The sequence below is a fragment of the Eubalaena glacialis genome, chromosome X, assembly GCF_028564815.1.
Source record: "Eubalaena glacialis isolate mEubGla1 chromosome X, mEubGla1.1.hap2.+ XY, whole genome shotgun sequence".
In the NCBI taxonomy this organism is placed as follows: Eukaryota; Metazoa; Chordata; class Mammalia; order Artiodactyla; family Balaenidae; genus Eubalaena; species Eubalaena glacialis.
In genome coordinates, this window is record NC_083736.1 from 115470451 (window position 1) to 115758808 (window position 288358).

The window sequence follows — 288358 nt, forward strand, 5'->3', positions numbered from 1 at the left end:
GTTCCATTGATCTATATTTCTGTTTTTGTGTCTGAAGTCCGGGAGCCTGATTCCTCCAGCTCCGTTTTTCTTTCTCAAGATTGCTTTGACTATTGGGGGTCTTTTGTGTTTCCATACAAATTGTGAAATTTTTTATTTTAGTTCTGTGAAAAATGCCAGTGGTAGTCTGATAAGGATTGCCTTGAATCTGTAGATTGCTTTGGGTAGTATAGTCATTTTCACAATGTTGATTCTTCCAATCCAAGAACATGGTATATCTCTCCATCTGTGTGTATCATCTTTAATTTCTTTCCTCACTGTCTTATAATTTTCTGCCTACAGGTCTTTTGTCTCCTTAGGTAGGTTTATTCCTAGATATTTTATTCTTTTGGTTGCAGTGGTAAATGGGAGTGTTTTCTTAATTTCAGATTTTTCATCATTAGTATATAGGAATGGTAGAGATTTCTGTGCATTAATTTTTTATCCTGCTACTTTACCAAATTCATTGATTAGCTCTAGTAGTTTTCTGGTAGCATCTTTAGGATTCTCTATGTATAGTATCATGTCATCTGCAAACAGTGACAGCTTTACTTCTTCTTTTCTGATTTGGATTCCTTTTATTTCTTTTTCTTCTCTTATTGCTGTGGCTAACACTTCCAAAACTATGTTGAATAATAGTGGTGAGAGTGGGCAACCTTGTCTTGTTCCTGATCTTAGTGGAAATGGTTTCAGTTTTTCACCATTGAGGACGATGTTTGCTATGGGTTTGTCATATATGGCCTTTATTATGTTGAGGAAAGTTCCCTCTATGCCTACTTTCTGGAGGGTTTTTATCATAAATGGGTGTTGAATTTTGTTGAACGCTTTCTCTGCATCTATTGAGATGACCATATGGTTTTTCTCCTTCAATTTGTTTATATGGTGTATCACGTTGATTGATTTGTGTATATTGAAGAATCCTTGCATTCCTGGGATAAACCCCACTTGATCATAGTGTATGATCCTTTTAATGTGCTGTTGGATTCTGTTTGCTAGTCTTTTATTGAGGATGTTTGCATCTTTGTTCATCAGTGATATTGGCCTGTAGTTTTCTTTCTTTGTGACATCTTTGCCTGGTTTTGGTATCAGGGTGATGGTGGCCTCGTAGAATGAGTTTGGGAGTGTTCCTCCCTCTGCTACGTTATGGAAGAGTTTGAGAAGGATAGGTGTATGCTCTTCTCTAAATGTTTGATAGAATTCACCTGTGAAGCCATCTGGTCCTGGGCTTTTGTTTGTTGGAAGATTTTTAATCACAGTTTCAATTTCAGTGCTTGTGATTGGTCTGTTCATATGTTCTCTTGCTTCCTGGTTCAGTCTCAGAAGGTTGTGTATTTCTAAGAATTTGTCCATTTCTTCCAGGTTGTCCATTTTATTGGCATACAGTTGCTTGTAGTAATCTCTTATGATCCTTTGTATTTCTGCAGTGTCAGTTGTTACTTCTCCTTTTTCATTTCTAATTCTATTGATTTGAGTCTCCTCCCTTTTTCTCTTGATGAGTCTGGCTAATGGTTTATCAATTTTGTTTATCTTCTCAAAGAACCAGCTTTTAGTTTTATTGATCTTTGCTATCGTTTCCTTCATTTCTTTTTCATTTATTTCTGATCTGATCTTTATGATTTCTTTCCTTCTGCTAACTTTGGGGGTTTTTGGTCTTCCTTCTCTAATTGCTTTCGGTATAAGCTTAGGTTGTTTATTTGAGATGTTTCTTGTTTCTTAAGGTAGGCTTGTATAGCTATAAACTTCCCTCTTAGAACTGCTCTTGCTGCATCTAATAGGTTTTGGTCATTGTGTTTTCATTGTCATTTGTTTCTAGGTATTTTTTGATTTCCTCTTTGATTTCTTCAGTGATCTCTTGGTTATTAAGTAGTGTGTTGTTTAGCCTCCATGTGTTTGTATTTCATATAGATTTTTTCCTGTAATTGGTATCTAGTCTCATAGCATTGTGGTCGGAAAAGATAGTTGATACAATTTTAATTTTCTTAAATTTAGCAAGGCTTGATTTGTGACCCAGGATATGATCTATCCTGGAGGATGTTCCATGAGCACTTGAGAAGAATGTGTATTCTGTCGTTTTTGGATGGAATGTCCTATAAATATCAATTAAGCCCATCTTGTTTAATGTATCATTTAAAGCTTGTGTTTCCTTATTTATTTTCATTTTGGATGATCTGTCCATTGGTGAAAGTGGGGTGTTAAAGTCCCCTACTATGATTGTGTTACTGTCGATTTCCCCTTTTATGGCTGTTAGTATTTGCCTTATGTATTAAGGTGCTCCTATGTTGGGTGCATAAATATTTAAAATCGTTATATCTTCTTCTTGGATTGATCCCTTGATCATTATGTAGTGTCCTTCTTTGTCTCTTGTAATAGTCTTTGTTTTAAAGTCTATTTTGTCTGATATGAGAATTGCTCCTCCAGCTTTCTTTTGATTTCCATTTGCATGGAATATCTTTTTCCATCCTCTCACTTTCAGTCTCTGTGTGTCCCTAGGTCTGAAGTGGGTCTCTTGTAGACAGCATACACACGGATCTTGTTTTTGTATCCATTCAGCCATTCTATGTCTTTTGGTTGGAGCAGTTAATGCATTTACCTTTAAGGTAATTATCGATATGTATGTTCCTATTACCATTTTCTTAATTATTTTGGGTTTATTATTGTAGGTCTTTCCCTTCTCTTGTGTTTCCTGCCTAGAGAAGTTCCTTTAGCATTTGTTGTAAAGCGGGTTTGGTGGTGCTGAATTCTCTTAGCTTTTGCGTGTCTGTAAAGCTTTTAATTTCTCCGTCAAATCTGAATATCCTTGCTGGGTAGAGTAATCTTGGTTGTAGGTTTTTCTCTTTCATCACTTTAAATATGTCCTGCCACTCCCTTCTGGCTTGCAGAGTTTGTGCTGAAAGATCAGCTGTTAACCTTATGGGGATTCCCTTATGTGTTACTTGTTGTTTTTCCCTTGCTGCTTTTAATATTTGTTCTTTGTATTTAATTTTTGATAGTTTGATTAATATGTGTCTTGGCATGTTTCTCCTTGGATTTATCCTATAATGGACTCTGTGTGCTTCCTGGACTTGTTTAACTTTTCCTTTCCCATATTAGGGAAGTTTTCAACTATAATCTCTTCAAATATTTTCTCAGTCCCTTTCTTTTTCTCTTCTTCTTCTGGGACTCCTATAATTCGAATGTTGGTGCGTTTAATGTTGTCTCAGAGGTCTCTGAGACTGTCCTCAATTCTTTTCATTCTTTTTTCTTTATTCTTCTCTGCAGTAGTTATTTCCACTATTTTATCTTCCAGGTCACTTATCCGTTCTTCTGCCTTAGTTATTCTGCTATTGATCTCTTCTAAGAATTTTTAATTTCATTTATTGTGTTGTTCATCATTGTTTGTTTGGTCTTTAGTTCTTCTAGGTCCTTGTTAAACGTTTCTTATATTTTCTCCATTCTATTTCCAAGATTTTGCATCATCTTTACTATCATTATTCTGCATTCTTTTTCAGGGAGACTGCCTATTTCCTCTTCATTTGTTAGGTCTGGTGGGTTTTTACCTTGCTCCTTCATCTGCTGTGTGTTTCTCTGTCTTCTCATTTTGCTTAACTTACTGTGTTTGGGGTCTCCTTTTCACAGGTTGCAGGTTTGTAGTTCCCGTTGTTTTTGGTGTCTGCCCCCGCTGGCTATTGTTGGTTCAGTGGGTTGTGTAGGCTTCCTGGTGGAGGGGACTAGTGCCTGTGTTCTGGTGGATGAGGCTGGATCTTGTGTTCCTGGTGGGCAGGTCCACGTCTGGTGGTGTGTTTTGGGGTGTCTGTGGCCTTATTATGATTTTAGGCAGCCTCTGTGCTACTGGATGGGGTTGTGTTCCTCTCTTGCTAATTGTTTGGCCTGGGGTGTCCTGCACCGTAGCTTGCTGTTCATTGAGTGGAGCTGGGTCTTGGCGTTGAGATGGAGATCTCTGGGAGATTTTCACCGTTTGATATTACGTGGATCTGAGAGGTCTCTTGTGGATCAGTGTCCTGAACTTGGCTCTCCCACCTCAGTGGCACAGCCCTGACGCCTTGCTGGAGCACCAAGAGCCTGTCCTGCACATGGCTCAGAATAAAAGGGAGAAAAAAAAGAAAGAAAGAAAGAAGAAGATAAAATAAAATAAAATAAAATAATTAAAATAAAAAATAAAAAATAATTATTAAGAAAAAGCAATATTTTTAAGTAATAAAATAAAAAAATGGACAGACAGAACCCTAGGACAAATGGTAAAAGCAAAGCTATACAGAAAAAATCACACACACAAGCATACACATACACACTCACAAAAAGAGAAAAAGGGAAAAAAATAAATATCTTTGCTTCTAAATTCCCCACCTCAATTTGGGAGTATTCGTTGTCTATTCAGGTATTCCACAGATGCAGGGTACATCAAGTTGATTGTGGAGCTTTAATCCACTGCTCCTAAGGCTGCTGGGAGAAATTTCCCTTTCTCTTCTTTGTTCGCACAGCTCCTGGGGTTCAGCTTTGGATTTGGACCCGCCTTTGAGTGTAGGTCGCCTGAGGGTGTCTGTTCTTCGCTCAGACAGGACGGGGTTAAAGGAGCAGCTGATTCAGGGGCTCTGGTTCCCTCAGGCCGGGGGAGGGAGTGGTACGGAGTGTGGGGTGAGCCTGCGGCGGCAGAGGCCGGCGTGACGTTGCGCCAGCCTGAGGCGCGCCGTGTGTTCTCCCGGGGAAGTTGTCCCTGGATCACGGAACCCTGGCAGTGGCGGGCTGCACAGGCTCCCGGGAGGGGGGTTGTGGATAGTGACCTGTGCTTGCACACTGCATTCTTGGTGGCGGCAGCAGCAGCCTTAGCGTCTCATGCCCGTCTCTGGGGTCCGCGCTGATAGCCGCGGCTCGCGCCCGTCTCTGGAGCTCCTTTAAGCGGTGCTCTGAATCCCCTCTCCTCAAGCACCAGGAAGCAAAGAGGCAAGAAAAAGTCTCTTGTCTCTCAGCAGCTCCATACTTTTTCCCGGACTCCCTCCCAGCTAGACGTGGCGCACTAGCCTCCTTCAGGCTGTGTTCACGTCCCCAACCCCAGTCCTCTCCCTGGGATCTGACGAAAGCCCGAGCCTCAGCTCCCAGCTCCCACCCGCCCTGGCGGGTGAGCAGGCAAGCCTCTCAGGCTGGTGAGTGCTGGTCGGCACCGATCCTCCGTGCGGGAATCTCTCCACTTTGCCCTGCGCACCCCTGTCTCTGCGCTCTCCTCCGTGGCTCCGAAGCTTCCCCCTCCACCCCCCGCAGTCTCCGCCCGCGCAGGGGCTTTTCCTAGTGTGTGGAAACCTTTCCTCCTTCACAGCTCCCTCCCACTGGTGCAGGTCCCATCCCTATTCTTTGTCTCTGTTTTTTCTTTTACCCTACCCAGGTACGTGGGGAGTTTCTTGCCTTTGGGGAGGTCTGAGGTCTTCTCCCAGTGTTCAGTAGGTGTTCTGTAGGAGTAGTTCCACATGTAGATGTGTTTCTGATGTATTTGTGGGGCGGAAGTTGATCTCCGCTTCTTACTCTTCCGCCATCTTGAAGCTCCTCCCCCGGCAGGCAGATTCTTTACCACTGTGCCACCAGGGAAGTCCCTTAATGTAGTTTTTACAGTATATAGTTCCATATAAGTAGTGCCTTTGCTGTATCTAATAAGGTTTGGTATGTTGTGTTTTGTTTTCACTGGGCTCTAAATATTTACTAATTTTCCTGTGATTTCTTTGACCTGTTACTTGAGAGTGTGATGTCTAATTTTCATATATTTGTTAATTTTCCAAGTTTCCTCTGATAAAAGTTTTATTTCTAGTTTCTTTCAACAAAATTCATTGTTGTCAGAGAAGATAATTTGTATGACTGTAATCTTTTTAAATGTATTGAGATTTTTTTTGTTGCCTAACACAAGGTCTATCATGGAGAGTGTTCCATGTTCACTTGAGAAGAATTGCTTATGATGCTCTTTCTGTGTGGAGTGGTTCTGCCTATGTCTGTTAGGTCTAATTGTATATTGTTATTCAAGTCCTCTATTTTTTTACTGATCATCCATTTGGTTGATCTATCGATTATTATAAATGGGTTATTGAGTCTTTGATTATGTTTAACTGTCATTTTCTTTCTTCAGTTCTGTCAAATTTTGCTTCATATGCTTTTGAGCCCTGTTGTTAAGTGTGCATATGTTTACAATTGTTATGTATTCTTGATACATTGACCTTTTTATCAGTATAAAATGTCCTTTGTCTCTGGTAACACTTTTTGAGTTAAAATCTATTTTGTATAATGTTAGTATAGCCATTTCTGCTCTCTTGGTTACAGTTTGCATGGAATATAGTTTTTGGTTTTTCAATCTCAACTTATTTGTAGCTTTGGATATGAAGTGATTATCTGGTACATAGTATGGTTGGATCATGTTATTTTATCTTTTCTGTCAATCTCTGTCTTTTAGTCAGTGTTTAACTCATTTACATTTAAAGTAGTTACTGATAAAGAAAGACTTCTGCCATTTTTTATTTGTTTTCTATACATTTTATAATTTTTGTTTTCTATTTCCTGTTTAGCTGAATTCTCTTGTGTTTATTTGATTTTTTTTTTTTTTTGGCAGTGTACCATTTTGATGCCTTTTTCAGTTTCTTTTCTGTATATTTTTAGTTATTCTGTATATTTCTAGTCATTACTCTGGATATTACAATTAACATTTTAAAATTATGGCTATATAGTTTGAATTAATACTAATTCAGCTTTAATAATATACAAAAACTCTTATACAGCTTATGTCTCCCCCATTATGTTGTTGTCACAAATTACATCTTCATAGACTGTCTGCCCATTAACATAGATGTATAATTACTGTTTAATTCATTGGACTTTTAAACAATGTAGGAAAAAACAAGGAGTTACAAACCAAAAATACAGTAATAATACTTATCTTTTATATTTACTTATATAGTTACTTTTATTCTTGTTTTCTTCATATGGCTTTTAATTACTGTCTAATGTCTTTTCATTTCAGCCTAAAGGACCTGAGGGACGGTTTCCTAGACAAAAATTCTCTCAGCTTTTGTTTTTCTGGGAATGCCTTGATTTCTCTTTCATAGTTGAAAGATAGTTTTGGCATAATTAGAATTCTTTGATGCAACTTTTTTTCTTTCAAAACTTTAAACATAGCACACTGCTTTCTGGCATCCAAAGTCTGATGAGAAATTGACTGTTAATCTTATGGTGGGTCCCTTGTAGTACTTGAGAAATTGCTTCACTCTCTTGACTTTAAAGATGCTTTGTCTTTTTATCATTTGATTATAATGTGTCTCAGTATGGATCTCTTTATATTTATTCTGCTTGGAGTATGTTGAGCTTCTTGGATGTATAAATTTATATCTTTATGAAATCTAGAAAGCATGTGGCCATTAATTTTTCAGATAGTCTTTCTGTTCCCTTTTCTCTCTCCTCTCCTTCTAGGACTCCCATTAAGCATATGTTGATATACTTGATAGTATCCCATAGGTCTCTTGGATGTTGTTTATTTTTCTTCACTATTTTTTCTTTCTGTTCCTCAGACTGGTTAATTTCAATTGAGCTACCTTCAAATTCACTGATTCTTTCTTCTGTCTACTCAAATCTGTTTTTGAAACCATTTAGTAATTTATTACAGTTATTGTACTTTTCAGTGTCAGAAATTCTATTTGCTTCTATTTTATAATTTCTATATTTTTATTGTTATTCTTTTTTTGTTGAGGAAGCAGTACCTCTGCTTTGATAGGGTCAGTTTCTGTTAATTTCTTTTTTTCCCTGTGAATGGATCATATTTTTTGTTTCTTCATGTGCCTTGTAAATTTTTGTTGAAAACTAGACATTTTGAATATTATAATGTGGTCACTCTGAAAATCAGATCCTTACCTTCCTCAGGGTTATTTTTCTTGCTTGCTGTGGGTTGTAGTTGTTTGTTTAGTGATTTTTCGAACCTGTTTTTTCAGGCTGTTATTCTTTTGTGTGTGGTTTCTGTTGTCCCTGTTTCTTTAGCTTGTGGTCAGCTAGAGGTGTGACAGAGATATTCCTATATGTATGGAGCCAAAAAATAAATAAAATAGTAAAAAGAAAAAAAAGAAGAAAAGAAAATACACTGCCAGACTTTGCAGAGATTGACTCTGTTTTGGGGAGGTGTTTTAAAGCTTATTCAATAGGTCCTTTGCAACACTGCCTTAACCTTGACTTCCTGCTGACACTGAACCTAAAAATCTGCTGGAGGTGAAAGCTTAGGGTTTTCTCAAGTCTTTCCTGATCATGAGTCCCTGGACTTGTGCTTGGCTTTCTAGAGTCCCCATTATATGCAGGTGCTTTGAGAAACACCTGACCCAACTGTGATCTTTTGCCACTGGAAGCAGCAGCTTGTTTGTCTTCCAGTATTTTTTTTTTTTCTTCTGGCCGCACTGGGCAGCATGTGGGATCTTATTTCCCTGACCAAGGATTGAACCCGTGCCCCCTGCATTGGGAGTGTGGTCTTAACCCCTGGACCACCAGGGAAGTCCCTGCTTTTCAGTATTTTTGAGGAAAGCTATATGCTTAGCCACTTTTCTGCCCTGAGAGAGTTCTAAGTTAGGTGAAACAGATGCAAGTATCCTATTCCAATCCTTTAGGGAAACTCCAGACAGGTCAAAACAGAGAAACAAAATTTTTGGGGAGCAAGGTCTGCTCTGCTATCCCCAGAGTCAGGTAACCACACTGGGAACATGGGAACTCATCTTCAAAATCACCCTCATGCTAGCGAGGGAGGTAGGACAAGGCTAAGTTCAAATGCTACAAAGTTCTCCTACTATATTTAAGTCACTTTTTTCTTGATTGAGCATTCACTTGGTTGTTATAAACTTTGACTATTTCTCAGAATTCTGACAAGTTGATTCTGTAACAGAATCAGTTTTTTGCTCACTTGCCATTTTTCCTGATGTTAAGCTCATGGAATTTTTCTTTTTTTTAAATAAACATTCAAAAATTAGTTTAGATTTCTAGAAAAGCTGCAGAGCTAGTACAAAGACTTCCCATATACTCTCCACCCCATTTCTCTTAATGTAACATCTTACATTACCGTGATACATTTGTCAAAACTGAGAAACTGGCATTGGTGTATTACCATTAATTAAATGATACACATTTTGGGGTTTCACCACTCTTTTCCTGGACTCCTTTCCTTTGAAAGACATTTTTAGAGCAGTTTTGTGTTTATAACAAAAATGAGAGGAAGGTACAGAGATTTCCCATATGTCCCCTGCCCCTACACAACTAAAGCCTCCCCCATTACCAGCATCACTCACCAGAACTACTGTCCTTTTTTAACAATCCAGGATTCTATCCAGGAGACCAGATGAGATTTAGTCATCATGTCTCCTTAGGCTCCTAATGGTTGTGACAGTTTCTCAGATTTTTTCTTCTTTTTGATAAACTTGACAGTTTTGAGGAATTCTGGTCAGGTATTTTGCATAACGTCCTCAGTTTGATATTTGTCTTATAAGACTGAGGTTACAGATTTTGGGAAGAATACCACAGAAGTGAATTGGCCTTCTTATACCATAGAAGAGGGCATATGATATCCCTGTGGCTTCAGTGGTGGTATTAACCTTCATTTCTTATTTAAAGTGATGTTTGCCAGGCTTCTCTATTCTATAAAAGTAAGTCAGGAAATCCAGCCCACTCTCAAGGAGGCAGTTAACTTCTACTTCTTAGAAGGAGATGTATCTACACATATTATTTGGAATTCTGTAAGGAAGATTTTGTCCCCATTTATTTATTCAATCATTTATGGATCTATGCATACTTAGTTCATATTTTTTAAATTTTATTTTGGCTGCACTGGGTCTTTGCAGCGTGCAGGATCTTCCTTGCGGCATGCGGGCTTCTTAGTTGCAGCATGTGGGATCTAGTTCCCTGACCAGGGATTGAACCCGGGCCCCCTGCTTTGGGAGCGCAGAGTCTTACCCACTGGACCACCAGAGAAATTCCTTATTTCGTATTTTGAGTTATAACCAGTAGTTTGCTATTTTATTTGCTGCTCAAATTGTTTCAGCTTTGGCCATTGGGAACTTTTACAGGTCGGCTCCCACATTCCTTTGACATGCTCCCATCTTTTTGTGTTTTGAACACTTTCATATTTTCTGGTACTGAATGTTTTTGAATGTTTTAAATGTTTTTGAAGAGGAGAGTTTCATGTATTGACTTGTATTTTAGAAAGAAATTGTTGGCAATTTAAAGGATAACTTGGAGGGACATTATATATTAAGAGATACATGGGCAGGAGGATAATCTGGACAATGAAGAATCACGAAATACATCACACACACATATTGAAGAAGGTTATTGGATATGAGTGATGTTACATAGATTCTAGTCAGGGATTTGCCATTAATATATGTTGTAACTTCTCTGAAGTCTCTTCCTTTCTCCAGATGTCAGCTAAAACTACCTTCTCAAAAATTTTACCAACAAACCCATAACAGATAAGGAAAATAGCTATGATTTCTCTGTAGACTGGGGTGTATGGCAGAAGCCCTTTTCAAATATGATATTTCATTGAAATTTCTTGTTTTATTTGGAAAATTCATGTGAATTTTTCACACCAGTTCCCTGTGTACCTATATTTTAATATAAAAATATTTTCATGCAGTGATTTTTGAATAGATGCTGCAGAACAATATGATTCGATTTCTCTCATGGCTTTCTCTGTGCCCTGGCACATATCTTGGTGGCTGAGTACTCTAATTTGAAAATCAGGGAACTCTCAGTTTTGGAACTCTATGGTTTTAGGAATTCGCTCCAAATATTTAAAGTTCTATCATATAAATGAGACCAGACTTGTTCTTTATTTGTCCAAAGAGAAAATCTAGGTAGTACTAGGAAAGGAAATTGCAGAAATAAATTATTTACTTGATACAAAAAGTACATTCATTCAACAAAATTTTATTGAGTATGTACAATTTTCCAGGCACTGTTAAGTGCTGGGAATCCAGTATTACATGTCGAGTTTAGCGTGAGAGACAGACATCCTCCAAAAAATTTTTTAAAGATATCAGCCATCTCATGAAATGATAAACTCTTCAGATTTGGAATTATCCGTCAGGCTGAATTATCATCCCTCAGTGATGCTATAATAAAAAATCTGAACCTCTGAGAATTATTCTTCATACTATGATCCTACTTAATTTTATGTATATGTGCGTACTTCCCTGTGCATCTAAACATTCCAATCAGAATTGAAATTTTATGAAGGCAGAGATACTTTCTTCAATCCAAGTCTCTCCACAGAGTGATGGGCAAATGATGCTTGTTGACAGTCATATGGTCATAAAGAAAAGTATCAAACCATAAGCATCATTAGGAAATAACTATCATCCTTATATCCGCTTGGTTTTTAGAAATATTACAAATATATTAGGATAATCTTTTATTTTTGTGTTGATATGTCTTTAATATGGAAGGAATCATAGCACGATAATTCCCCACCAAATACTCTGTTAACCAGTTACAAAATAAGTTTTATTTGAAGATTCAGTCATGTACACTCAATGTCCAAGTTTCTAACACAGCTAAATTTATTACTCAGTGACCGCATAGAAAATGGCTAGAGAGATGTTAAAATTATTAAATAGTCATTTATAACATTTTTCTATAATAAGAATTTTTGCTGGAGCAAGGTCATAATGAGGTTTACCAAAAAAATGTTGGGAAACAAAAGGTGATTTTAGAGAGGAATATGGAAAATAAAACAACATATTAAAAAAACCTAGTTTGAGACTCTTGTAGATTCTCTACAATTTAACTTTCATGATTTTCTAGAACTTGAACAATGATCCATCACAATTGCGATATTCCAGTTAACTCGAGGGCCCTCCAGTGGGCAGTTTTAAGAATTTCCAAACCAACTTTGAAAGTAATTTTCAAGGAATCTATGGGGGGAAGGGGGAGAACCAACTAAAACAAAACCAAAAACAAAGCATTGTGAAAGTCAAAGTGGAATTACCTTGAACAGAATATAATTCTACTCTTCGAGTGCAACCTTAGACAAGACCTTTTAATTTCGAGGGCAAATATTTCTTTGGAAGTTTGCTGTAGCTCTAAATATTGGTTTGACCAAAAAGTGCCTTCGGTTTTTAAGTAAAAATAAAAGACACATTTTTCATTTTCACCAAGAACTTTATTGAACAACGTATTCACCCTTTTGTTCCACTACCTTCTGCCATTTTTCAGACAACTTCATAATTCCATCTTCCCAAAACTTTTTATCTTTTTGAGCAAAGAACTATTCCAGGTGCCTTTTACAGACTTCCAAGGAATTAAAATTTTTTCCATTAAGAGAATTTTGTAAAGACCGAAATAAATGGAAATCCGAAGGTGCAATATCTGGTGAATACGGCAGATGAATCAAAACTTCTCAGACAAGCTGTAACTGGTTTTGCCTGGTCATCAAATAAATATGCGGTCTTGCGTTATACTGATGGAAGATTATGCGTTCTCTGTTGACTAATTCCGGACGCTTTTCATCGAGTGCTGCTTTCAGTTGGTCTAATTGGGAGTAGTACTTGTCGGAATTAATCGTTTGGTTTTCTGAAAGGAGCTCATAATAGAGGACTCCCTTCCAATGCCTCCATAGACACAACTTCACATTCTTTGGATGAAGACCGGCCTTTGGTGTGGTTGGTGGTGGTTCATTTTGCTTGCCCCACGATCTCTTCCATTCCACATTATTGTACAGTATCCACTTTTAATCGCCCACTACAATTTGTTTTAAAAATGGAACATTTTCGTTACGTTTATGTAGAGAATCGCATGCAGAAGTATGGTCAAGAAGGTTTTTTTCACTTAACTTCTGTGGAACCCAAACATCAAAGCGATTCACATAACCAAGCTGGTGCAAATGATTTTCACCACTTGATTTGGATGTTTTGAGTATGTCATCTCCCACGTGGTATAATGTTGATTGTTCTCAAATAATGTCTCAATTTGATCAATATCAACTTCAACTGGTCTACCTGACCGTGAAGCATTGTCCAGCGAGAAATCTCCAGCACGAACCTTCACAAACCACTTTTGACGTATTCGATCAGTCACAGCACCTTTTCCATACACTGCACAAACCTTTTTTTGCGTTTCAGTTGCGTTTTTACCTTTCTTGAAATAATAAAGTGTAATATGCTGAAAATGTTGCTTTTTTTCTTCCATCCTCAATATTAAAATGGCTACACGAAAATTCACCAATTTTGATAAGTCTTTTTTTAAATGCACGCTGATATGACAGCTGTCACATACAATCTAACAAAAATTGTTTCCAATGAAGTTAAAGACAACTATCTGCTACTAGAGCCATCTTACAGAAAAAAACGAACAAACCTTTGGCCAACCCAATATATTCTTTTTAGGATAATGGTTCTCAAGCTGTACTTACTTCAGATCCATAGGAGGATCTGTGGAAGGGAAACTAAAAGCTGAACATGTACATTTCATTATGGTCATAATTATGTATTATTTATGGATGGAAGAACGTATTTTGTACTAGGATATTTGATTTCACCATACATAGTCGATTTGCCCATTCTTTTTCTGTTTTGAATAGTCTATATATGTTGAGTGAAGAAGTCAGTGGAAGGAGAGTCAAATTATGAGGAAAACAGGGATGCAGAAGCAGATTTTCATCAGGTGGGGGAATGATGACAATACACTAAAGCCAAGACTACATGAGATAATTTTTCCTTCTTAAATTTTTTGGCTGAAAAAATTTTTTAAAAGTATGAAATAGAAACATTTATATTTCGGATCAAATTATAATTCTATAGTGATCTACAAATATGATTCCAAATTATCAAGTCATTTCAGACAAATAATGTTTTTTCCATCCAAGTAGTCAAGCCAGTTGTATAACATTATGTAGACAAAAAAAATGGTTAGTGCATTTATTTATTTATTTTAGCTGATGGTCTTGGCATTAGATTATGAGGTAGCTATCTCTGCCTGTACTCATATACTTCCTATAGTTGGTTAGTTACCTGCGATGTATTAGGCTTTATCGGCACTGTATTAAAATGTGGTGCCATAAGTATATAAGCTACAACTTGTAATTCTGAAACAATGATTAACATTTCTTCATCCTTTGTCTGTTGTACCGTAGTTTAGCTGAAATATTTTATACATTGTACATTTTGCAGCCAAAGCACACATTATTTTTTGAATGTGTGAAATTTCCCTAATCCTTCTTTACTAAAGATGTCAATGTGTCACAGAATATTATTTCATTACTGGGCATCTTGTTTAACATACTTCTTTTTTAAACTTCAAATCACCCTTGCTAGCTAATAAAGGGATAAAAGAACCTCACTGAAGAAATATTTATAGTAATATCAGAATGAGTTTTTAACCATCTTTCTGTAGTGTTAGACATTTCAGGTTTCTGATTGTCTTAATTATTTAAGAGCTTTGAGGCCACATGACATTCAAACTTGAAATTTTCTATTCAGAGTTGATTTCAGAAGTCACAAACTCAAAACCCTAGGTCTACAGGAATATGTATGTAAATGTGAATGAGTGAAATAGGCTCTGTGTAAGATCCAATAGAGAGTGGTGGAGAATGGTAAACTGAAACACACGTCCTGTTTGATGGTGGAATCTCCTACCTAGCTTCTGCCAATTTTTGTCATGTGGGGATGAGGACCCAGTGTTTCCAGATCTTTTTATTTTTCAAGAGAAACCTCCCGTTGGGATTTTAATGTTAAATTCTTACGTTTAAAATGCTGGCAAATAATATAAAAACAGTTTAATAATGTGTAGGTCTAACAAACACATTTGTGACAAGATTTGGCCCATGAGGTCATCCTTTTAAAGTGATCTCTGGACAAAATTGTTCAGTACACCAATTGATCTTTGGCAACTCTTGTTCCTTCCTTGCATTGAAACACAATACATAACTCAGTGTCTCCGACAGGATGGCAGGAATAGAAGAATGAGAATGGAACAGAGTTTCAGATGGCCTGAGTTTAAATCTTATTTCTCCTTCTAACTCATTTTTGACTCTAGGTCTTTTAGGGTCTTAGTATCCACTTCTGTAAAATGAGACCATTCGATTAAATACTTTCAAAGGCATTTTCAACTCTAAAATCCTAGGATTCTCAACTTATTCAAAATCAAAATGTATCTATACTATTTTCCCTTTATCAGAGTATTTATAACTGGAAGGTAATAGATTCCTCTGGCAAATTCATTCCTGATAATGTTTACCCTTCCCAAATAACATATTTCCCTTGTTTAATGAAAAAACATGATTCCTTTAGGATTGGTGGTTGTTTTGGAAATGTCTAGCACAGTGAGAGTCTACTCAGATGTTTCTTGTTCAGGTATTCTTTAAGCACTTATCAGCGTACGTTAAAGTTTTGCTCTATTTTAAGAAATCTTGCAGGTTTACAAGGAAAAATGTCATATACCAGTAAAATGAGATTTTGATTAATTACCGTAGATTGTGAGTCCTGATGATTGGGTCCTGTGACTTGCCATTTTATCCCTCATCTGACTGCCCACATTGGTTCTCAATAATTGTTTATTGAACTGATTTTCCGTAACCAGTCTCTAAATACGACCTTACAAACTTTTGAAGTTTCCATTCATCACATAGTTATTACCCACCTACTCTTTACCAGTTGTGATATACTCCAGCTATATCACAGTTTGAGCACAGTCGATGCTGATCTATTTATTTATTTTTAATGATGTTCTATTGATTTATTTTTAGCTTTCTCTTTTCCTCACTATAAAGAAGTATAGCTTCTTTTTACTCTAACATTAACAAAATTTCATTTTTACTATTCCTTTTTACTTTTTCCTTTATTATTCCATTCTAGAGCACATACCCTTTCCAGAAGCAGATGAAATCAGCCTTTCTCCAACTTCCCTTCCCTCATTTCTAGGCAGTCTAATAAATGTATACATAATCATATACAGTCCCTTGTTTCTATTGAGTCCTTATGTTCCTTGATAAGTGTAGCAAGCACAGGAACGTGTGTACTTAACACCTTTGTGACCTTAACAAAAAACTAAAGTGCCATGAAGGTCATGGCCTAGGTTTTCAAGAAAGCTGAGATGAACTTTTTCACCTGAGCTTCCAAAGCTTTTTGTCACTTTATGGCACTTGTTTAGCATCCTGGATCCCCAAGAGACTAGTGAGAAATCCTTATAGCATCAGCTTTTTTCACCCTAGGTCATCTTCACCTCCAGCCCCTTCCCAATATAGTGGTAAGAGTATGAAGCAGTTAGAACAACTCCTTTCTCTGGGACTTGATAGAGCCCAGGCCTGTGACACATTTCCTTTTCTGTCCCCTTTGTGGGATCACACAGCCACAGCCTGACATTTCTTTAAGTATTTCTAAAAAGCAATAGCAGTTTATCAAGTAGCAATTCAAATCATAAAACTCTCTTAAAAACACTCAAAGGGAGAGAGGACAAAGTTCATACTTTGATCCATTGATATAATTATTTGTAGAGTATATGTGCTAGTTAAAAGGTGACCATTATTATTGGTTTTGTGTACAGGTGTGTATTAATTAGAAAAGTATGTATGTAGAGTTTGCTTTATTTACATATAAGCATCTTGGTCCTTTGTTTTTGTTATTAAGCTCCCATTTATTGAACACTTTTTTTTGGGTGCAAATTTAATTTTATTAAACCTTACAATGAATGTTGTGGCATATCGTTTTCCATTGTGTGACAGTTTATTGGCTGGCATCTGAATACAGTACTTTTTGGCAAAATACACAATGGGAATTGACAAAAGGGAGAGAAACTAGTTGTTTAGTGGTATATGAGGGCAAAAACAAAAGATGACAACCGATTAATTTTAGTTTCCTTAGTATCTAACTCTAAAATGGTTAAAGTTCCAAATAATAATGCTGCTGTTACAGTGCACAAGAATATGGTCATTATCTCATACGGCCCCCACAATTCTGGGAAAATTACAAGGATTATTACACCTGTAAACTTCAACCTAAGGTTTCTGCTGGGCGGTATGATTTTAAAGAGCTACTTTTTCAAATATAACCTAAACAATTTTCACAAGTCATAGTAGATGGGCCCTGTATTTAGTACAGGGCCTCACACTCTAAATTGAGTGTGAGGCCCTGTACTAAATACTTTAATCTTAACATCAGCCCTTTGAGTTAGTTATTCTTCCCATTTTACAGATGAGTAAACTGAGGATTGGAGGAGGTGACATACTTATGTTACAGCTAAAAAGAGGAAAAGCCAGAGTTTGCGTTTCATTACACTTGACTCAAAAACCTGTACTTTTTAACCACTGCACAACACTGCCTCACTGTGGTAAAGTTGAGCATAGCTCAATTATAGCAAACATGAAATAGACTAGTTGAACTTTGAATTTAAAGATAACTTCCCTTGAATCTATCATTTTGCAGTGTGAACTGTTACTCTTAATGTGCCTGTTTTATATATTAATATAAAGTAGTGTATCTGGAAAAACAACTTTATTTTTCCTGGAGAAATATTGATATGCTGAGCTTAAAAATTAAGACCCAAACATCTTCTGAAGATTCAAAGTTATTGAAACTCTTTTGGGGGAGTGCTCTGTTGTATCCTAATCAAGGCAGAATGAGAGGGAGGACCAAAGGTTCCCCGGAAAGGTGGAAAAAGCACTATTAAATAAAAAAAAAAAAATAAGATTAGTTGATGACAGGGAATTCCCTGGTGGTCTAGTGGTTAGGACTCAGTGCTTTCACTGCTGGGGACTGGGTTTGATCCCTGGTTGGGAAACTAAGATCCCACAAGCCACTTGGCGTGGCCAAAAAAAAAAAAAAAAAATTAGTTGATGACAGCCATATTACTGTCAAATATAAGTGCTATTAAGTGCTATTAAAATTAAACATTTTGGCAAACACAACTAGATCTACACCTCCCCCCCCCCCTTTTTTTTGCACAGAAAAAGTGCTATTCCTATGCCTGAGCTTGCTTTGAAGGGATTATGCTAAAAAATATAGCTCTCTCATCTATTAGCCAAAGTGCCTGAAAGACAGCACTCCCTTCTAGAAGGCATGGCACTTGAAGCCATCCTCATTCTTTTTTTTTTTTTTTTTAAAGTCATTATTGAATTTGTTACAATATTGCTTCTGTTTTATGTTTTGGTTTTCTGGCTGTGGGGCATGTGGGATCTCAGCTCCCCGACCAGGGATCGGACCCACACCCCTTGCATTGGAAGGCAAACTCTCGGAGGGATTGAACACCATAGACTGGAAACAGTCGGAAAGAGAGGGCTGAACACATTTCAGCCTCTTCCCATTTGGGCTGTGATTCAGGACAATGTGGGGGTAGCAACTTTGCCTGGAATATTGATTGATTGTGATGAATATGATGGACTGCACTTAAAGGTTTGGAACCAAAGGGTCCTTAGAGAGCAGGTTTGGCTCTCATCGCAACGCTGTAAAGTCAATCAGTTGAAATGCATTTGCAAAGGAGTTGTTTTTGTCCTCATCTAGATATAAATATTAGAAAGAGGAAGAGGAAAGTTAACATCATTTCAGATTTTTCTTGTTGAGGTGATGATAGTTATTAATACCACACTTCTTGTTTATGTGTTTCTGATGAGAATCTGACAGGGAAAATCTGTCTTTTTTTGGAAACAAACTCTTCAGAGCCATCAAAAGAAAGCTCAGTGAGATGTAAACCCAGTGGAGAGATTCAGAGAGAGGGTCACAAGGAGAAGCATGAAAAAGCTGCCCTGAGAAACAGCTTCCTCACCATACTTCCTCGCCTGTTGTTCTTCCTAATGCAGAACTTGATGTTCAGAAGATGGGATCAGGGGTTAGAAGGGTAACTTCAAAGTTAATGCAAGGTTTTTGTTTTTGTTTTTTAATAAGTGGTGTAGGATGGGAAGATGGAATGATGGCCACTTAAGCTCCAAAAACATTTGTACACAAGTGTCGTAAGAGTGAATGAGTCTCTTAAAATAAAACATTAGTGATTACTATAATAATTCACTTCTACTGAAAGTGAACTGCCAAGTACCACTTTTAAGAGTTACATGTAAAAGTGCAAGGCATTTCTCCCTGTTGCTCTTTTATAGTGGCCATCATGCCAAGGCTTCTGAATCTGCCATTGCTTTAAGAGCACATAGCTCTGAAATAACATGGCTGAACTGTAAAATGCACGAAGTAAACATAGGATAAGCCACTTTAATGCCATTTAGTCTGGAATAGCAAGAAATGCCTGTTCTTTGGTATTTGCGTATGCAATTCAGAAGATTCTGAACAATTCAGCCTTTTCTCAATAGGGGGTATTCAAATGTCTACAAACAATTGTATGAATATCAATAATTCAACAAACACCAGGTTATTCCAGCTCTTAATGTGAAAATCTATATATGAACGTAAAGGCTTATGGAAGCAATTTCCTATTACTTATACTTTCTGGTATAAGTAAAAAGAAAGACTGAAATATTCTTAAATGGAAATGCATAGAGAACAAAGGGTAACATGAGTTCCATTTTTAATAGCCTTTCATTTTTATTGAGAAACAAGCAGAAATGGGAAAATTCACATAAAAACAGGTAAGTGCATGGATGCTTTTTGCATATTCTTATCAGTTGCTTGTGTGTGCCCAGAAATATATGGGTCACTTGCAAGAATGCATTAAAAGATAGCCTAAGTGGGACTTCCCTGGTGGTCCAGTGTTTAAGACTCTGTGCTTCCAATGCTGTGGACGTGGGTTCGCTCCATGGTTGGGGAACTAAGATCCCACATGCCACATGGTGCGGCCAAAAAAAATTAAAAAAAAAAATTAAATAAAAAGATAGCCTAAGTAGAGACAAATAGGTGGAACAACAAGAGGGTAGGGGAATGACTATCCCAGTGACAACTCCCAATGTAACTGCTAAGGAAAGCAGCAGTGTGGTAGTAGAAGGAGCACTGATCTGGCACTCAGGTGAGCTCCTGTGTATTCTCAGTCTAGTTCTGAACGGCTGAACTGGTAACTCTGGGCAAAACCTTAGGCCAAGAATTTAGTTACTTTTAGAAGAGATGACTAGAAGGAAGAAGGAAATTAATTTTTTGGAAACATAGTCTGAAGGAAATTGAGTCCCAAAGGCTCTGATTGGCCATCTGTAGAATATCTATTTCTGTATAGAAATCTTTTCTACAGCATTCCTGATATATGGTCATTAGTTATTTGCTTCAACAATTGAGGAAAGGAAATTGCTATCTAAAAGTCATACCAATCCAGTTGTAAAAATGTTCTGATTGTTGGAAAACTGTCCTTACTTAAAACCCTTCAGGTTATTTTGTGCACCATTACCTTTTCAAATGTGTGTGTGTATGTATATGTATGTGCGTATATAAACAGAAATGAAGAACTTTACATTAACCTTTTGCATTAATCACCTCAGCCTATGAAGCCTATTTTGAATCATAATTCCATTATATAATATAATAACTGTGCATTTCAGTTTATATTTTTGGCAAATTTAATAGGCTTCTATTTATGTCATCAGTGAAGTCACCTATAGAATCTTGACTGACATAGACAGGGACAGAGCAACATGAGATATCACCAGAGAGACCACCCTCCTGGTCCTCTGTTTTCTGGAGGGAAGCCAATGAGACTAATGTTTGCCTCTATAGTTTGTAAACATATGCCATGAATTTTATCTTTTGTAAGCTACTGAACCAGGGACAGGCTCTATAGCCAATGGTAATCATCTGTAGCAGCATTCTCAACTCAGTAACTTGTGACCCATATATAGTTTGCTTACCTCTCATACTGCTAAGAAATGAATTAATTGTCAACATGGTGGGCCCTTCTTTACAAGGGGGACCAGCAGACTCTAAGTTGGCCTTGCTTAAGAATTCTAACTAGCACAATGTGTGATATGGAGGGAAGTATAGCTGGAGTGAAGAACGAAGATAAATAGTAGGAAACAAAGAGGGTAGATAGAGAAGAGAGATGTTGAATCTTGAGGTTGGGTAAAGTCACTAGTGTAGGCAGCGAGAGATACCCACTTTTCCAGAGTTGGCAAAACGATATACAGAGTCACCAGACCTACTATTGGTTCACAAGAGCTAGTTGTGTAATCTGAATGATGCGATATTTTTCCAGCTATGCATAAGGTATAGTTGCAAAAGTGCTAAGATAGTGCCTGTGATTTTTTTTACTTTCCAATATATACTTCAAATAAACACCCATCAACTGATGTATCGATGTAACAAAATGTACCATTTTTGGATATATTTAATTCATTAAAGTTTAGGAAATTCTTCCTCATACAGAACTCATACAAAGATTGACCTTTATTTTCTTTTAATATGTTTATAGTTTTATTTTAAATATTTAAAGTTTTAATTCAAGTGTAATTTAATTTGTTGCACTATTTGAGGCTACCCTCTTAGTTGATTTTTGCAAAATTAATTTTTCCAGCATTTTTTTTTTTTTTTTTACTGAGCATCTTTTATGTGCCAGAAAAAAAATGTTACCTTAATATGTTATTTAATTTAATCAGCATAGCAACCATTAAGACAGGCATTATTGTCACCAATGTACAGATAAGGAAATTGAAGAGGAGTTAATTAACACCCCCAAATCACACAGCTAGTAAGTTCTATTTCCACTATTTAAATTTTTACTTTCCAGTTCCTGAATGCTTTGTACTATTCTATGCTTTCATTCCCATTTGTATCATAAGAAACTTTGTTAAACACTGGTGGAAAAATATTTACTCTTCCTAATAGTTTTACTTGGATCAATTATATGATGACATCAGTAGCAGCATCAACAACAACAATAACAACAAGAAATGTAGTTAGCTTTGTGAAGACCAGTGATCCCAGGATGGTTTGTAGTGATAACAACTTTCTAAATCATAATAGTGACACAACCTCCAGTATTTGGAGCATGATTAGGACTCAGTGAACACTTGTTAGATAAGCAGAGGAAATGCCCCAATCCTGTTTTGAGCATAAGGTTGTAGAGGAGAGAGGTTGTTTTGTTTCATTTCTTTTAGCTGGCAAAAAGGGAAGTTTCTTCAGACTCATAGTTCATGTTCTGCAAATCAAAGTACCTTCAGCAGTGCTCCCAGAAGAGTGTTCTTTGCCGCTGCCACAATGTTGATTCACAACCTTGGGAGTTCCCTGGGTGAAATCTGAAACTGGGCCTGTACGCAGAGGGCAAGAAAGAGGCAGACTACCCCAGATTGGTAGGTGGCAGTTTTAATAAGCATGGGAACTTACATACAAGGCTTGCTTTGGGTGGCCACAAGACAAGTTGATTGCTGCACCCACCTGCCTGAATCATAGAAGTTTATATAGAGACCTTAATTAAGTTCAATCATATATACTATCCAGATGGTCTCAACAACACATTACTCTCTGAAGACTGTGGCTTTGAAGCCACTCCTACTGTGGGAACAGTGGGCAGAATGTACATTCCAAGTGCAGAGGAGGGTGTGAGGAGCCACTGATTGCCGGGTCCAGCTTGCAGTCCACTTTGTAGGTCAACCAGTGGTCACCAACTTTCAGTGACCTCCTCCAACACACAGTCCCTTCCCAGCAAAAATAAAAACAAAGGGAGAGCCTCTGCTCCTTTTGTAACTGTAGTAAATTTTAGTCAATTGTCTCATAATATGTTAAACACATCTTATCAGTCTATGTTGCTAAAAGAATCGATGGAAAGCTGGAGAGACATAAAAAGCACCAGATAAATGATGTCCTCAAACTAATTTAAAAAATTTTATGACTAGAAAACTAAACTATTTCCAAGAAATTCAGTCAAAATCACATTTTGACTAAGAGCAAATACTTCTTTGACCAAAAAGTCAATCAATATGTAGTCAAAACTTTTATTAGAGGTAGAATTAATAGATACACAATTAAAAGGTGGCTTAAAAAACTCATACTCAAATGAATATAAGGCAGATAAAATAAACCATACAGAAGTGTAACAGGGGCTTCCCTGGTGACGCAGTGGTTAAGAATCCGCCTGCCAATGCAGGGGACGCGGGTTCGAGCCCTGGTCCGGGAAAATCCCACATGCCGCGGACCAACTAAGCCTGTGCGCCACAACTACTGAGCCTGCGCTCTAGACCCCCTGAGCCGCAACTACTGAGCCTGAGAGCCACAACTACTGAAGCCCGTGCGCCTAGAGCCCACTCTCTGCAACAAGAGAAGCCACCGCAATGAGAAGCCCGTGCACCGCAATGAAGAGTAGCCCTCGCTCGCTGCAACTAGAGAAAGCCCATGTGCAGCAATGAAGACCCAACGCAGCCAAAAATAAATAAATAAATAAATAAATCTATTAAAAAAAAAAAAGAAGTGTAACAGGGCAGTTGAATCACTATTCCACACACTTTCTACCTGTTGCCCTATATAGGATTTTTCTACTCTGTAGGTCAGAGTAGTCAAAATGTTGGTGGCCTGCCAACCAGGGAAATCCCCCAGTGGACTTTGTCCATGAATACCTAAAATATACTGCAGTAGGAAAGATTGAAGAAATGGAGTATCCTGAATTTTTGAAGGCACTTTATGTTAGATAATCCAATTTTTGCTAATACAGTGGTTTTCATATTAATTTAGATGTTTTGAAAATAGTACCTATATATTGAACATTACATTAATTAAAGTATGCACAATGTGACAGCCTTAATAACCTAAATTAGTAGACAAGTTTTGAGTTTGTTTCCTCCATTCCGTTTCTCAAGAATTAAGCTCTAAAATTGTTACAAGCATCGTTACTTGTTCAAATATTCAGTAAGTATCTTCTCTGTACTAAGTTTTGGGGAACAAAGTGGTATAAAATGTGGTGAACCTTGAGGATAGTCTCACCAATAATGTATGAGAATTCAAATTTCTCTACATTCTCATCAATGCTTGTTATTGCCTGTCTTTTTATTATAGCCATGCCAGTGGATGTGAAGTGCTATCTCTGTGGCTTTGATTTGTATTTCCCTGATGGCTAATGATGTTGAGCACCTTTTCATGGGCTTGTTAGCCATTTGTGTATCTTTGGAGAAATTCCTATTCAAATCTTGTATCCATTTATAAAAAATTGAATCATTATTTATTTACTTGAAATGTCACCTTTTAAATAGACTTTTTAAGAATAGTTTTTAGCCTCACAAAAAACTGAGGGGAAAGTACGGAGAGTTCCCATATACCTCCTGTCACCACACAAGCATAGCCTTCCTCTCTATCAACATCTTGTCCCAGAGTGGAAGATATATTATAATCAATGAACTTACATTGACATATCATTATCACCCAAAATCCATAGTTTACATTAGGATGCCCTCTTGGTGTTCTTCACCAAAAGTGAAGAAACACATACAACCTATGGGTTTGGACAAATGTATAATGACATGCATCCACCATTATAGTATCATAGAGAATAGTATCACTGCTTTAAAAATCCTTTGTATTCCAACTATTCATCCCTTTCTTCCCTCTAACCCCCAGCAACCACTGAATTTTTTAATGTCTCCATAGTTTTGCCTTTTCCAGAATGTCATATAGTTGGAATCCTATAATATGGAGCTGAAGGAAACCAGAATATGTTATCCCAAAATATGCCTCTTTGATGTAAAAATTATTTTGTATGAAGGTAATTAGGAAGCAGGAAACACAGCAAAAGCTCCCCAGTTTGTTCCTAAAGGCAGGATATAAATTCTCCTTTACTGGAGACAGAATCTTTTGAGCCCAGAGATGGCACCAGAGGAATCTTCAAGAAAACCTTACTCCTTCCATATATTTACTTCCCATAGTTTGCCACCCTTGGAAACCTAAAACTGCTTTCCTTTATCCTGTCATTTGTCAACAAATGTATTGTTTTTTGGTTGAAGATGCTATATGAACTGGAATTCTAAGCTGCCATTTTGAGTTACTTTGTGTTAGGTTTCTCCCTCATGCTGTGTGCTGCATATGTTAAACCTGTTTTTCTCTTGTTAATCTTTTACTACAGGAGTCTCAGGAAGGAATCCAGAAGGGTAGAGGGCAAATTATCTCTCCTTCCCTACTAGTCTTTTCAAATTGGCTTCTTTCACTAAGTAATGTTTATTTAGGTTTCTTCCATGCCTTTTCATGGTTTAATAGCACATTTATTTTTAGTGCTGAATAATATTCCATTGTCTAGATGTACCACAGATTATTAATCCACTCACCTACTGAAAGACATCTCGGTTGTTTCCAAGTTTTGGCAATTATGAATGAAACTTACCAATATTGTGCAGGTTTTTGTGTGGGCATAAGTTTTCAACTCTTTTGTGCAAATACCAAGAAACATGATTGTTGGATCATATGATAAGAGTACGTTTAGTTTTGTAAGATACTGCCAAATTTTCTCCCAAAGTGGCTGTACTGTTTTGCATTTCTACTAGCAATGAATAAGAATTCCTGTTGCTCCACATCCTCACCTGCATTTGGTGTTGTCAGTGTTCTGGATTTTGGCCACTTTAATATCTCATTATTTTAATTTGCATTTTCCTGATGACAGATGATATGGAGCATCTTTTCACATGCTTATTTTCCATCTGTATATCTTCTTTGGTGAGGTGTCTGTTAAGGTTTTTGGTTTATTTTTAAATTGGATTGTTTTCTTATTATTCAGCTTTAAGGTTTCTTTGTATATGTTAGATAACAGTCCTTCATCAGATGTGTCTTTTGCAAATATTTTCTCCAAGTCTGTGACTTGTCTTCGTAGTCTCTTGACATTGAATTCCTCAAAGTAGAAATTTTTAAATTAATGAAGTCCAGCTTAGCAATTTCTTTCATGGATTGTGCCTTTGGTGTTCTATCTAAAAAGTCATCACCATACCCAAGGTCATCTAGGTTTTCTTCTGTGTTATTTTCTAGAAATGTATAGTTTTGGATTTAACATTTTGGTCTGTGATTCATTTTCAGTTAATTTTTGTGAAGTGTGTAAGGTCTGTGTCTAGATTTTTTTTTTTTCTTTTTCCATGTGGGATGTCCAGTTTCAGCACCATTTGTTGAAAAGACCATCTTTACTCCATTGTATTGCCTTTGCTTCTTTTTCGGAGATCAGTTGACTATATATATGTGGTTCTATTTCTGGCTTTTCTTCTTTTCCATTGATCTACTTGTCTGTTCTTTGATTTTTTTTTTTTTTTTGCCACACTGCACGGCTTGTGGGATCTTAGTTCCCTGACCAGGGATCGAACCTGTGCCCTCAGAAGTGAAAGCATGGAGTTCTAACCACTGGCCCTCCAGGAAATACCCTACTCGCCTATTCTTAAATCAGTACCACACTGTCTTGATTACTGTAGCTTTAGAGTAAATCTTGAAGTCAGGTGGTCTTAATCTTCCAACTTTGTTCTTCTTCAATATTGTGTTGGCTATTTTGGGTCTTTTGTCTCTTCACATTAATTTTAGAAGAAAGTTATCAATATCCATAAACTAACTTCATAGGATTTTAATGGGGATTACATCAAATCTGTAGAAAAAGTTGGAAAGAACTGAGGTCTTGAAAATATTGAGTCTTCCTAATCATGAATATGGAATATCTCTCCATTTATTTAGTTATTGTTTGATTTCATTCACCAGAGTTTTGTAGTTTTCTTCTTATAGATATTATACATGTTAGATATATACCTCAGTGTTTCATTTTTGTGGGTGCTGATGTAAATGGCATTGTGTTTTTAATTTCAGTTTCTACCTGTTCATTGCTGGTATTGTATATGACAATGATTGACTTTTGTATATTAACCATGTATTCTCTAACCTTTCTATTATCACTTATTACCTCCAAGAGATTTTTGTCAGTTCTTTTAGATTTTCTAAATAGATGAGCACATCATCTGGGTACAAAAACAGTTTTATTTCTTCCTTCCCAATTTGTATACTTTTGATTTTCTTTTCCTGTCTTTTTGCATTAGCTGGAACTTGTAGTATGATGTTGAAAAGGAGTAGTAAGAGGGGACATTTTTGTTGAAAAGCTTCTAGTTTCTCATTTATAGGTTTTTTTTGTAGATTTTCATTGTCAAGTAGAGGAAGTTCCCCTCTATTCCTAGTTTACTGAGAGTTTTTAAAAAATTATAAATGAGTGTTAGATTTTGTCAAATGCTTTTTCTGCATCTATTGATATGATCATGTGATTTTTCTTTTTTAGTCTATTGATGTGATGGATTACATTAATTGATTTTTGAATGTTGAAGCAGCCTTCTATACCTGGGATAAATCCTACTTGGTCATGGTGTATAATTCTTTTTATATGTTGTTGAATTCTGTTTGCTAATATTTTGTTGAGGATTTATACATCTATGTTCATGAGAAATATTGAGCTGTCTTCTTGTAATGTCTTTGGTTTTGATATTAGGGTAATGCTGGCCTTATATAATAAGTTAGGAAATATTCATCTTGCTTCTATCCTTTGAAAGAGATTTTAGAGAATTAGTATAATTTCTTTCTTAAATGTTTGGTAGACTTAACCAGTGAACCCATCTGGTCCTGGTCCTTTCTGTTTTGAAAAGTTAATTATTGATTCAATTTCTACAATAGGTATAGGCCTATCCAGATTTTCTATTTCTTCTTGTGTGAGTTTTTGCAAATTGTGTCTTTCAAGGAATTTTTCCATTTCATGTAGGTTATCATATTTGTGTGCATAGAGTTGTTTACAGTATTCCTTTATTATCCTTTTCTTGCTGTTACTGATTTATAGATTTGTGTGTGGCTTTGAACAAGTCTCTTTACTTCTTTTTGTTTCAGTTTCTTTCTTTATGAAATGGAAATTATAATGCTAATCTTGCAGGGCTGTTGTGAGGATCAGCAATGGGGAACCTAAAATGACTGGCACTATGCAGTTGTCAATAAATTATAACTGCTATTGTACTGTGGTCTGGGAGCATTTTGTTGTTTTCTCATAGAATTTTTTTTTTAACATCTTTATTGGAGTATAATTGCTTTACAATGGTGTGTTAGTTTCTGCTTTATAACAAAGTGAATCAGTTATACATATACATATATCCCCATATCTCTTCCCTCTTGCATCTCACTCCCTCCCACCCTCCCTATCCCACCCCTCTAGGTGGTCACAAAGCACCGAGCTGATCTCCCTGTGCTATGCGGTTGCTTCCCACTAGCTATCTATTTTACATTTGGTAGTGTATATATGTCCATGCCACTCTCTCACTTTGTCCCAGCTTACCCTTCCCCCTCCCCATATCCTCAAGTCCATTCTCTAGTAGGTCTGCGTCTGGAATATTTTTCTTGTTATTTTTTAAAGAACATTTGAGGAAAATAATCTCAGATGTTTAAAATCTTCTTTTATGTTAAGAGATGTTAGAAATAGATGGTTCCTTATAATTTTAGTTAAAGCTTCTTGAGGCTCTGATCGTTTCTAATTTTCCCAATTAAGGTCTGAAGGTTGGTACATCATCAGGACAAATTTCTGTATAAGAACTTGTTACTAACCATATCAGTAATACATAGGAATCCTAATCAAGTTTCTATGATCATATTTTCTTGAATGACATATGAAATGTATTTTTTAGAAATACTGACTTTAATGAAGAGATTGTTGGTGGTCTATTAAAATAAATTTTATGTAAATGTCAAAAGCGGAACTCATTAATTTTTTCATTTTCTTTACTAATGTTTAACCTTTATTATTATTATTTCATAAATATTTATGCTCATCCTGAATAATTGGGAAAAACAGAAAAAAGAATACAGAAGGAAAGAATATTCATAATGTCTCAAGCAAAGGGATCTACCAAAAATATTTTGTACTATGTAACAATAAGGATATGCTAGATTATCTTGCAATAATAAACAAGCTGCACACACAAGTGGTTTAAAACAGCAATGTTCTTTTTTTCTTGCTCATGCTAAATGTAAAACAAAGATGAGCAGCAAGCCTATGCCTAGAGTATTCACTCAGGGATATAGACTGGTAGAGCCTCCACCACTTTTTAGGACACTAAATTCTCCACATGAGACTTCAAAGTTTGATGACTGGGAAGGTAACCATGGAAAATCATGCACTGGCTGCTAAATATTCCTGCCTAGAGACCACAAATGTTATTCTTGCTTATTCCATTGACCAAATAAAGTTAATATGGTCAAGTGTCACTTCAAGGGGACAGAGAAGTGTACTCTTCCCTTGTGCCTAGAAGGAGAAAAGTATGAAAATATGAGCAGTCACTTACAGTGTCTAAACAGGCTATATATTTCCAGTTTTTTTTTTTATTGTGTACTTATGTAAGTATGCGTTCATGCAATTGGTGTCTTACTGTAAGAGCTGATTTCTGTTAATTTTTACTTAACAAGACATGGTAAACATTTTCCCATATCAGTAAATATTCTTCAACCTTATTTTTTGTTATATCACTTAGATGTACCAAAATTTCTTTTTTCAAATCCAAAACTGTGATGTATTTAACATTTTCAGTTTTATGTATCTTAATAATACCACTGTAAAAGCCTTATTCATAAATATTTGTCCAAATTGTTTTTTTCTCAGGATAAATTCTATTATGTATAATAATATATCAAAGGGTATGAGTATTATAAAAGCCACTGAAGCCATTGAAGTATTATAAAAGCCATTTCATTCTTACTGTGCCTTCTCTATCTCTGTATTCCAAGTCATGTTCTACACCACAGCAGAATTCCAGAATAAAAAATTTAAATGTCTATTATTTCATTATTTTTCCTCATTCTTCATGGAAATCTGTGGATACTATTATATATGGTCCAGTTGACTGTTAAGTTATAATTACTGCATATTGAAAATGGCAAGTATAAGCCAAAGGTTTATGATAAAGTTCCATCCTAGGAAAGGTCCCCAATTAAGGAGACTAAAAATGTAAACTTCACAGTAGTTCTCTTCTATATAGATTTTGTAAAGAGCTTGTAATGTTCTGCATATTTTAAATCAAATACTGCCTCATTTTCCTCTATATATCCCTACCCTGTGCCTCTATAAGAACAGATAATCTAACAAACAATAGCAAATATATTAAATTAGGATTTTGTACTAAAGAAACACAGTAGAAATGAAACTGTGAGCATATGGCATTTCTTATGATGCCAGGTAATAGCAATATATTTTGCTTTATGATCAATTTGGGGGATGTAAACTATTATAAACATAGTTGTCCTGTTTTGCATTTTCAAAAGTTGCCATTTGACCAAGTGTTATGACCAAATTTAATAAATTGTATATAAAAAACATGTAAAATCTAGAACTGTGAGACTCTTGAATGTGTTTTGGTTTCCCTGTTTAGAACCTAGAAACAGCACACTTAAACCTAGAAAATTATAACACAATCGAGTTGAGAAATTCTGATCCAAAATTAAAAGGTGAAGATGTAGAAGCAAAGCAGTATTTTATAAATGATTCTATGCATAAGTCAAAAGATGTCTAAGTATATTATGTTCCTTCAGAATTAGCCATTTTATATAACTATGTGAATGGAGAGGTAGTGATCTAAACATATTATCCAAAAATTTGTGTGGTGCCAATTTATGTTACATCAGCATAAATTGGGGTGATTAGATAACTATTATTTGTGAATGGAGGTTCCTATGTGCAATAAATAGTTGCTTCTCTGATCCTTTGTGGAAAATGAGTAAAGTTGGGAGAGCTGGCTAATTTTGTTTATGTATTTAAATGGTTTTTACTACAGCTATATTTACAAAGCTATCAAATCTGTTTTCAAAGGCCAAGTGCTACCCTATTGAGATTTGCATCATATTTGCATTTTATTTGTCACAAATGACAGTGCAAGCCACTCAGGTAATTTTGGACACACAAACACATACACACACACATACAAACACACACACACAATTTTATTTTATTATTTTTTTAACATCTTTATTGGAGTATAATTGCTTAACAATGGTGTGTTAGTTTCTGCTTTATAACAAAGTGAATCAGTTATACATATACATATGTTCCCATATCTCTTCCCTCTTGCGTCTCCCTCCCTCCCACCCTCCCTATCCCACCCCACTATGTGGTCACAAAGCACCGAGCTGATCTCCCTGTGCTGTGTGGCTGCTTCCCACTAGCTATCTATTTTACGTTGGGTAGTGTATATATGTCCATGCCACTCTCTCACTTTGTCCCAGCTTACCCTTCCCCCTCCCCATATCCTCAAGTCCATTGTCTAGTAGGTCTGTGTCTTTATTCCCGTCTTGCCTGTAGGTTCTTAATGACCTTTTTTTTTTTCTCTTAGATTCCATATATATGTGTTAGCATACGGTATTTGTTTTTCTCTTTCTGACTTACTTCACTCTGTATGACAGACTCTAGGTCCGTCCACATCACTAAAAATAACTCGATTTCGTTTCTTTTTATGGCTGAGTAATATTCCATTGTATATATGTGTCACATCTTCTTTATCCATTCATCGGATGATGGACACCTAGGTTGCTTCCACGTCCTGGCTATTGTAAGCAGAGCTGCAATGAATATTTTGGTACATGACTCTTTCTGAATTATGGTTTTCTCAGGGTATATGCCCAGTAGTGGGATTGCTGGGTCGTATGGTAGCTCTTTTTTAGTTTTTTAAGGAACCTTCATACTGTTCGCCATAGTGGCTGTATCAATTTACATTCCCACCAACAGTGCAAGAGTGTTCCCTTTTCTCCACACCCTCTCCAGCATTTATTGTTTCTAGATTTTTTGATGATGGCCATTCTGACCGGTGTGAGATGATACCTCATTGTAGTTTTGATTTGCATTTCTCTAATGATTAATGATGTTGAGCATTCTTTCATGTGTCTGTTGGCAATCTGTATATCTTCTTTGGAGAAATGTCTATTTAGGTCTTCTGCCCATTTTTGGATTGGGTTGTTTGTTTTTTTGTTATTGAGCTGCATGAGCTGCTTGTAAATCTTGGAGATTAATCCTTTGTCAGTTGCTTCATTTGCAAATATTTTCTCCCATTCTGAGGGTTGTCTTTTGGTCTTGTTTATGGTTTCCTTTGCTGTGCAAAAGCTTTTAAGTTTCATTAGGTCCCATTTGTTTATTTTTGTTTTTATTTCCATTTCTCTAGGAGGTGGGTCAAAAAGGATCTTGCTGTGATTTATGTCATAGAGTGTTCTGCCTATGTTTTTCTCTAAGAGTTTGATAGTGTCTGGCCTTACATTTAGGTCTTTAATCCATTTTGAGTTTATTTTTGTGTATGGTGTCAGGGAGTGTTCTAATTTCATACTTTTACATGTACCTGTCCAGTTTTCCCAGCAGCAATTATTGAAGAGCCTGTCTTTTCTCCACTGGATATTCTGGCCTCCTTTATCAAGATAAGGTGACCATATGTGCGTGGGATTATCTCTGGGCTTTCTATCCTGTTCCATTGATCTATGTTTCTGTTTTTGTGCCAGTACCATACTGTCTTGATTACTGTAGCTTTGTAGTATAGTCTGAAGTCAGGGAGCCTGATTCCCCCAGATCCGTTTTTCTTTCTCAAGATTGCTTTGGCTATTCGGGGTCTTTTGTGTTTCCATACAAATTGTGAAATTTTTTGTTCTAGTTCTGTGAAAAATGCCAGTGGTAGTTTGATAAGGATTGCATTGAATCTGTAGATTGCTTTGGGTAGTATAGTCATTTTCACAATGTTGATTCTTCCAATCCAAGAACATGGTATATCTCTCCATCTATTTGTATCATCTTTAATTTCTTTCCTCAGTGTCTTATAATTTTCTGCATACAGGTCTTTTGTTTCCTTAGGTAGGTTTATTCCTAGATATTTTATTCTTTTTGTTGCAATGGTAAATGGGAGTGTTTTCTTAATTTCACTTTCAGATTTTTCATCATTAGTGTTTAGGAATGCTAGAGATTTCTGTGCATTAATTTTGTACCCTGCTGCTTTACCAAATTCATCGATTAGCTCTAGTAGTTTTCTGGTAGCATCTTTAGGATTCTCTATGTGTAGTATCATGTCATCTGCAAACAGTGACAGCTTTACTTCTTTTCCAATTTGGATTCCTTTTATTTCTTTTTCTTCTCTGATTGCTGTGGCTAAGACTTCCAAAACTATGTTGAATAATAGTGGTGAGAGTGGGCAACCTTGTCTTGTTCCTGATCTGAGTGGAAAGGGTTTCAGTTTTTCACCATTGAGGACGATGTTGGCTGTGGGTTTGTCATATATGGCCTTTATTATGTTGAGGAAAGTTCCCTCTATGCCTACTTTCTGGAGGGTTTTTATCATAAATGGGTGTTGAATTTTGTTGAAAGCTTTCTCTGCATCAATTGAGATGATCATATGGTTTTTCTCCTTCAATTTGTTTATATGGTGTATCACATTGATTGATTTGCGTATATTGAAGAATCCTTGCATTCCTGGGATAAACCCCACTTGATCATGGTGTATGATCCTTTTAATGTGCTGTTGGATTCTGTTTGCTAGTATTTTGTTGAGGATTTTTGCATCTATGTTCATCAGTGATATTGGCCTGTAGTTTTCTTTCTTTGTGACATCTTTGTCTGGTTTTGGTATCAGGGTGATGGTGGCCTCGTAGAATGAGTTTGGGAGTGTTCCTCCCTCTGCTATATTTTGGAAGAGTTTGAGATTTGAGAAGGATAGGTGTTAGCTCTTCTCTAAATGTTTGATAGAATTCGCCTGTGAAGCCATCTGGTCCTGGGCTTTTGTTTGTTGGAAGATTTTTAATCACAGTTTCAAATTCAGTGCTTGTGATTGGTCTGTTCGTATTTTCCATTTCTTCCTGGTTCAGCCTCGGAAGGTTGTGCATTTCTAAGAATTTGTCCATTTCTTCCAGGTTGTCCATTTTATTGGCATGTAGTTGCTTGTAGTAATCTCTCATGATCCTCTGTATTTCTTCAGTGTCAGTTGTTAGTTCTCCTTTTTCATTTCTAATTGTATTGATTTGAGTCTTCCTTTTTTTCTTGAGAAGCCTGGCTAATGGTTTATCAATTTTGTTTATCTTCTCAAAGATCCATCTTTTAGTTTCATTGATATTTGCTATCGTTTCCTTCATTTGTTTTTCATTTATTTCTGATGTGATCTTTATGATTTCTTTCCTTCTGCTAACTTTGGGGGGGTTTGTTCTTCTTTCTCTTATTGCTTTAGGTGTAGACTACGGTTGTTTATTTGAGATGTTTCTTGTTTCTTAAGGTAGGATTGTATTGCTATAAACTTCCCTCTTAGAACTGCATTTGCTGCATCCCATAGGTTTTGGGCTGTCGTGTTTTCATTGTCATTTGTTTCTAGGTATTTTTTGATTTCCTCTTTGATTTCTTCAGTGATCTCTTGGTTATTAAGTAGTGTATTGTTTAGCCTCCATGTGTTTGTCTTTTTTGCAGATCTTTTCCTGTAATTGATATCTAGTCTCATAGTGTTCTGGTCAGAAGAAACTTGGTACGACTTCAGTTTTCTTAAATTTACGAAGGCTTGATTTGTGACCCAAGATATGATCTATCCTGGAGAATGTTCCATGAGCACTTGAGAAGAATGTGTAATCTGTTGTTTTTGGATGGAATGTCCTATAAATATTATTTAAGTGCATCTTGTTTAATGTATCATTTAAAGCTTGTGTTTCCTTATTTATTTTCATTTTGGATGATCTGTCCATTGGTGAAAGTGGGGTGTTAAAGTCCCCTACTATGATTGTGTTCCTGTTGATTTCCCCTTTTATGGCTGTTAGTATTTGCCTTATGTATTGAGGTGCTCCTATGTTGGGTGCATAAATATTTACAATTGTTATATCTTCTTCTTGGATCGATCCCTTGATCATTATGTAGTATCCTTCATGTCTCTTGTAATAGTCTTTTTTTAAAGTCTGTTTTGTCTGATATGAGAATTGCTACTCCAGCTTTCTTTTGATTTCCATTTGCATGGACTATCTTTTTCCATCCCCTCACTTTCAGTCTGTATGTGTCCCTAGGTCTGAAGTGGGTCTCTTGTAGACAGCATACACATGGGCCTTGTTTTTGTATCCATTCAGCCAGTCTACCTCTTTTGGTTGGCGCATTTAATCCATTTACATTTAAGGTAATTATCGATATGTATGTTCCTATTTCCATTTTCTTAATTGTTTTGGGTTTGTTATTGTAGGTCTTTTCCTTCTCTTGTGTTACCTGTCTAGAGAAGTTCCTTTAGCATTTGTTGTCAGGTTGGTTTGGTGGTGATGAGTTCTCTTAGCTTTTGCTTGTCTGTAAAGGTTTTAATTTCTCCATCAAATCTGAATGAGATCCTTGCTGGGTAGAGTAATCCTGGTTGTAGGTTTTTCCCTTTCATTAATTTAAATATGTCCTGCCACTCCCTTCTGGCTTGCAGAGTTTCTGCTGAAAGATCAGCTGTTAACCTTATGGGGATTCCCTTGTGTGTTATTTGTTGTTTTTCCCTTGTTGCTTTTAATATTTTTTGTGTGTATTTAATTTTTTTTTTTGTTTGTTTTGTTTGTTTGTTTATACTGCAGGTTCTTATTAGTCATCAATTTTATACACATCAGTGTATACATGTCAATCCCAATCGCCCAATTCAGCACACCACTATCCCCACCCCACCGCAGTTTTCCCCCCTTGGTGTCCATATGTCTGTTCTCTACATCTGTGTCTCAACTTCTGCCCTGCAAACCGGCTCATCTGTACCATTTTTCTAGGTTCCACATACATGCGTTAATATACAATATTTGTTTTTCTCTTTCCGACTTACTTCACTCCGTATGACAGTCTCTAGATTCATCCACGTCTCAACAAATGACTCACTTTCGTTCCTTTTTATGGCTGAGTAATATTCCATTGTATATATGTACCACAACTTCTTTATCCATTCGTCTGTTGATGGGCATTTAGGTTGCTTCCATGACCTGGCTATTGTAAATAGTGCTGCAATGAACATTCGGGTGCATGTGTCTTTTTGAATTACAGTTTTCTCTAGGTATATGCCCAGTAGTGGGATTGCTGGGTCATATGGTAATTCTATTTTTAGTTTTTTAAGGAACCTCCATATTGTTCTCCATAGTGGCTGTATCAATTTACATTCCCACCAACAGTGCAAGAGGGTTCCCTTTTCTCCACACCCTCTCCAGCATTTGTTGTTTGTAGATTTTCTGATGATGCCCATTCTAATTGGTGTGAGGTGATACCTCATTGTAGTTTTGATTTGCATTTCTCTAATAATTAGTGATGTTGAGCATCTTTTCATGTGCTTCTTGGCCGTCTGTATGTCTTCTTTGGAGAAATGTCTATTTAGATCTTCTGCCCATTTTTGGATTGGGGTGTTTGTTTCTTTAATATTGAGCTGAATGAGCTGTTTATATATTTTGGAGATTAATCCTTTGTCCGTTGATTCGTTTGCAAATATTTTCTCCCATTCTGAGGGTTGTCTTTTCGTCTTGTTTATGGTTTCCTTTGCTGTGCAAAAGCTTTGAAGTTTCATTAGGTCCCATTTGTTTATTTTTGTTTTTATTTCCATTACTCTAGGAGGTGGATCAAAAAAGATCTTGCTGTGATTTATGTCAAGGAGTGTTCTTCCTATGTTTTCCTCTAAGAGTTTTATAGTGTCCAGTCTTACATTTAGGTCTGTAATCCATTTTGAGTTTATTTTTGTGTATGGTGTTAGGGAGTATTCTAATTTCATTCTTTTACATGTAGCTGTCCAGTTTTCCCAGCACCACTTATTGAAGAGACTGTCTTTTCTCCATCGTATATCTTTGCCTCCTTTGTCATAGATTAGTTGACCATAGGTGCATGGGTTTATCTCTGGGCTTTCTATCTTGTTCCATTGATCTATGTTTCTGTTTTTGTGCCAGTACCATATTGTCTTGATTACCGTAGCTTTGTAGTATAGTCTGAAGTCAGGGAGTCTGATTCCTCCCGCTCCGTTTTTTTCCCTCAAGACTGCTTTGGCTATTCGGGGTCTTTTGTGTCTCCATACAAATTTTAAGATGATTTTTTCTAGCTCCGTAAAAAATGCCATTGGTAATTTGATAGGGATTGCATTGAATCTGTAGATTGCTTTGGGTAGTATAGTCATTTTCACAATGTTGATTCTTCCAATCCAAGAACATGGTATATCTCTCCATCTGTTGGTATCATCTTTAATTTCTTTCATCAGTGTCTTATAGTTTTCTGCATACAGGTCTTTTGTCTCCCTAGGTAGGTTTATTCCTAGGTATTTTATTCTTTTTGTTGCAATGGTAAATGGGAGTGTTTCCATAATTTCTCTTTCAGATTTTTCATCATTAGTGTATAGGAATGCAAGAGATTTCTGTGCATTAATTTTGTATCCTGCAACTTTACCATATTCATTAATTAGCTATAGCAGTTTTCTGGTGGCAGTTTTAGGATTCTCTATGTATAGTATCATGTCATCTGCAAACAGTGACAGTTTTACTTCTTCTTTTCCAATTTGTATTCCTTTTATTTCTTTTTCTTCTCTGATTGCCGTGGCTAGGACTTCCAGAACTATGTTGAATAATAGTGGTGACAGTGGACATCCTTGTCTCGTTCCTGATCTTAGAGGAAATGCTTTCAGTTTTTCACCGTTGAGAATGATGTTTGCTGTGGGTTTGTCATATATGGCCTTTATTATGTTGAGGTAGGTTCCCTCTATGCCTACTTTCTGGAGAGTTTTTATCATAAATGGGTGTTGAATTTTGTCAAAAGCTTTTTCTGCATCTATTGAGATGATCATATGGTTTTTATTCTTCAATTTGTTAATATGGTGTATCACATTGATTGATTTGCGTATATTGAAGAATCCTTGCATCCCTGGGATAAATCCCACTTGATCGTGGTGTATGATCCTTTTAATGTGTTGTTGGATTCTGTTTGCTAGTATTTTGTTGAGGATTTTTGCATCTATATTCATCAGTGATATTGGTCTGTAATTTTCTTTTTTTGTAGTGTCTTTGTCTGGTTTTGGTATCAGGGTGATGGTGGCCTCATAGAATGAGTTTGGGAGTGTTCCTTCCTCTGCAATTTTTTGGAAGAGTTTGAGAAGGATAGGTGTTAGCTCTTCTCTAAATGTTTGGTAGACTTCACCTGTGAAGCCATCTGGTCCTGGACTTTTGTTTGTTGGAAGATTTTTAATCACAGTTTCAATTTCATTACTTGTGATTGGTCTGTTCATATTTTCTGCTTCTTCCTGGTTCAGCCTCGGAAGGTTATACCTTTCTAAGAATTTGTCCATTTCTTCCAGGTTGTCCATTTTATTGGCATAAAGTTGCTTGTAGTAGTCTCTTAGGATGCTTTGTATTTCTGCAGTGTCTGTTGTAACTTCTCCTTTTTCATTTCTGATTTTATTGATTTGAGTCCTCTCCCTCTTTTTCTTGATGAGTCTGGCTAATGGCTTATCAATTTTGTTTATCTTCTCAAAGAACCAGCTTTTAGTTTTATTGATCTTTGCTATTTTTTTCTTTGTTTCTATTTCATTTATTTCTGCTCTGATCTTTATGATTTCTTTCCTTCTACTAACTTTGGGTTTTGTTTGTTCTTCTTTCTCTAGTTTCTTTAGGTGTAAGGTTAGATTGTTTACTTGAGATTTTTCTTGTTTCTTTAGGTAGGCTTGTATAGCTATAAACTTCCCTCTTAGAACTGCTTTTGCAGCATCCCATAGGTTTTGGGTTGTCGTGTTTTCATTGTCATTTGTCTCTAGGTATTTTTTGATTTCCTCTTTGATTTCTTCAGTGATCTCTTGGTTATTTAGTAACGTATTGTTTAGCCTCCATGTGTTTGTGTTTTTTATGCTTTTTCCCCTGTAATTCATTTCTAATCTCATAGCGTTGTGGTCAGAAAAGATGCTTGATATGATTTCAATTTTCTTAAATTTACTGAGGCTTGATTTGTGACCCAAGATGTGATCTATCCTGGAGAATGTTCCGTGCGCACTTGAGAAGAACGTGTAATCTGCTGTTTTTGGATGGAATGTCCTATAAATATCAATTAAATCTATCTGGTCTATTGTGTCATTTAAAGCTTCTGTTTCCTTATTTATTTTCATTTTGGATGATCTGTCCATTGGTGTAAGTGAGGTGTTAAAGTCCCCAACTATTATTGTGTTACTATCAATTTCCTCTTTTATAGCTGTTAGCAATTGCCTTATGTAATGAGGTGCTCCTATGTTGGGTGCATATATATTTATAATTGTTATATCTTCTTCTTGGATTGATCCCTTGATCATTATGTAGTGTCCTTCCTTGTCTCTTGTAACATTCTTTATTTTAAAGTCTATTTTATCTGATATGAGTATAGCTACTCCAGCTTTCTTTTGATTTCCATTTGCATGGAATATCTTTTTCCATCCCCTCACTTTCAGTCTGTATGTGTCCCTAGGTCTAAAGTGGGTCTCTTGTAGACAGCATATATATGGGTCTTGTTTTTGTATCCATTCAGCAAGCCTGTGTCTTTTGGCTGGAGCATTTAATCCACTCACGTTTAAGGTAATTATCGATATGTATGTTCCTATGACCATTTTCTTAATTGTTTTGGGTTTGTTTTTGTAGGTCCTTTTCTTCTCTTGTGTTTCCCACTTAGAGAAGTTCCTTTAACATTTGTTGTATAGCTGGTTTGGTGGTGCTGAATTCTCTTAGCTTTTGCTTGTCTGTAAAGCTTTTGATTTCTCCATCAAATCTAAATGAGATCCTTGCCGGGTAGAGTAATCTTGGTTGTAGGTTCTTCCCTTTCATCACTTGAAGTATATCATGCCACTCCCTTCTGGCTTGTAGAGTTTCTGCTGACAAATCAGCTGTTAACCTTATGGGAGTTCCCTTGTATGTTATTTGTCGTTTTTCCCTTGCTGCTTTCAATAATTTTTCTTTGTCTTTAATTTTTGCCACTTTGATTACTATGGGTCTCGGCGTGCTTCTCCTTGGGTTTATCCTGTATGGGACTCTCTGCGCTTCCTGGACTTGGGTGGCTATTTCCTTTCCCATGTTAGGGAAGTTTTCGACTATAATCTCTTCAAATATTTTCTCTGGTCCTTTCTCTCTCTCTTCTCCTTCTGGGACCCCTATAATGCGAATGTTGTTGCGTTTAATGTTGTCCCAGAGGTCTCTTAGGCTGTCTTCATTTCTTTTCATTCTTTTTTCTTTAGTCTGTTCCGCAGCAGTGAATTCCACCATTCTGTCTTCCAGGTCACTTATCCGTTCTTCTGCCTCAGTTATTCTACTATTGATTCCTTCTAGTGTAGTTTTCATTTCAGTTATTGTATTGGTCATCTCTGTTTGTTTGTTCTTTAATTCTTCTAGGTCTTTGTTAATCATTTCTTGCATCTTCTCAATCTTTGCCTCCATTCTTATTCCAAGGTCCTGGATCATCTTCACTATCATTATTCTGAATTCTTTTTCTGGAAGGTTGCCTATCTCCACTTCATTTAGTTGTTTTTCTGGGGTTTTTTCTTGTTCCTTCATCTGGTATATAGCCCTCTGCCTTTTCATCTTGTCTATCTTTCTGTAAATGTGGTTTCTGTTCCACAGGCTGCAGGACTGTAGTTTTTCTTGCTTCTGCTGTCTGCCCTCTGGTGGTTGAGGCTATCTAAGAGGCTTGATGGGAGGCTCTGGAGGTGGGTAGAGCTGACTGTTGCTGTGGCGGTCAGAGCTCTGTAAAACTTTAATCCACTTGACTGTTGCTGGGTGGGGCTGTGTTCCCTCCCTTTTGGTTGTTTTGCCTGAGGCAACCCAACACTGGAGCCTACCCGGGCTCTTTGGAGGGGCTAATGGCAGACTCTGGGAGGGCTCACGCCAAGGAGTACTTCCCAGAACCTCCGCTGCCAGTGTCCTTGTCCCCACGGTGAAACAGAGCCAGCCCCCGCCTCTGCAGGAGACCCCCCAAAACCAGCAGTTATGTCTGGTTCAGTCTCCCCCAGGGTCACTGCTCCTTCCCCTGGGTCCTGATGCACACACTATTTTGTGTACACCCTCCAAGAGTGGGTTCTCTGTTTCCCACAGTCCTGTCGAAGTCCTGCAATCAATTCCCACTAGGCTTCAAAGTCTGATTCTCTAGGAATTCCTCCTCCCGTTGCCGGACCCCCAGGTTGGGAAGCCTGACGTGGGGCTCAGAACTTTCACTCCAGTGGGTGGACTTCTGTGGTATAAGTGCTCGCCAGTCTGTGAGTCACCCACCCAGCAGTTATGGGATTTGATTTTACTCTGATTGCGCCCCTCCTACCGTCTCACTGTGGCTTCTCCTCTGTCCTTGGACGTGGGGTATCCTCCTTGGTGAAGTCCAGTGTCTTCCTGTCGATGATTGTCCAGCAGCCAGTTGTGATAGGATACGTGTCTTTTTCTGTGTGACTTATTTCACTTAGAATCCTGTATTTAATTTTTGATAGTTTGATTAATATGTGTCTTGGCGTGTTTCTCCTTGGATTTATCCTGTATGGGACTCTCTGTTCTTCCTGGACTTGATTAACTATTTCCTTTCCCATATTAGGGAAGTTTTCAACTATAATCTCTTTAAATATTTTCGCAGTCCATTTCTTTTTCTCTTCTTCTTCTGGGACCCCTATAATTCGAATGTTGGTGCATTTAATGTTGTTCTAGAGGTCTCTGAGACTGTCCTCAATTCTTTTCATTCTTTTTTCTTTATTCTGCTCTGCAGTAGTTATTTCCACTATTTTATCTTCCAGGTCACTTATCCATTCTTCTGCCTCAGTTATTCTGCTATTGATACCTTCTAGAGAATTTTTAGTTTCATTTATTGTGTTGTTCATCACTGTTTGTTTTCTCTTTAGTTCTTCCAGCTCCTTGTTAAACGTTTCTTGTGTTTTCTCCATTCTATTTCCAAAATTTTGGATCATCTTTACTATCATTATTCTGAATTCCTTTTCAGGTAGACTGCCTATTTCCTCTTCATTTGTTAGGTCTGGTGGGGTTTTGCCTTGCTCCTTCATCTGCTGTGTGTTTCTCTGTCTTCTCATTTTGCTTAACTTACTGTGTTTGGGGTCTCCTTTTCACAGGCTGCAGGTTCGTAGTTTCTGTTGTTTTTGGTGTCTGCCCCCAGTGGCTATGGTTGGTTCAGTGGGTTGTGTAGGCTTCCTGGTGGAGGGGACTAGTGCCTGTGTTCTGGTGGATGAGGTTGGATCTTGTCTTTCTGGTGGACAGGTCCACGTCTGGTGGTGTGTTTTGGGGTGTCTGTGGCCTTATTATGATTTTAGGCAGCCTCTGTGCTAATGGATGGGGTTGTGTTCCTCTCTTGCTAGTTGTTTGGCATAGGGTGTCCTGCACTCTACCTTGCTGTTCATTGAGTGGAGCTGGGTCTTGGCGTTGAGATGGAGATCTCTGGGAGATTTTCACCGTTTGATATTCTGTGGAGCTGGGAGGTCTCTTGTGGACCAGTGTCCTTAACTTGGCTCTCCCACCTCAGTGGCACAGCCCTGACGCCTGGCTGGAGCACTAAGAACCTGTCCTCCACACGGCTCAGAGTAAAAGGGAGAAAAAAAAGAAAGAAAGAAAGAAGAAGATAAAGTAAAATAAAGTAAAATAAAATAAAGTTATTAAAATACAAAATAATTATTAAGAAAAATATTTTTTTAAGTAATGAAGAAAAAAAATGGACAGACAGAACCTTGGCACAAATGGTAAAAGCTAAGCTATACAGACAAAATCACACAGAAGCATACACATATACACTCACAAAAAGAGAAAAAAGGAAAAAAAAAAATATATCGTTGCTCCCAAAGTCCACCTCCTCAATTTCGGATGACTTGTTGTCCATTCAGGCATTCCACAGATGCAGGGTACTTCATGTTGATTGTGGAGATTTAATCCGCTGCTCCTGAGGCTGCTGGGAGAAATTTCCCTTTCTCTTCTTTTTTCGCACAGCTCCTGGGGTTCAGCTTTGGATTTGGACCCGCGTCTGCGTGTAGGTCGCCTGAGGGCATCTGTTCTTCGCTCAGACAGGACGGGGTTAAAGGAGCAGCTGATTCGGGGGCTCTGGTTCCCTCAGGCGGGGGGAGGGAGGGGTACGGATGCAGGGCGAGCCTGTGGCGGCAGAGGCCAGCATGACGTTGCACCAGCCTGAGGCGCGACGTGCGTTCTCCCGGGGAAGTTGTCCCTGGATCACGGGAGCCTGGCAGTGGCGGGCTGCACAGGCTCCCGGGAGGGGAGGTGTGGATAGTGACCTGTGCTTGCTCACAGGCTTCTTGGTGGCTGCAGCAGCAGCCTTAGCGTCTCATGCCCGTCTCTGGGGTCCGCACTGATAGCCACGGCTCGCGCCCGTCTCTGGAGCTCGTTTAGGCGGCGCTCTGAATCCTCTCTCCTCGCACACCAGGAAACAAAGAGGCAAGAAAAAGTCTCTCATCTCTTCGGCAGCTCCAGACGTTTTCCCGGACTCCCTCCCGGCTAGCTGTGGTGCACTAGTCCCTTCAGGCTGTGTTCATGCAGCCAACCCCAGTCCTCTCCCTGCGATCCAACCGAAGCCCGAGCCTCAGCTCCCAGCCCCCGCCCGCCCCGGCGGCTGAGCAGACAAGCCTCTCGGGCTGGTGAGTGCTGCTCGGCGCCGAGCCTCTGTGCGGGAATCTCTCCACTTTGCCCTCCGCACCCCTGTGGCTGCGCTCTCCTCCGTGGATCCGAATCTTCCCCCCTCCGCTCCCCCCCCCCCCAGTCTCCGTCCGCGAAGGGGCTTCCCAGTGTTTGGAAACCTTTCCTTCTTCACAGCTCCCTCCCAGTGGTGCAGGTCCCGCCCCTATTCTTTGTCTCTGTTTTTTCTTTTTTCTTTTACCCTACCCAGGTATGTGGGGAGTTTCTTGCCTTTTGGGAGGTCTAAGGTCTTTTGCCAGCGTTCATTAGGTGTTCTATAGGAGCTGTTCCCCCTGTAGATGTATTTGTGATGTATTTGTGGAGAGGAAGGTGATCTCCGCATCTTACTCTTCCGCCATGTTGAAGCTCCTAATCCACAATTTTAAAAGTGCTTGAATTGATCTGGTAACCTTGAAATTATATTTTTAATTTATTTATTGAATCAGTCAACAAATATATTTTGGTACTTACTGTGTATCAGATGCTGTTAGATGTGCTAGTGTCAGTTAAGACACTGTTGTTATTGACACCTAGTAGGGGAAACATATAGTAAACATATACACACACACACATACATATGTATATTCTATGTAAAGTGGAGATAAGCTTATGAAGAAGACTAAAATAGGATAGGGGAAAAAAAAACCAGTGTGTGTTTGTAGTGAAGGGGAGTTCTGTTTTCTATAGGGTGATAATGGAAGTCTTCTCTAATATGTAGTCAATTGATCTTTGATAAAGAACAAAGACAATTCAATGGAGAAAGGATGGCCTTTTCAATAAGAAATGGTGCTGATTGTCCACCTGCAAAAAAAAAAAAAAAAAAAAAAAGAATTTAGAAACTGACCTATAAAATTCATAAAAACTTAACCAAAATGGATCATAGATCTAAATGTAAAACACCAAGACATAAAACTTATAGAGATAATGTATGAGAAAATTTAGATTATCTTGGGTTTGGCAGTAAGCGTTTATAGATACAACACCTGAATTATGATCTGTATAGAATAAAACTGGTAATGTGGACTTCATTAACAATGTCTACTGTGTTGAAGTTACTGTTAAGAGAATGGAAAGAGAAGCCACATAGTGGAAGAAAATATTTGCTAAAAGAACTTGAATCCAAAATATATAAAGACATCTTAAAACTTAACAATAAGAAAATCAGCAACCCACTTTAAAAAATGGGCAAAAGATCTGAAAAACATCTTCCAAAGAGGATGTACAGATGCCAGTAAGTGTATGAAAATATATTCAACATCATATGCCACTATGTAATTGCAAATTCAGACAACAATGGGACTACTCTATACCTATTGGAATAATCAAAGTCCAAAACACTGAAACATGAAATGCTGGCAAGAATGTGGAGCAGCAGGAACAGAAATGCAAAATGGTATAGCTGATTTTGGAAGATAGTTTGGCATTTTCTTACAAAGATAAACATAATTTTACCAGGTATTTTCCCACATAAGTTGAAAGTGTATGTCCACACAAAAACCTGCACACAAATGTTTATAGTAGCTATATTTATAATTGTCAAAAAGTGAAGCAACCAAGATATCTTGCAATCAGTGAATGAATAAACAAATTGTGGTATTTCCATGCAGTGGAATACTATTCAGTGATAAAAAATAAATGAGCTATCAAGCCTTGAAAAACATGGAGGAATGTTAAATGCGTAATGCTAAATGAAAGCAGTGAGTCTGAAAAGTGTAAAAAGCTGTATGATTCCAACTATATGAAATTCTGTGAAATGCAAAACTATTGAGACAGTGAAAAGATCAGTGGTTGCAGAGGTTTGGTGTGTGGGGAGGAAGGATGAATAGGTGGAGCACTGGGATTTTTAGGGTAGTGAAACTATTCTTTATCATGTAACAGTGGATATATCATAGTACACATTTGTCAAAACACATAGAACTGTGCAACTCAAAGTGAATCCTAATGCAAACATTGAACTTAGTTAATAATCAATATCAATATTGGTTCATCAGTTGTAACATATGAATCACAGTAACTGAAGATGTTAATAATATGGAAAATTTGGCAGGGTGGTAGTGAGGAGGTTTATGGGTACTCCCTGTACTTTCTGCTCAATTTTAAAAAACTGCTCTAAAAATAGTCTATTAATTTAAAAAGCTTTTACTGAGTTATGAAAAGAAACAAATTTCCTTAATCTGATAAATGGTGTCCAAAAAACCCTACAACAAATACCATACTTAATGATAAAATATTAAAAGCTTTCACACTGAAATCGAGAAATGATACAGTTACATTAACTGTCACCATTTCTATTAAAATTTTTTCTAAAAGTACTAGCCAGGGTAATAGGGCAAGAAAAAAGTATTCAGATTGTGAAGGAGAACAATAACAATATCAGTTTCCATAGACAGTATGTTTGTGTATGGTGAAGGTGATTTTAAAAATCAAGAAGATCAAGTATTATTAGCCAAGATGTGAAATACTCCACTTGACAGAAAGAAATTAGAAAAATCTTTTGGAAAACTCTTTGGCATATATCAAGTAAAGCTTAACATACACATACCCTATAACCAACTATTCTACTTCTACATAATATACATGAAAGAAATACACATGAAAAAGCATGTGCAAGAATGATCACAGCACCACTATTTGGAATAGGCAAAAAATGGAAATAATATAAATGTCCTTCAAGAGGAATAATAGACAAATTGTAGCATATCCATTTTAAATTCATAAAATGAAATTCTTTACAACATTAGGAATGTGTAGACTGTTACAACAATCCTCAAAAATGTAAAATTGAATGAAAGAATACAGACAGTGGTATGCATGCTGTATGATTCCATTCATATAATGCTCAAAAGCAGGCAAAATTGAGATGTAAAGTAGAAGTAGCAAGTAGAAGGGTAAAGAAAAGGGATTTTGGTTGGGTTGGTGCTTATATAAATATGTTCATAGTGATAATTAATAGAGCTGTATCTTTTTTGTACCTTTAAAATATATTTTATGTTATATAAATTTATAACAGAAATATTAATATTTATATTAATGTATTTATATAAAATACTATAATTTAAAATGTTTAACTATTCTTCATAATTATCTCCATATAAGTTTACTCATATATATTTGAATTAACACAATATTTTATGTGGGTTTAAATTTATACCATTTTCCAGGCCTGGGACTACTGTGTAAATTGAAGGAAGATTGTACTTCATTATGTTCAGCACTTTTCCAAGAATTGCTCAGCAATCATGCCACAACAGCAATAGAATTTGTGGCATTTGATGTGGCAAAACAAAATATTTCTGTCAATGTGGATCTGTAGATGTCACATACTGATTTTAAATGTAGGTGCAAGCATCTGATTACTTCACTATATAATGTGGAAGAGTGATACTTGGTCATCTATATAGTAAAATATACATTGTTTCATTATTTTTTAAAAAGTTAAATGAGGTGATTGAAAATTAAAGGTAGAATAAAGCGTACTAATACATAGAACATAAATGTAGAAAATATAAGGAAAAAATAAGAAACCTTGAGGATTGAACCATGGAGTCCAAAAAAGGAATGAAAGAGAACAGGGGGGATGACATTTTTTTTTAAAGAGAAAATAGGAAAGAAAAGATGCAAAGCTTTAAGAAGGATTTAAGCATTCTATCAATACTTGAAAGGACCTATGAAGTGTCAAGCAGCATAATTTTCTTGTGTGTGTGTGTTTGTATGTAATTCTTTCTTATTTTTCCACCCTTGTTCTAAGTGATTATATGTGTATATGTGTGTGTATATACATGTATTGTGTGTGCGCATATATATCTGTATGTCTGTGTGTGTGCATACACACGCACATACACACATAATAAATACACATATATACTCCCTTTTAACAAGGAAAAATGAAAGAAGGATGAAGGGAGAAAAAGAGTTAAATATCCAAGTTTTCCAAATTCCTCTCATTTCATGCCAGGGAGGAAATAGGTATTAGATATTGTGCAAAGTAGGAAATTAATAAGTAGAGGTATAAAAAGTACAAGTATAGGTAGCCTTTATTTGTGAAAAATAGGTAAGTTGAGAAGTAGAGATATCAGGAAGGTCTTCTTTATTTAGAGTAAAAGATATTATCACCAGAATAACTAAAAACCCAACTGTTTAAAAGTGTTTACTTATGAAGAATAGGACTGGAGCCAGGGCATAAGACATTTAGTTTTCATTTTACAGTATTGAGTAGTTTATTTTCTTTTACCTTATGTATATATAACTTTTAAGATAATAATAAGATTAAATAAAAGGGAGACAAGAACTTTGAAAATAAATGAATACATGAAATTAGGCTAATCTGAGCTACTACTAACCACCCTCAAAGGGTTTCTGAAAATTTGCCTCAGCCCCTCTTATGTAAGTATTATACTTTTCAAGGCTTTTCTTAATATAGAAACAATTTAAGTGCTTTTCACTACAGAAACAGTTAACTATTATGGCACATTCATAGAACAGAAATTATGCAGCCATGAAAACTGATCTTATGAAAACTTTTAAATGGCATTAAACAGTATTATGGACTAGCAATTACTAGAGGCTTTGGAACCATACAAGTTTGGGTCTTAATCCAGAGTCTGCCACCTACTACCTATGTAGCTTGAGCAAGTTTCCTTCCTTGGAAGTCCAATTTTTCCCACCAGCATAATTGGGATAGATAATAATATTTACCTCCTGATGTTATTGAGATAAGTAATTGGGATAAAATAAAGCACTTATCACAGTGCCTGACCCATACATATTTGAAAGGTAAGTAGTAGTAGTAGTAGTAGTAGTAGTAGTAGTAGTAATATATGAGGTACAAGAAATCAGAGTACAGCTGTGAAAACAGTACAATTTTACCTATATAAAGAGAAATGCATGAAAAGAGACTTAAAGCAAATATGTGAAAGTAATAGCCATAGTTATCTATGAATAGTGGTATCATGGGTGATTTTTTTCTTCTTTATACTTTTGTGTAGATTACACATTTTCTACAATGAGTACATTATTCTTATAATAAAAAACAAAACAAAAGAAGAAAAATTAAATTCTAGGCCATAAAATCAACAAGATGCTGCCACTAATGTAAGTCAATAGTATATAAGCTTCTATTTTTCCATGCATCTCATTACTAGCTATTATTTGGCCTTACAGAAAAGTCAGAATCCTCTGTTTATATTACCTATGATTTTTGTCTGTGTTCTGCAATAGTTATTGCTGTCACTGGTTTTTCTGGGCAAAAGAGTATGTATGTGGGACCTGCACTCTTCCAATTAACTTCTCTTCAGTCTCCTCATTTCTAAATTTAAAAGCCCAGAGTATAAGGTATAGTTTTTGTGAGATCTAGGACACAGCATTTACAGAATTATGAACATGATCCATCTCTCCCTTGTTGAATTGTGATTGAATTACCAAACTCCATGTGTGTAGGAAGAGGAGATGTAGGAATAGTTGCTGTCTTTCCCTTCTCCAGTGCCTCTTTCATTGCCTTTTCATGACTGGAAGAGACAAGGAAATCAGTAAGGATTTTTGATAATAGAAAATTATTTAGACTTTAAGATGAAAAGAAAAGTGTGGGAAAATACTGGGAGTGAATGGCTATAAAGTGGTAACCACTGTTAGGGAAATTGTATGGAAAAAGAACAATGTACGGTCAGCACACACTGTGCTAGGTCATTTCTAAATCAATCTACTCTCAGATAATAGGATATGGCAGATGGATGCAGTCAACACCTGTGTTTGGAGAACTTAAATGAAAGATAGTATGTGCAATGCCAAGGTTATTACTGACTGAAAGGTACTGATGGGCTCTTTGCCAGTTGAGTGCATCAACTAGGTGAGGAACTGGGATGGGTCTAATAAATTTTGGGTGATACATAGGAAAGAAATGTAACATGTTCCACCTTTACTTTCCTATTTCTCTACATTTGTTTGTTTCTTGGGAACTCACATGTATGGTGAAATTCTACCACTGTCTCTAGATATCTATGTGCCAGTGATAATATTAGATTTAGCTTCTTGTGCAGTTTGTTAGTATGCTTGGTGTAATGGATTATTGGTTTCTCCACCTATTTCTTCACTGTATACATGGACTAAATCTGCTCAATTTGAATTATGTTGTTATAGAGGTTACAATCCAACTCAACAGATGACAGCCTATACAACAAAATTATATGGAGATATTTTTAAAACTCTAAGTGTAATTTGGTGATGACTGAGGTATTTGATCCTTTAGTAATAACTATAGTGGTCTTCAAGGTTAGGTTACCTGGGAAGCACATTCTAAGATGGGGCTTTGGATTCAGAGAGTTACAGTATGCTCTCTGGGACATGTTGGAGAGTGAAAGAAACAGGATTGGGCAGAGAGAGAACACTGAAGCAGTTTCAATAAAGGGCTCAGATGATCCCCTCAGGAACTTGGGAATTGGTTTGGCCTTTCAGAGTTGTCCTGAATTGAGAGGAGTCAAACCAGGCTTTTAATACTCTTTCGTCAACCAGTTATTGAATGTGAGAGGTTCCCTGGCAGGGGAGTGACCACTGACATGGAAACTCTTTTCAGCCTAAGGTAAGTTCTGGAAAGGAACATAATTGAGAGCTGTTGGACATCAATGCTCAGAGCAGCTAGAAGAATAAATGTTTCAGTTCTAGAGAAAGAGAGGAGGTTAAGGGCAGCAAACCACAGCATCCACTGCAAGATATATGTCCTTATATATGTTTTTCATGTGCTTTGGGTAGTTTTTTAGGGGGTGCTTTTATTTTTTCAGAAAAATACCAGAATATTCTGCTTGATGTAGGATGTGCTGCTCTTGTGGGGGCAGTTACTATAGAAAATAGGCATGTCCAGAAAGGCTGCAAATATGAGTAAAAGTATTATGAATTTTACAGACCAAACTGCTTTCAAATCTAATAATTAAATTCTTACAAAACAAAGGTCAAGTTTTATTATAATATCTATAAGTTTGGCAATTACGAAGAAACTCCTAAGCAGAGTCAACAAAAATAGAATTAAAGACTATTACTGTTACATTTTTCATATAATAATATACAACATGGAAAAATATTGAAATTTGTAACATTTCCTTACTGAATAATGAACAATAGTACTCTGAATTTATTCTTAGCTTCTTTTTTTTTTTTTTTTAATTTATTTATTTATTTATGGCTGCGTTGGGTCTTCGTTTCTGTGCGAGGGCTTTCTCTAGTTGTGGCAAGCGGGGGCCACTCTTCATCGCGGTGCGCGGGCCACTCACTATTGCGGCCTCTCCTGTTGCGCAGCACAGGCTCCAGACGTGCAGGCTCAGTAATCGTGGCTCACGGGCCCAGTTGCTCCGCGGCATGTGGGATCTTCCCAGACCAGGGCTCGAACCCGTGCCCCCTGCATTGGCAGGCAGATTCTCAACCACTGCGCCACCAGGGAAGCCCTATTCTTAGCTTCTTGCGTGAAATTCTAGCTACCTAAGCTATGTGCTTGATTTATACATCTACTAACACCTATTTTTATATTGTATGAAATAGTACACTTCATTTGGTTGATTTCTAGTTATAGTAAAAAACAACTTGAGTATGTAACCATGTTCCTGGCTTATTTATAGTCATTAATTAATTTAACTACCCCTTAATTTCATAGCTCTTGCTTTCTTTATTATCCTGTCAAGGGTTCAATTCATCTAACAAACACTTATGAAAACCCTATTCTAGGACTGACATTATGTTAGCTACTAAGGCTAAAATTATGAACAAGACACAGTCCCTGCTTTCAAGGGCTTCAGACTAGTGTATCTGATTTTTATGGTAAGCACCTTTATAGTACCTTCTGAATTGGATGGTGTGTTAGGCAGAACTTAAAAAATGGCCCTCCAGATTCCATGCTCACATGGTATCACTCCCATGATTAGGTTTCTGTCTGTCTCTCTCTCTGTGTCTCTCTGTCTCTCTCTCTATATATATTCTCTCTATATAACCTCTATCTATCTATCTATCTATTTATCTATCTATCTATCTATCTATCTATCTATATCAGGATAGGGAAATTATCAGGATGGGCATAATCTAATGACATGAGCCCTTTTAAAAGCAGATGGATTTATGCAGCTGGTAGCAAAACAGGAGGGCAGAGATTAAAAACACAAGAAAAATTTGATTTGTTATTGTGAATTTGAAGATGGAGAACCCATGTGCCAAAAATGTTGAGAGCTTTTAGTTGCTGAGTGAGGCTTCTGTCTGATAGCCAGCAAGAAAATAGGAATATCAGTCCTACAACCACAATAAACTGAATTCAGACAATTCTTGGTGAACTCAGAAGTGGATTTTCCTCAAGAGCCTCCAAATAAGCACTTATTCCAGCCAAAACTTTGATTTGAAAATCCTCTACTCCATCAAAGCAAGACAAACACTAGTAAAAATTCTCAAAATCAACTTTTTCAGAACTCAGGCAATTAACAAAAGACTTGCAACAATCTGAGGAATGTTTATTCAAGGTTAACAGCAGAATATCAGTAAGAAAAATGTTCTTTATTGCATTTTACCTTCCCCTATTCCTACCCCATCTCCCCAGTTCCATGGTACTTTGCATACAAACAGCCTTCTATCATTTTGAAAACCAGCAGCCTAGGAGGCACTGGAGGAATCAGAGTGAGATTGAAGCTCTTTTAAGAGCCCATTTTCAAGGAGTTGTTGTCATTTGACCTGTCTGGCAGTTCCCTGGAAAACTCCTAAGTCATAAGACTCCAATTTGACCTGGCTCAAAGCTGCACAATGTGAACAGTTTTTTCACTAAATATGTTTGTCAAAAACGTTCAGTGGCAATTGTTTAATATCATATCTGCCCAAGATGGAAATAACAGTTGGGGAAAACAAGAAGCTAACCAAAAAACTTAAAAGGAAAAACTGGGAATGAGATATCCATAGAGGCTTTGAAAAGCTCAAACATATCCCTGGGAAAATAGAAGATGATAAATGCATGGAACTATGCACATGCTTAAGGCTGTGGACATACCCAGGATAGACCTGAGACTGTCCTAAAATCTCAACCCTGGCTAACTTTGAAGTTCTCGGCAAGCAGGAAGTGATGGCTGTGGCGGAGTTTTCAACTGGCACTGGAAATTAACCAAATGTTGCAATAGTCTGGAGAAAATTTATTCAAGAAATATAGCTAAATCTCCAGAAGAACAATAATACTTAGCCTTGGGAGTGGTAAAGTTGCATTCCAAAATGCACACAGAGATCATCAGCAAAGAATGGGAGATTTATTGGTTCCAGGCAATTAATGAAGTATCTATCCAGTCACTAGTTGACTATTAAGGTATCTGAGTAATGATTTCAGTGGTAATACAAGATAAAAATAAAGAAATCTAGAATAAGTTCAGCAAGGTTACTAAACAGTTGAATAGTAAAATCGACAAACAGTAGCAACAGCAAAACCTGAGAAGGCAAAAATCTGATTTTCAGTGTTGCTACATTGTATTACGTAAAATGTACAGCTATTAACAAAAATTACAAGACATGCAAAAAAAAAATGCGTGACCTATACATAGGAAATACACCAGTCAATAAAAACTTTCCCAAAGGAAGTAGAGATATTGGACTTATTACATGAAAACCTTAAATCAGCTATTTTAAATGTGTTCTAGGAACAAAAGGAAACTGTCTAAATAACTAAAAGTGTGCAAACCATGCCTCTTTAAACAGAGAATATAAACAAATAGACATTATGAAATAAAAAGCTACACAGAAATTTTGAATTTGAAAATTATAATAACATATTCAAAATGCTAGGAAGATAGTATAAATCAAGAATTCTGTATCTAAAGAAGTTACCTTTAAAAAAAGAAGGAAAAATTAAGACATTCCCAAATAAATTAAAACTGAGAAAGTTTATTGTTAGGATATCTACCCTATACATGATACTAAAGGGAGTATTTCAGGCTGAAATGAAAGGATGCTAGATTGTAAAAGGAATCCATATAAAAGAAATAGAGTACCAGTACAGGTAACGAACTACATAGGTAAATATAAATGACAGTATTAATGCATTTTTAATACTTTTTTCTCTTATTTGATATAAAGGACATATACATATAGGAAAAATTATAAATCTGTGCTAATGAGAATATAAAGTATAAAAGTGTAACTTCTATGTCAATAATAGTACAAAGGAGGGTGGAGGAAACAGAACTATATTCGAGCAAAGATTTATATACTATTGAAATGACAACAGTATTTATCTAAATTAGATTGTTAAAAGATATGAATTGAAATCTCAAGGTAAACCACTAGAAAAATAGCTCAACATGCAGTAAAATAAATGACAAAATAATTTAAAAGGTACAATAGAAATATAAATTTAACACAAAGGCAGTGATGGAGGATTACAGGTACAAAAAAGACGTGAGACATACAGAAACATAGAAAAATGGCAGACAAATGTTACTGTATAAGTAATAACATTAAATATAAATAGATTAAACTCTCCAATTAAAAAGTGCAGATGGGCAGAATGGATAAAAGAAAAATTAACTGTGATCCAAATATATGCTGATCAAGAAACATACTTTAGGGACTTCCCTGGTGGTCCAGTGGTAAAGAATCCGCCTTCCAATGCAGGGGATGCGGGTTCAATCCCTGGTCTGGGAACTAAGGTCCCACATGCCATGGGGCAACTAAGCCCACGTGCCACAACTATTGAGCTCACACTCCTCAATGAGAGAGCCCGCGTGCCGCAAACTACAGATCCCACATGCCCTGGAGCCCGCACACTGCAACTAGAGAGAAGGCTGAGTGCTGCAACGAAGAGACCGCATGCCTTAATGGAAGATCCCATATGCATGCCTCAATGAAGATCCCGTGTGCCGCAACTAAGACCCGATGCACCCAAAAAAATAAGGAAAATAAATAAATAGAATAAATATTAAAAAAAAAAAAACACTTTAAATTGAAAGACACAAATAGGTTGAAAGTAAAATGGTGGACGAATTTACCATGCAGAAACTCACAGTAAGAGAGCTATAGTGTCTAACCTAATATCAAACAAAAAGTCTTTAAGACAAAAATTGGTATAGATGGTCAATCCATCAAGAAGATATAACAATGATAAACATATATCCATTTAATACCAGAGCTTTAAAATATGCAAAGCAAAAACTGGCAGAATTAAAAGGAGAAATAAACAATTAAACAATAATAGTTGGAGACATCAATAACCCAATTTCAATAATGTACACAACAACTAAGTCAATGATCGAGGAGGAAATAGGAGATTTCAAAAACATAAAAAAATAGACCTAACTTCTGTTTTTTCATTCCACATGTAGTGAGCTTGGGGTTGCCACTCAATCCTAACAACAAGCAAAAAGCTGAGAAGACTGAAAAATTAACTCTTCTTAGATCCATAAGAAGGGGGAGGACACAGGGCAAACCACTGCCCCCCAAGAACGGAGAGACAGAAAGTCTTATTAGAGTAGACTCACCATCAGAAACTGCCACATGATCTAGTGCTGGGAAGAAAAACCTGAACTGTAATTGAGAATTTCTGGAGGCTCAGTATGGACAATTCTGAAAGTTAAAAACTCCAGGAGGACTTAGTCATGGGGGGGGGGCCCCAGTATTGTGAGATTTACTTCCAGGAGCTGAACCAGGTTCCCACAGTTAATATCAGAGAAAAATTCTCTTGAGCTTCCAGCAGGGGAGCGGTAAATAAACCATTTGAAATATGCATGAAATAGGCCTGCACTCAAGAGAAATTAGTTGATCAGAGCCTAACCTTTTGGGGTACAATCAGTGCCTAACTGAATTGAGGCAAGGGAAATAGCCAACTCTGGTCAACTCTAGCCTTCCACTTGGGAGAATGGAAATAACCAACTGCACCCCACTCTGGCCATCCTGTCCCACCTAGGGGGAGAAAAAACTGAGCAACAATTGTGAAGCTCACATTTTAGAGGCATATGCTCACTAAAAGACTGAGACCTAATCGTAGGACTATTGAATATTTCCCCTCCTCTACACCTTACCACCATACTACGAAAGGTCTATTTACAGCAGTTTCTTTTACCAAGTACATTATGTCTAGTGATCAAGAAAAAAATGACAAGAAATACTAAAAGGCAATAAACACAATTTGAAAAGACAGAGGAGGTATCAAAAATAGATATGTCAGGGATGTTGATTTGATACATATATATTGCAAATTGATTGCCACTGTAGCATTAACACCTCCATCACATAATTACCATTTCTTTTTTTGTGTGGTGAAAACATTTAAGATATACTCTCTTAGCAACTTTGAAGTACATAACACAGTATTCTTAACTGTCACCACAATGCTGTGCATTAGATCCCTGGAACATAGTCATCTTATGACTGGAAGTTTGTACCCTTTGACCAATATCACCCCATTGCCCCCACCCCCCAGCCCCTGATAACCACCATTCTACTATTTGTTTCTACAAGTTCAGTTTTTAGATTCCACATGTAACTGATATCATACAGTGTTTGTCTTTCTCTGTCTGAATTGTTTCATTTAGCACAGTGTCCTCAAGATCCATCAATGTTGTCACAAATGGCAGGATTTCCTTCTTTCTTGGGACTGAATAATATTCCACCGTGTGTGTGTGTGTGTTTGTGTGTGTATAATCAAAACATCTTTATCCATTCATCTGTTGACAGACACTTAGGTTGTTTCCATATCTTGGCTATTATTAATAATGCTTCAATAAACATGAGAGTGCAGATATCTATTCAATATCCTATTTGCATTTTCTTTGGGTATATATACTGAAGTGGGATTGCTGGATCATATGGTAGTTATATTTTTAAAGTTTTGTAAAACCTCTGTGTTCCATAGTGGCTGTGCCAATATACAATCTCACCAGCAGTGCATGAGGGTTCCCGTTTCTCTACATCCTCCTAGCATTTGTTATCTCTTGTCTTTTTAATGATAGCTATTCTAATAGATGTGAGGTGATATCTCATTTTGGTTTTGATTTGCATTTCCCTGATGTTTAGTGATGTTGAGATCTTTTTATGGACCTGTTGGCTATTTGTATGTCTTCTTTGGAAAACTGTCTATTCAATTCCTCTGCCCATTTTTAAAAATCAGATTGGTTTTTTATTGTTGTTGTTGTTGTTGTTGTTATTAAGTTGTGTAAGTTCTTTATATACTTCACACATTAACAGCTTATCAGATATGGTTTGCAAATATTTTCCCCCATTCCATAGGTTGCCTTTTTATTTAGTAAATTGTTCCTTTTGCTGTGCAGAAGCTTTTTCACTTTATGTAGTCTCATTTGTTGATTTTGGCTTCTGTTGCTTATGCTTATGATGTGAATTCCAAAAAATCATTGCTAAGACCAGTATCAAGGAGTTTTTCCCTGTATTTTCTTGTAAGAGTTCTGTGGTATCAGTTGTTATGTTTAAATCTTTAATCCATTTCAGGTTAATTTTTGTGATTGATGTAAGTTAGGGGTCCAATTTCATTTTTCTGCATGTGGTTATCCAGTTTTCTCAACACCATTTGTTGAAGAGATTATCCCTTTGCCATTGAGCGTTCTTGGATCCCTTGTCAAATATTAGTTGACCATAATTGCAGTGGTTTATTTCTGGGCTCTTTATTCTTTTCCATTGGTCTGTATGACTATTTTTATGCCAGGACCATACTGTTTTGATTAATGTAGCTTTGTTATTTAGTTTGACATCATGAAGTATGATGTTCCAGCTTTATTCTTCTTTCTCAGGATTGCTTTGGCTATTCAGGGTCTTTTTTAGTTCTACACAAATTTTAGAATTATTTTTCTATTTCTGAGAAAAATGCCATTGGAGTTTTTCTGCATTGATCTATAGTTGGCTTTGTGTAATATGGACATTTTAACAATATTAATTCTTCCTATCCATGAATGTGGGATATCTTTCCATCTGTTTGTGTCTTCTTTGATTTTTTTTTCATCAAAGTCTTATAGTTTTAAGAGTACAGATCTTTCACCTCCTTGGTTAAATTTATTCCTAAGCATTTTTTAATTTTTTTGATGCTATTGTAAATGAGTTTGTTCATTTAATTTTCAGATATTTTGTTCTTAGTGTATAGCAACACAACTGATTACTGTATATTGATTTTGTGTTAAGCAACTTTATTGAATTGATTGATTAGTTCTAATAGTTTTTTTTTTTTTGGTGGAGTCTTTAGGGTTTTCTATACATAAAGTTATATCATCTGCAAATGATGACATTTCTACTTCTTTCTTTCGAGTTTGGATGCCGTTTACTTATTCATCTTGCCTGATTGCTTTAGCTCAGACTTCAGTACTATGTTGAATGAGAGTGTTGAGAGTGGGCACCCTTGTCTTATTTCTAATCTTAGAGGAAATGCTTTCAATTGTTCACTGTTGAGAATGTTGTTAGGTGTGGGTTTGTCATATATGACCTTTAATATGTTGAAATATGTTCCTTTTGTACTCAATTTGTTGAGCTTTTTTTGTTTTCCATGAAAGGATATTGTATTTTGTCAAATTCTTTTTTTGTATCTTTTGAGATGATATTATTTTTATATTTCATCCTATTAATATGTTGTATCACATGCATTGATTTGCATATGCTGAACCATCCTTGCATCCCAGGGATAAATCCCATTTGGTCATAGAGTATGATCCTTTGAAGGTGTTATTGAATTTGGTTGACCTAATATTTTACTGAAAATGTTTGCATCTATATTTGTCAGAGATATTGGTCTATAGTTTTCTTTTCCTGTAGTGTCCTTGTGTGACTTTGCTCTCAAGGTAATGCTGGCCTCCTAAGAGGAGTTTGGGTGTATTCTTTCCTCTTCAATTTTTTGGAAAAATTTGATAAGAATTGGCATCATTTCTTCTTTAAATGTGTAGTAGAGAGCACCAAATCCTAACCACTAGACCACCAGGGTATAGACAATCTTATTTACAAAGCAGAAATAGAGACATAGATGTAGAGAATAAATGTATGGATACCAAGGGGGAAGGGAGGGGTAGGATGACTTGGGAGATAGGGATTGACATATATACACTATTGATACTATATATAAAATAGATAACTAATGAGAACCTACTGTATAGCACAGGGAACTCTACTCAATGCTCTGTGGTGACCTAAATGGGAAGGAAATCCAAAAAAGAGGTGATATATGTATACATATAGCAGATTCACTTTGCTGTACAGTAGAAACTAACACAACATTGTAAAGCAACTATACTCCAATAAAAATTTTAAAAATTAAAAAAAATTATTTTGAGATTTAGAAAGAAAAAAATGACCTAATTGCAAAAAAAAAAAAAAAAAAAATGTTTGGTAGAATTCACCAGGGAAACTGTCCGGTCCTGGGCTTTTCTGTGTTGGGAGGTTTTTGATTAGTGATTCAGTATACTTGCACATTAGTATTCTGTTCAGATTTTTCTATTTCTTCATGATTCAGTTTTGGTAGGTTGTATGTTTCTAGAAATTTTCTGCTGCTTCTTGGTTATCTAGTTTGTTGGCTTGTAGTTGATCATAGTAGTGTCTTATGATCCTTTGTATTTCTGTGGTATTAGTTGTAATGGCTCCTCTTCCAACACTTATTTGAGCCTTCTCTCTTTTGTCCCAGTTACTCTAGCTAAAGGCTTATAAATTTATGTTTTCAAAAAACCAGCTCTTAGTTTGTTGATCTTGCTATTGTACGTAGGCACATGGTATTGGGTCCCACAACAATCACAGAGGCACTCTTATTTGTAGACGGATAATGAATTTTTGTTGTTGAGGGAGGGGACAAAAAACAAGGGATGTCTTATGCCACCATGCTGCTGACTTCACTCCCCCAGACCTGGAATTTAAAACAATTATGATTAATATGATAAGGGGGGCTCTAATAGATAAAGTAGACTACAAGAACGGGTGAGCAAAGTAGGCAGAGAGATGGAAATCTTAAGAAAGAACCAAAATGAAATGCTAGAGATCAAAAACACTGTAACAGGATGAAGAATGCCTTTGATAGATTTATTAGTAGACTGGATATAGCTGAGGAAAGAATCTCTGAGTTTGATGAAGTGTCAATAGAAATTTCAAAAACTGAAAAGCAAAGAAAGCAAAGCTGGAAAAAACAGAACAGTTTTGAACAATTACAAAAATTGTAAAATATGTGTATTGGGAATACCAGAAGGAAAAGATAGAAAGGAACAAAAGAGATATTTGAAACAATAACGACTGAGAATTTCCCTGAGTTAATGTCAGAGAACAAACCACAGATCCAGGAAGTTCAGAGGGCACCATGCAAGATAAATGCCCCCCCACAAACTACACCTATACTTATCATTTTCAAACTAAAGAATATCAAAGATAAAATCCTGAACATGGCCAGAGGAAAAAATACCTTACCTGTAGAGGAACAAAGATAAGAATTACATTGAACTTCTCCTTAGAAACCATACAAGCAAGAAGAGTGATACAATACAATAACAACCGACAAGAGTTCTATATACCCTGTGAAATTATCCTTCAAAAGGGAGGTAGAGGTAAATCATGTCATCAACATGCCTGAATAAGATGTCCCTTGTTGCATTCACCTCTCAACAACAATCTGTCATTTACCCATGGACAAAAGTTCCTTTGCGTGAGCTGTGGGATCCAGCACCATATGCCAAAGGGCCCAGAAGGAGTCTTGCCCAATTGTACATCAGATAATAGGCATATGTAGACCTGGCTGTGGATTCTGCAGTGGCTCCAGCCCCTCTTGGCCATGGTTCAGAAACCCCTAGAGAACATTATCTTAGATAATCACCTGTAAATGAGAGAGCCTTTGTGGAATCTCAGGTTTCCAGCAGAGAATTCCAACACACTATTGGAGAAACAAAAATACGAATTTGAGTGCATTGGAGAGGGTAAGAGGAACAGTTTGACTTTATCCATCCCCCCACCTCCTCCAAAGTGGAACAGATCAGTGCCAAGAGAAAACTTCTCAGCCTGTGATTTCTCCCTCAGAGGAAAAGGAGAGCATATACATGAGTGTTTGACTCACCCAGCTATATGAGAAGTTGCCAAAGAGACCCAATTCTTTCTCACCCCATCCAAAGTACTGAGTCATGAGCTATATGCTGGGGGCGGGACAAGAAGAGGCTGGGAGAGATAGGACTCTCAGAGGCATTAACGGGATGTGGATCCTACTAACTGCATCACAGACTCCATCAAGAAGCCTGCTAATGAGCTACTGGGTTTGCCTCACCCTCAGATCCCTCGGATGACCCACAGATACACCCAGCTCCCTGCATGCCTCACCCATTGCTGCATCCTCTGGCCAGTTATCTGTGCACTCTCCCGATGGTGGTGAAAGCAAGCTTTGGCAAAGGGGCAGTGAGCATACACAGAAAACCCACCCAGATCTGCTAGGGAGAGACCATAAACTTGAGCTTTAGCTCCACCCTTGGGAAAGCAAAAAGGAGGCTGTCATGACCAGGCCTGGTGTGTTCCAGGATCCAAAGACAGTGTATAAGCTTCAGAATTCTGCCACAAGAGGGAACAAGAAGCATGGAGTAGGGATATCCACAGAAGATCTGAGAAAGCCTCAGAATCCCTAATAGGTCTGACAGAAGTCATTTAGTCAAGCATGGAGGAGGTGGCTACAACTACAAATACAATCAGGTCAAAAGTGTACAACCAGGTCTTTCATTGAAGATGCAAGTCTTCAATGAAAATGAAAAATCAAAGAAACTTGGTACCATCAAAGGATCACAACAATCTTCCAGTAACTGCCCCCCAAAACAGAAGATCAGTGATTTACCTGATCTGATAAAGAATTCAAAATACCTGTTTAAAAAATGTTTTTAATTGAAGTGTACTTGATTTACAATATTGTGTTAGTTTCAGGTATATAACAAAGGATTTTGATAATATATATATTCTTTTTTTTCAATTCTTTTCCATTATTGGTTATTACAAGATATTGAATATAGTTCCCTGTGCTGTACAGTAAATCCTTGTTGCTTATCTATTGTATATATGGTAGTGTGTATCTGTTAATCCCATACTCCTAATTTATCCCTCCCCCCATCCCCTTTGCTAATCATAAGTTTGTTTTCTATGTCTGTGAGTCTGTTTCTGTTTTGTAAATAAGTTCATTTGTACCATTTTTTAGATTCTACATATAAGCGATGCTATATGATATTTGTCTTTCTCTCTCTGACTTCACTTAGTATGATAATGTCTGGGTCCATCCGTGTTGCTGCAAAAGGCATTATTTCATTGTTTTTTATGGCTGAGTAGTACTCCATGTGTGCACCACATCTTTTTTATCCATTTATCTGTCATTGGATGCTTAGGTTGTTTCCATGTCTTGGCTATTGTAAGTGGTGCTGCTATGAGCATTGGGGTGCATGTATCTTTTTGAATTAGAGTTTTTATCTTTTCTGGATATATGTCCAGGAGTTGGGTTGCTGGATCATATGGTAACTCTATTTTTAGTTTTTTAAGGAACTTCCAGACTGTTTTCCATGCTGGCTGCAACAATTTACATTTCTACCAACAGTATAGGAGGATTCCCTATTCTCCACACCCTCTCCAGCATTTATTATTTGTAGGTTTTTTGATGATGGCCATTCTGACTTGTGTGAGGTGATAACCTCATTGTAGTTTTGATCTGCATTTCTCTAATAATTTGCAATGTTGAGTATCTTTTCATGTGCCTGTTGGCTATCTGTATGTGTTCTTTGGAGAAGTGTCTATTTAGGTCTTCTGCTCATTTTTTGATTGAGTTGTTTTTTTTTTGATATTGATTTGTATGAGCTGTTTGTATATTTTGGAAATTAACCCCTTGTCGGTCACATCATTTGCAAATATTTTCTCTCATTCTGTAGGTTGTCTTTTTGTTTTGTTTATGGTTTCCTTTGCTGTGCAAAAGCGTATAAGTTTGATTATGTCCCATTTGTTTATTTTTGATATTATTTCTTTTGCCTTAGGAGACTGACCTAAGAAAATATTGCTACAATTTATGTCAGAATGTTTTGCCTGTGTTCTCTTCTAGGAGTTTTATGGTGTCATGTCTTAAGTCTTTAAGCTATTTTGAGTTTATTTTTGTGTGTGGTGTGAGGGAATGTTCTAACTTCATTGATTTATATGTGGCTGTCTAGATTTCCCAGCACCACTTGCTGAAGAGATTGTCTTTTCTCCATTGTACATTCTTGCCTCCTTTGTTGAAGATTAATTGACCATAGGTGTGTGGGTCAAAATACCTGTTTTAAGGGAGCTCAGTTATCCACAAGAAAATATGTGGAATCTAAAAAAATGGTACAAATGAACTTATTTACAAAACAGAAATAGAGTCACAGATGTTGAAAACAAACTTATGGTTACCAGGGGGGAAAGGGGGATGGTTACCAGGGGGAAAAGGAGGGGAGGGATAATTTGGAAGATTGGGATTGACATATACATAGGTAACTAATAAGGACCTACTGTATAGCACAGGGAACTCTACTCAATACTCTGTAATGACCTATATGAGAAAAGAATCTTAAAAAGAGTGGATATATGTATATGTATAATTGATTGACTTTGCCGTACACCTGAAACTAACACAACATAGTAAATCAATTATACTACAAAAGGAAAAAAAAAAAGAAGAAAACAGATAATTCAACAAAATCAGGAAAACAATACACAAACAAAATGAGGATTTTTCCAAAGAGATAGGAATAATAAAAAAGAACCAAACAGAAATTATGGAGCTGAAGAATTCAATAAATGAAATGAAAAATATAATAGAGAGCATCAACAACAGATTGGTCAAGTAGACCACGTTATCTGTCAATTAGAATACAAGAGCTTTGAAATTACCAGTAACATTATAAAGCAGAAACTAACACACCATTGTAAAGCAATTATACTCCAATAAAGATGTTTTTAAAAAAAAGAAATTACCAGTCAGAGGAGAACAAAGAAAAAAGATTGAAAAGAAGTGAAGAAACCCTATGTGATCTAAGGAATACCATCAAAAGAAAGTCATTGGATTATTGTAGTTCCTGAAGGAGAAGGGAGGGAGAAAGGGGCAGAAAGCTCAATTAAAAAAATAATGGCTAAGAACTTCCCAAATATGTGGAGAGATTTGGACATCCAAATTCATGAAGCTAATAGGTCACCCCATAATTTCAATCCAAAACAATCTTCTCCAAGACACATTATAACTTTCAAAAATCAAAGACAGAGAGAGTCTTAAAAGCATCAAGAGAAAAGAAGATTGTAACCTAAAAAGGAACCAGAATTAGGCTTTCAGCACATTTCTCATCAGAAACCTTACAGGACACAAGAGAGTAGGATGGTATACTCAAAGTTCTGAAAGAAAAAAAAAAAACTGCCAACCAAGAATACTCTATCTGGCAAAGTTGTCCTTTAGTAATGAAGGAGAGAGAACTATTTTCCCAGACAAACAAAAGCTGATGGAGTTCATCACCACTAGTCCTACCTTATATGAAATGCTGAGATGAGTTTTTTCAAGTTGAAATTAAAGGACACAAATCAGTAACATGAAAATACACAACACTCTTGTAAAGGTAAATATAGTCAAATTCAGAATCCTCTCATACTGTAATATAATGGTGTGTCAACCACTTAACTATAATATAAATGTTAAAGGACAAGATTATTAAAAATAGCTACAGTTACTATAATCTGTGAATGAATACACAGTATGAAAAGAAGTAAATTGTAACATTAACATAACAAGGGGTAATAAAAAGGTAAAATTTTTGTATTCAATCCAAGTTAAGTTGTTATCAGTGTGAGATAGGTTATTATATCTATAAGATGTTTTATATAAGCCTTATGGTATACACAAAGCAAAGACCTATAGTGGATTCACAAAAGATGAAGAGATTGTAATTAGAGAATACCACTACAGAAAACCAAAAATTCCAAAGAAGGCAAGAGAGGAAGAAAGGAACAAAGGAACTATGAAACAGCCAGAAAGCAATATGATGGCATTAGAAGTTCTTATCTATCAATAATTACTGTAAATGTAAGTGGATTGAATTCTCCAATGAAAAGGCATAGAGTGGCTAGAGGCATAAAAAAATAAGACCCAACTATATGCTGCCCACAAGAGACTCACCTCAGCTTTAAGGACATGCATAGAGTCAAAGTGAAGGAATGGCAAAAGATATTCCATGCCAGTGGAAACCAAAAGAGAGCAGAGGTAGCTATAGTTATATCAGACAAAATAGACTCTAAGCCAAAAATGGTATGAAGAGACAAAGAAGGTCATTACATAATGATAAAGGGGTCAATCCATCTGGAAGATATAACAATCATAAATATATATGCACCCAACATTGGAGCACCTATATATATTAAGCAAATGGATCTGAAGGGAGAAATAGATAACAATACAGTAATAGAAAGGGACTTCAGTACCACTTTCAGCAATAGATAGATTATCCAAACAGAAAATCAGTAAGGACACATTCGACTTGAACTATGTTTCAGGTCAAATGGACAAACTATTGTTGGATTCTTAATTTTATTTTTTAATTATCTTTACAATTTCTCAGGAAATTTTATCAGTTTACGTGAGGAATAAGTCAGTATTCAGGAAATGTTTGTTGTAATCTTTATTTTTTTCCCCCTAAAAAAATCTCAGTAACTCTCTATCATATAGTAATTGAATGTACAAGATCACTTCAACTATGAAAAAGTGAGATTAATGAGCACGTTTCATTTGACTTCTGCTTGTTTGAAATGTCTTTGATACAGTGAGATGACCTGAAAAAGAATGAGCAAATGTTTACTTATGTTATTTAGATCTAATAGTTTTCTATGATTGTGAAAAATCATCTAAAATTGTACCTATGAACAAAGCAAATAATTTATGAAATTTTGACATATCTGTTACATGAACAGGTTGTCTGGATCACTCATTAAAAAAATGGATTTGGACTTCCCTGGTGGTGCAGTGGTTAAGAATCTGCCTGCCAATGCAGGGGACACGGGTTCGAGCCCTGGTCCAGGGAGATCCCACACGCCACGGAACAACTAAGCCCCTGTGCCGCAACTACTGAGCCTGCACTCTAGAGCCCACAAGCCACAACTACTGAGCCCACGTGCCACAACTACTGAAGCCCGCGCGCCTAGAGCCCATGCTCTGCAACAAGAGAAGCCACCACAGTGAGAAGCCCGCACACGGCTACGAAGAGTAGCCCCCGCTCGCTGCAACTAGAGAAAGCCCGTGTGCAGCAACGAAGACCCAAAGCAGCCAAAAAGAAATAAATAAATTTATTTAAAAAAAAAAGGATTTGGGCAAAGTTTATACACTTTTCAGAGTGCTTCTTTTACTCAATATAGTATATACTGCTCTTTATCCAAAAAAAATTCTTTGAGCAGGACATTTATATATAAGCAACACGTAGAGCTCATTATGTTTCTATTTTGAGCACTTTGGGATCTTCCAATACTACTGTTTCTTTCATATGCTCTGATCTAATTTTCTGCTTTGGATCTCTGACACTATTGATATATGAGCTACTTGCTTTTTCCAAGGCAATGCATAGCTACAGTGTTTTGATTATTCACTATATACAGTGTTGACACTATTCAATGACAGTGTTGAGAAACAGCAATCTAAGATATATTACCGTGATTTTGTCTGGCTTAGTACCTATATAAAACCATGGCTTAGTTTGAAAATTCAGTGAATATTAATATTGTTCAAGCATCCATTGCAGATGCATTGTGCAACATTATTGTTTTTCATTGTGTGATATATTAAATAAAAAAGTATATCAAGTCAGTAGACTGGGGAAAGTTTTTTTTGTCATCCAGGAAGATGGTTTAGTCCTAGTTACTTAGCTTTATATTTTTGGAGGGAAGGAATAAAACTATATTTTTCATGTGTGGAATATGTAACTCCCATAATATTCTGACTCCCAACGCACCGTTGAGATACTCAATAAATATTAGTTGCTTGACTGATAACAAAAACCTTTGTTGTGTTGTCTATCCAGGCCTCATTGGTATTCTCAGGGAGCTATGAGTCACATCATATCTATCTATACTTTCAGTATTATAGTAAGGCTGATTGAAAAAGGAAGAATAGATTTTTATTGTCCAAGATTAGTGAGATAATTTAGTAGAGAAACATTTCTTGAATCACTGATGTCGGCACAGAAAGTTTGACATGTCTCCATAGTACATTGTTTGTTCCCATTACCTTGAACATAGATTAAGGAAAGCACAATACATCGTTCCCATTTTCTTATGCTGCCTATTTATTTGGAGAAGGATAAAAATAATATTTATCACTATTCAGAAAATACAAAAGGTCAGGGCCAGATCTGTGGAGGTTATGTGTGCATAAACTAAAATTATGTAGTTGCTTACATGTGTTCATGATAAATGCTAGGTTGAATGTATGAATACTCTTACACACATGGTGACATGGTGACTATTTTTCCCCCCAGGATTCAGTAATGTGGTCATATATTCTTGTGGTGTCATTATATTTTTTATTCTTTGTAATACAGGTATATTTGAAAAATTTGTAACTGAACATAAAGGGAGTTAACAGAATGCAGTTGTAAGTTATTTAGGTATATACACAGGAGGTTAGGAGACTCTGCCTACAATATGTCTCAACTCTCTAGCTCCCTCAGTAACTAAAATCTAGTTATTCAGAAATCACATTAGAAGTACAGGTTACTTTGGGTCCTCTGTAGAATCAACGTGCATAAAATATATCAAAATCCAAGAGGAAAACTCTGCCATGTAGTAGTCAGTTCATCTGTCTAATGAAATCACTTGAGACCTGTGAGTGTAATATTTAAATTAAGTGGATACATTCTGTCCTTGGTTTAGCACTTGTGCAAAAGTATGACTGTAGCCAGCAATTCATTGACTATTAATGAAGCTTTTAATAATCCACTGGCTAGGGTGTCCTTTTAACTAACAAATTCTGACCTTTAAATGGATACTATGCTGTTAAATTGTTTTATCTTGTGTTTTCATAGCAGTGTTTTTCTTTTTTGGCACATAAAGTACTTTCTTAGTTTTGAAAAGCACGTATGCATTTCCTGGAGGATAATCATAAAAATTTAAAGTAGAAATATACAATTAATTTCAGTATAAACCAACCAAAAGAGATATGGACCATAGTCATTAAAGAAGGATCATGTTTGCTAGATTTATTATCTTTTCCTCCAAGCTCATTAAGAAACAGTCCAGCAAGGGGCTAAGGTCTCAATTAATTTTAATGGGCATGACCAAGGTTTAATAAAGTGTGTGTTTTAATTGCCTGAGATTAGGCTAAACTGTAGCCTCAGTTTGCTATTGATAGAAATAAGATTTTGATCAAAAGGTACAAAATAGTTTTCTAAGAGAAATTGGTAAAGCTGGTAACCTATGGGAAAGAGCGTTGGTTTTTCTAGAAAAAATAATTTATTAACATAAACTTGAAAAATAAATGAAGAAAACTGGCCACTAACTAAATATTATAGAAACATTTTTCAAATACAGATGCTAATCCAGATATAGCAGGTGGTGGATACAAAAACCCATCTGTCATCACATTGTTTGTGACTATATAGGTAAACCATCCAAGGCGCTGAATATCTATGTCATGGATGGCAAGCAGTATAATTTATAATTCAAAATGGCTTTCTTGCAGCCTTTAATCATTAACTAGCCAGTCAAACATGTTGGTGGGACAGAGGTGTTTCTTTTCCAAAATGGTATTGGCGAAATGATATTTTATCCTGAGAGGTTTTAAGCTTGGTTCAAGTAGTGTTGGTCACTTGCCAATGAATGCTGTAATGAACACGTTTATCTTCAGTGCTATTAGCTAAGCAAAACTGCCTAAGCATTTTACACATTTTGGAAATCTCAACCCCTGTGAATGATAGAAAAAGAAAACAGCCTCCTCACAGGAATCCTACTTTATCCTCAGTAAATTAGCATATTAACTGTGATACAATTAATTTCAGAGGAAGGAAGAGCACACTTCTCAGAAAGCCACTAAGGAAAGTTCTATTTTTAATAATTCATGAATTTTCACTACTAAAATATGTTATTTAAATTTTTCTTTAAATATCCAGTGTGATTATTTTAGTTGTTTAGAACACAGTAATAATGAAGCCAGTGTTGTGCATGTATGTGTTTGTATGTGTACACATGTGTGTTTGTATGTGTACCTATGTGTGTTTGGGGGGGTTGATGGGTAATTTTTGTGTCAAGTTGGGTAGGTTGTTTGGTCAAACACTTGTCTAAATATTACTGTGAAAATATTTTTGTATGTAATACAAATTTACAATCAGTTGACTTTAAAGCAGATTACCCTCCATAATGTGGGTAGACTTCATCCAATCAGTTCAAGGCCTTAAGAAAAAAGCCTGAGGTTTCCCAAAGACGAACTTTTGCCTTGAGACTGCAGCATAGAAATCATGCCCGAGTTTTCACTCTTCTTGCCCGTTTTATGGATTTTGGACTCAAAACTGCAACATCAACTCTTACCTGAATTTCCATCCTGCTGGCCGCCCTACAGATTTCAGACTTGCCAGCCTCCATAATCACATGATCACATTCCTTAACATAAATTAATCTCTCAATAGACAGGTAGATAGATATAGATATATAGACAGATACAGGTATATATGTATATATCCTCTTGGTTTGGTTTCTCTGGAGAACCATTACTGATACATGGGTTTTGCTAACTTTGCCCTAGACATATATTTCACAAAGATAGGTGTTTTATCCAAAGGGCAAAGTATGCTGGTATGGATAGCCTGGAATAAACCAAAAACCACTGAAAAATCTCAGTGTTTTTATTCTCCCTACAGAGGATCTGGGATGGGAAAAAAGAGTACAATCGAAAAACAAAAGGTTTTAAAAATAACCTCAAACTCCAAAGTAAATGATATTTTTTTCATCATCATTTATTATCTCAACTAAAGCTTAAAATTTGACTTCAGTGACTGACAGGGAGTCTAGTAAGTGAGACAGTTAAATTTGTGAAGTATCAAGCATGCTTGTACGTGACACTCATGCTATTAAGGAAACTTCTGCCTTGGGTTTTTCAGCTACTTATTATGATTTCCACAATGTCTGGAACTTGTTTTGAATTGACATCCGTATCCATCTTGCCTTGGCAAACGAACAAGTAGAAAGATTAATTAGTTCTTGGGTACTTTATATTCCAGGTCTGTGACTTCTCCAGCTAGTGGCATAGTTAGCGCAGTGGACTTGGTTTATTTTACACTAACTGTGACAATGCCAAAAGCCTGTGTTTCTGTATGTTGGTGTGTGTTCCTTTTTGGCGCTCAGGCTGAGCTTAGTAATGACTGTGGAATCAACACAGCTAGTTGTAAATGATGTATGAAATTAAAAAATCTCTGGCCAACGCATTAAAAGAGTGCAGAGTAGAGAGGAAATGCTGTGCAGAGCCGCTCTGTAGTTTAGTTTGTGGGTATCTTGATATGCTGCCAAATCAAGAAGGGGAAGACTGAAACCCAGCAAATTTGGAAACACTAAACCTTATTGCATTCTAGTCTTTATTATTTTTGTTTGGCTCTCTTCTTACACTTATTTAAAAATATCTGATAGGTGCTTTAATTGTAGAAATTAAAAACAGTAGTAAATATTGATGCTTAAATCTATGGAGAAGGGAAATACAGGACATGGAATTTTTTTTTAACATCTTTATTGGAGTATAATTGCTTTACAATGGTGTGCTAGTTTCTGCTTTATAACAAAGTGAATCAGCTATACATATACATATGTCCCCACATCTCCTCCCTCTTGCGTCTCCCTCCCACCCTCCCTATCCCACCCCTCTAGGTGGACACAAAGCACCGAGCTGATCTCCCTGTGCTATGCGGCTGCTTCCCCTTAGCTGTCTATTTTACATTTGGTAGTGTATGTAGGGACATGGAATTTTTGCCAGGTGTAGTCCATTTCCTCTCAGAGAGGTCTTTCTCACTATCTTCTACCTAAACAACCTGCATATTATGTGTCTATTGGTCCATGTACCTCCAACTGTCTCCTTCCATTCTTTTGTCTTTCTATGTGTGATCAATGCTGCTGAAGAATATGTTAACTTGTTATCTGTTGATTCAGTAAATTGAGTGAAGTAAACAGTTTGTGGAGAGAAGAAGAGAATCAACCAGGTATTACATTGAATCACTGGTTTTCTTTGTCAAAAGTTAGGTCAGTGTATTTTGGGGGAAGTCTACTGTCTAATACCTCAGAATACAATAGTGGTAATGAGTCCCAAACCTGGAGTCAGATTGCCAGGGTTTGAATTCTGGCTCCAACGCTTACTAACTATATGTCCTTGGCAAAATCATTTATACTTTCTCTACTTTATTTCCCCCTCATCCATAAAATTATCCTAGTTTAGTATTTATACCTTTATTGTAAAGATGATTATTTTGAAGATTAAATAAGATGACAAATGTAACACTTTTTGGAGAATGGCTGATATGTAAATAGAGCCAAGTCATGGTGGTATTCTTTTTTTTTTTCTTCTCTTTTTTCCCCCTAAGCTTTACTGAGGTATAATTGACAAACAAAATTGTAATACATTTAACATGTATGTGATGATTTGATATATGTATACATTTTGAAATGATTACCATGGTCAAGTTAATTAACATATCCATCACCTCACACAATTTTTTTTTTTTTTTTGGTGATAATGCGTAAGATCTACTCTCAGCAAATTTCATGTATACAATACAGCATTACCTATAATTACCATGCTGTACATTAGAGCCTCAAAACTTATTTTTCTTATAACTGAAAGTCTGTACCCTTTGACAATATATCCCATTTCTCCCACCCCCCCAGCCCCTGGCAGCCACCATTCTGTCTTCTGTTTCTATGAGTTTAACTTTTTTTTTTATTATTATTGTCTTCTTCTATTAGAACCTTGGGAAGTATCAACTGTAGCAAAAAACAGAGACACGTGAAATAAACGCTCTTCACAGATTTTTGGTTCTACTTTAAAACTCTATATGACTACAATAGGTATTCTTATATTTAACCCTTCTGTGACTTTTTTAATGCAATAGCTGAGATTGGATAGGTCTGAAATCTATAAGAATTGCAAATGCTATGTATTAGGCAAGAACAGACTGTTTCATCAAATCCCTAAATTTTAAAATTAAAGGGCGTGCTTTAGAAAACTCAGTAGTCCTATTTCACACAGCAAGCACTAAACTCATGAAACTCCTCAAACTATCCAAAGAGAACCCACAGGATAAAAACATTTATTTATTGTGAAATGTTTAGTAAATACATAGAATTTAAAGACATAATGACATCTTAAGGAAAACTGCAATGAAATCAGAAGAACATATGCTCTTCTACAACATGACTGGCTAGAGCATTTAGGCCAGAATCTTCATGAACAATGATGAAGACCCAGTATGTCCATAGTGAATATCATATTTTCAGAAGTTGACAAGTTATCTAAATTTTCCAAGTTATTAGAATTCTTTTGGTAAAACAACAAATAGCTCTTTTGCAAATAGAGTATACATACACTATATATATGCATTTTGTGTATAATATATATACCCTGCCAAAGTCCTCCATTTTCTTTCATAGATGGGATGTCGCTGAACATAATCTGAAAAGATGTAGATCTTTAAAAAGTGTTTTGAAGATGTAGGGAGAGCTAGAGAATGGAAATGTTAGCCAAACACAATTCACTTTTAAATGATAAGACAATTTTTAAATGAAAATTTCAAGGAATCCTTCTTAATACAACAGAGGCATTTAATACAAAAATTTAAATATTTTCTCCTTTAAATGAAAGTAATATTTTCCCATGTTATTAAAAGTCATTTTCAAAACCAACTTAATTGCTTTAAAGTTGTATCATATAACTATCATGATTTAAATAGTTGTTGCTCATACAGATTATTTCTAATTTTCTCACTATAAATAATGATTATGTTGATACATTTGTTTAAGATTGTTTTCTGCATTTTGGATCAGTTTCCTTAGGATAAATTCCCAGAAGCAATATTATTGGGAAAATGGATATATGTTTTGAATTCCTGAAAGTTTATTCTCCCAAGTAGTCATTGCTCTCTCCATGCTCTCACTGCCACCAAAATTGAATTTTAATCTTTTTAAATCTCAAAAGATGCAGCAGATTTAAGTGAATGTATACTCACTCCATGCTCATATTTGTGGACTTTCAGAACACTGGCAGCAGAAAAGTTTCAAGTCTCTAAAGAAGAAAAAAAAAAGTCACCTGACAGCATTCAGAATTGCTTTATATCTCTTAATAAAACCCTGCCGACTTGAATACAGTTGAGCAGCGCCTTCAAAAGTCTGAAGTACAATGCATTTAAACCTAGAATTCTATACCTAGGCAAACAAAAATTAAGTATAAGTGTAGAATGAAGACATTTTCAGAAATGCATGTTCAGGGAATATTTACCTTCTCTGAACCCTTTCTCAAGAAAATACTAAGATGTGTGCTCCAAAAGGAGGGAGTTAAAAAAGACAAATGGGCTTACAGAAAACTGGAGTTGTTACACAGAAGAGTAAAAAGGTTCTTCAAGATGATACTGGAGGGAGATACTAGGATGGAACTCATCAGGCCTTGACTGGAGCAGGGCGGCTCAAGAGACAGGCAAATGGAAAGTGTTCATCATCTTGTGAATTTTTAAAAACATGTAGAATAATTAAAAGAATAAATACCACTTTCACCCGATGGAATTAATGAAGGATGCACTCCACAAAAATAAAAAAAAAAGTTTTAGAAAAATAGAAAAGTATGATACCCAGAAATCAGGAAATATGACTGAAGAGAAAGGCAAAAGTAAGTTCGAGGATGACAGTTGTTTAGCAAACCTAGAAAACAACCAGTCTAGAGAGAAGTTATGTGTAGATTTCCAGGAGAGAGAAGTACAAGAATAAAAATATAGAAATGATAAATAACTGAATGGTAATAAAACCTGTGGGAATTGTGTTGAAAGTCCATGAGAAGGAATGGAAGAATGAGCAATAAAAAGAAAACCAAGCAAGATAAAAGCAAAAAAGTAATAACTAAGCTTCAGGAACAAAAGTGAGAAAGGAAACATGACAGAGGAGACTACAATGTGTTATCTGCCATAAAAGGAAATTAATAGATAGTAAAAAAAGAAAAGGCTAAGAACATGAATAGACATGTTTTCATAAAAGACATCACCTCATGCCTGTCAGGATGGCTATTATGAAAAAAAAAAAAAGACAAATATTGATGAGGATGTGGAGAAACTGGGACTCTTGCGCAATGTGGGTAGGAATGAAAAATGGAGTCCGAGAGCCTGATTACTCCAGCTCCGTTTTCCTTTCTCAGGATTGCTTTGGCTATTCGGGGTCTTTTGTGTTTCCATACAAATTGTGAATTTTTTTGTTCTAGTTCTGTGAAAAATGCCATTGGTAATTTGATAGGGATTGCACTGAATCTGTAGATCACTTTGGGTAGTAGAGTCATTTTCACAATGTTGATTCTTCCAATCCAAGGACATGGTAAATCTTTCCATCTGTTTGTGCTGTCTTCAATTTCTTTCATCAGTGTTTTATAGTTCTTGGAGTAAAGGTCTTTTGCCTCCTTAGGAAGGTTTATTCCTAGGTATTTTATTCTTTTTGAGGTGATGGTAAATGTGATTGTTTCCTTTAATTTCTCTTTCTGATCTTCTATTGTTAGTGTATAGGAATGCAAGAGATTTCTGTGTATTAATTTTGTATCCTGCTACTTTACCAAATTCACTGATGAGCTCTAGTAGTTTTCTGGTAGCATCTTTAGGATTTTCTATGTATAGTGTCATGTCATCTGCAAACAGTGACAGTTTTACTTCTTCTTTTCCAGTTTGGATTCCTTTTATTTCTTTTTCTTCTGAGGAACAATAGGGAGGTTCCTTTAAAAACTAAAAACAGAACTACCATATATGATCCAGCAATCCCACTCCTGGGCATATATCCAGAGGAAACCATAATTCAAAAAGATACATGCACCCCAGTGTTCATTGCAGCACTATTTACAATAGACAGGACATGGAAACAACCTAAATGTCCATGGACAGAGGGGTGGATAAAGAAGATGTGGTGCATACGTACAATGTAATATTACTCGGCCATAAAAAGAATGTAATAATACCATTTGTGGCAACATGGATGGACCTAGAGATTATCATACCAAGTGAAGTAAGTTAGACAGAGAAAGACAAGTATCATATGATATCACTTATATGTGGAATCTAAAACAAAATGATACAAATGAAGTTGTTTCCAAAACAGAAACAGACTAACAGACTTTGAAAACAAATTTATGGTTACCAAAGGGGAAAGGTGCAGGGAAGGGATAAATTAGGAGTTTGGGATTAACATATACACATTACTATAGGTAAAATAGATAGTCAACAAGGACCTACTGTATAGCACAGGGGACTATACTCAATATTCTGTAATAACTTAAATGGGAAAGGAATCTGAAAAAGAATGGACATATGTATGTGTATAACTGAATGGCTTTGCTGTACACCTGAAACTAACGCAGCACTGTGAATCAAACATACATACTCCAATATAAAATAAAAAAGTAAATTAAAAAATGGAGCAGCCACTATGGAAAACAGTGTGGAGGGTCCTCAAAAAATTAAAAATTGAGCTACCATATAATCCAGCAATCCCACTTTTGGGTATTTTTACAAAATAATTGAAATCATGATCTCAAAGAGATATTAGTATGCCTGTGTTCCTTGAAACACTGTTCACAATAGCAAAGATGTGGAAACCACCTAAATGTCTATCCACAGATGAGTGGGTAAAGAAAATGTGAGGTATACATACAATATAATGCTATTCAGTTTTAAAAAGAAGGAAATTCTGCAATATGCTACAACATGGAAGAACCTTGAGGATATTATGCTAAATGAAATAATTCAGTCACAGAAAGAAAAATACCACATCATTTCACTTATATGAGGTATCTAAAATAGTTAAATTCATAAAATCGAAGAGTGGAATGGTGGTTCCAAGTAGGAGAAAATTGGGGAGTTACTAATGGGGCATAAAGTTTCAGTCAAGCAAGATGAATTAGTTCTAGAAATCTGCTGTATAACATTATCCCTATAATCAGCAATAATGTGCTGTACATGTAAAAATTTAAGAAGGTAGATCTCATTTAAGTGTTCTTACCACAATAAAATAAAGTGAAAGTATGCATAGTGCTTTACATGGAAGGTGAATCAAGTATTATTTAAATGCTACACTAAATTTTTTAAGCAAAATACGTCTTTTTATAAAGCAAATTACATTCCCTAAAATATCTGTTATGTAAATCAGAATTTTCTTATATTGTTTTGCATAGAGAAATGTTCACCTACATTTATAGATTATTTTTATGTTTGCCTCCTTCCATAACTAGAGCTCAAGAAATATTGGAAGGTAGGGTCTATGATGGGAATACTTTTAGAGATTATCTAAGAACAGGTTATAGAGTAAGAATATTATTATTGTTGTTGTTATTACATTATTGCAATAGGTAAATTAATAGACTTTAACTATAAAACTAAGCATACAAAGCTTTCCTACAGGATTAACAAGTCCAATTGGCAAAAGCAAGATGATAATTCACTCCTGGAAAACCCATTCCCATATCTTAAAACCATAATAACTTTCCAGTCTAATTTTAGGTATTTGCATGAATTGTATCTGAAGATGAAGTCATAAGAAAAGGAATATGAAAATAAGGAGGAAACAGCTACAGTCTTTCAATATGACACGTTTTGAACATAGGAAGATGAAAATGACATGCTTGACCTTAAAATGCAATGGTCCTTTTTATAGATCTTTCTGTTTGTGTTAGGAATGTCAATCAAGTATCTCATGAATATATTTCAGCAGCTGTGAAATTTGATTAAAATTTAATGTAGCCTCACTTCTTCCCTAAGTCTGAATGAATTTAGATGGGCAACTATCTGTGAAATTATGATTTTGCTTGTTAATTGTTCATGATCTTTATATGAGGGGAAGTTACTTTGTTCTAGAAACTGATGGGGATTATATTAACTTCATGGCAATTTTATCACTTGCATATTCCCGACACAATGTCTAATAAGAGAGTTATTAATTATAAGAAGTACATTTTCTTCAGGAAGGTAAGAGTGTATACGCACACACACACGTGCACTTCCAAAAATTCATTACTTCCAGAGTACCCTTAAGTAAAATGGGACCAAAAATGCTAGCTTAATGAATAAAGATACTATAGAAATTAATGAACATTTGTAACTTATGAGATATTGAGATCTGAAAAAAACGTTTGGTCTTATTTACTGTTGGAAGATGTCTAAGGAAAGTAAGTTAGAAAACAATAATTAATAATGGATACAGAATGGTTGTCTTCCCTCATAGTGTTGTAAGCTATATAACTACTCAGAAAAATAGATTAAATGTATCTTGCATACTAAATGGAATCTTGAAATGGTTGCGACCTCCCTTACCTAGGATTTTTTTTACCCTAGTTAATATTATTTCAAGCCCATTATATTATCATTAAAAGGATCTTGAGCATTGTTGGAGTAAAGGAAATCAGAGATATCAGGTGGATTAAGTTACAAGTATAACTGGATTTTGGTATTTTATTCAATTAATTGTTCCTGATCTTTAATTTATCATCTATCCACTGTGTGCTGTGTATAAGACTTGGTTCTATCATTCAAGCTGCTTGCAGTCTCCTAAGGGAGATAAGACACATGAAACAATTAGAAAACAAGAGAATGTATTAATTTTCTATTGCTGTATGACAAATTGTCACAGATTTAGGGGCTTAAAACAACACCCATTTATTAGCTCATAGTTCTGTGGGTTAGAAGTCCAGGCAGGCTCGACTGGGTTCTCTGCTTATGGTGTCAAAACACCACAGTCAAGGTATATGGAAGGTTTGGGGATAATCTACTTCAAAACTCATTCAGGTTGTTGAAGATTTCATGTCTTTACAGTTTTAACACTGAGGTCTCAGTTTCTTTGCTGGTTGTCAGTGGGGGCCCACTTTCAGCTTCTAGAGGTGACCTATATTCCTTGGCACATGGATCCCTCCATCTCAGGACAGCAATGGTGCATTAAATCTATTTCACACTTCTCATTGCTCTGACTTCTACCACTAGTTAAAGGAAATTGCCCATATGGTATTGGGGTGGCCAAAAAGTTCGTTCGAGTTTCCTGTGACATCTTATATATTGTTTCTCCATCGTTTTACTTTCAACCTATGTGTTGCTTTGGATCTCAAGTGTCTCTCTTGTAGACAACATGTATTTGCATCATGTATTTTTATCTATTCTGCTGATTGCTGTGTTTTAACTGGAGTGTTTAGTTTATTTATAATTAATGTAACTACTGATAAAAAGGACCAATATCTGCTAGTTTGCTATTTTTTTCTATATATATTTTTTTTTGTCTTTTTTGTTCCTCTGTTCTGGCATTATTGGCTTCTTTTGTCTAAAAATTTTTATAGTGTACTATTTTTATTCCCTTCTTATTTCTTTTACTATATTTCAAGTTATTTTCTTAGTGGTTGCCCTGGAGTTTACAATTAACATTAAAACAATCTAGCTTCAAAAAAAATCTAGCTTCAATTATTACCAACTTAATTTAAATAACATAGAAAACTTTACTCAAATATAGCTCCAGTTCCTCTCCCTGTTTTTTGCTATTTTATACAAATTTACATACGTGTATATAACTTTATACAAATTACATACATTCTAAGTCAATTAAAACAGATTTGAAATTACTGTATTATGCATTTGTCGTCTACATCAGATGGCACATAGAAGATAGAAACAATAAATAGATTAATACTATTTCATATTTATGTATGTTGTTACATTTACTAGTGTTCTTTCTTTTTTTGGTGAGGATTCAGATTACTTTCTAGGGTCCTTTCATTTCAACCTGAAGAACTTTCTTTGGTATTTCTTGTGGGGCAGATCGCTAGTGATGTGTTCTGTAAGTTTTTGATTATCTGGGAATTATTTAATTTTTCTTTAATTTATGGAGGATACTTTTACTGGCTATATAATCTTTTTTAAAAAATTGAGGTAAGAATACTTAACCTGAGATCTAACCTTTTAACAGTCGTTTAAGTGTACAACACAGTATTGTTACCTATAGGCACAATGTTGTATAGCAGATATCTGGAACTTAGTCATCTTGCATAACTGAAACTCTCTACCAGTTGAATAACAACTCCCCATTACTCCCTTCCCTTAGCCCCTGGCAACCACCATTCTACTCTCTGCTTCTATGAGTTTGAATATTTTAGATACTGCATGATTCTACTTATAGAAGGTATTTGTGTGACTGGATGATTTCACTTAGCATCAAAGTTCATCCATATTGTTCCATATTGAAGAATTTTCTTCTTTTTTAAACATGCATAATAGTCTGATTTGATTTGTGACCCAAGATATGATCTATCCTGGAGAATGTTCCACGAGCACTTGAGAAGAAAGTGTATTCTGTTGGTTTTGGATGGAATGTCCTATAAATATCAATTAAGTCCATCTTGTTTAATGTATCATTCAAAGCTTGTGTTTCCTTATTTATTTTCATTTTGGATGATCTGTCCATTGGTGAAAGTGGGGTGTTAAAGTCCCCTACTATGATTGTGTTCCTGTCAGTTTCCCCTTTTATGGCTGTTAGCATTTGCCTTATGTATTGAGGTGCTCCTATGTTGGGTGCATAAATATTTACAATTGTTATATCTTCTTCTTGGATTGATCCCTTGATCATTATGTAGTGTCCTTCTTTGTCTCTTGTAATAGTCTTTATTTTAAAGTCTATTTTGTCTGATATGAGAATTGCTACTCCAGCTTTCTTTTGATATCCATTTGCATGGACTATCTTTTTCCATCCCCTCACTTTCAGTCTCTATGTGTCCCTAGGTCTGAAGTGGTTCTCTTGTAGACGACATATATACAGGTCGTGTTTTTGTATCCATTCAGCCATTCTGTGTCTTTTGGATGGAGCATTTAATCCATTTACATTTAAGGTAGTTATCGATATGTATGTTCCTGTTACCATTGTCTTAATTGTTTTGGGTTTGTTATTGTAGGTCTTTTCCTTCTCTTGTGTTTCCTGCCTAGAGAAGTTCCTTTAGCATTTGCTGTAAAGCTGGTTTGGTGGTGCTGAGTTCTCTTAGCTTTTGCTTGTCTGTAAATGTTTTAATTTTTCCATTGAATCTGAATGAGATCCTTGCTGGGTAGAATAATCTTGGTTGTAGGTTTTTCCCTTTCATCACTTTAAATATGTCCTGCCACCCCCTTCTTGCTTTCAGAGTTTCTGCTGAAAGATCAGCTGTTAGCCTTATGGGGATTCCCTTGTATGTCATTTGTTGCTTTCCCTTGCTGCTTTTAATATTTTTTCTTTGTATTTAATTTTTTTAACATCTTTATTGGAGTATAATTGCTTTACAGTGTTAGTTTCTGCTGTATAACAAAGTGAATCAGCTATATGCATATGTATATCCTCATATCCCCTCCCTCTTGCGTCTCCCTCCCACCTGTATTTAATTTTTGATAGTATGATTATTATGTCTCTTGGCATGTTTCTCCTTGGATATATCATGTAGGGGACTCTCTGCGCTTCCTGGACTTGATTGACTATTTCGTTTCCCATATTAGGGAAGTTTTCAACTATAATCTCTTCAAATATTTTAACAGACCCTTTCTTTTTCTCTTCTTCTTCTGGGACCCCTATAATTTGAATGTTGGTGTGTTTATTGTTATCCCAGAGGTCTGTGAGACTGTCCTCAATTCATTTCATTCTTTTTTCTTTATTCTGCTCTGCGGTAGTTATTTCCACTATTTTATCTTCCAGGTCACTTATCTGTTCTTCTGTCTCAGTTATTCTGCTATGATTTCTTCTAGAGAATTTTTAATTTCATTTATTGTGTTGTTCATCATTGTTTGTTTGCTCTTTAGTTCTTCTAGGTCCTTGTTAAACGTTTCTTGTATTTTCTCCATTCTGTTTCCAAGGGTTTGAATCATCTTTACTATCATTACTCTGAATTCTTTTTCAGGTAGACTTCCTATTTCCTCTTCATTTGTTTGGTCTGGTGGCTTTTTACCTTGCTCCTTCATCTGCTGCATATTTCTCTGTCTTCTCATTTTGTTTAACTTACTGTGTTTGGGGTCTCCTTTTTGCAGGCTGCAGGTTCGTAGTTCCCATTGTTTCTGGTGTCTGCCCCCAGTGGGTGAGGTTGGTTCAGTGGCTTATGTAGGCTTCCTGGTGGAGGGGACTGGTGCCTGTGTTGTGGTGGGTGGGGCTAGATCTTGTCTTTCTGGTGGGCAAGGCCACGTCTGGTGGTGTGTTTTGGGGTGTCTGTGAACTTAGTATGATTTTAGGCAGACTCTCTGCTAATGGGTGGGTTTGTGTTCCTGTCTTGCTAGTTGTTTGGCACAGGGCGTCCAGCACTGGAGCTTGCTGACCGTTGGGTGGAGCTGGGTCTTAGTGTTGATACGGAGATCCCTGGGAGAGCTCTCACCAGTTGATATTACATGGGGCCGGGAGGTCTCTGGTGGTCCAATATCCTGAACTCCACTCTCCCACCTCAGAGGCTCAGACCTGACACCAGGCCAGAGCACCAAGATCCTGTCAGCCACACAGCTCTGAAGAAAAGGGAGAAAAAAAAGAAAGAAAAGAAAACAAAAAATAATAATAAATAAATAAAATTATTAAAATAAAAAAATTAATAATAATAATAATAAAAAAAGAAGAGAGCAACCAAACCAATAAACAAATCCACCAATGATCACAAGCGCTAAAAACTAAACTAAGATAAACATAAAAATCCGAAACAAATCAGTCACAGACAGCAAACCCCAAGTCTACTGTTGCTCCCAAAGTCCACTGCCTCAATTTTGGGAACATTCTTTGTCTATTCAGGTATTGCACAGATGCAGGGTACATTAAATTGATTGTGGGGATTTAATCTGCTGCTCCTGAGGCTGCTGGGAGAGATTTCCCTTTCTCTTCTTTGTTCGCACAGCTCCCGGGGTTCAGCTTTGGTTTTGGCCCCACCTCTGCGTGTAGGTCACCCTCAGGCATCTGTTCCCTGCCCAGACAGGAGGGGGTTAAAGCAGCAGCTGGTTAGGGGGCTCTTCCTCATTCAGGCCAGGAGGGAGGGAGGGGTACAGTAGTTATAATTAGAATGTGGGGCGAGCCTGAGGTGGCAGAGGCCAGTGTGATGTTGCAACAACCTGAGGTGCATCATGTGTTCTCCTGGGGAAGTTGTCCCTGGATCACGGGACCCTGGCAGTGGCGGGTTGCATAGGCTTCCAGGAGGGGAGGTGTGGATAGTGACCTGTGCTTGCACACAGGCTTCTTGGTGGCGGCGGCAGCAGCAGCCTTAACGTTTCATGCCCGTCTATGATGTCCCCGCTGATAGCTGCGGCTCGCGCCCGTCTCTGGAGCTCGTTTAGGTGGTGCTCTGAATCCCCTCTCCTTCCGTACCCTGAAACAATGGTCTCTTGCCTCTTAGGCAGTTCCATACTTTTTCCCGGACTCTCTCCCAGCTAGCTGTGATGCACTAGCCCCCTTCAGGCTGTGTTCATGCAGGCAACCCCAGTCCTCTCCCTGGGATCTGACCTCAGAAGCCTGAGCCTCAGCTCCCAGCCCCCGCCCGTCCCGGCGGGTGAGCAGACAAGCCTCTCAGGCTGGTGAGTGCTGGTTGGCACTGATCCTCTGTGTGGGAACATCTCCACTTTGCCCTCTGCACACCTGTTACTGCGCTCTTCTCTGTGGCTCTGAAGCTTCAGCCTGCCACCTCCTGTCTCCGCCCGCGAAGGGGCTTCTAGTGTGTGGAAACCTTTCCTCCTTCACAGCTCCCTCCCACTGGTGCAGGTCACATCCCTATTCTTTTGTCTCTGTTTTTTCTTTTTTCTTTTGCCCTACCCAGGTACATGGGTATTTTCTTGCCTTTTGGGAAGTCTGAGGTCTTCTTCCAGCGTTCAGTAGGTGTTCTGTAGGGGTTGTTCCACATGCAGATGTATTTTTGATGTATTTGTGGGGAGGAAAGTGATCTCCACATCTTACTCCTCCGCCATCTTGACGGTCCCCTCGAGATTTTATTTTTGATAGTAAATCTCAACAGAGAAATAGAAACTATCTGTTCACTCACTAAGATGACTTTCCTTTACTTCTTAAAAAATATGGGTTAAGTTTGGATTTCATTTTGAGTTAGTTCCTATTGAGTTTCCTAACCCTGAGAATAGATCACATTTTGTATTGCTTTGAAAGTATAGTAATTTCTGGAATCCAGATAGTTCAGATATGTTTTAGTGACTCTGAGTTCTGCTTTATTCTTCTGGGGAATTTTGTTGTTATTGGTCTTGTAGGCAGTTAGCTTGGGCCAAATATCAGATTCTGTCCACCCTATAATGGGCAGCAGCTGATATTTCTTCCCAGTTCTTATAGCTTTTACCTGCTGTATTTTTTTTAATGTGGCTCCCTGCGTTTTCCCCTGAAACTGTATATTTATTTGCTAAACCAAAAAGTTGGACTGGCTTTATAGACAGATTTTGGCATTAATCCTCTCTGTGCTTTCCTTGCTTCTGAGGATTCTACTCTAAGTTTCCAACTGATTGACCATTGTTGGGCTCTGTCATCTAGTACCTTAAGCCAGCAAGACTTCATTTTCTGCTTTCCAAGGTGGTCTTCATTGGGGAATACTTTAAAAAGTAGCGACCTCAAAAAGTTCATCCACTACAGCTTTATCTTTGGATTCAAAATTCTTCTTTAGGCCCTGTCAGTTTTTTCTTTTTCATTTTTTTGTGCGTTTCTTTTTGCTATGTCACCTGGCTTCTCCCTTCCCCCTATGTAGTTTAGTGGATAGGAATAGAGTTTACATTCACATTTTGGGTCTCATTCTTTCTCATATCTTTTGCTTCCAGAATTTCTACCTTAAATTTCTGGCTGCTTTTCCAGTACTAAGCTCTGCTCTCTGTTCTATGTCAAACTGGTAAAACTACAATTTTCTGCTCACCATGGGTGTGGTTTGGAGAACTCCCTCAGAAAAGAAAAGTACAAACTTGCCTTTCTTGCCTCTTGCACATACAGTTTTTCAAGAGGAAACTGCTCTGACTTTGCTCTTCTTTTGGATGCTTTCCAACACCTTTAAAAATAGTTGCTTTTTATTATTAGTCCAGGTTTTATAAATGTTATCTGCACACAACCACGTCACTCTTCTTCTATCATGGACATTCTCTCCAAGAAATATGTTTCAGAAAAAAAGAGTATGTGTATAAACAACTTCACTCTAACATTTTATATCAGTGAAATTTGAATAGTAAAGTAACTTATGAAAAATCATATCAATGCATTATTATGCAGTTAATGAGATGATTATGAAGGCTGTGCAAAACAGAAAATGTGTACTATATAATATTAGTTGATTAGAGAAAAACGTAGAATTATATCTTCAAGACACGTGTTGACAATACATAGTAGAGCATGTGAAAAACAATCATTTATTTTGAGTGTAGGATTATGAGAAGCTTCTCATTCATTCATTCATTCAACAAATACGGTGACTACTACTAAATACCCCTGTACATAAATAGCTGAAACAAAAATATTACCATTCTCATGGAACTTAAAATCTTACAGAAATGCATATACAAACAAAAAATTGTTATAATGGACAAAATTTGCAAATATATAAGCTGGGCATTATTTATTGGGAATAGAAAGAAACAGATCTTAAGTATTTAACTCATTTTTTTCTATTAGAAACTATTACATTTCTTATTCAAATAGTAATAGAAAAGAAAAAAAGATATATATCTGCTGAGTAGGTTGTAACTTTAGCTGACTTTTCAGGGAAGGTTAGACTTTATCAAGTTGGCTCTGAGTTGGAAAACAGAAACCATTTTAGGTCCTTATTTATGTATTGTATTAAATATAACAGAACCAAAAAAATTTAAGCATTTGCATTATGATATGCAGTTTTATATACTACAACCCTGACATATTACATTCATGGCTTCTGCCTTCTAGATTTTTACAACCTAATAGTACTGACTTAAGTGAAAGTGATATGAGTCATAGGTTACAGGAAATATAGTATTTGGCAACCAATACTTGTATACACAGATTTATATACATAATGCATAATACATATATATGGTCTGCTAAATGTGTCCTTTGATTAAACATAAGCCTTGATCTGTGGCTTCAAAAAGAAGATATCCCTAAGAATAATGTGATTCTGAAAATATTAACTTAGAAGCAAAGTAGAATTCTACTGCTTGTATTGTAGTTGTTAATATACATTTTCTATCATTCCACCCTTTTTTGTTCATGTTAAGCTCCTTGAGGGAAAGGGCCATATTGGAGTCATATTCTTATTCTCTACAGTTTTTGCACAATGCCTTACACATAAGTACATCATTTCAGAAATATTTTATACAATTTTTTTGCTAAAAATGGAATATATGCATCTACAGGAATATGAAGCAGAAAAGATCTTTTTGATTCACTTGAAAATATAACCAAAAATATTTAAAACAGTTTTAACATTTATCACCATCTCACTTGTTTTCTTCTCTCTTCTTCCCCTCTGTCCCTATTTTAAACTACAGCCAAATGTCTTATCTTGCAAACTGTACATGTGCAGTGATATTAGTATGGCTGACACTGAAAGAAGCAATGAGGGCATGCGTGAATTAAAGTTAATAGATTCTTAAACCAATTGAATACATCTTTCAAGGCTGCTTAAAAGGAAAATCCATCCGTAGCTATTTATGCATTTGTACAGCAACAATTACTTTGATAGAGGAAAGACTTTTTAAAATTATTCTAGGCTAAGAATAGAGGCCAGAACAATTGACTTCAAGACCAAAGAATAAAGCCTAGACTTTTAAAAGTATATCACAAATTATTTAGTTTAAGCTCAACCTTGGATGATTTGTGTAGCATAGTTCATGTTGGGTATAAGTGATATATAACTATAAGTTGAAAAATATTTACTAAGCCCTAATATGTACCAAGTTTGATATTAGGTGCTGAGGTTTCAATGGTGAAATAAATAGTCTCTGCCATCATGAAGCTTACATTCTAGCAATCATAACTAGTCTAATAATTAACTTTGGTCATAATGATCAATAAAATATTGCCCTTAACTTAGCATAATTAGCATAGAATCAGAAATAAATAACAATTACTTTATTCGTATTGTTTACTGCAAACATCCAAAGAAGTAGGCTCAACTGAAAGTTATATTTAGAATAATTGTTCTTTTAATTTAATAGTAATAATAGCTGTTATTTAGTAATTGCCTACCACTTGCCACACAGCACTCTAAGCCACTGACAGGTATTAATTTATTTAATTCTCACAGTAACCCTGAGAGGCATTACTATGATTATCTCCATTTTACAAATGGGGAAACTGAGGCTTAAGGAGGTCAATAAGTTGACCAAAGTCATTTAGCTGTAAAGCAACAGATCTATTGAAACCCAAGTATTCTGGTTACAGGGTCAGTGCCTTCTATCACTCTGCAGCTCACCAGTTGTCTAGGATTTGGGACAGAGTTACACAGAAGACAACGTGAAGGTTATTTTCCAAAGGTATCAAGGACCATTTAAAAATGTTTTAATTCTAGGAGAAACAAAATTCAAGTGCACATCTGTGTGTACGTGAAGGATCAAAAGAAAACTATTATAACTTTAATAAATTCACTTTATTATTGAGATTTGTGTAAAGTTGATTACAAATAGCACTGCCAATTTACATTATTTCTCTGGTTAAAAAATCTCTCAGAATGTTGCAGTGATCCCATCATTAGTTGTATACCTAAATACATATTTCTAATTCACTCCATAGAGCTATTGTTGAGTATACTATATATAAGAGGCTGGGGATATAAGGAGTTTAGAAGTTAGGGGAGGATAAAAGGAAACTAAAATGCATTTCAGTGAGTGTTAAGGAGAGCCCTGTTGGACCATAACTGCTTCATGATTATGATCGCTTTTTAATACACTTATCAATTTTAGAACAGATTTAAATTTACAGAATTATTGCAAAGATTGTACAGAGACTTCCTGTATGCCCACTCCCAGTTTGCTCTATTAATATTGTACGTTAGTACAGTACATTTGTCACATTTCATGAACCAATACTGATAACATTATTATTACCTAAACATATAGTTCATTCAGAATTCCTCACTTATTTCCCTAATTTTTTTTCTGTTCCAGAATTCCATCCAGGATACCACATTACCTTTAAAAATGATTATTCCTTAGGCTCCTTTTAGCTGTGAGAGTTTCTCAGACGCGCATTGTTTTTGATGACCTTGACAGTTTTGAGGATTACTGATCAGGTATTTTGTAGAATCTCTCTCAATTAAGATTTGTCTAGTGTTTTTCTTATGATTAGATGGGAGTTATTGGTTTTGGGGAGGAAGTTAACAGAGGTTAAGTGCCACTTTCATCACATCACATACTATCAACATGACATCACTGTTGGTGTTAAACTTGATCACCTGGTTGAGGTAGTGTTTGTCAAGTTTTTCCACTGTAAAGTTACTCTGTTTCCCCCTTTTCAAACTGTACCCTTTAGAAAGAAGTCACTATGAACAGCTCACATTTAAGGAGTGAGGAATTATGCTCATTTTGTTGACAGTGGAGTATCTACATAAGTTACTTGGAATTCTTCTGCAAAGGAGATTTGTCCCTCCTCCTCCCACCCCGGTTTATTTATTTATTCAATCATTTATTTATATATAAGTGTGGTCTTATGGGTATTTATTTTACACTTTAGCTTATACTCCAATATTTTTTATTTTTTATCCAATATTTATTTTGTTCCTCAAATTCTTTCAGCTATAGCCATTCTAAACTTTTTCAGTTGGCTCCTGTACCCCTTTGACATACTCCAATTATTTTTAAGCAATTTATTTCTCTGTGGTACTACAAGGGAGCATAATTTCTTAGGTGGCCTGGAAAGTCTTCAGGATGAATTGAAATTTTGCCCTGAACTTTAAAAGATCAGTGGGATTTTATGAGATTCAGAAAGTTCCTCCATGCAAAGGGGGGAAGCATATTCAGAGACATAGAGATGTGAAAGAACATGGTATCCTTAGAAAAGCAATAATTCTGTGTAGCTGCTTGGGAAGGTGATTGGAATCAGAAGAATGATTGGAAAGATAATTTGAAGCTGACTTTTGTGTTAAGATTCTTCCAATTTAGACTTTCTCTTTGTGTCTCTAAGAATATAAAACAAGAACGTAGAGTCAATTGAGAGAAATTATTAGAAATTAATATACACAGTTTATTTTTTTATTTTTATTTCACAAGTTTAAAGTTAGCTAACGAACAGCATTAAAAAGAGGAAACCATATCTTCACAGTGAAATTTATCTTCTTGCAACTGAGGTCCAGTACTATCACATTCTGACACCATATCAAAAGTGTAAGAAAAATGATTGGGAGGCTGGGACTTTATAACTGCTAAAACAATACAGAAAAAAACTCTCCTAAGATGGCAGCTTTGTGATTCCTAGTCTTCAGGGTGGTTATTTATCATGGAACTTATCATTAGAGATAGGATTGTCTCAAACTCTCTTGACACTGCATACTTATGAGACATACTTGACAAGACCTATTAAGTCATTTGATTGGCTATTCATTTAATGGGTTTTGTATTAGTGTGCTCGGGCTGCTATAACAGAATACCATAGGCTGGGTGGCTTAATCAACAGACCTTTATTTCTCATGGTTCTGGAGGCCAGATGTCAAGATCAAGGGGCCAGCTTTGCAAGAGGGTCCTCTTCCTTGCTTGCAGACAGCTGTCTTTTCATTGTGTCCTCACATGGTGAAGAGAACACAGTCTTTCTCTTATAAAGCCACTGATCCTATCATAATAGCCCTACCTTCATGACTTTATCTAACAATGATGACTTCCCAAAGGCCCCATCTCCAAGGCTTAAATAGGAATTTTGGGGCTGGGGGACACAATTCAGTCTTTAGTAGTTCTTTATTACATATTTTAACATATAGCATTCATGTAAAAATTAAATTTTATTGACCTCTTTAGTTAGGGTTTATTTAAAATATCTTCACTTAAAACATTCTAAGATTGATATATGTGTATTATCTAGTCAACTTGGTTTCAAATAAAATATAATATGGTTTTACAAATAAACAAAAAAAAAATGACCTAAACTTTCACCACAGGCTGGTAAAGTTATATTCTAACAAGAGGGTAGCAGATGTCCAAATAGAGCTTGCAAACATTTTAAATGCCACTTGTTTTACCAAGGTCTCTGTTAGAAATACATTTGTCAAAATTTCAAAACAAAATCTTTTATAGTAGAGCTGAAAACTGACTTATTTAGAAACTCATTTAATACAGGTGCATATTCTTTTTAATTACAACAGATGTTATTAATAAACTTAGTGAGTATGGATCTTTTAATATCTCACGAGAGTGTGTGACAGCCCCATCTATCCATGGGGGCCAAAGAAGGAAAATTGGAAGGGTCATAGTTTTTTTTTAATTTTTAATTTTTTAAATATATTTTTTTATAGATTTACTTATTTTTATTTATTATTTATTTTTGGCTGCATTGGGTTTTCATTGCTGCATGCAGGCTTCTCATTGGAGTGGCTCCTCGTTGCAGAGCATGGGCTTTAGGCGTGCGGGCTTCAGTAGTTGTGGCACGTGGGCTCAGTAGTTGTGGCTCTCAGGCTTAGTTGCTCCATGGCATGTGGGATCTTCCCAGACCAGGGATCGAACCCGTGTCCCCTGCATTGGCAGGCAGATTCTTAACCACTGTGCCACCAGGGAAGTCCCATGGAAGGGTCACAGTTTTGTTTGAATTCACTGTGGGCACATCATCATCCCCAAATCAAGCGACCTAATGATATCTGCCTATTATTTACATCCTTTTTAAGGGACATCATACCTGAAAATATACTTTGTGAATTACACTTTTATAGACAATTTCTAATTGGAAAAGACAACTCCACACCACCGCAGTAATTTACCGTAACTCATGTGCTTCTTACACTGTGTAATTTACAATTGCTCTCCTTCTTGAACAGGATTAAAGTCATATCTCATGGGTGATTAGATAGCCCCTTTGTACCCTTAGGTTCAAGGAAATAAATGGGAACAATTTTCTCTTCAATAGACAATGGTGGATAAACAAGCAAATACACAAACGTGCTTTAAAAGGTCAGCCATAATCCGCTGGCTTGGCTATGGCAGTATCTTAAACATATATACAGTAATAAACCTGATTAAGAATACCTATTATTTCTTATTATAATATTTTCTTCTGGATTATAACAGTATGCCCTTGGAATTTTCAAAGAAAATACAGACTTTGTAGATTCTTTAAAAAGATTATGTTAAAAATAGCAAACTCTCTCACTCTACCCATTCAAGATCCAAATTTATTTTTAAAGGTCTTCCATTTTTCTCCTAATGTATGGCATAGTTTTTGGAGGGAATTGTATTTGTTTGACATATTCCCTTCTCTGATTCAATCCCATACAGTATAAAAATAAATATTTTTCAATTAAAGATTATAGTTAACGTAGTGAGCTTTGAAAAGGTCAAAACCTGAGTCTAGGCTTCACCTAGACCCATAGTGTCTTTTACAGTATTTTATTTCTTTATTATTAATAATACTATGTTTGCTCTAAAGACAGAATCAGTCAGAGAGAGAAAAACAATACAAAATAGTTTAGCTTTCTTACTTTCTCAAACCAAAATCTTTGATAACAGAAAGGACTTCTGGCTAGTTTTTGCCATATCCAGAAAGAAGTTTACCTTGTCAATATGTTATTTGAGATGGCATTGCTTCCTTGGTACAGTACCCAAGAGAAGGGCTGTATCCCTTTTCTAGTAATATACAACCCACACAGCAGGAAGAAGGCAGTTCACGTACTTTTGAAATAGATTTTAAACTTTGAAAAAATATGAATCTATCTGGATTGATGGTACATTTGTGTGTACATTATCTTTGCCTGTGTACTCAAATGGTGCATCTGTCTTTAATCTGACAGTATATCTCATGAACATACAAATCGAGCAAGATCCGAGGTAATCAAGTTCTCTGTGACAACCTCAGCAATCTTTCTGTTTTAGGGTGGGTGACATATCTGTCCTCCTGGATAAAGCCATGACTAATAGGTGAGAATGTTAACATCTTTCATCCTTTATATCTATCCAGAGGTAATTCAGAGGACAGAGGAGATAGTGTGTGCCACATTAGGGCTTGTTTTGTTCATTCTTTAGACAATTAAGTGGAGACAGGTGAATATGAAATATGACAAAGCTAATATTTTTTTCAGCAGTAATGTTTTTACTTGAAATCCTTCCTTTGGTGAGGGAGTTTCTTATCAGCGCATTTATATATCATATTTCTATTTAAATGAAAGTTTGTAGTTCACTGTGTGATTATGTGCCATGCTGAGGCTTCTGAGAACATCTTTTCAAAGAAGACAGTCTCTAACGGGTCAAGCACCTATTCCCTTTGAAAAAGAGCGAAGTGGGAAACTCAGACATTCAAAAAGTAATATAAGAAGCTACTGTAGACCTAGGATTCCTTTTACTGCTGGAATCAATGTGTTGAAAGACAAGAATATTTGGGGATACATGAAGGATTTTTATTTTGCTTGTTAAGAAAAAAAAGTGAGAGAAGCTACATGAAGATCACACCCATGGTGGTATTTAAAATGCATTAATTTTCTTCCCTTTTCTACTTCATTTTCTGGATTATTTTCTTTCACTTTTATGTCCTAATTCTACAGTGTCATTTAGGACCAGGGATGCAATATCAATATTAGTATTTTTTCATTCTGTATATGGTGAGTGAATACATTTATCATTTTGCTTCACCTCTTCCATAATTTACAGTAATAATGTTGAGCTTTGGAATTCTTTAGAGGGCATGAAAATAGGACTATATCCAGAGTAATAAATCTGGCCTTCCCTGGTGGCACAGTGGTTTGGAATCCGTCTGCCAATGCAGGGGACACGGGTTAGAGCCCTGGTCTGGGAAGATCCCACATGCCGCGGAGCAACAAAGCCCGTGCACCACAACTACTGAGCCTGCGCTCTAGAGCCCGCGAGCCACAACTACTGAAGCCCGTCCGCCTAGAGCCCATGCTCTGCAACAAGAGAAGCCGCCGCAATGAGAAGCCCGCGCACCGCAACGAAGAGTAGCCCCCGCTCACTGCAACTAGAGAAAGCCTGCGTGCAGCGACGAAGACCCAATGCAGCCAAAAATAAATAAATACAATAAATAATTTTAAAAAAGAGTAACAAATCTCATATTTCTGGCTTTCACGCCGCATGTTGATAAAGAATGTCTCGTCCCTTTCAAGGGGTTCTGTTTATTCATTGTTGGAGGGCTTGTTGTGAAGACCATTAAAGATCTTTGAATATCATTAAAATATAATGTTATAGTAGAGATAAGCAAAGTTCAGTATTTGGAGCCAGTTAGGTTTACATTTAAGCCCCAGTATTTGCCAATAGTGTATATATGAAGGTAACATAATGTTTGTATATAATGAAGGTAACATTAATGTCTACCTTTAAATTTAGGGCACTCTGGAAAACATGTTTGATTTTTTGACAGGGCACATGAACTACTTTTTTAATGATGCAGAAAATGAAAGAGGAACAGATAGGATCTAGCAGAAAGAAATATTAGTCAAGCTCTTTGAGGTTGCAAGGAAGAGACAAACCTGGTTACTTCCAGTTTTGGAGATTTGTTATAACAATATGCAAGAATGATTTATTATTAAAGGCCACTCCATCAACCATCTAGTTTCGGATGTACACCACAATTTATGAAAATTGGAAAATTTACTCAGTGTTCCTTTACCTGGCTGAAATAACCTATTTTCTCTTTGTAACCCTTACACGGTTGCCCAAATGGAGATTCTGACTGGGTTGATAGACTGCTATCTCATATGGAGTAACTTATGGAGAGTTGGCCTCCTTCATACTCAGCCCATATACTGTTGCTTTCAAACAAAGAGTTCACGCCTAATTTTAGGGCAGCAGAGATGGTTTCAGTGAGATGTAGTGTCAAAACTAAGTCATTGCAGCCAATGCCTGAGAGAGAACACTGAAACTAATGATAATCATTAGCAAGTGTATGCAGCTATACAAGAATGGTATTAAGTATTGACTATAGTATTTTGATGCTGATGAAGTCCATTGCTTTTGTTTCTCTCTATGAAACTATTTGACCTTAGAGTACAAACTAATAGGCATTTCCCCTTAGGGTGCAATTTAGGAAACTGTAATTTAATAGGTAATATGTTACTTTTATGTGGTTTGAAGTAATATTCAAACTCCCTTTCCTAATCCCTAATTGGCTAAAGTATTACAAAACCAAATTACATAATCCTGAAGAAGCAGTCATGGGAATATAAGTAATATCACAATGGATTGCTTCATTCTTCTAATTTATCCTACATAATTTAGGTTTTCTTCATTTTACCCAAGAATACCTCTGGCATTTATTATTCTGCAGATAGGTGAAATATAGTATTCCTAGATGATTTCTAAGCAGGATTTTGGAAACTCTGAAAGAGGAAGGAGCCATGGGAATCTTGTATTAGGGTCTATGTTGTTTGGCCATTGCAGGAATTATACTTTGTAGGCTAAGGCATATATTGTTTAGCAGAGAGCTGATTTTGATAACTTTTTTCAGAATGGTTTTTGATATTTGGCAAGCACTTTGAGGTTTTATATGTATTACCTGGAGCTCATACAGTACAAAGAGGTAGCATACTCGAGGAGGGATTAATAATTTTTGGCTTATTTGATTAGTAATTTTTGGAAGAAGGGGCAAAGTTAATGGAGCACAATTCCAGATTAGTGAAGAGAGGATGGAATGGTCCAGTGGTTCTGCCACCTTTGAAATCTAAATAAAGTGTGAGAATTCCTTAGAATGAGCTAGTTACTATAAAATCAGGTCATCCAGATCCTCACTGGATTTTAACACTAGAAGTCTTGCATCCCAGGCCTCTAGTTTGCATGACCAACTTGTTGCAGTTTTCCAGAGACTGTCTTAGATTTACAACAGTCCCAGGGAAACCAGGACTATTAGTTACCTCCTGATGAGAAATCTTAGGCCCAAATCACCCAGCTAAGCTGCTCCCAAACTCCTAACTCACAAAAATAAATGTTGATTGATTTAAGCTACTATGTTTTGAGGTAATTTCTACACAGCAACAAATAACTAATACAGTACCCATTTTACAGTTGAAGATATATAGAGTCAGGCATTTTAATTTCAGAAAAAATTCCCTTTTACAGAGTTGCTTAGCCCAAGTATCTAGTATGAAAATATATTCAATGTGATTGTGGACCACAGTTACCAGTAAGTTATGTGTGCCAAAGTGATATGAAATTGAAAAAATATGAACTATCAATAATTCAGGTTTCAGCAAAGGCCTGAGATTTGAAAGAGAACAAAAAAAATATTGGTCAGGTAAACATCAAAACCTTCTGATATCTTCAGAATTTACTATTGAGGAAGTTGAGTAATCAACAGAATTTTCAATAAATTAAGATCAATTGCTCTCTCTAGGCCATCGATATTTTTGAATAAATTGCTCCACTCAACACCTTAAGTCTTCCTTTAGACTACTCAGACAATGACCTGGGTTACATATATTCGCATTTAGTGCAATGAGACTTTCACAATAAGCCTCATTGTTCCTGTAAGTATTTTGAATTAACAATCAGACATGCCCCAAACAGATGCAAATTTTAGCAGATAGTCTGTCTTAAGTAGCCCAATAATGAAGGTTTTACTTGCAGCAATATCATTTACTGCATTGTTTCAGTACTTTTCTGTTATATACAGAGTTACTGCCAAAGGCCTCCTAGCGTTCCAAGAAATGAGAAAAAAAAAAATCTGCCTTTTAAAGTTGGGTTGTTAGAAAATTGATAGTTTAGCATTTCATATCCTACCTCTGTGAAACCCAGACTTGCGTGAAAATTGCACTTGCTTTGGATAAGTGAAAAGAAATCTTTGTTCACACTCAAGTCAGTTAGAAGATTTTAAAATTAATGAAGTTTACTGTTTTTTAAAACATATTTTCAAGTAAATATAGTGACCTTAAGGTCAGATTAAATTGGACTTTGGATGTCAAATTGAAGACTTTGAGCTCTGCTTCAACTCCAGCAAATCCTCAGTCTTGCTATACCTCAGAATGACCTGGGAGCTTTAAAAGTACAGATTCCAGGACTCCAACCCAGATTGAATAGCCAAGGTAGGCATTAATTTTTTTTTTTGGCTCTTATTTGTTTTTATAGTAACTTGATGACAGGGCAAAAGTGTTTTAGGAAGACACAACATTTCATTCCAGGTGAAATGTACAGGATGGACTGATGTGAAGATAGAGTGAGGTGAGACAAGCCTCTTGAGAGACAGTGGAAGCAGGTATTTTAGATAAGGGGTTTTTGATATAGTTTTAGGCATAAAGGTGAGCGCCAAGATTAGGATAGTGGCAATGGTAAGGAAGAAGCTTGTTACTGATGTCAGACATTTCCACAGAAGACTGTTTCTCTTTGCTATTTTTGGTTTGGTCTTGTCCTGCTCTCGTGTGCTCTTCCTTTAAAGGCCAGATAATGTTAAATTTACATCTGTATAGAATAAACCACCAGAAATTCAAACAGTTAGAAATGTCATCCTATCGGCCTGGATTCTGCCTTTCAGGAAAAGAAAAGCTTGGACTTCCCCTGAGGTTATATTTGATCCTCAAATCTTTCTGTTCCCACCAAAAGAGAGGTTAAGAAGAGAGAAATATCCTCAAAAACTGCTCTCTGCAAACAACTAACACCTAAACAGAGGAAAGAGGATGAGCAAGGTCAGGAGAGGAGAGTCTCAGATAAGAGCACCCATTTATGTACAGAATATTACACATCTGTCTAAGCATGTTGATATTGAGTAGCAACTTGCTATTATATGTGTTCAATCAGATATCCTTGACAGGTGCTCTTTGCACCCAGTCCAATGTTGAACATTCTTCCCAAAGATTGGGAATCTTTGGGAATTGGATTATGTCATAATAATTCTATTTATTATGTCTTATGTCAGCAACTACTGACATAACACAAAATGGTGTACTATATAAACTTCTCTGTTTTATCCAATCAATCGCCCCAAAATCAATCTAGAAGATATTTAGAAATGCAAAGAAATATATATATATTTTATCTCCCCAAAAGAAATATATACGTCATCTCTCTAAAAGCAAATAGAAAGGTAGTTTACTGAAAACAATGATGTATTGTAAATCAAATTTTTTTTGTTTTGTGTTGTTTTCCATAACACTAGCTGTTTAGTATTATTGGTATAGGACTCCCCTGCATTTGAATGACAAGCTACACTTTCATGGTGTGCTCAGAATAAACATCAACATGATAATTGGACTAGGCATGTCTGCTGGGGAAAAAAAGGCTAGAATACTGCTCACCAGGAGGAGGGTCAAAACATCTCTTGTGGTTATGGGAGGAAAGATCATAAAATATTAACTTTAACATTTGCATCATCATACACGGAATTTTCTCACACATCTGTCCTGTGTTCTGAGAGTCACCACAACAATTATGTCTATGAATCAGCTGAAGTAAATATTAATAACAGTAAAAACAATGACAGTAGCAACAGCAGCAGTGACAGGTTATTGAAAACCTATTTGGTGCCAGCTATCTTTGGAATTCACAAAACTCTGTGAGAGCAGGGACTTTTATCTGATTACTGCTGTATTCTCAGTGCCTAGCACCATGCCTGGGACCACACTATGGGCTTGCCATAAATAGTGGTTGAATAAATAACCAACTACTATGTTCCAAGCATTATTTTTTTTAAATCAAAAAGTGAACGAGACAAATAAGATATCTGCCTTCATGGAGTGTATAGTCTAGCAGATTATTTTCGCATTGAATATATACACACGCATACACACACACACACATACACATGTAACTGAGAAATATCATGTAAGGGTAAGGACTTTAAAATTTGTGCATTTAATTTTTTTTTAAGTTTTCTTTGAGTTTTTAAAATTTTATTGGAGTATAGTTGATTTACAGTGTTGTATAAGTTTCAGGTGTACAGCAAAGTGATTCAGTTATACATATACATATATTCATTCTTTTTCAGATTCTTATATAGGTTATCATGGAATATTGAGTAGAGTTCTCTGTGCTATACAGTAGGTCCTTGTTGGTTATCTATCTTATATATAGTAGTGTGTGTATGTTCATCCCAAGCTGCTGATTTATCCCTCCCCCGCCCTTTTCCTTTTTGGTAACCATAAATGTCTTTTCAATATCTGTAAGTCAGTTTCTATTTTGTAAATATGTTCATTTGTATCATTATTTTTATCATCTACAAATAAGTGATATCACATGATATTTGTCTTTGTCTGACTTACTTCACTTAATATGATAATCTCTAGGTCCATCCATGTTGCTGCAAATGGTATTATTTCATTCTTTTTTTATGGCTGAGTAATATTCCATTATTTATATTACCACATCTTCTTTATCCATTCCTCTGTCCATGGACATTTAGGTTGCTTCCGTGTCCTGGCTATTGTAAATAGTGCTACAGTGAACATTGGGGTGCATGTATTTTTTGTATTATGGTTTTCTCTGGATGTATGCCTAGGAGTGGGATTGCTGGATCATATGGTAGTTCTAGTTTTAGTTTTTTAAGGAACCTCCATACTGCTCCCCATAGTGGGTGTACCAATTTACATTCCCACCAACATTGTAGGAGGGTTCCCTTTTCTCCACACCCTTTCCAGCATTTATTGTTTGTAGACTTTGATGATGGCCATTCTGACTGGTGTGAGATGATACCTCATTAAAGTTTTGATTTGCATTTCTCTGATAATTAGTGATGTTGAACATCTTTTCCTATGCTTTTTAGCCATCTGTATGTCTTCATTGGAGAAATGTCTATTTAGGTCTTCCCCCCATTTTTTGATTGGGTTGTTTGTTTTTCTGACATAACAGCTGCATGAGCTGTTTGTATATTTTGGAGATTAATCCCTTGTTGGTTGCTTCGTTTGCAAATATTTTCTCCCATTCTCTGGGTTGTTGTTTGTTTTGTGTATGGTTTCCTTTGCTGTGCAAAAGCCTTTAAGTTTAGTTAGGTCCCATTTGTTTATTTTTGTTTTACTTTTCATTTCTCTAGGAGGTGGATCAAAAAAGATCTTGCTGGGATTTATGTCAGAGTGTTCTGCCTATGTTTTCCTCTAAGAGTTTTATAGTATCTGGCCTTACATTTAGGTCTTTAATCCATTTTGAGTTTATTTTTGTGTATGGTATTAGGGAGTGTTCTAATTTCATTCTTTTACATGTAGCTGTCCAGTTTTCCCAGCATGACTTATTGAAGAGACTGTCTTTTCTCCATTGTATATCCATGCCTCCTTTGTCATAGATTAATTGACCATAAGTGCATGGGTTTATTTCTGGGCTTGCTATCCTGTTCCATTGATCTATATTAAAATTTGTTTATCATGCCTTTTTCCCCATTAGAATGTAAGTTCCATGTGGACTGGGACCTCGTCTGTCTCATTCACTGTATCCCCTAATGCCTAGAACAATATCCTGCATATGATACTCAATAAATAATTAAACTTTTGATCTTTCTACCTAAACTTGGTTTACATTCCCTGGGCATTTATTTACTTTGAAAAAGGGGGAGCTTACACTGAACCTAGAGTGCTTTAGTTGAGAGATATGAGTAAAAGTCACAGAGAAAGGACTGAAAGATAGGAAGGGGAAACCAATAAAGATTACTTGCTAAAAGCAACTGGAAATGTCAAAATTATAGAAATGGGGAACAGATTAGAGGTTTCCAGAGGTTAGGAGCAGGGTGGGATGGAAAAAAAAGTGAGTATAACTATAACAATGCAATTCAAGGACCCTTGTGGTAAGGGAACTGTTCTGTATCTTGTTGTGTCAATGTCAGTATGTATCCTGGTTGTGATACTGTACTATAGTTTTCCAAGATGTTACCATTGGGAGAAACTGATTAAATGATACATAGGGTCTCTCTGTATTATTTCTTACAATTTCATGTGAGTGTACAGTTGTCTCCAAATAAAATGTTTAGTTTAAAAAGTCGCTGTAAATGTAAAAGTCAGAAATAATGCATAAAGAATATTTAGATATTTTAAATACAGACAGCCATTTTGCTCCCTCATAGAATGCTCACATCTAACTTTATTTTCAGTGGATTGATAGAGACATCTCAGAGGCCCAAGCCAGCAATTACTGACACAAGACAAAGTGGTGTGCTACATAAACGTATGTGTTTTACCCATCTCTGTTGCCATGAAAAATATTTCTAAAATCCAAAATGTCATGTTTTCAAGTTATTCTCAAAGCTGCTGGCAGTTGTAGCTGTTTCTAACATTGATTCTCAGTCTGGAATGTATGCTGAATAACGCGAACATGGCTCTGGGATTTGGCGTGTAGGTCTGTTCACTCTTTTCAATGATTTTGGATGGCATCCAAACAAACTCATAAATGTAATATTCAGAGCATAGTTCTTTTCTTTCCCAGCCTTATCCCAACATATAAATCACTTCCAGGGGTGTGTATTTGGATATCCCCCCTCTCATTTTAAACAAGGAAGCAAGAGTTAAAAAAAAAAAAAAAGTATGTCCTTCTGGATCAACTGTTATATGAAAATTCTGTGGAAAAGGAAGATCCATTTTTAAATGACAGCCTAGTATGTGAGTCTCCCAGTATGGTAGTCTCCAACTCCTTGGCAGCAACTTTTTGTGTTTGTTTGGTATCATAGGTAAACAGTATTTAAATGAAATATAAATATACATCAAATCTTGTACCAATGTTGAGTCCAAATTGATCACTTTGAAATATTATGTAAAGGTTACAGACTAATTCCTCAAGCTTCTGGTTTTGCATGAGATCAGCTCAACTAACAACATGACTATACACACAACATGGTCACTATAAATGGTGTGTGAAAGATGTTTGATTTTATGAAACTTTCGTGAAACTATCACTTTTGGTAAATATTTAAATCTAATCCTACTTTGTGTGATTTTAAAGCTTCTATTTATAGATTGCTTCTAATGCTTTTAAAAAGGGTGTGTATTGATGATTGTTAAACTGCCTCAACCTCATTGAATCTAGAATTCTTTTCTACTTGATACTTAATATAGCACATTTCATAATTTTATATACTGTTATAGCACCTGAAATACAAATTATCCCCTTGATAATTATGTGTTTTTCTTTGTATATAGTTGTCTGATAACTTATTTCTTTATTTTTTTTATACATCTTTATTGGAATATAATTGCTTCACAATGCTGTGTTAGCTTCTGTTGTACAACAGAGTGAATCAGCCATATGCATACATATATCCCCATATCCCCTCCCTCTTAAGCCTCCCTCCCACCCTCCCTATCCCACGCCTCTAGGGATAACTGTTATTTCTTTAAAACCTAATTTTCCAAATATAAATCTATGTTCAATGTAAAGATATGTAACACATAAACAAAGAACAAAAGGCAGTCATAGATAATTTCATTAAAAAGGGAAAGCTGTTTAGCTTTTTGATGATTATGTTATATACATTTATTTACATATCGTTTATGTATTTCACCATTTAATTTCATTTTTTACAGTGTGGTGATAGTTTCTGATATATATATATGGGAAAGTTATGTATTTTTAATTAAATCAATTGGTTTAAATATTTTTTTTTTTTTTGCCTTTCACTTTCTAACTACATGAGTTTTGGATAATTCATGTAACCTCTCTGGTCTTTGTTTTCATATCTGTTAAATTAAGATGATAATACCATATACTTCTCCAAGTTATTGTGAAGATTAAATGAAATAATCCATGCAACATTTTCATGATACCTGGCTTTTAGTGAGTACTCAGTGAATATTAGCTATTGTTGTTGTTACTACCAGCACTAATACCAGCACCATCACCACCAATACTACATACTTTTGTGTTCTGTAATTATTGTCTTTAAGTTTATTACTTAAACTTAAACTTTAAATAAGCTTTCCTATAGGATATTAGGACTCTATATAAACATAATTTAATACATACAGATGTATTTCATTAACTTTATCATTCTTAAATAAATGTTTTATAAACAACAACTTTATGAACATCTTTGGGAGTAAAACTTACTTTAAACTATTTTTTCTATACTATATTTTTCTTTGAAAATAACCCACCACCAATTCCATCAAGTGGTAGTCCCAAGTATTTTAATTCAGTGCTGAGTTATATCAGTTATATAAATTTTTATTACCTGGCCTTGGAAATCTAGATTGTTTTTTATACAGGGTAAGTAATTCTACACTCCATCTATTAAAGTAAACAAATCCAATATAACCCACTTAATTTATAAAGTGGTGATTATATACAATTATGAGCTTGATGTTTATTTTCATGCTTGTATGCACATGCGCATCATCCTATATATCTATTATTGATCAATCTATGTATATCTACCTACCTATCTATCTGTATCTATAATAACAGAGGCATCTTCACAGTCATATAAGTAGGCCACTCCATAAAGAGTTACTGGCGGTAGGATTATATCTAGAATATTAAAGGAAAATCTTTAGTCTGTTAAAAACCTCACCATCCCAAGCTGTTTTATGTTGTTCAATGACATTTTGGAATTAGGACACAGCTGGTAGCAGTGATGGAAAGAAACAATGAAAAGAGAAAATGATTGGTAATGCCGCTAACGAACTGATTTGACACAGTGCTTAGCACAGAGTTCATTATAAACTTGTAGATGACAGACATTTAGACAATTCTATGTGACAATATTAAGAAAGAAACTAAAGCAGAGTCTGTAGCTGATACTGCAGAAGTCATCTACAGTATTGAAAAGGTCATTTATAATTTGCAAAACTACACATTACTTGATGAACTGAGCATACATAGGTAAGCTTGAGTAAGCTAGAAGGTTAATGATATGGCTAAAACTCTTACCAGAAGGAAACATATTTGACAAATGGTTTGTAGCATGTTAAAAAAAAATCTGAACATTAAAATAATCAAGAAATTCCTAGTTTAAATGAGTTGTTTAATATTTATTATAGATACATAAAGAGACAAATGAGAATTATTTTTTAAATGGCAAGGGAAGTTAATGAACTCTCTAAAGTATTGAAGTTACAAAATATAAATAAGGTGAGCCTTCTAGACATCTAGTTTTAAGAAGGAATAAAGAAAGGAACGGCTAATGCTATCAAAAACCATGCCAAAACATTATTCTTGTTTAAAAGTAAAAATCCCTGCAAAATTTAGTGATATTAGAAGACTTATGTAACTCTGTGCCACGATATATGGGGAAGAGCTGCCAAATACAGAAAACTCAGAGGACACAGAGAAATACACATAGGAAGAAAGTCTGCACCTATGAATTTCAAAGTGGTATTGCTAAATTTGTCAATCTGTTGTTTAGAAAGGCAAACATGGGCTTTTACAGAGTACTTCCCCATATTCCTTGCATTCCATTAGGCATTAAAGGAAGGCAGGCTTGGGAGTTCCCTGGTGGCCTAGTGGTTAGGATTCTGGGCTTTCACTGCCATGGCCCGGGTTCAATCCCTGGTTGGGGAACTGAGGGAACTGAGATGCTGCAAGCCATGCAGCATGGCCAAAGCAAACGAACAAAAAATAGGAGGCTTATTGAAGTATTAAACAGGAAGTAGTCTATGGCTGGTTAGGGAGAAGTAAATATTTAAATAACTCACAACTCTGTATCATAAGTAAAAAATACTAGCCCTTCCTCCACATAAGCCCCTGTAAACTGCTGGTCCATAGATACTTGGTTTATTCGAACGTTAAGTAATTACTAATGAGGAACCAGCAAAAGATCTACAAAAATATACCATGAAAAAATACAGGCATACCTTGGAGATACTGTGGGTTCACTTCCAGACCACCACAATAAAGCAAATATTGCAATAAAGCGAGTCACAGTAATTTTTTGGTTTCCCAGTGCATATAAAAGTTATGTTTACACTATACTGTAGTCTATTAAGTGTGTATGGCATTATATCTTTAAAAAATGTACATCCCTTAATTTAAAAAAATACTTTATTGCTAAAAAATGCTAACCATCTTCTGAGCCTTCAGGTAGTCTTAATCTTTTTGCTGGAAGAGTGTCTTCCCATGATGTTGATGGCTACTGACTGATCAAGGTGGTGGTTGCTGGAGGTTGGGGTGGCTGGGTCAATTTCTTGAAATAAGACAACAGTGAAGTTTGCCTCACTGATTGTCTCTTCCTTTCACAAACGATTTCTCTGCAGCACATAATGCTGTTTAATAGCATTTTACCCACAGTAGAACGTCTTTCAAAATTGGAGTCAGTCCTCTCAAACGCTGCCACTGCTTTATCAACTAAGTTTATGTAACATTCTAAATCCTTTGTCGTCATTTCAAGTCTTCACAACATCTTCACCAGGAGTAGATACCATCTCAAGAAACCACTTTCTTTGCTCATCCATAAGAAGCAGCTCCTCAGCCATTCAAGTTTTATCATGAGATTACAGCAATTAATTAATATCTTTAGGCTCCACTTCTAATTCTAGTTCTCTTGTTATTTCCACGCCATCTGCAGTTACTTCCTCTGCTTAAGTTTTGAACCCCTCAAAGTCATCCATGAGGGCTGGAATCAACTTCTTCCAAACTCCTGTTAATGTTGATATTTTGACCTCTTCCTGTGAATCACAAATGTTCCAAATGGCATCTAGAATGGTGAATCCTTTCCAGAAGGTTTTCAATTTACTTTGCCCAGATCCATGAGAGGAATCCCTATCTATGGCAGCTATAGCCTTATGAAATGTATTTCTTAAATAATAAGACTTGAAAATCAAAATGACTTCTTCATCCATAGGCTGCAGAATGGATGTTGTATTAGCAGTCATGTAAAGAACATTAATTTCTTCATCCACCTCCATCAGAGATCTTTGGTGACCAGGTGCATTATCAATGAGCAGTAATATTTTGAAAGAACTCTTTTTTCTTAGCAGTAGGTCTCAACAGTGGGCTTAAAATATTTAGTAAACCATGTTGTAAACAGATGTGCTGTCATCCAGGCTTTGTTTATGCTCCATTTATAAATCACAGGCAGAGTAGATTTAGAATAATTCTTAAGGGCCCTAGGATTCAGAATGGTAAATGAGCATTGGCTTCAACTTAAAGTCACCAGCTCCACTGGCCCCTAACAATGGAGTCAGCCTGTCCTTTGAAGCTTTGAAGCCAGGCATTGACTTCTCCTCTCTGGCTATGAAAATCCTAGATGGCATCTTCTTGCAATAGAAGGCTGTTTCATCTCCATTGAAAAGCTGTTGTTTAGTGTAGCCACCTTCATTAATTATCTTAACTAGTTCTTCTGGATAACTTGCTGCAGCTTCTACATCAGCACTTGCTGCTTCATTATGTACTTTTGTGTGATGGAGATGGCTTCTTTCCTTAAACTTCATGAACCAATCTCTGCTAACTTCAAACTTTTCTTCTGCAGCTTCCTCACCTCTTTCAGCCTTGATAGAATTGAAGTGAGTTAGGGCCTTGCTCTGGATTAGATTTGGGCCTAAGGGAATGTCGTGGCTGGTTTGATCTTCTATCCAGACCAGTAAAACTTTCTCCATATCAGCAATAAGGCTGTTTTGCTTTCTTATCACTCATATGTTCATTGGAGTAACGCTTTTAATTTCCTTCATGAACTTTTCCTTTGCATTCACAACTTGGCTAACTCTTTGGTGCAAGAGGCCTAGCTTTTGGCCTGTATCAGCTTTCAATATGCTTTCCTCGCTAAGAATAATCGTTTTTAGCTTTTGATTTAAAGTGAGATACATGCAACTCTTCCTTTCACTTGGAAACTTAGAGGCCATTGTAGGATTATTAATTGGCCTAATTTCAATATTGTTGCATTTCAGGGAACAGGGAGGCTGGAGGAGGGGAAGAGGGATGGGGGAACTGCTAGTAGATGGAACAGTCAGAACACACACAACATTTATTTATTAAGTTTGCTATCTATTTGTATGGGTGTGGTTTGTGGTACCACCCCCCCACAATTACAATAGTAACGTCAGAGATCACTGATCACAGATCACCACAACAAATGTAATAATAATGAAAAAGTTTGAAATACTGTGAGAATTATGAAAATACGACCCAGAGACAGGAAGTGAGCCAATGCTGTTGGAAAAATGGTGACAGTACACTTGCTTGATTGTTCCACAGTCCTTCAACCTGTAAAAAAAAAAAATCAATATCTGCAAAGTGCAAAACAGTCAAGCAGAGTAAAAGGAGGTATGTGTGTATAATGAAAGGAACATGGAAAACAAGTGGTTAGTGAAGAATATTAACAAGAAAAATACTGTAAATTAACAGATGATATAACTAAATATATTATTGTAATTCAGGTAGCTCAATAAAACAATCATAACTTTAATATAGGAGCTCATTTCACAATATATACATATATCAAATCTCACTTTGTATACCTTAAGCTTATACAATGTTATATGTCAATTATATCTCAATAAAGCTGGAAAAAAATAGGATTTCAAAGCAGTCATATAAGAAGTCAGAGAAGATGTTTTAAAACAACAGAAAGAGCTAAAACATGAGCCAGCTGAATTAAGAGAAAAAAGTGGAAGAGAGAAATAAAGCCATCTTAATTTTGAGATACCATAAAAGAAAATAACTGTTGAAAACACAGCAAGGAATGTGGAGATGAGGACTGAGAAATGGTAAAAGCTAGTAAGAGAGAGATGGACATGAACAAAAAGTTTAAAAAAAGATTGATTAAAATAATAAATATGGAAGACAAGCAGAAGAACCAACTTACACATAATCGGTGTCACTAAAGAAGAGAAATAAATAGAATAGAAAATCAGTGTTTAAAGTATACTTCATAAAACTTTTCTGGAAATAAGATTTTAATTTAAATGCCTTTAAGGGTACACTGAGTCCCAGTCGGGAAAATGAAACAAAACAATGAACATCAAAACGCATCATAGTAAACTTTCTGGATTCAAAGGTAAAGGAAGATTCTTTGGACATCCAAGTAAAAATGTGAAGTCACCTGTAAGGGAAAGAAACCCAGATAGTCTCAAAAATGTCCACATCACCTTCCAATATTAGAAGCCAGCAGAACAGTGTTCACAGAATCTTCAAAAAAAAAAATAAGTGTGACCTCTATTTTATTGCTAGGCAAATATTAATTCAAATATAATGATAACAGACTATGATTTTTGAATATGCAAAATTTCATGGAGTAAAGTTTGCATATGTCCTATTGAACTGATCTAATAGAAGAAGAATTTCAGACAACCAAATGATGAAAGAGAATCTATGTTAAACAGAGAGGTGGCAAGCATTAAATCCATTAAACCCTAGCCTTAAAACTGAGAGAATTATTGTTTCAGAGCAGAATTTAAATATTATAAATCATAATAGCATAGTAATATTCTAACTAAATAAAGTTGGATTGGGGTGTGAAAGAGAAAATAGAACGTAATACAAATAGATTTCCCAGTCTTCTATAGCCTGAGGGTGAAAGTATATAATTTAAAGCTAAAGCTAATAAAGTAATAGGTTACATATATAATGATATAATGTTAAATATAAGAGAGCAAAAAAATTAAAATTATGATGGGGAGGTAAAAGAAATCAGAATAAATGCATAATAATTCTACCATTATTATTGATGGAGTCTTATAGGTAATATCATGTTAAATAGAATATTAATATTAAAATTATAGTTATAAAAAGTAATCTCTTCAAAAACTAAAATCAAAGCTTGTATTATTGGAAGGAATATATACAGAAAAACAATGCGAAGAAAACACTAAGCACAAGTAAATAATGTGAATGAAGAGATAAAACCAGAAACCACACGTGTAGAATATTATGGCAGAATTAAGACAAAATCTATCAATAACTGTAAATGTGGTAAATAATCCATTAAAAAGAAAACCATCACATTTCAGTTGGAGCAAAGTGTGACCATATGCTATAGAACTGTGATACAAGGAAAATCAAGTGGCTCAGAAAGGTTGAAAATAAAAGGCAAAAGTATTTCAGTTGTGTATTAAAAAAAATAACATACCAGAAGTCTTGATGGTAATATGAGTCAAAATCTGAGGCAAAAATAATTAAATAAGATGAAGAAGAGTAATTCTTACTAATAAAGTACAATCCTACATCGAAGTGTGTCGTTATTCATCAAATAAGATACCTTAAAAAGCCATAAAGCAGAAAATGTCAGTAAATGCAAGGAGTAATAGATAATATTAGTAGTAGAATAACTTAGTTAACCTCTCTCATCCATTACAATTCTAGAACAAAAGTAAGAATGTAGAAAACCTCAAATGCATACATGATCAGTTAGATCTAGTAGATACATAGCTGAAAACAGAAAGACCACATATAAATTAATTACGGAATTTTTACAAAATTTGAGCAGGTATTAGGCCAAAAGAAAACTAAAAGTAAACCCCCATGAGTGGGAAATTACCAAAAAAGAAAGATTACTGGTAAAATACATAATTGATAACCAAATCAGAAAAAAAGTTCTAACATCTAGATATATAAAAATAAAAACTGTCAACATCTGAGGCAAAGAAGAAATATGAACTAAAATTAGAAAATAATGGGAAAGAAAGCTACATATCAGACACCTGAGGATGAACATAAACAATAAAGGAAATTTCATACACTTTTCAATGTATGTTAATGGATAAGAAAGAATGGAATTCAACATAGTACTGGAGTCCTAGCCAGGGTAATCAGGTAAGAAACATAAATAAAAGGCATAGAATTAGAAAAGAAGAAGTAAAATTGCCTCTCTTTGCAGATTACATGATTTATATATAAAAAACCTTAAAGACCCCACCAAGAAACTTATTTCTTTTTTTTTTTTAATTTTTATTTATTTATTTATTTATGGCTGTGTTGGGTCTTCGTTTCTGTGCGAGGGCTTTCTCTAGTTGCAGCAAGTGGGGGCCACTCTTCATCGCGGTGCGCGGGCCTCTCACTATCGCGGCCTCTCTTGTTGCGGAGCACAGGCTCCAGATGCGCAGGCTCAGTAATTGTGGCTCACGGGCCTAGCTGCTCTACGGCATGTGGGATCTTCCCAGCCCAGGGCTCGAACCCGTGTCCCCTGCATTGGCAGGCAGATTCTCAACCACTGCGCCACCAGGGAAGCCCAAGGGAACTTCTTTTCTTGTTGTTGAGGTATAGTTGATATATAGTATTATATAATTTTCATTTGTACAACATAGTGACACAATTTTTAAAGATTATACTTCATTTGTAGTTATAACATATTGACTGTATTCCCTGTGGTGTACAATATATCCTTGTAGATTATTTTATACACAGTAGTTTGTACCTCTTAATCCCCTACTCCTATGTTACCCCTTCCCCCTGCCCTCTCTCCCTGGGGATTTCTTTATAAGGCTAGCTGATCCTATTTTTATGGTAAGGTGACCTCACTAAAGCTAAGTTGGAAGATTGTGATTGGTATATGTTAGGTTTCCTTGACAAGTATTTCCCCTAAATGCAGGCTGACTTAGGTTTAGATTTGTGATATGGGCTGGGCCCTTGGGGTGGCCATCATTTTTTGGGTCCTGATATACAAATTAATTTTATCAGCTCCAGTCCCAGAGTGCTTCAGGGCATATATATTATGTCTTATATTATATTATATTATTATAAAATATATTTAAAACATAATACAAAAATATATTTTACATGTAGTATTTTAGGGATTTATTTTTAAGATTAACAGACTTGATGTCAACCTATAATATATTAGATATATTTAAAACAAATGTATCATACTGAAGAAACAATATAATACTAAGCAATAATATATTATTCCTAAGGAAGATACATACAAATAATACACACAATTATAGAGAGTTGAAAAATAAGGAATTATTTTCAACATGTATCATGAGGCCAGCATAACCATGTGATATTCTCACTTTTGTGCAATCCCCTCCAGTTGAATATGGGCTGGACCTAGTGACTTTCTTTGAATTAAATGTGGCAAAGGTGATGGGATGGTACTTCCAAGATTACATTACAAAAGTCTGTGATTTCTGTCTTTGTGACGTTCTCTTGCTCTAGTTTGATCACTGTGAAACAACCAGCTGCCATGTTGTAAACTGCCCTAAGATTTCTGTACCCAGGAATGTCTGTAAGAATGTGTCTAGATGAGATTAGCATTTGAATGGTGGACTCAGTAAAGTAGATTGCCCTCCCCCATGTGGGTGGGCAGGCATCACCCAATTCATTGGGGACCTGAATAGAACAAAAGACAGAAGGATGAGGACTTTGCCCCTTATTTTCATCCTGTCTGATTACTTGAGCCATTGCTCTGCCCCTGCCCTCCAAACTCCTGGTTCTTAAGCCTTTAAATCTGAACTGAAATCTACACCACTGGCATCCCTGGTTCTCAGGCCTTCAGAATAGGACTGATTTACATCACTGGCTTTCCAGTGTCTCCAGCTTACAGATGGTAGATCATGGGAATTTTGAGCCTCCTCTGTAATTACATGAGCCAATTCCTTACAATAAATATCCTCCAAAAATATCCTATTGTTTCTGTTTCTCTGGAGAATACTGGCTAATACAGTTACTAAGCATTGGTGTAAATTGTTACACAGTGATAGGTAACATCTAAGAAGGACATTATGAGTAGGTGAAATTATATGCCCATTTTATCCATAGACTTAGATGCAAAAACATAAACAAAACATTAGTAAACCAAATTCCATGATGTAAAGCGGTAATATACTACAGTAGACTAGGTTTGTTTTGAATGCAAGGTTTGTTCAGTTTTTGAAAATTGCTTTCTCGCAGTATCAGAATAAAAGGGGAAAATCATATAATCATTTTTATAGAGTGTGTATTCTTGCAATGATAGAATAATAGATCAGTCAGATATAATGGAGAATGCAAACACAAACTCATAAATATGTGGACAAAATTTATAACAGTTCATACCACAGTGCAGTGGGGAGAGGATGCTGTTTTTCATAAAATGATGCTGGTCAACTACGTGGAGAATTTTTTGGAAGGAAAAGATACTTGATCTTTGTCTTACACCCTCCCTCTCCACACACATCATAAAGATATAGGGGATTGTAGAACTGAGTGCTAAAGGCAAATAATAAAGATTTGGAAGATAACATGCGGGGATAGCTTCATGATGAGTAGGGAAAGCAATAGCCATAATGGAAAAGATTAATATAACTTTATTAAAATTAAGAACTTTTGTTACTTATCATTAAAAGAATGAAAATATAAACCATGGAGTGAAAGAATATATTAATAATACCAATACTGAATTCATATCTAAAACCTACAATTTGTTAAAAAAGGGTAGAAAACAATGTAGGGAAAAAAAGACTTTTCATAATAAGATAAGCAAATCACCAGTAGGCATAAGGAAAGGTACTTAAACTCATTAATAACCAGCAAAATAAAATTATAATTGGATACTACTTATATCCATCAGAATGGAAAAATTTTAAAAGATTGACAATTTCAAGTGTGAAGATGTGAAAGAACTCTCATATGCTGTTGGTGGGAATATAAATTGTTACATCTCTCTAGGAAATAATGTGTCATTATATATTAAAGTTAAAAATACATATGTCCTGTGCTCCCACAGATACATTTCTAGGAATGTATCTTCCACATATGCTCATACATATGTAAAATGTACAATGATATTCAGTACAGCATTTTTATAGTGGCATAAGACTGAAAAAAGTGTTCATCAATGGGGATTGATCAGATAAATTCTGGTATTTCTGTGCAATGTAAACTATGCAGTTGTTGAGAAGAATGATGTAGTTCTATATCTACCAATATAAAACTATATGAATGATATATAAGATAAAATAGTAATATGCAACGGAGTATATGTATGTTTCTTAAAAGTGAGCTATCTATAGATATATTTCTTTTGTAAAACTATTTTATTTTAAAAATGGATAAAAGTAGTTGCTTCTAGAGAAGAAAACTGGTGGTAAAAGAGTTTGTATCTTTTGTATCATATGCATATATTACCTATTTAAAAATAACTTTTAAAAGAACTACAGAAAAGACAGGAAGTAGTAGCTAATGATGCATTACTTTGATTATAAAAGGACCCTCAGAAATATAAGAACTGTAGGTACCATTTTTTGGTGTGATATTGAAAATAAGCACAGTCTCTAAAATTGACAGTTTTCTATGAGATGCTTGATAAGAGTTGTTTGGTGTTTAATATTGCTGCCTTATGTATTTATTCTTTGCTTAATGCATTTGTTAACATAGCTGCTCATACAGGATGGTGGGGAGGAGTGAAGGCAGGTGAAGGGGATTGATCATAGACATTGCACTACCTTAACCAGAGGGATGGAAAGTTTGCTAAGTTACATTGGGGAGATTTCCTGAAGTTTTTACTCCAATCCATATATGCATCTTCTGCAGTCTGGGTTCAAACTGTGTAATAGTTGCACCTGCTATTCTTAAAATGTAGCCAAAGATTGAATGGTGAACTAAATAGACACTTGATTTTGCTATTGAGACCAATGACTGCAGGTGTAAGTAATTTTGCATTCTATTCTGTCTCCTCCAGCTTACGGCCAAAAACATATCTTTTAAAATCTAGATTCCTGATGTCAGTTGGGAGGAGCATATGACGTTTGAGCAGCACCCAGAAATTTGATTTTCAAAAAGGATATGACAATCTATGTTTAAAGGCTTTGGTGGAAAACCAGGGTCTTTGTACCTAACGACAGATCTAAGAACTGCATTCCACTCTTTTTATACATTTTTGCATTTTTAAATCTCAAAAATTTACCACAACTCCTCTTTCTAAGGTTATAAGAGTTTACTGCAAACAATTTCTTTGTAGAGGAACTTAATTAAAAAGTATAGGTGGGACTCACATTTGCAATGAGTATTTCCCTGAAGAATTGTGTATATCCTGAATTCTGGAAAATTAAATTACATTTTACATGCAGTAGGGGAGTTTTCTATTTAAGAACAATCTTTGATTTGTCATTTCATTTTATTAGGCTTGCTTAATTAAATTTAGCATAGTGGAGGTAAAATTACCCAGTACCTGGCATTGTTATCCACTACCAAAAGCAGCATTTAATTTAGTTTAAAGCAAAAGAAAAATCTTACAGATGTTTGAACTTATCAATTTAGTCCACAAAATTGATTAGGTAGCTATTTGATGACAAAATTTGAAAGTGAAACAAAGTAGCAGGGACTATAGAGAATATACAGGCTATGCTCTTGGGAAGCTTACACTGCAGAGTTGGAAAAAGTACAAACCCCTTTCCTGAAAATGTAACAAAATATTTATTAAGCAGCGTTCAGGGCAAGTGATCAATGCAAAGTTACATATTCAACATAGAACAGGAGAAAATACATAGACCAAGGAAATGAAAATTGTGGATAAGTTAAATAGAAGCTACTTAGCAAGAAAAGGTTATCTGTTCACCAAGCAATGAGTACATTCATACTATCAACATATCTGCTTTCCTTTTATCAACATGTGCACTTTCCTCTTCCCTCCTCCTTCCTCCTTCTCTGTCTTTCTTCTCCGTTCCTCCCTCCCTCCCTCCCTCCCTCCCTCCCTCCCTCCCTCCCTCCCTCCCTCCCTCCCTCCCTCCCTCCCTCCCTCCCTTCCTTCCTTCCTTCCTCCCTTCCTTCCTTCCTCCCTTCCTTCCTTCTTTCCTGCCTCCCTCCCTCCCTCCCTCCCCCCTCCACGCACACACAGAGAGTGTCTGTTACTCCCCAGAACCAATAAACAAAATTGGAAAGATTTTTTTCCTGATGAAACTTCCAAGTTTAGACTGAGTCTGTGCCCAAGCCCTTTAAGAGCTTGAAAGCATTTTCATAAATTGTTCCCTGGTGCCTTTGACCTAATTTCTGAAAACTATTTGAAAACCTCAGGTGTCTGAATGCAAATTTTATCCTTAGAGTTCATTAATAGCTCTATAAAAGTTAAATATATGAGCTGCTGCAAATTGAAACAGCTAAACTATTTGCTTAATGGATACATAGCCTGGGTACCATAATACTAAGAGGAATATAAGGTCATAGTATCAATTTCACTTGCTCATTTATTTTTTTCCTTTCCTCATTCCTGCTTCTATGTGTTAAGGATGCAAATTTCTACTAGAATATATCAAACTAAAAATAATTTTTAAAATAATGTAAGAAAATAAAAAGTACTCTTTTGGTCAAGGCCTAATTTGAGAAAATATATACTATTTATTGAATATCAAATCTACTCTTGTGTTAAATGCCATATATATATATATATATATACACACACACACATATGTATATACACACACACACATATATATATTATCTCATTTAAAATAAGACACAATAAGTTAGCTCATTATTACCATGTAACAGATGAAATGAGCGGATAAAGACTTAACAACTTGCAGAAGGTCATGCAGCTAGTAAGCAATAAATCTGACTCCAAAACCTGAGTTTTTCAATTTCTTTTACACTAAATTGGAGTCAGATTATCTAAGTCCATATTTCATCTCTGTCAATTATTAAATATGTGACCATGGGCAAGGTAGTTAACATCTTTCTGCCTCATTTTTTTTTTTTTTGTCTTTAAAACAGGTATACTAATGTATAGGATCTATATCTAGGAGGTTCTGGAGAAAAAATTAGTTGATATATATGAGGCACTTAGAAGAGTGCCTGATGTGTTAGTTATTTTATTATTGTTGTTGTTGTTGTTATAATACTATTGGGGGAAAAGGAGATGAATTGCCTTATTTTTATTTACTGAAAGAGCTTGATATGACCACTTGCACTTGGTAATCCATCACAGTTGGAGAATGGAATGTTCTGATTAATTCAATATTGTGTTTGATAGAATGTTATAAAATACATCTTATTCACATAATAGATTATCAAAGAATGTAAAAACATTATATATACTATACCAAACTTATAGTGAAGAAATTTTATCTTTTAAATGAATCAGAAAATTCTTCCATGTATGTTGCAGCTTTATACTCACCAATAAAAAAATCCACTTATAGACTTTTGGTTACCAGTCCAGCATGTAAGAAGTTTAGAAGTCACCACTTCATCCTCGAAGTAAATACTGAATAAACTGAAAATTCAACAGCTATTCTTAGATCTGTAAGATAAGCGAGTTCACAGGCCAAGAGCAGAAACCTCCATAGGAACCAGTGCCAGGGTAGGAAATCCTAAACCGTTATTAATTGCTGGAGTCTCAGTGTGGACAAGTTTGAGAGCTAAAAACTCCAAGGGGACCCAGTCATCAGGACCCCCATACTTTTGTGAGTTTTACATCCTAGAGTTCTACCAGATTCTTACAATGAATATTGGAGAAAAATCCCTTCCTGCTTCTGGCAAGGGAGGGGACAAAGCACCATTTTGAAATACACCAGAGCATTCTGTTATTTTTAACAATGTCTGCCCTTAGGAGGAACTAACCAGACCTTAACTTGCTTGGGCTTTTACTAGAGCCTAACTGACCTGGGGGGAAGGAAATACTCAACTCAAGTCAGCTCTACCCTTCCACGTGAGAGAAGGGAAATACCCAACTCAAGCTTACTCTACCCATCCTGTCCCACCAAAGTGGAGGGGGTACTGAGCATCATATGAAATGTTCAAAGACAACCACAAAAGGCAGCCAAATAATGGAAGACAAGAATAGGAACTAAGGGGACTTCCCTGGTGGTCCAGCGATTAAGACTCCATGCTCCCAATGCAGGGGGCCCAGGTTTGATCCCTGGTCAGGGAACTAGATCCTGCATGCCTCAACTAAGAGCCTGCATGCCTCAACTAAAGATCCCACACACCACAGTAAATATCCCGCATGCCGCAACTAAGACCTGGTGCAGCCAAATAAATAAATAAATAAATAATTTTAAAGAAGAATAGGAACTAAGAAGAACAAAAAATAGAAAAAAGTAACAAATGTGATAGATAGTAATCCAACTATATCAATAATGACTTTGAGCATCAGTGATCTAAATGCATCAATTAAAAGATGGAGACAGGCAGGGTAGGTCCCCCAAAATGACCAAACTTTATGTTGTCTACAGGAAACCAACTTTAAATATAAAGACACAAATATTAAAAGTAAATGGATGGAGAAAGATATATCATGCTAACACTAATCAAAAGAAGGCAGGAGTAGCTGTACTAACTTCAGATAGAGCAGCCTTCAGATCAAGGAAAGTTATCAAAGATAAAGAGGGACATTACATAGTGATAAAGGGATCAATCCTCCAAGATGACACAAGAATCCTTAAAGTGTATGCACCTAACAACAGAGTGCCGAAATATGTGAGACAAGAACTGATAAAACTGCAAGAAGAAATAGATGGATCCAGTATCATAGATGGAGATTTCAGCACCTCCCTATCAGAAATGGACATATTCAGTAGGCAGATTATCAGTCAGAATAAAGTTGAACTCAACAATATCATCAATCACCTAGATATAATGGACATCTGTAGTCTACTTGATCCAACAAAAGTAGAATATATGTTCTTTTCAAGCTCACATGGGACATTTACTATAAAACACATAGAGGATAATATAGGAGAAAATCTAGATGACCTTGGGTTAGGTGATGACTTTTTAGATACAACACCAAAGGCAAGATCCATGAAAGAAATGCTTGATAAGCTGGAATTCATTAGAATTAAAAAATTCTGCTCTGCAAAAGTAATGTCAATAGAATGAGAATAATATCTATGGACTGATAGAAAATCTTTGTGAAAGACACATCTAATAAAGGACTGTTATCCAAAATATACAATGCATTCTTAAAACTCAACAATAAGAAAACTAACAACCAATTAAAAATTGGTCCAAATACTTTGAAACCCCACCAAAGAAGATGTACAGATGGCAAATAAGCATATGGAAAGATCCTCCATATCATATGTCATCAGGGAAATGCAAATTAAAACAATGTGATGTCACTACACATACATATTAGAATGGCAAAAATCCAGAACATCAACAATACCAAATGTTGGTGAAGATATAAAACTATAGGAAGTCTCATTTATTGCTGGTGGAAATACAAAATGTATAACCACTTTGAAAGACAGTTTGGCGATTTCTTACAAAACTAAACATACTTTTACTATATCATCCAGCAATCGGGCTAGCTGGTATTTACCCAGAGGAGTTGAAAACCTATGTCCACAAAACCTGTACACAGATGTTTATAGTTGCTTAGTAATTGCCAAAACCTGGAATCAACCAAGTTGTCCTTCAGTTGGTGAATGTATAAACAAACTATGGTACAACCGAAAAGTAGAATATTATTCAGCACTGAAAAGAAATGAGCTATCAAGCCACGAAAAGATAGGGAGGAAATATAACTGCATATTATGAAGTGAAAAAAGCCAGTATGGAAAGATACATACTATGTGATTTAAACTATATGACATTTTGGAAAAGGCAAAATTATGGAGACAATGAAAATATCAGTGATTTCTAAGGTCTAGGAGGGAGGGAGAAATGAATATGCAGAGCACAGAGGATTTTAGGTACGTGAAATTAGTCTGTATGATACTATAATGGTGGATACATGCCATTATCCATTTGTCCAAACCCATAGAATGTACAACACCAAGGGTGAACCCTAAATTAACCATGTACTTTGGGTAATCATCATGAGTTAATGTAGGTTCATAAACTCTAACAAGTGTATCCTCTGTTGGTGGATGTTGGTAATGGCAGAGTTTCTGCATATGTGGTGGTAGGGGAAATATGGGAGATCTCTGCACATTCTGTGGAGTATTGCTGTGAACCTAAAATTGTTCTAAAAAGTAAAGGCTATTAAAAAAATCACTTGCCTTAATTTTTTTCAGCAATGAAATATAAGGCAAGAGTCTAATGAGTTACAGGATAGAAAATAGAGTTTACTCTTAAGGAATAAACTAACTTTGATGCTTTGGGTTTATTCAAGGGATTAATTTGAAAGTAGAAAGTATTCTACTTGCTGATAGATAAAAATTAAAAATTGTCTTTTTTTGTGAAAAAAATACATAATGTCATAATTGTAGGGAATTTTCCAGAGAATACAGACCTTCCACACAAGGGAAAGGGTGTTCTTCATTTATACCTGCTTTGGCTTGCCATTAGGTCTAATTCTGAGCTTTCATTCAAAGATGAATTTATTTCTAACTAGTATCCAGTTGAGCAAACAAAGGAGACAGTTCATTGGATATATTAAATTCACATTTATTAATCATTGCTTAAATTATCTCTGTGATACAGAAACAAATAGCTGTTTTCCAGGATTAATGAACAAGTCATTTCGATTAAAAGAAATCATTAAAATCCAAGTTCCATTTTCTGCAAAAGTCTGGACAACACTTTAAGTAAATAGTTAATTTTTTTCAGATTTGCTTGAGGATTTAATTGTTTAACTTCATGTAAAGTTACTAGGGTTCAAATACTGGGATGTTTATTTCGGGACAAGTTATAGTAACAGAGACTGGAATTGCCACCACATCATGCGCCCAAAAACAAGAGGAAACAAAACAAACAAAACCCTGGTAAAATATGAGAAGTGATGGTTATCAGAAAAATTAGGACAGTGATCCATAAGAGATTGGGGAAAAATCAAAGCAAAAAGGTAAGTCCCATCATTGTTCCACTTTACTGACTTGAGGGAGTTTCCACGCTACGTTGAAGACAGAGGGAATACAAGCTGGATCTATCAGACTCCCTGAGTTCAGAAGAGGGAGCTGAGAATCTGGGGACATCAAGGTGAATAGAATTGTGTGTCAGAGTAACAGAGAGGTGAGAGGTACATAGAGAGAGAACTTTAGAAATCCGTGTATAATCATCCTTGAGCGTTGAGCAGAGTACTGATTGGTCAATGTTTGTAGGGAAACTACTTGAAGGCAAGGAAAGAACCAGTGGAGAGGATAGAGGGAACAGTGGTCGGCAGTCACACAGGACCAGGAATAGTGTCTATTCTAACATGCAAAGAGGAAAAGCCTCATAATTCATGGGGCACTGGGTAGATAATTCAGAAGGGTCTCTTCTCAATATTGGTAATAACTAGATTGAACTAAGTGGTCCTGGCTAACTAATCTCAAAAGCAAGACTCAAAAGGATAAAATAGTTTCCAAGTAATTTACATGCATCCCATAATAAAGTACAAGAATACTTACAGGATTACAAAAACATGCAACTCCTAACAAAGTAAAATTCACAATGCGTGGCATCCAATCAGTAATTACCAGGCATGAACCGAAGCAAGGATATATGACCCATAATGAGGAGAAAAATCAAGCAATCAAAACCAACCCAGAACTGACACAGATGTTATTAGCAGACAGACTTCAGAACATTTATTATAACTATGGCAGATGTTAAGGAAGTTAAAGTGAGACATGAAAAATATCTTTTAAATGCCCAAATCAAATTTAGAGAGATGGAAACTACAATATCTGAGGTTAAGAAAAAATACAAGGGGTGGAATTTAGAGGATATTAGACCTTGAAGAAGAAAAAAATGAGTAAACTTGCACATACAGCAATAGACAATTTCCAAAATGAAAAAAGAGAGAAAACGAGTCTCAAAAGTTAAAAAGAGTGTTTGTGAGTTATTGTACAACTTCATATGGCCCGAGACATGTTTAATTAGGGTTCCTGAAGAAGAAGAAAGAGAGGAGAGGACAGAAAAAATATTTGAAGAGATAATGGCTGAAAACTTACAAAATTTATGAAAACTGTAAACCCGTATTTCTACAACACTCAACAAAGCCCAAGCACAAGTAACATAGAGAAAATCACAGCAAGATGCAACTTAATCAACTGGATCAAAACCAATGATAAAAAGAAAAATTTTAAAGCAGCAATGGGAAAACAAACACTTTGCATACAGGAGTACAAAGTTGAGGATGAGCGCTCTGACTTCTATTCAACATTATGCTAGAGGTTAGAGTCAGTGCAATAACAGAATATAAAGAAATAAAAGGCATCCAGAATGGAAGAAATAAATAACTGTCTTTACTTGCAGAATATCTGATGGAATCTACAAAAAAGCTATTAGAACTAATAGTTTTCAGGATACATGATAAAAATGCAAAATTAACTGCATTGCTCTATACTAGCAGCAAACAATCAGAATTTGAAAAAAAATCACCATTTATAATAGCATTGCAAAATATGAAGTACATAGGGATAAACCTGACACAAAATCTGTAGAAACTGTACACTGAAAATTTCAAAACTTTGCTGAGAGAAATTAAAGAAGATCTAAATAGAAAGATACTCTATCTTCTTTGGCCAAATGACTGATTATTGATAATACATTTCTTGAAACTGAATTATAAAGTCAGTGTAGGGACTTCCCTGGTGGTCCAGTGGTTAAGACTCCGTGCTTCTAATGCAGGGGGCATGGGTTTGATCTCTGGTTGGGGAACTAAGGTCCTGCATGCCACGCGGCGCGGCCAAAAAAAAAGAAAAAAAAAAGTCAGTGTAATCCCTATCAAAATCCCAGTAGGCCTTTTAATGCAATTGAGAAATTAATTATAAAAGTAGTATAGAAATACAAAGGATCTAGAATAGCCAAAACAATTTTGAAAAAGAAAAACAAGTTGTATGGCTAATATTACCTGATTACAAGAATTATTATGAGGTACAGTAAGCAAGGCAGGATATCCAGATAGATGAGTAGAACAGAAAAGAGAACCCAGAAACAGACGCACACATGTATGGAAACTGATTGTTAAATGTATAGTAAAATACACATAAAATTTATCATCTTAACAATTTAAAATTGTACAGTTCAGTGATATTAAGTGTATTCATATTGTTGTTCAAGCATCGCCACCATCCATCTCCAAAACTCTTTTCATCTTACAAAACTGAAATTATGCACCCATTAAACAATAACTTCCATTGCCCCCTCTCCCCAGCTCCTGACAATCACGATTATACATTCTATCTTTATTAATTTGACTATTCTATGTACCTAATATAAGTGGAATTTATGGCATTTGTCTTTTGGTGACTGACTTATTTCACTTAGCAAAATGTCTTCAAGGTTCATATATATTCTGAGTCAAAATCTCCTTTTTAAATATTCCATTGTATGTATATCCCACACTTTGTTCATCTATTTCTCCATAGATGGCTATTTGGGTTGTTTTCACCTCTTGGCTCTTGTGAAAAATGCTGCTATGAACATGAGTGTACAAATATCTCTTAGAGACCATGTTTTAAATTCTTTTGGGTACATTTCCAGAAGTAGAATTTCTGAATCATATGACAATTTTATTTTTAATATTTTTAGAAACTGCCATTCTGTTTTCCATAGCAGCTGCACCATTTTATATTCTCACCAACAGTCACACACAAGAATTCTACTTTCTCCACATCCAAATCAATTGTCACCTTATGATTCTTTTTTTAATAGTCACCATCCTAACAAGTACGAAATGGTATGACATTGTAGTTTTGAATTGCATTTCCCTAATTATTTGTGCTGTCGATCATCTTTTCATATACTTATTGGCCATTTGTATATCTTTGGAGAAATATCTATTTGAGTCTTCTGCTCATTTTTGAATCAAGTTGTTTGTTTTATTGTTGTTGAGTTTTAGGAGTTTTCTATATATTCTGGATATTAATTCCTTATCAGATATGTGATTTGCAAATATTTCTCACACTCCACGGGTTGCCTTTTCACTCTGTTGATTGTGTTTTTTGATGCACAGAAGTTTTTAATTTTGATGTAGTTCAATTTATTTTTCTTTTTGTTGTCTATGCTTTTGATGTCACACTTATGAAATCATTGCCAATTCCAATGTTATAAAGATGTACCCATATATTTTAAGAGTTTTATAGTTTTAGCTCTTATGTTTAGCTCTTTTATCTATTTTGAGTTAATTTTTGTATACAGTGTCAGGCTAAGTTACAACTTCATTCTTTTGTGTGTGAGTATCCAGTTTTCTCAGCATTTGTTGAAAAGACTGTCCGTTTCCCATTGAATATTCTCGGCATCCTTGATAAAAATCATTTGTCCATAATTGTGAGGATTTATTTCTGGTCTATCTATTCTATTCTATTTGTCTATATGTTTGTCTTTATGCCAGTACAATACTGTTTTGATTATTATAGCTTTGCATGTAGTAAGTTTTGAAATCAGGAAATGTGAGCCCTCCCACTTTATTCTTTTTCAAGAGTGTTTTGGATATTTGATGTTTTTGTTTTTCTATGAGAAACATCATTGGCATTTTCATAGGAGTTGCATTGAATCTGTAGATTGCTTTGGTAAGTATTGATATTTTATGGTATTAGTCTTTCAATCCATAAACATGGGATATGTTTCCATTTCTTTATATCTTAATTTCTTTTTGCACTGCATTGTAGTTTTTGTTGTACAGGTCTTTTGCTTCCTTGGTTAAATTTATTCCTAGATATTTTATTATTTTTGATGCTATTGTAAATGACATTGTTTTCATAATTTCCTTTTAAGATTGCTCATTGTTAGAGTACGTACCTGAAATGACCCCCCAAAAAGATAATCCATCTATAGCAACCAACAGTGTTTGGAATACACTAACTAAATTGTGCATATTTTTATTTATTATAATTCATACTGGTGCCATGAGCTCATTCCCTCTAATACAGCAAAACTAGCAATCAGCCATGACCTAAAATCCATTGATCTGCCCTTCATCCCCATGATATTCTTCATTTCTTTATAAAATTAAATTTCATTTTTAATTATTATAATCATCCCTTTTTGTTTACACTTTTTTTTCCTGTCCCCTTTCTCCCTTCCCTAAACTCAACTGACCAAACCAATCCCAGCTATCTATTTATTGCACATTAGCACTCATGCAGCTGAATGTGACTGGAGAAAAACACACAACTCTATAGGGTGATGTTCGTGTAAATTCAAGACCACAAACCTCAAATGGATTCTTAATGCCACCATATAATGGCAGCTCCCCTATCTCCTAGATAACTGCTTTACCTCTTCTCTCTCCGCATATTCCAATATCTTCTCCCCAGTCTTTATTCTTCATTGATGATCTTTCATTCTGTTTCACTAAGGAAATTGAATTGATCACAAGGGAACTATATTTTAATGTAAACACAATTAAAAATATCATCAGCTAGATAATTTATTATGAATTTCATTTGGAAAAAAACCCCACATAAAACTGTGATAAAAAGAACAATGAGAAGTGGGATAAAATTAAGACCTTAAAATATGTTATAAAAGCCTGTTTTAAAATAATATGGTATTGGTGCTTGAATAGATTAATGAAACAGAATTATTAAAGTTCTCCCAAAGGCCCAACTTCACGTGAAAATTCAATATTGATGAAGACATAATCCCCAATCTGTGAATTAAAGAGGGACATTTTAATAAGGGATGATTTGAAAACCGGATAGTCAAATGAAATAATATAAAAGTGGATAAATTCTTCATATCATGCACCAATAGAAAGTCTAAATGTATCAGAGGTCTAAAAGTAAAACATGAAGCTATATAAGCATTAGAAGAAAACATGGATAAATTCCACTGTAACCAGATGTGGTAATCTTTCCAAACTATGATCCCAAATCACGAAACCTAGGAATGGCAAGGAAATCTTAAACTACATTCACTATTCTTGTTTTTAGTATAGATATCAATGTTGTTACTTTGATTCAATTATCAATATATTGTACATCATATAATTAATTATGTTAATATCATTAAGAACCAATATTTCCAGTATTAGATAAAAAGAGATATAAAATAAAAGAAGTTAAAACTCATAACATTATAACTAAAAAGGAAATAGAATAATTCGTGATTTATATTTTATTTTTTAAACTATGGAATATTCTAGCTGTGTTTACTAAGAAATCCTAGAAACAACAACAACCCAATAATAATGGACACCCTTAGTACCCAGAAAGTGATTTCTAAATACCATTTCTCACTAAAAGAAACAAGAGCGGACTTCCTTGGTGGCACAGTGGTTAAGAATCCACCTGCCAATGCAGGGGACACGAGTTCGATCCCTGGTCTGGGAAGATCCCATGTGCCGCGGAACAACTAAGCCCGTGCGCCACAACTATTGAGCCTACGCTCTAGAGCCCACGAGCCACAACTACTGAGCCTGTGTGCCACAACTATTGAAGCCCTTGCACCTAGAGCCCGTGCTCTGCAGCAAGAGAAGCCACCTCAGTGAGAAGCCTGCGCACCACAACAAAGGGTAGCCCCCATTTGCCGCAACTAGAGAAAGCCCATGCGCAGCAACGAAGACCCAACGCAGCCAAAAATAAATAAATAAATATTTTTAAAAGTTGCTGTCTCTCAAACCACTAAAAAGAAAAAAGTTTTTTTTTTTTTTTTAAAGAAACAAGAGCTCCTTGAAGAAATTTCTAATTCCATATCTGAGACAAAAAAAATAACATGATGAGTCTGGATGATATCATTTGTGCTGGGAAACAGGGAAACTATTAAATAGTACTAGGATCAATCCAAAAGGACACAGGAGCCAATTTGAAAGGACCTCCAGTGCCAAAGACAGGACAATTTGAGCATGAAAAAAATGACTAAAATGAATTGAAACGTATTAATTTTATATTAAAATTCTAAGAGTTTATAATGATTCTTAAAACAGAAATATCTGAGGTAATCTTTGGAGGCTGCTAAGGCACCAACTAATTACTATGGAAGTTGGTGAATAAGGAGAAAGAAGTGTTTATTCTACCTTTTCTGTATGTACAATAATCAGATTGCTAATGAAAGTTATTTCATATAGAATAATTCCAGAAAGAAGTTTAGAATTAGAAAAATAGCCAGTTTGCAATGCCTAAAGAAATAATGGACCTAAGCAATGAAAATCATTGTATGCTAAATACATTAGGTGAAAGGTTGATATTTATAATTAAAGGATTAAATCAACACCACTTAATTTCAATAACCAATTTTAAGTTGACTAAAAATAGAACAGTAATACATATGGCCACATGTATTAATTCAATAGAAAGCACATAGTAAAATCTATTAATTATTCTTGCTAAAGAAAGCGAATAGAACCTGAATCATCAAGCATCCAGATCTAACTACTAGTTTACAGAAAGTATGTAAGCAAGAGGAACATATTGAAGGGTACCACAAGAATAGAAATGGACAAACACAGAGTATGGAAAATTTTATAGTGGCCAAGTTTCTTCAACATATAAGTGGTATGGGAAAAAAGTCTTGAATACAGATTTAAGGAATACATTAACCAAACGCAGTGTGTGAACCTTGTTTAGATCATGATTTGTACAAATCAAATATGAAAACATAGTTTTGAGATAATCAGTGAAATTTGAGGATGGAATGAGAATTAGATAATATTACAAGATTATTCTTAAATTTATTATTGTGGCAATGGTATGGTAGTTATGTTAAAAGCAAAAGCCTTTTAGAAATAAATGCTGAAGATTTTATGAGTGAAATGATATAATATCTGGTATTTGAATTACAATAGCTCAGCAAAAAATCAGGTTTTTTGATGAAACAAAATTGGCAAAATGATGCTAAATTTGAAACAATAATGGTACATAGAGGTTTATTATACTATTTTCTCTTATAAATTTGAGTTTCCAAAACAAAAATGTTTTAAAACAAACTTCCACAGTCTCCTGGTACCACATATACCCACCGAATTGATCTCTATGCCAGTATACTTTTTTTTTTTTTTTTGGCTTAAAGCAAAATCACGTAAATTTTATTTGCTAAATAATATGAGTAACAGTTTTCATAGCTCTAAAACAAGCACATATTAACAGCCAATATACTTCTTGTTTCATAGATGAACTCTCTGTGCGTCTATCTAAATCGAGTCCCTCCACCTATGCACGAAATCTCCTTCTTTCCTACTCAAGAATAATACTCCAGTAATTCTCCCCTTTTTCCTTCATCATTGTTTGTTTTCTATTGAATTATTTTCATCAGAATACCAACATACTCTTATTCTTCCCATCTTAACGACAAACAAAAAGCTACTCTTGATCTTTCCTAGCTACTGACTAATTTCTTTGTACTCCACCTGCAGCTAAATTCCTTGAAACGGTTGATCATACATAGTACCTCAAATTACTCTTACCTTATTTTCTCTTAAATCCATTGCCAATTAAGCTTTTATTCCCTTAACTCCACCAGACCTCTCTCTGTTGCTATTAGGCGATTTCTCACTCATTTCTCACTCATCTTATTTGATTACTTCTGACTCCTAATAAACTTTTTCACATTCCTAAACTCTGGGCCACTGTATTCAATTACTTACTAAGCATTTCCACTTGGAAATCCAACAGACATGTCAAAGGCAACATGTTCAAAACGGGAACTCCTCAAACTTGGTCTTCCTGGGGCCTTCTTCATCTCAGTTTATGATAACTCCAAAGTTCCACTTGCTCAGGTCCCAAATCTTGACTCTGTCGCAGACTCCCTTCTTTTTTTCACACTCTGTATCCAATCCATCAGCAAAGCCTGTCTATGTAACCTATGAAACATATCCAGAATCTGACCATTTCTCACCACCTCCACTGCTACCACCCTAGTCCAATCTATTAATTTCCCTTGGTCTAAATTGGTTTTTCTGACTCTGTTCTTGCCTCTCTGTAATATATTCTCAACACTGCAGTCAAAATATTATTTTAAAATATAAGTCAGAATACTGTCATGACTCCCCAAGTTAGAGTAAAATTCAAGTCATTGACTTGAAAGCTTTCCATGATCTGCCTCCCACTCCCATGTTACTTCCTTGACTTCATTTTCTACTGTTCTTCCTTCAGTTTCTCTGTTCTAGCCCCACTGGAATCCTTTCATTGTCTCCATCATAATGGGTACATTAAAAAATGTAGAGCCTTTTATACTAGCTATTTTTTCTCCTGGAATGCTCTTCTCCAAGTATGATTAACTTTCTTACCTCTCTCAAGTCTTTGCCTAAATGTTATTGTGTAAATGAAGCCTATCTACTATGACCTCTATATTTAGAATTATAACTCTATCCTCACCTCAGACTTCTCATTTTTTTTATTCTGCTTTACTATTTTTGCCATAGCTCTTATCTCCTTTCAGCATACCATTTATTTATTTATTTATTATGGTTATTGTTTATTGTCCTTCTTCCTCTGTCTTACTAGAATATCATCTCCATGAGTGCAGGAAGTTTTGTTTTACTTTCTTTTTTCTTTTAACTGATACATTCCCAAGCACCTATGAGTTCCTAACACGTAATCAATGTTCAACAAATGTATGAAAAATAAGTACATTGTTTCCTTTTTTTGTGCCTGAAAGCTAGATATTTGTATGCATGGTATGCCTTCCTTTCTGTGATAAGCAAGTTCCTGTGATTTTTCTTCCCAGAATTCTTATTCTAAAGTCATCTTCAGCTTCATTCAGATGGACTGGTAATGGCAATAATTTCTGAAGTAGTTAGTACAATAGTACTTTTTCATCGACCACAACTGTGAAACTCTCTGGATCAGGATTCTTTAAAATATATTTATTTATCTTGTCCTTGGTGAAACAAAATTAAAACAGTATTAAAATGTTACAATGATAGCCTTACTAATACATTGATATTAAAAATAAGATAAAAATAAATATCACCAAAAGCTACCATTACCATATCACTACTTGTATTTCTCTAAAATACAAATCTCATTGTGCTAACTGCTTAAAACATTTCAATGACTCCCATCTGACCTTTAAATATCTAACTATGATAAGAATTATGATGATGATAGTTAAGTGATAAGATTTATTGAGTACTATGTTCTAGTCATTGTGCCTAGAATTTTATATTAATTCTGTCATTTAATCATCACAATAACCCTATGACATAGGAATTATTATTACTCCCATTTTGCCAATGAGAAAAGGGATTTGTCAGAGTTAAAGTATTTGCACAAAGAATTTTTGAATTTAGAAAACATTCTACTTGTATTTGAATTTAAATAATTTTCATATTCTCAAAATTCAACACAGTTCAAACAACAGAAAATATAGTTATGTTGGGAATAAATAGCAAATATTTAGGTCATTTTTCATAATTTTCATTTTGCATCCTGTACATCAATTCTTATCATCTCTTTCTTTTCAACCCCCAACTCCAAGCTCATTATTTGTCTAATTGGGACATTTCATGATGGTCCTGTGAGGTCACTGAGTCCTTCCATTAAAATATACCTTGACTAGAAGCTGAGATTGAATATGGGAGGGAATCTTAAATTTTCCCTTTCTAGTCTTGGAATAGGATTAGAGAGAAACAGAAAAAAATAAACAGGGTAATCAAAAACTATTCACTCCAGACTTAAACCCACTAGGAAAAGTGAAAAAGTCATGTGAATAATTGCAAAGTGAAAAATTCATCTGTAGAAAATTGAAAGGAGACTGTGTGTGTAACAGTTCTGTCCATTGGTAACCATCTTGATCAGGGCTTCTTAAGCTTGGATCTATAGTTCCCCAAGAGACCCGTGGATAAATTTCAGGTATTCCATGTATTATACTTTCCTTCCTTATGAATGCAGGAAGCAAACCACAGTATCATTGGTAGTGCCTGTGATTTTGTCACCAATAAAAATCACCTATATTTTCCTATCATATTTTAGTTTTGAAATATCATCTATGCTCATTACTACTCTAAAATTATGATAGTTATTAGACCAGCCATGAGATTGCTCACTATTTGGAGTTGCACACTATTACAGAGACTTTAGTAAAGTCACATGGACTGGAAGATATTAAGATGGTTTGTGGATGGAACAGAGGAAAAATTTAGAAGTGGGTCCCTATACAAATGTTGTGATTTATTCTTGAAGCAGATCATAAAGGAATTAGTAGACTCAACATTCCCATTGACTGTGTAACTAGATGAAGCTATAGTATAGACATCTCTTAAGGTAGCCAACAGATTGTTTTTGTTCATGATGTGCATACTGACACTTTCAAAAAAAGAAATCTTATTTTGTGAGTCCCTTTTGGATGCTGAAAAAGCTGCTGTTGTTTGGAAATAATAAAAAGTTGTTTGCCAAACAAATATTTGATTGGGATTAAAAAGCTTCATATTCTTTGTGCAGATGGATCTTCTACAATGATTGGTAATGCATCTGGTTTTGCTACTTTAGTAAAAAAAAAAAAAAGGAATCTCCTTATGTCATTGTCACTCACTACTTTATACAGAAATATGCACTGGCAACAAAGACTTTTGCAATAAGGCTGAAAGAAGTTTTGTCAAGAGCCATAAATGTTATTAATAAAATCAGGTGCAGATCTCTGAATCTCTTCATTTTTAAAGATTTATTTCCAAAAACTGGAAGGAGGATATTATGCTCTACTCTACCACACAGAAGTTCTGTGGCTTCCAAGACAAGTCTTGCACTGATGGTTTAACCAGGGGCAGAAATTTCACTTTTTCTAAAAATAAAACAAAACCCAAAAAACTCTCTTGAATCACTTTGAAAGAAATGATTTTACCCATTGGATGATTTACTTGACAGATATTTTAACCATGTGAATGATATAAATTTTTCAACATCTTAAAGTCCCCATTGCAGGTGCTTCTTAAAAATTCCAAGCTTTCTTGGCTAAGCTGCCAATAAAGAAGAAGAGTAGAGGTCAACATTCTTACAAACTTTAAACACTGGAGGAAATGCTTTACCCAAACGGAGTGGAGATGTAAAATTCTCTGTTAATTTATTTGAAAAGAGAAATCTGCAAACATCAGAAAACACATCAGAACATTTTCAACAGGTATTTTCCATTAATAGCATTAAAATTAAAACATGGATTCACATTCCTTTCTTCTGATATAAACTGTATCAAAGATGTTAAACTAGCTAAAGATGAACTCATTGATTGTTAGAACAAAAGAATTTACTACAATTGGAGTTTAACTCCAAAATCCTTGGACAATCCTAGTGTTCAGTTTGAGAAACCTATCCTTGCATTTTAAAGAGAGCTATGAAAGTTTTGGTTCCATTTTCAATAATATATCTTTGCAAATAGATATTTTCTGCTCTTGTGACTGATTTCGGGTGGCCTTGGCCTGCAGTGGCTTAAAGGAGGATTTCGGTTTCCGGCCAGAGATTGAGGTCGGGCAGTGGCAGTGAGAGCGCTGAATCCTAGCCACCAGACCAACAGGGACCAGTGGCCAGTGACAAGGCCCTGACCCTTCAGCTGTATAGAAATGAATTTCCACAAAGAGATGGAAAGTAGTTAGGAAAAAGTACAGTACCTGTGGATAGACATACGGACGGGCTCAGAGAGAGAGTCGCACCCTTGTGGAAGTTTGAATCACTTTTATGGGGCATTTCTTCTGGGTTTCCTTTGACCAATTATCTTGCTTTGCCTGGTTCTGAGTCCGTATTTGGTATACCTCAGGGTCCTCCCCTGTGTGCATGCGCATTTCTTAGCCAAGATGGATTCTAGCAAAGAGGCCTATGGGTAGTTGACATCACTTACTATGGGGTGGCACCCCCTCCCTTTTTGACCTCCAGGGAGCCTTTCTGCACATGTGTAGTCAGGGAGGTCTCCTTGATTTCGAGAATGGGGATTATGTGGTCTTTTATCTCTTATCTGGGCAGGGCCCAGCCTCCTCTCTCAATTGTCCTGCTATTGATATTTTGGAGTTTCTGTCCAAACTCCAAAAAGGAACAAACTCCAGTTGCTTATCCTGGGGCCCATCTATCTCCTGCCATGAAAATAACAATAAAAAATAAAAATTGATTGGATATCCAACATGACATGTGTATTGCCCCACAGGTTAATGGCCTTATTCAAACCAAGCAGCCACTGTCTTCACACTGAAGTGTTAAATTAATTTTAACTTGCTTTTCTAAAATATATCATTTTGTTACCGATGCACTGATAAAGAAACCTGTATATTACTATATAGTACATTCAGTTGCTAATATTTGGTAAGTGATTCATTATAATATTTCTTTGAAATCCTATCTATTTTGTTTTATGCATTAAAAATATTAGTCTGAGAAAAGGTGTTCATATACTACTAGATTGCCATAGCACAAAAATCCTGACTTAGATCCTGGTGGTTTTTTTCCACCTATTTAATATATTCATTAGAAAAAATTTTTTCTAGTCTCCAACAGAGAGATTATAATATACCAATTTAATAAAAAACTAAAACCACTTACTAGTATTCTGGACACTGAATGAAGAAGTGCATTTCTCCCTGTGCTGAGACTAAAATATTTTCCAACTATAGTTAAATGCATTTAGAGGAAATAATGAGATACAGATATATGCTTATTTATAAAATATTTTCATGTCACAATTTATCCCCAGGATCAATTGGCAATAGGTACTGACTAGAGTTCACAGGCATTCTTGTATTGTTTATGTGTCCAGTAGAGGGCTTTAGTATTGATTCTTTGTCTGCATCCTGTTAGTTCTTTTCCAAATGAGTTCTGTGGCTTGACCTTGGAAAAAAATCTTAATCTTATGTCCGCAGGTTTATTCTAATTGCAGTTGTTTCTCATGGACCACACCACACTAACCTGCCACTCATCAAGTCCATTTGTCTGTGAACTGACTTAATTAAACTTCTCAAATCCAATTTACTTGATCCTTCTACCATTAAGGGGGGAAAATCCCTGTCTATCACTTAAAATGAAATTGGTTAAAAAAAAAAAAACCCCACAGCAACAAACAAAAAAAAAAGAAATGAAAAGAAAGAAGAAGGAAAAATGGTTTCCTTAAGGTTTTTAGTGGCTTAACTCTGTGTTGCTCAAAATAATATGCTGAATGCAAAACAAAAAAAAACCAAAAAGAGTAATTAAAAAGCCATATAACATTAGCTTCACTCTGAATGCTTTATTCTGTTTGTAAAGTAAAGGACAAGTTAAAGGAAATAGGTAGCCTTACTTCTTTCTCTCAACTACAGTCATCCCTATGACAACATCTTAAAATCCCATCAATGGCTCTCTTTTGCCTTTCATGTGGAACTTGCAATCGAGCATTATTTTTCTGACAATATACCTTTTAGACTTTCAATCCATTTGTTCAACTAAAACTATACTTGACTCCTTTGTTCTCTTTAACTACTATTCCCAGAGCAGTTATCAAAGCGTAGTCCCCAGACTAGCAGCAGCAACATCACTTGGAAACTTTTTAGAAATGCAGACTCTTGGGCCCCACCCCAGTCTTCCTGATTCAAACTCTGGGGATGGAGCCCAGCAGTCTCTGTTTTAATAACCTCTGTTTTATAAAGATGATTCTGATGCATGCTAAAGTTGGAAAACTGCTGGTAGATAAAGGTAATAATCTAGCTTTAATATTGGAGTTATAGTCAAACCATTCACCACCTTTGTGAATTTTTGCAATTTATGTAACCTACCTGGGTCTCGGGTTCACTACTTGTAAACTGCGAATTAAAATACCTATTATATGGAGTGTCTGAGAGTATTGAAGGTTGGTAACTTTGCTTCCTCACCTCTCTGAGCCCCAGGTTTCTCAGATGTACCATCGTGATAATACTACCTACCTCCAAGAGTTGTGAGGATTCATAAATACTAATGTTAGTACTAATACTAATAATGCAGCTTCTAGCACTGTGTGGCACATATTAAGCAGAAAATAAATGTTAGTTTTATTCCTTTGCACATAGTAGGTACTAGATACAAATTGTTTAATTTCAACTGAATTTTTTCAAGTGTCGGTTGTCTTAAAGAGAAAATTCCGGTCTAGGTTTTCCTTGGCTGCCCATTTTGCTTCTTTTGTCATTTCAGCCAACATCTGCTTATGTTAGAAGTATGTATTTCTTCCTTTAGGCTAATGATTGAAAAATGCTCTGCTTATTTGAATTTTAAGAAAACGTGATTGCCTTTGACAAAACACATTTAGAGTTGCCACTTAGAATCTCCTTAAAGTGGCCAATCACTTTTGATTTCTACTGCAGTGTATTCACAGCACAATCACTGATTATGTTGAACTCATTAGGAACTACGTTTATGTAGTTATAATTTGTAATTTGTGAGGATTGCTTGGTAATTTTTCATTAATGAACACCTACATAGGAGTCAAGGTAATTAATATAGTTTAGAAAATTCAAGTCATAACAATAGCTCAGTAGAAAGTGCAAAGCCTTTCTCATTCCCCAGGTGCTTGATAGAACTTAAATTTAGATTCTCTTCAGAAATTGTGTAGAAATCTCTGTAATACTTGACAGGTTTTTTCCCTTAATGTCAAATACTTCCATGTTCCTTTAAAAGTCCTCTTCAAGTTATTCATCCAAAATTTTTCAAAACCTTGCTTATGGTTGTGATAAGGAATTGATTAATATGACATTTTGTAAAATTAACAGTGGATAGCTTTCAGATGAAAGTAATAAGACTTGAAAAAATATGAACTGTGAGTCTCTTAGGCAACAGAGTGAAAAGAGCACTGGCTATAGAATCAGGAAGCACATGAGCCCTGACAGCAACTGTATTTGTAAACTTGGGCAACTTTCTCAATCTACATCAAAGCTTCTTACTTGTAAAATGGACTGCTGTGAGGACAAGATGGGGTAACGTGAGTGTAAAAAGTATATAAATGCATCATTTTGTTTCAAGTATTCCTCGGCTTACATTTAATCATGCTTACAGAACAACTCTGGCAAATGTACTCATATATATACACATACATTTGTCTCAAAATTACTGTTAAAATTCCTCATTAGAATGGAATGGAATGGTTAATCAAGGCACTTTTACTTTTATTTGTTACTATAAAATTAAGTCAGAGATTACAAAAAGCAGAAGTTTATGCAATTTGTTACATAAATTATGATATGTTAAATCAAATCATTTTATTAAATCTAATCATAATTATGATAAATCATGATGTATTAAATATAATCATTTTAAAATGGTTTCAATATTTTTCTGCATCATGAATTTGAGTACACCATAGTACGTACATAGTGTAATATATATGATAGTTGCATACCTGCAGATGCATTACTATTCTTAAAGCATTTTAGAGAAAACTAATAATTGTCTTATAATAGCGATATTCAAGTTACCTGCAACACTATAATTACACTTGAACACCTTAAGTTCAGGGCAAAATCTGGATGAGAACCAAGGAAATTCATACCAGGCTTGAATGTATTCCCCATGGGAAGCAAAAAAGGACAATGTAACAACAAAAACAGCTTTTCCAAAAATACTAGGGATGTATCAATAATAAGAAATGAGAGGGACCTATGTGAAGAAATATCTGCAAGGCATGTGTAAAAAATTGAATACATAGAGAAATAAAAGTTGTACTTGGCTTGGAAGAGTCAATAGTTTAATGATACCAACTCTCCCTATGTTAATAATAAAATCTAACCCCTTTGGCTCTCTATGTTTACAAGTAAAACATTAAAAAGATGACAGGAATCCCTGTTTTCATAGGGGATATTTGGATTGGTAGGACTTGCTATAGAGTAATCAGGTAGAGACCTAGCCATTTTTAAGGATGAGATCCATAGATATTACTGCCCGATACATGTTATATGAAGAAATATTTAGGTGTAAGGATGTTCATCAGAGTAATACAAAAGTGAAAAATTAGAATTATTAGAAATGCCCAGTGATAAGGGATTGGTTAGATCCATTAGGTTACACTAATATTATATAGCTTTGAAAATATTACATTGTAGAATAAAATTTTGACATGGTAATGTAGTCATGCTAATGCTTATAGGCTTACAATTTTAGAGAGATTTGTATATGCCAGGTACTTCTAAGAATGCTTCACAAATGTTCAGTCATTTAATTTTCATGAGAGCTCTGTGAGACATGTATAACTATTATTCTTCCCATTTTACAGATGGGAAACTGAGGCACAGAGAGATTATTATATGAAGTGACCAAGTTCATAAAACTATTAAGTGGAAGAGTTTAGTAATCCAGCCCCAGGTTCTGTACACTTATATTTTAAGGTATATAAGTGGGCATTTCAAAATAGCACTCTGTGTACAGCATGATTCTAAATTTGTAAAGCAATTAAGTAAATACTCATATGGAATTATGCACAGATATATTTAGAAGGAAAGATTGAAATAATATAAACCAATATTTTAAGAGAGTTTACAAGCTATTTTTTTAAATGTTTTGAAGCTTTTCTTATTTTCCCAATTGCCTATGGCTATTTATACTCCCTTGGAAGTAATTTTTGAAACAATACAGAAACATGGATCCTGGTGTTTTAGTATGCTCAGACTGCTGTAACACAATTCCATAGAATAGGTGGCTTATACAACAAATACGTATTTTTCGAAGTTTTGGAGGCTAGGAAGGCCAAGATCAAGGTGCCAGCAGATTCAGTATCTGGTGATAGTGCTCTTCCTTGTTTGCAGATGGCCACCTTCTTGCAGTATCCTCACATGGCAAAGAAAGAGCACCCTCATGCTTTTCCTCTTTTTATAAGGGCATTAATCCCATCACAAGAGCCCCAACCTCATGACCTAATCTAACCCTTAATACCTCCTAAAGGTCCCACCTCCAAATACCATCACATTGGGAATTATGGCTTCTATATGAACTTTGGGGGGACGCAAATATTTAGTCCATAGCATTCCACCTCTGGGCCCCAAATTCATGTCCTCCTCAGATATAAAATACATTAAATTCATCCCATCAGCCCCCAAAATCTTAACTCTTTCAAGCACTAAAATCCAAAGTCTCATCCAAATATCATCTAAATCAGATATGGGTAAGACTCAAGGTACGATTCATCCTGGGACAAATTTCCCTCTGGCTGTAAACCTGTGAAACCAGGCAAGTTACGTGCTTCCAAAAATACAATGGTGGGGCATAGAATAGACATTCCCATTCCAAAAGAGAGAAATAAGAAAGAAGAGGTGATGGGTCCTAGGCAAGTCCAACACCTAGCAAGGCAAATTCCATGAGATCTTAAGGCTCAGGAATAATCCTCTGGCCAGATGCTCTGCCCTCCTGGCCCACTGGGGTGACACTGTCACAGTTCTGGGTGGCACTGCCCCTTTGGCTTTGGTTGGGGGACCTCTGGTCTGCTGAAACTGAGGAGGTGGCCCTGATGATGTCTGACTTGCCTTTGGGGCCATTCTTCTCTTTTCTCGAAGAATAGCACAAGTTCACAGTTGGATAGCTTTATTGTCCTGTCCTGTGGAATGTAAGAAGTCTGGCAGTGTTCTTTAATTCCATCCTATCTCCATATTATTCAGTTCAAACTGGCAGTGTTTCTGCTCTGATGGCTTGATTAGGTTCTTTCCTGGTTCACACTCATACTAATCTACTTATCAAATGGTTGCTCTGCCCCACCTTTAGTTAGTGTTCTCTCCAGAGTAATGCTTTCTCATTTTTTGGCAAGATTTTCCAAATCTTTAAGTTTTGGTTTCTTTATGTTTAATAATTACCTTTTTCTTTTATTTCTCTCTTCTTGTATTTTGCTGTAAGTAGTCTGGAAGAACCAAGTTGCTCCATCAACATTTTTTCTTAGAAATCTCAGCTAAATATGCAATTTCAATCCTTACAGTTCTACCCTTCACAAAATACTAAGACACAAGCACAATTCAGCTAAAATTTTTGCCACTTTTTAGCAAGGATAGTCTTTTCTTGCAATGTAAGCTTTTTCTAGAATGCACCTCCAAACACTTTCAGCCTCTACCCATTACGCATTACCCAGTTGCACAGCTGCTTCTACATTTTTAGGTGTCTGTTGACAGCAGCACCCCACTTTGCAGTACCAATATCTGTCTTAGTTGGCTTGGGCTGCTATAATGAAATACCATAAACTGGGGAGATTAAAAAACAGACATCTATTTCTCACAGTTCTGGAGGCTGGGAAGTCCAAGATCGAGATGCGGGCAGATTCAGTTCCTGGTGAGATCCCTCTTTCAGGTTTGCAGATGGCTACCCTCTTTCAGTATCCTCACATGGCAGAGAGCTCTCATGTTTCTTCCTCTTCTTATAAGGATATTAATTCTATCATGAGGGACCCACCATCATGACCTAATCTAGCCCCTAATTACCTCTCAAAACCCCACTTCCAAATATCATTTCACTGGGGATTAGAGTTTCAACATATGAATTTTTTTGGAAAACATTCAGTCCCTAAGACCTGGCATACAAAACATTACCTTAATAGCACAGTGCTTAGCACAGAGTAAACCAATAAATAACAGTTCATGTTAATAGGAAATCTCCAGCAAGTTGTTATGTGGATCTGATCACATTTAGTATAGTCTGAATTTTGGTAACGTGTGAGTGAGAGAAGGAAAAAAGGCCATTTTGTGGAAGTTAGCCAAGAAAGTCATCCTTAACCTACAAAAATGATATAATGCAGGCACAAACAATTTAATAGTGAAACATTTTTAAAAGAGAGAGATCATAATTTTTAAGATCATTTGAGGTGACAAGCTTAAGTTTAATCATTGGTTTAAAGACAAAAAACTGAAAAAACTAAATTTTATAATGAAATTTTTGTCAGTGTGTGTTATAGATTTACCTCAGAACTGGTGATTTTCATTTCTATATGTCAACTGCATTTTCACTTTTCTTTCTTGTTAAATGCCACATTTAATCATTTCTGGATTTGAGGAAAATAGTGCCCTACCATAAAAGAAAATCAACAAAATAAAATTTGACAGGGATAATTACAAAATTCAATATTTCGTTTCAAAATACCATCTGCTAATGTTGTTTTAGAGAGGATTTCTGTGCTATGAGGCATTTGGACTAAATGACCAACTTGTCATCTAGTCCCATCCAAGTTGGAAACACTGATTATAAGTAAGGAAAGGAGAAATAATACTAGTACTAATATTAACAATAATATTAATAGTAATGTTAATGCTAAAATTAATACCAATACCGGTATCAGTACTAACACCAAAGCAAATATTAAGTCCACTGTCAGTCCTAATTAATGCTAATACTAACATTAAGCAAGCAACCATTATGTATTGTGTTAAGATTTTTATATGCACTTTCATTAAATCCTCATAGCAACTTTATAAAGACGATATTTTCTTCACTCTATAAGTAAGAAAACAGAAGGTTTGTATAATAAGTAACTTGCCTAAAATCTCACAGCTAGAAAATAGTAGAATCAGGATTATATACCAAGTCTGTTTCCAGAGACTATGCTGTCCTAACCAAATATTAGTTTTGTTTTGGGTCTTCTTTTGGACGCAGAGTCTTTGCCACCCTTTACGCTATCTGGAATTATAACTTATCTTTTATTAAACTTAAAACAATGTCTCCATCAAATTTTATGAAAATAATTTTAGTTTTCTTTTACTGCTTTTCATTAGAGCTATGATTTCCCTCCCAGATTCTTCCTACAATTTCCTAGTAGCAATTTGAAAAGCAGATAAAGAAAGTGAAAAGAAATTAGCCCAAATACCTAGAATAAAGTATTTCTTTGGCTCAAGGGAAATAGTAAAATTTAGTTTTCTACTAACACTGTGGCAGATACAATGAACTCTTGATGTTCAGTGGCATTTTGTTAATGTGATTTTGTCTCCAGAGTTTCTGCTTCTTCGCTTGTATTTTTCCTTATTCAATAATTTCTTGTTTATATTGTGCTATTTTTACTAAAGTCCTTCTTAGTGTTAATGCATTTGAAAATACAGCCATAAAATTTTATATAATAGTAGTAATCTGAAAAGAACATATTGATCGACTGGTCAGTTATAATCAATTCAGTAAGTCACTGGCCTGAGTATGTATATCTCCTAAGTCTTATATCAGGTTCCTTTGTTCTTTAATTGCTTTTGAAAACTCATTCTGATTCCTCAAATGAATAGGGATCAATGTATAGCAAACAAGGCTCACATATCACCCTTTATGAGTCTAACACCAACATTTATTCATCACGTTTTAAGATTATACTTTTATAATGGGTTGATGCATAGGTATCTTCTGTCCTTGCTATGACCAATTGACATTTCTTAAATAACAATCAGTAAGAAAAAATTATCTCCACTCTAAGGGTCTGAGTGGCACTAAGTAGGACATGTTATCTTGCTTGCTGACAGCTGTGTGTGAACAATACACCTATTTGAAGAGACAGCTGCTCTGAGTTCTGTGTGCAGATTTTGTCCATGAACAGAGCACATCTAATTGACCCATTTGGGGATCGATGGTATAACATCGGTCTCATTACTATCAGGCAAAGAAACTGAGCTAACCAGACACAGATTGAAAGCAATTTTAAATTTCTCTTAGAGAGAGTATGCTTATACATAGCGCTTTAAACCCTGTTGTTTATCTTCGATGTGAGACATGTATCCAAACAATTTCTCACATTCATAAATTACAGCTCTTTTTTCATATTCTTAATTCTCTGCATTCAAATCTAGTTCAGTATAAAAGCAGTGCCACTGAACAGTGTATTTCTGACTTAATTACTGTTCCACATTAAGGTAATTCAAACTGAAGTAACACCTTTAAAATTATAAAATTTTAAATAACACACACACACACACACACACACACACACAATTAATCCTGGAAGCTTTCCACTCACAGACAATAAAACCTCTCTGATTTTTGTTTTTGAAAATCTCTTTGAAACAAGGACTGACATATGCTGATGGGCTTGAATTACTTGCTAAGTTTTAAGTAAAAAACCTCAGTCCAAACCCTATTTTGAATCAATCTGTGACCCCAAGCAAGATAATTAGCCTCTCTGTACTGCTATTTTCTTATCTGTGAAATGGGGATGATAATAGTGATTTAGCACATGGAATTACTATGAGGAATTACTGGAAAACACTTGAAAAATATGAAGTGTTATACAAAGTACTACTAATTATAATAATCATACTACATGTGGGTGTCCTATGCACAAAATCTTATGTTCAAAGATGCTATAATATAATTATTCAGAAAATCTACTGAAAATTTGTCTTGGTTTAACTGAACAGAACCAAGCTAGCTTTTCATCAGTGGGGGTGGATCAACAGCAATAGCCAAGCATTAAATGGAAATGTTTCTTTAAAAATGGTAAAAATATCAGACTGGACCAAATGAGGAAGACAAAGCTAAATTCTCATACTGTGGATTCTATTGATTCAGTGTTTTCAACAGGCTCTAAAGATAGTACTAATTACTGTAGCTCTACAGTCAGTGCATCACTGTGTTTGTTGTGCCCTGGTTCTGGAGCAACAAGAGAAAAAAGGTCAGTGAAAAAATGACAAGAATACTAAATAATACCAATATTTCTACCTTTCTTTACTCATAATTAATAGGTGAGCTTTATCCTTAAAGCAGGGTTTCCAACTTTGCAACTATTGACATTTTGGGCTAGATAATCCGTTGTTGTAGAAGATTGTCCTGTGTTATTGTAGGCTATTTAGCAGCATTCCCAGGATTCTACCCAGTAAATGCCAATAGCACCTTCCCCCCTATTGTGATAACCAAAAATGTCTTCAGGCATTGCCAAATGTCCTGTGGTTGGGGCAGTCACTCTTTGTTGAGATCTACTGTCTTAAATCAATGATCTTTAACCAGAATTTCTTGGGAGATGTTAAAGAATCAAAATATTTTGTTTATTCAAGGGGATGGTGATGGGCCGTAAGAGGAAAGCACTGCTTAAATGAAAAACAAAATCCCAACCTATGATTACACTCTGTAATTAGGTCTTCGCTTCTGTGTCCCTTTCTTTTCTATTATAACAGCTTTAGTGAATCTTCTTTCCCTCTCCTTATTCCCCAAATGAGTGAAACTACTGGAAGTCCTGTGAGTGTCAGTAACTGAGTTGTTGGAATAGACAGAGATGTCAGTCACAGTCACCATCCCCAAAGCAAGATCCATTCAGATCCTACGTTTTATTCTTAAGGATGTAGCATCAACTGAATGCCTACTTGCTTTCATTATCAACAAGACAACCCTCCCCCACCTCCAGTGTTACAGCGAGGCTGGGCTGGGAAACCCAGTGATTTAAACCACATCACACATCTCCTATAGTTGGCCCTGAGACTTATACCTACCTGTGGAGACTTTGTAGGAGAATATAATATAAGGAAAAATACATACTCTTCTAGACAGATGTGTATGTCATGTTGTATCAGCTGTTTCATTTTCAGAGTTTAAGCATGCTTGTAATTATGAAGCACTGATATATCAATTGAAGTGAAAGAATGTCATTGTCAACTCTGGTCATCTGCTATGTCAATATTGTAGATTAGATTTAATGATGTCCAAAACAAACAAAAAGTGTGGACTGTATCCATTCTTTTTACGTGAATTGTAATCAAAACACCAATGGACTTCAAGCACCACTGGGTTAATAATAAAGAGGCACGTAGAGAATGGGCTTGAGGACACGGGGAGGGGGGAGGGTAAGCTAGGACGAAGTGAGAGAGTGGCATGGACATATATACACTACCAAATGTAAAATAGATAGTTAGTGGGAAGCAGCCGCATAGCACAGGGATATCAGCTCTGTGCTTTGTGACCACCTAGAGGGGTGGGATAGGGAGGGTGGGAGGGAGACACAAGAGGGAGGAGATACGGGGATATATGTATACACATAGCTGATTCACTTTGTTATACAGCAGCAACTAACACAACATTGTAAAGCAATTATACTCCAATAAAGATGTTTAAAAAAAAAAAAAAAAGAGGCAGCAAGTATTGTTATCCCTGTCACTAGGGCCAAGTGTCAGTTGCCATTATCACTATATATGCTTATAGTTTATTTTTAACAGTTGTATTGAGGTTAAATTTACATACCATAAAACTCACCCTTTTAAGTGGTGCGATTCAGCAGATTTTAGTATGTTCACAAAGTTGTGCGTCAATCATTCCTAATTCTAGGATATTTTCATCTCCCCAAAGTGAAACTTCACATTCATAAGCAGTCATTTCCCATTTCCGCCTCTCCTGAGCTCCTGGCAACCACTAATATATTTTTTGTATGTATGGATTTCCCTATTCTGGACAATTCATATTAATGGAATCATACAATATGTGTATATTATATATTCATACAGTGAAGGTCTACCACATGTAACTACCAAATTGTTGTCCAGAGTACCTACATAATTTCACATTCCCATCAGCAATGTATTAGGGTTCCATTTTTTCTCACATCCTCTCCAACACTTATTTTCTGCTTTCCTTTTTTTTTTTTTTTAATTATAGCTTTGCTAATAGGTGTGAAGTGGTATCTCATTGTGATTTTGGTTTGCATTACCCTGATATCTAATGATATTGATCATCTTTTCATGTGCTTAATGGCTATTTGTATATCTTCTTTATGGAAATGTTTATTCAAATACGTTACCCATTTTTAATATGTTTTTATTCTTCTCACTGTTGAGTTGTAAAAGTTCTATATATATTCTGGATAATATATGCTTATCAGATAATATGGTTTGAAAATATTTTTTTTCCCATTCTGTGAGTTGCCTTTTCACTTCCTTGATAGTGTCCTCTGAAGAACAGTTGTTATTTTTTAATTTTGATGATGTCCAATTAATTTTTTGTATGTATTTCTTGGACTGTAGGTGTTATATTTTTAAAAATGCATTGCCTTATCCAAGGTTATGAAGACTTACTCATATGTTTTTTTCTAAGCATTTTATAGTTTTCTCTCTCATATTTAGGTTTTTGATCCATTTTGAGTTATATTTTGAATATGGTGGGAGGTAAATGTCCAACTTCATTCTTTTGCACATGGCTAGCCAGTTGTCCTAGCATCATTAGTTGAAAAGACTATTATTTCTTCATTTTATTATCTTGGTCAAAAATTAATTTATAAATACAAAGGTTTATGCATAGACTCTCAATTCTGTTCCATTTATCTTGGCTCTATTACATAATAGCTATGCAGCTTTAATAAGCTATTAATATTTTTTATTAATATTCTTTTTTGGACTTTAGTGTGTGTGTTAACTTGGGCTGCTCTAACAAAATACCATAGGCTGCATGGCTTAAACAATAGACAAAAGACTGAGATGCCCAAAGATTCAGTGTCTGGTGGCCTCCTATTTCCTGGCTTTTAGATAGCCACATTTTTTCTGTGTGCTCACCTGGCCTGTCCTCAGTGCCTGTGCATGGAGAGAGAAAGAGATCTCCTTGTCTTCTTGTTCTTGTAAAGGGACTAATCCCATCATGAGGGCTCTACCCTCATGACCTCATTAAACCTAATTACCTTCCAGAGTCCCCACCTGCAAATATCATCACACACTTGGCGTTAGGGCTTCAACATATAAATTTGAGGGGATACGAACATTCAGTTCATAAAATCACCCTTGCCTATAAAATGGGAATATTAATACCATACATCAAATAGAGTTATTGTGAGAGCAAAATAAGATGAAACATATATTAAAGTGCTTTGTACATGTCCAAGTATTATGGAAACCTTGGTTGTTATTTTTAAATGTGATGGTCAGTCAACCTAAGAGCACGTAGTCATAGGACAGCACTCCATTATCTTTCTATTTCTAGAGTCTGCGCTAGAATTAGGACTGTGCGTTGGATGAACCACATATCCTAGTTGCATACATGTAATTTTGTAATCCAGGATATATCTTTTTATATCCTCTGGAATAAAAGTATTATTATCATCCTAAGGAGTAATATTAGTCTACTTCCATCAACAACAAATGAATTTGAGGATAAACTCAATGTGCTATCAACAGTATGAGTACTTGGTCCATGAATGCTGTAAGAGCTTTACCTTGAAAATGAACATTCGTTAAGCTTGAATTCTCTATTCACACTCTCTAGCTTCCCTATGCAAGACTTAAAGATTTCATCTCAATTTCTTATACAGTCCATAAATGAGCAGATTTCTAAATGATTGCTACTCAATGACTTTCAATATGGAAACACTTTTCCCTATGTATAATACAATTGTTGAGATGTAAATATGTTCATCAAACATGCCAGTTACTCAACTGTGTAACTTCTTATAACATTTTCTGTTTTAAGAAGAACATTATCTGCTATAAGAACATTATTATAAACAGAACATTAGTCAGTGAGGGTATTCTCTATGTTTTGAAATAAAATATAGCAAGAATGTGATCTAGTAGCCTTATAGTATTGTTTGCTTTTGCTATAGACTACTCTTCTAAAATATAACTTTAAAGCCCAGAGATAATATTTTCTAGTTCTGATAAACCCAAACTGACAATAGAAGTTGAACTCTGAGCAAGTGGTAAACTCTCCCTCAGAAAATATCAAAATAGTACCACTAACTTCTTATCTTCCTCCATTATATGATAAAAATCAACACCAACATATCTTTAGGTACAATGCTGGATTACACATCTTAAATAAAACATTGTATCTGTACCTGAGAGATGATAGTATATGTGCTCTTTGCTTAGTAAAAAAGAAATATAAAAGAAAAAAGATGCAAAACCATTTTGTTGCTTACAAATAATAGGTAAAATCTCTTCCATTATCTAGAAATGATAAATCAACCTCTGCGGCACATAATCAAACATTTAGATTCATGTCTTTAGACTCTGAATAGAGAGCCTATTATTTGTAATAATCTCTCTAAGTTCAATTCCACTGATTTTTGTAAGGTTTATGCAGCAGGGTGGAACTCTATATACAGGCCATAAAACAATATTTTGTGCCAAGTTCTGTTTTGGGAAAAAAGTTTTATGATAACTACAAAAGAAAAGAAATAAATGATAATCCACAGAGTCTATGTATATACTATGTGTCTTCAAGCAACTGCTGAACTTCCAGGAATTCCAAAGCTTACTTAAGGGCTTAGTGGCAGCAGATACAGGATTCTGAAACAGCAGTTGTTTCAAAGATTGCCTAATACAGACCAGAAACTGTTTTTTACAGATTCTAAGTCTCTACAAAACTGAACATTTTCAGGTTCTTCCTCAGGAAATGATGAGAACAAAATGGTATTGATTAATGACCACTCAAAATTCTTAGAATCCACAGCTCTGAGATTGGAAAGGCAAAAATCTGTTCATTCAGAAACATTAAAAGTGAATATTATACCTTGATCCATAAATGTAAGCTTGAATATGGGTAAATGGCAATGTAATGGATGAGAGATCTTAAGCAATATTGCCCTACAGGAATCAGTTCTTTTCTGAATTCCTTTAGTAAGTGTTACCCAAATAGGGCGCCAAGGGAGGGACTGATTGCATATGTTGACCATTTTCCATTAAAATACCTAAAGGGCCAGTTAAGTCAGTATTCTGTGAAATCAAATACATGTAAAACTAAATAAAATAATACCTTGGAATGAAATATCTATATATCTGTACACAAACACACACATCTGCGTCTTTGTGTATATACATACAAATACTTTCATTTTATATGGGTATACATGTTTATATAAACACATATATTTATACACATATGCAAAATATATCTACATATATACATACATGTGTGGCAAGTCTTTTTCTCAATGGCTATACATATATATATAAAGTTTTACATATAGTTATATATATTTATATAAATATGTTATATATCTGCACATATATATGTGTAGATATGATCTATGGACATATGTATAGATATATAACTATTTATAATATAATATTTTACATATAGATAGAGCGACTTGTCACACATCTGAATTAGAGCTGATAAAATAATCACACCCAAGTCTCAATATTCCTCTATGTATTTGTGCTGAGTTCAGTGTTTAAGGTATGTTCATCCTCATTGCATTTCTGTTGCTCCAATTGCTTCTGTTCCTTTTTTTATTTTAAATATCTAGGAACTATAGTCAACTTTCTACTAAGGCAAATACCCTTTACTAATGCCTTCTGCCAAAATGATTTTTTATAAACTATTTTTAAAAATTCCTTTCAGGCTGTAGTGGGACAGAGTATTAAAGATCTCCCTATTTAAGGTAGGAAAGATATTTTTTTTAAGTTCCTATTCAAATGTTCTTTATGAGTCCTCCTCTCAGCCAGAAGATCAAGATCCTACGACTGCTTCTTATGTACTACTTTCAGACATTTTTCCAAGCACAACAGCTAGGGTTAAAAGTCGGTTACCTGCTTTTCTGGAGTCTGGATGTTTTACAATTTAACCTAAACTATATAGATCACACTTAGACTCCATGAGAGAGTTATAATTGTCTCTCTGGGTTAGTCAAATGATCCATTCAGCTCAGTATTCTGTTTTGGACAGTAACAACTATTTTAATTGGTGTAATTTTTGCAAGGCTCAAGAATTCCTGGTACCCAACTACCTGACCTTAACACCTTTTTAATTTTTTAAGGCTTTCTGCCTGAATTTGTGACTGTAATTTTCTACTTGACTAGTTTCTTTCTTCATTTTTATTTTCAGATCTATGTTACTGTCATCTCTCTAAAATTGTAAGCCAAAAACAAGCAGAGGGCTTTGAAAAAACATTTGCAAAAATACATCACATATACGCATCGTAATATACAAAAACAAACTGTTCATGGTATGCTTGATTGGAGCATAAAGTTAGGTGTAGTCTGATTCATGAATATGACAAAAGCATCTACCTTCCCTTTTAAGCTTGCAGCTCCTCTCAGGTTTACACAAATAGAGAAGAAAAGTAACAACAAAAAAGAGAACCCATAACACTACCTAGACCTAAAATTAAATTCCCTGCCAAAAATATCCCCACCAAAAATAGACAAAAGCTATAAAAACAAACAAAAAACCCTCCATTTTTACACTTTTGGAGGAGTTTCCACTAGCTTTGTGGCTGGAGGAGTAGGAGTGAGAACAGTAATATCAGTGAACCCTTCATGTTTTACTACATGAAGTAGAGAAGTCCTTGCAACTTGTTAGAAGGAAGAGGCCCAATCTGACCAAGGAGAAGTGAGAGTTGTAAACTAACTAACCTGAGTCTGTACCAAACAGAAAATTGAGTAGCCACTTCTTTATTGCAAATATATTGTTTTGAAGAAAGCAATTACTTTATTCTATCTACATATCTGCATTAGTTTAGAAAATTTTAAGTAAAGGAAAATAAAACAAGACAAAAAAAGAAACAGATCAAAGCATGAGGGTGAAGGGAAGAGAAAGCAATGATAATAATCATGGCACATTGTCTTTTAGGAGGTGTAGTCACAATAAATGAAGCAGTTTAGATCATGTGAAACAAAGACTTTTGGTGACTGTTTATGCTAGGTATTGTATTTTTTTGTATTCTTCTTAAGTTGAGAATATCAGTAAAGAAGGCATTAGAGCCAAAATAATAAGCCATCAGAATATTCCAGAGCTTCATATATGAATTCTAGCTAAAAAATAAAAAAAATTTGCTTGAGAAATGAGCATATCAATTGGCTCTTGGGCTAAAGATCTGGTAAGTGGACGCAATAAGCCTCTCAGGATAAAGTCAGTTGACTTAAGGGAAATTCTTGTACCTTCTGTAGAAAGGTGAAAGAAAATACTCTGTACAGAATTCTTTCCATCAGAAGATTTATAAGGAGATACAGAAACAAAATTGTAATCAAACAAAAAAGAATAACAGTAGCATCCCTTAACTCCCATGGATCTATTAAAACAAATACAGCAGAAGAATGGAAAAGGATAGTATTAGGGTGATTCACAGGAGTTTCTGATAAAAAGATGTCCACACCTTAATCCCTGGAACATGTATATATACTAGGTCATTATGGCAAATGGGAATTAAGTTTGCAAAGCAACTGTCCTTAAAATAGGAAGATTATCCTAGTGGGCCCAGTGTAATTATGAGCGTGGAAGTTGGAGGCAGAAAAGCAGTCATTGTCAGAGTAATGAAATATGAAAAACACGTGACTTTACTGGCTTGGAAGATGGCAGGTGACCATGAGCAAAGGAGTTTGGGCAGCTGCTTTCAACTGGGCAAGGCAAGGAAATGAATTCTCTTGTAGAGACCCCAGAAGGGACATAGCCCTCCCAACACCTTGATTTTTGCCCATTAAGACCCATTTCAGAGTTCTGACCTCCAGAACTATAAGATAATGTATTTTAAGCCACAAGTTTATGGCAGTTTCTTACAGCAGCAGTAGGAAATTAATATATCATGTATTTGCAGAAAATAAAGAAATTTTAAGCCTCCTCTTTATATTTGTACCAAATAAATTGAAGTCAAATTCATTTTTTAAATTTTATAGGAATTATACTAAATATATTTTAATAGTAAATATTAACATAGAGAAAATGTAAGAGGTGAATAAATATTTAACTGATCTTGCAATAGGTAAGAAATTTCTAAGTGTGAAATCAATTTTGACTATATTAAATGCTTTTGTAATAAAAATACTTTGAACTACATCAAAAACTAGATAGCAAGCTAGCAAAAAAATTCTTGCGACGAATGTGAGAAAAGCGGCCAGTATATGTGGTACATAAAGATTTGTATTAAATCAAAATGAGCACTATACTCAAGAAATATATGTGAATAACATGCATGGACAACTAAAAGAAGAAAATAAACATTTTTTAAAAGTTCAATTAAAAAAAAAGTATGGAGAGTAGGCCATATAACATAGTGATTAAAAGCCTGGGCTCTGGAATCAGACTTTGTGTGTTGAAATCCAAGCTCTGTCACTAAGCTCTGTATGATCTAGCATATGTTACCTAACCTCTCTGTGCCTCAATTTATCCACCTATAACATAAGAGTAAACAATAATGTTTTCATAGTAGTGATGTGAGGACTGAACAAGTGAATCTATGCAAAGGGTTTATTAAACTGCCTGGATCATGTAAACAGTAAGTAAAAAACCTCTACCTATTAGCTGTTATTAGTCAAATGGATGCAATTAAAGTGTTAATATTAGAGAAGTTACATAGTGTTGGAAAGGGAAGAAGAAGTGCATTCTCATCTACTGGTTGTGGGAATTTAATTGGTTCAGTCTTAGAGCAGATAAGCTGGAAATATACATCAAATGTTTTACAAAGTGAAAAAAATTAATTATGTCTTAATCATTAATATGTCATTTTTAGTGGGTGAACGGATGAACAAACAGTGTCATACCCACATAATGGAATACAAGTATCCCTTGTTTTATTATGCTTCATTTATTGCACTTCACAGCTATTGCTTTTTTTTTTTTTTTTTTTAACAAGTTGAAGGTTTATGGTAACCCTGCGTTGAACAAGTCTGTTGGCACCATTTTTCCAACAGCATTTGCTCACTTCCTGACTCTGTGTTACATTTTGGTACTTCTCACCATCTTTCAATCTTTTTCTTTTTATATTTGTTATGGTGATCTGTGATTAGTGGTCATTGATGTTATTATTGTAATTATTTTGGGGTGCCATGAACTGCACCCGTAAGAGATGGCAAACTTAAACGATAAATGTTCTGTGTGTTCTGACTGCTCCACCAGCTAGCCATTCCCTTGTCTTTTTCCCTCTCCTCAGGCCTTTGTATTTCCTGATACACAACAATATTGAAATTAAGTCAGTTAATAACCTTACAATGGCCTCTGAGTGTTCAAGTGAAAGGAAGAATCTCTCACTTTAAATCAAAAGCTAGAAATGGTTAAGCTTAGTGAGGAAGGCCTGTCAAAAGCCGAGACAGGCCAAAAGCTAGGCCTCTTGCACCAGAGAGTTAGCCAAGTTGTGAATGCAAAGAAAAAGTTCTTTTTTCAGTAGTTTCCTTTGCTGTGTGAAAGCTTTTAAGTTTAATTAGGTCCCATTTACCTATTTTGCTTTTGCTTCCTTTTCCTGAGGAGAGATCAAAAAGAAACATTGCTACGATTTATGTCAAAGAATGTTCAAAATAGTAAGACAACTTACAGAACAGGAGAAAATATTTGCAAATAATATGACCAATAAGGAGTGGTTAATCTCCAAAATATATAAACAGCTCATACAACTCAATATCTAAAAAACAAACAATCCAATTAAAAATGGGCAGAAAACCTGAATAGACATTTTTCCAAAGAAGACATACAGATGGCCAACAGGCACATGAAAAGATGCTTAACATCACTAATTATCAGAGAAGTACAAATGAAAACCACAATAAGATATTACCTCATACCTGTCAGAAGGGCTAGGATCAAAAAGACCACAAATAACAAATATTGGTGAGGATGTGGAGAAAAGGGAACCTTGGTACACTGTTGGTGGGATTGTAAATTGGTGCAGCACCTATGGAAAACATTATGGAGGGTCTTCAAAAAACTGAAAATAAAACTACAATATCATTCAGCAATTTCACACCTGGGTATATATCCCAAGAAGATGGAAACACTAATTGGAAAAGATACATGCACCCCAATGTTCATTGCAGCACTATTTACAATAGCCAAGACATGGAAGCAACCTAAATATCCATCGACAGATGAATCGATAAAGAAGATATGGTACATATATACAGTGGAATACTACTCAGTCATAAAAAAAAATGAAATTTTGCCATTTGCAACAACACAGATGGGCCTGGAGGGTATTATGCTTAGTGAAATAAGACAGAGGAAGACAGATACTATATGTTACCATTTATATATGGAATCTAAAAATAAGATGAATGAATATAACAAAACAGAAACAGACTTACAGATATATAGAACAAATTAGTGGTTACCAGTGGGGAGAGGAAGGAAAGGAAGAGGGGAAATATTAGGGTAGGGGACTAAGTAGTACAAACTACTATGTATAAAATAAATAGTCTATGAGGATATGTTTTACAACACAGGGAATATAGCCAATATTTTAAAATAACTTTAAATGGAGTATAATCTATAAAAATATTGAATCACTGTGTTGCACACCTGAAACTAGTATAATATTGTAAATCATTTATACTTCAGTAAAATAAAAAGAAACAACATACAGTATATATATATATATATATATATATGTATGTATGTATTAAGAAAAAAGTTATTGAAGGAAATTAAAAGTGCTACTCCAATGAACACAATGATTGATAAGAAAGCAAAACAGCCTTATTGTTGATATGGAGAAAATTTTAGTGGTCTGGATAGAAGATCAGACCAGCCACAACATTCCCATAAGTCAAAACTGAATCCAGAGCAAGGTCCTAACTCTATTCAAAATTTGTGGGACTGGTTTTATTTTGATATTTGCTTAATTGTAGTGGCCTAGGACTAAACCAGAAATATCTTCGAGGTATGCCTGTACTACTCAGTGATAATACAGAACCAACTATTGATTTATAATGACGTGGGTGGACCTCCAAATAATTGTGCTGAGTGAAGAAAAAGCCAGTCACAAATGTTACATACTGTGTGATTCCATTTATATGCCATTCCATTTATATGAAAAAACAAACTATAAGGATGTATAATAGAACAGTGTTTTCCAGGGCTTAGAGGTGAGAGGAGATTCTGCTACAAAAAGACAGCACAAGGGAATTATGTGGGGATATTAGAATTGTCTGTATCTGTTTGTGGTGGTGGTTACAAGGATATATGCCTGTATTAAACCTCTAAAACTTGGACACCAAATAAGCAAATTTTACTGTACATAAATTTTAAAAATAATAAAGTTAAACCTTGCTTTCTGAAAATATTAAATAACATGAGAAATGCTCCTGATGTAACATTAAGTGATCAAACAAGATATAGAATTGTATTTTCAGTTTATTTCCATATTATATTAATAAAATAAAATATACTCCCTAATACCATACACAAAAATAAACTAAAAATTGATTGAAGACCTAAATGTAAGACCAGACACTGTAAAACTCTTAGACGAAAACATAGGAAGAAGATTCTTTGACATAAATCACAGCAAGATCTTTTTTGACCCACCTCCTAGAGTAATGAAAATAAAAACAAAAATAAACAAATGGGACCTAATGAAACTTAAAAGCTTTTGCACAGCAAAAGAAACTATAAACAAGATGAAAAGACAACCCTCAGAATGGGAGAAAATATTTGCAAATGAATCAATGGACAAAGGATTAATCTCCAAAATATATAAACAGCTCATGCAGCTCAATATTAAAAAAACAAACAACCCAATCCAAAAATGGGCAGAAGACCTAAATAGACATTTCTCCAAAGAAGACATACAGATGGCCAAGAAGCACATGAAAAGCTGCTCAACATCACTAATTATTAGAGAAATGCAAATCAAAACTACAATGAGGTATCACCTCACACTGGTTAGAATGGGCATCATCAGAACATCTACAAACAACAAATGCTGGAGAGGGTGTGGAGGAAAGGGAACCCTCTTGCACTGTTGGCGGGAATGTAAATTAATACAGCCACTATGGAGAACAGTATGGAGGTTCCTTAAAAAACTAAAAATAGAATTACCATATGACTCAGCAATCCCACTACTGGGCATATACCCAGAGAAAACCATAATTCAAAAAGACACATGCACCCTAATGTTCATTGCAGCACTATTTACAATAGCCAGGTCATGGAAGCAAGCTAAATGCCCATTGACAGACGAATGGATAAAGAAGATGTGGTACATATATACAGTGGAATGTTACTCAGCCATAAAAAGGAACAAAATCGGGTCATTTGTAGAGACGTGGATGGACCTAGAGACTGTCATACAGAGTGAAGTAAGTCACAAAGAGAAAAACAAATATCATATATTAACGCATATATGTGGAATCTGGAAAAATGCTACAGATGAAGCAGTATGCAAGGCAGAAATAGAGACACAGATGTAGAGAACAAAAGTATGGACACCAAGGGGGGAAAGCGGCGTGGGTGGTGGTGGTGGTGGTGGTGGTGGGATGAATTGGGAGATTGGGATTGACATATATACACTAATATGTATAAAATAGATAACTAATCAAAAAAGAAAAAAAAATAAAAGAATTAATTGATTACTATGCATCAGCATTGCTTTATTTACTTTACCTGTTTATGCCATTTAATCCTTTTTTTGTAATTTTGATTTTTTTCAGTTATACGTATAAATGTATCTATTCTTTTTCAAATTCTTTTCCCATTTAGGTTGTTACATAATATTGAATCCTTCTCCTTTTTGAACTATCATGTTATACAGTCACTGTCTAAAGAGTATATGTTGCAAGAGTATTTTACATTTGGAAAGAGACGGAATAGAAAAAGCACCACATTTGGAATCAGAGAGGTTATGTTCAAATCACAGCTTTATCCCTTATTGGCTATGATATTCAAATATGTAGTCTCAGTTTCCTTATCTGTAAAATGGGAACAATAAAAGTACCTACCTCAGTGGTTTTTGTTACATCAAATGGATAATGTATGTACAGTATTCAGAAATTTGCCTGGCACATAATATGCATGTAGTAAATGTTACTGGTTAATAGGTCAGGGATTTCAGCAAAACCATTTCATAGAAGATTTTTAAGAAGGGGTAATAACAATAGTTTATTGTCTCACATTACATTTTATGTGTATAGCATAATTTATCCAGTCTGTAGTTAATGAGCATTTGAGTTGTTTCAGCTTTTGTCTATTACAGATAATGCTGCTATATACATTCCTGTACATGCATCTTGGTGGAAATATGTGTATAATTATTGAGTGTAATTTCTGGGTCATAAGATATTTGTATCTCCACTATTGATAGACAATATCAAAGTGTTTTCCAAAGTGATTATATAAATTTACTTTCCCATCAGTAGGATATGAGTGTTCCAGTTGCTCCATATCTTGAACAATGATAGTATTGCTGGTCTTTTTTCCTTTATGCCATTTGCATATGTATGTAATGTGATTCATTGTGACTTCAATTTGCATTTCTCTGATGGCAATTTTTTTTTCATTTTATGTATAGTAGTCACTTGAGCATCCTTTAAAAAAGGCCTATTCAGGTCTTTTGCCCATATTACTTATTAGGCTGATTGAATCTTTCTTATTGATTTTTAGGAATTTTCAAGTATTCCATATATGCACCTTTGTTGCTTATATTTTTTCACACTCTGTGACTTTCCTTTTGACTCTCCCAATAGTGCCTTTTTAAAATAAATTTATATATTTTATTATTTTTTTTTATTTTTGGCTGCGTTGGGTCTTCATTGCTGCGTGTGGGCTTTCTCTAGTTGCGGCAAGCAGGGGCTACTCTTTGTCGCAGTGCACATGCTTCTCATTGTGATGGCTTCTCTTGTTGTGGAGCATGGGCTCTAGGCATGTGGGCTTCAGTAGTTGTGGCACACGGGCTCAGTAGTTGTGGCTCACAGGCTCTAGAGAGCAGGCTCAGTAGTTGTAGCACAAGGGCTTAGTTGCTCCACGGCATGTGGGATCTTCATGGACCAGATTGAACCCGTGTCCCCTGCATTGGCAGAAGATTCTTAACCACTGTGCCACCAGAGAAGTCCCCCAATGGTGCCTTTTGATGAAAGGAAATTGTCACTCTAATAGAATTCAATGTACTGTTTTGTGGTTATTGCATTTTGTGACCTGAGGCATTTTATAGAAATATTGTGAAGATATGCTCTCATATTCTACAGATTTTATTGGTTTGTCTTTAATATTTATATCTAAAATCAACCTGGAATTTATGCTTTTGTATGGTGTGAGGTAGTTTTTTATTTCCTTTGTAGATATGTTTTTATTTAAAATGTCTTCATTCTACTCTCATTTGCTTCTTAAAGCAGTTATATATTTCTTATCATGATATATATTTATCATCTACAATGTTGCTTTATCTACTGCTCTTTATCCCTTTTTGTTTATCTGATTTAGACATCAAGTATTTATTTTCAGCTTGGAAAAACTTCCTTTAGGATTTTTGCTCACATGAGTCTACATACATCAAATTCTCTCAGATTTTATTTATTGATAAAATGTCCTTATTTCACCCTTTTTTTCAAAGGATATTTTTAAGGAGTATAGAATTCTGCGTTGACAGGCTATTTTTCACCTTTCTTTGCTTTAATGATGCCCTTGCATTGTGTTCTAGCCTCCATTGTTTCTGATGAGAAGTTCAGCATAATTTGTATTCCTGTTCCCTTTTATGACACATTAATTATCTTATAAATCAAATGGCTCTTAAATGAAAAAATGATATTATTATAAAGTGGGTTTTATTTCAAATGTAGAATTAAAAATTATAATAACCACAGCACAAAGGATAGGGAGTGGTAATGCAATTATACTGTTCCAAGATTCTTGTACTTGTGAAGTGTGAAAAATGAAGTGCAAAGTGGTAAAATTTTATTCTAAGTAGACTGTGGTAAGAGTGCATATTGTAATCCCAAGTTCAAAAACTAAAAATAATAATAAGAATTATACTATAAAGGCAACATAGAAAATACAATGGAATATTATAAAAATGGTAGACTGACACAAAATAAAACAAGAATAGGTAACAAAGGAAAAAATAGATATGACAAATAAGAAGCAAATAGCAAAATGGTAGAGCTGAAATCAACCATGTCAATTTTTACATTAAATACAAATGGATTAAACACTAATTAAGTTAGATATCTTTAGATTGGACAAAAGCAAGACCCAACTATATACTGTTTAAAAGACAACTTTAAATATAAAAACATTTATAAATAATATGAAAAAACAGGGCCAACAAGATGGCAGAGTAGAAAGATGGGAGCTCACGCATTCTTACAAAAACACCAAAATCACAACTAACTGCTGAACAACCATCGACCAAAAAAACACTGGAAACTACCAAAAAAGGTACCCTACATCCAAAGACAAAGAAGAAGCCACAATAAGACGGTAGGAGGGGCGCAATCACGATAAAATCAAATCCCATGTCTGCCAGGTGGATGACCCACAAACGAAAATAATTATACCACAGAAGTTCTCCCACTGGTGTGAAAGTCCTGAGCCCCACGTCAGGCTTCCCAGCCTGAGGGTTTGGCAGTGGGAAGAGGAACCCCCAGAGAATCTGGCTTTAAAGGCCAGCAGGGTTTGTTCGCAGGAATTCCACAGGACTGGGGGAAACAGAAACTCCACTCTTGGAGGGTTCACACAAGGTCCCGTGCAAACCAGTACCCAGGGAAAAAAGCAGTGACCTCATAAGAGACTGGGCCAGACCTACCTGCTATTATTGGAGGGCCTCCTGTGGAGGTGGGGGCTGGCTGTGGCTCACCGGGGGGCCAGAGACACTGGCAGCAGCACTTCTGGTGAGTACTCATTGGTGTGAGCCCTCCTGGGGGCCGCCATTTCCTCCCCAAGGCCTAGCCCCACCCAACAGCCTGTAGGCTCCAGTGCTGGGACGCCTCAGACCAAACAACCAACAGGGTGGGAACATAGCCCCACCCATCAGCAGACAGGCTGCTTAAAGTCCTCCTGAGCACAGCCCTGCCCACCAGAGTGACAAGATCCAACTCCACCCACCAGGGGGCAGGAGCCAGACCCCCCACTAGGAAGCCTGCACAAGCCTCTTAGACAGCCTCATCTACCAGAGGGCAGACAGCAGAAGCAAGAAGAACTACAATCCTGCAGCCTGTGGAACAGAAACTGCAATCACAGAAAGTCAGACAAAATAAGATGGCAGAGGAATATGTCCCAGATGAAGGAACAAGATAAAACCCCAGAAGAACAACTAAGTGAAGTGGAGATAGGCAGTCTACTGGGAAAAGAATTCAGAGTAATGATAGAGAAGGTGATTCAAGATCTCAGAAAAAGAATGGAAGCACAGATCAAGAAGATGCAAGAAATGTTGAACAAAGACCTAGAAGAAATAAAGAACAAACAAACAGAGATGAGCAGTACAATAACTGAAATGAAAAATACACTAGAAGGAGTCAATAGCAGAGTAACTGAGGCAGAAGAACGGATAAGTGAGCTGGAAAACAGAATGGTGGAAATCACTGACACAGAACAGAATAAAGAAAAAAGAATAGAAAGAAATGAAGACAGTCTGAGCTCTCTGGGACAACATTATACACACCAACATTTGCATTAGAGGGCCCAGAAGGAGGAGAGAGAGGGAAAGGATCTGAGAAAATATTTGAAGAGATAATAGCTGAAAACTTTCCTAACATGGGAAAGGAAACAGTCACTCAAGTCCAGGAAGCACAGAGAGTCCCAGGTAGGATAAACTCAAGGAGGAACATGCTGAGACACATAGTAATAAAAGTGGCAAAAATTAAAGACAGAGAAAAAATATTAAAAGCAACAAGGGAAAAGCAACAAGTAACATACATGGGAACTCTCATAAGGTTATCAGCTGATTTCTCAGCAGAAACTCTGCAGGCCAGAAGGGAGTGGGATGATATATTTAAAGTGATGAAAGGGAAGAACCTATAACCAAGAATACTCTACCCAGCAAGGTTCTCATTCAGATTCGATGGAGAAATCAAAAGCTTTATAAATAATATGAAAAAGCAGCAAGGATATAAACAGAAAAATTCATACTGATGAAAGAGTCAGTTCAGTAGGAGTACATAAACAACCTAAATGTGTTTTCAGCTATCAAAGAACTTTAGAACACACTGAACATAAACTAAAAATACTAAAGAAAAAAAAACAGGAAAATCCATGATCATAGTTGGAGGTTTTATCACCTCTCTCTCTCAGTTATTGTTAGAACAAGTAGATATTAACTTAGCAAGTATATAGAAGACTTGAATAACACTAATTGACAGGTATAGAACTCTGGAAAATTCACAAATGTCCAGAAATTATATAACACATTCCCAAACAACCAATGGGACAAAGAAGACATCAGAAGAAAAATTTTAAAAATCTTGAAACAAAATATTGAAAGACAAAGTATCAAAACGTATGGGATGCAGCAAAAGCAGATCTAGGCGGAAAGTTTATAGTGATAAAAATCTACATTAAGAAAAAAGAAAGATCACAAATTAAAAAAAAAAACAACTAACTTTACACCTCAAGGAACTAGAAAAAGAAGACCAAATGAAACCCAAAGTTAGCAGAAGGAAAGAAACAACAAAGATCTGAGCAGAAATAAATGAAATAGAGACCAGAAAAACAATAGAAAAGGTAACTAAAACTAAGAGGTGGTGTTTTGTAAAGATAAACAAAGTTGCCAGATTTTAGCTACTCTAATGCAGAAAAAGAAAGAGGACCTAAATTATGATCAGAAATGAAAGAGGAGACATTACTGCTGATACCACAGAAATACAAAGGATCACAAGAGACTACAGTTGACACTTGAACAATATGAGGGTTAATCCGCCTATAACTTATAGTCAGCCTTCCCTATCCAAGGTTTCTCTGCATCTGTGGATTCAAACAAATGCAGACCATGTAGTACTATAGTATTTACCATTGAAAAATAATAGCACATTAAGTGGACCCACACAGTTCAAACCCATGTTGTTCAAGGGTCAACTGTACTATGAGCAATTTATGCACCGTGAAACTGGATAACTTAGAAGAAATACATAAATCCCTAGAAACACATAAGCTACCAAGACTGAATCATGAAAAAATAGAAAGTCTGAACAGATCAAATATGAATAAGGAAGTTAAACATTAATCAAAAACCTCTGAACACAGAAAAGCCCAAGACCCGATGGTTCGTTGGCAAATTCTACCAAATAGGTAAAGAAGAATTAATGCCAATCCTTCTAAAACTCTTTCGAAAAACTGAGGAGGGAACACTCCCAAACTCATTTTATGAGGCCAGCATTACCCTGATTTCAAAGCCATATAAGGATATATGAAAAGAAAATTACAGATCAATATCTCCGATGAATATAGATGCAAATCTTCTCAATAAAATATTAGCAAACCAAAATCAACAGATATTAAAAGGATCACTAACCATGATCAAGTGGGATTTATCCCATGGATGCAAGGATGGTTCTACATATGCAAATCACTTATCCACATGTGCAAATCACTTAATTCAATAACCACATTAGCAGAATTAAAGATAAAAATCATATTATCATCTTAATAGTGCAGAAAAAGCATTTGACATAATATACCATCCTTTCATGACAGAAACATTCAACAAGTTGGGTATAGAAGAAAGATTCCTCAACACAATGAAAGCCATTTATGACAAACCCACAGCCAATATCATGCTCAGTGGTGAAAGGTTGAAAACTTTTCCTCTGAGATGTGTAACACTTACAAGGCTGTCCATTCTCATCACTCCTACTCAAGATGGTACTGGATGTCCTAGCCAGAGCATCCAAATGGGAAAAAAGTAGTAAAATTGTCCTTGTTAGAAGATAATATGATCTTATATATAGAAAATCCTAAAGACTCCACTAAAAAAGTGCTAGAACTAATCAACAAATTCAGTAAAGTTGCAGGATACAAAATCAACATACAAAAATCAGTAGTGTTTCTACACACAAACAACAAAACATCTGAAAACAAAATAAAACAATCCCATTCAAATAACATCAAAAATAATAAAATAATTAGGAATAAATTTTACTAAAGAGGAAAAAGATCTCTATGCTGCAAACTTGAAGAGTTTGATCAAAGAAGTTGAGACACAAATAAATAGAGAGATATCTGATGTTCATAGTTTGTAAGAATTAATATTTTACATTTTCATACCCAAAGCCATCTACAGATTCGATGCAATCCCAGCCATGATTCCAATGACGTTTTTGTATAGAAGTAGAAGAAACAATCCTAAAATTAATTTGGAGCCACAAAAGACCCTGAGTGGCCAAAACAATTCTGAGAAAGATGAACAAAGCTAGAGGCATTACACTTCCTGATTTTTATAGTAATTAAAACAGTATTGTACTGCCATAAATGTAGACACATAGACCAGTGGAACAGAATAGAGAGCCCTGAAATAAACCCCTGCATCATACATGGTCAAATAATATTTGACAAGGGAGACAAGAATACTCAATGGGGAAAGGATAGTTTCTTCAGTAAATGGTGTTGGGAATACTGGATACCACATGCAGAAGTATAAAATTTGACCGCATCTTAAACCACACACAAAAAATGGACTCAAAATGGATTAAAGACTTAGTTAAGATCTAAAAGCACAAAACTCTTAAGGAAAAAAAAAAAACATTGAGAGAAAGCTCTTTGAGATTGGTTTTGGCAATAGTTTTTTGAATGATACAAAAAGCACATGGAACAAAAGCAAAAATAAATGTCAGGCTATGTCAAACTAAAAAGCTTCTTCACAGCAAAAGAAACAATCAAAATGAAAAGGCAACCAATGGAATGGGAGAAAATATTTGCAAACCATATATCTAATAAGGGGTTAATATCCAAAATATATAAAGAATTCATACAACTTAATAGCATAAAAACAAACAACCTGATTTAAAAATAGGCAGACATAAACATGGTAAATGAAAAGGTGCTCAACATCACTAATCATAAGGTAAATGCAAATCAAATATTACCTCACACCTGTCAAAATGGCTATCATCAAACAAAAAGACAAGAGATTAAGAAGTATTGTTAAGGGTGTGGAGATAAGGGACCTCTTGTGCACTGTTGGTGGGAATGTAAATTGGTATAGCCACTATAGAAATAGTATGGAACTTCCTCAAAAAAATTAAAAATAGAACTACCGTATCATCCAGCAATCCGACTCCAGGGAATATCCACCAGAATTGAAATCAGGATTTCACAGAGATACCTACACTCCCATGTTCACTGCAGCATTATTCACAATAGCCAAGATATGGAATAATCTAAGTGTCCACCAATGGAAGAATGGGTAAAGAAGGTGTGATTGAGACATATACTTACACACACACACACAATGAAATATTATTCACCATGAGAAAGAAGGAAATCCTGCAGTTTGTAACAACTTGGATAAAACTTGAGGGCATTAGGCTAAGTGAAATAAATCAGACAGAGAAAGACAAATAATGTATAATATCACTTATATGTAGAATCTAAAAGGTGTCAAACTCAGAAAAACAGAGAGTAAAATACTGACTGCCATGGGCTGGGGAATGGTGGAAATGGGGAGATAACGCACAGAGGGTACAAACTTTCTTTCATAAGACTGACAAGTTCTGGAGATCTAAATACAACATGGTGATTATACCTAATAATACTGAATTGTATCCTTGAATGTTGCCAAGAAAGTAGATCTTAAATATTCTCACTACAAAAAAGAAATGGTAATTTATGATAGGGTGGTGGTGTTAGCTAATATTATGATTGTAATCATTATGCAATTTATAAATGTATGAAATCGACACATTGAATACCTTAAATTTATACAGTTATGTGTCAGTTATATCTCAATAAATCTGGGGAGGGAGGAAGGAAAAGAAAAAGATGAATGAACTACTGAAATGAACAATAACATGGATTAATCTCGCAGTGTTATAGTGAGTGAAAATGGTCCAACAGAAAAAAGTACACACAGTTTGTATCCATTTATATAAAGAATAATCTAATTTATGGTTATAGATATTAGATCAGGGATTGCCTCAGGTAGGAATGGGACTGGAAGAGAGATTGACAGTAAAGGGTATGTAGGAACTTTCTGCAGTTGTAGGAATGTTCTATATCCTATTTTGGGTGGTGGTTATAGGGGTATATTCAGCAGACAAAATTTTCCAAACCTTACACTTAACATATTTGCATTTTTTTGTGTTCCATATGGCAATAAAACTTATTATTAGAAAAGAGAAAAAAGATTTCAAAATGCTCTAGGAGAAACTTCTCCAAGAAAATGACCTTGATAAAATACCTTTTGTATTTACTTGTATACATTAATAGGCGATTTACATAGCTGGGGGGAGCATTTTAGGGATAAATTAGTGGAAATAACGTAGGAAGACAAGCAGAGAGAGAAAGAAGGTGGGAGTGAGCGAGAGGAGGGATTGAGAGAGAGGTAGATATTTAACTGTGGGCACAGGAAAACAGTTGCATGGGAAAGGAAAAAAAAGGTATACTTCATGGCTCTGCCATTAGTAGCATTTACAAAAAGTCTTATAATGTAAACATTATTGAACTAACCAAATTGACACTATATCAAGGGGGTGGGAGGATGCCAAGTATGTGTGTGGATATGGGGGAGGATGAGTGTGTGTGAAAAAATAACTAAGTTTTAGTTTTCTTTTACTCATCTAACAAATTACCACAAGTTCCTCAACTTTCAAGAATACAAAATGAGTATCTAACAGTTCTGTAGGTCAGAAGTCTGATATGGATCTCACTGGGCTAAAATCTAGGTGCTGACTGGGTTGCATTTCTTTCTAGAGACTCTAAGGGAGAATCTGTTTTCACGATTATTCAAGTTCCTTGTGGTTCATGGTATGACTGAGGTTCCTGTTTCCTTGCTAGCTGTCAGTGAGGGTTGCTCCCATTTTCTAGAGATTGTCCATTCCTTGGCTCATGTCCCCTTCCTTCACCTTCCAAGACAACAATGGCAGGTTTAGTTTCTCTCTTGTCTCATCTCTCTGTGACACTCTCTTCTGTCTTCCTCTTCCAGTTTTAAGGACTTATATGATTAAATTGGGACCACCATTTCAAGCTCTCTAACTTTAATCACATCTGCAAAATCCCTTTTGTCATGTGAGGTCATATACCCACAGCTTCCAGGAATTGAAATGTGAACTTCTTTGGGGGGACCATTATTCTGTCTACCACAAGCTAAGTCTTCTTCATTCCTTTTCAGATGTTTGTATATAATGCCTAACAATGCGCAAGTCTGATTATTCCCTGAATTCTCTTTTACCAAGAAAAGAGAGATGAAGGCATTTAGACCTGCCTAGCAAAGATGAGTCTTTCACATTTCTGCAGGAATTGCAGAACTGGGACACTCTCTACCCCTCCACCATTCCTTTCAATGCATTGTGATAGAGTGCAAAGTATTAGATTTGTTGTCAGACCGACCTAATAGAATCCCAGGCCCACCAATTACTAGGTGAAACTAGATCTTAAAAGATACTTGACCTCTCTGAGCCTTAGCTTTCTCCTTTGTAGAATGAGGATGTTTGACGATTAGATATATGTTGTGTCTAAAAGAGAATAGGAATAGATAAAAGATAAACATTTTCTTCTGTGTGACATACCAGTTTTATTTTAGGGGTTATAAATGAAGAAGAGCTAACTAGTTCCTAATGAAGATTAGTCTTTCACGTTTCTGTTCAAATTGCCCAAATATTAACATTTCCAGTAAGTTTTCAGAAATTGTCACAGCATAGGCTTTTATTAAATAGAATCCGCAGTGACTAATTCTTATTAGGCCTTAGCCATCAAACTTTCTCTTCTGATCCCTGCTAGGCTAGATCCGCTGTGTTGATGGTTAGATTTTTCTGTGACTCAGTGGTACTTAACTCTGAGTCATATCACATCTTTCAGTATGGATCTGCTCAGGTCTTACACCCAAAATTCAAAATAACTTTCTGGAAATTCTAATCCAGTTACAATTCACCTTAGGTGGTATGAATAGGCCTTGCTGTATGAGGTTTAGAAGAAGATAACATGGTACCTAACAATAACTGGTTTCCCCTTCACAAGTGCCTTCATATTGTGATGTATGGTAGCAAAGGGAATTACATTTGCTAAGTATCTATGTCTCGGACTAGGTTGGAGCTTAAGCAGAAGTAACACAGTTTTAAATCCCATAGTAAGCCATTTGCCAATATTACTCGATCCCTTGTACTTCTACTCCATCATTCGGTGGGTTTAGGAACAGTTAGATATCAGAGAACCCCTTGAGATCAGAGACCATGTTCTAATTGTTTTGTTATCCTTGGCAACTAACACAGTGCCAGGCACATAGAAAGCACTTAATGCATGTTTGTTAAAAGGTGAAAAGATCACAATTACAAGAATATCATTGGCATTACTGTGAGGGAGGAAGATAAACCTCCCAAGGTTTTGATATTCAGACTGACTATACTAATTAATACCAATGTCTAGAAATAGTAGGGGAGAGTACAGGTTTCAGTTCTTTCAGGACACCTTTGGTGGATTTATTGCAGCTGGCACTACCATATGAATGACGGAGGCTGCCATATGAGCATAAAAAGCAATGCAACTAAATGCCTTATGCATGAAAAAATGGGTTAACCTTATCGTTTGGTTCCTTTTGCCTTTTTTGTTATAGCAGCCTGGCATTATTGCCTATTTCTGTTCCTATTGTATAGGATGCTTCAGGGGCAACTGAATTTGGGAAATATTATGGCATTTTCAGAGAATCATTTGTATTATGAAAACAGGCACTTGACACTGTATAGCATTTTTTTTTTTTAAAAAGGCCAACCTTCTGAGTGGAAGCAAGAAGAAAAGTTTATTTTCTAAAGATAAGCAACATGCTGTATTTAAATCATGTACATACACAGTGTAGCTTTCTTGGTGAGTTATTCCCAATTTCAGCTCATATGTATAGCCTACTTTCAGCGTCATTGAAATTGCAAGCCAAATTTAATAGGAAATGAAGGCAAAAAGGAAAACTTCCTCCTTTGCAGTGCCATATGATCCTTTATATTAGTCCTTTTATAGCAGGATAAACACTGCAGAGATGCAAGTTTAACTTTTTGATTGCATTAAACATATGGCCGAGAACAAGCTTGTATGCATCATTTTCTTGCTTTAGCATAATTTAGTTTTCTAAAGACCAAGATGTCTTTGAACTGGAGGGGACACTCTTTGTAAAACCTGCAAATGTGATACCTGTCAACAAGGATAAACATGGTATTAATGAAAGTGTATGTTAATGCATTAAACTAGTAGAATATCAGCAGGGTATCAGTTTCATTGCCAACTGATTTTTAGAGATGATCCACCATTTGAATTAGTTTTAGTGATAAATTATGTCCAAGTAGTATTAATCATACTCACTGGGAAATTAAAATGTCATAAAATGATGAAGTGTTAAAGAAACAGTATCTCACATCTACACCTGCATATACATCACAGTATCACCACAATATTTGCTCAAAAACATTTACAAGAGAGTATTTTTAACATGATGTTCAGTGATGTAAGTTATTTAACATTCTACTTATTCTTTTAGCAATGCTTAATAAAATTAAACACTTTCTATAAGTAAAAAATGGTATACACTATATTGTGTTCACTGCTTTAAAAAAAAAAGAAATAACTAAAATGAGAGGCCCTTTAATTTTTTCCATTGATTTAGTTTAGTAGATGTTCTTTTTATGGATATATGAGTTTTTAAAATTCTGTGATTGCAAAGATTCTGATTGAATAGGGCCTAGTGTTCATTCTACAAATAAATTCATCTTTCCACTGTCTGCTTTCAGAATTGTGGATTATTGTAAAGTCATTAAATCGTATATAGATATGCTTTTCCACAACAAATATGTGTGCTCTTTAGAATTTAATAGGGAAAGTCAGTAAAACAGAGTCCTTTAATTTCAAGAGTAGTCTTTATTCTTTATTCCTTTCTCTATATTATTGCATTTTGGAGTATTAACACATTTTAAATTCAATGTTGTACGCATCTACAGTATATTAAGACTCTAGATTTAAGCCTACAGATATCTGACTCAAAATTGGAAGGGAGCTCAAACTTCAAAGAAAAAGAAAACATTATAAAATACCACATAGCTCTCCTAATTCAGTAGCTTAATAGGAGGATCAACGCTTTAAAATATTTAAAATGTATTGCACTTAATGAATGAAAAACATTCCAATGAACCAAAATTCCTATGATGAATTATGGAAGTAAAAGTAGAGACAGGTGAATTATGCAGATTGCAAGTTATGTCACGGAAATAAGAAATCTATGAATATTAAACAAAATGTCTAAAAAACGAGAAAGAATGGTGGCTTTCATTACTAGTCTTCCTTTCCCAAAATAAACTGGTTCACAAGCGATGGTGACTTTGGAAGAAATGGATCCCAGTTAAGAGCTCAAGAGTCATGGTGATTTTCAAATTGTACTTGCGGCAGGTTCTCCAGACAGTCCTGTTCAGGATATAAATTCTACCTCAAGTTAATCTTCCTAAGCAGTCTCATTTCTAGAACTAAGCAGTCTCGACTTCATTATCACATGGCTAAAGAGCTTTTGCCATGATGTAACATTTAGATCAGAGAACTAATGACCACTGAGAAGAGCTTTCTCTGAAGAATGTGAAGTTTAACATTTATAATCGTGAGGCTGTTTTTTCCATAATATATTCTTTCATGAAAATGTACAATATGCTAAACATTTTTTCCAACCCAAAATTGCACTCAACCTATTTAAAAGCAGATCTTTACTTTTAACTTATCTAGGTCTTTCTTAACTAGGAAAACAACAACAAACAGAAAGTAATTTTACTTACCTTAATCACCCATTCTAGAAATGTCTTTTCTGTATTCTGCAAAACTTCTCTAAATGTTTAGCCTCAGTCCTCGTCCTGCATTTTCTTAACATGCACACTCTTCTTTATCCCTGAATCTGGCTTAGGATCCCATAACTATGCTGACAGCCATTGTATACAAGGTCACCAAATCCGACAGACTTTTCTCTGTTCTCAATACCTAATTAGCATTTGACAATGTGAAGTGTTTGATATTCCGGCTTTCCTTGGCTTTACCGAGGCTGCTTTATCTTTATGAGTAGATTTAACCACTTTATATTTTGGTGTAAAAAAATTGTTTCCTATTCAAAATGTGTCAGAATATAAATATTTTATGGAGCTATCAGGCCTTTCAGAAAAGTGTTTTGCAATAAATTTAGGCTTTAGTAACAATAAATAATAGCCCCCTATGCTCGTACATCTTTTATTCTCTTTGATGGAAGCTGTACTGAAGTTTTTGTGCTTCTTTGTATCCATATCAAGGAGTGTCTGCCATCCATTAGGTTTCGTGTTTCTTTAAGGCTTCTGCCTGACCTGTCTTGTTTACCATTGTCTTTTTAGAGCCTAGCAGAGACACTGAGACATAATATATTCTCAATAAATATTACTGAATAAACTAATCTGTTATATAATAAGCATATTACATTGAGAAGAAATTATGTCTCATCAGATCTGAGGGCCAATATTCCAGATGATAGGAACTTTGTAATAACTTGGGTTTTATGATATAGCAAAGAGTTAAAAAAGTATCAAAGGTAAGCTGTTCCAAAAGAGGCTGCTTTAATATTGCTAAGAAAAGCATTATATTTTATTTAAAATAAAACCTACTTTAGCCAGTAACAAGAATGTATTTTAGAAGAAAATTTTTGTTCATGGACAAGAGTGTGGTCATTTTTCTGATCTCGAAATCAAGATATTTGGGTTTCACACTGAAATGAAGACAGAACCAGTAACTTTAATTACCTTCTCCTCTGGCCAAGATGAAAATATTATCTAATTCATTTGAATTAAAAAATCAAACAAAAGACACTCCTAGATTATTGGAGGCCAGAAGGGGAAGTAAAACTATCCTTTTGATTATCTGAATCAGGTGGATAAACAGCCCTTGGCTAAGACAGAATTAAGCCACTGACAGCTGCAAGGAACTGGAAAGGTCTTTGATGTCAAGATGGCTTGATGTACAGTTGACGTAAAAGAGGCACATTCCAAGGTTTTTATTTACAGTAAGTTTGAATGAAGGGTTCTAAATTAAAGCTGGAAATAAGAAAGACTAGGAGCTAGATCAGGATAAACTTAATAATGGAAAAATTAGCAAGAAACACATCAGATAGTTGGCATTTACTTATATCTAATGACTAATGTTCAATTTTGGTTGTTTTTACAGCACATTTTTTTTTTCACAAATGCATGAAAACTTGCTTATCTCAATCTTATGCAAAGCAACATTATCTTAGGCTACTCTTCAGCCAACATTACTGTGAATGAGGAACCTCTACAGACTGTTGGTAGTATACTATAATTGAAGGTCCAATTATTTTGAGGAGTACGTAGACATCTTGGAAGTTTATTCTATAAACTGAAATATGTAAACTATCACCAGAAAAAAATCTTAGCTTTGTATTCAATTACTAAGTCCTCTCAGTTCTTTCTTCAAGTGGTGAATGAATGCTTACAACAGGCTCCTTGTCGATATTCCTGCATCTAGTCTTCCATAGCCCATATTCAGGAAATCTCTAGCAAGACATACTATTCTATATCGTTTCCTAAGACATCAAGTCCAAATAGCTCTGCCTGTGTTTCATAGTTTAAACCTGTCCTAATCTAATTCTACAGCTTTCATCCTCACTGAAATGTGTCCTCTGTTTTGTTTCCCACAGATGTGCCGTGCTCATTCACCAGTCAAATACTTCGCTTCTGTAATAATTGTGGTCTAGTATATAAATAAGTCCCCTTCTGCCTATACAAATTCCGCTTTTTGTTTGAAGTCCAGGTCAAATTCCACCCCCTTCCTGAAGTCATCTTCAGTTATTCTGGAGATAAATCATCTCTTTCTTCTCAGAACCTGTGTAATACTTAAGAGTTCATACTACATAGCTTAGTTCTGAATTGCATCCTATCTGGTTTTGTAAGCTATTGTTTCATGCATATTAACCTTATCTCTCTAATTAGATTTCAGACATTTTAAAGTTAGGGGATGTGTGTGGTATTTCCTCTGAATCCCTCCCCCCATACCTTCAGGATTACTTAGTAGGTAACTTGTTAATGTATTATTTAGAATGCTTCCTTGCATAAGAAAATGATTTTGGCTATTATTCTTTAAAAATTTGTATAGTGTTCAATGTATTTTTCTTATTATAAAAATAATTGTTGTAGACTCTTTCCCTCCCCACACTGACAAACTTTGTCTGGTAATATAAACACCTTTGTTGTGAGAAAAATTCCTAAAATCTAATTTATTGTTTTGGAAAGGGCTTACATGTTACTGAATGCTTTCTAAAGTAATAGGAATACTAATATTCTAGGAAGTTTTTTTATTAGACTGTAAAATGCAAATGTTACATTTTAGTGAACAAGGATTATTTCTGCCTCTAAAATTGGAGAAACCAAGCCATCTAATAATTAAGTGACTTTTCCTAGCCTTTATGTGGCATGTCTCTACAGGCCGACTTGTAAGGATTTGAGTCAAATATTTGATTATTGCTCTCCCAACGATGTCATCAATATCATATTACCTTTAATACTTGAAGACTATCTTAGTGTTTTACTATCAATAAGAGGTACACTTATATTTGTGTCTCCAGTGGTGGCATGATTTCACGCTGAAGCATTCATATTTTTTACCCAGTATCCCTTGAACAAAAGGTATATATTTTCAAGATGGCTCCCTAAAGTTAAGGAAACAGTGTGATACCAAGAACTAAAACAAAATTGGACATAGTTATACAGCAGGTTTTGTACATATCAGAGGGATAAAAGGAAACTGACATTCTTTGAATACTTAATATATCTCAGAAACTGTACTTGATGTTTTAACTTCATGTTTAAAAACTAAAATAATATTGCCAAAGAAAATTTAAAGGCACAGAAGCTGAGACTTAAAGAGAGTAAATGACTCATCCAAGGACACTTAACTAGTAGGTGACAGAGGTCATATTTCAACTCATCTATTTGATTTTAATGTATTCATAATAGTGTTAATCAAGACATATACATAATCTATCACAGAGGAAATTTATCAGCTGCTACCATCTGGAATCCCTGATACAAACAGAATGTTGGTCTGGGCAGAGTCCCTAGACTCTTTCTGAAAGATAGCCAACTTGATCCTATCTTATCTAATTTGGGGATGCTCAGCCTAAAATATGGAGCAATGACTGTGAAAAGAAAATAAAAAGGAGAACCTCCTACTGGAGAAATAACTAGATCCATAGCTTCTTTACTAGATTTGTAGTAACTGAAAATAGCCTACTCAGCTCTTGTGAGAAAAAATGTGGTCTTGTGTTCTGTTCACAGGCAAGGTAAGTTAGAAAATTAGACTCTGTACCAAAAGTTAATAAAGAGGTCTTGTCCAAAATGACCTATTATATTTATAACTTATTAGTTCCTTTATACTCTATTTTAAGCTAAGAAAATATTATGATGTAAGATTTCCATGTTTATGAGAAGTCCCTGGTTAATGGTAAGAGTGAGAGAATTCTTTGTAACCATAGCATAATCCTTGCTACATCGTATGTATAGGCGTTTAGCATATTATGACCATTTGATGTAAAGCAATTAAGAAAAAAATGCTGATTTGTAAACAGCACAACTTTGAAAACAGGGATCAAGTTCTCTTCATTTCTATGTCTCCCTAAATAATAAGCTGAGCTTGGTTACTATCACTTCGTACGTATGTAAAAGTTTCATTGTATTTAAACATGAAAAATAAAATGAGAACTTGTACAAGACATCAGTTGCTGATGATTCAATCTTATTCTCTGGCCTTTAGGTTTCTTTCTCAAGTGAGTGCCTCACCTGTACCCCTCCTCCCCTGCAAGTTATAGCTTCCAGAAGAGCAAAATCATCATGACCTTCATACATTTCCATTTCAAATACAAGTGTAAATAAATAAATACAGTTTATAGAATTAATTAAAATTGTACAATTCTTCAAGAAATAGAAAAATATATTTAAATATGGAAAACTTCACACGTGAAATAATACGCCAGGTGTATCCTTTATCTCCAGTAATTGGAAATTATGAAAAAAACCCTACTGATGTAATGACAAGAGTTGTTATTCCATACTTCTAACAATGCCCCAGTCTCTATAGAGCAGAGGCAGCATACAGTTTAAATAACATCTTTTGATTAACTAAACATACAATAAAATAGCCCTACATTCAGCTTGATATTTTGGAAATCTTTCTGTGTTTACTTGTTCTTGCCAAAGTAGTGATGCTTTTATCTTGGCATGTCATTCAATGTGATTGACCCTCTATGTGTAGAAGAACAGATACTAAAATGTGTTAACTTAGAGTTGAGTAGAAAAGCAACTTTGAAGTCATTGTGTTTTAACAGTGTTGATCTCTGGCACGTGGGTGTTTGTAATATGCTTTTGCTGAGTCACTACTAAGTCTGTGAGTCAAAAAGTATGACTGTGAGACAGGCAAAACAGAATTATGGTTTCTATTTAATTTCAGCAATTCATCATAGTTCTTAAAGAAGTCCTGAATTTAGAACTGTTGGTACACAGAAATCATGTGTGTCAGTTTCCCAACAAGTCGTAAAGTGGTATTAACTTTTCTTTATGGATGGAGAACTTCAAAAGCCTCTAGTTTGGAGCTTCAGAAAAAGTAGTCCTCAGAACCTGAGCATGCCCAAGTATTTTTTCTATGGCATTCTTATTATAAACCCTTCATTTCAGTGTTTTTCTCTTTCTAGGCTTTCTTTTGCTCCTCACTCTCTGCTTTCTTCCATTTCCAGGTATTTGTTCAACATGATCACTCTGTTTCTTAGATAAATCCAGAATTTCAGTAGGACACAATGCACTGGACATGTCCCTACATTTCCTCCTCACAAAGATGTGCATGTTCTAGTCGATCAAGAAATTTATCAATGAATATTCCTACTAAACATACGGTATCCAACAAAAATTTACCAAGTACCAACTTTCTGTAGGGCTATGAGCTAAACACTGGAGATATAGAGGATGACTAAAACACCGTTCATTGGCCCTGAGGAGCTCAGTATAATAGACTAAAAAACAGCCAGATATTATCCAATGTCAAGAAGTAGAAAATATATTTAAAAATTGAAAACTTCACACAGTAAGTAATATGCTGAGTGTTAGAGTTGAGATTTTGCAAAATTCCATGAGAGACTAGAAGAAGGAGTGACTAAGTTTACCCAGCAGGTCAGGAAAGGCCTCAGAGAAAATTTTGTATTTGAGGGGAGTCTTGAGGGATGATCAGGCATTCACTAAGCAAAGAAACAGGTAAACTGGCATTCTTGGCAGGGGGATAGTGTGTATGTAGCCACAGAGATATGGAATAACAAGGAATTTTGGAAGAATGACAAATAGCTTGATCTGGAGCACATGGATTAAGCAATAGGAGTTGAGATTTGAGAGGTAGGTTCAAATCTGCTTATAAGCTCGGTCGAATCTCATCAAAGGAGTTTGTACTTATCTATGGACAATGAGGGGTCATTGCATGGCACTATGTAGGTGTCATGCTCAACTTTGTGGTGAGATAGGATTTTCGTATAGTAAACTAAATGCCTTCTGAATGGTTCCATAACTCATATAGAAACTCTCCCTCCTGCATCCAGGTCAAATGTGCATGCACCCAGAAGTTTCCAAAGAGCTAAACAATATGATGAAAATCCTATGCATTGAAGCAAGCCAGATGAGAAGTTATCTGAAAGCAGATATTTGGCCTCCCAATATCAGTATGAACAGGACGCAGGTAAGTATCCCATTAGCTATTGCATACGGCCAACTCTCTGAAAGCTCCTGCTTTTGTTTGGTTTTCCTGGTTGTTTTTAAGAGTACAAAGTCACGGATTCTCTAGATTGAAGGGATATATTAGAGGTTATCTGGCCCAGTCCTCTCACAATATGTGAATTTACTGTATATCTGCTACTATGAGGAAATTAAGTCTCTGATTAAACAGATTCAGCAATGTACAGTCAATCCCTTCTCTGGAAAATCAACTAATTGTTTGGCAACTCATGCCACTGAAAAGATTTCTGTTACAGAATCAACAGCTTTTTTCTGTGCTATCTGTGACCTACTGCTTCTAATTCTGCCATTGAGGGAATGAAAAAATAGTTTAATTCTTCCCTACATAACAATCTGTAAATTCTTGAGGGAAGCTATTGTATCTCTTTTTCATTAATGCCCTACTGTATTTAATCACATACACCCAACTCAATCTGTTAGAATTAATATATCAGAGTTGGATTATTTGCTGTATTGTTTTAGCACCAGGAGACAAAGGGTGTGTTTCCTTGATGAAGACTTATTTATCTAGACAGTACAGCAAGCAATTTGGGTAGGTATTTTTATTACTACTTTCAAATACAAGTTTCACCCTCCTGTTTTTCCAGAAGAATCAAAAAAACATGTGACATTTGATATCCTTGAGTTTCTTTCCTATCATCCAAGAGTAGGAAATTAGGAAACAGTTGTGTAAGATGAGCCATCTTATGCACAAATCTGAAATGTAACAGCAGCAGGGTGAAAGGAAAACATATTTTTCAGTTGTTCGTGTTTGATGTCCCATGCAGAGCAGGATATCTGAATGATACATATATCTGCAGGGGTTTGATTATTTTTCTGTATAAATTAACTTCCATTTAAATTTTATAAAAATAAGACATGAGGCATGTTTTGTTCATGCTTTCAAAACAATTACACTAAACCACTTCAGCAATATGGCATCATGTGATGTTTCTCAATATTTAAATTAGAAATCTACAGATGACAAAACTAGTAAATAGAGTTAAACTATTGTAGAGGAAATGATCCAGATGGACCATTAAGCCATTAGGAAGCTATATAAGGATGAAAGTGTGGGGGAAATGCAGTAGAACAACCCTTCCCCACAATGCAACCAATTAAAATGCTAATAAATGTTCAAGCAACATTTAACTGGTCAAACTCTCTTAAATCGGTTTAAATTTCATACACTGTGCTAGGATATAGAGCGCAGTGAACCAATATGAACCATACAAATGACAAGAGAAGATTTAGTTGAAGCAAACTCAGCTACATTAATTATAACTGCAAAACTGGATGATGAACTAATTGTATTTTAAAAGTTAGAATATAGTGGTCTGATCAGTATTCCTTATTACTTTATCAACTCAGCTCCTTTTAACATGAATACAGCCTCCTTTACTGTATACCATCTAAGGAGGATGGAGAACCTTGAGAGAATATAAATATAAATCAAATAAATGTCAACTCTATTATTAACTGGATTATATCTCTTTTCTCACACTAAAAGTTTGGCCCATTATTTCTCTCAGACCCTTTGGTTGATCCCTTTGAGTTATAGCAACAATCAAACCACTATTAATCCCTGTCTCTGTAATGAGGCACTGACAAACACAGTTTAAAGGAGCATTTAAAGCCAAACTTGTCAGCTACTGGTTCAGCTGTTCTTCCAAACAAGTTGCTGTCATTGACCTATGGCTCCATCAATGGGACCTATTTTGGCAATCAAACTTGGTAATGAAGGTTACAAGAATAGTACTCGTCAAACAGTTCAGAGGACATCATTCATGTGTATTATAATAACTTGGCTGAAGCAGGTATGAAACAGAAGTAGAGAGAAAGAGAGGTACATAGAGGACAAATCTATAAAAATGTAGAATGTACTTAAGTGTACAAAGAGAAGTACACTCTCCCAATGTTTTGCATATAGAAGGTGGTCAATAAATATTTGTTAAATTAGTCAATTATACTTAATTAAGCAGATTTTAAATAATAAAAAATTAACAGCACTTTAAGTTTTACAAGCCAATGAGGGGTCAAGACAATCAGGGACTCTCTGTCACTGGCAAAGCCATGGTGCTGGGTGCTTGCCATGGAGGAAGAACCTTAGTGTTGTATGTCCTCAGAGTATCACCCTAAATGGGGGCAGGGCTGATCAAAGACAAGATGATTATTTAGCACAGTTGAGGACACTTGAAAGTGCTGTTCAGGGATATTTTCTTTTAAGTAGAAAAAATAATAATATCAAAATACTTGTGGGACAAAAGGGAAATCTCCAGTGCTGAAATGATCTAAGTAATACTACAGTTCATAAATTTTCCCTTTTACGTGTTCTTTGCCCTTTACAATGAAAATGACTATGGTTTATTGTAGCACATATGAAATAGTAATGCAGAAGAAACAGCTTGAATTTCTGCTAAAAGAATAGCTCAAACTAAAAAAATATGTTTTGACCTTTTGGTTTAAAAAATAAAGAAATATATTTTCAGAAAAGCAACTCATAGCTCATATTCAGAAAAAGGCAAATTTGATACACTCAGAAAGACTTCAGAATGGTAACCTCTGAAAACTGTTTTGAGGTGTTGTCTTCCCTTTTCAAAACATTTGAAAGAGAAAATGTGCTATATTTCAAAAAATATTTTTCTTGAAAGACCTTTTTTGTCTTGTTTATTCCATTTTCTCACTCAAAATCTGGATAAAATTTATTCATTAAATGTTTAACTGAGCTACCCAGCATAACCTATAATGTATCCATAATGAAAATGTTTAAATTGAATTTAATCAAACCTTTAGAAGTAACACTTAGTTAACAGGAAATGGAAGGTATAGAGGAACAAAATGTACCATAAATAAAAAGACAAATCGAGAATGTAGGGCCATCAATAGCGCAACTTCTCTGATTTCTTCAAAAGTTCAGTATCATGAATAAAATTGGAGACTGATTTTAGATTACAAGAGATTAAGGAAGCCTAACAACCAGATGAAATTTGTGAGTCTTGGTTGAATGCTGGTTTTAAAAAAAATGAAGTAATTTTTGTGGCCAATTGGGGAATATTGAAAATGGATTGGATAGTAGATAATATTAGGTTATTATTATTTTCTTAGAGGAAATAATGAAATTATGGCTAGTAAGGAGATGTATGTGAAATAACTGAGTAGGAACTATTAAGATGTAGGCAGCTTATATTCAAATGGTTTAGTAATATGCATATACATAGATAGAAAGGTAAATAAAACAACTTTGGCAAAATGCTGACAGTTGTTGAATTTAGATGGTAAATTTAAGGGTGTTAATTATACTCTGTGTTTGGAAACTTTTGTAGTAAGAAGAAGTTGGGAAATAAAGACAACCAATTTTATGAGGAAAATATATAGACACAGAAATTTATATATATACACATATATAATTAATTTTATATGTCTAATTTGTGCCAGAATCTGTTCTAGATACTGGGGAAATCCTCAAGGCCAAGATATCTACCATCCCTGTCCTAGAGTGTGCTCACTAAGAAGTAGTGTTGAAATCTATAATTTAGTTAAAAGATGTTTTAAATAAATGCATTAAAATAATTTGTACTCCATGAAATTCACATGTTTTAAGAGTACAATTCATGGAGAGGATTAAGATTGCAGAGTAGAGGATGTGGAGCTCACTTTCCCCACAAACACATCAAAAATACATCTAAATGTGGAACAACTCTCACAGAAAATCAACTGGTACCTGGCAGAATATCTCTTATACAACCCAGCTGCAAGAAATAACCCCACATAACAGAGTAGGACAGAAAAAAAGGCATCAGGACTGTACCAGCATCCCTGGGAGGGATCTGTGAAGGAGCAAAGGTCCACACAGGCAGGCCCACACCTTGGGGAGTGCCCTTGCCTGCTGGGAGGTCTGCCAGGACAGTAGAGGGGCTGGAGGGGCTTGGACTCTAATTGTGAGAAATGTGCATGTGCTGGCTTACTAGCAATCAGGAGGGAGAAAGACAGGCACTGAGGGCAGCCACCTTGCTGTACTTCTCAGCCTGAAACATGCACTGGAGGGGGCTGCTGCTACAACTGTGCCTAGGCACTGAATCTTGGGTGGATGGGCCCTGGGAGAGGACTAGGTCTAGCTGCACAGAGACATCCCAGAGGGCCAGATGTCTGGTCTGAGCTGAACTTTGGAGCCCATTGTCAGCATGCACACACTAGGTGCAGGTCCGCAATCAAAGCACATTATCAGCACATGCATGGCAGGGCAGAGGACTGGCAGTGGTGGACTTTTTGGCTGCAGACATGGTGGGGGTGGGGCTGACCTCAGAGCCCTTTATCAGTACTTGCCCAGTGGGGGCAGGTCTGGGGGTGGGTCCAGCAGCAACAGACTTTGTTGGCACACACACTGGGTGGCATCACAGAACCACATGTCTCTGGTGGATAGCTCCTGAGAAGTACTCCCTGTGGGAGTGCTCCAGTTCCACCCATTCCACACCCAGCTTGGAGCTGGATCTGAGGCAGACAGGTCCTGGGAGAGCCCTGCCACAGAGACAGCCGTGGTCACAGATGGCATCATAACCACCTAAATTCCTGCAGCCACAGCATCCTGGCCCCCAGCACTAGCCTAGCACTAGGTGTGAGATGAACACAGTAAAGAAAGAGAAGTGACCTTGGGCTGCTTCTGGGCAGATCCGTGGATGCCTGCACAGGCAGTGCATAGGTTTACTGTGACTACACGGGCCTCACTTGCATCAGCCCTCACCTCCTTTGGGACAGAGCATGCACTTAAGGGCAATGGAGTCTTATGTAACCGGACCCTCAGGGCTTCTACTCCAACAAATGGGGAGCAGACTTCACCCCTGACAGGGCTGTGACAGCCATGGAGCAAAGAGGAAGCTCCAGCCAACATCCACTGCAGGCTCTAGACACCACAACACCAATCACACTGCCTATCAAGGGGATAACAGCCAGCACACTCTGAGGAAAGATGTGGCTGGCATTCGTACCAAAAACAACCCTCACACCAAAAATATTGAACTCACACTGTCTACACAGGGATGCTCCCACATAAAAACACTCCTTCAAGACCACGGTGGATAACTCTATATCCTAAAGTCATAAAGACAGAGAAAGTTAAGTAAAATGAAAAAGCAGGGGAACTACTCCCAATTAAAAGAACAAGAGAAATCCCCTGAAAGAACAAATAATGAAACAGACCTCACCAGTCTATTAGATCTTGAGTTAAAAAAGGAGGTAATAAAAATGCTAAAGGAATTAGGAAAGATTATCGATAGAAATACAGATCACTGTAACAAGGAACTAACTAGAAACTATAAAGGGGAACCAATCAAAATTAGAGAACTCAATTGCTGAGATAAAAACCAACCTAGAAGCAATGAATAGCAGACTAAATAACATGGAAGAATGAATAAGTGATCTGGAAGACAGAACAATGGAAATCACCCAATCAGAACTGCAGACAGAAAGACAAATTTAAAAAAAATGAAAGCAACATATGAGGTCTATAGGATAATATAAAGTATGACAACCTATGCGTAATAGGGGTTCTAGAAGGAGAAGAGGGAGAGAAGGGGATCGAAATGTATTTTTAAAAATTATGGCTGAAAGCTTCCCGAACCTAAAGAAGGAAACAGATATCCAGGTTCAGGAAGCACAGACAGTCCCAAACAGACCCCTACCAAGACATATCTTAATTAAAATGGCAAAAGCTAAAGAGAAGATTCTAAAGACAGAGAGAAAAACAAAGAGTCAGTTACAAGGGAACCCCCATAAGGCTATGAGCTGATTTCTCTGCAGAAAATTTGCAGGTCAGAAGACAGTGGCATGACATCAAAGTCCTGAAAGGGAAAAACCTGCACCCTAGGATACTCTTCCCAGCAAACTTATCATTTAGAAAAAAAGGAGAAATAAAGAATTTCTCAGATGGCAATAAGTACATGCCTATCAATAATTACTTCAAATGTCAATGGACTAAATAAATGCTCCATTCACAAGACGTAGAGTGGCACACTGGATGAAAAAAACAAGAACCTACAATATGCTGCCTACAAGAGACTCACTTTAGGGCAAAAGGAAATTATAGATTGATAAGTGAGGGGATGGAAAAAGATATTTCATGCAAATGGAAATGACAAGAAAATGGAAGTAGCAATACTCATATCAGACAAAATAGACTTTAAAACAAAGTCCATAAAGAAGGGCAAAGAAGGACATTATATAATGATAAAGGGATCAATACAAAAAGGGAATATTACACTTGTTAACATATATACACCCAATACAGGAGCACCTATATATAAAAAAAATAAACAGACGTAAAGGCAGAAATTGAAAGGAATACAATAATAGTAGAAGAAGTTAACACCCCACTGTTATCAATGGACAGATCTTCCAGACAGAAAATAAATAAGGTAACAGAGACCCTAAATGACATAATAGACTAGTTGGACTTAATTGATATCTATAGGATGCTGCATCCCAAAAAACTGGATTACACATTCTTTTCAAGTGCACATGGAACATTCTCTAGGATAAAGCACATACTAGGACACAAAACAAACCTCAACAAATTTAAGAAGATAGAAATAATTTCAAGCATCTTTTCTGACCACAACAGTTGAAACTAGAAATCAACCACAGAAAGACAAGAAAAAACTGATTACATGGAGACTAAACAACACGCTACTAAAAAACCAATGGGTCAACAGTGAAATCAAAGAAGAAATTAGAAAATACCTCTAGAGAAACGGCAATGAAAACACAACCTTACAAAAGCTATGGGATGCAGCAAAAGCAGTTCTAAGAGGGAGGTTCATAGCAATGCAGCCCTACCTCAAGAAACAAGAAAATTCTCAAATAAACCACCTAACCTATCCCCTAAAATAATTAGAAAAAGAAGAACAAACAAAACCCAAAGTCCACAGAAGGAAGGAAATAATAAAGATAAGAGAGGAAATAAATAATATAGAGATTAAAAAAACAATAGAAAAGATCAATAAAACCAAGAGTTGGTTCTTTAAAAAGATAAACAAAATGGACAGACCTCTAGCCTGGCTCACCAAGAAGAAAGGAGGGAGGACCCAAATAAAGAAAATAAATTAAAGAGGAGAAATAACAACTGATACCACAGAAATACAAAAAAAAAAAAAAACAACATAAGAGAATACCATGAACAGTTATATGCCAACAAATTGAACAACCTATGTTGTACAAACATACAGCCTGCCAAAACTGAGTCAAGAAGAAACATAATTTGAACAGGCCAATTACTAGAAGTAAAATAGAATCTGTAATTAAGAGTCTCTCTGCAAACAAAAGTTCAGGACCAGATGGCTTCACTGGGGAATTGTACCAAACATACGAAGGAGAATTATACTGATCCTTCTCAAACTCTTCCAAAAGGCTGAAGAGGAGGGAATACTACCAAATTCATTCTTGAAACCACCAACATCCTGATACCAAAACCAGACAAAGACACTACAAAAAAAGAAACTACAGGCCAATATCTTTGATGAATATAGATGCAAAAACCCTCAACAAAATATTAGCAAGCCAAATCCAAAAATACATAAAAAGGATCATATACCATGATCAACTTGGATTAATTCCAGGGTTGCAAGGATGGTTCAACATATGTAAATTGATCAATGTGCTACACCATATTAACAAAAGACAAAAAACACATGATCATCCAACAGATGCAGAAAAAGCATTTGAGAAATTTCAGCATCCATTCATGATAAAAACTCTCACCAAAGTGGGAATAGAAGGAACATACCTCAACATAATAAAAGCCATTTATGGCAAACCCACAGCCAACATAATACTCAATGATGAAAAGCTGAAAGCTTTCGCACTAAATTCAGGAACAAGACAAGGATGCCCACTCTCACCACTTCTATTCAACATAGTTTGGAAGTCCTAGCAACAGCAGTCAGACTAGAAAAATAAATAAAAGTATCCAAATTGGAGGGAAAGATGTAAAACTGTCACTATTTGCAGATGACATGATACTCTATATAGAGCACCCAAAAGACTCCACACAAAAACTATTAGTACTAATAAGTGAATTCAGCAAGGTAGCAGGATACAAGATTAATATACAGAAATCTGTTGCATTTCTTTACACTAACAGTGAAATATAAGAAAGAGGAAGTAAAAAAAGAACAATCCCACTTAAAATTGTATCAAAAAGAATAAAATACCTTGGAATAAACTTAACCAAAGAGGTGAAAGACCTGTATGCTGAAAACTATAAAACACTGATAAAGGAAATTGAAGATGATTCAAGGAAATGGAAAGATATCCCATGCTCTTGGATTTGAAATATTAATATTGTTAAAATGGCCATACTACCCAAAGCAAGCTATATATTTAATGTGAACCCTATCAAAATACCCATGAAATTTTTCACAAAAGTAGAACAAATAATACTAAAATGTATATGAAAACACAAAAACCCCAGAATTGCCAAAGCATTCTTGAGGAAAAAGAACAAAGCTGGAGGCATAACCATTCCAGACTTCAGACAATATTACAAAGCTACAGTAATCAAAACAGTGTTGTATTGTACAAAAACAGACATATAGATCAATGGAACAGAATAGAGAACCCACAAATAAACCCACATACTGATGGTCAATTAATCTATGACAAAGGAGGCAAGAATGGAGAAATGACAATCTCTTTAGTACATGGTGTTGGCCAAGCTGGACAGCTACATGTAAATCAATGAAATTAGAACACTCCATTACATCATATACAAAAATAAACTCAAAATAATTTAAATACCTAAATATAAGACATGACACCATAAAACTCCTAGAAGAGAACATAGGCAAAAAATTCTCTGACATAAATGGTAGCAATATTTTCTTAGATCAGTCTCCCAAAGCAAAAGAAATAAAAGCAAAAATAAACAAATGGGATTTAATCAATCTTAAAAGCTCTTTCATAGCAAAGGAAACCATCAACAAAAAGAAAAGACAACCTGTGGAACAGGACAAAATATTTGCAATGATGTGACTGACAAGCAATTAATATCCAAAATATCCAAACAGCACATGCAACTCAATATCAAAAAAAACAAAAAACAAAAAAAAACAAACCAATCATAAAATGGGCAGAAGGCCTAAATAGACATTTCTCCAAAGAAGACATACAGATGGCCAACAGGCACATGAAAAATGTTCAACATCGCTAATTATTACAGAAATGCAAATCAAAACCACAATGAGAGATCACCTCACACCAGTCAGAATAGCTATCATCAAAATGTCTACAAATAATAAATGTTGGAGAGGGTGTGGAGAAAAGGGAACCCTCCTACACTGTTGGTGGGAATGTAAATTGGTGCAACTATGGTGGAAAACAGTACAGAATTTCCTTAGAAAACTAAAGACAGAGCTACCATATGATCCAGCAATCCCACTCCTGGGCACATATCCAGAAAAGATGAAAACTCTAATTCAAAAATGTACATGCACCCCAATGTTCATAACAGCCCTATTTACAATAGCCAAGACATGGAACCTATGCAAGTGCTCATCAACAGATGATTGGTTTAAAAATATGTGACATACACACACACACACACACACACACACACACACACACACACAGTGGAATATTACTCAGACATAAAAAAGTAAATAATGCCATTTGCAGCAACATGGATGGACCTAGAGATTATCATACTAAGTGAAGTATGTCAGACAAAGAAAGACAAATATTACATGATATCACTTATATATGGAATCTTTAAGAAAGCAACCAAATGAATCTATATACAGTACAGAAACATTCTCACAGACATAGAAAACAAACTATGGTTACCAAAGGGGAAAGGGAGGGAGGAGGGATAAATTAGGAGTATGGGATTAACGTGTACAAACTACTATACATAAAATAGATAAGCAACAAGGATTTACTGTATAGCACAGGGAACTATATTCAACATCATGTAATAACCTATAATGGAAAATTATCTGAAAAAATATGTATAACTAAATCAATTTGCTGTACACCTAAGACTAACACAACATTGTAAATCAACTATGCTTCAATAAAGAAGAGTACAATTCAATATGTTTTGCTAAATTTATAGAGGTATACATCCATCACTGCAGTCCAATTTTAGAACATTTCCATTACCCCAGTATAATTCCTAATGTCCAGGTACAACTAATCCCTGCTTCTGCTCCCAGCCCTAGGTAACACTACTATACTTTGTCTCTTTAGATTTGAGTTTTCTGGACATTTAAAACAAATAGAATCATATAATATGTGGATGCTTGTTTCTGGTTTCTTAGCATATTTGTGAAGTCTATCAGTGTTGTAGTACATATCAGTGCTTCATTTCTTCTTATGGGTGAATAATATTCCATTGGATGGATATATTACGTTTTATTTATCCATTTACTAGGTGACAGACATTTGGCTTCTTTCTACTTTGGGGTTATTGTGAATAGTGCTGCTATGAACATTCATGTATATGTGTTTATGTGGGTATGTTTTCATTTTTCTTGGGTAGATACCTAGAGTGGACTTGCTCGGTTACATGGTAACTTTGTTTAAACTTTGAGGAACTGCCAAATTGTTTCTTAAAGGTGGCTGTACCATTTTACCTTCCAACCAGCAATGTATGAGTGTGTCATTTTATCTACATCTTCACCTCCTGACCAACACTTGTTATTATCCATCATTTTGAATATAGCCATCCTAGTCGCTATGTAGTGATATCACATGGTGGTGTTGTTTTGCAGCATTTCCCTCGTAACTAATGCTGATGAGCATCTTTACCTGTGCTTATTGGCCATTTGTGTATCTTTTTGGGAAAAATGTCTATTCAGATCTTTGCCCATGTGTTAATTCAATTATTTGACTTCTTATCACTGAGTTGAAAGCATTCTTTATATATGCTGGATATGTCATTTTTCACATATATGATATATATATATATATATACTTTTAAACATCTTTACTGGAGTATAATTGCTTTACAATGGTGTGTTAGTTCCTGCTTTATAACCAAGTGAATCAGTTATACATATACATATGTCCCCGTATCTCTTCCCTCTTGCATCTCACTCCCTCCCACCTTCCCTATCCCACCGCTCTACGTGGTCACAGATCACCGAGCTGATCTCCCTGTGCTATGCAGCTGCTTCCCACTAGCTATCTATTTTACATTTGGTAGTGTATATATGTCCATGCCACTGTCTCACTTTGTCCCAGCTTACCCTTCCCCCTCCCCGTATCCTCAAGACCATTCTCTAGTAGGTCTGCATCTTTATTCCCATCTTGCCCCTAGGTTCTTCTGATCATTATTTTTTCTTTCTCTTTTTTTTTTTTAGATTCCATATATATCTGTTAGCATACGGTATTTGTTTTTCTCTTTCTGACTTACTTCACTCTGTATGACAGACTCTAGGTCCATCCACCTCACTACAAATAACTCAGTTTCGTTCCTTTTTATGGCCGAGTAATATTCCATTGTATATATGTGCCACATCTTCTTTATCCATTCATCTGTTGATGGACACTTAGGTTGCTTCCATGTCCTGGCTATTGTAAATAGAGCTGCAATGAACACTGTGGTACATGACACCTTTTGAATTATGGTTTTCTCAGGGTATATGCCCAGTCTCATAGCGTTGTGGTCAGAAAAGATACTTGATACAATTTCAATTTTCTTAAATTTACCAAGGCTTGATTTGTGACCCAAGATATGATCTATCCTGGATAATGTTCCATGAGCACTTGAGAAGAATGTGTATTCTGTTGTTTTTGGATGGAATGTCCTATAAATATCAATTAATCCATCTTGTTTAATGTATCATTTAAAGCTTGTGTTTCCTTATTTATTTTCATTTTGGATGATCTGTCCATTGGTGAAAGTGGGGTGTTGAAGTCCCCTACTATAATTGTGTTCCTGTCGATTTCCCCTTTTATGGCTGTTAGTATTTGCCTTATGTATGGAGGTGCTCCTGTGTTGGGTGCATAAATATTTACAATTGTTATATCTTCTTCGTGGATTCATCCCTTGATCATTATGTAGTGTACTTCCTTGTCTCTTGTAATAGTCTTTGTTTTAAAGTCTATATTGTCTGATATGAGAATTGCTACTCCAGCTTTCTTTTGATTTCCATTTGCATGGAATATCTTTTTCCATCCCCTCACTTTCAGTCTCTATGTGTTCCTAGGTCTGAAGTGGGTCTCTTGTAGACAGCATGTATACGGGTCTTGTTTTTGTATCCATTCAGCCAGTCTATGTCTTTTGGTTGGAGCATTTAATCCATTTACATTTAAGGTAATTTTCGATACGTGTGTTCCTATTACCATTTTCTTAATTGTTTTGGGTTTATTATTGTAGGTCTTTCCCTTCTGTTGTGTTTCCTGCCTAGAGAAGTTCCTTTAGCATTTGTTGTAAAGCTGGTTTGGTGGTGCTGAATTCTCTTAGCTTTTGCTTGTCTGTAAAGCTTTTAATTTCTCCGTCAAATCTGAATGAGATCCTTGCTGGGTAGAGTAATCTTGGTTGTAGTTTTTCCTCTTTCATCACTTTAAATATGTCCTGCCACTCCCTTCTGGCTTGCAGAGTTTCTGCTGAAAGATCAGCTGTTAACCTTATGGGGATTCCCTTATGTGTTACCTGTTGTTTTTCCCTTGCTGCTTTTAAGACTTTTTCTTTGTATTTAATTTTTGATAGTTTGATTAATATGTGTCTTGGCGTGTTTCTCCTTGGATTTATCCTGTATGGGACTCTCTGTACTTCCTGGACTTGATTAACTGTTTCCTTTCCCATATTAGGGAAGTTTTCAACTACAGTCTCTTCAAATATTTTCTCAGTCCCTTTCCTTTTCTCTTCTTCTTCTGGGACCCCTATAATTCGAATGTTGGTGCGCTTAATGTTGTCCCAGAGGTCTCTGAGGCTGTCCTCAATTCTTTTCATTCTTTTTTCTTTATTCTGCTCTGCAGTAGTTATTTCCACTCTTTTATCTTCCAGGTCACTTATCCGTTCTTCTGCCTTAGTTATTCTGCTCTTGATCCCTTCTAGAGAATTTTTAATATCATTTATTGTGTTGTTCATCTCTGTTTGTTTGCTCTTTAGTTCTTCTAGGTCCTTGGTAAACGTTTCTTGTATTTTCTCCATTCTATTTCCAAGATTTTGGATCATCTTTAGCTATCATTATTCTGAATTCTTTTTCAGGTAGACTGCCTATTTCCTCTTCATTTGTTAGGTCTGGTGGGTTTTTACCTTGCTCCTTCATCTGCTGTGTGTTTCTCTGTCTTCTCATTTTGCTTAACTTACTGTGTTTGGGGTCTCCTTTTCACAGGCTGCGGGTTCGTAGTTCCCGTTGTTTTTGGTGTCTGTCCCCAGTGGCTACGGTTGGTTCAGTGGGTTGTGTAGGCTTCCTGGTGGAGGGGACTAGTGCCTGTGTTCTGGGGGATGAGGCTGGATCTTGTCTTTCTGGTGGGCAGGTCCATGTCTGGTGGTGTGTTTTGGGGTATCTGTGGCCTTATTATGATTTTAGGCAGCCTCTGTGCTAATGGATGGGGTTGTGTTCCTGTCTTGCTAGTTGTTTGGCATAGGGTGTCCTGCATTGTAGCTTGCTGGTCATTGAGTGGAGCTGGGTCTTGGCGTTGAGATGGAGATCTCTGGGAGATTTTCGCCACTGATATTCCGTGGAGCTGGGAGGTCTCTTGTGGACCAGTGTCCTGAACTTGGCTCTCCCACCTCAGTGGCACAGCCCTGACACCTGGCTGGAGCACTAAGAACCTGTCCTCCACATGGCTCAGAATAAAAGGGAGAAAAAAAAAGAAAGAAAGAAGAAGATAAAATAAAATAAAATAAAATAAAGTAAAATAAAATAAAATAAAGTTGTTAAAATAAAAAATAATTATTGAGAAAAAACTTTTTTTTAAGTAATAAAGAAAAAAAATGGACAGACAGAACCTTAGGACAAATGGGAAAAGCAAAGCTATACAGACAAAATCACACAAAGAAGCATACACATACACACTCACAAAAAGAGAAAAAGGGGAAAAAAAAAAATATCGTTGCTCCCAAAGTCCACCTCCTCAATTTGGGATGATTTGTTGTCTCTTCAGATATTCCACAGATGCAGGTACATCAAGTTGATTTTGGAGATTTAATCCGCTGCTCCTGAGGCTGCTGGGAGGGATTTCCCTTTCTCTTCTTTGTTCACACAGCTCCCGGGGTTCAACTTTGGATGTGGCCCCGCCTCTGCGTGTAGGTCGCCTGAGGGCGTCTGTTCTTCGCTCAGACAGGACGGGGTTAAAGGAGCAGCTGATTATGGGGCTCTGGCTCACTCAGGCGGGGGGGAGAGGGAAGGTTATGGATGCAGGGCGAGCCTGCGGCGGCAGAGGCCGGTGTGACATTGCACCAGCCTGAGGCGCGCCTTGCGTTCTCCCGGGGAAGTTGTCCCTGGATCACGGTACCCTGGCAGTGGCGGGCTGCCCAGGCTCCCGGGAGGGGAGGTGTGGAGAGTGACCTGTGCTCGCACACAGGCTTTCTGGTGGCATCAGCAGCAGCCTTAGTGTCTCATGCCCGTCTCTGGGGTCCGCGCTGATAACCGCGGCTCGCGCCCGTCTCTGGGGTCCGCGCTGATTTCCACGGCTCGCGCCCTCTCTGGATCTCCTTTAAGCGGCGCTCTGAATCCCCTCTCCTCATGCACCAGGAAACAAAGAGGCAAGAAAAAGTCTCTCTTCTCTTCGGCAGTTCCAAACCTTTTCCCGGACACTCTCCCAGCTAGCCGTGGCGCACTAGCCCCCTTCAGGCTGTGTTCACGCCGCCAACCCCAATCCTCTCCCTGGGATCCGACCTCCGAAGCCCGAGCCTCAGCTCCCAGCCCCCGCCCGCCCCGGCAGGTGAGCAGACAAGCCTCTCGGGCTGGTGAGTGCTGCTCGGCACCCATCCTCTGTGCGGGAATCTCTCAGCTTTGCCCTCCGCACCCCTGTGGCTGCGCTCTCCTCCGTGGCTCTGAAGCTTCCCCTTTCCGCCCCCCCATCTCCGCCCGCGAAGGGCCTTCCTAGTGTGTGGAAACCTTTCCTTCTTCACAGCTCCCTCCCACTGGTGCAGGTCTCGTTCCTGTTCTTTTGTCTCTGTTTTTTCTTTTTTCTTTTGCCCCACCCAGGTACGTGGGGAGTTTCTTGCCTTTTGGGAGGTCTGAGGTCTTCTGCCAGCATTCAGTAGGTGTTCTGTACGAGTTGTTCCACATGTAGATGTATTTCTGATGTATTTGTGGACAGGAAGGTGATCTCCGTGTCTTACTTTTCCGCCATCTTGAAGCTCCTCCCTCACATATATGATATATTGATACAAATATTTTCTCCCAGTCTGTGGATAGATAATTGAGGTATTTTTGTTTTCTTAATGGTGTCATTGGAAGTTTTAAAGGTTTGAGTTTTTTGGTTTTGGTTTTGTTTTTTTGGCTGCATTTGGTCTTTGTTGCTGCATGTGGGCTTTGCTCTAGTTGTGGTGAGCAGGGGCTACTCTTCGTTGTGGTGTGCAGGCTTCTCATTGTGGTGGCTTCTCTTGTTGCGGAGCATGGGCTCTAGGCAGGCAGGCTTCAGTAGTTGTGGCATGCAGGTTTCAGTAGTTGTGGCACACGGGCTTAGTTGCTTCGCGGCTTGTGGTATCTTCCCAGGCCAGGGATCAAACCCGTGTCCCCTGCATTGGCAGGCGGATTCTTAACCACTGTGCCACCAGGGAAGCCCAAAGGTTTGAGTTTTGATGAAGTGAAATTTGTCAGTTTTCTATTTTATGGATTGAAAGTAGTAAAGGTTTAACAGAGAATATTTTTAGCAAAACTACTACAGATGATTATGCTGTAACTAGTGATAATCCAAAAAGTCATTAATTTCACAATTTCTGGCTAGATTGCTCCCCACATTTAGTATTACATGTATCAGGAGTTCAGTAAGTGCTGCCACGTACACTGTGACCCGAAGTTTAACTTGTAATATAGAAAGAAACCAGTTTTTCTTCCTTTTTAAATAATGGTATTCTGACATGTGTTCCGAAATGTGTTTCAAAACATGAGTCATAAATATACATTTCAATCAGTGGTTATTCACTGCAAGGTAGTACAGCATAGAATTTGAGAGCAAGATCTTTGGAGTCATGGCTACTGAGTTTGAATTCAGGTTTTTCTGCTTTTTAAAAGCTGTGTGACCTTGGGCAGGTTACCTTATTGTTCTGTGTCACATTTATCTCACTTGTAAAGTCAAGTTAATGTAAAAATAATGAATGTGAAGCTTTGAGAACAGATCAAGTGCTCAGTAAATAATAGTTGCCATAATTATTAGTATTTATCTTTCCTATTTTGCCTTTCTTGTTTTCTTCTTTCTCTTTATCAAAGGAGAACTGCATAGATCTGTTGATTAAACTTCTCAGGAAATTTTGATGGCCTTCTCTCAAGTCTATGATGGCCAATTTCCTCTCTTCTAAATCTAACCCCAAATCCAAACCCAAAACGATCCACCAAAAAGAAGTTATTAAATAAAAATTAAAAAAAAAGAAGTTATTTTTTTTCCTCCAAAGCTCAAAGATCACCAGTTCCTTCAATAAATTGCCACATCTACGTTCCTATCACTTCACAACAGCTGATAGTTCTCCACATGCTTTGTCACTGAAATGAGAATTGAGAACAGAAGAGAAAGAAAACAATCAATTGGTCTTCTCCCCAGGTCACACCTCCATAATGCAATGCCAGACTCAAAACCAACCAAATAACAGCATGGATGATATTTCCTTCAGGCGTGACATTAAATAAAAGGAACAAAAATAAAGCCAGAAACAACCCCTTGAATTAATTAGCTGTTTTGGCATCAGGTAAGTAACTCTGAGCTAAGTGACTGTCAGTTACATTTTGTAACACATAATCTTGGACAGGTTTTCTTTACTACTTCTTGGTAATAGGCTCTTTAATATAGTGGAAAGTAAACTAAGCAAACATTCCCCCAAATTCCTAATTTTTATAAATTCCATTTAATAATAATTGTCAGAGAAATATAGTCTGAATTTATTGAAACAATATCTTTTTCTCTTGTTATTCGTGTTGTACAATAATCGTGTTGAGTACCAATATTCACCATAAATCCTCAAACCAGATTTTACGCCTTGACTTCCTTTAGCTATATATGTTTCATGTCTTGATGAAATTTCATTCAGTTTGAGAAGCAATATTTCTCTCCAAATTCTAAAGACAAAAAAACCTTGGATTTTACTTAAATTTTATATGCATTGGATTTATTTATTCTTGCTTTCATACTGAAACCTTCTTAGAACACACTCCTTGAGCTTGGAGGAAAATTAGTTTTAAAGTGGGGTTTTGCACTATAAATCTTTGAAGCCTATAAGAGTCCCAACAGAAATCTTTGCACTCTGTCAGAGATTTCACTATGCATAGGTAAGTGTATTTTGTTCTACTTCAATGTGCCCTTAGGTCATTAATTTTTGCAAGGTCTAAAATTAAGCATAAGTTAAACAGTAGAATGATGAAGTCATAGCCTGGCATAACAGGGCAGGAGAGAAGATGGGAACTAAAAACATTTTAGGCTAGTGAACATTTTGGGTAGCCTTTATGACCTCATTAAGAAGAAGAAGGAGAGGAGAACAAACTTCATAATTTCAGTATGCATATAAGTAAAAAAAATCCCCAAATTATTTTTTGTTTGAATGTTGTCAATTTATTATTTATAAAGTGCCTAAAATTATTCAAGAGGAAAAGGATATTAATTTCAACAAATTGTTCTGAAAAACTAAATCCTTATGAAAAAAGTAAAATTAAATTAAAAGTGAACCTCAAATCTTCCCTCAGATTTACAGGTTAACTTGAAATGGATCATAAACCTTAATGACAGAAATAAAAAAATACACTGCCTCTGTAAGATAACATAGGAAGAAATTTCTTCATATTTGGTGTAGGGATAGATTTACAAAGGAAAAAAGATTATAAAGCAAAGAAAATAAATTGATAAATTGGCACTTTTACAAAATTTGAAATTTTGCAGTTCAAAGAACATAGTTACTGAATTGAAATGTAAGCTAGAGCATGAGAAAGCATTGGCAAACATATGTCTGATAAATGACTGATATGCAAAAAATATAATTATGCATTATAATAATAATGAGACAACCTAATTCAACAGATACACTTTTAAATGCTTATTTCACTAAAGAATTGTAAATATCCAAATGAAATTGTATATTAATTATTTTCCCAAATTTTTGAGGAATAATTGACATAAAATTGTATATATTTAAAGTATACAACATGATGAATTGATGTACACATGTGTTGTGGAATGATTACAAAGATCAAGATAATACATCCATCACCCGACATAGTTAAGGTAGTTAACATTTTTGTGGTAAGAATGCTTAATATCTACTCTCAGCAACTTTCAAATCTACAATACAACACCATGTTTATTAACTACAGTTACCATGCTGTACATTAGGTCTTCAGTACTTATTCATTTTATAACTGAAAGTTTGTACCCTTTGACCTATGTCTCCCCAGTTCCCTCACCCCCCCAGCCCCTGGCAACCACCATTGTATTCTGTTTCCATAAAATTACTTTAATTTATTTATTTATTTTCAGATTCCACGTATAATATACGTGGATATATTCCATGTATAATATATCCATCCAATATTTGCCCTTCTCCATCTGGCTTATTTCACTTGGTATAGCGCCTTTCAGTTTCATCTCTGTTGTCACAAATGGCAAGATTCCTTCCTTTTTATAGCTGAATAATATTCCTTTATATATATATATGTAATATTTTATTTGTCCATTAATCCGTCAAAGGACATTTAGGTTGTTTTTATGTCTTAGCTATTGTGAATAATGCTGCAGTGAACTTAAGAATGCAGGTGTCTCCATGAGATCCTGATTTCATTTCTTTCAGATATGTGCCCAGAAGTGGGATTGCTGGATCATATGGTAGTTCTGTTTTTAATTGTTTGAGGAACTTCATACTGTTTCCCATAGTGGCTGAACCAATTTACATTCCCACCAAGAGCGTACAGGGGTTGCCTTTTCTCCACATCCTCGCCAACATTTGTTATTTGTGGTCTTTTTCATGATAGCCATTCTGACAGGTGTGAAGTGATATTTCATTTTGGTTTTGATTTGCAGTTCCCTGATGATGTGTGATGCTGAGTGCCTTTTCATGTACCTATTGGCCATTTGTGTGTCTTTGAGAAAAATGTCTATTTTGGTCCTTCACCCATTTTTTAATTGAGTTATTTGCTTTTTTGTTACTGAGTTGTATAAGTTGTGTTTTTAAAATATTTTGAATATTAACTCCTTATCAGTTATATAATTTGCATATATTTTCTTTAATTCTGCAGGTTCCTTTTCAATTTATTGTTTTCTTTTTTCATGCAGAAGCTCTTTAGTTTGATAAAAAGAACCCTGTACTTTATATGAAACACAGTGTATGTTTTCTAGACTTATAACATCATTTGGATTTCAGGACTCAGTAGCTGGTTCATATGTACATACATATAAATATGTGCAGAGTGTTTAGATTTTATGTTACAAATTCATCTAACTAGAAAAAAGACAGGATTTCAGAAAAAAGGCAAATCTCATCTCTAAGTAGCAAAAGTGAATGAATGAATAAATAAGTGAGCCAAAGTTCATATAATGAAATTCAGGTGACATATTCACTGGAAAATGTCTTACAACCAAATGGACCATCTTGGTCTATACTCAAATCTAAACACTCATCTTTCTTTTCTCAGCCCACCACGTTTAGAAAGGGATGTGCTGAACCTAGAAGCAGGCACATTGGAAAAAATACAAAGAGTTATCTGACAGCAAACTAATAGGCAGCAGCATTATTAGAGTTGTCTATACTAACTTAAGAATCCCAGACATCAAAAGCTATTTAGTTTAGGGGCAAATGGTCATACCCAGTGTAGTAAAAATCTGAGGTCATGATTTATATTATAAGCACAGTCTTGATTGTTTACTATTAAGGTTAAATCATGCCCAAGAAGTGGTGTTTTAAAGGTAAAAAGAAAAAAAAATCATACAACTACATCTCCATAAAGAAATATTTAAAAGTATTTAAATAAGTACATCAAAGTTTTGGGTAAAATTCATTTATGGAAACCATCTAATTCCCTAAAACTGTCATATGTGTTGGGTTGGCCAAAAAGTTCATTCGGAAACCCAACCAATTTTTTGGCCAACCCAATAGTGTACATATCTATTTGGCTACTCTCCTCCTGTTCACCGACTCCAGTTGGTATAGAAAGTCATCGTGATTTATTCAACTCACAAAATTGCCCTCTTTGGCCTCTCTTTCTCTTCACGAAGTTGTGTCCTCTTTAGCAGACTGTCAATAAAGCCAAGTGCCACCTGTGCCACTGCATTAGAAAGGAGAATTTAATTTGTAAAAACCCATTGATTCGTTTCCAGTCAATAGGATAGAATGAGCTGACACAGCAGGACACACTCTAACCCCATTCCACCTCACCTCCCGCTCGAATCTCAATAATTTTGAGATATGTAACTGAGTTCAACATCAAGAGAGGGAAATCTCAGGGAGCCAGAAATGAAGAAAGAGATCAAGCTAGAAGAGGAAACACAACTAAAATTTGGATCAGAATCAGATATACACAGCAGTGCTTGTGGATCTGAGGATCTGTCACTCTCCCATGAAAGGATATTCAGACTGTGGGTCCCATGCATATACACAACTGGAGCTAGGCTTCAGGGGGCAAAATTATTACCTTCCCTCCAGATATTGGATCCCTGCATTTGCCGTGCTTGGTTGTGGTGTCTGACAGCACACTACCCATAAAGTGTGGAGCTCTGAAACCGAAACTTTTTTTTAACGGCTTTATAACCAGAAAAACCTCAAGGTAAACAGAACAGGTAAACATGTATCTGTTTCGTGGGAACATGTAAACAGGTCCAGAGTACATGAAATGTTCACCAAAACATCTTAACTATGAGTATATTTTATAACTCAGCAGTTCCACTTCTCTTGGAAAACCAGGCTTACCAGGAGACACATAAGGAAGTTTATTAAAATATTATAAAGGTGAAAGTCTGGAAACAAGTAAATGTTTATCATTGGGAGAATAAATAAATAAATTGTATTATATTCAGACAGTGATATTCATTAAGAAGTTAATATGCATACTTACAGTTTCTGCATATTTTTCTATGTATATTTCAGGTAAAATTTTATTGCAATATTGAGTAAACTAGATTTTTCTATATTGATATTGATAAATCTTGAAAAAATATTGAGTGAAAAAATGCAGTAGATATAATTATAATAGATAGTAGATATTATTATTAATTATTAATTATATTATTAATAGTAGATATTATTATAATTATAATAATGCAATAGATATAATTTATGTTAACTTCAACAAGTGACCCAAAGAGGGATATGATAGTATATACTATTTGTGTGTGTGTATATATGCATATATATGTGTGTATGTATATATTCTAGAATGATATATATCTAGTATATCCATATATCTAGTATATTTGCACATGATATTGGTTGCCATGGGGAGGTGGTATAAACGGAACTGTGAGGAACCTCAACTTGATCTGAAATATTCTACTGCCTTTATAACAGAAAGTATCTGAGTCAAAATGACAAATATTATCATTCATTAATTTGGGCAGGTAAATTGGATTTTGCTATTTATTTCTGTGTACTTTTCTAATTTTTAAACCTTGCAAAAATTAAGATTAACTAGCAATTAAATTAAATTAAATTAAAATTAACTAGCAATTCAGACATTCTTTTCCCAACTTCAGAATATATAAGGCCACCAAGTTGAACCCCACAACCTCAATTAACATCTTCACTAGTACATTGGGCATATCAGATCAAACCAAGCTGATATCAGGAAATTACTTAAAATGGAACTGAAAGCCTTCCAAAAGAATGTGTTTTAAATTCAGTCAACATTCATCCTACATCATATCTCCATTTTTGGATCTCAATGAATTCTATAATAATGACCCACAGCCTTATAGTTTCAAGTAATCTAACAAAACATTGCCCATTTAATAAAGAAAATGAACTCAATTGAAACATATCAACATCAGGACAAATCAAAAAAAGGAGTTTAGTATTTCTCCTAGTTCATTAGAAATCTCAATTAACCAGAATGCCCCATACCCTAAGTATTATTATCTTGAATGTGGATTTAATAGTTGGAAATAAATCTGCAGGGGGTGTATGTTTAAGCTGGTGCAAGCATTCCAGGGGCATTCATTTCCATATGAATAATTAATATGCTAATTATAAATGCGTCATTTATTCATAGAAGTCAGATCCACAGTTCCTCTACTTGGTAACAATTTGCTAGTCATGAGTTTAAAGTTTTTTAATGTACTGGAAAGTAATAAAACTCTATTTCATTAAGAATTGTATTTAATTCAGAATTTGTACAAATCCAGCTGTTCTTTTAACTCACTTTATTTGTATTCATGTTTCCCTCAATTCAGATGCAGGTATTGATATAGACCCTATTCTATATTACTGAGGTTCTGGTGATATCTAGATTATATAGTATTGAAATAATTTCAATAATATTTCAATAATTTCAATGATATTTCAATAATATATCAGTGATTGCAATGATATTTCATTAGCATTTTTGATTCTATACACCACTGGTTGCTAGGCTTTTATATTTCACAGAGCAGTAAGTTTTTTTTTTTTTTTAGGTAAATTGTAATCTACATAAATATCGGATATTTTTAAGACTTTAATATTTAGAGCACATCTAGGTTTACAACAAAATGAAGAGGCCAGTACAGAGATTTCCCATATACTCCCTGTCCCCACACATGCATAGCTTCTCCATTATCAGCATCACTCACTAGCATGATACATTTTTATCAAGGATGAACCTACATTGATACATCGTAATCCACGATCCACAATCTACAGACTCAAAGACCATAGTTTATTTTAGTTTGCCCTTGTGGTTGTACATTCTACTGTTTGGATAAATGTATAATGACATAAATCCATTATTAAAATATTGTACAGAGTATTTTCACTGCCCTACAAATGCTCTGTGCTCTGCTTATTCATCTTCACCAGCCCTCACATACACTCCTGGTAACCACTGATATTTTTATTGTCTCCATAGTTTTGCCTTTTCCAAAATGTGGTATAGTTGCAATTATGCAGTATGTACCCTTATCAGGTTGGCTTTTTTCACTTAGTAATATGCATTTAGATTTCCTCCATATCTTTTTATGGCTTGACAGCTCATTTCTTTTTTGCACTGAATAATATTACATTGTTTGGATGTACCACAGTTTATTTATCCATTCACCTTCTGAAACACGTCTTGGTTGCTTCCATGTTTTGGCAATTATGAATAAAGCTGCTATCAGCAGCTTTATTTTTTACGTAAGTTTTCAGCTCCTTTGGGTAAATACCAAGGAGTACAATTGCTCGATTGTATAGTAAGAGTATGTTTAGTTTTGTTAGAAATCAACAAATTGTCTTCCAACATGGCTATACTGTTTTTTCATTTTCACCAGGAAGAATGAGAGTTTGCGTTGCTCCACATCTTCACCAGCATTCAGTGCTGTCAGTTTTCTGGATTTTGGCCATTTTAATAGGTGTGTAGTGGTATCTCATTGTTGTTTAATTTGCATTGAACTGATGACATATGATGTGGAGCATCTTTTCATATGTGTATTGCTGTCTGTATATCTTCTTTGATGAGGTGTCTGTTAAGGTCTTTGGCCCATTTTTTAAATTGGGTTGTTTGTTTTCTTATTGTTGAGTTTTAAGGGGTTTTGTACATTTTGGATAACAGTCATTTATCAGATGTGTCTTTTATAAATATTTACTCCCAGTCTGTGGCTTGTCTTCTCATTCTCTTGGTTATCTTTTGCAGAGCAGAAGTTTTTAATTTTAATGAAGTCCACCTTATCCATTATTTCTTTCATGGATTGTGCCTTTGGTATTTTATCTAAAAAGGCATCACCACACCGAAGGTCATCTAAGTTTTCTCCTATGTTATCTTGTAGAAGTTTTATAGTTTCCCACTTCATATTTAAGCCTGTGATCCATTTTGAATTATTTTTTGTGAAATGTCTAAGATCTGTGTCTAGATTCATTTTTTTACATGTGAATATTCCATTGTACCAGCAACATTCGTTGAAAAGACTATCTTTGCTCCATTGTATTGTCTTTACTCATTTGTCAAAGATCAGTTGACTATATTTATTGGGGTCTGTTTCTAGGCTCTCTATTCTGAATTTATTTTTTAAGGAAAAAATAAGACCTACATTAGGTTGTCAAATTTTTTTGACGAGGTAAGAACATGAAAGAAGCATATTGAGTATCACCATCATTTCACAAAAGAAATACTATTATAACATCCAAAGAACAGGAAAGACATAACGTCAGAAACAAAACAAAACAATACATTAAATTGAATAATTTTAATTTTATGTAAAATATATTACATTATCCTTACTCTTCTGATTTCACTTCCAGTCAGTGAAAACTTCTTTATTTTATGCAGTAGACTTTATGGTTTATGAGTTTTTCCTGGTTTCTAACATAGTCTGAAGAAATTAAGGCCTACATTGGTTAACTAATCATATATGTAGGTTTCAACTTAATCCTTCTCACATATGTTGCTGCATCTGAAAAATTTTTAGAAAGTGCAAAGGCTGAAAGCAAATGATTGGCCATGATGAAATCTCAGTGAGGGTACTGACACAGAGAGATGATATAGCTGATCCACAAAGGATCTGCTTGTTATAAAATGTATTGAGGTCAGTATTTCTATTATCCTCATTGCTCCTTTTTAGGAACATGACAACTACCTTCATTAACTATCTATCCCCACATTTGCCCAAACCGACAGTAAAGGCCTGGAAAAGTTAAGCACTCAGCTGAAAGTAAACCTCTGTAAGTTCATATGAACACAAAAATTTGTTACCTATACAGTATGAATAGCCAGTTTACAAAATACACAAGATTGTTCCTTAAGTAGCAACAAATCTAATGGTTCCATACTGAATTTTAAATTCCATGCTGAATGAAGAGATTCAATTAACCAAGTACTTCCAGTGATTTCCATGTGCTTAAGAAATCTGCCTTTAAGCATAAACATTGCCTTTTTTAATTCAGACAGAGGGAAAAAAAAAAAAAAGGATAAGAACCACACATCTATATATATCCCTGGGATTTTTTGAGCCATCTTGAAAGCTCATGACTTCTAATTTATGATATTTTTAACTTGCAAGGAATTTTTTGAGATGTAACCCCATCATAAATTGAAGAAGGAAAATTACCAAGCAGATTTTGAAATCAAAGCATAGTCTGTGTGCATCCCAAAGGATCACAGATTTATTTGGAATTTGGTTTAGGCACCTCTAAGCAGTGATCCAGGAAACTCATTAAGGATTCAGTTATATAATCTCAAAACTGCCCCTCTCTTCTTCCTTACTAAAATGTTAGACTGCCTGGTCCAAGATTTTATCTTTTTTTCAGGGCACAAATATATATTGAAGAAAGTGACAATTATCTTTTATGATATCAAGGGCTAGAAAACTCCTCACAATAATTCCTAGTTTTCCTGAATAACTGCTATTGAAGAATTTGTCTGAACCTGATCTTTATATTCCTGCCACTAAGGGTAACGAGCACTGTATAGACAGTTCCCACTTTACTATGGCTCACCTTATGATATTTTGACTTTAGGATGGTGCAAAAGTGATACACATTCAGCTGAAAGCATAATTCAAATTTTGACTTTTGCTTTTTTCCCAGGCTAGTGATACTCTCTCGTGGTGCTGGGCAGCGCAGTGCACCACATCTCTGTCAGCCACACGATCACGAGGGTAAATAACCAATACACTTAAAACTCTTCTGTACTCATACAACCATTCTGTTTATCACTTTCAGTTCAGTATTCCATAAATTACGTGAGATATTCAACACCTTATTATAAAATAGGCTTTGTGTTTTGTGATAGATGATTTTGCTCAGCTGCAGGCTAACGTAAGTGTTCTGAGCACGTTTAAGGTAGACTAGGCTAAGCTATGGTGTTTGGGTAGGTTAGGTGTATTAGATGTGTTTTGGACTTACAAATTTTTTTTTTTGGCCGTGCCATGCGGCATGAGGGATCTTAGTTCCTTGACCAGGGATCGAACCTACGCCCCCTGCAGTGGAAGTATGGAGTCCTAACCACTGGGCCAGCAGGGAAGTCCCTGGACTTACAGTATTTTTAACTTTCAATGAATTTTTCAAGATGTAACCCCATCATAAAATGAGAAAGATCTGTACATTTTCTAGTATGTGTAAGAAAGAAGTACTCTATTTGATTTGCTCCAATTTTATATTTTTTTAAGTATGAAAATCCTTATCCTAATATAGTAATAGCCGGTGCCGTGCCTACTTCTTTGCCACCCACTTAGTTTCCAAGCACTGCATTTGACACTTTATATTTACTCTATTCAATCCCCACAATGATGATGGTAATAACAAGGAGGGATTTATTCAATACCTATAAGTACTTTATGTGAATCTTTTCTCAGTACTCTGAAGTGACCATTACTGTAATTCCCACTGTAACTACTATTATGAGGGAACTGAGTCTCAGAGAGGTTAAGTAACTTGTTCAGTGTCACACAGCTATTAAGTAGAGGAGTCAAGGTTAAAGCCCAGGTCTGTCTGAACTCAAAGCCTTGGCTTTTCCCACTATTTTATAATCATGTAATACACTGGGGGGAAAAAGTCCAATTTCATGTTTTATGTCCTAGCACATCACTTAAGACTTGTATAATCTTGTGTTTGTTAACTTCTTTGAGTGTCAGTTGTTTTCTTTTTTAAAATGGAGTAGAATATTGAATCAAATGAGATCATGTGTGTAAAGCACAGAACTCTAAAGTATTGTACAACTATAAAGGAAATGGACAATGCAGAAAATAGAGACTGTGCTTAACACAATGTATGACACATATTAGGTGCTTAATATGTGTTGGAAGGAAGGAAGAAAGGGTGCGAAGGAGAAAGAGTGGAAAGAGTCAAATATTAATATTAAGCAACTTGGGTGTTGATATAAGACAGAACTGAATTCATATGTGGTGGTCACTTGCTAGCTCTGTGACCTTAGCTAATCAGAGTATTGTTTTCTCATGTGCAAGATCATATAAGAACTTTATGATGATTAGGGAGAATATATGTAAAGTATGTAGCATGGTGTCTAGCATGCACTAAGAGCTCATTAAATAATGATAATAGACTAACTTGTTGGATATGGCCTACTCATATAAAAAGTGTCCTGTTATTCCAGCCTGTAAGCTGGTGGTGGTTGGTTTATGAATATGATGTGATTTGGCATAGCCAGTATTATATTTTATTAGTAATAGTGGTATTAGTATTATTCATTTATTCATTCAAAATTCAAGTCCCTACTCTGTGTGAGCACTGTACTAGGTATTGGTGATTCAAAGACAATAAAACAAGTCATTGAGGCTCAAATGCTTAGAGATGATTATTAGTATTCCTAGAAGAAGAAATAGAATCTGGAAAGAAGCATACCAGAACACCAAACTTACTTGCCAAATATATAAACTTAACTTCTGTAAAGTTATACTAAGATCTTATTGGCTGAATCTCTTCTTTCTCTCTCCTTCTGATCTTATGATCCAAAGGTAAATCCACCACTCTTTACCATGGCCTCTGTCATTCACTTCTTGCTTTCAGTCTTTCTGAGTGGATTAATTAAATACTATTCTTCCATATGCCATTGGTGATGTTTGATTACAAAAGGAAAAAAAAGAAAGAAAAGTTTTGTGCCTGGGATAAATTTCCAAGTATGCCTTGGACTTTGGTGATCTTACAGGCCTATACCATTGCATTTCACCTGGCTGGGAACCAAAATTCTAGAATTCTAAGGCTTAACTAAAACACAATTTTGAGCAATGTGATTATATAGACAATTTACTCTTTGGCCTTGCTGAAGCCCGGTAATGCTATGTTTTTCCTTTATTATATTACAAGAACTATGCTAAGTGCATTACTTTTGTTACTATATTTAATCTTCAAAATAACCCCATATGATAGGTATGGTTACTGTTATTATTCTACAGATAAAGGAATTGAGTACCAGAATAATATCAAGAAGTATATCAGTGTAGGAGAAAAAACATTAAAATAAGAGTACCCAAACCCACCCTCAAGTCCTAATCCCTACTTAATATTTGACCTTGGACAAGGTTTATGCTGACTGTAGCTTTCTCATAAAATGAGGGTGCTGGACCAGATTGTCTCTACATTTTCTCCTTGCCCTAAAATTATAATTAATTGCTGTGTTTTCAGAGGAATCAGAGTAAATTAAATAATGTATATGGTATTTTTTGTAAATTAACTCCTTCCTAACTCCACTTTAAATCAGTATATAAAATCTATTTATATAAAAATTCAGTAAAATTCTCTGAGAAGAAGTGAGTATAGACACAGTTTCTATGAAGAGTTATAAACCACAAAATTCAGGTATTATTTATATTTAATAGGCTGAAGTTATATTTACCATTTACAATCCACGCATCAATATGAACTGCAAGCAGCCCCAAACTTAAATGCATACATTGCCCCAGAGCAGTGGTTTCCAGACATTTTTATTAAAGAAAAAGGGCCATTCAGAATTGCTTACCACTCACTCACACTGACTTACTTCTTCCAGGTAATTAACAATAAAAAACAAACAAAAGAAGGATATTGCTTTTTAAGCAATACCAAGGAGGACTGTAATTACACAAATTTTACTCATGTTGTAGAAATATAGTTATTGCTGTACAAATAATGCTTCATGAGGTCAATCAGATACATCAGTGCTTCTCAAATTTTAATGTTGTATAGGAATCACCTGGAAATATTGTAAAATGAAGGTTTGCATTCAACAAGTAATGATAGATCTGAGGTGGGGCCTGAAGTTTTGCATTCCTAACAAGCTCCCAGATGATACTAATGCTGCTTGGCCACAGACCACACTTTGAATAGCAAGGAAGCAAGATGAATTTTGTGATGAACGTTGAAAAACTTTTCAAATCTAGGCCAGATCTTTCTTTCCCAAAATAAGAATAGAGGAAATCACCTTCATTCCTCCTCTATGTATCATTTCCACACCACTCTTATACTCTCAAGTGTCTGAGATTTGCTTCTCAAGATCTCTAAGACCCCACCTCCCATGCAGCACCAATTTTTGCTCAGGTCACCCTATGCCCACACCTACCCTCTCCTTTTGTGAATAGGTATAGGGTAGTAATGCTTACTTTAAGTCACATACAGAGCATACCAAAAGTATTCCATTTTCATATTTTATAAAAAATGAAAATTTTGTTTATCCTCTTTTATTTTTAGTGCCTCTGCATGGACTTGTTTGATTTTCTACTTGTAAAGCATCAGGGCACCTATGGCTCTTTTAAAGATTATACTAAAAATTAATCCTCTGTCAAAGTACTTTGCCCCTCCCCATGATAGATTCCATTGTCTACTGATGTTACATTAAATTAATCCATTTAAAAACAAATAAAGTATGTATAAATCTGAAACTCCAAACTACGTGTTCACCTATACTAAGCACAAGTTGTAGGCATAATTAGTTTGTGCTAAAGTTTACTAATAAAATATCATCCAGTTGTTCTAAGCAAAAGTGCCTTCAACTATACATATGAGGTTCAAAGTCTAACATTAGTTAAAAGTTACTGTAAAGACAAAGGCTTTTCTCATTTGCCTGGATTTCATGCAGATTGTCTGACATTAAGGAGATCTATGCCCTTAAGACCCCAAATAACAGTATTTCCTTCAGGTCAAAAACATCATTGTAAGTTGTAGAGCAGACCCTAATATATATTATTGAGGAAATTTAAAGGTAATTAATTAGTCACTATGCTTTCTCAAAGTAATAGAACACTGAACTATCATGTCAGAGGGCTCCTATTTGGTTCACTAACCCTGGAGAATATGTTAGTTGAAGAAGAAAACAATTAACACTTTTAAAGCACAGGGGAAAAGGCTGGATAAGAGGAAGTTGCACAAAGACAACTGGCAACAGAGACATATGTGGATTGGAAAAGGCAGCAGCCATGGGGAATAATTTGTAGTTTTATTCAGGCGAGGTCAATTATATCCAATGCAGGTCTTGATTATCTGTGTACCTATAAGCTGATAATCACTCATAGTCTCCTGCTCTTGCAAACATGATTATACACAGAGGATGTTCAGTTCAGTGGTTCTTTGTTAAAGAGAAGTAATGATCTCTTCTGATTATGTTCCTCAAAAGCTTCTGGTGATATGTGTATTTGGAGCTATTCATTGCTCCATATTTGAAGTAACAGTAGACAAGTGTCCCTACAGAGCTTTGTGAGTGAATAAAAAAATACAGTGACACTGCTATAAAGTTGATAAGCTGTCTACACTCGACTCTTTCTTGTGTAGATTAATGATATTTGAAAGGAAGTTAATTCAACCAATGATCCCAATTGGTGGCTCAAAAGGCAAACAAACAAAGTAACATATTTTACATGTGGCGTGAGAAGTAAAGATTTAGACACAAGTGGATTGTATTACATTTATTAAGGAAACAATTTGTTCTGTCATACATGTCAAAGAAAGTGGGGAGAAAGGTGTCTTTCTTCTGCTGTTATTTGAAAACTATTTGAAAGCTCTTGAAGAGCAGAATGTTTTTAAGAAAACAGCAGGCAGTATTCTCAAGAATGAACACTTCCAATCTAAATTGGCTTACATATATACAGAACAATTTTATTTCTCCATTTAAATATCTACCTAAACCTGAGTCTAAAAAGTGAATATTCTAAATATTCCCCATGCAGCACTTTCACACTAAAACCCATTTTGGGCACTTTTGACGAGAAAGTAGCGTAATGTGTTAGTCTAACTAAATGGTATATTGCAGAAAAATTCTTGATAGGAAGCGTGACAAATGAGTTCTTATAGAGAAGTCAGAACGTGTTCTAACTCTGCAGGCTCACTTGAATGTTCTGGGAGAAGTTTAGATGCATAGTAAAATATGATCAGAGCATCTATCAAATGAGGACATATCTGTGCCTTGAAAATGCATTTACCTTTGCAAGCCAGATTTTGATGAGGTTGTTGATAATAGAAAAAAAACCATTCTGAATGACTCCACAAGACGACTTGCTACTGGGAAAATATCTACACATATGATCATGACAGCCATTTATTGACAGAAAAAATTTCAATATTCTCAAAGCCAAATATACTATTTATTTATTTCAATCATCATTTCACACTAACCCATGTAAAGAATTTATAGCTCACTATTTCTTTATATATACGTGATACAAAACCCAATCTGCATCTAAAGATAAATAATGATAACAATGGCAACACCAAGAAAGAAAAAGACTTTTAAATTGGAAGAAGAATGTTACTGAAGAATGGGAGATAGTTCTCAAAATTGGCAGATGTGTTTATCAGTCTCAATGGTGAACAATGTGCCAGGACATCACATGTGTTTCTGGCCTATGGTAATTAAAACAGCAACAAATTATAATAAATAAAAGATGAAAGACAGGTAATAAAAAAAATTCAGCACAGTTAACACTAAGAAGAAAGTGTACTTCTTCCCTCCCTTAGAAATTGGGGGGATTCTATACTGTTTAGTGAGGAAAGCAAATAAAATTGTGCATTTGTATGGTTATATTAGGCACTACTATGGCAAGAAAGCCCAATACTATTCTCAGGTAGAACTCTGTTTCTTTATTAAAATAATAAAAAGTTGAAATGTTGTTGATAAAACAAAAAGATTAATATTTTATATGTAAGACTTTAATACAATGATGTAGTGTTAATGCACAGTACTGTTAAGAATTTTGGTATTATTAATACTTTTGTTCTATTATACCAGTGATCCATTAAGCCAGGCCTAATCTTTTTTTAAAATTTTTATTGGAGTGTAGTTGCTTTACAATGTTGTGTTAGTTTCTACTGTACAACAAAGTGAATCAGCTATACGTATACATATATCCCCTCTTTTTTGGATTTCCTTCCCATTGAGGTCACCACAGAGCACTGAGTAGAGTTCCCTGTGCTATACAGTCTATTCTCATTAGTTATTTAGTATCAATAGTGTATATATGTCCATCCTACTCTCCCAATTCATCCTACCCCCCCTTACTGTCCATACATTTGTTCTCTACGTCTATGTCTCTATTTCTGCTTTGCAAGTAAGTTCATCTGTATAATTTTTCTAGATTCCACATATAAGCGATATTATATATTTGTTTTTCTCTTTCTGACCTACTTCACTCTGTATGACAGTCTCTAGATCCATCCACCTCACTACAAATAACTCAATTTCGTTTCTTTTTATGGCTGAGTAATATTGCATTGTATATATGTGCCACATCTTATTTATCCATTCATCTGTCGATGGACACTTAGGGTGCTTCCATGTCTTAAGCCAGGGCTAATCTTATAAGCCAAAACACTGAGGATTAAGAAAGTCAGTGGACCATACTAAGAAAAAACCTCATACAGAGAAGGAAGGGAGAGGACATATCATGGAGAAAGACAGACATATCAGAGAATCAGATAGTCACTGGCTGTATTATATATGAGAACTATATTTGAACAGAAAGCTATACCGGAAGAGCTTACCTATGTAGTAATCTGTGTGCACTGCTTTCCCTAAATCAATTAATAAAAGGAATAAATTCAGGGAAATAGTTTCTTTTGTCTTTTAACATCCAACTTGAGTATCTCGTGAAGTTTAGTGCTTAGAACAATACATTACATGTAGTAGGAGCTCAGATAGTTCTTGATTTGCCTACTGATTCAATCAACCATAACTCTTCAGCTTAACATACAGACTTCTTCTGAGTACAACACTATGTAGTGCTAGTCCTTTATAGTACCTTTTTTTATTATTCTTTATTTTATTTTATTTATTTTTTTATTCAGCAGGTTCTTATTAGTTACCTATTTTATACATATTAGTGTATACATGTGAATCCCAATCTCCCAATTCATCACTCCACCACCACCCCACCCGCCACTCTCCCCGCTTGGTGTCCATATGTTTGTTCTGTACATCTGTGTCTCTATTTCTGCCTTGAACACCAGTTCATCTGTACCATTTTTCTAGGTTCCACATATATGTGTTAATATACGATATTTGTTTTTCTCTTTGTGACTTACTTCACTCTGTATAACAGTCTCTAGATACTTCCACGTCTCTACAAATGACCCAATTTCGTTCCTTTTTATGGCTGAGTAATATTCCATTGTATAAACGTACCACATCTTCTTTATCCATTCATCTGTCAATGGGCATTTAGGTTGCTTCAATGACCTGGCTATTGTAAATAGTGCTGCAATGAACATTGGGGTGCATGTGTTTTTTGAATTATGGTTTTCTCTGGGTATATGCCCAGTAGCAGGATTGCTGGGGCATATGGTAATTCTATTTTTAGTTTTTTATGGAACCTCCATACTGTTCTCCATAGTGGCTGTATCAATTTACATTCCCACCAACAGTGCAAGAGGGTTCCCTTTTCTCTACACCCTCTCCAGCATTTGTTGTTTGTAGATTTTCTGATGATGCCCATTCTAACTGGTGTGAGGTGATACCTCATTGTAGTTTTGATTTGCATTTCTCTAATAATTAGTGATGTTGAGCAGCTTTTCATGTGCTTCTTGGCCATCTGTATGTCTTCTTTGGAGAAATGTCTATTTAGGTCTTCTGCCCATTTTTGGATTGGGTTGTTTGTTTTTTTAATATTGAACTGCATGAGCTGTTTATATATTTTGGAGATTAATCCTTTGTCCGTTGATTCGTTTGCAAATATTTTCTCCCATTCTGAGGGTTGTCTTTTTGTCTTGTTTGTAATTTCTTTTGCTGTGCAAAAGCTTTTAAGTTTCATTAGGTCCCATTTGTTTATTTTTGTTTTTACTTCCATTACTCTAGGAGGTGGGTAAAAAAAGATCTTGCTGTGATTTATGTCATAGACTGTTCTGCCTATGTTTTCCTCTAAGAGTTTTATAGTGTCTGGCCTTACATTTAGGTCTCTAATCCATTTTGAGTTTATTTTTGTGTATGGTGTTAGGGAGTGTTCTAATTTCATTCTTTTACATGTAGCTGTCCAGTTTTCCCAGCACCACTTATTGAAGAGACAGTCTTTTCTCCATTGTATATTCTTGCCTCCTTTATCAAAGATGAGGTGACCATATGTGTGTGGGTTTATCTCTGGGCTTTCTATCCTGTTCCATTGATCTATATTTCTGTTTTTGTGCCAGTACCATATTGTCTTGATTACTGGAGCTTTGTAGTATAGTCTGAAATCAGGGAGTCTGATTCCTCCAGATCCGTTTTTTTCCCTCAAGACTGCTTTGGCTATTCAGGGTCTTTTATGTCTCCATACAGATTTTAAGATTTTTTGTTCTAGTTCTGTAAAAAAGCCCTTGGTAATTTCATAGGGATTGCATTGAATCTATAGATTGCTTTGGGTAGTATAGTCATTTTCACAATATTGATTCTTCCAATCCAAGAACATGGTATATCTCTCCATCTGTTTGTATCATCTTTGATTTCTTTCATCAGTGTCTTATAGTTTTCTGCATACAGGTCTTATTTCTCCTTAGGTATGTTTATTCCTAGGTGTTTTATTGTTTTTGTTGCAATGGTAAATGGGAGTGTTTCCTTAATTTCTCTTTCAGATTTTTCATCATTAGTGTATAGGAATGCAAGAGATTTCTGTGCATTAATTTTGTATCCTGCAACTTTACCAAATTCATTGATTAGCTCTAGTGGTTTTCTGGTGGCATCTTTAGGATTCTCTATGTATAGTATCATGTCATCTGCAAACAGTGACAGTTTTACTTCTACTTTTCCAATTTGTATTCCTTTAATTTCTTTTTCTTCTCTGATTGCCGTGGCTAGGACCTCCAAAACTATGTTGAATAATAGTGGCAAGAGTGGACATCCTTGTCTTCTTCATTTCTTAGAGGAAATGCTTTCAGTTTTTCACCACTGAGAATGATGTTTGCTGTGGGGTTGTTGTATATGGCCTTTATTATGTTGAGGTAGATTCCCTCTATGCCCACTTTCTGGAGAGTTTTTATCGTAAATGAGTGTTGAATTTTGTTGAAAGCTTTTTCTGCATCTATTGAGATGATCATATGGTTTTTATTCTTCAATTTGTTAATATGGTGTATCACACTGATTGATTTGCGTATATTCAAGAATCCTTGCATTCCTGGGATAAACCCCACTTGATCATGGTGTATGATCCTTTTAATGTGTTGTTGGATTCTCTTTGCTAGTATTTTGTTGAGGATTTTTGCATCTATATTCATCAGTGATATTGATCTGTAATTTTCTTTTTTTGTAGCATATTTGGCTGGTTTTGGCATCAGGGTGATGGTGGCCTCGTAGAATGAGTTTGGGAGTGTTCCTTCCTCTGCACTTTTTTGGAAGAGTTTGAGAAGGATGGGTGTTAGCTCTTCTCTAAAGGTTTGATAGAATTCACCTGTGAAGCCATCTTTTCCTGGATTTTTGTTTGCTGGAAGATTTTTAATCACAGTTTCAATTTCATTACTTGTGATTGGTCTGTTCATATTTCCTGTTTCTTCCTGGTTCAGTCTTGGAAGATTATACCTTTCTAAGAATTTGTCCATTTCTTCCAGGTTGTCCATTTTCTTGGCATAGAGTTGCTTGTAGTAGTCTCTTAGGATGCTTTGTGTTTCTGTGGTGTCCATTGTAATTTCTCCTTTGTCATTTCTAATTTTATTGATTTGAGTCCTCTCCCTCTTTTCCTTCATGAGTCTGGCTAAAGGTTTATCAATTTTGTTTATCTTCTCAAAGAACCAGCTTTTAGTTTTATTGATCTTTGCTATCGTTTCCTTCATTTCTTTTTCATTTATTTCTGATCTGATCTTTATGATTTCTTTCCTTATACTAACTTTGGGTTTTGTTTGTTCTTCTTTCTCTAGTTCCTTTAGGTGTAAGGTTAGATTGTTTATTTGGGATTCTTCTTGTTTCTTGAGGTAGGCTTGTATTGCTATAAACTTCCCTCTTAGAACTGCTTTTGCTACATTCCATAGGTTTTGGATCATCGTGTTTTCATTGTCATTTGTCTCTAGGTATTTTTTGATTTCCTCTTTGATTTCATCAGTGATCTCTTTGTTATTTAGTAGTGTATTGTTTAGCCTCCATGTGTTTGTGTTTTTTACGTTTTTTTCCCTGTAATTGATTTCTAATCTCATAGCGTTGTGGTCAGAAAAGATGCTTGATATGATTTCAATTTTCTTAAATTTACCAAGGCTTGATTTGTGACCCAAGATGTGATCTCTCCTGTAGAATGTTCTGGGTGCACTTGAGAAGAAAGTGTAATCTGCTGTTTTTGGATGGAATGTCCTCTAAATATCAATTGAATCTATCTGGTGTGTTGTATCATTTAAAGCTTGTGTTTCCTTATTAATTTTCTGTTTTGATGATCTGTCCATTGGTGTAAGTGAGGTGTTAAAGTCCCCCACTATTATTGTGTTACTGTCGATTTCTTCTTTTATAGCTGCTAGCAGTTGCCTTATGTATTGAGGTGCTCCTATGTTGGGTGCATATATATTTATAATTGTTATATCTTCTTCTTGGATTGATCCCTGGATCAATATGTCATGTCCTTCCTTGTCTCTTGTAACATTCTTTATTTTAAAGTCTATTTTATCGGATATGAGTATTGCTACTCCAGCTTTCTTTTGATTTCCATTTGCATGGAATATCTTTTTCCATCCCTTCACGTTCAGTCTGTAGGTGTCCCTAGGTCTGAAGTGGGTCTCTTGTAGACAACATATATACAGGTCTTGTTTTTGTATCCATTCAGCATGGCTGTGTCTTTTGGTTGGAGCATTTATTCCATGCACGTTTAAGGTAATTATCGATATGTATGTTCCTATGACCATTTTCTTAACTGTTATGGGTTTGTTTTTGTAGGTCCTTTTCTTCTCTTGTATTTCCCACTTAGAGAAGTTCCTTTAGCATTTGTTGTAGAGCTGGTTTGGTGGTGCTGAATTTTTCTTAGCTTTTGCTTGTCTGTAAAGCTTTTGATTTCTCTGTCGAATCTGAATGAGATCCTTGCCGGGTAAAGTAATCTTGGTTGTAGGTTCTTCCCTTTCATCACTTTAAATATATCGTGCCACTCCCTTCTGGCTTGTAGAGTTTCTGCTGATAAATCAGCTGTTAACCTTATGAGAATTCCCTTGTATGTTATTTGTCTTTTTTCCCTTGTTGCTTTCAGTAGTTTTTCTTTGTCTTTAATTTTTGTCAGTTTGATTACTATGTGTTTCGGCGTGTTTCTCCTTGGGATTATCCTGCCTGGGACTCTCTGCACTTCCTGGACTCGGGTGGCTATTTCCTATCCCATGTTAGGGAAGTTTTTGACTATAATCTCTTCGAATATTTTCTTGGGTCCTTTCTCTCTCTCTTCTCCTTCTGGGACCCCTATAATGTGAATGTTGTTGCATTTAATGTTGTCCCAGAGGTCTCTTAGGCTGTCTTCATTTCTTTTCATTCTTTTTTCTTTATTCTGTTCCACAGCAGTGAATTCCACCATTCTGTCTTCCAGGTCACTTATCCATTCTTCTGCCTCAGTTATTCTGCTGTTGATTCCTTCTAGTGTATTTTTCATTTCAGTTATTGTATTGTTCATCTCTGTTTGTTTGTTCTTTAATTCTTCTAGGTGTTTCTTCTTTAATTCTTCTAGGTCTTTGTTAAACATTTCTTCCATCTTCTCGATCTTTGCCTCCATTCTTTTTCTGAGGTCCTGGATCATCGTCACTATCATTATTCTGAATTCTTTTTCTGGAAGGTTGCCTATCTCCACTTCATTTAGTTGTTTTTCTAGGGTTTTATCTTGTTCCTTCATCTGGTACATAGTCCTCTGCCTTTTTTATTTTGTCTATCTTTCTGTGAATGTCATAATGCCTTTTTTTTCTGAAACAGTTTTCCTCAATATGTGTGTGTTTGTGTATTACATATGAATCCACTCATATGGGCACTGATCTAGGTCTTGGGGATACAGCTATGCACAACCTAATAAAAAATCTTGCTTTTTGTGGGAGAATCATACAATAAATAAATAATTAAAACATTTGGCATGTTAAATTGCAATAAATCCTTTAAAGAAAAATAAAGCAGGAAAGGAGTATAGAGTGCTATTTTATTTTTTTATTTTTATAAGCAGTATGTATTTATTTATTTCAAATGGAAAGCATAATTACCACAACAGCACTTATGCATTTGTTATAATTTCTCTTTCACTAAAGGGTTTCATCTTAGGGCTAGAATATCAGACAGTACATCATTAACAGTCACTGTGCTATTTGTGTGTACTGAATTCTAATACTGGGCATTTGAATATGCATTGTCTGAGGTGAAGTGTAGTTTGGTGGGTAGGGGTAGGATGGCATGCACAGGCAACGGGGAGTTGTTGAAGGATCTCTCAATGCAGAGGTATCAGACTTCAGTGAGAGTAGAGACAAAAGACAGATTAACCAGGACATTCATACTTGAGGAAACGGGACAGGGGTGCAGCATTTGGAAGAGAGTCTGATTGGGATGCAGAAGGAAGATATGAGATAACGATGTCAATGAATAAATTTCCTTTTCCATTCCCAGCTTATAAATTAACAATAAGGGGACTTTGGGAGGTGGGAGGGGGGCTTGTACAGTGGCGTTCATCTTGTCTCTCTTGTTCTTTTGTCCCACACTTGTTGGGTCACAAAAACCACATTCTTAGCAGTTGCTCTCTCTCTGTGACTCAGTCCTATAGTGGAAACAACTATTTACATCCCACCAATGACAATTCTGGCAAGAACACAAAGAAGCATTCTGAGGGGATAGTCAGAAGGAGATTGAGATGTTCATGTATTAGCCACTGCATTTTTATTGTTTTATGTTCATTGATCTTGTTAATGAAATACTGGGATATGAGGACATGATCTGCATTTTGACTATTCCCCAGAGGGCAGAGAAGGGACATTTGGCAGCCCAATTTCCTTGGAGCTGACTAACTGGAGGATTTTCGGACAAAGAGAAATAACATGGGGCCTTCCAATGATTTGGATAATAAGACACTTGTTGACTACCTGAATATTTGGTCACAGGTATGGTCTCTACCACACCCAGGGCAGTTTGGCTAGGATCCAATCTCCACCCCAGCACAATGGAAGCCACATCCAAGCTCACACTGATTGCATCAGACTATACTATTTATTTCCCATTGCAATAAGCACATGCAATTAGTCAACAACCTCTTTCCCAACTACAGTTCCTTTGGGTCCACAACTTTCCCTAGAAAGAGAATACTCCTGGTGCTTTCCTCCACAGTCAACAGCAATAAGGATCTATTGGGGCTTCCCTGGTGGAGCAACCATCAAGAATCTGCCTGCCAATGCAGGGGACACAGGCCTGATCCCCGATCTGGAAAGACCCCACACGCTGCGGAGCAACCAAGCCCATGCTCCACAACTACCGAGCCTGCACTTCAGAGCCCGCAAGCCACAACCACCGAGCCCATGTGCCACAACTGATGAAGCCTGCGTGCCCTAGAGCCCATGCTCTGCAACAAGAGAAGCCACCACAATGAGAAGCCAACGCACTACAATGAAGAGTAGCCCCACGCGCCACAACCAGAGAAAGCCAGTACACAGCAACGAAGACCCCATTCAGCCAGAAATAAATAAATAAATAAAAAGTTTTAAAAAAAGGATCTTTCAAACTGGACGGTAAAGTGAAAGAGAGTTATATCAGATAGGCACAGAAAACTGAATTCAAGGACAGCTACAGCTTTGGTTCTTTTTTCACCAATGCGTGTCACAACATTGTTTTCAGGAACAGTGCACCCACCTCTCTTTGTAGATTTTTTTTAACAAATATATACATTCTTTTTATTTTTTTAAAACAATTTCTTTCTTTTTGTTTTTTGGCTGTGTTGGGTTTTGGTCGCTGCAGACAGGCCTCAGTAGCTGTGGTGCGGGGGCTCAGTATCTGTGGCTCATGCGCTCCAGAGTGCAGGCCCGGAAGCCTCAGTGCACTGACCCAGCCACTCTGCGGCATGTGGGATCCTCCTGGACGAGAGACAGAACCTGTGCCCCCCACACTGGCAGGCAGACTCCCAACCACTGCCCCACCCGGGAAGTCCCACATTCTTTTTTTTAATTTTTACATTTTTTTTAAACACCTTTATTGGAGTATAATTGCTTTACAATGGTGTGTTAGTTTCTGCTTTATAACAGAGTGAATCAGCTATACATATACATATATCCCCATGTCTCCTCCCTCTTGCGTCTCCCTCCCACCCTCCCTATCCAACCACTCTAGGTGGTCACAAAGCACTGAGCTGATCTCCCTGTGCTATATGGCTGTTTCCCACTAGCTATCTATTTTACATTTGGTAGTATATATATGTCCATGACACTCTCTTACTTCGTCCCAGCTTACCCTTCCCCCTCCCCATGTCCTCAAGTCCATTCTCCACGTTTGCGTCTTTATTCCTGTCCTGCCCGTAGGTTCTTCAGAACCATTCTTTTTTTTTTTAGATTCCATATATATGTGTTAGCATATGGTATTTGCTTTCCTCTTTCTGACTTACTTCACTCTGTATGACAGACTCTAACTCCATCCACCTCATTACAAATACCTCCATTTCATTTCTTTTTATGGCTGAGTAATATTCCATTGTATATATTTGCCACATCTTCTTTATTCATTCATCTGTTGATGGACACTTAGGTTGCTTCCATGTCCTGGCTATTGTAAATAGAGCTGCAATGAACATTGTGGTACATGTCTCTTTTTGAATTATGGTTTTCTCAGGGTATATGCCCAGTAGTGGGATTGCTGGGTCGTATGGTAGTTCTATTTTAGTTTTTTAAGGAACCACCATACTGTTCTCCATAGTGGCTGTATCAATTTACATTCCCACCAACAGTGCAAAAGGGTTCCCTTTTCTCCACACCCACTCCAGCATTTATTGTTTGTAGATTTTTGGATGATGGACATTCTGACTGGTGTGAAGAGATACTTCATTGTAGTTTTGATTTGCATTTCTCTAATGATTAGTGATGTTGACCATTCTTTCATGAGTTTGTTGGCAATCTGTATATCTTCTTTGGAGAAATGTCTATTTAGGTCTTCTGCCCATTTTTGGATTGGGTTGTTTGTTTTTTTGATATTGAGCTGCATGAGCTGCTTGTAAATTTTGGAGATTAGTCCTTTGTCAGTTGCTTCATTTGCAAATGTTTTCTCCCATTCTGAGGGTTGTCTTTTCATTTTGTTTATGTTTTCCTTTGCTGTGCAAAAGCTTTTAAGTTTCATTAGGTCCCATTTGTTTATTTTTGTTTTTCTTTCCATTTCTCTAGGAGGTGGGTCAAAAAGGATCTTGCTGTGATTTATGTCAGAGTGTTCTGCCTATGTTTTCCTCTAAGAGTTTGATAGTGTCTGGCCTTACACTTAGGTCTTTAATCCATTTTGAGTTTATTTTTGTGTATGGTGTCAGGGAGTGTTCTAATTTCATACTTTTACATGTACCTGTCCAATTTTCCCAGCACCACTTATTGAAGAGGCTGTCTTTTCTCCACTGTATATGCTTGCCTCCTTTATCAAAGATAAGGTGACCATATGTGCGTGGGCTTATCTCTGGGCTTTCTATCCTGTTCCATTGATCTATATTTCTGTTTTTGTGCCAGTACCAAACTGTCTTGATTACTGTAGCTTTGTAATATAGTCTGAAGTCAGGGAGCCTGATTCCTCCAGCTCCATTTTTCGTTCTCAAGATTGCTTTGGCTATTCGGGGTCTTTTGTGTTTCCATACAAATTGTGAAATTTTTTGTTCTAGTTCTGTGAAAAATGCCAGTGGTAGTTTGATAGGGATTGCATTGAATCTGTAGATTGCTTTGGGTAGCAGAGTCATTTTCACAATGTTGATTCTTCCAATCCAAGAACATGGTATATCTCTCCATCTATTTGTATCATCTTTAATTTCTTTCATCAGTGTCCTATAATTTTCTGCATACAGGTCTTTTGTCTCCTTAGGTAGGTTTATTCCTAGATATTTTATTCTTTTTGTTGCAATGGTAAACAGGAGTGTTTTCTTAATTTCACTTTCAGATTTTTCATCATTAGTGTATAGGAATGCAAGAGATTTCTGTGCATTAATTTTGTATCCTGCTACTTTACCAAATTCATTGATTAGCTCTAGTAGTTTTCTGATAAATCTTTAGGATTCTCTATGTATAGTATCATGTCATCTGCAAACAGTGACAGCTTTACTTCTTCTTTTCCGATTTGGATTCCTTTTACTTCTTTTTCTTCTCTGATTGCTGTGGCTAACACTTCCAAAACTATGTTGAATCATAGTGGTGAGAGTGGGCAACCTTGTCTTGTTCCTGATCTTAGTGGAAATGGTTTCAGTTTTTCACCATTGAGAACGATGTTCACTCTGGGTTTGTTGTATATGGCCTTTATTATGTTGAGGTGAATTCCCTCTATGCCTACTTTCTGGAGGGGTTTTATCATAAATGTGTGTTGAATTTTGTTGAAAGCTTTATCTACCTCTATTGAGATGGTCATATGCTTTTTATCCTTCAGTTTTTAAAATATAGTTTATCACATTGATTGATTTGCATATATTGAAGAAGCCTTGCATTCCTGGGATAAACCACACTTGATCATGGTGTATGATCCTTTTAATCTGCTGTTGGATTCTGTTTGCTAGTATTTTGTTGTGGATTTTTGCATCTATGTTCATCAGTGATATTGGCCTGTAGTTTTCTTTCTTTGGACATCTTTTTCTGGTTTTGGTATTAGGGTGATGGTGGCCTCGTAGAATGATTTTGAGAGTGTTCCTCCCTCTGCTCTATTTTGGAAGAGTTTGAGAAGGATAGGTGTTAGCTCTTCTCTAAATGTTTGATAGAATTCGCCTGTGAAGCCGTCTGGTCCATGGTTTTTGTTTGTTGGAAGAGTTTTAATCACAGTCTCAGTTTCAGCGCTTGTGATTAGTCTGTTTATATTTTCTATTTCTTCCAGGTTCAGTCTCAGAAGGTTGTGCTTTTCTAAGAATTTGTCCATTTCTTCCAGGTTGTCCATTTTATTGGCATATAGTTGCTTGTAGTAATCTCTCATGATCCTTTGTATTTCTGCAGTGTCAGTGGTTACTTCTCCTTTTTCATTTCTAATTCTATTGATTTGAGTCTTCTCCCTTTTTCTCTTGATGAGTCTGGCTAATGGTTTATCAATTTTATTTACCTTCTCAAAGAACCAGTGTATAGTTTAATTGATCTTTGCTATTGTTTCCTTCATTTCTTTTTCATTTATTTCTGATCTGATCTTTATGATTTCTTTTCTGTTGCTAACTTTGTGGTTCTTTTTGTTTTTCTTTCTCTAATTGCTTAAGTGTAAGGTTAGGTTATTTATTTGAGGTGTTTCTTGTTTCTTGAGATAGGATTGTATTGCTATAAACTTCCCTCTTAGAACTGCTTTTGCTGTATTCCATAGGTTTTGGGTCGTTGTGTTTCATTGTCATTTGTTTCTAGGCAGCTTTTGATTTCCTCTTTGATTTCTTCAGTGATCTCTTGGTTATTATGTAGTTTATTGATTAGCCTCCATGTGTTAGTATTTTTTACAGATTCTTTCCTGTTATTGATATCTAGTCTCTTAGCACTGTGGTCGGAAAAGATACCTGATACGATTTCAATTTTTTTGAATTTACCAAGGCTTGATTTGTGACCCAAGGTATGATCTATCCTGGAGAATGTTCCATGAGCACTTGAGAAGAAAGTGTATTCTGTGGTTTTTGGATGGAAAATCCTATAAATATCAATTAAGTCCATCTTGTTTAATGTATCATTTAAAGCTTGTGTTTCCTTATTTATTTTCATTTTGGATGGTCTGTCCATTGGTGAAAGTGGGGTGTTAAAGTCGCTTACTATGATTATGTTACTGTCGATTTCCCCTTTTATGGCTGTTAACATTTGCCTTATGTATTGAGGTGCTCGTGTGTTGGGTGAATAAGTATTTATAATTGTTATATCTTCTTCTTGGATTGATCCCTTGATCATTATGTAGTGTCCTTCCTTGTCTCTTTTAATAGTCTTTATTTTAAAGTCTGTTTTGTCTGATATGAGAATTGCTACTCCAGCTTTCTTTTGATTTCCATTTGCATGGAATATCTTTTTCCATCCCCTCACTTTCAGTCTGTATGTCTCCCTACATCTGAAGTGGGTCTCTCATAGACAGCATATATATGTGTCTTGCTTTTGTATCCATTCAGCCAGTCTATGTCTTTTGGTTGGAGCATTTAATCTATTTACATTTATGGTAATTATCAATAAGTACGTTCCTATTACCATTTTCTTAATTGTTTTGGGTTTTTTTTTCTAGGTTTTTTTTTTGTCTTGTGTTTCTTGCCTAGAGAAGTTCCTTTAGCATTTGTTGTAAAGCTGGTTTGGTGGTTCTGAATTCTCTTAGCTTTTGCTTGTCTGTAAATGTTTTAATTTCTCCATCAAATCTGAATGAGATCCTTGCTGGGTAGAGTAATCTTGGTTGTAGGTTTTTCCCTTTCATCACTTTGAATATGCCCTGCCACTCCCTTCTGGCTTGCAGAGTTTCTGCTGAAAGATCAGCTGTTAACCTTATGGGGATTCCCTTGTATGTTATTTGTTGCTTTTCCCTTGCTGCTTTTAAGATTTTTTCTTTGTATTTAATTTTTGATAGTTTGATTAATATGTGTCCTGTTGTTTCTCCTTGGAGTTGTCCTGTATGAGGCTCCCTGTGTTTCCTGGGCTTGATTGACTATTTCCTTTCCCATATTAGGGAAATTTTCAACTGTAATCACTTCAAATATTTTCTCAGTCCCTTTCTTTTTCTCTTCTTCTTGTGGGACCCCTACAATTCGAATGTTGGTGCATTTAATGTTGTCCCGGTAGTCTCTGAGACTGTCCTCAATTCTTTTTGTTCTTTTTCTTTATTCTGCTCTGAGGTAGTTATTTCCACTATTTTATCTTCCAGGTCACTTATCCGTTCTTCTGCCGCAGTTATTCTTCTATTGATTCCTTCTAGAGAATTTTTAATTTCATTTATTTCATCATTGTTTGTTTGCTCTTTAGTTCTCCTAGGTCCTTGCTGAACATTTTTTGTATTTTCTCCATTCGATTTCCAAGCTTTTGGATCATCTTTACTATCATTACTGTGAATTCTTTTTCAGGTAGACTGCGTATTTCCTCTTCATTTGTTTGTTCTGGTGGGTTTTTACTTTGCTCCTTCATCTGCTGTGTGTTTCTCTGTTCTCCATTTTGCTTAACTTACTGTGTTTGCGGTCTCCTTTTCACAAGCTGCAGGTTCGTAGTTCCCGTTGTCCTTCGTGTCTGCCCCCAGTGGCTAACATTGGTTCAGTGGGTTGTGTAGGCTTCCTGGTAGAGGGGACTAGTGCCTGTGTTCTGGTGGATGAGGCTGGATCTTGTGTTTCTGCTGGGCAGGACTGTGTCCTGTGGTGCCCCACCCAACCTGTTTTGGGGTTTCTGTGACATTATTATGATTTTATGCAGCGTCTCTGCTAATAGGTGGGGTTGTGTTCCTGTCTTGCTAGTTGTTTGGCCTAGGGTGTCCAGCACTGTAGTTTGCTGTTCATTGAGTGTAGCTGGGTCTTAGGGTTGAGATGGAGATCTCTGGGAGAGCTTTTGCCATTTGATATTATGTGGAGATGCGAGGTCTCTGGTGGGCCAATGTCCTGAACTCGGCTCTCCCACCTCAGAGGCTCAGGCCTGACACTGGGCCAGAGCCGCAAAACCCTGTCAGCCACACTGCTCAGAAGAAAAGGGAGAAAAAAACAAAGAAAGGAAGAAAGAAAAAATAAAATAAAATAAATTTATTAATATAAAAAATAAAAAATAATTATTAAAAATAAAAGAAATTCAAAAATAATGTTAAAAAAAGAAAAAAAATAGAAAGAAAAAAGAGAGCAGCCAAACCAATAAACAAATCCCCCAATGATAACAATGGCTAAAAACCGTATTAAAAAAAAAAGAAAAAGAAAAGCAAAAAAAAAAAGACAGAATCCTAGGACAATGGTAAAAGCAAAGCTATACAGACAAAATCACACAAAGAAGCATATGCATACGCACTCACAAAAAGAGAAAAAGGAAAAATACATATATATCTTTGCTACCAAAGTCCACCACCTCAATTTTGGGATGATTTGTTGTCTATTCAGGTATTCCGGAGATGCAGGGTACATCAAGTTGATTGTGGAGATTTAATCCGCTGCTCCTGTGGCTGCTGGGAGAGATTTCCCTTTCTCTTCTTTGTTCGCACAGTTCCTGGGGTTCATCTTTGGATTTGGCTCCCCCTCTGCGTGTAGGTCACCTGAGAGTATCTGTTCTTCACTCAGACATGATGGGGTTAAAGTAGCAGCTGATTAGGGGGCTCTGGCTCACTCAGGCCGGGGGAGGGAGGGGTACGGATGCGGGGCGAGCCTGCGGCGGAAGAGGCTGACGTGACGTTGCAACAACCTGAGGTGCACCGTGTGTTCTCCCGGGGAAGTTGTCCCTGGATCACGGGACCCTGGCAGTGGCGGGTTACACAGGCTCCCGGGAGGGGAGGTGTGGAGAGTGACCTGTGCTTGCTCACAGGCTTCTTGGTGGCGGCAGAAGCAGCCTTAGCATCTCATGCCCGTCTCGGGGGTCCGCGCTGATAGCCGCAGCTCGCGCCCGTCTCTGGAGCTCGTTTAGGTGGTGCTCTGAATCCCCTCTCCTCGCGCACCCCGAAACAATGGTCTCTTGCCTCTTAGGCAGGTCGAGACTTTTTTCCAGACTCCCTTCCGGCTAGCTGTGGCGCACTAGCCCCTTCAGGCTGTGTTCACGCAGCCAACCCCAGTCCTCTCCCTGCGATCCGACCGAAGCCCGAGCCTCGGCTCCCAGCCCCCGCCCGCCCCGGCTGGTGAGCAGACAAGCCTCTCAGGCTGGTGAGTGCTGGTTGGCACCGATCCTCTGTGTGGGAATCTCTCCACTTTGCCCTCCGCAACCCTGTTGCTCCACTCTCCTCCGTGGCTCCGAAGCTTCAGCCCACCACCCCCTGTCTCCTCCAGTGAAGGGGCTTCCTAGTGTGTGGAAACCTTTCCTCCTTCACAGCTCCCTCCCACTGGTGCAGGTCCTGTCCCTATTCTTTTGTCTCTTTTTTCTTTTTTCTTTTGCCCTACCCAGGTACGTGGGGAGTTTCTTGCCTTTTGGGAGGTCTGAGGTCTTCTGCCAGCATTCAGTAGGTGTTCTGTAGGAGTTGTTCCCCATGAAGATGTATTTCTGATGTATTTGTGGGGAGAAAGGTGATCTCCACGTCTTACTCTTCTGTCATCTTGAAGGTCTCTTGAGAGCACTGATACTTTAAATGCAGTAATCAAAATAAGCCTAAATAAGGTGAATGTTATGAAAATATTTGAAATTTGAGAGCTAGATAAGCAACTAGCTAGAGGAAGAACATTACAGTCTGAGGAAACAGAAAGTTATTGGCAATGAGAGGAGATGAAATAGTATTTTAAAACCATGCAAAGTTTATGTGATGACCTAGGGATTGAGTGGAAAAAAGAGGCCCCAGGACTGAGGCTCAGGTCACACCAAATTTTAAAGTCCTAGATCTATTAGACACATTCTCTGTCTCTCTCCTCCTCTCTGAGTACTCTCATACACATTCAAGAATGAGGGCTAGTGTACCCAACTATATTGCCTCCATTCTCCTGGTCTTTAAGTGTTAAACACAGCATATTGTAAGTAGAGCTCTATCTCACTAACCTAAGTTGTGTGCTATGCTGTGTGCATTGTTTACTGCAGCCTTTGTCCCCTTTGTTTGGGGTTCTTGACAAGAGTTCTGATAAAAAAGGTTTAAAGTAATAGTATCAGGAATGGCCCAAGGGAGAAATTACTAAGCTGGTTGTTAACATTCAATTTTTATGGTGGCTAAAAATACCTTAAAACAAATGGTGGAGAAAAATGGGTAAAAATAAGAAAGAACACAAAGATTTGGGAAGCCCTTTGACATTACAAAATGCATCACAAGCTACTGAAACTTAGGAAGACTGACTAAAATGATCTGAAGTGTAGCAACCATGAAGCAACTATGACCAGAGACACTTCATGACTTCAGGAGATATGAAGAGAATAAAAGAGTGGTCGTTAATATAATATTCTTGGGCATTTCTCCATAGGAACTGTGCTGAAAAGGCTTTGGCTAATTGAGTTAGTGCTTCCATTTCCAGCAATGCAGAATGCAGCGCATGTGCACATGTGCACGTGCACATACACACACACACGTATGTGTTCTTCTTTCTATTGGTTGGCTATAAATCAATGCTTTCAACAGAAATGTTCCTTGTCTTTGAAGGACGTCTTATTTTACGGTCCAAGACCATTATGTCTTTTGGGGTGGAATTTGCTTGAAATTCTTCTTGAAGAGAGAGTCTTAAACTCTATCTATTCCAAAACCACTGTTTTACAGATGAGGAAACTGAGTTCTAAAGAGGAGCAATAACTTGTATAAGGTCACTACATCAAATGAGTGACAGATGTGGTAATTTAACTTGGGTATCCAGACTTCTGTATGTGGAAAATTAGATATAAGCAAATACACGTCAAATAAGCCTATAAGACATTTTCTCCTTCACCCTTAAACTCATAACATGCTTTTATGTTGTAGAATATTCAAGTGTGTATTTTAGGCAAAGAATCATGCAACATGCCTAGAATTTTTATTTAACTTCACCAGAGTAAACATTAGTATACACTTGGAGGAAAGAAACCATGTCTTACTCATCTTTCTATACTTCTGTGACACTTAAAATTTTTCATATATTGTGAGTAACCACTGAAAGTTGACTGAGTGAAAGGGATCACTTCTTGAAACATTATACAAAAGTGAATCACAACATATGAATCTTATGGTTTGCTTTCCATTAAGTAAAAACTGCTACCATTTATCCAGTGCCAGGTTCTGTGCTAAAAGATTCACATGCATATTTCAATTTATCTTTACAACAACCCATGAGATAGGTATTATTATGCTCCCCATTTTATAGATAAGGAAACTGAGGTCCAAGTAGGATTATGCAATTTGCCAAGGTCATATAGCTAGCAAGGTTCAAGGAGCAGGGACTGGAACCTGGACTTGACTGATTCTACACTGTACTGCCTCATAATCAAAAAAAGAAAAGTAAAAATAAAAATAGCAATGAGAGTCACACCGAACAGAAAACACAAGACTGAAAAGTATTTTGTCTTGTACCAAATCTACATGGGACACAAGGAGAATGGGATTTTCTATATAGTTTACTGGGACTTGTTTTCCAACATTTTTCGATGCTTCTGGATTTTAGAAATGAGCACAATTATTTGGGCTGAAGATAAAAGGAAGCATAGAAGTCTAACACAAACAATGATTCCACCAGCAATTATAAAAATGAACAGAATAAATCTATTGGCACACTAATGGCAGTAAATGAAATCCTGGGGAATGATTTCAATGAAACATATGACAGAAAGTATCTGAACAAAGCAAAGCATGCCTCCAAAAACTGTACTAAGTCAGTGTCCTGGTTTATATGCTGTGATATATAGCAGTATATTTTTACTACTGAATTTCTCTTCATGAGATGTACTTCCGTAGAGCTACTCTTATTAATGACCACTATAAGAACCTGCAATGTGTTTAGCATTTAGTCCTCATAGAAAGCATGCAAGAATGTATTAGAACCTCCATTTTACAGAACAATGAGTCATAAAACTCTTAGCAGTCCAAAAAGACATTGAACATGCAGACTGTACATTTGTGGCAGTTTCCAAGAATTTCAGAGAAAAGTGGGGAAAGAATGGTTGTAAAATTAACGCCAGTGACTTAGGCTAGGTTTATTTTTTGCACCTTGTTTGTAATCATGTCTTATCTGATCATTTTAGCAAATATTTCTATAATCAGTGTAATTCTAAAAATGGAGTTTGGGGTTCTAATCAATTAAACTACTTTGGAAATTGCATCTCCACAGTTTAGTAGAAATTTAGCCACTCATCTTTCCAGAATTTTCTATCAGTAATTGTAGAAAACTGTACTTTTCTAAAATGTCCATTACTTTCATATGCTATTCCTGTATTAAAAGTGAAGGATTAACATGACCTTAAAGAGTCTTCTAGGAGCAGAAGGTGGGTACAAAGACACATCTGTCTCTTTGGTCTATCAAGGGAGGCCATGGCACCACATCCTGGGGAAGCGGCTTCCTTGGGGAACACTCCACAGGTGAATAATAATGCAGAGCTTTGTAACTGTCAGTGAAAGTAGCATTTGTATGAATAAAAGAAAATTTGATTTCTGTAGTGTGTCACCCACATGGAATTCAAAATGATCAAACACATACTTCTCACCCACTCAATACTGTATTACTTTTCTACCCTCCACACCCCCCAAGAAAATGAACACAGCAGGTAACACTACCTGGTATTAAACCCTGTCTAAAAGCTTGTAAAATCTCAACTGCAAAATATAAGTACTTCCTGTAGTATTCTTACTGCCAATCTGAAAAAAATACTTGAAAAATACAGTATCACCTAAATCAAATAACACAGAGATGTTAGTGTACTGTTCTGCTCTGTCTAAACAATCTCATTCATAACTCAAGAAAAAAAATCTGCTAGAATGGTTTAAAATCTCTCTCTCCCTCTTGCTCCCATTCTCTTTCCTGTTTTTGAGGAGCTCAATTTTGTAATTATTGATTAGTGTGGCAAGTCAATTATCTTTGTTGGGAATTTAGTGACAAAAAAGTCCTCATGAATTTTAAGTGGAGTTGTACCAGCACGCTCACTATTTTACACTCAGGTTGTAACAGAAAAAAATCTATGTTTTAGAAATATGAGGCCCTAGATTGTGATTCTGGCTCTGCAGATTGAAGTCCTATTGTCCTTTACCGCTCTTCCTGATTCTCAATTTCCTCATCTGTAGAATCAAGAAAATGTTTTACTTGCCTATATTCCTAGAGTTTTGTGAATATCATATGAAATTCAGGAAGTAATAATGTATTTAAAACTGTCAAGTAAAATACCAGGATAAGGAATTATCGTTTCGTTGAAATAGAGGAAAACAATTATTAAATAGTGAAAGTTGTACATTCTAAATAATTTTAAAGTAATGCAATTTGATTACTTTCAAGTGTAGGAAGTAATTCATACATGGTTTGCACCTTACTGACTGATGTGATGAATAGTTAAGAATGATTTATAATTAACATTTCCTTTTAAAGGGAAATATTTAAAATCACTGAAACATTTCTTCTTTTGAATAGTCTAAAATTGAGCTATCCAGTGTTTGCTACATGTGCTTATTTATATTAAAATTAATAAAACTTAAAATTCAGTTCCTCATTTGCACTAAATGCCTCTCTAGTGCTCAATAGCCACATGTTGCTAGTGTCTACTATATTTTACAGTACAAACAGAGAACATTTCCTTTGTCACAGAAAATTCTACTGGACAGGGCTACCATACACAGAGAAGGTTAACATTTGGGTTAGAACTTGAAAAATGGATAAGAGTTTACCGGTCAAAGAAACACATATACATGTGTGAGTGTAACGTGTGTGTGGGTGGGTGGGTGTATGTATTTAGAGAAAGGGATTCTACTGGATAGTGCTAGTCTAAATAGTCTTAGTACCCCCAAAACCTTGTTTATACTCTTATTTAGCAAAACCTTTATTTATAGATACCACAATGTTCAAATCTAACCCAGCTCTAGTCCAATTATCATGCTTTAAAGAGAATGGTGTACTAAATATCAATACTAAGCTTTAATGATGACACAGATGGTAAATTTTCCATTTTTTACTCCTGCAAAATTTGTAAGTTTAAACTGCAAATAAATCACAGCTCGTCAGAGTTGTATAGAACATTAGCGACCACTAGTTCAAAACCCCCATTTTGCATAAGAGGAAACTAAGACTCAAAAAAGAAAAAGGTTTTGCCAACAAATTTTGGTTTTTAAATGACAAGCATTGTTTGATATTATTAATAAGAGTGGAAATGGAAGTACTTGAGTTTCATTCCTGATTTTGACATTAATTAATAAAATCCTCTCTATTCTTATGATTCTCCCCATAGAAATCAAACATTTTATTATTAGCTACACCATAAGTATATTGTATATAGTTTGTGGATGTTACAGCCTCTAGACTTTTTATTAAAGGGATAATTTTTACTACTCTCTGGATATCCAAATAGGCTGAAAATTTTGACAGGAGGTAGTGAAATTGAATAGCAATTTACAAATTTACCCATTTCATCTTTATTGGAAAATTCAGAGTGATTGATATAGAAAAACTTGAGAAATCTATCTATATCCTACTTATACAAGTAGATAAGTATTGATTCTTCAAGATTAAGATAAAAATCCAATCTTCAAAATTATTACACCTTTATTTGTTATTGGAGGTCTATGATGTATTAGGCACAATGCTAGGCTCTAGCTACCCTTACCTAGAGTATAATTTGATTATAGTCTAATGGGCAAACAGATATATAGAAAGATCAGTGAAATGGTTAGCAAGCAACGTATATTTGTTAGCCAAACACTATGTGTAAGGCACTGTAATATAATGTGATAACTGTGCTACTGGAGGAACTGACAAGTTTCAGTGGAAATGTAGAGAAAAGATCACCTAAATAAGTAGTTTTCTGTGCTCCTGTAATGCTATTTATGACTTTATTATGTCAATTATATTTTTATATTCTTCACTTTCCAGTGGTTATTTGTTTATGTAGTTATCTCCTCTAATAACTCATAAGCAATTGAATAACAAGGACATTGTTTTGGACCAACAAACCTAGTATCTTGTAATGCACATAGCAGGTACTTCATAAAAATATTACCTGAATACTTTTAAATATAGAGTAATAATAAATAATAAAGTTCAATGCACCTTTGATGGTAAATGGACTTTTCCTTGGTTTATGTTGATTTCTGAAACTAAAGCATCCTGAAAATTTTAGAGTTCAACATTTTTGTTGCTATTATTTTTTCATATATGCAAAAAGTAACATTTTCAACAGTCCATTGGAATATTTGATTAAAGCTACCTTCGGTTTTAAGTACATTACTTCTCTCAGAAAGAATGATGACCCTGTAAATAGGTTTTAGGCTTCTTGAAGTAAGACTGTTACCCAACCATATGTTTCTCTTTCTTTCTTGTCAATAGGGATCTGGTTGCCATGGCAACTGAGTTATGTAGAATGTTACAGAGCAACATTTGTTGACAGTTTCCAGTCAGATTACTGCCCAGCCAGGCTCTTAGGAGAAAAGAGTGCATATTCTATTTTGATAGTTAAAAAAATGCACTCCTTGATGTAAGTTAAACATATCCCTACCCAAGATGTCCTTGACATAGCAATCTATTTATATTGTGTGTGTGTGTGGGGGGGCATTTAAAAAATAAATTTGCTTATCTCTGAAAAAGGTGATTTGTCTGCCTAACTGATACAGTATAACATGCAAAGCATTATTTATGGTGAAGAACCTCAAGAGAATGTCTTTTGAACATTTTTCTCATTCAAACAAGTACCTTGTGTAGGAGTAGTGTTATGAATAAGAAGGAGAGCAGCAGGGGCAGTTGCTCATAATCATGATTCTCTCCTTACTTTTTAAAAAAATTATTTATTTATTTATTTATTTATTTTTGGCTGTGTTGGGTCTTCGTCTCTGTGCGAGGGCTTTCTCTAGTTGCAGCGAGCGGGGGCCACTCTTCATCGCGGTGCGCGGGCCTCTCACTATCGCGGCCTCTCTTGTTGCGGAGCACAGGCTCCAGACGCGCAGGCTCAGTAGTTGTGGCTCACGGGCCTAGTTGCTCCGCGGCATGTGGGATCTTCCCAGACCAGGACTCGAACCCGTGTCCCCTGCATTGGCAGGCAGATTCTCAACCACTGCGCCACCAGGGAAGCCCTCTCCTTACTTTTATACATGCAGTAGGCCCTCCATATTTGTGGATGTGGAAACTGTGGATATGGAGGGTCAACTGTGAAACCTGAGTGTCTGTGGATTTTATCTGCAGTGGGTCCTGGAACCAATCCCCCATGGATACCCAAGGATCACTGTACTTTAAAAAATGATTAAAATGTAGGAAACGTCAGGTTATTTCCTTCATTTGATGTTTCCTATATTTTATTTCTGACTAAAATTAAATGTATTGCTCCATGGATGAAGAGAGAGAAAGAGAGAAAATTATAGGTTCATCTCAACTACCCTCTAAATTTTCTTTCTGCAGACTAGGAATGGGCCAGAAGATCACCTGAGTTGTGTTTAGTGATACCTGCCTGTGTATTTCAAAAACTAACAATCCAGCTAGGACTTATTTGCCCTCAAAGGCATAGAAGAATATAAGCTGAGAGGACAGCCCCCAATCTAAGCTACTTTATCACATAAAGAACTTTGCAGTTCAGGTTATTAAACAGATAGGCCCAGATAAAGAAGATGAAATGCAGGGATAAGTCTGCAAAAGCTCTAAACAGAAATTCAGACAGAGCCAACTGATAAAAGAAAACAGTGGCACTAGTAGTTCCTGATACCAATTAAGACTCTTCCTTCACTAGCTGGCTGGGCCCCAGAAGCACCCAGTGAGAACACCACAAACAGGAAAATTATCAGTCATTTGAAACAATGTTGGATGCAGTCCCACACAACCCTCTCTAAATGAATATGTATTAACCTACCCAATCTCTCCACTAAATCCCATCAACTTCATCTAGCCCTACCTCTCTGTGATGACATATTTGAAAGATTTCAGGAAGAAACTCTTCAGCAAAATTTCTTAAAGTTGGGGTCAAGGAGTCCTTGAACTTGGATTAGAAAAATTACGTTTTATTTTCACAAACCTCTCATTGAAATTTATTGATAGTATTTCCTCAAGTTATGAATGTTGGCAACAATCCAAAGTGGTGTTACCAGAACCTCAACTTTGTCACCAATATAAATCAAAAATATTATATAACATTGCAGTATTTGTCTGTATCAGTAAAATCATTATGTTCATCATTACTTTGAAGTTGTGGTAGTTATTGGACTCACTAGTAGGTATTTTATTTAATGCATTAATAATGAAGTGAACATATTGTCATAAAACATGTTTGTTTTTAAATATTTTCATAACTACATTTTAATATAGTTGGTTTTCTTTGTATTTTATTTTATTCATTTTAAAATATTATTCTGTGAAGGGATCTATTGGCTTCACCAAGCTGCCAAAGAGATGAATGGCATGACAAGAGGTTAAGGATCCCTCCTATAGAGGAAGAGGAAGAAACCATAAAACTGTTTTCATCACAGGTTAAATATTCATCGCTAAAAATAGGGGAATTACTTTACTCTTAAAATAAGCTAAAATTTCCTTAGTGTTTTTAAAACTTGTCTGAGGAAAAGAAGCACTTAAAGCCCTTCTTAAAAATACGAATTCCTGGGCCCTTCACTAGATTTACTGAATCAGAGGGAGGGACTTGGTAATTTGTACTGTAACAAGCACAAATCTGTGCTTTTACTTAGGAAGAATTGGGGAAAGATTAAATTAGAGGAATCATTAATGACTGAATGTGAGAATTCAGTGAGAGGTTAACAACTAGTAACGTGGATTTGAAACCAGAATAACAAACATGGCTCTGCTAGGCAAGGAATTTCTGACAGACTTAGAGAAGTGGATCTCAAAGTGTGGTTTCCAGACCAGCAGCAGTAGCATCACCTGGATATTTGTTAGACATAAACATTATTGAGACCGACCTCAGGCTCCCTCTCTCACTACAGGATCACAGGAGATGAATAACCAAGACCCACCTAAGTGACATCTTCTGGTGGTGGGGCCTAGCAACTTGTGTTTTAAAAATCCCACCAGGTCATCCCGACTCAAGCTCATATTTGAGAACCAGTGTATTAATGATGACTTTGTGCCATATTAAAGGGTTTGAACTTTCTGGGGAGAAGGACACCAGCAAATAGCAAAATAGGTGATTCCCAACTTTACTCTTCCTCACAGAAATAGTAACTAGCAACTATTCATAGACAGAACATCTTTTCGAAGATCCCAGAATATAGGAGTGAGGCTGAAGCACCACCCTGGACCACAAACACTGAGAAAAACCACATTAGAAGCATAAGAGGAATGGTTTCACTGTGACCATATCATCCCTCCCCCAGACCAGTGCAGTGCTGAACTGAGGGGTTCGCATTGGGCCTATAGTTTCTCCAGTGGGAAAAGGAGAGTCTAAGGTGGACATCCAGCTTCCTCAAAGTTCTGGAATGCTTCTGGAGATACCCACTTAGGTATTGCCTCACAAAAATCACTGGGGGAATCACCTAGAGATGGAGAAGGGCAGTGGGACTCACAGTGATGAGAATGGATTATGGCAGAGAGAGTTCCTGCTGGTGGCAGCACCCACATGGAGATCTCAACTAGCAGTTCTGCTCATCTACAGAACTGGGCTGATGGTCCCATCTAGCTAGGGATCTCATTCAGCAGTTCTGCCCAGTTTGGGTCCCTAGCTGGGGAACCATCTCAGCCTTGTAGCCCATTCTAAAACTCTGCCTGGGGCTTCCCTGGTGGCGCAGTGGTTGAGAATCTGCCTGCCAATGCAGGGGACACGGGTTCGAGCCCTGGTCTGGGAGGATCCCACATGCCGCGGAGCAGCTGGGCCCGTGAGCTACAATTACTGAGCCTGCACGTCTGGAGCCTGTGCTCCACAACAAGAGTGGCTGCGATGGTGAGAGGCCCGCGCACCGCGATGAAGAGTGGCCCCCACTTGCCGCAACTGGAGAAAGCCCTGGCACAGAAACGAAGACCCAACACAGCCATAAATAAATAAATAAATAAATAAAATAAATTTAAAAAAATAAAATAAAACTCTGCCTGGACAGGGAAGCAAGTCACTGGCCCCAGCCAACTACTGAGCATAGACTTCACCACCACCAAGCCATGAAGCCCAGAGGTGTGGTGCAGCTGCAAAGTGCATCATATGGCCCACCTGGGTAGGGAAGCAAGTCATCTGCTGACCCATTTGAGAAAGCCTAGATTTGGAGACTGATTCTTCAGAGTTTCAGATACCAATGCAAGTATACAAGTCACATGAAGAATCAGGTAAACGTGATACCACCAAAGGAAACAGTAAAGCTTGAATGACGGACCCTAAAGAAATGGAGATTTATGAATTGACAAAGAATTCAGAATAATCCTCTTAAAGAAATTCAGTGACCTACAAGAAAATAGACAGACAACTAGATAAAATTAGGAAAACAATGCATGAACAAAATGAGAAATTCAACAAAGATATAGAAACCATTAAAAAGGCAAACAAATTCTAGAGCTTAAGAATACCTTGACTGCACTGAAGAATTCAGTAGAGTGCTTCAACAACAATTGTGACCAAGCAGAAGAAAGAGTAAGTGAAATCAAAGACAGGTCATTTGAAATTACCCAGTTAGAGGGGCAAAAATTAAAAAGAATGAAAAAGAGTGAAGACAGCCTACATGAATTATTGGGATATCATTAAAAAAACAATTTACACATTATTGGAGTCTCAGAAGGAAAAGAGAGGAAGAAAGAGCCAGAAAGCTTACTTAAAGAAATAATAGCTGAGAACTTCCCAAATCTGGGGAGATATTTGGACATCCAAGTTCATGAAGTTCATAGGTCCACAAAAAGTTTCAACTCAAGAAGTTCTTCTCCAAGTCACATTATAATAAAACTGTCTAAAATCAATGAGAGAATGAGACTTTTAAAAGCATCAAGAGAAAAAAATCCTCACATACAAGGGAATCCCCCAAAAGACTGTCAGTGGATTTCTCAGCAGAAATTTTGTAGGCCAGAAGAGTAGGATGATATATTCAAAGTACTGAAAGAAAAAAAAAGCTACCAACCAAAAATATTTTATATGGCAAAAATTTTCCTTTGTAAGTAAAGGAGAAATATAGACTTTCCCAGGCAAATAAAAGATGAGGGAGTTCATCACCACTAGACCCACCTTACAAAAAATACTGAAAGATGTTCTTGAAGCTAAAATGAAAGGACACTCTTTGGTAACATGGAAACATATGAAAATATAAGACATGCTGGTAAAGGTAAGTATAGAGTCAAATTCAGAATACACCATTATTGTAATATGGTGGTGTGATAATCACTTACCTGGGGTATAAAGGCTAAAGGACAAAAATGTTAAAATAGTATAACTAAATTAATTTGTTAATGGGTACACTATATAAAAAGTATGAATTAGGATATCAAAATCAAAATGTGGAGGGAGAAGTAAAAGTGTAGAGTATTTGTATGCAATTGAAGTTAAGCTGTTATCAGCTTAAAGTAGACTGTTATAACTATAAGATATATTATGTAGGCATCATGGTAATCACAAAGCAAAAACCTACAGTAGATACATAAAAGATAAAGAGAAGGAAATCAAAGCATACCACTATGGAAATCATTGGTTCACCAAAGAAGACAGCAAGGCAGCAAGGAAGAAACAAAAGACCTACAAAACAGCCTGAAAACAATAAGATGGCATCAGTAAGTCCTTACCTATCAATAATTACTTAAACTGTAAATGGTTTAACTATCTAATCAAAAGACATAGAGTTGCTGAATGGATAAAAAAAAATAAGACCCAACTATACGCTATTTACAAGAGACTCACTTTAGCTTTAAGAACACTCATAAGGTCAAAGTGAAGGGATGGAAGGAAATATTCCACACAAATGGAAACAAAAGAGAGCAAGGATTGCTATACTTATATTTGGCAAAATAGACTTTTAGTCAAAAGCTGTAACAAGAGGAAAGAAAGGTCATAGTATATTGACAAATGGGTCAATTTATCAAAAGAATACAATTGTAAATATATATGCACCCAACATCAGAGTACCAAAATATATTACACAGATACTTACAGACCTGAAGTGAGAAATAGACAACAATACAATAATAGTAGTGCACTTCAATACCCAACTTTGAACGATGGATTGATCATGCAGACAGAAAACCAATAAAGAAACAGCAGACTTGAACTATATTTTAGACCAACTGGACATTATCAGAACATTCTATCCAACAGCAGCAGAATATACATTTTCAAGGGCACACAGAACATTCTTCAGTATAGAACCTATGTTAGGCCACAAAACAGCTCATAGCAAATTTAAGAAGATTTAAATAATACAGAGTATCTTTTCTGACCACAATGGTGTGAAACTAGATATCAATAACAGGAGCAAAACAAGACAATTCATACATATGTGGAAATTAAATAACACACTACTGAGCAACCAATGGGTCAAAGGAGAAATCAAAGGGGAATTTTTTAAAATCTTAAAACAAATGAAAACAGAAACACAACATACCAAAATGCATGCGATGCAACAAAAGCTGTTCTAAGAGGGAAGATTATAGTGATAAATTCCTACATAAAATTTAAAAAAAGATTTCAAATAAAATATAATTTTATACCTCAAAGCACTAGACAAAGAAGAACACACAAAGCCCAAGTTACCAGAAGGAAGGAAATAACAAAGATCAGAGCAGTAATAAATGAAATAGAGACCAGAAAAATAATAAAACACATCAATGAAACCGAGTTTTTTTGAAAAAAAATAAACGAAATTGAGAAACAGTTAATAGACACAAAAAAGAGGACTCAAACTAATAAAAATATAAATTAAATTGGAGACATTATTAACTGATACCTCAGAAATACAGAGGCTCATAAGAGACTACTAAGATCAATTATATGCTAACAAATTGGAAACCTAGAAGAAATGGACAAATTCCTAGAATCCTCTAACCTACCAAGATTTAATCATAAAGAAATAGAAAATCTGAACAGACCAATAACGAGTTAGGGGATTGAATCAATAATCAAAAACTTACCAACAGAGAAAACCACAGGACCAAATGGCTTCACAGGTGAATTCCACCCAAGATTTAAATAAGAATTAACATCAATCCTTCTCAAACTTTTCTTTAAAAAGTTGAAGAGAAGGGAACACTCCCAAACTCATTTTATGAGGCCAGTATTACCCTGATAGCAAAGCCAGATAAAGACACTACAAAACAAAACAAAACAAAAAAAACAACTACAAGCCAATATCTCTGATGAATATGGATTCAAAAATTCTTAACAAAACACTAGCACACCAAATTCAATAGCACATTAAAAGGATCATACAGCATGATCAATTTGGATTTATCCCTGAAATGCAAGGATGGTTAAACACACTAATCAATAAATGTGATACATTAGGAAAATGAAGGCTACCAATCTTATGATCATCACAATAGATGCAGGCAAAGCATTTGACAAAATAAAGTATCCTTTCTGGATAAAATATGCTCAACAAATTGGGTATAGAAGGAACACAGCTCAACACAATAGGCCATGTATGACACGTCCAAAGCTAACATCGTACTCAATAATGAAAGATTGAAAGGTTTTCCTTTAAGATTGGGAACAAGGGTAGGGTGCCCTCTCTCACTATTCCTATTCAACATAGTACTGGAGGTCCTAACCAGAGCAATTAGGTAAGAAAAAGAAATAAAGGCATCTACATAGGAAAGTAAGAAGTAAAACTGTCTTTGTTTGCAGATGACATGATCTTATATATAGAAAATCCCAAAGACTCTGCCAAAAAGCTGTCAGAACTAATAAATGAATTCTGTAAAGTTGCAAGATACAAAATCAACATACAAATCAGTTGCATTTCTACACATTAACATTGAACTATCTGAAAACTAAAGAACACAATCCCACTTAGCATCAAGATCAATAGAAATCTTAGAAACAAATTTAACCAAGGAGTTGAAAGATCCATACACTGAGAACTATGAGACATTGATTAAATAAAATGAAGAAGACACAAATAAATTGAAAGACCTCATGTTCATGGTTGGGAAGAATTAATATTTTTTAAATGTTAATACTACCCAAAGCCACCTATAGATTCAATGCAATCCCTATCATGATTCCAATGTCATTTTCCACTGAAATGGGAAAATAATCCTAAAATCCATGTGTAATCACAAAAGGTCATGAATGGCCAAAGCAATTCTGAGAAAGAAGAACAAAGGTGGAAGCATCACACTCTCTGATTTCAAACTACGTTACAAAGCTATTATAATAAAAACAATATGGCACTGGCATAAAAACAAACACATAGAGCAGTGGAACAGAATCAAGAGTGCAGAAATAAACCCAGGCGTATACTGTCAACTAATTGACAAGTGAGCCAAGAATACTCACGGGAGAAAGGATTATCTTTAATAAATTATATTGTGAAAACTTGATAGCCACATGCAAATGAGTAAAATTAGATCCCTATCTTACACCACTCACAAAAATTAAACTGAAATGGATTAAAGACCTATTAGACCTGATCCTGTAAAACTCCTATAAGAAAACATAGGGGAAAAGCCTACATCAAACTAAAAAGTTTCTATACAGTAAAAGAAACAATCCTACAAAAATGCAACCTAAAGAATGGAAGAAAATATTTGCATACTATATATCTGATAAAGGGTTAATATCCAAAATATGTAAGGAACTCAGACAACTCAATAGCAAAAAAGCATTCATTAAAAAGTAGACAAATGGGGGTATATGTATATATGTGGCTGATTCATTTTGCTGTACAGCAGAAACTAACACAACATTGTAAAGCAACTATACCCCAATAAAAAAAATAAAGAATAAAAAAAATTTCAAAAGGGGACAAATGATCTGAATAGACGTTTTTCCAAAGAAGACATACAAATGGCATTAAAAGAAGTTCCAATCACTAATCACAGTGGAAATGCAAATTTAAACTATAATAGGATATCACTTCACACCTGTTAGCATGGCTGTTATCAAAACAATAAAAGATAGCAAGTGTTGGTGAGAATGTGAAGAAAGGGGAACCTTGTGCACTGTTGGTGGGAATGTAAATTGGTGCAGCCACTATGGAAAACAATATGGAGTTTCATCAAAAATTTAAAAATGGAATTACCATGCAATCCAGCAATCTCACTTCTGGGCATATACCCAAAAGACTTGAAATCAGAATCCTATCCACTCATTTCTGAAACTTAAGGCATTAAGAACTTGACCATAGAATGTTTACTAGGGGTATTGTGATAATCATTCACAGTACAGTATATATAAATCAAACCACCATGCTGTACACGTTAAACTTATACAGTGATGTCAATTATTTCTTAATAAAACTGGAAAAAAGAATAATGTTGTATCAAATGGCTGTAAAATTTTTTTAAATATTAAGTATTTAGTATGCAGAAATACTTTATTCAATATTTTTGGTTTAGCTCAGTCAAAATTACTAAATTTTATGTATATGCAGTAGGTCAGACAAGATCCTACACAACCATCATTCCAACTTTGTTTTGATAAACCTGGTCTAATAAAAGGACATTAGCATGTTGTTGGGTGTATTAAAAATTTCAGTGTTTTGTTTTAAGTTGTGCATCTTAGGGTGTCTGTGAATTTTCATGTGCCTGACCACTGCTAATACTTTTCATTTATTGAAGACATGAGATGCCTTACAAATGTAGGCTCTGCCCCATACATTAACAGAAAGGGAAGAATAATTTTTAAAACAATGGTTGGTATTAAAAATTGACAATTTTTATTTCAAGTATGAGAAACTGCCAGTAAAATTAAAATGGTTTTCCTCCTTTAGAAAATAAATATAAAACACAAAAATTGGTATAAACTGTAACCCTTATAGTTTTTCTCAAACAGTAGTTTGTGTCATTTATTTTACAGTGAATAATACAATTGTTTTGACCCATTTTAATATAGAGACACTGATTCAGCTGTCAACACCTTAAATCAATCAGAAATTTGTTCTTATCACCAATAGGAAATAAAAGTCCAAGTAAAAACACAAAGAAGAACTTTTAAAAAAACCCTCTAGGGACTAAGATGTCCTTTTCCAAATACTGAAGGTTCAGTCTTTCTAGTTCATATAAAATATAAATGAACTTTACATAGAATGTACATTTCCAGGCCTGAATTACTTCTTGGTACACATCATTTATGTCTTTCAAAATGAAGCTAGTTATTTTGGAGATTAGGTATAATCCATTAAAAGTATATTTGTCATTATGATTAAAAACAGGAATAAATATAAGTAAATAACTGATCCAATAAAGGAACATAATTAGTTCTAATCTAATAGCTCAAACAAGAAGTGATCATTAATTGTCTTCAGTATCTGCTATGTCAAATTTGTACCAATATTTATCAGTTTTCAAATTACTAACAAACTGTATAAAGCCTGCCTAAAATACTTTTGAATCATTACTAGCAAGTGACCATTGCTTCTACATTTTCTTTTTTTTTTTTTTAAGTTTCAAACCTCAATATTTGCTTCTTCATTTTCTTATATAAGAAATCGGTGCTTTGTAAAGAACTCTACTGTATTGATTTCAGATTAGGGGATGTGAACTGCTTACATTGTGTTCTGCTGTCAGGTTTTAACAGACATATCATTTTGTACTATATCATGTATCACAGATCACAGATGTACTTAAAATAAATCAAGCTGTTCTATGTCACTATAATATGCACACCCAAATCCAGCAAATGATCAATTAGGAAGACTTACTGAATTGATTGAAAGTAAAGCCTAACTAGACCTTGTAAATCATACAATATGACATTTAAAATTTAGATAGCATTTATTATTTTCCACTTCAAGACTATTTAGGTGATCTATCTATCTATCTATCTGAAATCTGTGAGCACTACGTAGACATTAAATTCATTTGGAAGACTTAATTCTCTATTGACAGTTCCATATTTACAACTGTAGTGGTTTTCAGTTTATTAATATTTTAGTTAGTCACATTTTGACACTAGTCAATCTGAATTCTCCTGAGTATTCCATGTGATAATTCCTTGCATTTATATAGCACTTTATGTTTCTCAAAACACTTTCAAGTACATTATCCCATTTGATCATTTCAACACCGTGTAATGTAGGGTAGTGTCATAATTATTTATATAAGAAGAAACCGAGACCCCTATTGTTCACACAACTGGGATCAGAATCCTGGACTCTTGACTCCTGGTTTAGTGCTCTCTTCTTCACTAGGCACTGCCTTCCTTTATTGATTTCTAAAACACCTTATCTTCTTACATATGTAGCTCATTTTATGTAAAGTTATACAACTTTATACTTACTAGAGTTATACAAGTCAATTATATATATCTTAAGTCTGTATCTTATATCAGTTATATGTATATATCTCCAACCATTTATACAGGATTTGATGCTTTACTATCCCCTGCACACAGTAAGTACTGCAAAAACTTTTCATTGCCTTGGAAATCTCTATTTTCCTACTAATAATGACTAACATGGAATAAAGGTCCTAAATGTCCTAATATTAGCCTTAGCCTCAGTGCCAGATGTTTCAGCTTATAATTTGTCCTAATTCTAGATATTTAAACCACAGTGTTAACTATGTACCCTGATTTATCAGTAAGAATTAGTGGACTGCTATGTCTATAAAAAATAACCTATTTTTTAATACAAGTTTCAACAATAAGGGTATATTTACTATCTTCAAATCCCTAAGTATATTATTATTTAGTCATGTAGCATAGAACTAATAAGAACACAGGGGGAATAGCTGGCATCTTATAATTGTAGATACGAAATGCATGTGCCTTTTGCAACACAATGACAAGTACAATATTGATTTATATTTGTTATCCGAATGGCTAGACACCATGGTAAAATAGTTATGATTTGTCACTCCATAGCATTATTCTTCTTAGCATTGCTAAGTGCCTTGATGTAAAAGTGTGTTTCAAAAGTAGCAGTAGTGATGCAACTTAGAATATTCTTAAGTACTGAATTCATTAATTTTTCTCTACTTAGAGCATTAAGACATCTCTGTAAGATTGAGTGACTATAACTGAGTACATGCATCTGGTAGTGACATTTTCTCTGCCCTTGAGGAAGTAATTAGTATGTATAGGGCAATGTGTAAATTTGTTAAGTATTTTGAAGTATCTTTGTGGATGTGTATAAATAACAGGTATTGCACTAATGGAGACCACTGTCCACTAACAGTGGCATCAGGATGTAATATTGACCATAAGAGCCCCCCAGGCATTTCAGTATTCTTGAACTAACCAATGTGATTACCCATGGAGCCATTGAAACCCTCTGGAAACTTTTTATTTCTAGGTTTCATTCCAAACTTTTCTGGAGGGGTAAGTGAGCTTAGACAGCTGAGTGAGAGCTTTGCACTGGAAGGAAGAGGGGTTATTTTCAAATGTTCTCCCAGGAGGCCAGTATTGAAGCTGAGATCTCAGAATATGATGTATTTGCAATTATGCTGATAGAAACTCAAATGCCAGATGTGCCCCAATAATCTACAACACAGAGTTAATAATATTCCATGGAAGCCACGAAGCACAAAGATGTCATATTATCCATTTGCAGTGTTAACAAGCTCCCAAGCAATTTTAAATTTATTTATTTATTTTTGGCTGTGTTGGGTCTTCGTTTCTGTGCGAGGGCTTTCTCTAGTTGTGGCGAGAGGGGGCCACTCTTCATCGCAGTGCGCGGGCCTCTCACTGTCGCGGCCTCTCTTGTTGCGGAGCACAGGCTCCAGACGCGCCAGCTCAGTAGTTGTGGCTCACGGGCCCAGTTACTCCGCGGCATGTGGGATCTTCCCAGACCAGGGCTCGAACCCGTGTCCCCTGCATTGGCAGGCAGACTCTCAACCACTGCGCCACCAGGGAAGCCCCTCCCAAGCAATTTTAAATACAATGTGATTCGGAGTGACATCTAACATTCTACAAATATTGAAACCTCTGAATTTGTGGAGTTGCCCTATTCTAGAGAACTGAGTTGCTAGTACAGATTAGACAACTAGGACTGATAGAAATAGCGATTCAAGTAACAATGCAAATAACGGGCTGAGCCCATGGGGGAAATGCAGACACACCTGCACCTCTGCAAAGTATTTGCTCTGTGAGAGCCGGAAATTGCCTTTTGTGACAGAAAACTCCATGGTGCTTGCTCAGCTTCATTGTTGAGGCTTCTGCCTTGGCAGAGGAGAAGTGGGATGCTGCGTCTGATGAGTTTTGGGATTTAGCACACACCAAAAGAACAAAACTGTTTCATTTGGTTCAGGCGGCTTTTACTATTCAGCATCTTGTAAACATTGAATCTGTAATAAGACCAAATGGAACGATTCCTGCCATCCTAGAAATTCTCCTTTCTTCTTTCCCATCAACTCCCACCAGGGTCCACTTTGAGGGGAGGATTTCCTAAAATGTATGTAAAATTATTAGACATGGTGTGTGGGATGCTGAGGGGAAGCAGTTCTGTCCCAGTAACCTATTTAAATCAAATATCTTTTAGCCACACTGCTAATAAGTAATTCTGTTCAATTATTATATACTCAACACTATTTTAGGTACTATAGGGGATATAAAATGTGAGAGAAATGGATCTGTCCTTTAGTAAGAGGAAGCTCACTGGAAACCAACATAGATCCATATGGTAAGAATTCTAGAGGTCTATTTGAGATTATTTTCACAGTTAAGGTGGGTATCAGTTATACATGCTTTAATCACATGAGATAATTTCTTAAGATAAATCTCTATTTCTGTCTCTATCTGTCTATATATTTATATGTAGCGGTACATGTGTGTGTATGTTATGGAGTTTCTGGTATTGGTTTTCTAATCTGATTAGATTTTAAGGCACTAGTGATTATTTTCACTGGTGAAGAGGACATTGGACACCGATAATGCAAAATATCACCAATCTTAATCAAATACTTATAAAAAGTAAAGTTCTGGGTGACCATGTATTTTATACCTTAAAACATTTTTGTCAGACTAAAGAGTATGATGAGATTGGCTTGTTGCTGCTGACTGCATTGGAAGAAGTGAGGGGGAAAAAAGGGTGAGCTCAGGGCTTCTGTTCTCAGTTCAAGTTGTACATAAATTACCTGAAAATTTCTATGACTTCCTTTAAATAAATACTTATCTCCTATAGTGGCAGGTCTGCGATTGCTGAAAACCAAATACAGACTCTCATCCTGTTAGTGGATGAATGGCATGATATGTATTCCCAAACGTATAAGGTCTCTTCTGTTAAAGTAAGGACATTAATTTGGAATGATTGGAATCATGAAAATTGGAATAGGAGCCTATGGGCAGATTCCAATGAAAGGAGAATATTGAACCTCCAAATTCTGATGAGTTGTCTTGGCCAGCTCTTCTACCCCTGTCTGAGAAGTTTAACCCTGGTTTGCCTAAGGAATTTATAATGGCCTCCCCTGAGGTAGTTACCTTGTAAGATACTGCAGATTCTCTTCGGGACCTATCCCAAATGCCCTTCTTTGCTTCTAGACCTATAACTAGACACAAGTCCCAGCAGACCCTGAAGGGTGAGGTATGAGGTGTGACCCATGGGGAGGTGCACTATATTCCAAAAGAAGGGCATTATTTTTCCAGTTAATCCAGACAGAAATCTGGAGAACATGTGTGGGAATGGATATTAAGGATTTGGGATAATGGTGGTGGAACATAAAGTTGGATCAGGCTGAGTTTATTAATATTGGCCCACTAAGAAGGATATATTCAATGTTGCAGCTCAAGGGGATAGAGGTCACTAACAATTCTATTGGTTGGATGGCTGCACAATGCATCAAAAGGTGCCTACACTAAATGAAATTGAAATGTCAGAGCTTCCTTGATATACTGTAGAAGAAGGTATACAAAGGCTCCGAGACATTGGAATGTTAAAGTGGATTTATTATGTAAAATCTGCTTACCCACCCCAGGAGGGTCCAGCAGACACACCTTTTGCCACAAGCACAAAATAAATTTGTGAGGGAACCTCAGAATTATTGAAGACCTCTGTGGTTGCTCTTCTCTGTAAGCCAGAAATTACAGTGGAAACGTCTGCCACTAAACTGGGATCTTTCAATGCAATGGGGATAATTGGATTCTGGGGTGGCAGGGGGCCAAGTGGCATCACATAATTGTCAAAAGCAAAGTTGGCATGGTTACTGTAGTTGATAGTAGAGTCCAAGCAGTAATAGAATAGTCTGACCTATGGTATTGGCTAGTTGATCATGATGTTTATAGAAGAGAAATAGATAGGCAGTCTACTAAGTTCTTTCTTGATCTATATAAGCAGAAAAATTATACATCAAGTGAATAGGAGTCTAACATGAATCGTCAAAACAGAGATTCATAGTTCCTCAATCAATTCTGAGACTTGAGCCAGTGAACAGACATAGAACCCCTTGAATGAAGGGGATGCTGGGTCCTCTTGAAAGACGACCCCAGTACACTACCATAAAGTTATATTTAATTTTTCTCCCAGCTTTCCCCAAAAGGGACTTACAGCCATTTACCAGGGTGACTGTGCACTGAGAAAAAGAAAATAATCTGACTTTTAAGGGATTAATGTACACTGGCTCTGAACTGATACTAATTCCAGGAGACTCAAAATGTCTTTATGGTCCACCAGTCAAATTAAGAGTTTATATGGGTCAGGCGCTCAGTGGAGCATCAACTCAGGTCCATCACACATTGGGCCCAGTGGGTCCCCAAACTGATCCTTTGGTTCCCCAGTTCTAGAATGCATAAAGGAATAAAAATACTCAACAACTAGCAGAGTATCCATTATTAGTTGCCTGACATGTAGAGTGAGGGTTATTATGGTAGGAGAGGCCAAATGGAAGTCACTAGAGGTTTCTCTACCTAGGAAAATGGAAAATAAAAGCAGTACCACATTCCAGGAGGGATTGCAGAGATCTCTGCCACCATCAAAGACTTGAAGGATGCTGGGATGGAGATTCTCACCACATCCCATTCAACTCACCTATTTGGCCTGTGCAGAAAATGGGTGGATCTTGGAGAATGACAGTGGATTATCATAAGCTTACTCAGGTGGTGACTCCAATTGCAGTTGCTGTACCAGATGTGATTTTATTGTTTGAGCAAATTAACACATACTTTGGCACCTGATATGTAGCTACTGAATTGATCTGGTAAATGCTTTTTTTTCCTACACCTGTTAATAAAGGCCACCAGAAGCAATTGGCTTTCAACTGACAAGGCCAGTAATATACTTCCATTGTTCTGCTTCAGGAGTGTATCAACTCTCCAGCTCAGTGTCATCACAGAAATGATAGAGACTTGATCTCCTTTCCCTTCCACAAGACATTACAACTAAAAAAGAGGCATAACTCCTAGTGGGTCTCTTTGGATATTTGAGGCAACATATTCCTCATTGGGGTGGCTCATTTACCAAGTTCCATGAAATCTCATAGCTTTCAGTGGGGCCAAGAACAATAGCTGGCTTTCCAACAGGTCCAGGCTGTCATGAAAACTACTCTGCCACTTGGGCTGTATGATCCGGAAGATCCAGTGGTGCTTGAAGTGGCAGTGGCAGAACATGCTTCATTGTCAATGAATCGTTGAGTAGATTCTTAGGATTTTGGAGCAAAGTCCTGTCATCTTCTGTGGATAACTACCCTTTCTTTGAGAAACAACTTTTGGCTTGCTACTGGGTCTTTGTAGAGACTGAATGGTTGGCCATGGGCCACCAAGTTATCATGCTATCTGAGTTTCCCATCATGAACTAGGTGTTGTATGAGCCACTAAGCCAGCAGCACTCCATCATCAAATGGAAGTGAAATATACAAGATCAGGATTGAACAAGATGTGAAGGCACAATTAATTGTATAACAAAGTGACCCTAATGCATATGGCCCCTTCTCCTGCTATATATCCTTCTTTCACCCAGCCTGTACCTGTGTCCTCATGGAGAGTTCCCTATAATTAGTTGACTGAGTAAGAGAAAACTCAGGCCTAATTTACAGATGGTTTTTTTATGACATGAAGGCACCATCTGAAAGTAGACAGATACAGCAGTACAGCACCTTTCTGAGACATCCCTGAAGGACATTGATGAAGGGAAATCCTCCCAGTGGGCAGAACTTTGAGATGTGCACCTGGTTTTTAATTTTCAAGGAAGGAGAAATTGCCAGAAGCATGAGTATATACCAGTTTATGGGCTATGGACAACGGTTTGCCTGGATGGTTAGGACTTGAAGAAACTTGATTGGAAAATTGGTAACAAGGAGGTGTAGGGTAGTGATATGTGGATAGACTTTTGTGAATGTGCAAAACAACAATAATAACAACATGAAGATATTTGTGTTCCATGTGAGTGCTACTAATGAGTGACTTCAGCAGAAGAGGATTTTAATAATCAAGTGGGTAGGATGACACATTCTAAGGATAGCAGTCAGACTCTTTCCCCAGCTTCCCTTGTCATTACCTAATGAGCCTATAACAATGGTAATAATGGCAGGGGTGGAGGTTAGCATGGGCTCACAACATGTACTTCAACTCACCAAGGTCGACCGACCTGACTACAGCCACTGCTGAGTTCCCAATTTGCCAGCGGTAGAGGCCAACACTGAGTCTCCAATATGGACCCTTCAGGGTGATCAGACAGCTGCCTGATGGCAAGTTGATTACATTGGGCCACCTCTATCATGGAAGAGGAAGTGCCTGATCCTCACTGGAATAGACACTCTGTATATGGATTTGCCTTCCCTGCATGTAGTGCTTCTGCAAAAACTGTCAGATGTGTACTTGATGGTGCCTTGTGCACAATCATGGTATTCCAAACAGCATTACTTTTGATCAAGGAAGCAACTTCAGAGTAGGTGAATTGCAACAATGGATCCATCATCATGAAATTCACTGGTCTTACCATGGTTCTCACCATCCTGAAGCAGCTGGCTTGATAGAATGGTGGAATGCCTTTTGAAAACTCAGTTACAGTATCAGCTAGGTGGAAATATTTTGTAGGTCTGGGGTAAAGTTCTTCAGGTGGCTCTATATGCTTTGAATTAATATCCAATATATGGTGCAGTTTCTCCCATAGCCAGGATGTATACATTAAAAATGTGCAGCTTTTTGTTTTTCAATTATACTGTAATAAATTGTTTTCTTAAAAAAGAAATGAGTGATGGCACCCAGGGTGAGGGTAAGCGGAAACGTACAAGATATGGATTCTTTTTCCTTGCTGATACTGATTTGGATTATTTGTTTTGAAGTATTTCATGGATGTTTAGTGTATACTAAACAAAGATGTTGGAAAGGACAGGAAAAGGGTAGAGGAATAATGCATCAGTGAGGAAGACAATACAATATAACCAATGGACAGTTCTTGAGACCTAGAGATGGAAAAAGTTGTTATACGGAATGACAAAAAATAACTTCATTTCTTGTGCAAACTCTCCAATTGGTTGTGGCTTCTTGGGTTGTAAAGGGTTATTTCAACACATCTGGGTTCAGCAAAGCATAATAGCATGATGAATTAGACATATTTGTTTAGTGTCATGTTTCTGCTAATCCCAATTACAGCTAGCCTGCCTTTTTTCCCTTTTCTATTTTTTTTAACATATTTTTTGAAGTATAATTGCTTTACAGTGGTGTGTTAGTTTCTGCTTTATAACAAAGTGAATTAGCTATACATATATCCCTATATCTCCTCCCTCTTGTGTCTCCCTCCCACCCTCCCTATCCCACCTCTCTAGGTGGTCACAAAACACCGAGCTGATCTCCCTGTGCTATGTGGCTGCTTCCCACTAGCTATCTATTTTACGTGTGGTAGTGTATATATGTCCATGCCACTCTCTCACTTCATTCCAGCTTGCCCTTCCCCCTCCATGTGTCCTCAAGTCCATTCTCTACATCTGCATCTTTATTCCTGTCCTGCCCCTAGATTCTTTAGAACCATTTGTTTTCGATTCCATATATATGTGTTAGCGTATGGTATTTGTTTTTATCTTTCTGACTTACTTCACTCTGTATGACAGACTCTAGGTCCATCCACCTCACTGCAAATAACTCAATTTCATTTCTTTTTATGACTGAGTAATATTCCATTGTATATATGTGTCATATCTTCTTTATCCATTCATCTGTTGATGGACACTTAGGTTGCTTCCATGTCCTGGCTATTGTAAATAGAGCTGCAGTGAACATTGTGGTACATATCTCTTTATGAATTATGGTTTTCTCAGGGTATACGCCCAGGAGAGGGATTGCTGGGTCGTATGTTAGTTCTATTTTTAGTTCCTTGAGGAACCTCGATACTGTTCTCCATAGTGGCTGTATCAATTTACATTCCCACCAACAGTGCAAGGGGGTTCCCTTTTCTCCATACACTCTCCAGCATTTACTGTCTGTAGATTTTTTGATGATGGCCATTCTGACTGGTGTGAGATGATATCTCATTGTAGTTTTGATTTGCATTTCTCTAATGATTAGTGATGTTGAGCATCTTTTCTTGTGTTTGTTGGCAATCTGTATATCTTCTTTGGAGAAATGTCTATTTAGGTCTTCTGCCCATTTTTGGATTGGGTTGTTTGTTTTCTTGATATTGAGCTGCATGAGCTGCTTGTATATTTTGGAGATTAATCCTTTGTCAGTTGCTTCATTTGCAAATATTTTCCCCCATCTGAGGGTTGTCTTTTCGTCTTGTTTATGTTTTCCTTTGCTGTACAAAACCTTTTAAGTTTCATTAGGTCCCATTTGTTTATTTGTGTTTTTATTTCCATTTCTCTAGGAGGTGGGTCAAAAAGGATCTTGCTATGATTTATGTCATAGAGTGTTCAGCCTTTTGTTTTCCTCTAAGAGTTTTATAGTGTCTGGCCTTATATTTAGGTCTTTAATCCATTTTGAGTTTATTTTTGTGTATGGTGTTAGGGAGTGTTCTAATTTCATTCTTTTACATGTAGCTGTCCAGTTTTCCCAGCACCACTTATTGAAGAGGCTGTCTTTTCTCCACTGTATATTCTTGCCTCCTTTATCAAAAATAAGGTGACCATATGTGTGTGGGTGTATCTCTCGGCTTTCTATCCTGTTCCATTGATCTATATTTCTGTTTCTGTGCCAGTAGCATACTGTCTTGATTATTGTAGCTTTGTAGTATAGTCTGAAGTCAGGGAGTCTGATTCCTCCAGCTCCGTTTTTCTTTCTCAAGATTGCTTTGGCTATTCGGGGTCTTTTGTGTTTCCATACAAATTGTGAAATTTTTTGTTCTAGTTCTGTGAAAAATGCCATTGGTAGTTTGATAAGGATTGCATTGAATCTGTAGATTGCTTTGGGTAGTAGAGTCATTTTCACAATGTTGATTCTTCCAATCCAAGAACATGGTATATCTCTCCATCTGTTTGTATCATCTTTAATTTCTTTCATCAGTGTTTTACAGTTTCCTGCATACAGGTCTTTTGTCTCCTTAGGTATGTTTATTCCTAGGCATTTTATTCTTTTTGTCACAGTGGGACATGGAAGTGCTTCCTTAATTCTCTTTCATATTTTTCATCATTAGTGTATAGGAATGCAAGAGATTTCTGTGCATTAACTTTGTGTCCTGCTACTTTACCAAATTCATTGATTAGCTCTAGTAGTTTTCTGGTGGCATCTTTAGGATTCTCTATGTATTGTATCATGTCATCTGCAAACAGTGACAGCTTTACTTCTTCTTTTCTGATTTGGATTCCTTTTATTCCTTTTTCTTCTCTGATTGCTGTGGCTAAAACTTCCAAAAATATGTTGAATAATAATGGTGAGAGTGGGCAACCTTGTCTTGTTCCTGATCTTAGTGGAAATGGTTTCAGTTTTTCACCATTGAGAACGATGTTGGCTGTGGGTTTGTCATATATGGCCTTTATTATGTTAAGGTAAGTTCCCTCTATGCCTACTTTCTGGAGGGATTTTATCATAAATGGGTGTTGAATTTTGTCGAAGCTTTTTTTGCATCTCTTGAGATGATCATATGGTTTTTATCTTTCAATTTGTTAAGATGGTGTATCACATTGATTGATTTGCGTATATTGAAGAATCCTTGCATTCCTGGGATAAACCCCACTTGGTCATGGTGTATGATCCTTTTAATGTGCTGTTGGATTCTGTTTGCTAGTATTTTGTTGAGGATTTTTGCTTGTATGTTCATCAGTGATATTGGCCTCTAGTTTTCTTTTTTTGTGACATCTTTGTCTGGTTTTGGTATCAAGGTGATGGTGGCCTCATAGAATGAGTTGGGGAGTGTTCCTCCCTCTGCAATATTTTGGAAGAATTTGAGAAGGATAGGTGTTAGCTCTTCTCTAAGTGTTTGATAGAATTCGCCTGTGAAGCCATCTGGTCCTGGGCTTTTGTTTGTTGGAAGAGTTTAATCACAGTCTCAATTTCAGCGCTTGTGATTAGTCTGTTTATGTTTTCTATTTCTTCCTGGTTCAGTCTTGGAAGGTTTTCCTTTTCTAAGAATTTGTCCATTTCTTCCAGGTTGTCCATTTTGTTGGCATATAGTTGCTTGTAGTAACCGCTCATGATCATTTGTATTTCTGCAGTGTCAGTTGTTACTTCTCCTTTTTCATTTCTAATTCTATTGATTTCCGTCTTCTCCCTTTTTTTCTTGATTAGTCTGGCTAATGGTTTATCAATTTTGTTTATCTTCTCAAAGAACCAACTTTTAGTTTTATTGATCTTTGCTATTGTTCTTTCATTGCTTTTTCATTTATTTCTGATCTGATCTTTTTGATTTCTTTCCTTCTGCTAACTTTGGGTTTTTTTTTGTTCTCCTTTCTCTAATTTCTTTAGGTGTAAGGTTAGGTTGTTTATTTGAGATGTTTCTTGTTTCTTGAGGTAGACTTGTATTGTTATAAGCTTCCTTTTTAGAACTGCTTTTGCTGCATCCCATTGGTTTTGCTTTGTCGTGTTCTCATTGTCATTTGTTTCTAGGTTTTTTTAATTTCCTATTTGATTTTTTCAGTGATCTCTTGGTTATTATGTAGTTTATTGTTTAGCCTCCATGTGTTTGTATTTTTTTCATATTTTTTCCTGTAATTGATGTCTAGTCTCATAGCGTTGTGGTTGGAAAAGATACTTGATATGATTTCAATTTTCTTAAATTTACCGAGGCTTGATTTGTGACCCAAGATATGATCTATACTGGAGAATGTTCCATGAGCACTTGAGAAGAAAGTGTATTTGTTTTTTTGGATGGATCCTATAAATATCAATTAAGTCCATATTGTTTAATGTATCATTTAAAGCTTGTGTTTCCTTATTTATTTTCATTTTGGATGATCTGTCCTTTGGTGTAAGTGGGGTGTTAAAGTCCCGTACTATGATTGTGTTTCTGTTGATTTCCCCTTTTATGGCTGTTAGCATTTGCCTTATGTATTGAGGTGCTAGTGTGTTGGGTGCGTAAGTCTTTACAATTGTTATATCTTCTTTTTGGATTGATACCTTGATTATTATGTAGTGTCCTTCTTTGTCTCTTGTAATAGTCTTTATTTTAAAGTCTATTTTGTCTGATATGAGAATTGCTACTCCAGCTTTCTTTTGATTTCCATTTGCGTGGAATATCTTTTTCCATCCCTTCACTTTCAGTCTGTATGTGTCCCTAGGTCTGAAGTGGGTCTCTTGTAGACAGCATGTATATGGGTCTTTTTTAAATATCCATTCAGCCAGTCTATGTCTTTTGGTTGGAGCATTTAATCCATTTACATTTAAAGTGATTATCGATATGTATGTTCCTATATCCATTTTCTTAATTGTTTTGGGTCTGTTATTGTAGGTCTTTTCCTTCTCTTGTGTTTCCTGCCTAGAGAAGTTCCTTTATCATTTGTTGTAAAGCGGGTTTGGTGGTGCTGAATTCTCTTAGCTTTTGCTTGTCTGTAAAGGTTTTAATTTCTCCATCGAATCTGAATGAGATCCTTGCTGGGTAGTGTAATCTTGGTTGTAGGTTTTTCCCTTTCATCACTTTAAATATGTCCTGCCACTCCCTTCTTGCTTGCAGAATTTCTGCTGAAAGATCAGCTGTTAACCTTATGGGGATTCCTTTATATGTTATTTGTTGCTTTTCCCTTGCTGCTTTTAAGATTTTTTCTTTGTGTTTACTTTTTGATAGTTTGATTAATATGTGTCTTGGCATGTTTCTCTTTGGATTTATCCTGTGTGAGACTCTCTGTACTGGGCTTGACTGACTATTTCCTGTCCCATGTTAGGGATGTTTTCAACTATAATCTGCTCCAATATCTTCTCAGTCCCTTTCTTTTTCTCTTCATCTTCTGGGATCCCTATAATTCGAATGTTGTTGTGTTTAATGTGTCCCAGAGGTCTCTGAGAGTGTCCTCAATTCTTTTCATTTCCTTTCTTTATTCTGCTATGTGGTAGTTATTTCCACTATTTTATCTTCCAGGTCACTTTTCCGTTCTTCTGCCTCAGGTGTTCTGTTATTGATTCCTTCTAGAGAATTTTTAATTTCATTTATTTTGTTGTTCATCATTTTTTGTTTGCTCTTTAGTTCTTCTAGGTCCTTGTTAAACGTTTCTTGTATCTTCTCCTTTCTATTCCTAAGATTTTGGATTATCTTTACTACCATTATTCTGAACTCTTTTTCAGGTAGACTGCCTATTTCCTCTTCATTTGTTAGGTCTGGTGGGTTTTTACCTTGCTCCTTCACCTGCTGTGTGTTTTTCTGTCGTCTCATTTTGCTTATCTTACTGTGTTTGGGGTCTCCTTTTCGCAGGCTGCAGGTTCGTAGTTCCTGTTGTTTTTGGTATCTGTCCCCAGTGGCTAAGGTTGTTTCAGTGGGTTGTGTAGGCTTCCTGGTGGAGGGAACTAGTGCCTGTGTTCTGCTGGATGAGGCTGGATCTTGGCTTTCTGGTGGGCAGGACCGCGTCCGGTGGTGTGTTTTGGGGTGTCTGTGACCTTATTATGATTTTAGGCAGCCTCTCTGCTAATTGGTGGGTCTGTGTTCTTGTCTTGCTAGTTGTTTGGCATGGGGTGTCAGCACTGGAGCTTGCTGGTCCTTTAGTGGAGCTGGGTGTTAGCACTGAGATGGAGACCTCTGGGAGAGCTTTCATGTTTGATATTACGTGGAGCTGGGAAGTGTCTGGTGGTCTAATGTCCTGAACTCGGCTCTCCCACCTCAGAGGCACAGGCCTGACACCCAGCCAGAGCACCAAGACCCTGTCAACCACACGGCTCAGAGGAACAGGGAGAAAAAAGGAAAGAAAGAAAGAAAAAAATAATAAAATAAAATAAAGTTATTAAAATAAAAAATTTTTTAAAAATATTAAAAATATAAGAAACATTAACAAGTAATAAAAAAAGAAAAAAAAAGAAAGAAAGAAGAGAGCAACCAAACCAAAAAACAAATCCACCAATGATAACAAGCACTAAAAAATTATACTAAAAAAAAAAAAAAAACACGGACAGACAGAACCTAAGGACAGATGGTTAAAAGAAAGCTATACAGGCAAAATCACACAAAGAAGCATACACATACACACTCACAAAAAGGGAAAAAGGAAAAATATATATATTTGTATGTATAAAAATATAAAAGGAGCAAGTAACTAAATCAATAAACAAATCTACCAATGATAATAAACTGTAAATATTAAACTAAGATAAACATAAAACCAGAAACATATTAGATGCAGAAAGGAAACCTCAACTCTACAGTTGCCCCCAAAGTCCACCACCTCAATTTTAGGATGATTCATTGTCTATTCAGATATTCCAGAGATGCAGCATGCATCACCTTGATTGTGGAGATTAATCCGCTGCTCCTGAGGCTGCTGGGAGAAATTTCCCTTTCTCTTCTTCATTTGCACAGCTCCTGGGGTTCAGCTTTGGATTTGGCCCTGCCTCTGCGTGTAGGTCACCTGAGACTGTCTGTTATTTGCTCAGACAGGACGGGGTTAAAGTGGCTGATTTGGGGGCTCTGGCTCACTCAGGCCGGGGGAGGGAGGGGTACGGATGCGGGGCGAGCCTGCGGCGGCAGAGGCCGGCGTGACGTTGCACCAGCCTAAGGCGCACCGTGTGTTCTCCCGGGGAAGTTGTCCCTGGATCACGGGACCCTGGCAGTGGCGGGCTGCACAGTCTCCCGGGAGGGGAGGTGTGGATAGTGACCTGTGCTTGCACACAGGCTTTTTGGTGGCTGCAGCAGCAACCTTAGCGTTTCATGCCCGTCTCTGGGGTCCGTGCTGATAGCCGCAGCTCATGCCCTTCTCTGGAGCTCATTTAGGTGGTGCTCTGAATCCCCTCTCCTTCTGCACCCCGAAACTATGGTCTCTTGCCTCTTAGGCAGGTCCAGACTTTTTTCTGGACTCCCTCCCGGCTAGCTGTGGAGCACTAGCCCCTTCAGGCTGTGTTCACGCAGCCAATCCCAGTCCTCTCCCTGGGATCTGACCTCTGAAGCCGGAGCTTCAGTTCCCAACCCCCCTCCCTTTTCTTTATAGAGAGGTTTAAAAAGGTCTCAGAGTGGCAGAGACAGGACTAGAATCCAGGTCACCTGACTTTTATTTCCTTATGTTTTCTCAATGTGATACTGCCTTGAGTAGAAAAGTTTTATAAGATTATATTTAAGAAATTAAAATCAGCACATAAAATACTATTTACAGAATGAATAAAATGATTTTTAAAAAAATATTAGAATTAGGAGATTTTATAGGGATATCACCTTTCTCCAGGAATTTATCATTTGATACAGAGATATGTAGAAATATTGAGAATCATAAATGATAATAGATTAGTGGATCATCATCTGTCTTACAAAAATTAGTATAGACTGTATTTAAAGAGCCAACTTGCTCATTACAATAAAAGCATAATCCATTTTATAAAAATGTAGCATATTGTATTTTTATTGTAATGAGAAATTATCCCCCATCCCATCTTCCCACTGACTTTCTCCCTGAGGTAACTGACAACTGATATTAACAGCCTAGTTCTTTTGCCCTTGTTCATAAAACTATATATATATGTATATATATATATAAAAGCAACTTTATAATTTCACTTAATATATCTTGTTGATATCTACAGGTCAATAGGTACAGTTCTGTTATTTTTTCTGATGTTTTAATGTGCATATACACACCCATTTATGCAATTTTATACAAATGGCATTACACTGTTCTCTGATAGGTTTTGCGGGTGTAATCGTTTTCCTATTTTACTTGGCTCTCCCAGATTGCTTACCTCCAAACTCCAACCATGGTACAGCTATCACTTTAGGCTGTTTGTAGAAAGATGATTTGCAAGCATTGAAACAGATGGGTAGTATTTGTTCCCTGATTGTTTTACCTATCACTAAAAAACTGCACGTTTGTGGAAATGAACTCTTGAGTTAACAGTGGGTGCATATGTATTAACATCTAACACAAAAGTAAGAGTTAACAACTTAATGAGTACATATATGTGCAATGGCTTTGTTCTTGTTAGATTTCCATCTTGCTTTTCCTATTCAATAACAACTTGTGGAAATTGTTCCATCTCAAATGGTATAGCTCTAATTCATTATCTTAATGGTTATATAACATTATAAGTATGACTGCTTCATAATTTATTTAACTAATAACATAAATAAATATATGCATTCCCTTTTCTTCTTATTCTTTGTCTCTATAAACAATACTGTAGCAAACATATATGTACATATATTATTTCATATTGGTGTTTTTATCATGATAGGACAACTTCTCAGTAGTGGGGCTGTGACCTTGAAAGATATGTATATTTTAAAATTTAATAGTTTTATTAAATAACTTTTCCAAAGGGTTCTGATAATTCAAATTCAAAGCCTGCATTTTATGAAAGCAATCTTCCCCTCCATATCTCTCCCATCATAAAAGGACTTTTTTTCCTTTTCTTTTTTTTTGGCAAATAAAAAATAATGCATGAAAGGTAATATCACATTGTTGTATGTATTTCACTATTATTGATTTTAGCATCTTCTCAAGTGTATTGGTCATTTGAATTTTCTAAATTGCCTTTTCATACTCTTTGTCCATTTTTTCCCATGGGGATGCTTATTTTCTCTTGACAGATTCCTTAGAGCATCAGTATTAGCATCACCTATGTGTTGGTTGGAAATGCCCAATCTCCAATCTACTGTATTAGAATCTGCATTTTAATAAGATCTCCAAGTAATGCTCCTTAAATTTTGAGAAACATTGGTGTAGATATTGCACCTTTTCTTGTCATCTACTTTCTTATTTCCAAATTTAGTTTTTATGTATTCATTTGTTTAATGCATTTTTGCCTTAGAAAAGTTATTAATTTTTCATAAATTGAAATGCTTATTTTGTTTTCCTTTTACAGATTTTAGGTTTCTTATCTTGGTGAAGGACTTCTCTGTCCCTAGATTATATGTTTAGCCTCATACATATCTTAAGAATTTTTTCATTTATTTCCCGTTGACTTTAATACCTGTTTTTGTTTTGATATATTGGGGAATAGGGTTTTAATTTATATTCTTACAAATTACTAGCCAGTTGTGCTTATGCCACATATTAAATAAACCATTCTTTTACCACTCAACTGAAATACTATCTGTGTATTATATTAAATCCTTGTATGTCCTAGGATCTGTTTCTGAATTCTTTGCTCTTTTCCACTGATGCATTTCTCTATTCCTATATCAATACCATATTTATTTGATTCAAATAGATTTATAGAATATTCTCATCTAGTAAGGCAAGTGACTGCTCACTAATCTTTTTATTTTTCTTGGTTATTGTTGTCATTTACTCTTCCAAATGAACCTTAAATTATTTTTGTTTCTAAAAATAAGAACACTTACTATTACATAACTCTGGGATTGTAATTAGAATTGCATTAAACATATGTATTCATTTTAGTATCATTTGCATTTTTATGGTATAAAGTCTTTACATACAATAGCATGATATCTCTTCTATTATCCCAACTAAGTCTTGAGATAGAACATTATTTTGTAATTAATATAATTTGTACCCAAACACTATGGCTCTATCAATTATTAGCTAGTGGCCATAGTATAAAACAATAATGAACAAATGCATAGGGCAAGAGAGGCAATAGGGTATATTGAAAAGAACATAGGCTTTGGAATTTGAACCAATTTTGAATCTCTTGAGCTTATGCTAATTATTTAACATATCAGAGCTTCAGATTCCTCATCTAAACAAGTGGATAATAATTGTTATCGTTGTGAAGATTAGTTTATCGTACCCAGAAAAGGACCAAATACATAATAAGCACATAACAAATATTAGTTACTAAATTCCCTTTATGGTGTAATCTTGCAGTTTGGCCATCTTCTGTTGATTTGAGTAATGCTCTATTCATTAATTTTTGATACCTTGAAGCATTTCTGCTGAGTCTAGGACCCTATTAAAAAAATACAATGTGTGTAAAAGTACTTTTATAATTAAGGATTTCTAAATACATTTTCATTACCCATGGGGATGACTTACGTTAATCAAGTAGAACTTTTTGTACAAAATACACTGATGATCAGGGCATTAATTTGCTATTTCTCTTTGCTGCTTTCAGATAAAGGGTGTTCTTTTACCTGAAATATACAAACACTTAAAAAAGGCCTATTGAAGAGTGTAGATTAGATAGAGCTGATCTTTTCATTGTTATTTTCTGTATCTCATTTATTTACTCAATAAATATTTACTGAATACCTACTATGTACCAGGCGTGTGATAGGCACTGGGGATAAAAGGGTAAACATGAATGATAAGCATGAATGAGTGCTCCTTGCTCTCATGGAGATTATAGTATAACATGGAAGACAGATGAAAAGATAATTAACTATAAATTGTTACACTAAAATCATGTGTTATAAATAAATGATATAAATTAAGAAAACCTATAGAGGCATTTAAGCAGGAGGGAAGGAATGTTAAAATTGAAACCTTAAGAATAGATAGGTATTAATCAAGTAAATGAGGAATGAGACATTTTAGGGAGAGAAAACAGTGTGTATGAAGGCCTTAGGCTATAAGAAGCATGACAGATTTCAAAAACTGAGAGCAGGCCAGTGAAGCTGGAGAATAGAGCAAAGAGAAGAGGAATACAAAATTAAGTTTGGAGAGAGAGGAATAGGTTAGGGTTTATGATCTTATCCCAAGAACAATGGTAAGTTACTGCTGGACTTTCAGCAAGAGAGTAATGTAATCAAATCTGTTTTTCTTTAAAAAATTATTCCAAAGAGTGGAAAATGTAGAAGGGTAGAAGTAGATATAGAAAGACCAAAATAAGTTGATCATCTAGTAGTATTACAAGTGCTGAAAGTTCAAGAAAAATATATGAGGTAAATGTTCAAATGAAAGAAATTCTATTAATTAACCTGATTTTTCTGTGGATTAGGAAGGCATCGCTGTTATTTGATTAGCAATGGAACACACTGGTAGTGTTTTCAGGATACCAGTGTTTTATGGGATCACACTTTGAGAACTTCTAGCACAGAGGCTGCAAGTAAATATAAGTATGTAATTTTTGGCTTTTCTGAATGCGCTCCATGTGTTCTTAAATGATCATTCATAAATGAAACCTGTTTTATTTTCATGATTTACAGATTAATGTTCAGAGTAATAGCTTATATATTGAAATACCCTGAGATGATTGGAAAGACTTCATTGTAAGACAGACCTGTGTTTGAATCTTGGCACTTTTACTTCATAGCTGAGTTACACAATCTCACTGAGCCTTGGTTTCCTTAGCTGTAAAAATGAAGAAGTGCCTTTTTCGGTGCTGATTTTACAGGTCCTTATTGAGATCTAATTTAATTACTATGTGTATGGTGCTGAGAACACTACAATTACTCAGTGAATAGTAATTGCTAGTGATAGAAAAAATTATAATAGAGATAGTTGTTACTTTTATTATTTTATTCATTGTCACACTGGTTAAAAGGATGTTCTTCTTGTCATGCATCACAAGAAAGGGCACTAGAGAGAAAGAATCCTTGACGGTACTAAAGTGAACACAGTGCCTCAAGAAGCTTTCATCAGAACTGAGCCATTAGAACATCAGACAAGGAAAAACTACTCCCAACCTATGACACACAGAGAAAATCTTCACTCACAAAGTAGAAAAGTTAGCATTATAAGAATAGAGATGTGAAGAGAAATGTTCAAAGAGAAAAGCAATGGCTGAACTGCTCAAAATCAGTCCATTTACAGAAAAAAAAAAAGAATAAAAGGGGTTATTTCTTGTTATTCATGTACATTTGCAGAGTGATTTTAGCCATTTTGATTTATTTCATAAGCATTTATAATATTGCATACTGCATGCAATGATCATTTTCATTGGTTACTTTCCCAGAGAAAACCTATCAGATATAGAATTATTATTTATTCCCTTTATTTAGATGAGTAAAGTGAGTAACAAAGTTAAGGAATGTTCTTAAAATGATGCAATTTTTTGATGACAGCTCTTTGTCAAGTAAAACTGAATCTCAGTCTAAATTTTAATTCTCAGCTCACTAAATGTTGTCAAAACATAAACCACATAAAACATAGAAGGTGACTCAAATAAAACCTTGAATGCAGTATCCAGTGGTTCCTCAAGTATTGCTAATTGTCATCACTTAAAACCAAGTATAGTAAAGCTGAATTCTCACACAACTTATTAAAATAGCCAAAAAAAGAGAAAGGAAAAGAAAATGGTTTGAAAATTAAAATATATAGGATACATTAATGCATGCATTCCTTGTTCATTGAATAGTTGTTACATTCCTGTCCTATATTGAGTGTTTAGTATTCAAAGGGAAGGGCAGTAGGAAATTAATGTTTCTTGAGGGATTAAGATTTTACATTTTCCTCATCTCACCTCACACCCCTCCCCAAACATATTTACCATTGCCAAGTTTTATCTGTTCAATGTCTAAAACATATCCAAATCCATTTGGTCTTTCTCCAAATCCACCAGTAACTCCTAAGCCCAAGGCATCATTCTCTTTCTCCTTTGATTTAAATTGCTACAGCAGCCTCCCAAGTGGCATCCCTCTTTTCACCATTGCTCTACTTCAATCTATTCTCTACACAGAAATCACAGTGACCTTTCATAAAACATGAGACTTTTTTTTTTTATTGTTATTAAGACTTTACTTTTTAGAGAAGTTTTAGATATACAGCAAAATTTAGGAGAAAGTACAGAGATTTCTCTTATATCCCTGGCTTCCACGCATACACAGCCTGCCCCGTTATCAACATCACTCACCAGAATGCTGCGTTTGTCAGAATTGATAAACTTACGCTGACAACATCCTCATCACCAAAAGTTCATAGTTGGCATTACAGTTCACTCTTGGTGTTGTACTTTCTAAGGGATTGGACAAATGTGTAATGACATGTGTCCATAATTATGGTATCATACAGAGTATTTTCACCGCCCTAAAAATCACCTGTGTGTTACCTATTCATTCTTCCCCTCACCCTCAACCCTTGGCATTCACTGAACTTTTTACTGTCTCCCTAGTTTTGGCTTTTCCAGAATGTCATATAGTTGGAATCACACAGTATGTAGATTTTTCAAATTAGCTTCTTTCAGCTAGCAATATACATTTACGTTTCCTTCATGTCTTTTCATGGCTTGATAGCTCATTTCTTTTAGGCACTGGGTAATATTTCATTGTTTGGATGTATCAAAGTTTGTTTATCCATTCACCCTACTGAAGAATATCTTGGTGGCTTCCAAGTTTTGACAATTATGAATAAAGCTGCTATAAACATCCATGTGCAAGTTGTTGTGTGGACCTAAGTTTTCAACTCCTTTGGGTAAATACCAAGGAGCATGATTGCTGGACTGTATGGTAAGTGTATGATTAGTTTTGTAAGAAACGACCAACTTGTCTTCCAAAGTAGCTGTACCATTTTGCATTCCCACCAGCAATGACTGAGAGTTTTTGTTGCTCCACATCCTCATCAACATTTGATGTTTTCAGTGTTCCAGATTTTGGCCATTCTAATAGGTATGTAGTGGTATTGCACTGTTGGTTTAATTTTCATTTTCTTGAAGGCATATACTGTGGAGCATCTTTTCATAGGCTTATTTGCCATCTGTATACCATCTTTGATGAGGTATCTGTTAAGGTCTTTGGCCCATTTTTAAATTGGGTTGTTTGGTTTTTTTATTATTGAGTTTTAAGGAGGCTTTTAAAAAATATTTTGGCTAATAGTCCTTTATCAGATGTGTCTTTTGCAAATACAGTTGACCCTTGAACAACACAGAGGTTAGGGGCACCAAACCTCCATGCAGTTGAAAATCCACATATAATTTAGAGTTGATTCAACCAATTGTAAATCCTGCAGTACTGTGTATTTACTGTCACAAAATATCTGCCTATATGTGGGCCCATGCATTTCAAACCTGCGCTATTCAAGGTTAAGCTGTATTTGTTCCCACTCTGTGGCTTGTCTTCTCATTTTCTTGACATTGTCATTTGCAGAGCAGAAGTTTTAAATTTTAACGAAGTCCAGCTTATCAGTTATTTCTTTCATGGAGAGTGCCTTTCGTGTTGTATCTACAAAGTCATCAACAAACCCAAGGTCATCTAGGTTTTCTCCTATGTTATCTTCTAGGAGTTTTATAGTTTTGTGTTTTACATTTATGTCTGTGATCCACTTTGAGTTAATTTTTGTGAAAGCTGTAAGGTCTTTGTCTAGATTCATTTTTTGCATATGGACATCCAGTTGTTTCATCACCATTTGTTGAAAAGACTATCTTTGCTCCATTGTAGTTTCTTTGCACCTTTGTCAAAGGTGAGTTGACAATTTTTATCACTTAACCCAACCCGAAAGGCCCTGCATGATCTGGTCTCTCCAGCTCATGCTTTCTCCTAGATTGCTCCTTTCCATTGTTTAGATCTCATTCAGTTATCACCTCCTCTGAATGACCTTCTTTGAGCATTCATTCTAAGATAAATTTCCCATCCCTGTATTTAGTTACTATCTTATATTACACTGTTTTGATTTCTCCATAACACTTGTCACATACTATATTTTCTTGTATATTTGTTTACTTATTTATTACCTATAGTCTACTCCCTCCCAGTCATCTATTCACTAGAACATGCGTTTTGCAAATGTAAGGATATCACTTATTCCTGTTCTCTGGCGTATTTACAGCTCCCAGAACAATGACTCGATGTAGTAGGTGTTCAGTAAATATTTTAGAAATATCTTTCTCAATATTAATAATATTGAATCAAGTTTTGGTCCAGAAAATGGCAAGCTTTACTTATCTAAAATTTTTTTTTAATGGGGCAAGTCTTTCTCTAATATGTTCTGTTAGTTTATGTGTTATTGCTAATGCATAATTGCTTCAGATGTTGGCCATGTTCAAGGGCCTGTGCCAGATGCATCTATACCTGATATCATTTATTTTTAACAAACCCATATACACCTGATCTCATTTATTTTTCACAATTTTTCGCACACACACACACATACACATGCACACACGCACGCCCATATGCACACAAATCCCTTACAATGCATGTTCCCCAAATCAGATCCCTCTACTTAGCTGAAACAGAATTAAGCATGCTGGAAACCCTGAATCATTTCATCCTCTCCTTCATCTTGCCTCTGATAGAATATAAGTTGTCACTGTTGCTTGCTCCAATCCCATGCCAAGGGAAACAGTTTTTCCTCACCAAGAGATTAACAGGTGCACAGTCCATGCTGTGGTGTGCCATTTTGGTCTAGGTGCTTGGACAGGCAACATAATTAACTTGCAAAATTATCTAAGGAATTGGATTTTCTCAGTGAAGCCAATCAAAGCTTTCACAGGATACTCACAGAGCAGAGGCTATGGGGACATTTCAGCAGATGATTCTTTAAATAAAGTTTGGCAGACAGAAGGCTTAGTTTTCTGCATCACCTCTTTACATCTGGTCTATTATTATGTTATTCTCTTTCATATTTCATTTGGCTTTCCCTATGGGTATGTGCTTTATGCCCGCTTTCTTACAGCTTACGATTCTTTCCATAAAACTTTTATGTTCATGAAACCTTCCAGAGTCTTTAATTTTAATAATACTTAAGGTTAGCAATATTGAGATTAACTCTTCTGTACTGTCACCCTGGCCACGGTTTAATAAGTGTAATAGATGAACTGATTTTGTTGTTTGCCTGTCCTAATCATTTTGTTTCTCTAAGACTTGGTGATGAGACCTCTATGGAGAATTTCTCCCCAGGCTTACTCATTCTCTCTCATCATATTTAGTCATCTATAAGGCATTATATCTAAGATGTACAGACATTTCCTTTTCTCATTATTGATATTAAGTTCCCATAGGATAATTATTTAATAGTAAATATGACAAATATGTATAAAATTTTCTGTTTTATTGTGCTCCCTGACTTTGGTCTTTAATGTGGTTACTTACCCTTTTGATTCTTATTGGTATCATGGTTTCTTGAAATATATGCACACCCAAGGTGTAAATTCATCACTTCTCCCAAGTTGCTGAGGGGTAGGGGCCATTTTTAGTCATGTTTGGTTTCTCAATAGCTAGCTCAGTGTGTGCCACAAAGTAAGTGATTTATGAATGTTGCTGAAGGTAGCTGAGCTAAAATGAACTGACAGCTTCCAAGTTAAATGGTTGTATATCCTCATTGTCTTCATTTAACCTAACAGTTGTTTCTCTTATCACTAAATGTAGGTATGTAGTACTAGCTGTCATTTCAAGATGCTTTGTACAGTAATTTCCTAGGGATGGTGCTTTTGGTGAGGTGGTGAGTATATCTGAGGAAGTGTATATCTGGGGAAAAAAATATTTTATAAATTGCAAAGAGTCCAGGGGGCATCTTTTTTAACCTAGTGTTCACTTCCCAACTCTCCCATGTTTCCTCTGCTTCAGGCACCTTCTGATGAATAGAATTCTTTTATTTTCTCACTCCAATTTCTCCTAGCAGTATCAAATTTGTTTTTGAAAAAAAAATGAAGAAATAATGCCCAGCTAAATCCAGTTTCTGAATCTTCTCCAACTATCTCTTAAGCAGCAGTTATGGTGCTTAAAATAGATGTTGTTGAGAATTATTAAGAATGTACAATACATGATTTCTGCCCTTAAACAGTTAAAACAGAAATGACCAAGGTGTATATTTAATCAATTATAATGGCCAATTGGATAAGTATATCTTGGATGTATATATTGCTTCATATGTTCCAAAGTGTTTTCATAATAATTGCCTCATTTGAACTCATAAAAATTCTGGGAGAAAAATTGGGAAGATATTATTATACACTCCAGTCTTTAGATGAAGAAATTGAAACACGGATAGGTTTAATGGCATACTCAGAGTCACATGGCAACTTTCTATCAGTAATAGTACCCTGGAACTCATATACCTGAATTATGAATCAGTCTGCTTCTATTATATGACACTAAATTTAGTAATTTGTCAAAATATTTCCCATTTTATGTCAGAAAGTATATATATTCTTTAAAAATTTGACTAGTTTCTTTACATGGATGTAATTTGACAGCGCTATAGTACCAATTGTTCATTTGAGAAATTAGTATCTTTGGTTGTAATAGCACATAATATATTTGAGAGACAATGGAAAAGGAATTTTGTGGTGAATATCAATACATCTAACAACCTCTCGGAATACAACAGTATGAATTACTTAAAACCTTATAATATCTATTTTTTACGTATTTAATAACCAGTCAACAAAACTTTATAGTTTAATGTAACAAGACGGTAGAAGAGCATTCATTATATCTAAAAAAATAAAATGCTATTTAGAAGACAAATCTAAATTTGAAGTTAGGGAATAATCTTAATATATGTATATTAACATAAATCAGGATTCTAGACTGGTATCTCTGAACTTTCAGAGACTTCTTTAAACATTGACCTTTATTTTTTCTTAACATGAAGACTGAAAGATCACAAGTAAGTCTGATGAAAAAGAGAATGAATAACTTGAACATAGTAGTAAATAAAGTAGAAGTCATTGGATTCAAACTTCAGAAAAATCAAATAACCTCACAAAGAGTTGTGTGTAATTAGGTGCCTGTGTTCAGTGTTTGTGTGTATGTAAATTTTAATTTCACTAATACTTGAAGTATAACACTTTGACCCAGAAAGAAAAAATACACATGATTATTGTCTCATCCTTATGAGAGTAAAACAATTGAATTCATATATTTTTCAGATGCAGATAGTAGGATTTATAGCATCATCTGTGGCTATGGAAAGCAAATTTTTATTTGATGTAAAAATTTGTTCACTACACCTGAATTGGGGATCCTCTAGGACAGTCTCATGGTTATTATGATTTCTAACATAGGATTCCTAAGGAAAATGACGCTTGATGTAATTAACTCTTTCTAGAGTTCTCATTATTTACTTCTACAAAAATATCATTATATCCCATAAAAACTAAACAAGAATTTGTTGTACTAATATCATTTTCTTATGGATTGAGGAAATCTCCCTTAATACTTTGCTCAAAATCAATGTAATAAGTTTACTTTAGGAGCTTTTTAGACCCTTAATATCCCTAGACTTTGATTCTAAACAAAGGAAATGATGGAATAATTTTGCTGAATTTACATATTCTTATTTGTAAGAAAAAACCCAGTTGATACTTTTTATATCACTGATTTGGGGAAAATAATAACATATGTATTGTAAATCAATATGTTTCTTTAAGCTTTGATTTATAGGGTTTTTAATGGGAGAAAATTTATTTTGACCTGTAATATTATTTGTATGTGCTTAAAATGAAAGCAGCTCCTTGAGAACTTGGGCCTGCACTTTGTATTTGTTTTGAATATTTCAGTGCTTCATAAATACTGCTGGATCACAGCAGAAATTCTTAAAAAAAAACTTATTGAATAGAACTGAATATACACAAATATATAAAAACCAGCTGAGTTAAAATGGGAATTGATTATGTTCTCTGGGTTTATCTGAGTTTAGTGAAACATCTGCTGTATATTTTCAGGTTGACTTATTTATAATACATATCATCATCTTTGGTGTAAGACTTAAAAGTCTCTTTTCTCAATTCATTAACTTTAATCTGAAAAGGTGCATTTTTAACCACATGACTCAAACCACTTTGTAAACGCTGATGGCCACATGCACTCTCGGCAAAAGGGACTACAATAATAAAGGTAATAGCTAACCTTTATGAAATACTCACTATATGCCAAGTATCGTAAAACCCTAAAAATTTTCTGAATAGTTTGGAATTCCAATCTACATAACAACCCTATGAGATAGGTATTGTTATTATCATCTATAGTATGCAAACAAAGAAAGAGAGGCCTAGTGAGAATAAGTAATTTTTCCAAAATCACTCAGCTAATAAGTAGAGGAGCAAGAATGAAAACCCAATCATTTTGATCTAAGAGGCAGTCTTTTAACCACCACACTTAATGCTCTTACTTAGGCCCCGAGGCTACTCCAATCAAAATATACAATAATTATAAAGGGGAAAATAGAATAAAATAATGGAGGGAGTGGGTTTCAACCTGTTTCGGTAGTTAAAAGGCTTACATATAGAGCAGGATTTGATGCTATATGGATGTCCCAAATATCACTTTCATGATGGAATTCTCCCAAATATCACTTTCATGATGGAATTCTCCTGTATGAAAATCTTAAAATTTCCTGTAGAATTAAGTCCCAAATCTCAGCCTGGCTTTCAAAGTTGACTGTTGTCTTAGTCCATTCAGCACTGCAATAACAAAATACCACAGACTGAATAGCTCATAAACAACAGAAATTTATTTCCCATAGTTCTGGGGGCTGGCAGTCCAAGACGAAGTTTATAGTATGGTCTCATTCATTCTCTGGTGAGGGCCCTCTTCCTGGTTCACAGCAAGTGTCTTCTGTCTATGTCCTCACTAAGTGGAAGAGAATAGCGATCTCTTTGGAACCTCTTTAGTAAGACACTAATCCCACTGATGAGGGTTCAATCCTTATGACTTAAACACCTCCCCAAAGTCCAATCTACTAATACTATCACATCAGGCATTAAGATTTCAACATACAAATTTGCAGGGGACAGGGCGGACACAGTTTCAGACCATAGAAACTATATTCTAGCTCATTTACTCTATCTGTTGGTCTAATGTGTAAGAATTCATGGTTCTAGTCAACATACTCATTTTTTCCTCACAGATTTTAAATTCTGTACCTTTTCTCATGCCATTCTTGCCCTACTTAAGATGTTGTCCCCAAGAAAAATCCCAACAATCTATCAACACTCTTCACCATCTCTTCAAGGTGCAATGATCTCTCTCCTTTGAAATAATCTACCAGTACTTTTGGAAGAATGTATTGATATTTACCTATTGTTTTATACTTTTATGTAAACATTCTTCTCTAAAGGTAAGTTTTATCTCCTTAATAATGTTAACTTAGAGATAGGGATAAGATTTTGCTTCTTGTATATTTCTTGTATACTTCTTGTGTATTTCTCTAGCATCACTGTGTAGTGTTACACATTCAGCAGGTGTTCAATAAATAAATATTGCATTAGACTGAATTACCAGGTTGTATTAAGAGGCTCTATCTTCACCCTCAAATAAATATACCACCCACTCAAACCAGTGAAGTATGAATACTGGGTAGACTTAATAATGATAGGTAATAATGTTTGTATAATTGTTAACTGGTAATTGATGCTTAATAATTGTATTTTCAAACTTAATTGAACTGATGAGAATAGTGACAATTTTATTTAGTTCACTGTGTTTCTCTTGCATTGATAGTTCTGAGAAGACCAATATTATTCAATGACTTGGCCTCTCTGTGGTTTTAAAAATTATATTTACCTTATAGAAAGTTACTCTGTTTCAGTCTTAGAATCAAACGAAAAACTCATAACAAAAAATGCATTTGAAATATTTGGAAAAACTAAGGACCCCATGTCAAAAGGCCAATTATTAATTTGACTTCTGTCACCAATCCCTATTCTGACACTACCTTAATTTCTCTCATTTAGTAACTCTTTACCTACTTTGTCTTTGGAATAAGCTAATTTGAAACTCTGCTACCTGCTTCATGAAGATATTTGCATAAAAGTAGAAAAAATAGACCGGAAGAAGGAGGGGAATGAGGTTAAAGAGTCCATTTTTATTATACTTTTGGATCCAGTTGTCTTTTTTTCAGTATTAAAAGGTTTATTTGTGTGTTAAAAGAACTAAAAATTCAACTAGGAATTGTTAAAACAAAATTTATTTCTGCCTCTTCTTTTATTTATTATATTCAGCATCTCTCAGGAGACATGGCCTGTGAGATATGTATCTTTTTTCTGTATTCATTTGTCTACCCTGGGGTAACCAAAAGAAAAAAAAACCAGACGGAAATTATCATAAATCCTCTCTGTCAGCCAATCATATTCTATTCAACAACTACTCTTGTACAATAAGCGGGAAACCAGAGAGAAATCAGAGTCGACAAAAAATACGGAAGGCATAAGAGCTATTCTCAATTAGCAGGTGAGGTTAATATATTATGTGCGTTGTGCTACTTTACTTTTAGGTCTGTCAAAGGGATCTTGTATAAATTGGGAAATATAAAAGTTAGAATTAGTAGTTTCATGTTACAGATGGAATAGACTGGAATAGCTATGGACTATACCAAAAGTCACATAACTAGTTAATGATAAAGTCAAGACAGTACTAAATATTTAAACTCCCAACCCAGTGTCCTCATTTGACCATGGCACCATCACACGGGCTGAAGTATCTGACAGACGAATTCATTGACGGCTTTTTCTTTTTTTATGTGAAAATAGTTCAATCCTAAATCCACAAAACAACCCATGCAGTTGTTATATTGGAATCTTCCTCTTTAATGAGGAATACTTTGTGCTTTCCCCAGTGGACAGAAATAAATTTCATGTAACCCATGTCCTGTTGTGATGTGCTGGTAATCCAGTCTCTACACCATTTCCTCGTCTTCTTGTATATACAAAAAGACTGTTTCCCAGTTCTCTTGAATGTAGGTAGTGGTATGTGACTAGGTCTGGCCAATGGAATGTGGACAGTGATAGAAGTCAATTGCAGACTGTACCGCAAAAAATGCATATGATCTTTCATGATCTCTCTCTTTCTCTCTCTCCCTCTCCCTCTCCCTCTCCCCAACACACATACACACACCCCCTCTCACTTCATAAACTGGCTGAATGTACATTATCTGGTTCATAGTATTCTGAGGAGCCCATCTGGGATGGCAAAACCACTAAATAGAAGGAACCTGAATCCCTGAGTCACTGCCTGGGGGATAGCTGTACAAAAGAAATGTTCGTCCAGGATCATCAGCTTTTGCATGAGTCACTGAAATTTTGGCACAGTTTTTTCTTTCTTTCTTTCTTTTTCTTTTTTTTTAAGAGTGAGCATTAATTACCTAACAATGCAAGTTTTTTTCTCTCAGTCCCTGTGATTGAGGAGGTATGCATTAGAAACATAGAATTAAGTGGTCACTGCTTACTGGAAAACACTCTTGTCTACAAGAGAAATGTCACCCTTTTCCAATGCCAATTGCCATCAGACAGTGACTATGGCAGGGTGAATATTGAATTATGCACATTGCCCTTTTCTTTATGCCTTCTAATCATACCTAAGTGTTTCCTCAAGAAAACACGTTTTCACTCTAGTTAAAATTATGATTTCCTGCAGCTGTGGTTACTACTCTTACATTTACTCTTGTTTTGACACCATAGTCTATAAGAGTGAATTCTAATTGGAGAATTTTAATAACCAGGGAATAGGCCAGAGAAGTGCCCCAGGAGTAATAGTGTGATTGTAATGTAATTATAAATACCTACTGCATTTGCACATGCTGTAACCTCTATCCAAAGGGCCCCAATCCTTAATTCTGCCTGGCAGCTCTCCACATATCCCTCAGCAGTTTGCTCAAACAGTAGCCATGCCTGGAAATATGTGCATTATCACTAAAAATTTCCATTTCAAGGTATGTAGCAGAAATGGAGCTTTTGGTTTCAGAAAATACTCTTTTTCTGATTTTATACATGAAATGACTCACACTTGAAAAGCAAAAAACACTTGCATGTGTGGAGAACTTACTGCCAAACCTCTGATTTCCTGGCAAAATTTCCCGGCCATGCCCACTACTAAATTTTTGCACATAAAGAGCTCAAGATGATTTGAACTTGATTTATTTAAGCTCTAAATGTTGAAGATTATATGAAAATATTTATCATGTACTCTCTCATTAATTCACTGATCTTTTAAAATATGTTTTCAAACAAAATTGTCCCCAAACCATAAAGGTATGAGTCCAAGTAATGTTGCAGTTTATTAGCCATCTTTTATTTTTTTGAAGTTTATCTTTAATATTTATTTTATATTGGAGTATAGTTGATTTACAATGTTGTGTTAGTTTCAGGTTTACAGCAAAGTGATTCAGTTATACATATACATACATCCATTCTTTTTCAGATTCTTTTCCCATATAGGTCATTACAGAATATTGAGTAGAGTTCCCTGTGCTATACAGTAGGTCCTTGTTGGTTATCTATTTTATATATAGTAGTGTGTATATGTTAACACCAAACTCCTAATTTATCTCTCCCTTGCCCACCTTTCCCCTTTGGTAACTATAAGTTTCATTTTGAAGTCTGTGAGTTTGTTTCTGTTTTGTAAGTAAGTTCATGTGTATCATTTTTTTAGATTCCATATATAAGTGATATCATATGATGTTTGTCTTTCTCTGACTTACTTTACTTAATATGGTAATCTCTAGGTCCACCTATGTTGCTGCAAATGGCATTATTTCATTCTTTTCAATGGCTGAGTAATATTCCATTGTATATATGTACCACTGCTGCTTTATCCATTCCTCTGTCGATGGACATTTCGGTTGCTTCCCTGTCTTGGCTATTGTAAATAGTGCTGCAGTGAACAAATGGGGTGCATGTATCTTTTCAAATTATGGTTTTGCCGGATATATGCCCAAAAGTGGAATTGCTGGATCATATGGTAGTTCTATTTTTGATTCTAAGGAACCTCCATACTGTTCTCCATAGTGGTTGTACCGATTTATATTCCCACCAACAGTGTATGAGGGTTCCCTTTTCTCCACACCCTCTCCAGCATTTATTGTTTGTAGACTTTTTGATGATGGACATTCTGACTGGTGTGAGGTGATACCTCATTGTAGTTTTGATTTGCAATTCTCTAATAATTAGTGACGTTGAGCATCTTTTCATGTGCCTGCTGGCCATCTGTATGTCTTTTTTGGAGAAATGTCTATTTAGATCTTCTGCCCATTTTTTGATAGGGTTGTTTGTTTTTTTGATATTGAACTGCATGAGCTGTTTGTATATTTTCAAGATTAATCCCTTGTCGGTTGCTTCATTTGCAAATATTTTATCCCATTTTGTGGGTTGTCTTTTCATTTTATCTATGGTTTCCTTTGCTATGCAAAAGCTTTTAAGCTTAATTAGGTCCCATTTGTTAATTTTTTTTCTATTTTCATTACTCTAGGAGGTGGATCCAAAAAGATATTGCTGCAATTTATGTCAAAGAGTGTTCTGTCTATGTTTTCCTCTAAGAATTTTATAGTATCCAGTCTTACATTTAGGTCTTTAATCCATTTTGAGTTTATTTTTGTGTATGGTGTTAGAGAATGTCCTAATTTCATTCTTTTACATGTAACTGTCCAGTTTTCCCAGCACCACTTATTAGAGAGACTGTCTTTCCTCCATTCTATATTCTTGCCTCCTTTGTTGTAGATTAATTGACCGTGGGTGCATGGGTTTATTTCTGGGCTTTCTATCCTGTTCCATTGATCTATATTTCTGTTTTTGCACCAGTACCATACTGTTTTGATTACTGTAGCTTTGTAGAATAGTCTGAAGTAAGGGAGCCTGATTCCTCCAGCTCCGTTTTGTTTTTCTTCTCAAGATTGCTTTGGCTGTTTGGGGTCTTTGTATTTCCATACAAATTTTAAGATTTTTTTGTCCTAAATATGTGAAAATTGCCGTTGGTAATTTGGTAGAGATTGCATTGAATCTGTAGTTTGCCTTGGGTAGTATAGTCATTTTGATGATATTGATTCTTCCAATCCAAGAATGTGGTTTATACCTTTCCATCTGTTTCTGTCATCTTTGAGTTCTTTCATCAGAGTCTCTTATAGTTTTTGGAGTACAGGTCTTTTGCCTCCTTAGGTAAGTTTATTCTTGGTATTTTATTGTTTTTGATGTGATGGTAAATATGATTATTTCCTTAATTTCTCTTTCTGATCTTTTGTTTTTAATGTATTGAAATGCAAGAGATTTCTATGTATTAATTTTGTATCCTGCAACTTTACAGAACTCATTGATGAGCTCTAGTATTTTTCTGGTAGCATCTTTAGGATTTTCTATGTATAGTATCATGTCATCTGCAAACAGTGACAGTTTTACTTCTTCTTTGCCAATTTGGATTCCTCTTATTTCTTTTTCTTCTCTGATTGCTGTGACTAGGACTTCCAAAACTATGTTGAATAAAAGTTTCGAGAGTGGGCATCCTTGTCTTGTTCCTAATCTTAGAGGAAATGTTTTCAACTTTTTACTGTTGAGTATGATGTTAGCTGTGGGTTTGTCATATATGGACTTTATTATGTTGGGGTATGTTCCCTCTATGCCCACTTTCTGGAGAGTTTTTATCATAAATGGGTGTTGAATTTTGTCAAAAGCTTTTTCTGCATCTACTGAGATATTCATATCGTTTTTATTCTTCAATTTGTTAATGTGGTGTTATCACACTGATTGATTTATGGATATTTAAAAATCCTTGCATCCCTGTGATAAATCCCACTTGATCATGGTGTGTGATCCTTTTAATGTATTTTTGGATTCAGTTTGCTAGTATTTTGTTGAGGATTTTTGCATCTATGTTCATCAGTGATATTGGCCTATAATTTTTTTTGTGTGTGGTATCTTTGTCTGGTTTTGGTATCAGGGTGATGGTGGCCTCATAAAATGAGCTTGGAAGTGTTCCTTCCTCTGCAATTTTTTGGAATAGTTTCAGAAAGATAGGTGTTAACCTATCCTAAATGTTCGATATAATTCACCTGTGAAACCGTCTCATCTTGGACTTTTGTTTAATGGAAGTTTTTTAATCAGAGTTTCCATTTCAGTACTTGTGATTGGTTAATATTTTCTATTTCTTCCTGGTTCAGTCTCAGAAGATTCTACCTTTCTAAGAATTTGTCAGTTTCTTCTAGCTTGTCCATTTTATTGGCATATAGTTGCTTGTAGTAGTCTCTTATGCTCCTTTGTAATTCTGTGGTGTCTGTTGTCACTTCTCCTTTTTCATTTCTTATTTTATTGATTTGAGTCATCTCCCTTTTTTTCTTGATGAGTCTGGCTAAAGGTTTCTCAGTTTTGTTTATCTTGTCAAAGAACCAGCTTTTATTTTCATTGATCTTTTCTATTGTTTTTTATTTTGCCTCTGTTTCATTTATTTCTGCTCTGATATTTATGATTTCTTTCCTTCTACTAACTTCGGGATTTGTTTGATATTCTTTCTCTAGTTGCTTTAGGTGTAAGGTTAGGTTGTTTATTTGTGATTTTTCTTATTTGCTGAGGTAAGATTGTATTGCTATAAAATTCCCCCTTAGGACTGTTTTGCTGCGTCCCATAGGTTTTGGATCTTAGTGTTTTCATTTTCATTTGTCTCTAGGTATTTTTGATTTCCTCTTTGATTTCTTCAGTGATCCATTGGTTGTTTAGTAACATATTGTTTAGCCTCCATATGTTTCTGTTTTTTAGTTTTTTTCTTGTAGTTGATTTCTCATCTCAAAGCATAGTGGTCGGAAAAGATGTTTGATATGATTTCAATTTCCCTAAATTTACCAGTGCTTGCTTTGTGTCACAGCATGTGATCCATCCTGGAGAATGTTCCACGTGCACTTGAAAAGAATGTGTATTGTGCTGCTTTAGGATGTAATGTTCTATAAATGTCAATTAAGTCCATCTGCTCTAATGTGTCATTTAAGACTTCTATTTTCTTACTGATTTTCTGTGTGGATGATCTGTCCATTGATGTAATAGGGTGTTAAAGTCCCCCCTTTTATTGTGTTATTATCGATTTCTCCTTTTATGGCTATTAGTATTTGCCTTATATATTGAGGTGCTCCTATGTTGGGTGCATATATATTTACAATGGTTATATCTTCTTCTTGGATTGATCCCTTAATTATTATGTAGTGTCCTTCTTTGTCTCTTGTAGCAGTCTTTATTTTAAAGTCTATTTTATCTGATATGTATATTGCTACTCCAGCTTTCTTTTGATTTCCATTTGCTTGGAATAATTTTTTCCATCCCCTCACTTGCCGTCTGTACATGTCCCTAGATCTGAAATGGGTCTCTTGTAGACAGTATGTATATGGATCTTGTTTTTGTACCCATTTAGCCAGTCTGTCTTTTGGTTGGAGCATTTAATCTATTTACATTTAAAGTAATTATTGATATGTATGTTCTTATTGCCACTTTGTTAATTGTTTAGCGTTTGTTTTTGTAGGTCTTTTTTCTTCCCTTTCTGTTTTGTTCTCTTCTCTTGCATTTCAATGACTATCTTTAGTGTTGTGTTTGGATTGCTTTTTCTTTTTGTTTGCATATCTACTGTAGCTTTTTGCTTTGTGGTTACCATGAGGTTTTGGTAAATTGCTGGTCTTCTAATTTTAAACGCATTTCCAGTATGTTGCATTTGTACTCTCCTCATGATTGCTGGTTTTGGTATCATATTTGTGTGTGGATGATTTCCTACCTTTACTGTATGTTTGCCTGTACGAGTAAGCTTTCCCCTTTGTAATTTTCTTGTTTCTCGTTGTGGCCTTTTCCACCTAGAGATGTTCCTTTAGCATTTGTTTTAAAGCTGCTTTGGTGGTGCTGAATTCTCTTAGCTTTTGCTTGTCTTTAAAGTTTTTGATTTCTCCATTGAATCTGAATAAGAGCCTTGCTGGGTAGAGTATTCTTGGTCGTAGATTTTTCCCTTTGATCACTTTGAGTATATCATGTCCCTCTTTTCTGGCCTGCAGAGTTTCTGTTGAAAAATAAGCTGATAACCTTATTGGGATTCCCTTGTATGTTATTTGTTGTTTTTCCCTTTTTGCTTTTAATATTTTCCCTTTGTCTTTAATTTTTGTCAATTTGATTAATATGTGTTTTGGCATGTTCCTCCTTGGGTTTATCCTGTATGGGATTCTCTGCACTTCCTGGACTTGAGTGATTGTTTCCTTTCCCATGTTAGGGAAATTTTTGGCTATCATCTCTTCAGATATTTTCTCAGGTTCTCTCTCTCTCTCTTTTCCTTCTGGGATCCCCTATAATGTGAATGTCAGTGCATTTAATGTTGTCCCAGAGGTCTCTTAGACTGTCCTCATTTCTTTTCATTCTTTTTTCTTTATTTTGTTCCACAGCAGGGATTTCCACCAATCTGTCTTCCAGCTCACTTGTTTGTTCTTCTGCCTCATTTATTCTGATATTGATTCCATCTACTGTAGTTTTCATTTATTGTATTGTTCATCTCTGTTTATTTGTTCTTTAAATCTTCTAGCTATTTGTTAAACGTTTCTTGTTTCTTCTTGGTCTGTGCATCCATTCTTTTTTCCAAGATCTTGGATCATCTTTACTATCATTGCTCTGAATTCTTTTTCAGGCAAATTTCCTACCTCCACTTCACTTAGTTGTTCTTCTGGGGTTTTATCTTGTTCCTTCATTTGGAACATATTCCTTTATCTTCTCATTTTGTCTTACTTTCTGTGTTTGTGGTCTCCAGTCCACAGGCTTCAGGATTGTAGTTCCTATTCTGTCTGGTATCTGCCCTCTGGTGGGTTAGTTTGTTCCAGGGGATTGTGCAGGCTTCCTGATGGGAGGGGCTGGTGCCTGCCCACTGGTGGGTGGAGCTGGGTCTTGTCCCTCTGCTGGGCATGGCCATGTCACATGGCATGTTTAGAGGGGGCTGTAGGCTCAGGATGACTTTAGGCAGCCTGTCTGCTTATGGGTGCTTCCGTGTTCCCACCTTGTTGGTTGTTTTGGCCTGAGGCATCCCAGCCCTAGAACCTGCACGCTGTTGGGTGAGGCCAGGTCTCAGTGCCAAAATGATGACCTCCAGGAGAGCTCACGCCAATGAATATTCCCTGGAGCCTCTGCCCCCGGTGTCCTCGCCCCCACAGTGAACCACAGCCAACCCCCACCTCTCCAGGAGACCCTCCAAGACCCAGAGGTAGGTCTGGCCCAGGCTCCTATGGAGTCACTGCTTTGCCCTGGATGCCAATGAACATGAAAACTTGTGTTTGCCCTCCAAGAGTGGAGTCTCTGTTTCCCCCAGTTCTGTGGATCTCCTGCACTCAAGCCCTGCTGGCCTTCAAAGCCAAATGCTCTGGCGGCTCCTCCTCCTGATGCCCAACCCCCAGGCAGGGGAGCCTGACATGGGGCTCAGAACTCTCACTCCATGGGAGAACCTCTGTGATATAATTAGTTTCCAGTTTGTGGGTCACCCACCTGGTGAGTATGGGATTTGATTATATCATGAAAGCACCCCTCCTACCACCTCATTGTGGCTTCTTCTTTGTCTTTGGATGTAGAATATCTTTTTCAATAGGTTACAGTCTTTTTTGTCAATGGTTGTTTAGCAGTTGTGTTTTTTGTGTTTTTGTGAAAGAGGAGAGAGCTCAAGTCCTTCTACTCTGCCATCATGTCTCCTTCCCCAGCCCAGTCATCTTTTAAATCTATGTAGGGAATACCACTAATTCACCAGTCTTTGATTTGGAGGAGTTGTCTTAGAACCATATGGACTGACATTTAATGATCAGCTGCTTCCACCTGAGCCTTCTTGTAATCTGTTCAATTCCATTACATTCAGTTCACCCACAGTGGTCTGACATCTGGTCCAGTTCCTTCTGTGTCCTCTGTGTTGCCTTTCCCTAGGGTAGTTGTGTTGGTATTGATCTCTGACTACATCTTCTCTCTGTTGATTTCAACTACACCGTACTTTTCACTCATCCTTTTTCTATTCATCCCTTTTGCCCTAATTCATGCCCCTCTTTCATGCTTGGAGTCTATTGTAATATCCCCCTTTGCCTTCAGTTTCTACTTGCTCTAAACCATTATACTCCTATCACAGTAAGCTTCCTAAATTTCAAAATTGACCGTGCCATTCACTTTCTCTAAACCTGTTTCCTTTGGATAATATCTAAATTCCTCACCATGGTATTCAAAATCTCCATCATCTGTTTCAACCTACTTCTTCAGCCTGTATTCTGATCATCCTCTCCTCTACTCCAGGTACTTTGGACAGTGCTTGTTTGGCTCCTTGCTTTTGCTCATGCTGTCCTATCTCCCTGGAATGTCCTTCTCTGCTCAGTCTCTGACAGTCAAAGTCATATCCATCTTTCAAAGACCAATCCCAAAGATATATCCTCCTTTAAGACTTCCTCCTTGGAGTTAATTGCTTTATTCTCTTGCCTCTTACTGTACTTTGTCTGGATTTCTATTATATCACTATTCAACTTCTGCTTTCTAGTAATTACTTATCAACTATATGTTTGTTGCCTATATCTCTGTTTCCTCTTCTAGATTTTGAATCACTTGAGTGAAATAACCATTTTATATTCTTGGCAGTATATTCTAAAACATCAAATGTTCAATATATACACATTTTTAATTGAATTTGCCCATTGCCCTGTATTACTTTGTTTTTATGTGAAACCCCAAGGCTAAACTGCTATAAGGCATGCATGAAATAGAACAGTTATAACGAGTCCTTGGCCAAATTCTCCTCATACCTGAACACTGTTGTACTTGTTAACCCTGGTGCATATTCAACAAGCACAAATTTCTTTTTAACTGAGCTTCTAGTCATCAAGGGCCAGGGTGACAGATCATTCACTGTTGTGTACAACACTTCTGGCACACAATCAAGAGAAAGGAAGCAATTTTTTTGGCTCTTATCTCTTGTAAACATGTCATTCACAACTGAAATTTCAGTAAAATGAGACAAACAAACATGTCTGAAACCAATGGCAACTAAAAAGTTTTTTCATCAAGGCACCTGAGAAGTTCATGGAAAAGACACAGAGTGTTAAGAATAGGAGACCCAGAGACTGAATATGGTCAGAAATAGCTGCCTTGGCTTTATTCTATCAAAAAGTCTTTACTAAATAGATTCACAAAATTTAATGTTCCAACTTTGTTCACGGTGTTCATGATATTTTCTTTTTCAAATCTAAATAATGTATTGCATAAAACATTAGGTTTCTACAAAGAGCATGTTAATTTGAGGGGAAGAAAACTAACTTGAAAAGTGAAGAGTTTAGTAGTTTTTTTAAAAAAGGGCAGAGACAGTTACAATCAATCAATTGAACATTTATTTAGCTGCCTCTCAGGACATAATACTGTTTTAGGTACTAGGGAGTTATCCAAAAAGTGGAAGGCATAGTCTCTGACCTAAAGAAGCTCAAAATCTATTAATTATAATAGTCTTTTAACACTGTAATACATTTACAGAAAGTTTGTTTTATGTGTGGCTTCTCTCTCATGTAAATAACAGAGTTTTGAGAATTCTCATATAGGTTCTTTTATTATTCTATGCTTTTATGTAGACCACAGGTTCAAATCTATCCCAAAAATATAACTTCATACAGTAAGATCTCGTTATGGAATAATGCAGTAATATTAAAAGCTCTTATTCAGTATTGTGCCTGCAGTGTGCCAGACTCTACACCATGTGTTATCTGCACCACAGGGATCTTACTGTTGAGGAGATAAAAATCTGGTTGAAGAAACAAATAAATAGAGAGAGAAAAGGAGGGAAATTCAGCATTTTAAAAAATCTACTATATTCTAGACAGTATGCTAAACATTTTACATATGCAATCTTTAACTGAAACATGACATGCTGTGTCATACAAGCCATGACTCTCTCTCCAAGATATACTGGATCAGGATCACTGCCCCAAGTCAAGCTTCATATTTAGAAAAAGCAGAAACCTCTATGTAGTAAACGTAGGTGAATCTAGTGGCCTAGTTGTACATAAGAGGAAAATGTCAATAGATATTGGTGGGAAGAATCCTTAAATTATTTTAAGATTTTATCCATGTGAGGGCTATATGGATGTACGGGCACACAGATCTAACACGACTGGATTTTCACCAACTTACCTAGATTGGTATCTTTTTTTTTTAGGAACCAGCATTTAACAGGGGGCATGGTGGTTGTAACAAGAAAACAAAAATAAAACAAAAAATAAAACTTTTGTGAATCCCTGTACATCCCAACTAAAACAATCTTATTAATGTGTAAATGGTAAGCTTTGTTATTTTAGACTTGATCCTAGCTCCATTCCTATATGTCGTAAGCTAACATTATTTGGTCTAAAAGAAATTTCTCAGGGATCAAGGAGATTATCACTACCATTGTTTTCCTTTCAAATAAGTATGTTTGTCTGTTCCTGATCAAATGCTGCAGAACAGGTACACTAAAATGGAAAGTAAAATTTTTGTTTGAGATTTTGACTACGTAATGCAAAATAGCCTTACTCATATTTCATGTCCTATAATTTATTTTGCATACCCAATGTTGTGCTGTTATATGGGACGTTTAATCAATCAATTAATTTAATTAATAATGTACAACTAAACACTGAACTAGGAGTCAGATGATCTGGATGTGACTTGGGAAAGTCATTGCATCTCTCTGGCTCTGGTTTAATTCTCTGTAAAATTTGAGTATGTGTACTTTCTAAGGTGTCTTCTAGTTCTTTGTCTCAATTGTACTGATGACTATATATATACAGAAACACACTCATATATGTAAATAATTCTTAAAATAATGTTTAGTTATTCAAGGACAAAATCTATTTCTTTTTTTAGATTTCATATTGTTTTCAATCTCTTTCAGAAACTTGAAGCCTGGCTCATAGTCACCTACATTAAAAAACAAAATATAGTACAGATTACTTTTAGGGGTAAAAGAAAGCCTGAGGAACTCGCTCTTGGAGATCTGTCTATGAAACCATCTCAGCAGGATCACCATATGGGTAAGCACTATAATCAATAAGTCCCAACAACGTACATAGCCCTTCTAATCAAGTTTTAGGATCTCCTTTTAACTATGAAAGTACAGCCAATAATTAACAAATCATTGCAGGAAACAACCTAATAATTAAAATTAAAAAAAATTTTTTAAACATTATCAATATTATTCTTAGAAAGGCAGGAGAATATATATACGGATATAATCTCATTTTTGTTTCTCAGGTTAAATAACTTCTATATTATATATTAGATTAAATATATGCATTTAATATATATTTAGTCATATATATTTAATATATATTTAATTTTGTATATATAGAGAGATACAGAGGGAAAGAGAAAGAAGAATAAAGTTGAACTAATTCTTCACAATTTAGAAAAGAAGGGAGGAAGGAAGGAAAGATTAGAATGCTAACAAAGAAAATAAAAGGAAAAATAAGGAAATAATTTAAGAACATTTGATAGGTCTTAAGAACATGAGTTTCTTCTCTGAATTGGCTCATAGAACACCCATTACAATGAATGATAACATAACCAAAGCAAGACAAATATTACTACATTTTAATAATAAAGATAAAGAGATGATCCTTCAAGCTTCCAGAAAAGGAACCACATTGTGGTAACATTCAAAAGGTCACAAATCACAGTGGTATCAGACTTCTCAACAGCAGTACTGAAAACTAGAAGACCAAGGAGCATAGCTTTTAAAATCCTAAGGGAAAGTGATTTATAGTATAAAATTCAATACCCAATCATACTATCAATTGGGAGTGACATTAGAATAAAAACATTTTGAGACATGAAAACAAGTTAACAAACAACATCTCTTGCACCTTTTCCAGGAAACAATTTAATCCAGCAAGTCCACTTGTGGGAATATATCCAAAGGAAACAAAAACATTAACTCAAAAAGATATCTGCACCCCCATGTTCATAGCAGCATTATTTACAATAGCCGAAACATGGAAACAGCCTAAGTGTCCATTTGTGGATAAGTGGATATTGAAGTTGTTTTATATATATATATATATATATACACACACACACACACACACACACACACACACAGGAATATTATTAAGCCATAAAAAATGAGGAAATCCTGCCATTTGAGGCAACATGGATGGACATGGATGGACCTTGAAGGCATTAGGCTAAGTGACATAAGTCAGACAGAAAAAGACAAATACAGTATGATCTCACTTCTCACATTCCACTATGTGGAATCTAAAACAATAACAACAATGACAACAAAAACTCATAGAAAAAGAGATCAGAATTGTGGTTGCCAGAGGCAGAGGGTGAGGGAGGGGGAATTGGAGGCATGTGGTCAAAAGGTACAAACTTTTGGCTGTAAGATAAATAAGTACTGGAGATGTACAACATGACTCTAGTTAACACTGCCGCATGATATATAGGAAAGTTGTTAAAAGAGTATATCCTAAGAGTTCTCATCGCAGGAAGAAATTCTTTTCTTTTTTTCTTCTTTCTTTTTATTCTATCTATATGAGGTGATGGATGTTAGCTAAACCTATTGTAATCATTTCACAAAATATGTAAATCAAACCATTACTGCTGTATAGCTTAAACTTACACAGAGATATATGTCAATTATTTCTCAATAAAACTGAAAAAGAAAGGTAAAAACAACAACAACAATTTGAGAGCATACTCCAGAAAGTGAGGATGTTAACTAAGATATGGAATGCAAGGGCAGGGGAATCAAAGTGAAGTTTGAGATGAATTTCCAGGATGATGGCAAAGGGAATTCCATAAAAGCTATGTTGTAGTCCAGATTGTACCATAGGACAGAAGGCTCCAGGAGGGATGACTTCCAGATTTAGGAGAAGGAGAAGGAGAAAGAGAAGGCGAAGGAGGAGGAGGGGGAAGAAGGAAAGGGAGAAAGGAGGATGGAGAGGAAGGAAGGAAGGAAGGAAGAAGGAAGGAAGAAGGAAGGAAGGAAGCAAGGAGGGAAGGAAGGAAAGAAGGGGGAAGAACAAATCAGTTTATTTGCTATGTCTGAATGTACTGGAAAGAGATTTGCATTGTTAGGAGAAAGTGTAGTTATGGACTATGTATAGGTTCAGAGATAATCAAGGACATAAAAAAAGAGAGGTCATTTTTAATTCCAGGAAAAATAAAACATTGTCATAATAATGTACAGAATGAATGATTCTGTAACGAAAAATACTGATATGTGTAATGGAAGCAGAGAAGGAGAGTTTGTGTGTTTTTCGGAGGTAGAGAGGTTAAAACTAAATCCTCATCTTCCGTAATAGAGTATCCACAAGTAATATAAAGATAATAAAAATGAATTCTAGTAGTATGAACATGTTATTTAGTATTGTGGAAATCATAGCTAAGAATTGAAAACCTGAATCTCATGAAGAGGGATCAGTTATGAGGAGGGACAGGGAAGGGGACTGCACAATTTCTTTTCCATTATAACCATGTGGAACAATTTGACTTTTTAAACTCTGTGAGTGTATAATTTTGATAAAAATGAAATAAACTTTAAAGCAAAACTGCAGATTGTACAATTTTGTCTAAAAGTTATCCTATTTATTCATTTTCTGAGTGGTTGTAGATAACTCATTTTGTTATTTTTATTCCCTGTGTGGCTTTTCCTTTTGTTTTTGTTTTGTTTGTTTTTAAGCACTAGGCACTCTATTAACAAAATAAATTTGTAGATATGTTTCCCATAGTGAACTTGGCCCATAAAAATACAGTGTGTATTATCAAATTCATTAATAAGAATCATGTTTATAATTATATAATCAATGAAAAACCTCTCTCAGATCCACTACTTCATTGTTATGATCTTATTTCAGACCTTCATCATCTCTTGCAGACATAATCACAATATGCCTTGAGTGGTCTTCTTGCTCTTATATTTTGCAAGTTTATAGTCTTCTTTTTGAAAGTAGACATGTACACATGAAATAATAGTTTTGCAGATCACAGTGTTTCATTGGGATTTCATGAGCATAGACCCACTTTATTGAATATATTCCCAGGGTGACAGGTTTCAACTAGGTACAGAGAATTAATTAACCTAACTAATGATTATTAGTTCATAATAGAACAGCAAATGGAGCCCTAATTAATGAGTAAGCTAATAGCTGCTCCCAATTTCCAGTCATTAGTCCCAAGTCCTTTTTAATCAGTTATATATGGCTTGGTATAATCATAGGATGTAATAGTAATACTGGAAATATTGGCAGTAAATACTCTGCATAATTGTATTTCATTCCCTGCCCACATAAAACATTGTTTTAAGCACCAAATTTGTGTGCCTTGTACTATATACTCTTCAAAGAGGTTTTTATAATGACACTACTTTTATTTTTGTTTAAATTCTTTTTAATGTTTTTTTTTAACATCTTTATTGGAGTATAATTGCTTTACAATGGTGTGTTACTTTCTGCTTTATAACAAACTGAATCAGTTATACATATACATATGTTCCCATATCTCTTCCCTCTTGCATCTCCCTCCCTCCCACCCTCCCTATCCCACCCCTCTAGGTGGTCACAAAGCACCGAGCGGATCTCCCTGTGCTATGCGGCTGCTTCCCACTAGCTATCTATTTTACATTTGGTAGTGTATATATGTCCATGACACTCTCTCACCCTGTCACATCTCACCCCTCCCCCTCCCCATATCCTCAAGTCCATTCTCTAGTAGGTCTGTGTCTTTATTCCCATCTTGCCACTAGGTTCTTCATGACCTTTTTTTTTTTTTCCCTTGGATTCCATATATATGTGTTAGCATACTGTATTTGTTCTTCTCTTTCTGACTTACTTCACTCTGTATGACAGACTCTAACTCCATCCACCTCACTACAAATAACTCCATTTCGTTTCTTTTTATGGTTGAGTAATATTCCATTGTATATATGTGCCACATCTTCTTTATCCATTCATCCCATCATGGACACTTAGGTTGCTTCCATGTCCTGGCTATTGTAAATAGAGCTGCAGTGAACATTTTGGTACGTGACTCTTTTTGAATTATGGTTTTCTCAGGGTATATGCCCAGTAGTGGGATTGCTGGGTCATATGGTAGTTCTATTTTTAATTTTTTAAGGAACCTCCATACTGTTCTCCATAGTGGCTGTATCAATTTACATTCCCACCAACAGTGCAAGAGTGTTCCCTTTTCTCCACACCCTCTCCAGCATTTATTGTTTCTAGATTTTTTGATGATGGCCATTCTGACCGGTGTGAGATGATATCTCATTGTAGTTTTGATTTGCATTTCTCTAATGATTAATGATGTTGAGCATTCTTTCATGTGTTTGTTGTCAATCTGTATATCTTCTTTGGAGAAATGTCTATTTAGGTCTTCTGCCCATTTTTGGATTGGGTTGTTTGTTTTTTTGTTATTGAGCTGCATGAGCTGCTTGTAAATCTTGGAGATTAATCCTTTGTCAGTTGCTTCATTTGAAAATATTTTCTACCATTCTGAGGGTGATAAAAAGTTAAAATCAAATTACTAAGGCTCACTCCAGCTCACCACTGCCAACATATTCATACACACAAATACACCCATACATGTGTGTTTTAGAAATCTTTCTGACCTGGGAAAAGAAAATGTTTTATTTTTTCCCTTTCTCTAAAACTTAATTTTTCCTAAAATATCATTTCCAAATTGAGTGATTTGTTTTATTGTCTCTCAACTTTTAAATGTTTTTCTAAAATGTATCTCTTTAGATACATCAGAGGGATACCTCATTATGTGATATATCATATCTGATTACATCAGTCACATTGCATTAGACTGTGTCCATGATGAACACAATGTGACTGAAATCAACATTTTGTCTAATCAGAGTCTGTTTAAAGATTATGTCACTCTGTGTAGCCTGTCCTAATGACCAAATTTATATCTATTTTATGAAGAAGCATTTTTCAGCTTGGTTTTGTCCTCAGTCTACTGAGTGGTGACATAGCACTATGTAAAAATAAGGTTACAAACCCTTTTGTAAGTATTCTCCTAAATGCAAGCTCCCTAGAACCAGGCCTAATGAAAACTGAAATTTGTTCAGTTGACTCCAGGAAACACATCTCTGAAATATATTTTTATTCTTTAAAGGACATAGTAACCTTGTAAAATGCACAGAAAACTGATATTTGGGAAAATTCTGGAAGGCCAGACTTTCATATCCTTCCAAAGTAAGACATTTTATCACTGAGATCACTTCACAGTTACATTGCTTTATTTGTCAAACATATCTCTGGGATGGTTCTTTCAATTTGTAATTGTATGAAGTTTCAGAGCCACCCACTTAATGTCATATGGGGATTTTATAATTTATATGTGACATTTGTGGTGTTATACAGAAGATTTTTATCGCTACGTTGATAAAATCTCAGTCAAAAACAAAGAAATTCCTCTTCTTGTTTAGCCTATGCATAATTAGATTTGATATTTACTATATTTTTAAAGCTTTTGGAAGTATTTAATATAGCATACAGATATCTATTGTTATCTTCCTGGAGCTCTTGGAGTGTCGGGACCCTAGGTTTAGAATACAGTGCCTCACTTCTTTCCCTTAGTCTACTGAGATAACTTCTGAATAATGCTTTCATATCATTGGTATTTTTAATATGCCTATGTTTTAATCCATTCCTGTATGGAAGGGAGGTAACCTCTGGCCATGATTTTATACTTTGAGTACTCAATATCTATAAACGTAATAAATATCCTATGTGTCCAAGAAAGTAATTGGCTCAGCCTAGAATCAAGGAGTGGAAAGCTATACTCTGTCCATAGAGATAGGATAGGGAGGGAGTCAATACTTATGAACAATGATCTAATATAATACAAGTGGTGATTACTATGGTGCATTAAATGATCAAAGTGTTCTAATTTTTCCAAAAGTAAAAGCTGATCACATTGCCACTACCTAGAAAGAGATGACTTATTTAGCTAATATGTAAGATAAGGTATTTTGGATAATTTTGGTTTTTTCCTATTCAGTTTTGTTAGTTTCTTCGAGAGTAAATTTTAAATTCAGATTACATAGCTTTCTATCATTCATTCATTGACTCATTCATCAAATATTTGCCTATCACCTCACATATACAAGACGCATGGATAAAAGAAACTAACATATATTGAATCCCTACTTATGACCAGCACTGTGCTAAATACCAACAAACAAGAATTACTGTCTTCATTTTATAAACAAAGAAACTGTTGTACTGGAGTTAAGTAACATGTATAAGGTCTTTCAACTAATATGTATAAGACAAAACACAAATAAGACATTACGCCTGCTTTCAAGGAGCTTGCAGTCTAATGGGAAGGTTAGACAGTTCCCTAAATAATTAGAATGTGAAGCAGATGCATCTCATGCCATTACAAACATAGGAAGATTGTTAGGTACCAAGTCAGCAAAGGTTACTAGATAGCATTGAACTTAGCAGCATGTTTGTTTTAGTAAGCAGGGTAGTATTTTTTGTGGTGATGATTTGTCAGTTATTTTTCCCAATACAAGGCTTATAGGGGAATATAGACTTTTGGCTTTATTCAAAATCCAAAGCTTTAGCATGAAAATGAAATCTAATGTTTTATTATTTGTTGACAGAGACATAAATAATTTCTTTTAAGTGAATCTCGCCCTCCCTCCACCACTGTATTTGCAATTCTCAAAGTTGATTACCTTTTTATGAGAAAATAAAAGTTATACACAAGAAGAAGAATATTTCTTTATCTTCCTTTTCTATATCTACTGAAACCCTGGATAATCGGTCATTCTCTCCATTTCATATCTAATCACAGAAAATTACTTCCTTCAGTAGATTCAGGCTGGACCATGGGAATCAAGCATACCTCATAATTCTACTTCTGATTTTTATTGAAACAACTTTTCTCTTCATTAATAAGAGAAGTTAACTTTTTAAAGGGGTGTTTTGTAAGCTAGTGGGGTTTTTTGGACAAAAGAGGGGTGGGATAAAAAAAGCTTTCAAGGGTAGGAGTCATTGAAATTTAGGGCTATGCAGATTACTTTTTTCATTTCATATTGAAACAATTCATTAGGAATTCACAGTGAAGTAGAATACAATAAAATGTTACCATCACTCCCTCTTCCTCAAGCTTTAGGGTTAAAATGATAAAACTGACTCCTTTTACAAAGTGTCTTTTGGCAAGTTACGACCAAGTGAGAAACAATAAGCCCTCAGGAAAAGTTTTCTACTATTCATTTCTGTCAAGTGAAGAGAGAACACAAAAACAAGTGACAGAGATTATAAGCAAATTCTGAGAATACTACTCTGACTACATCGGGGTGATTAAATATCACCCTTGGCTAACTTGGATTTTCATGAAATTTTGCAATGGCATAGATCCCTGGCATACAAAATAATATGTGTGTATATTCTGTTGGTGGAAACGTTGAGACAAAATGTGGATTATAAACAAGCCAAGTTGCTAGAGAGCATTCCATTCAACAATCTTAAATAGTAATAGATCAAGCATATAAGGGCCTGATACAGAGAAGCAGTAGGGTGCCAGGGACCTACCACTGACCTGAGCACTGGGAGCCTTGAGTCCTGACTCTGCTCTGAAGGAATTAAACTTGATTATCATTAAGATATTTTCAAGATACATGATTCTGTGGTTCTAATATTAGGAAATACCAATAGTATTAAATACACATGAAAAATCTGGATGATTTAGAATAATTGGTTAGGAATGAGTCAAGTCCTATTTAAGCACTTATGAGCTGTGTAAAGGAAAACAAGTTTCTTAACTCCTCTGAGTCACAATTTCCTTAGTTGTAAGAGGGGGATAAAAATAACTGCCTCAAAGGGTTTTGTGTGGTTCCAGTGAGATAGTGTATGTTAAGCACCCAGTACAGACCCTGACCCAGAAGCAGCATTAAAAAATAAAAGGAATTTCTTTATCTACCTTAGTGCTTATAAAGTCTGAGTTATGTATCCCTATGTAAAATGGCTTTACTTACATAACTATTGCACATACACTACTTACTACCCTAGAGTTAGGTGTTCAATAAATATTTGATGAAATAGTCAATAGGTATTAAAGCAGTTAGCTACTCTCTGTCTCTAACTATTTCTAGCCAGATTTTGGCAGTAGATTAACTTGCACTTGAATGTCACTCTGCCACTTACTAGCTGGCTATATGACCTTGGACAGGCTACATAACTTCTTGGGGTTTCAGTTTTTCTCATATGGGAAATGAAATTATTAAATATCTACCTTATAGGATTTTTGTGCAGATTAAATGGCAAAATGTAAATAAAGCATCTAGTGCAATGCACAGTCATATAAAGCACACAAGAAATCAGTTATTATTACCACTGGTCCCCAACTAGGAGAGCTAAATTATGCTGGTAGAAAAATAATAAATAAATAATAATAAATAATGTTGGGTCAGACATCAGTTAAAATCTATGACAAACAGTATATTTAAAATTAAAAGATCTTGGGCTTCCCTGGTGGCACAGTGGTTGAGAGTCTGCCTGCCGATGCAGGGGACACAGGTTTGAGCCCTGGTCTGGGAGGATCCCACATGCCGCGGAGCGGCTGGGCCCGTGAGCCACAACTGCTGAGCCTGCGCGTCTGGAGCTTGTGCTCCGCAACAAGAGAGGCCGCGATGGTGAGAGGCCCGCGCACCGCGATGAAGAGTGGCCCCCGCTTGCCACAACTAGAGAAGGCCCTTGCGCAGAAATGAAGACCCAACACAGCCATAAATTAATTAATTAATTAATTAATTTAAAAAATAAATAAACAGACCTGAAAGAAAAGTGTATCTAAATATGATTTAAAAAAAAAAAATTAAAAGATCTCTGAATCCTTAAATTTAACTGAATGGAAAAAATAATGTGTAAATAGGATATATTAACACATTCCGTTAGAAGGTACACATTTTTAATAGTTATATAAACTGCATAAACACTAACACATCTATGTTATATTAAAAATAAAACTTTAGTGTTTTAGTTAAATAAAATTATTTAATTTGATATTAAAAATAATAGACAACTGGTAGGTGACGCTAATTATATATATGTATATATATACATATAAAATTGACCAGTAAAAATGAGAAATGAAAAACATGAATTAAAAGTTCACCCCTGACAATAGACATCATTTCTAAATGCATTTAAGTGCCCTGATAAAAATCAACCTTCAGGGTGAAAAAGGAAATGAAAGCATTTTTACTTCATCTTAGTCTTATCAATGAAAGTCATCATTTTTTGTTGTTCTAATGCATTTAGCTAACAACAGAAAAGGGAATTCTCCACAATGCTACTTCAATATATTCCTTGATTCCAATTAATTTGTGTCACCTGTATTTCTACCCTTAACAAAACTCCCTCCCTTTGGGACCTTTGACCTAGAAGTCATTTTGAAAACAGAACTGTTTTCTCTAAACTCTTAATGTGAGGAGAAAGTACTGTTGGCTATCTCTGGATTTTTCTCTCTTCTGAGGAAAAAATAAAGTTTCTGTATATTGAAAAAACCTGTATGTAGAGACTTAATGAAAAACTTATTTTCTCATGAGGTAAAAATTAGAGAGATAATGATCAGAAACAAGTTGTGAACAAAATGAAGGGAAGCTGAAAGTTGGCCTGATTATGGTATAACCTGGACAATGGCATGGCTTAGTTCTCAAAAGATAACGGGAAATTTAAATTATAAGCTGTCAAAGAAGAGTAGATAAGCCTATACTGATGTTGGTAATAAAAACAAGGCCACCGTAATGGTAAACTAGATCAGTGATAATTTAGAGAGGTTGTAATAACTTTGTGAAATTAATGAATATAATTCATTACATTAACATATTTGTAAGAAAAATCAACAAACTCTCTAGATAAAAATCATTTGTTAAAATTCAACATCCTTGTATGACAAAAAACCTAGAAAACAAAGAATAATTTGTTAACAAGTAAAATATCTACAAAATGAAGAGCAAACATAATACTTAAGGTTGAAGTAGTAAAAACATAATTTACTTGTTTAAGTCTATGTTAATAGTTATTGTGCACTGAATATATTCTACAGTTTACTGGCTTCAGTGTCTAGAGAAGGATGCTCATTATCACCTTTTTTTTTTAACATTGCACTGGAGATCCTAGTCAGTAATGTAAGTCAAGAAAATAAAGTTATAGGGACTGGGAAGGATAATATGATCTGTAGATAGACTACTCAAAATAATTTATAGATAAATCATAGAATTAAGTACAAAGTTCAGCAAAGTGGCTAGATATAAAAATCTCTATACGAAATCAAATTGGGTTTCTATATACCAAAAACTAGCAAGAAAAAATGTAATTTTAAAAAGATATTTACAAGTATACCAAAATATAATTTATACTTATTAGAAAATCTAACTTTATGAAGAAATTATAAAACTTTATTGAAAGTGACTAAAGAATATTTAAATAAATTATGATATTATGGAATGAATTATGTCCCCTCTCCAAATTCCTATGTTGAATCCCTAACCCCCAGTGTGACTGTATTTAAAGATAGGGAAATTAAAGAGATAATTAAAGTTAAATGAGGTCATAAAGGTGAGGCCCTGATACCATAGGACTGGTGTCCTTGTAAGAAGAGGAAGAGATCCCAAAGATCTATCTTTCTCTCTTTTTTCTCTTTCTCCATGCATCCACACAGAGGAAAGGCCATGTGAAGACACAGCAAGAAGGTGGCTGCCTGCAAGTCAGTAAGAGAGACCTCACCAAAAAGCAATCCTGATGGCACCTTGATCTTAGACTTCCAGCCTCCAGAACTGTGAGAAAATAAGCAACCCAGCCTGTGGCATTTTGTTATGGCAGCCTGGGCCGACTAATACAGGTGAGATATAACGTGTTTATGGATCAGAAGACTGAAAAACTTTACGATAAAAAATCTCCTCAAAATGATCCATAGATTTATTCTTTCCTTCAATATTCAACTCAAATGTTTATTGAGTCCTTACTATGCACTAAGCCCTATTTTAGGCACGTGGAATAAAATAGTGAACAAAGTATCAGAATCACTGCCTTGATGACGCTTCTTACATATTAGTTCCTAGAGTACGGAGTCAATTATTTTAGGACACAGAATCTAAATTTTGAAAACTTCTAGATTCAAAGCAATTCCAATAAAAAATATCACCAGGTTATTTTGGTGCAACTTAACAATCTGATTTTAAAATTTATATTCAAGTACAAATGTCCAAAAATATCCAGAACACATAAAGAAGAAAAACATGGTAGGAAGATTTGCCTAACCAGGTATAAAACATTAATTTAAAACTATATCAAGTCAGTTTATTAAGTCAGTGCTGAACTTAGACAAACTGATGAACTGAACAGAATGGGAAATCCAGGAATAGAACCATATGTAAATGGATATTTGATGTCTAATGAGCTGGCAAGATTAGATAGACTTTTCAATAATGTTGTTATGACAATTGCTTGACCGTATGTTTTTAAAAAATGAATTTGGACCTGTGTTTCAAACTATGCATTTTAAAATTTTATTTTAGGTAGATAAAAGATTTAAATGTGAAAAAGCAATACTATAAGCTTTTAGAAAACATATAGAAGAATAACCCCATTGACTCAGGTAAGAGAAAACATAGAAGATACAAAAGTTGTAAAAATTAAAAAAAAAACATTTAAATATGATTTTATCATATTAAAATGAACAACTTCTGTTCATCAAAAGACACCACAAAGAGAGAGAAAGACATGCCTTAAACTGGAGAATATACTGAAAAGACATTTAACTGGCAAATAACTTGTATTCATATCATATAAAAACTCCTCACAGGAAACAAGAAAAAGTTGACAGGCTGATACAAAAATTTATTTGGAAATGACAAGGACCCAAAATAGCCAAAACATTCTGGAAGAAAAGTTTAGTCAAAGGACTTATTTTACTAAGTATGCAGACATATTATTAAGAAGCAGTTAAGGTGGTATGGATTTGATGCAAGGATAGACAAATAGATGTCAGAAATAGATTATATAGAAAAATAGAAATAGACTGATAGGTAGAGGCATCAGTATAGATCAGTGAGGAAAGACAGCATCTTTAATAAATAATTCTGGCTCAACTGCACATTAATATGAAAAAGAAATAAAAGTTGGTCCCTACCTACACCATGCACAATAATCCCAGGTAGTATGTAGATAAAATTATGAAAGGCAAAAAATAAGTCTTTTAGAAGATGATGCATACAAATATCTGCAGAACCTTCATTAGGGAAAGATACTTTTAGGAAGAACACAAGAACCACGAACCTAAAGGAAAATATGTTTGAATCAAACTTAAAATTTCATAAAAAGTCACCAATAAGAGAATGAGAAGACAAAATCAAAACTGAGAGAAGGGTGATGTTTGTAACGTGTATCACCAAAAAGGGGAATGTATCTAGTATATATTAAGAGCACCCATAAATTGATATGAAAAGGACAAACAACCTTATGAAAAAATGGACAAGAGACTTGAGCAGGCACTTCCCAAGAGAGGAGAGGAGAACTGAATGGCAAATACACATCCTAAAAGATGTTCTATCTCAATAGGAAGTGGGAAATGCAAATTAAAACCAGAAGAAGGTGTCATTTCATATCCGTCAAGGTGGCAAAAATGTCAGACCTAACATTATCAAGGTTGCTGAGGATGTGGAATAAATCTATACATTTATACACTACTGTTTGGAGTATAAATTGGTACAGATCGTTGGAAAATAACTTAATATTACACAGTAATTTTGAATATGTGTATAGCATTGGATTCAGCAATTCTGATCCTAGGCATATACCCTAGAAAATGTCTTACCCCTGTCCACCAGGAGATACGTATAAGAACATTTGTATGAGCATTGTTTCTGTGGGCAGAAAAAATAAACCAGAAACAGATCAAATGCCTGTCAACAGAAAAGGTTTAAATAAGTTGTGGTATATTAATGTAATAGACTGCAGCTACACATTAACATGAATTATCTCACTAACATAATGTTAAGCAAAACAGAAATAATGTTTAAGTCATAGAAAAGTCCTACAGCATCATTCCTTTATATAAATTTCAAAAACAAACAAAAAAAAAATCAAAGAGTTGTTTAAGGAAAAATGTGAAAAATCTGTAAAGAAAAGCAGGGTGACAGTACATACAAAATTTAGGATTCTGAGTCTCTCTGAGAGGGCAAGAAAGGGCATGGGTTGCTTCAATGACACAGGCAGCATCAATATTAATGCAGGTTTTTGTTGTTTCCTTTAAACTGAATGGTAGGAATATGGGTGCTAAGTGCATGCATTACTTTTGTTCACCTTAAATTCCATTCAACATTTAATAAAAACAATGAAAACAAACAGCTATCAGTGATCCTTTTTGTATAAATATAAACATAGATATATGTATATATATACATATGTACATGTACATATATAGACTTATCGTTAAGAGGGAAACAAACCTTCTATTTTTCATTGTGCTATTATGCTCAGAATTTAAAATTTTCTAAATAGGCATATGCATTACTGTTATTTTTTATTCCATAAGATTATTTGGTGGTTAAATTATAGGCCGTTAAATAAAAAAGCTTGTTCTTTTCTAAAGAAAGAAAAACAACCAAATATGTGTTATTAAAAAGAAACAAAAAATAGGAATCAAACCAACCACATTTGCCTAAGGAGCAGAAAGCCTATGTGCAGTCCAAAAGCCTCAGCATTTCCTATCATTGAGCCATAAACTACTCAAAGGTACACAGTGGATCATT